Source organism: Salmo salar, chromosome 15 (assembly GCF_965601325.2).
Source record: "Salmo salar chromosome 15, fSalSal1, whole genome shotgun sequence".
Classification (NCBI taxonomy): domain Eukaryota; kingdom Metazoa; phylum Chordata; class Actinopteri; order Salmoniformes; family Salmonidae; genus Salmo; species Salmo salar.
The window spans coordinates 49,737,758-49,981,550 of NC_138305.1; the positions used below are offsets into that span (position 1 = coordinate 49,737,758).

Genomic DNA, 243,793 nt, shown 5'->3' on the forward strand with positions numbered 1-243,793 from the left:
GTGGTTAGTGTATTAGCATAGTGCTAAAAGGCCACATGGGTTAGCCGGGGTGTCAATCATGCTCAATACCACATGGCCCTTGTGGATGTGTATTGTCATAACCATTAAATCGATCGTGACAGAATTCTGATTGGGAAAAAATGTTTAACACAGTTGCACAGTACACACATGTCAATACTAAATAACTGTTAAATGTTTTTTCATTAACGGCAGCTAAATGTAATGTTAAAAAAATAACTCTGATCATTATCGAATTGATGAAGGACCAAAGGGAAGTAATTATAGCAACAATGATCAACTAATCGACATGAAATATGAGCATACGTGTAACTTGGCATTGCTCTTTTTATAGCTCATCCAATCTTTACTTGCTGACTGTGCTTAGAGAGGAGTTTGCAGGGGAGACAGATGGTAGTGGGAATATCGGGTTTGGCTCATGTCAACACTGGGGAATATCTTTCTTTTGGTTATGTTTTGAGATGTCTTTCCCTGTCAAAGCTGTCTGCCTCCTCCATTTTGTTTTTCTCTTACACCATATATTTTTCCTATGGAGATATGTTTTGTAGGCATGACCATGATTGTAAAATACAGCCAAAGCATTGCACGATTGAATAACTGGTAGAAATTACAGATAGTCACAAAAATGTGCTACATACATGTAACACAGCATCCCCTCCGATGTTTGCAGATCTGTAGGGATCAGAAAGTTAAAAGCAACATGTAAATGGTTACACCTAGTACTCAGGGTACTTTCCAATTATATCTCCTTCTTCCTGAAGTGTGCACTCGTTCACTACTCCCGACAAATTTAAATGCATACACCAGTCCATACCATTTCCTAGATGGAAACAAACTGCAGACTTCAAAATAACCTTGAAAAAATGATAATGGGTGGTTTATAACCCAGACAAAAGCACACACTGCTACGGCAAGAAAAAACCTGTCCATAGCCATATTTGCGAACATGAAGTCAACAGTGAAGAGGCAACTCCGGGATGCTGGCCTTCTAGGCAGAGTTCCTCTGTCCAGTGTCTGTGTTCTTTTGCTCATCTTAATCTTTTCTTTTTATTGGCCAGTCTGAGATATTGCTTTTTCTTTGTAATTCTGCCTAGAAGGCCAGCATCCCGAGTAATCTCTTCACTGTTGACGTTGAGACTGGTGTTTTGTGGGTACTATTTAATGAAGCTGCCAGTTGAGGACTTGTGGTGCGTCTGTTTCTCAAACTAGACACTCTAATGTACTTGTCCTCTTGCTCAGTTGTGCACCGGGGCCTCCCACTCCTCTTTCTATTCTGGTTCGAGACAGTTTGTGCTGTTCTGTGAAGGGAGTAGTACACAGCATTGTACGAGATCTTCAGTTTCTTGGCAATCTCTCGCATGGAATAGCCTTCATTTCTCAGAACAAGAATAGACTGACGAGTTTCAGAAGAAAGGTCTTTGTTTCTGGCCATTTTGAGCCTGTAATCGAACCCACAAATGCTGATGCTCAGATACTCAACTAGTCTAAAGAAGGTCAGTTTTATTGCTTCTTAACAGTTTTCAGCTGTGCTAACATAATTGCAAAAGGGTTTTCTAATGATCAATTAGCCTTTTAAAATGATATAATTACTTGTATTTTTTAAAATGACTTGTATTTGCTAACACAACGTGCCATTGGAACACAGGAGTGATGGTTGCTGATAATGGGCCTCGGTACGCCTACTGTATGCAGACATTCCATAAAAAAATCAGCTGTTTCCAGCTACAGTAGTCATTTACAACATTACCAATGTCTACACAGTATTTCTGATCATTTTGATGTTTTAATGGGCAAAAGAAAATGCTTTTCTTTCAAAAACAAGGACATTTCTAAGTGACCACAAACTTTTGAACGGTAGTGTATATAAACACATGAACACAGTGGCACATGTAACAGTGTAGGTTCCGTCCCTCTCTTCGCCCCAACCTGGGCTCGAACCAGGGACCCTTGCACACATCTCACACACGGACGCACACATGCACAATGAAAATGCAATGCACATTGATTGAACAAACCCACTGTGCACAGACTTCAGTTCAACATCTAGTTTTGATTTACATTTGGTTGAGTTGTCAACTAATGTGAATTCAATGTGAAATCAACAAAGAATGTGTTTGTTAAAAGTTGGGTGAAAAACAGACAAAACGACTTTTTTCAAATCCAATCAATGTTGATTCAATGTCATCACATAGATTTGGGGGTTAAAATGATGTGGAAACAACGTTGATTCAACCAGTTTGTGCCCAGTGGGAAAGCACTCACATAGCAGATTTACTAGGATATTCATATAAACAGGCATTTTTTCTGATTGGGTGTCAGATTTACTGTCTCTGTAGTCAAGCATTTGCATTCTATAACAGAGAAAGCTGTTTTTACAGCCGAGAGATTGAACAGGCTACCAGGGAATTGTGAAAGACCCATGGGAGTTCTGTAGATCCTGTATCCAATACCTTCTTTAGTCCGTCCTTTAAAGGGATGGTTAACTAAAATGTTATGTTATGATTAATAGTAAAATAGTATGGTTAATACATGATTATTTTCAGAACATTGAGACTGATGCAAGGGTGAGCAAATAGTTAACGAATTATGAAAGTATAGTGCGTTGCACCTTTAAAAGCCTTCATAACGTCTTTTACCGAATTGCTGTAAGAGAATATATGGCTATTTTATATGTATTTTTGACTCTTTAAATTCAACATGTGATGTATTTTTTATTTAGCTCATACACACCTGTTTCTTGAGCTCTTTTCACAGGAGCTAAAAAGGAATTTTACTCTGTTCTGAAAATATGATGTCTGTACATAATGTCTGTTACACACTGTCTGCACGACAAGCTCAAATTACAGCAAGGAAACTACCTACAATTTGGATATCTTAAACACTGGATTTCATATCACGTAATTATGCTCAGAATATAAATCTTTACTGACGTTTACTAATCCGACAGACAAAATGAAACGCCCACTTTGAAAGCAGTGAGAAAGTCTCGAGCTTTGGTTTCAAATCCCCCTCTGCAACAGAGGAGACAGACTTCGACAGTGTAAGCTGACATCAAGAGAGTGCACGTTATAGGACTCAGAGTAGATCATGTTCAGGCAAATAGGTGATTGCTAAGCTTGACTTTTTTTGTATTTTGCAAAGGCTTGAATTGCTTTTGAAGTACTGCAGACCAGCATTAGTATATTTATAGCAGGCAAAGTTACACAAGCAACATCCAATTTGCTCTCCTACACCCCTATACTTACCCACTGTATAAAGGGAATTTCCCTGTTGTGTGTGATGTGGCCCTGAAAATATTATCTTTATAAAACGATTGAATTACGCTGTGCATACAACCCACTGGGCACAGATCTTAGTTCAACGTTTAGTTTTGATTTACATTTGGTTGAGTTGTCAACTAACGTGAATTCAACGCTAACAACGCTACAAGTCTAATGAGGCGTACTTTGTGTATAAACAGCCTTAACATACATTTATGTTTCACTACATCCCTGTTTGGCCGCTTTTGGCAGGTTTTCTTCTTACCCCACCAGAACATGATGTGAAGACATGCTAAACCATGTGGAAGGAGTAATAGTGTGAGAGGTCAAGGGTCGCAACCTCTCAGTGCACTTCAATGTAAACATAGAGGCCAGCTGCAACAGAGACAATTGAGTTAATGTCAAAGACACGTGCTGGGTAGAGTGGCGAACAATCTGAGGCCTGAATGAACAAACAAGTGTTTTCTTCTCCCGCTGCTGGGGGGCTCTGGTACTCTTCCTCTCTCTCCTCTCACTTTCACAATCTCTCTGTCAATGCAAAGTTGTGTGCACCCAGCTAACAACAAAGTTCCCACAACTTTAGAGAACATTCCCTTAAGAATCTCATTATGTCATTAACTAATGTTTTCATAGGAATGTTCCCATGAGACCATTCACTTAATGTCAAATAGAACTTATCCAGAACGTGGTTACCATGTTCTCAAAACATAAGATAATAATGTTCTAGACTTGTTTCATGGGAACCTGCCAAAGATCTTGCAAGATCTTATCGAGTATGTCTACATCGCCATCAGACCATTTTATTGGTAAACTGAACAGTAATGTAAAAGTTTTTTTTTGTGAATCGATACGTAATATAGTACACATATCATAATTTGTCTGTAATCCAGAGAGGTTAGAAAAGTATGTGAACCCTTTGGAATTACCTGGATTTCTGCATAAATTGGTCGTAAAATTTGATCTGATCTTCATCTAAATCACAACAATAGACAAACACTATGTTTAAACTAATAACACAATTATACATTTTCATGTCTTTATTGAACACTGGGTAAACATTCACAGTGCAGGGTGGAAAAGGTATGTGAACCCTTGGATTTAATAACTGGTTGACCCTCCTTTGGCAACAATAACCTCAACCAAACACTTTCTGTAGTTGTGAATCAGACCTGCACAACGGTCAGGAAGAATTTTGGACCATTCCTCTTTACAAAACTGTTTAAATTCAGCAATATTCTTTGGATGTCTGGTGTGAACCGCTCTATTAAGGTCATGCCACAGCATCGCAATTGGGTTGAGGTCAGGACTCTGACTGGGCCACTCCAGAAGGCATATTTTCTTCTGTTGAGGCAATTCTGTTGTTGATTTACTTCTGTGTTTTGGGTCATTGTCCTGTTGCATCACCCAACTTCTGTTGAGCTTCAATTGGCAGACAGATAGCCTTACATTCTCCTGCAAAATGTTGTCTTGATAAACTTGGGAATTTGTTTTTCTGTCGATGATAGCAAGCTGTCCAGGTTCTGAGGCAGCCCCAAACCATGATGCTCCCTCCACCATACTTTACAGTTGGGATATGTTTTTGATGTTGGTGTGCTGTGCCTTTTTTCTCCACACATAGTGTTGTGTGTTCCTTGCAAACAACTCAACTGTAGTTTCATATGTCCACTGAATATTTTGCCAGTAGCACTGTGGAAAATCCAGGTGCAATTTTGCAAACTTCAGATGTGCAACAATGGGTTTTTTTGGACAGCAGTGGCTTCTTCCATGGTGTCCTCCCATGAACACCATTCTTGTTTAATGTTTTACATATTGTAGACTTGTCAGAGATGTTAACATGTTCCAGAGACTTCTGTAAGTCTTTAGCTGACACTCTAGGATTCTTCTTAACCTCTGAGCATTCTGCACTGTGCTCTTGCAGTCATCTTTCCCTTATGGCCACTCCTAGGGAGAGTAGCAACAGTGCTGAACTTTCTCCTTTATAGACAATTTGACTTACCATGGACTGATGAACATCAAGGCTTTTAGAGATACTTTTGTAACCCTTTCCACACCTGGATTGTGCAAAATTTGCCAATTATTCACTTCAAACTTCTTTAAGCTCTGTCAAATTGGTTGTTGATCATTGCTAGCGAACCATTTTCAGGTCTTGCCATAGATTGTCAAGTAGATTTAAGTCAAAACTGTAACTCGGCCACTCGGGAACATTCACTGTCTTCTTGGTAAACAACTCAAGTGTATATTTGGCCTTGTGTTTTAGGTTATTGTCCTGCTGAAATGTGAATTAATCTCCTTGTGTCTGGTGGAAAGCAGACTGAGCCAGGTTTTCCTTTAGGATTTTGCCTGTGCTTATCCATTCCATTGCTTTTTATCCTTAAAAAACAGTCCTTAATGATTACAAGCATACCCATAACATAATGCAGCAACAACTATGCTTGAAAATATGGAGAGTGGATTTGCCCCAAATATTTATTCAGGACAAAAAGTTCATTTCTTTGCCACATCTTCTGCAGTATTACTTTAGTGCCTTGTTGCAAACAAGATGCATGTTTTGGAATATTTCTGTATAGGCTTCCTTTTCACTCTGTCAATTAGGTTAGTATTGTTGAGTAAGTATAATGCTGTTGATTCATCCTCAGTTCTCTCTTATCACAGCCATTAAACTCTGTTTTAAAGTCACCATTGGCATCATGGTGAAATCCCTGAGCGGTTTCCTTCCTCTCCGACAACTGAGTTAGGAAGGACACCTGTATCTTTGTAGTGACTGGGTGTGTTGATACACCATCCCAAGTGTAATTAATAACTTGCTTAAACTTGCACCATGCTTAAAGGGATATTCAATGTCTGGTTTTAAATTTTTACCCATCTACCAATACTACCGATCTACCCTTCTTTGCAAGGCATTTGAAAACATCCCTAGTCTTCGTGGTTGAATCTGTGTTTGAAATTCACTGCTCGACTGAGGGACCTTACAATTACATATATGTGTGGGGTACAGAGATAAGCACATCTTTTACTCCTGAACTTTTTAAGGCTTGCCATAACAAAGGGGTTGAATACTTTTCATTTTAAATGTATTTGTAAAAACGTAGAATATTGTGTGTAGGCCAGTGTCAAAAACAATCTCTAAATTATCCTTTTTACATTCAAGCTGTAACACAACAAAATGTGGAAAAAGTCAAGGGGTGTCAATACTTTCTGAAGGCACTGTAGTCCGCTATCATCCTCAGTAATTTTCCATCCAAGTTGTCAGACCCAGGTGGCTTGTCATTGTTGATAGACAATCATTTTTTCCCCTGCCCAAAATGTAAGTTGCTCCAAAGCTTTTTACTATCATTCTTTATATCATTCATCTTTGTTTCATAGTATCGTTTCTTATTATTTTTGTTAAGTTTAGTGACATGATTTCTCAATTTACAGTACATTTGCCAATCGGCTGTGAAGTCAGACTTATTTGCTATTTATTTTGCCTCATTCTTCTCAACCATACAATTTTTCCATTCCTAATAAATCCACAGAGATTGAACAGTTTCAGTCATTTTCTTAGTGGGTGCATGCTTATTAGTAACTGGAATAAGCAATTTCATAAATGCATCAAGTGCAGCGTTCCTCATTACACACCACAGAGCAGCAAATATTCTTACATCTTCAACATAGGAATCACTGCAAAACCTCTTGGAAAACCTCATACACTATATTAGGCCCAGCTTTGGAACTTAGATTTTCCTAGAGATGGTTAGTATATGATCACTACATCCAATGGATGTGGATACTGCTTTAGAGCAGATTTCTGCAGTATTAGTAAAGATGTGATCAATACATGTGGATGATTTCATTCCTGTGCTGTTTATAAATACTCTTGTAGGTTGACTGATAACCTGAACCAGATTACATGCACTGGTTAGAGTTTGAAGCATTTCTGTCTTTTCTATAGATACCGTAACAAGGAATTTCTACCACTGTGTCATCAAAGGAATTCAGAGATAGTGCGTATATGAATGTTATCTGTTACTGGCAAGTTATCCATTTCATGAACCTTGTTTCTTAGGCTACATATGTTCATGTGTGTTATTTTTAGCACTTTTCTAGGATTATTGATTGTTTTTATTGCTTTAGGGATGGATCAAAAATTACAGAATGGTTACCTGGAGGAAAATATTTTTTTTTTCAATGATTTTTCAATTTCAATCAAGGGAAGGTTTGGAATTTTTTAAATATTGTCTAAGTGAGAGTCATGTAATTTGAAATTTATGAAATGTCAATATTTTTCAGTGTTTTAGAATTAGTTGCTTATTATGCCGCCCCTCATCTCTGATTCTCTGCTGGGAGCGCAATATGAAGTGCACCTATAGTCTATTCGGTGTGGTCTCAATCAAATGCTCCATAGCCTATAGGCTACGAAGTGCATGCTCCGAGAAACACATAGGAAAGTTATATTTCTAAGATAGCTGCTGGGATGGTGTAAATATAACTGGGCTGCACTACACGCTGCAATGGATATTCCAACCCTGAGCTCTGGCTTGCTCTGCACTTGCTGATCAAAAACGTTCTTGTGTGCTTGCTAACCAATGGCTGTGCTTCTGAAAATACATTTTCATTAGTCCTTGCGTGCGGACTAGCCTTTCTCGCTCCCGAGTGGCGCAGCGGTCTAAGGCATTGCATCTCAGTGCAAAAGAGGTGTCACTACAGTCCCTGATTCAAATCCAGGCTGTATCACATCCGGCTGTGATAGGGGGTCCCATAGGGCGGCGCACAATTGGCCTAGCGTTGGCTGGGGTAGGCCGTCATTGTAAATAAGAATTTGATTTTAACTGACTTGCCTAGTTCAATAAAGGTTCAATTAAAAGATATATATAGCCTCTGTTCAGTTTGAGAAGGAGAGTGTGAAAATGAGGACCAGAGGTCGACTTTGATTGCTTGCTACTATTATAATAGACTTTATAAAAATATATGTTTTTTGCTCATGATGTATTTATCAGTTATTGACCTCACAATAAATCAGATTAGAGTAATATACATTGTGGTGCTGAAACTTGAAGCAGCAGCTGCGGCACAATCAATTGGAAATGGACAGCTCATGGTGCTGAAAGTAAGCAAATTCGAGTATGCATAATTCATTTCAATGTCTTCATTTTAATTAGACTTTACTAACAACAAGAGGACTTTGTGTTGGAGCCTATTTAAGAGGTAGGCCTACCTGTTTGACAGATGAAATGAGGCTGTAGGCAGCTATATCCATAGATTTGTCGGTCAATTCCTCCACGCACTCAATAAATAACAGCCCTTCACTTACAAGGAGGTAGGCTAAGTTAAAACCAAAACTCGAATTTACGGGGCATGTGAGGGCAGGCTACGCCATCGGCCTACCTTTTACTAAAGACAAAGGCAAAAAGCACAGGCCTACGCCTTGTTAGCTTAAGATTTTGAAGAAAATTAAACGGATCTGATTATATATAACAGTAATCTATAGCAGCGCCTTGGGCCACGATGCTTTATGCTAGAAAAGCTGTAAAATAGCCTACCCGGGAAAGACGTGCCTCCGATGCATGTGGGGATGTCATTGTTTGATTGTTTGACATTCAGAGGCTGAGCTACCATTTTCGATAGCCTGCGGAAACCATTTTTCTTTGCTTGGGAAGCAATCTAAATTATGTTACTATCAATTGATTAAGCTATTCACTTTCTGTGCAATACAAGATGTTTAAACCCAGACAGCTTTTATAAAACACTTGTGACCTCTCGTTGGGTTAAAATAAAATACAATTTTATTGGTCACATACACATGGTTAGCAGACATTATTGCGAGTGTAGCGAAATGCTTGTAGCAAAGTTTCTTAAGGACTAGAAGCGAGGCGGCCCTCTGTCGGCGCCATCTTGCAGACGGGTTAAGCCACAGAAGAAGAGTAGCAATCAGTTAAAGCTTACCTTTTTCTACGTTGGTAGGAGGAAAGGTAGACCTAACTTTTGAAAGTACCATGCTCAAATTCCGAATGACGTCTCAGATTGTATTATTTGCATGTCCTACCTAGCAACAGAGATGTATTGGCTGTCTAGATTTGCAAGGATTTGACTCAGCCCAGTAGAGGGTATAAATATATGTACTTGTGTAAACATGTCTTTGTAGCTGTTTGACCCAGTGGGTGAACTTATTTTGAGCTTTTCCTAGTCATATGTCAGTTTTACTCTATTTAGAACCTAACAAGGGTAACTCCCCTAGCAGGTCTCAAACCCAGGCCACCAGCACCAATGACAAACACCCTAACCACTGTCCTAATAAGGGATATCTCTAGGGCATGTGCTTGTAGGCCCTGTCCAGAAGAAACGCTAATCCCTCCTCCCTAGGCACTTGTGTAGATCTGAAACAACATGATACAGTAGGTGTAAGCGATAGGGTGAATCCACTTTCTTGCAACATTCTCATGAAACGTGTCTAGAACGTTTTCTTCAATTGTGAGAGCAACCATGTCCTGTGTATATTTAGTGGGATGTTGATGGAATATTCTTCTAAACTGGACACAATGTTCTTGCAACGTCCCATAAAACACATCTAGAACATTGTTGTGCATTCTGAGAACATAGCAAAGTTCTATTTGACATTAAGGAATATTCTCTTAACTTTATCACCAGAACATGCTAAACATTTTCTCAGAAGGTTTTTCTAACATAGATAGGGGAATTTTCTAATGGCAAACTAGACACTCAAACATTAGGGGAACATTATGGGCAATATTCCAAAAACGTTCTCGCTCTCCCTATAATTGTTAGCTGGGTAGTTGAATATTGAGGTTTTGATTTTGTCATGTTGAACACACATAGCGTGGTTGTGTTGTCATTCAAATATCACTCCTTTATCAAACACAGCTGTTTATACAGTAGCTACCACAATACTCCAGTAACATCCAAACCTGTGTGTGTGTGAGAGATCTATAGAGAGAGGATTTGAATGGTGCTTTTTAAGAATCTGCATATAGAAAGTCAGACCCAGGACAACTAATAGGGTTCTGAGGGTTTTTATGAAGACATCATCTTTGTAACTTTTGACAATTATGTGAAAAAGCAGTGCTATAGTGTCAGTGCTATTATAAGGGCACAAGGCGAGACCCAGATGCAGACACGGGAGGAAGATGGTTTGAGTCTCTGATATTTATTATAATCCAAGGGGTAGGCAAGAGGTCAAAACCAGGTCAGAGTCCCGAAGGTACAGAGTGGCAGACAGGCTCGAGGTCAGGGCAGGCAGAATGGTCAGGCAGGCGGGTTCAGAGACCAGACAGGCAAGGGTCACAACCAAGAGAAGGCAAACGCAGGAGAACGGGGGGGAAATGCTAGTTGACTAGTCAAACAAGAGAAGCTGGCAACAGACAAGCAGGGAACACAGGAATAAGTACCCAGAGACTATGAGGAAAACAGGTGACACCTGGAGGTGGATGGAGACAATCACAAAGACAGGTGAAACAGATCAGGGCGTGACAGCTATAGTGTCAAAAGAGCATGAATTGACACACACACAAACATGTTGGGAGAGGTGTTGACTAATGGAATAGAATTGTTTTAAAATGTTGCTATTTGATTTTGAATATTAAGACCCCTTGAAGTATCCCAAAAAAATCCAAACATTATTTGATGAAAAAATTGTTTTGGCCTTAACGCTATTAGGCCATACAAACGCAGTGAACAACAGATTCACTACAGAACAGATAGTCCCCCCAAAAAATCAAAAGGAAGTTTGTTCTGAAGCGACGAAGCGTAGTGTGTTACCAATTGTTTTCTTGGTGACAATGGTCCCAGCTGCCTTGAGATCATTGACAAGATCCTCCTGTGCAGTTCTGGGCTGATTCCTCACCATTCTCATGATCATTGAAACCCCACAAGATGAGATCTTGCATGGAGCCCCAGACTGAGGGATATTGAAAGTTATTTTGTGTTTCTTTCATTTGCGAATAATCGCACCAAATGTTGTCACCTTCTCACCAAGCTGCTTGGCGATGGTCTTGTAGCCCATTCCAGCCTTGTGTAGGTCTACAATCTTGTCCCTAACATCCTTGGAGAGCTCTTTGGTCTTGGCCATGGTGGAGAGTTTGGAATCTGATTGATTGATTGCTTCTGTGGACATGTGTCTTTTATACAGGTAACAAGCTGCGGTTAGGAGCACTCCCTTTAAGAGTGTGCTCCTAATCTCAGCTCGTTACCTGTATAAAAGACACCTGGGAGCCAGAAATCTTTCTGATTGAGAGAGGATCAAATACTTATTTCCCTCATTAAAATGCAAATAATTTTATAACATTTTTGACATGCGTTTTTCTGGATATTTTTGTTATTCTGTCTCTCACTGTTCAAATAAACCTACCATTAAAATTATAGACTGATCCTTGCAGACATCGACCATAGGGGGTTTTAATGAGTAAACACCATATTATGTTTACCCATTAAATTACTGGGAGCATATTTAGAGTGTGCGACTATCTTTATATATTGGTATTTACTTTACAAAAGACAACATATTACAAAATGTGAGCTATAAGAATATTCTATAAAAACATTCAACCCAAAAGCATGATGGAGCCGATGATTTTAAGCGCCAAACTATGTCAGTCTGTCTTTTGACCCCAAAGGGTGCTCAAGTAAGCACCGGTGTGTGTTGCCATGGCGTCAGTGCCCAGGCAGACTAGAGAGGTAGAGTGTCTAGACTTGAGGGGTGAAGTGGGATAAGGGGAAGATGTAGAGGGGGAGAAGTTTGTTTGGTAAATGTGGGCCTGTTGGATCTGATTATTCATCTTTTAATAAAGATCTGTTGACGAAGGGAGCAGCGCACAGCTGAGCCTCAAGGGGTCTTGTGTTTGTGTGTGAACCTGCTTTCTTTCATGTGGGTGTGTGTAAATGTGCTTTCTTGCGTGTGTGTGATTTAGTATATAAACGTGCTTTCTTGCTTGTGTTTGTGTGTGTGCGTAGGGGGAGGGCGATTTCTAAGGACAGGGGTCCCTAATCCAATAATGAATGAAATAACATCAACACCAGAGTATGGTTTTGGGGCCAAGGGCCTAGGAAGAGATTTGAGTTACCAAAAGGAGCATCTGGGAAAACCAGGAACACAATCTGAGATAGCTAGAGATTTTCCTTAGTAAAAAAAAAATCTTTAAGAGTAAACAACAACCTTGTGGCATTTCTGTATCTTTTCACCCATTACATGGAAATTATTTCCTCAGTGGCTTCCTCAGGGTACTTTAGTGGGCTCGAGTGCATTATACATATGCAATCCCCACGAACTTTAGGGAAATTCGCTTTAAAATGCTTATCGTCGACAGTGCAATGCGCTTGTCATCAACTGTCACGCTTGTCGTCGGTTAAAGAGGACCAAAACGCAGCAGGTATGTGAATGCTCATCGTTTTAATAAGTACCAAATGAACACCAAAATAACAAACAGGAATACGATCGACAAAAACAGTCTGCCAAAGCATAAGGCTAAACGCAGAACAATCTCCCACAAATAACAAACAAACACACCCTAATATATGGGACTCTCAAAGGCAAATAGACAACACCTGCCTTCAACTGAGAGTCCCAACCCCAATTAACCAAACATAGAAACAGACACACTAGACTAAACATAGAATACATGAAAACCAAACAGTGCCCAAAAACCCCGGAATACTTAAATCAAATGCCCCTTCAACAAACACACTACCCCGAACCACATAAAACGAATACCCTCTGCCACGTCCTGACCAAACTACAATACCAATTAACCTTATACTGGCCAGGACGTGACAGTACCCCCCCCTTAAAGGTACTAACCCCGGAAGCACCTTAACAAAAATAACCCCAAGCAACACCAAAAAGAAAAATTCCCCCCTACTAAAGGGAGGGAAGGGAGGGTGGCTGCCGTCAACGACGGCACTGTGCTACACCCCCCCCTCCCCAACCCACCTATCTCTGGAGGTGGCTCCGGCTCTGGCCGTTCCAGGCTGTTGGGACGGTCTGGGCAGCTCGGGGCGGTCTGGCAGCTCGGGACAGTCCGGGCGGTCTGGCAGCTCGGGACAGTCCGGGCGGTCTGGCAGCTCGGGACAGTCCGGGCGGTCTGGCCGCTCGGGACAGTCCGGGCGGTCTGGCCGCTCGGGACAGTCCGGGCGGTCTGGCCGCTCGGGACAGTCCGGGCGGTCTGGCCGCTCGGGACAGTCCGGGCGGTCTGGCCGCTCGGGACAGTCCGGGCGGTCTGGCCGCTCCGGCAGTTCAGGGCGGTCTGGCCGCTCCGGCAGTTCAGGGCGGTCTGGCCGCTCCGGCAGTTCAGGGCGGTCGGGCCGCTCTGGCGACTGTTGACTGGCGGGCAGCTCTGACGACTGTTGACTGGCGGGCAGCTCTGACGACTGTTGACTGGCGGGCAGCTCTGACGACTGTTGACTGGCGGGCAGCTCTGACGACTGTTGACTGGCGAGGCTGGGTTTACGCACTTGAAGGCTAGTGCGGGGAGCGGGGAGCGGGAACAGGACGAGTCGGACTGGGTTGACGCACTTCCGGGTCCGCACGAGAGACAGGAGCTGGAAACCCAGGGCTATGGAGGCGCACAGTCGGTCTTGATCTTACCTCCTGCACAACCCGTCTTGGCTGGATGGAACTACTAGCCCTGTACGAGCGGGGTGCTTGTACAGGGCAGACTGGGCTGTGCAGGGGCCTGATGGTAGCCGTGCGTAGAGCGGGAGTTGGGTAGCCTGGTCCTCGGAGGCGTACCGGCGACCAGATGCGCTACGCAGGCATCCTCCTACCAGGCTGGATGCCCGCTCTAGTACGGCACCTGCGAGGGGCTGGAATAACGCGCACCGGACTGTGCGTGTGTATGGGTGAGATAGTGCGCTCCTCAGCGAAACATGGCGCTCTCCACCCCATACGCTCCTCCATATAACCACGGGTAGCTGGCTTCCAGCTCTTCCTATGCCTAGCCAAACTACCCGTGTGCCCCCCCAAAACAATTCTTGGGGGTGCCTCTCGTGCTTCTCCCTCAGCGCGTCCATGGCCTCGTACCTCCGCCTCTCTGCCTTGGCTGCCTCAATTTCCCACTGCGGGCGGCGATAATCCCCAGCCTGGTGCCAAGGTCCGGCCCCGTCCAGAACTTCCTCCCAGGTCCATTTCTCCCGCCAGTCCAACTCGAAGTCCCCTTTCCTCTGCTTCTTGGTCCTTAGTTGGTGGGAGATTCTGTCACGCTTGTCGTCGGTTAAAGAGGACCAAAACGCAGCAGGTATGTGAATGCTCATCTCAACGTTTTAATAAGTACCAAATGAACACCAAAATAACAAACAGGAATACGATCGACAAAAACAGTCTGGCAAAGCATAAGGCTAAACGCAGAACAATCTCCCACAAATAACAAACACAAACACACCCTAATATATGGGACTCTCAATCAAAGGCAAATAGACAACACCTGCCTTCAACTGAGAGTCCCAACCCCAATTAACCAAACATAGAAACAGACACACTAGACTAAACATAGAATACATGAAAACCAAACAGTGCCCAAAAACCCCGGAATACTTAAATCAAATGCCCCTTCAACAAACACACCACCCCGAACCACATAAAACGAATACCCTCTGCCACGTCCTGACCAAACTACAATACCAATTAACCTTATACTGGCCAGGACGTGACATCAACGCACCTTTGATTGAATCCCGTCCTAGGGTTTGAATCCCGTATTGGAATTAAGATCTGTGTCACGTCTGCTCCTGCTCCTCCCCCCGGCGTAAGACGTCGTCAGAGTACTAACCGCCGGTCCTGGGATTCATCATTACGCACACCTGTGCGTATGATTTACACCTGGACTCCATTACCTTAATCATTTCCTCCCCTTTATATGTCACTCTCCCATGTTCACTCACCAGTTGGTATTGTTCTTGTATCGTCTAGAGGTCGACCGATTAATCGGAATGGCCGATTAATTCGGGCCGATTTCAAGTTTTCATAACAATCGGTAATCAACTTTCCGGTTACTAGTCCAACGCTCTAACCACCTGCCTTACATTGCACTCTACGAGGAGGCTGCATGGCAGGCTGACTACCTGTTATGCGAGGGCAGCAAGAATCCAAGGTAAGTTTCTAGCTAGCAATAAACTTATCTTATAAAAAACAATCAATCTTAACATAATCACTAGTTAACTACACATGGTTGATGATATTACTAGTTTATCTAGCGTGTCCTGCGTTACATATAATCGATGCGGTGCCTGTTAATTTCTCATCGACTCACAGCCTACTTCGACAAACGGGTGATTTAACAAGCGCATTTGCGAAAAAAGCACTGTCGTTGCACCAATGTACCTAACCATAAACATCAATGCCTTTCTTTAAAATCAATACACCAGTATATATTTTTAAACCTGCATATTTAGTTAATATTGCCTGCTAACATGAATTTCTTAACTAGGGAAATTGTGTCACTTCTCTTGCGTTCCGTGCAAGCAGTCAGGGTATATGCAGCAGTTTGGGCCGCCTGGCTCATTGCGAACTGTGTGATGTCCATTTATTCCTAACAAAGGCCGTAATTAATTTGCCACAATTGTACATAATTATAACGTAACATTGAAGGTTGTACAATGTAACAGCAATATTTAGACTTAGGGATGTCATCCGTTAGATAAAATACGGAACGGTTCCATATTTCACTGAAAGAATAAACGTTTTGTTTTCGAAATGAGAGTTTCCGGATTCGACCATTTTAATGACCAAAGGCTCGTATTTCTATGTGTTATTATGTTATAATTAAGTCTATGATTTGATAGAGCAGTCTGACTGAGCGATGATAGGCACGAAGCAGGCTCGTAAGCATTCATTCAAACAGCACTTTCGTGCGTTTGCCAACAGCTCTTCGCAATGCTTCAAGCATTGTGCTGTTTATGACTTCAAGCCTATCAACTCCAGAGATTAGGCTGGTGTAACCAATGTGAAATAGCTAGCTAGTTAGCGGGGTGCGCGCTAATAGCGTTTCAAACGTCACTCGCTCTGAGACTTGGAGTAGTTGTTCCCCTTGCTCTGCATGGGTAACGCTGCTTCGAGGGTGGCTGTTGTCGATGTGTTCCTGGTTCGAGCCCAGGTAGGAGCGAGGAGAGGGACGGAAGCTATACTGATACACTGGCAATACTAAAGTGCCTATAAGAACATCCAATAGTCAAAGGTATATGAAATACAAATCGTATAGAGAGAAATAGTCCTATAATAACTACAACCTAAAACTTCTTACCTGGGAATATTGAAGACTCATGTTAAAAGGAACCACCAGCTTTCATATGTTCTCATGTTCTGAGTAAGGAACTTAAATGTTAGCTTTTTTACATGGCACATATTGCACTTTTACCTTCTTCTCCAACACTTTGTTTTTGCATTATTTAAACCAAATTGAACATGTTTCATTATTTGAGACTAAATTGATTTTATTGATGTATTATATTAAGTTAAAATAAGTGTTCATTCAGTATTGTTGTAATTGTCATTACTACAAATAAATAAAAAAATCAGCTGATTAATCGGTATCGGCTTTTTTTGGTCCTCCAATAATCGGTATCGGCAGTGAAAAATCATCATCGATCGACCTCTAGTATCGGCGTACTGCCGTATGTTAGTGGCGGTTTGTTGTGTCATTGAACCGTTGCAACTGCTTCAGTCTCACCGCCCCATTATTACAATCTGGTTTTGTGTTTCTATGTTATTATAGTTGAAATACTTCAAAGCAAATTGAGGACTCTCTCTAGCTGTTGCCCACACAATAATATAGACCCACTGCTGAGTGCGAGACCTGTGAACCGACGATGATGGTGCTGGGACCTGACGCTCCCCTCTGGACCCCAGTGAAGAGTTGATTTATGGCAGAGTCAATACTACAGGGAAGCCCTGGTGCTAACAATGGCGCTGTACTACTACCAAAACCATGGACATTTGACCCCATAATAAGCCCAGGGATTCCTCTTCCATCCCTGTATCTTTTAGGTGTAGGGTGAAGTTGCCCCTAGACACTGATCTGGGGTCATTTTAGCATTTATCCTTCTAATGATTAAGCTTCAATTTGGGGAACCTGATCCTAGATCTGATTCATTAACCTTTAGCCTTACAATGCGGTGAATTAATTGAAGTGAAACATTCAGATGGAATGTTCCTTTCAGTTGCAGATAGAAATGTATGGAATATAACTGGAACAATTGCCTATTTGTCTTGACAGATAACAATAGATCATCTGTTCTATATTTATACAACCCATTTCTGTCTGAACTTGCTGTAACGTTGCACCCTCTTGGTTTAACAAACGTATGGCTACATTCTGCCCTTAGCCTAGTGCTGGAAAATGTATTTTGTTGCACATTGTTGTGGTAAGGAGTCTATAAGGAGGCAGGAAGAGAGACAGTAGAAAGTAACCAAAAAAAATGAAATTACCTCTGTCCCTCCCACTCCAGAACCTTCCCTCACCCCCCTCTGCGAGGGGGCTGCTGACAGCAACCCGTTACAGCCGGGATACTGCACAAACAGTGTTTAACACCGCCCTGTTTGGTGATAGAGGAATGAGAGAGGAGTTTTTGCTCACTCCCACCTGGCTCTCCTCCTCCCACACAAGTGCTCCATCCATTTGCCAAGCGCTCCGCGGTCCAAAATAAAAAAAACTAACGCCCCAGCCCTGATCTGAGCAGGGTGATCGCCACTAGCTCGGCTCATCGAGAGAGCTCTTACGGGTTCCATTTGAAGCGCTAACCGGTGCGTTACTTTGACACCGTGTGGGATGGATGGTCTCCAAAAGTCATTCATTATGCTAATATGCTAATGGTTAACAGGTATTATCAATAGAGCTCTCTGTTCCTGGGAATGAGGAGGTGAGAGGCCACACTCTTCAATATGATAACATTTACCTGTGAAACGCTATAGTACAGGGAAGTTATATAAGTGGGCAGAGTTGGTAGGCACCCACAATGTGGTGTGCTCACAGTTTTCAGCCATTGTTTTGAGCACATTATGTAATATGCAACATTACTGATTTGTATTGTTTGTCTTTTTCTATCCACATTTAAAATACAACCCCAATCCCTCTTGCTTTTAAAGTTCAAATACAAACTGTATAAATGCTGATGCAATGCTTATGAAGATGCTATGTATTGGCTTATGAAAGGTGATATTTAGTTTGATGAATGACTTTCATACTGAAGTGACATCTGCCGTTGCATAGAAACCAAAGGCTAATGGGCAAGACTCAATCTATTTGTGGTGCACGTGTGTGTGTGTGTTGTCTGGGAGGTACGGTAGCAGAGCAAAAGACACATTTCAAAATGAGAACAGACAAGTGACCACCTGCTTCACTACAAGGTGATGAAGTTGCCCCCAGATGCTGATTTTGAGTCAGTTAAGCATTTTCCCCACTAATGGTTAAGATTAGCAGGATGCTGATCTGTACGTTGGAGAAATGTCATCCTGGAGCCCGCAAGGTTCCCTTTCCAGCTGCTCCTTTCATTGCCATGGGGACAGAGGGCTGGGAGAGGGATAGACGATTCCATCAATCTCATCTAATAGTAGTCTGTTAGTGGGGAAGGCAGTGCTCATATTAGGTAAAATACTATAAAGGAAACTGCTGCTACACACACACACTTGCAAACAGTGGGCCTAACATTGAGTCGGACGCTCAGTAAATTAATAAACAGAGCTTCAAACCATTTCTCAGATCTAGGTATAAAATTTACTCCTTGAAAATTAATGCATTGATATTATATCGTTCAATTTGGTAGGACGAGTCAGCGTGGTGCCCAGTCGTCAGAATGGCCGATGACCATGAGAAGTAAAGCATGTTGCTTGCTTCCCAGTCGCAACAGTTTACGCATGTTTTCCAGTCAAAACTATTTAGTGACGTTTTGGTTCTTGAGGCAAGTCGAAGTTCGGAAGCTGAAGTCTACTCCCCTTCGTCAGTGATTGGTCAACAATACTAGTCATAGTAGGAGGTGAAACTACCGGTGGGATTCTTGAATGAAGTGTTTGTTGTCATTTAACAAGAGGCGACTAGTTTTCATGCACATTTCTTCACTTGAGAAATACTCCAAACATCTTAGTTATATGTACAATTGCATGACTAAGATATCCTAGGCAAAACAAATGTAATATTGATTTATTTTAGATGAATTCAGACTATTTTTTTAGGAAGTATAAACTGGCTATGTTGCTACGGTGTCAAGAGGGACAACAGTAATATTGCTGCCTTTTTCTCTCTTCAAGTTTTTTTTAAGGAAATATGCGAGGCACAGACGTTCGCTTCGCCTAGCCGAGTTCTGCTGGGAGCAAACCAAACCTAGTATGCGGGCGCCTTTATTCACCCGCCAGTGTCTCATACCTCTTATTTTATTTTTCTAAAGAAGTAGGGTAGTCCCACTTCTCTTGTATTTTTGTTTATTGGATAGGATAGAGATGTCACACCCTGATCTGTTTCACCTGTCTTTGTGCTTGTCTCCACCCCCCACCAGGTGTCTCCCATCTCCTCTCATTATCCCCTGTGTATTTATACCTGTGTTCGTTTGTCTGTTGCAATTTAATTTTGTTCGTCAAGCTCACCAGCGGTTTTCTCCTTACATTTACATTTAAGTCATTTAGCAGACGCTCTTATCCAGAGCGACTTACAAATTGGTGCATTCACATTATGATATCCAGTGGAACAACCACTTTACAATAGTGCATCTAAATCTTTTAGGGGGGAGGGGGGGGGGGTTAGAAGGATTACTTTATCCTATCCTAGGTATTCCTTAAAGAGGTGGGGTTTCAGGTGTCTCCGGAAGGTGCTCCTGTCTGTTTCTAGTTTTCCCGGTTTTGACTATTCTGCCTGCCCTGAGTCTTCCTGCCCTGACCCTGAGACTGCCTGCCGTTTTGTACCTTTTGGACTCCATTTTACATTTTAGTCATTTAGCAGACACTCTTATCCAGAGCGACTTACAGTAGTGAATGCATACATTTCATACATTTTTTTTTTTCTCCGACTCCGATCTGGATTACTGACCTCTGCCTGCCCTTGACCTGTCGTTTTGCCTGCCCCCTGTTCTAGTAATAAACTTTGGTTACTTCAACACTGTCTGCACCTGGGTCTTCCCTAAAACGTGATGAGAGAGGAAAGATGGATAGAGTTGCTGAAATAGCAGGGGGCTAAATTTTAACCTATACTGCTGCAGCATATGCTGCAGCATATACAGTTGAAGTAGGAAGTTTACATGCACCTTAGCCAAATACATTTAAAAACGTAGCTTTTCACAATTCCTGACATTTAATCCTAGTAAAAATTCCCTGTCTTAGGTCAGTTAGGATCACCACTTTATTTTAAGAATGTGAAATGTCAGAATGATAGTAGAGTGAATTATTTATTTCAGCTTTTATTTCTTTCATCACATTCCCAGTGGGTTAGAAGTTTACATACACTCAATTAGTATTTGGTAGCATTGCCTTTAAATTGTTTACCTTCCACATGCTTCCCACAATAAGTTGGGTGAATTTTGGCCCATTCCTCCTGACAGAGCTGGTGTAACTGAGTCAGGTTTGAAGGCCTCCTTGCTCGCACATGCTTTTTCAGTTCTGCCCACAAATTTTCTATAGGATTGAGGTCAGGGCTTTGATGGCCACTCCAATATCTTGACTTTGTTATCCTTAAGCCATTTTGCCACAACTTTGGAAGTATGATTGGGGTCATTCTCCATTTGGAAGACCCATTTGTGACCAAGCTTTAACTTCCTGACTGATGTCTTGAGATGTTGCTTCAATATATCACGTAATTTTCCTCCCTCATGATGCCATCTATTTTGAAGTGCACCATCCCCTCCTGCAGCAAAGCACCCCCTTTTTCATTCAAACATAATGATGGTCATTATGGCCAAACAGTCCAATTTTTGTTTAATCAGAACAGAGGACATTTCTCCAAAAAGTACGATCTTTATCCCCATGTGCAGTTGCAAACCGTAGTATGGCGGTTTTGGAGCAGTGGCTTCTTCCTTGCTTCCTATGTCGATATAGGACTCATTTACTGTGGATATAGATACTTTTGTACCTGTTTCCTCCAGCATCTTCACAAGGTCCTTTGCTTTTCTGGGATTGATTTGCACTTTTCGCACCAAAGTAAGTTCATCTCTAGGAGACAGAACGCGTCTCCTTCCTGAGCGGTATGACGGCTGCGGGGTCCCATGGGGTTTATACTTGCATACTATTGTTTGTACAGATGAACGCGGCGCCTTCAGGCGTTAGGAAATTGCTCCCAAGGATGAACCAGACTTGTAGAGGTCTACACATTTTTTTCTGAGGTCTTGGCTGATTTCTTTTGATATTCCCATGATGTCACTAAAAGAGGCACTGAGTTGGAAGGTAGGCCTTGAAATGCATCCACAGGTACACCTCCAATTGACACAAATTATGTAAATTAGCCTATCAGAAGCTTCTAAAGCCATGACATAATTTTCTGGAATTTTCCAAGCTGTTTAAAGGAACAGTCAACTTAGTGTATGTTAACTTCTGACCCACTGGAATTATGATACAGTGAAATAATCTGTCTGTAAACAATTGTTGGAAAATGTACTTGTGTCATGCACAAAGTAGATGTCCTAACTGACTTGCCAAAAGTATAGTTAGTTAACAAGAAATTTGTGGAGTGGTTAGAAAAACAAGTTTTAATGATTGCAACCTACTCTCCCAAGCCTTCCCCATTTCTCCTTCTCCCAAATCCATTCAGCTGATGTTCTGAAAGAGCTGCAAAATCTGGACCCCTACAAACCAGCCGGGCTAGACAATCTGGACCCTTTCTTTCTAAAATTATCTGCCGAAATTATTGCAACCCCTATTACTACCCTGTTCAACCTCTCTTTCGTGTCGTCTGAGATTCCCATAGATTGGAAAGCAGCTGCTGTCATCCCCCTCTACATAGGAGGGGACACTCTTGACCCAAATTGCTATAGACCTATATCCATCCTACCCTGCCTTTCTAAGGTCTTCGAAAGCCAAGTCAACAAACAGATTACCGACCATTTCGAATCCCACCGCACCTTCTCCGCTATGCAATCTGGTTTCAGAGCTGGTCATGGGTGCACCTCAGCCACGCTCAAGGTCCTAAACGATATCGAACCGCCATCGATAAGAAACAATACTGTGCTGCCCTTTTCATTGACCTGGCCAAAGCTTTCGACTCTGTCAATCACCACATCCTCATCGGTTGACTCAATAGCCTTGGTTTCTCTAATGATTGCATTGCCTGGTTCACCAACTACTTCTCTGATAGAGTTCAGTGTGTCAAATCGGAGGGCCTGTTGTCCGGACCTCTGGCAGTCTCTATGGGGGTGCCACAGGGTTCAATTCTTGGGCCAACTCTTTTCTCTGTATACATCAAAGATGTCGCTCTTGCTGCTGGTGAGTCTCTGATCCACCTCTACGCAGACGACACCATTCTGTATACTTCTGGCCCTTCTTTGGACACTGTGTTAATAACCCTCCAGACGAGCTTCAATGCCATACAACTCTCCTTCCGTGGCCTCCAACTGCTCCTAAATACAAGTAAAACTAAATGCATGCTCTTCAACCGATCGCTGCCTGCACCTGCCCGCCTGTCCTGCATCACTACTCTGGACGGTTCTGACTTAGAATATGTGGACAACTACAAATACCTAGGTGTCTGGTTAGACTGTAAACTCTCCTTCCAGACTCACATCAAACATCTCCAATCCAAAGTTAAATCAAGAATTGGCTTCCTATTTCGCAACAAAGCATCCTTCACTCATGCTGCCAAACATACCCTCATAAAACTGACCATCCTACCGATCCTCGACTTTGGCGACGTCATTTACAAAATAGCCTCCAATACCCTACTCAACAAACTGGATGCAGTCTATCACAGTGCCATCCGTTTTGTCACCAAAGCCCCATATACTACCCACCACTGCGACCTGTACGCTCTCGTTGGCTGGCCTTCGCTTCATATTCGTCGCCAAACCCACTGGCTCCAGGTCATCTACAAGACCCTGCTAGGTAAAGTCCCCCCTTATCTCCGCTCACTGGTCACCATAGCAGCACCCACCTGTAGCACGCGCTCCAGCAGGTATATCTCTCTGGTCACCCCCAAAGCCAATTCCTCCTTTGGCCGTCTCTCTTTCCAGTTCTCTGCTGCCAATGATTGGAACGAACTACAAAAATCTCTGAAACTGGAAACACTTATCTCCCTCACTAGCTTTAAGCACCAGCTGTCAGAGCAGCTCACAGATCACTGCACCTGTACATAGCCCATCTATAATTTAGCCCAAACAACTACCTCTTCCCCTACTGTATTTATTTATTTATTTCATTTTGCTCCTTTGCACCCCATTATCTCTATTTCTACTTTGCACTTTCTTCTACTACAAATCTACCATTCCAGTGTTTTACTTGCTATATTGTATTTACTTTGCCACCATGGACTTTTTTTTGCCTATCTCCGTTATCTCACCTCATTTGCTCACATTGTACATAGACTTATTTTTCTACTGTATTATTGACTGTATATTTGTTTTACTCCATGTGTAACTCTGTGTTGTTGTATGTTGTCGAACTGCTTTGCTTTATCTTGGCCAGGTCGCAATTGTAAATGAGAACTTGTTCTCAACCTGCCTACCTGGTTAAATAAAGGTGAAATAAATAAAATAAAAAATGTAAGCTTTCGACTTCAACTGTATGTTCCAGAAGCAGCAGCTTAATATATTATTATTTTAACAGTACACTTTTATTGTAGCCCTGGACAAGCAAACCTGACTGAACTTGTCAACTAATCATCAAGCCCTCTAAGTTGAAGCAGGTATTGTCACGTCCTGGCTAGTATAAGGGTTAATTGTTATTGTAGTTTGGTCAGGACGTGGCAGAGGGTATTCGTTTTATGTGATTCGGGGTGGTGTGTTTGTTGTAGGGGATTTGATTTGTGTATTCCGGGGTTTTTGGGCACTGTTCCTTGTTATGTATGTCTATGATTGATCTAGCTGTTGTATGTCTATGTGTGGTCAATTGGGGTTGGGACTCTGATCTAGCTGTTGTATGTCTATGTGTGGTCAATTGGGGTTGGGACTCTCAATTGAAGGCAGGTGTTGTCCATTTGCCTTTGATTGAGAGTCCCATATATTAGGGTGTGTTTGTATGTGTCTTTTGTGGGAGATTGTTTGTGTGCACTGCGTTTGTTTGAGCCTGCCACACTGTTGCCGGTGTAAGTACTGTTTATTGTTTTTGTTTTGTTCAAGTGGATGCTTTACATGTTTTCTTTAATAAACATGAGTGTCCACAATCCCGCTGCATGTTGGTCTTTTCCGCAACACGATTTTAACCATGACCGGTATGTTTGTCCGGGGCTACAACAAACATGTGTACCTTTGAGGATACTTGAGGACCCGAATTGGGAAACACTACGCTAGGCCACTCAGAACGTTTTCTGACCCCAACAGATCCCGGGGAATCATCTGCTTCATCCACTGCCCTGTTGTCACTTCAAGTGCTGAAATTCAACATGACAACCTATTGTCACAGCCTTTCTATCATATCATTTCCCCAAACACAGCACTGACATACTGGGGGCGTAGAGATCGAGCTCTGTAGTTCGGCAGAAGTTATCCTCAATTTAGCCCTGTGGAAGACCATTTGTGCTCATCACGCCAATTTTAAACACAGGCTCATTTGAAAGGCACCACTATGTCACACACAACCATGTGGGGCAAGCATGTGGAGGCTATTCCTGATTGCATATGGAATCCGAACGGACTAAAGAAGCCCTGAGGGATTTTTCCCGGTGTGATGATGGGCCTCCGTTGGGGACAGAGTGGAGCGTAATGAATAACCACGGTTGGGACAGGTATTAATAAGGGGTAATCACGTTTGAGGGACTTGCGCTGACGAGGAAAAATATAACCCTTATGGCCTGTGGTTACAGCCATCCATCAGCTTTTCAAGCTATTTTCAGGTGGGGAGTGTGTATGTGTATCTACACGTGCGTCTTTCATTTTGAGCATGTTAACCTTCAAGTTAATGAATGTGTGAATGTAACTTGTGATGTTTTCACAAACACCACATTTTCATGTGTGAAGGGCGTCTGTTTTTGTGTTACGTATGTGTATGTGTTTTTGCCATGAATTTGCGTGTGTATTCTTGTGCATGCATATGGGTGTGTTTGTAAGCCTGTGCCTGCATATGCGTGTGTGTGTCTGAGTGCATGTCTGCCTATGGGGAAGCATGATGACCCCTTTAACATTTCCCCAAATCTCCCTAATCCTCATGATTACAACACACAAACTCCCCCGGCTGAGCTCCAATCATCCTCCCCTCTCCCTTATCTCCTTTAGTGGGGCACCAACCCCCCCCCCCAACTTCCCCCCACATTCCCCCTTCCATTAATTACATTGATGCATCCCCTCAAGGGGGGTTTCAGAGGGGGTAGGGGGATTGACATCTCTAATGGCGGCGTTTAGGCATCAGAGAAGTAACAAACGATCAGGACAACCATGCAGTCCCCAGAGACAGCACACTGACAAGGCATTACAGACTGCTCACGTCATGACAGTCATGGTGGCCGCACAGCAGCAATTGGTTTGTTGAGATTGTCCAATTCATCTATGACAATAAGAACACATGCTACCACAATGATTTTTCCCAGTCGGTGGAATAAGAGGTTGGATTTTCCAGTTGCTAGAACAGCCAGTCGGTAGATAATGAAAGTGAGTATTTTCTTGTCGCTTGGCATTTGTCTATAGCTCTGTTTTGACTCCAATTAAACTCTATTGAGAGGAGATTCAGCATTGACGTTTTTTCTCTTTTGCTCTTGTTTTGTTTTCACTTGTCGGCTGCGCCCGTTTTGCTCCATTACCCTTTTCGGAGCAGTCGATTAAAAAAACAACATGAAAATACAAAGTGAAAAAAGTCCGTCTGACAAGATAACAAATACACTGGTGTACAGAAACTGAATGCGATGCATGTCGGCTGACCACAAGCGGACAAAGTTATTTTAAACCAAACCGGAGACTGGCTTGTTGGCAGAGTGGATGCACACACACACACACACACACACACACACGTTAATTTTGTCAACAATAACTATAATGAAAATGTTTAATCACAAACTATTTTTCCTGATGAAAACTAATGACGATAACACAAGATGCCATGAAAAAAAATAACTATTTATTTTTCATTTTAGTTGGTGGAAATGTGACGAGATGAGAAGCTCCTTTAAATCTGTTTTGTCCAATCATTAGCATGCACGCCTTTGTGGCAAATTGAATGCAATTCTCTCATTGGCAGAATTAACGTCTTTCAGTTGCACGGTCTGATTGAGCTCATCTGCCCAGCTCTCCTACACAGCTCCCGGGAGGTCACTGACTCACTTCAGTCACTCATCAATTTTTTTAAACTGATGCACAGCCAGTAAGACATGAGAGATTGACATGCATGTCATTAATGTTAGCACTCCGTGTACTTTTAAGGGCCAGCCATGCTGCCCTGTTCTGAGCCAACTGTAATTTTCCCAAGTCCCTCTTTGTGGCACCTGACCACACTACTGAACAGTAGTCCAGGTGCGACAAAACCAGGGCCTGTAGGACCTGCCTTGTTGATAGTGCTGTTAAAAATGCAGAGCAGCACTTTATTATGGACAGACTTCTCCCCATCTTAGCTACTGTTGTATCAACATGTTTTGACCATGACCGTTTACAATCTAGGGTTACTCCAGGCAGTTTAGTCATCTCAACTTGCTCAATTTCCACATTATTCATGACGAGATGTAGTTGAGGTTTGGGGTTTAGTGAATGATTTGTCACAAATGTAATGCTTTTTAGTTTTGGAAATATTTAACAACAAACATAAACGTGCCAGCTACAGTATATAAGGGGATAGTAGACCTAGTTGGTCAAGGCTAACTGAATGTGCACATGATGGAAGTTGGAGGTAAATATTAATTATGTCATGAAAAAATGCACTGACTACAATGTGACTGAAATGACTGACTAAAACTACACAATTTTACAGAGTTGTAGTCGACTGATTATAACTAAAACTAACAAAGGATGAAATGACTAAAATGTGACTAAGACTTAAATATATTTTAAGCCTAAAACTACATCTAAAATAACTGCCAAAATTAACACTGACACACACACACAAACTGAACAGAGTGTCAGAACATGAGCATTTTCAGGAGTGAGTTTAGGAGCTATACAGAACACAGTACATTAATAGGTAAAAGGATCCAGGTAGAAATTGCTCCTAACCACAGATCTAGGATCAGATTCATCACTGCCTTCAAACCTAACCTTATGAAACATTATGAAACTATATAGTATCTGACCCTGCCAGGTGGTGAAGCGTGATTCATCACTTCAGAGAGTCTAATGGCGATTCCCAAACTCCAGAGTCTAATGGCGGTGAGCTTTACACCACTCCAGCCGATGCTTGGCATTGCACATGGTGATCTCAGGCTTGTGTGCGGCTGCTCGGCCATGGAAACCCATTTCATGAAGCTCCCAACTAACAGTTATTGTGCTGATGTTGCTTCCAGAGGCAGTTTGGAACAGTTTTTTAGTGAGTGTTGCAACCGATGACAGAACCTTTTTACGCGCTACGCACTTGGCGGTCCCGTTCTGTGAGCTTTTGTGGCCTAACCACTTCGCGTCTGAGCCGTTGTTGCTCCTAGACATTTCCAATTCACAATAACAGCACTTACAGTTGAACGGGGCAACTCTAGCAGGGCATACATTTGACGAACTGACTTGTTGGAAAGGTGGCATCCTATGACAGCGTCATGTTGAAAGTCACTGAGCTCTTCAGGAAGGCCATTCTACTGGAAATGTTTGTCTATGGAGATTGCATGTCTGTGTGCTCAATTTTACACCTGTCAGCAACGGATGTGGCTGAAATAGCCAAATCCACTCATTTGAAGGGGTGTCCACATACTTTTTCATTTTTAGGGTATTTGGAATATTTTGTAAAACATCTCTAAAAAAACAGTGTGTGTGAGGGAGTGTTTCTATCCAATAGACAACCTGTCATCCAATCAATGCACTTGTTACGGTATGCAGATGGACAAAAGCCAATCAGTATGCATGAACTTGCATAACGGGTATGTCTGAAGGGTTGTGAGGATCTGTCACAAACGTATGGTGATGTTTGTATTGTTCAGGACAATGGAAGGAATTCACTGGCTCTTGGGCTCACACTCTCCCTCTCTTTCTCTCTCGCACGCTCTTTCCATCGGTTTCGTTGTGGACGATGAGCCTGCGTGTGTGTGTGCGCTCGCGGAGGGCAGTCATACGAGAGAGACAGAATGAGAGAATGAAATAAAACATATCTCTATTATTGCCATCTCTATTATCACCACATCACCTCACGCAGAAAGTCAATGGACTATGAGGGCAGTATTCCTATGATCAGAGTGCAGTGACAAATTGCTTTTACCCAGGGGACAAAGGTCAAGGGTTAACCACTATCAGAGCATGAGCAGGGAGACCAGCCAGCCAACCACAATCTTCTAAGAAGTCATACATGCACGCACGCACGCATGTACGCCGCACACACACCAGGCATAAGCGACATAAGCAGTCACTTATGCCACTTATTTTTTGGGGGGGGAACTCAGTTGGGGTCTCAACTTACTGTTGAGAGTTGCAATAGTAGAATACACAAGGCAAAGTTTCAAAATTTGGTTGTGATTTTGTTCGCCACTTTCACTCAGATATCATTTTAACGGCATAAGTTATGGCAAAATGTGTAGAATTTCAGGAAATTAGAGTTAAAACTGCAAGAACTTCTCTCCACCCCTATGGCAAATGTGTAGAATTGCAGGATATTTGCTGTAAAACTGCAAATTGTCTCTCTGCCCCATTGCAAAATGAGTAGAATTGCATGAAATTAGTTGCTGTCAAGAGGACAATTTTGGAATTGACTCCCATACAACTCAAAATCCTAATTGAATTGGTCACACTCCACAGGATGTAGAGTTTGAGTGACAGGAAATAACAACATTTAATTCAGTGAAATTCAAAGAAATTCCACTCAGTTATAGAACATGAGCGTTTAATTGAATCTGACAGGTCACACTTTCAGATGCCAAAGAATATATCGCTTTTCTCTGGAAACAATGTTCATATACTCTTTTTAAGGTCCAATGCAGACATTTTTTATCTCTATTAAATCATTTCTGGGTAACAATTATGTACTTTACTGTGATTATTTTCAATTAAAATGGTCAACAAGAAACAAATAGATTCTTAGCAAACAGCAATTTCTCAAGCAATAATTTTGCTCGGACTGTTTGGGAGTGGTCTGAGTGGTAATGGAAAACAAGCTGTTATTGGCAGAGAGGTTTGGAACTCTCGTTCCTATTGGTCTATTAACTAATTTACCACGCGATAAATTCACCAGGCAGGGCAAAACTCCATTCCACCAAAATAGGCTAATGTGGCTATCATAAAGAACTACAAATGTCATGATGATCTGGACGAGAATGCCAAATTGAGCCAAAGGCAAGAATCTCTGGATTAACTATCTAATGTTAGCTAAATATAGTACTGAATACATTTCTTTAAATGGACAATTAAGTGAACAGTCTTGTGCAAGTTTTAAATTAACTCAATACCTGTTAGCAAAGGTGTCAGCTAGAGATGAAGTGCAGGAGCTTTCAGGGATTTGTAGTTTTGCATGATTTCTACGTTGATGCTAATTAGCATTTTCCAATCTGAGAGTAATAGAGCCGAATATATTGATAAATCACCTTGTCCAAGAGATTTGCATGGTTATCAAACATCACACCAGGGTAAGCCTACAGGAAACACAGCCCTTATTTTAAGTGTTTCTAAGATCCCATATGGGAAAAATGAATGGGTTTTATGGGTATGATGACACCTCCACTGTGGGGCTATATAGCCAATTATATTCCACCAACCATTTCATTAGTTTGGCTTCTTTTTGATGGCTTCAGGGTCAACTTGAGGGTTGAAATAGTGCATTCTGGGAAATGTTTTTTTTTCTTCCCCATATTGATTTTTTTTTTTGGTGATTAATGAAAAGTGATAATGCCCGAGAAGCTGGTCTTTGGAGGATATATTGGGACAGTGTTGTTAGGCCTGAAACAAAGTCGAGGGCAGGCAAATCGTGCCAATATACCCTCGAGGCCGGTGTTTTGAGGATATCACTTTTATGCAACAGGTTACCGACATATTTTCATTAAAAAATTTATTTTGATACATTTATTCATAATATTTCATCCTTCCACAAGATATAGTCCCGACACACATCTAGGGTTGCTACCCAAGCCGGCTGGTCGTTCTTTCAATCGGTTCCTAAAGATGCGACCCAGTCCTTCAGTCTTTTTGTTCTGTATCTATGGACGCGACCCAGTCGTTCGTTCTAAATGTTCCATTGCCATACTGGCTGCTTGTTAGCTAACCAACTACGACTATATTACAGTCACGTCAAAAAGTGCAGCCAGTATAACAGCAAAGCAGCTGCATTTGCATTTGTTTAAGCTGTTTTATAGTGACATTTATTTGGATGCATCCATAACAATGACCTAATGAGTCGCGATTTCGCCTGGCATAGAAAATGTGCTCATTATATAAATTATATGCATTCATATAACGACATGTTTTATGTACAAGATGTACAGTATATTTGTATAGACTGCACTTAACATAGAGTGGGGCCTCTTCTAATCTATGGGCCCTGGTCAAAAGTAGTGGGCTATAAGTAGAATAGGGTAAGATTTGGGACACATCCTGAGTCTGGCAAGCATATGAGGAAAGGAGAGCGGATTATTAGCAGATCATTATTCATTCAAGTCTGGCATGTAGGAAGTCTGGCACGTTAATGCTTGTCTTATTGCTCAATATTGGTTGTGCTTTACCAGGGTATATTATGCTCAATTAGGGCCGATTCCAACTTCGGGAATTACTCCTTTCTTAAGCACGCCTTTCCGACCCACTTCTCAGTATATGGTATTCAGATTACCTTGCGCTAGTACGTAACAGACTTTCCAGCCGTGGTTCCCTTGCGTGCGCTGAATAAATGTAATTCAACTGCTGAAAACCCTCCCACTTGCTGGCCAACAGATTTTCTTGGGGGGAGGAGGAAAGTGTACAATAGGGGTTGAAAAATAGTCCTATAAATCTACCCTAATTCTCACTAATCATGGAACTGTATGACAACAGTCCAGTTACATTTACATTTACATTTAAGTCATTTAGCAGACGCACTTATCCAGAGCGACTTACAAATTGGTGCATTCACCTTATGATATCCAGTGGAACAACCACTTTACAATAGTGCATCTAAATCTTTTAAGGGGGGGGGGGGGGGTTAGAAGGATTACTTTATCCTATCCTAGGTATTCCTTAAAGAGGTGGGGTTTCAGGTGTCTCCGGAAGGTGGTGATTGACTCCGCTGTCCTGGCGTCGTGAGGGAGCTTGTTCCACCATTGGGGTGCCAGAGCAGCGAACAGTTTTGACTGGGCTGAGCGGGAACTGTGCTTCCTCAGAGGTAGGGGGGCCAGCAGGCCAGAGGTGGATGAACGCAGTGCCCTTGTTTGGGTGTAGGGCCTGATCAGAGCCTGAAGGTATGGAGGTGCCGTTCCCTTCACAGCTCCGTAGGCAATCACCATGGTCTTGGAGCGGATGCGAGCATCAATCAGTTGTCGTGAACTGTGCTCCAGGCTCCAGGTTTAACCTGCTACATGTGGTCTAAGTTTCATAATGATTCAAATAGGCTACCTGTCCACAACGTTAGGCTAATGTGATCCACTAATGCTAGCGACCCTCAGGAACAACTTACACGGATGAGACAGCGAAAATAAAGGTAAACAGAATGGAATTGAATGATGCAAAATGTAAGCTACAAATTGAAGAAAACTAACACTAAACTAACTGACAGTTATACTGTAAATGTATTACTGATGGTGGTTCCCAATAGTGGCTAATATTTAACATGATACAAATTGTAAAATAAAATGGAAGCCCGGGCATAGGCTATAATTAAAATATTCTAAAGCGCATACATCAAATTAGGCACACAATTAAAATCCTGAATAACCAGCTATTTATAGCCTATTTCACTGTGGAAAAGGGGCTGCAATACAGGTCATGTTGATATGATTTTCAGTTTGCTTCCATATGGCTGGTTTCACATTCGTCACCATGGATCATTGGGAAAAATAATCTAAAACATTTGCTATGTGTATTTACAGTTTCCTTATCCAAATAGATGACTCATTTACCTAGCTCTTATCAATAGCTCTTATCCATTTATGAATTACAGAGCATGGATAATGCTGTTATTTCTATCGGGAAAAAGGAGGTAAAAAAAAACCTTTTTGCTCAAGGTTTGCTCAAACTTATTCATGGTTTCCTTGCACGTCGAGGTGGTGGAATTATGAGGGAATGAAGTCAAGGTCAGAATACGGCTTATCTGTAGACACACCTCCGCCACACCTTCATTTCTTAGATCTCCACCCTGAATGAATAGCGGGTGAATAGCATGCTATTCTCATGCTTAAATTCAAGGTCAGAATACGCATAGAGAAAAGTGTATAAAAAAGGGAATAACATTCCATTTATGCGCGTTGCGCTTAACTCGGGTCAGAATCGGGGCCTTAATGAATATAGACATTACACAAAAAATCTGCGTTGTAAATTAAGCTATAAAGTACAAAACTTTAGGTTTAAGCCAACTTTGAAGTTTGTATTATCCTGGTCTAAGGCCCAAACTTGCGTGATGTAAAATAGATTTTGCAAAGAGAAGATAGGACAGGATGAACTTGATTGTGCAAGGGGGAAATTGTCTTAAGCCGTGGTTACACCTTGCATTAACATGTGGTTGTCGTCATCTGATCAAGATGTTCCGATCACTATCTCATTGAGATTTGTTGCATCTACACATGGTAATAGAATGTCTCTTATCTGCCCACTTCGTCCGCATAGTGACCGGATTTCCTGGTCCCACCCTATATGCAAATGATTCCAACCTGCCTTGGATCTCCCCTCATGACACAAGCTGTATAAATCAACAGAAAAAAGCAAACACTGTTATAGTTAATAGTTGTATACTCATCATTACAGCCTCTTATTATCCAGTGATTTAAGATTGGGCGTAATACTGTCCCGATAGCCTCGACCTGTCCATAGCTGTACAAATAAATATTCAGAGAATCTCTCCCATCCCTAAAAAAAGTCACGACACAAACGAGCTGAGTATCTGGATGTGTGAACAAAATACAATTGATGCACAGTATAAAAAAATGACACTTGGGCCCTAATGCACAAAGTAGAAACAGGTTAAAGTTACATCCAAACAGGTCTTTATGCATGGATGTTTATATACGTTGTCTTTATATTATTGTAATCTTGTACTGAAAATAACCTTTGACATTGCTATCTTGTGATACCACGATAGCTTCCACCTCAACGCGTGCTTGAGCAAGACCTGTTTGCCTTCTCCACTGCCAGGCAATCGAGGCCTTCATATGTACTGAACATGTTGGGAATATGTCAGCTCATGCTCTTTGTTTTATTCCGAGTGATTTGTAGTTGTGGATGTGGCCTCGTTCATGCTTACAGAAAGCTATGCTCCTTTACTCATCAGTTTGGACATCTTCTGCACTTTATTCCTAGCGATTTGTTTGGAAAATGCAACAACAAAAAATATATATCATACAATAAAATCGCAAAGGACTGCATTTGGCGTCGGAGGGCTCTTAACCAACCGTGCTATTTTGATTTGTTTTGTCGCATTGTTTAACTTATTTTGTACGTAATGTTGCTGCTACCATCTCTTATGTCCGAAAAGAGCTTCTGGACATCAGAACAGCGAACAGGCCCTCATCCGAACAGGCCCTCATCCCCGTCATTTGCTGGAGATAGAAAATTTGATTTTGTGGAAAGACATCAGGGTGCCTTGTGAAGATCAGGTGATGAGTGGCTAATCTGCCTTTGCCATCTGTACTGTTAGCTAATGTTCAATCGCTGGAAAACAAATGGGATGAACTGAAAGCACGTATATCCTACAAACGGCACATTAAAAATGGTAATATCTTATGTTTCACCGAGTCGTGGCTGAACAACAACATTAATAACATGCAGCTGGCGGGTTATACACTATTGGCAGGACAGAACAGCAGCCTCTGGTAAGACACGGGGCGGGGGCTTATGCATATTTGTAAACAATAGATGGTGCACGATATCTAAGGAAGCCTGCCTGATCATTCTGCCTGCCCTGACCTTGAATCTGCCTGCCCTTCGGTACCTATTGAACTCTGAACTGGTTTTGATCTTTTGCCTGTACACGACCATTCTCTTGCCTACCCCTTTTTGGATTAATAAAGATCGTAAGACTCCAACCATGTGCCTCCTGTGTCTGCATCTGGGCCTTGTGCCTTGATAGTACAAACTGGCCATGACAGACCCAGCAGACTTGGACCAGCTCTGCCACGCTGTCTCCCTGCAAGGAGCCACCATTGGGAGACATGAGGAGTTGTTACCGAGCCTTTAGGAAGGGCTCAGTTCCTTGACGGAACGCCACGACCATGGGTTAAAGGCTATTATGGAGCAAATCAGGGAGTTAGCTCAGAGGCTGCCTGCCACCTCTGAAAAACCTCAATCACCCAGTTATTTTTTTCCCTATCTGTGGTGAGTTTGTACAGCCTATCCCGGCTCCCCGAGAACCCCGCTTACCACCTTCGGAGTGATATTCGGGGAATCCTGTTACCTTATTGCTTATTGTTGAGCTACTGCCATCTTCATTTCCATCAGACCAATCGAAGATAGCGTATATTATTATGCTAATGTTGGGAAGGGCGCTCTCCTGGGCTACGGCAGTTTGGGAATAACAATCTGCCATTTGCGGTCATTTGGAGGAATTCATGGCAGAGGTGAAGTTTTTGAGTCTCTGGTATTCGGGAGAAAGGCGGCCAGCAAACTGCTTGACTAACGTCAAAACTCCCATAGTGTGGCAAACTACGCGGTGAACTTTCGTACGTTGGCTGCTGAGAGTGCCTGGAATCCGGAGTCTCTTTTCAATACTTTTCTGCACGGATTATCTGAGGTAAAGGATGAGCTAGCTGCTCGGGAATTGCCGGTGGACCTCGACTCCCTTATTGCCCTAACCATTAAAATCGATGGGCGCCGAAGGGAATGCAGGAGTGAGAGGTCTGGTCTTGGGCACACTCGTGCACCCGCTATGGCTCGTTCACCTTCGAGGGAATCCGGAAGTTTCCAAAGGCAGCTTTTCCAAGAGGATTCGAAGCCACCCGAGCAGTCTCGTGAATCTACGACGGGTGAGTTGGATACTCCTGAGCCTATGCAGTTGGGAAGAGCTAGGTTATCAGTTGGGGAACCCTCACAGAGGATGAATAGTAACTGTTTGTATTGTGGAGGGGCAGGACATATAGCTACCTGCCCTATTAGGAAACCCTTGTCTCTAGTGGGTACCAGTACTATGGTGAGTCAGACTGGGAGTTCCCCAATTCCCATCACCCGCACACCCTTTTTTGTGCTTGTGCTGTTGGGAGACCAATCTAAGTCTCTCCGAGTGCTCATTGACTCTGGGGCTGATGAAAGTTTTATGGATGCCACTTGCTTCGGAGCTTGGTATTCCCACTCAGCCTCTCTCTGTTCACATAGATGCTAGGGCACTGGACGGCCGCTCTATAGGGGAAGTCACCCATAGTACTGTGCCCGTTCAATTACGGGTTTCTGGTAACCACAGTGAGATCATACAATTCCTCCTCATTGCATCTCCCCATGTTCCAATCCTGTGATTGACTGGACCACAAGCTCCATCCTGGGTTGGAGCCCATTTTGCCATTCCCACTGCCTTCAAGCAGCACAGCCTTCCCCAAGTTGTCCTCCTCAGCATGTTAGCAAGACTGTGGATGTCTCTGCTATTCCTACTGAATACCATGACCTCCTGGAAGTGTTCAGTAAGGCACGTGCTACTTCCCTTCCCCCACACCGTCCTTATGCTTGTGCCATTCATCTTCTCCCAGGCACTACACACCCTCGGTCGGTTATATTCTCTGTCTGGACCAGAGACCAAAGCTATGGAGTAGTACATAGAGGAGTCTCTGGGCACTGGGGCCGTCTGCATCTCCTGCCAGCGCAGGATTTTTCTTTGTGGAGAAGGACAAGACCCTGTGTCCGTGAATTGACTACCGGGGACTTAACGACATTACTGTTAAAAATCGTTAACCCCCTACCTCTCCTCGGCATTTGAATCTCTCCAGGGGGCCACCATGTTTTCCAAGTTGGACCTTCGGAATGCCTACCACCTGGTTCGGATACGCGAGGGGGAAGAGTGGAAGATAGCTTTCAACACAGCCAGTGGACATTATGAGTACCAGGTCATGCCATTTGGACTCACCAACGGCCCACTGTTTTCCAGGCTTTGGTCAACGATGTGCTCCGGGACATGCTAAAATGTTTTGTGTTCGTTTACCTTGACGACATCCTGTTTTTTTCCCCGATCTGCTAAAGAACATGTACTTCATGCCAGACAGGTCCTTCAGCGCCTCCTGGGGAACCAATTGTTTGTGAATGCTGAGAAGTGAGTTCCACCGCTCTACTATCACCTTTCTGGGATATGTCATTGCTAGGGCAATGTTCAGATGGATCCTGGAAAGGTGAAAGCAGTGGTCGATTGGCCTCAACCAATGTCCAGGTTGCAGTTGCAACAGTTTCTTGGTTTTGCTAACTTTTACCGCTGTTTCATTCGGGATTACAGCACCCTGGTGACCCCCCTCTCGGCACTCACCTCTCCCAAGGTATCATTCAAATGGTCTCCAGCTGTCGACAAAGCCTTTGTGGACCTGAAGCATCGGTTCAAAACAGCACCCATCCTCATCCATTCAGACCCCTCGCATCAATTTGTGGTGGAAGTTGATGCTTCGGATGTTGGAGTGGGGGCCATCCTGTCCCAGCGATCTGCCCAGGACCAAAAGCTTTATCCCTGTGCCTTCCTGTCCCATCGTTTCAATCCTGCAGAGGAACTACAACGTAGGCAACCGAGAACTCCTGGCGGTCAAGATGGCAATGGAAGAGTGGAGGTGGAGAAACTGGCTGGAAGGAGCAGAACAGCCATTCTTGGTCTGGACCGACCATAAAAACTTGGCATATCTCCATACTGCCAAGTGCCTCAACTCCAGGCAGGCCCGGTGGGCTCTCTTATTTACCAGATTCAACTTCACTATTTCCTACCGCCCAGGGTCCAAAAATGTGAAGCCTGATGCTCTCTCCTGCCTATACAGTTCCTCTGCCACACCCTCGACCTCCGAAACCATTCTCCCTACCTCATGCCTTGCTGCCACTGTGGATTGGGTTATTGAGAACCTGGTTCGCGAGGCGCAACGCTCCCAGCCTGGACCTGAAGGGGGCCTGGCTAGCCGGCTGTTTGTCCCTAACCCAGTCCGGTCCCGGAATGGGCTCATTCCTCCAGGCTGACCTGTCATCCAGGGTCCTGTCGTACACTAGCCTTCCTACGACAACGTTTCTGGTGGCCCACAATGCTTCCTGATGTCTCTGCCTTCGTCGCCGTACTGTTACGCCCTGATCTGTTTCACCTTTCCCTATGATTGTCTCCACCCCCTCCAGGTGTCGCTTATTTTCCCCAGTGTATTTATCCCTGTTTCTTTATCTCTCTGTGCCAGTTCGTCTTGTATGTTTAGTCAAGCCAACCAGCGTGTTTTTCCCCATACTCCTTTTCTATTCTCTTTTGCTAGTCTTTCCGGTTTTGACCACTCCCTGACTCTGGACTACTTTCCCGCCTGCCCTGACCTTGAATCTGCCTGCCCTTCGGTACCTATTGGACTCTGAACTGGTTTTGACCTTTTGCCTGTACACAACCATTTTCTTGCCTACCCCTTTTTGGATTAATAAACATTGTAAGACTCCAACCATGTGCCTCCTGTGTCTGCATCTGGGTCTCGCCTTGTACCTTGATACAATCGTGTGACTTATTTTTTGACGGCGGGACGACCATGACGTTGGCCAGGATTATATGCTGTCGTTGTCAGGATTCATTTACACTTGAAGGATATCGGTTCAACATGCATCTTTGACTACCTGCGGAAGTGGTCAGGAACATTAGTCAGTGTATCAGTGTTTTGTTACTTGTCTTGTTTTGTGTTTTTTGTAGACCCTGGGAAGAGTAGCTGCTGCTTCTGCTAAATCTAATGGGGATCCAAATAAATAAACAAACAAATGTTAGAACCAATTATATATATTAACTCTGGATTGCTGATGCTATATATTTGCCATTGAGAGGTTTTTACGCCACCGTTGGCCGTATTGGCACTACCCAGCAGGCCCAATCCTCCATAGGAATTAATGTAATTCTGCAGTATTTCAAATGTTTCAAGGGCAAAAGTATTATTATTATTTTGTTGTAGTGGGGACAGTAACATAAAAAAATATAAACTAATGTTGAACTTGCATAATATAATTTAAAAGTATGCATTAAGATGTCTGTAATAGAATCAATTTGGAAAATAAACAAATATAGATATTTTTTAGAATGGTGGGGTAGTGCCAAGATGGAGGCTAGGTAGCTTCAACAAAGCTCCCCTATCAGTCATCTAGTATATATATAAATAATTGGTTAGAACCAGGGCTTCTGAAACACAGTACTGATGTATACTAAATAGACACAGTACATTACACAGTCAACATAATATATAAATTGCACGTTAACTTTATCATACACATTTGTACAATTCTCATATAGCCACATACATTGTACATTCCCTCATTCTGCCAGTGGCATACTAACACAGCTCAGCTTTAGTTATTGCTGTTCAGGTATTTGATGGACATGGGAATGAAGGAGTGCTTATACCTGTTCAGCTTACATGTGGGGACCCTATAGCATCTGCCTGAGGGGAGGAGCTGATATTCAGAGAGAAGTACATGGGAGGAATCTGAAATAATTTCCTGTGCGTGTTTGATAATGGTCTGTTCAAAAATAGTCTGCAGGGAGGGATACTGCCACGCACCCATGACCTTCATGGCAGTTTGTATCAGGCGGGCAATTCGAGAGTGATAAATTGCCAAACCAAACTGTGATGCCATATCTCAGGGTACTGTCTATGACCGCATGGTAGAACAGGAGCAAAAGTTTCTGGTACAATTCCAAAAACCAGGAGTCTACATAGAGGCATTGTTAGACTCTGGAGCAGACATTCTCTACTTGGACTGTCCAGCTCAGCACATTGTCTATATGTACACCCAGATACTGGTATGAACTAACGTGCTAAATTGGCATTGTGGACAACCACAGGCACGTGGTCACCAACAGATTTGGGGTAAAAAACAACATTTATTTGCATTGAGGATGAGATGGTGCTCATCACAAAACTTGACAAACCTTTGAATCTCTGACCTGTACCAAGTTGTATCAGCATCTTTATACATCAGACCAATAATGGCAGAATCATCAGAGAACTTGACATTATAATTATCGTAATTACTGGTATTGCATTCATTTGTGTACAGTGTGATAAGATGGGAGAACTCACACAACCCTGCAGGGCCCCAGTGCTAATGTCTAGACTCAGAGTATACTGTTAACTCTAACCGGTTGAGTATGGCCAGTCAGGAATGAGTGGTACAACCAACATTTTATTTATTTAACTAAGCAAGTCAGTTAAGAACATTCTTATTTACAATGACCGTCTACCCCGGTCAAACCCTCCCCTAACCAGGACGGGCCAATTGTACGTCGCCCTTTAAGACTCCCGATCATGGCCGGTTGTGATACAGCCTGGGATCGAACCAGGGCCTGTAGTGACGCCTCTAGCACTGAGATGCAGTGCCTTAGACCGCTGCACCGCTCTGGAGCCCCAACCGCTAATGGTGTAGTTGTTAACACCCATCTGCTTTAACTGGCTGAGTAGGACATGTGGCTGTAGCATGATAAATGCTGAACTGAAATCAATAAACAGCAGTCTAGCATAGGCCTTGGGGTTTTCCAGATGCTTAACAATGAGATGTACTATGCTGTTGATTGCATCATCAGTCCCACGACTTTGCCTTTAGGCAAATTGATAAGGATCTAACAAAGAGTTCACATCTGAACGGAGCTCGCACACCCGGGTGCCAAAGATGTGTATGTCGATTAAGGCAGCGTGGATTTCGATCAAGGCAGCCCCCCGCACCTCTCTGATTCAGAGGGGTTGGGTTAAATGTGGAGGACACATTTCAGTTGTACAACTGACTAGGTATCCCCCTTTCCCTTTCCTTTCCCATTATGTTTTCAAAACACGTAATTACAGTGGGGGGGGTCACAGCAACAGGTCTGTAGTCATTTCCTACAGAGATGGGACAGTATGAAAGTATACAGACCTCTGAATGATAGAGCACTAAGTGGGGATAAGTTCCTCTTAAAGATTTCCAACCTAAGGACACTGTCAGCAATAACAATGGAGTCACATTATCACACTCAACAGATAAGTCATGTATGTCAAATGTTGCATACAAACATTTAATTCATTAGCTTTTGTCAGCTCAGCTGGTGTGTACAAGGATTTTTTTGGGGGGGGGTTCATGTTGGTTATTGTCTTCACCGACCCATCATTTTTTTTAGTTCATTATAAGGTACTCTGACAGGCAGACAGACATAGTTATCTTGTGGCTAAGAGCAACTCTAAACACAAATCATCAAACGGGAAGATATTAAATTGAATTTGAAAACCATATGAGCCTCTTAACGGTGGACTTATTCGTGTATCTCTTTCGCTGTTCTTTTAGGCCCTGTACACACTCGGGTTGTACAGGTCTACAACGTATTTGACACAATGGTTCTGATACAAGTGATATTTTTTGTGATACAATGGAAAGTTTGTCTGCACAGAAAAGTTCACACAGCCATTGTGCTTATTTTTGTGCCAAAAAACTAAATTGTATCACAACTGTTGTGCCAAATGGATAGTGCTGTACAACTTTAATGTTTATAGGGAGGAAGGAGGCATTTCTGGTAGCATGGGTGGTCACATATAGTCATACTATGTGTAGAGAATCACTATCTGTTGATAAGCAACTGCTTGCTAAGGTTAGGTTTAGAACAAGTGTTAGGGTAAGAGTTAAAGTTATGGTTAGTAGATAGTTAGTTGAAATGTTACTAATCTACAGTACAGATGTCAGAGCATCTACAGTACAGATGGACTATCAAAATAAATGTTACTGATCTACAGTACAGATGTCAGAGCATCTACAGTACAGATTAGAGGTCAACCAATTAATCGGAATGGACGATTTAATTAGGGCCGATTTCAATTTTTCCTAACAATCGGTATTTTTGGACACTGAGTTGCTGATTTAAATTTTGTATTTTTTTTTAATAATTTTTTTTACACCTTTATTTAACTAGGCAAGTCAGTTAAGAACACATTCTTATTTTCAATGACGGCCTAGGAACGGTGGGTTAACTGCCTTGTTCAGGGGCAGAACGCCAGATTTTTACCTTGTCAGCTCGGGGATTCGTTTTTGCAACCTTCCGGTTACTAGTCCAATGCTCTAACCACCTGCCTTACATTGCACTCCACGAGGAGCCTGCGTGGCAGGCTGACTACCTGTTACGCGAGGGCAGCAAGAATCCAAGGTAAGTTGCTAGCTAGCATTAAACTTATCTTATAAAAAACAATCAATCTTAACATAATCACTAGTAACTACACATGGTTGATGATATTACTAGTTTATCTAGTGTGTCCTGCCTTGCATATAATCGATGCGGTGCCTGTTAATTTCTCATTGAATCACAGCCTACTTCGACAAACGGGTGACGATTTAACAAGCGCATTTGCGAAAAAAGCACTGTCGTTGCACCAATGTACCTAACCATAAACATCAATGCCTTTTTTTTAAATCAATACACAAGTATATATTTTTAAACCTGCATATTTAGTTCATATTGCCTGCTAACATGAATTTCTTATAACTAGGGAAATTGTGTCACTTCTCCTGCGTTCCGTGCAAGCAGTCAGGGTATATGCAGCAATTTGGGCCGCCTGGCTCATTGTGAACTGTGTGAAGTCCATTTATTCCTAACAAAGGTCGTAATTAATTATTACATAACATAGAAGATTGTACACTGTAACAGCAATATTTAGACTTAGGGATGCCATCCGTTAGATAAAATACGGAACGGGTCCGTATTTCACTGAAAGAATGAACGTTTTGTTTTCGAAATGATAGTTTCCGGATTTGACCATTTTAATGACCAAAGCTCGTATTTCTATGTGTTATTATGTTATAATTAAGTCTATGATTTGATAGAGCAGTCTGACTGAGCGATGGTAGGCACCCTACAGGCTCGTAAGCATTCATTCAAACAGCACTTTCGTGCGTTTGCCAGCAGCTCTTCGCAATGCTTCAAGCATTGTGCTGTTTATGACTTCAAGCCTATCAACTCCCGAGATTAGGCTGGTGTAACCGATGTGAAATGGCTAGCTAGTTAGCGGGGTGCGCGCTAATAGCGTTTCAAACGTCACTCGTTCTGAGACTTGGAGTAGTTGTTCCCCTTGCTCTGCATGGGTAACGCTGCTTCGAGGGTGGCTGTTGTCGATGTGTTCCTGGTTCGAGCCCAGGTAGGAGCGAGGAGAGGGACGGAAGCTATACTGTTACACTGGCAATACTAAAGTGCCTATAAGAACATCCAATAGTCAAAGGTATATGAAATACAAATTGTATAGAGAGAAATAGTCCTATAATAACTACAACCTAAAACTTCTTACCTGGGAATATTGAAGACTCATGTTAAAAGGAACCACCAGCTTTCATATGTTCTCATGTTCTGAGCAAGGAACTTAAATGTTAGCTTTTTTACATAACACATATTGCACTTTTACTTTCTTCTCCAACACTTTGTTTTTGCATTATTTAAACCAAATTGAACATGTTTCATTATTTATTTGAGGCTAAATTGATTTTATTGATGTATTATATTAAGTTAAAATAAGTGTTCATTCAGTATTGTTGTAATTGTCATTATTACAAATAAATGTTTTTTTTTTTAATTTTTTTAAATCGACTGATTAATCGGTATCGGCTTTTTTTTGGTCCTCCAATAATCGGTATCGGCGTTGAAAAATCATAATCGCTCGTCCTCTAGTACAGATGGACTATCCATATAAAATGTTACTGATCTACAGTACAGATGTTAGAGCATCTACAGTACAGATGGACTATCCAAATAAAATGTTACTGATCTACAGTACAGATGTTAGAGCATCTACAGTACAGATGTTAGAGCATCTACAGTACAGATGCACTATCCAAATAAAATGTTACTGATCTACAGTACAGATGTTAGAGCATCTACAGTACAGATGTTAGAGCATCGACAGTACAGATGGACTATCCAAATAAAATGTTACTGCATGGGCAACACTTTTGACAACTCCACATGGACTACTCTGCTGACCACCCCGCCACTCTCCAGTGCCAAAATAGTTTTTTGACACGTTCACAAAGTTAATATGGTCAATGAAAGAATCCCGTTCCCTAAAGGTTGCTCTCCGACCTACGCAGTAACACGACACTGCAAATGTCTGCTTCTCTAACTGCATTACCGCCACCTGTCCTCCTCTTCCCCCTCAGATTTTATCTATTTTTCTCCCCTCTCCGTTTGATCATACTCGTAACTGATCCCTTTGTTTGAGGTGCCCCTTGTAGTGCTGTATCACATTAGACTCCTTCAAAGCGTGGGCCAACCTCTTTAGCTAAGGGTTTTTGTGTGGCGGTTGAAAGATTTGCAGTGTGTCTGCATTATTGACCAGACCACATGGTGGGTGTTGGGTGAAGTTGCCCCTAGATGCTGATCTTGGGTTAGTTTAGGATTTTCCTCCCTAAGGGTTCAGGTTAGGATTTGGGGAGGGGAAGCTGATCCTAGATTTGTACCAAGCGGAAACTTCACCCCCAAGTAACCTGGTGCTAGTGGTACGGTATCTCTTGAAAAAGATTGAGATAGTCACTTTCTAGACATACTGTGATTGGGGGTAGGGGATGAGTGTATTTATTTTTAGCTGGCCTTCCTCTACAAGGCTGTGACCCTTCTCCCAAGGCTTCCCCTGTTCTTTTCAATATTTTCCTGTTAAACTCTTACACTTCTGTAGACAAATGTGATTCCTATATGTTTTTTGTGTGTTTTTGTTGTGTCCACGTTCATAATTACTCATACATGTTCTCGTTGTAATTTGCAATCAGGAAATAGGTACAGTATACCTATAGCGTTTTTTTTAGTCAAGGCCTTAATTTTCTCAAATGTCCAACGATTCATTTGTTATCGTACAAAATTATGAAAGACTAATTAGCTAATTCACAGACGAATAAGAGTGGAAACCAGCGCACACACACACGGCAAAATACTTGTGGGAATCCTACTAAACAGACTCCTACCCCTTACAAAAAAACTCATCCCTGTATCCCAGAGTGGCTTTTGACTCGGAAAAGGAACTTTAACTCTAACAGTGAGGCACTGCAGAGAATCGTCATGAGATCTGGCTGCCTTTCAAGATGTGTTAACATCCTCTGTCTCCGGCATGGCAGTATGAAGGCTGTCATTCTCTCCGGTGGTTAAACCACAAAGCCAATCGAGGACCTAGATTAAATCAGTTCAGCGTTAACCCGCTATGTTTTTATTTAGCCGATATGTCGGAGGTGTAACTGTGTTGGAGGTGTCAAATTGGTGAGTGGCTGCTTGTGTGGTCATTGTTACGAAGCCACACATCCCACTCACTCTAAAAGTTCAGAACAAGAAAGTGTTCAAATTGAAAATCATGAAATTAAAAACGAGGTTTTCAATCAGCCTAATCGTGTAGATTACATCACGCATTCCAGCATGGGATTTATACTAATGCGACTGTGCAGCCAATAGCAATGTCCGTGATAGGTATAACGCCAGGAGCTGCTTGTGGATTTGACAGCTCTAACGCAGTTCCACCTCAGACACATCAAAACAGCTATATAGGAGTCAGCTAGCATGGATCTGACTGAATCTAACCTGAGGTAAGGACCGGAGTAAAGCAAAGCTGCATCATTGCACCAACCCTCTTCAAACCAACATCTGAGATCTGGAGTGAAGCAACTACTCCAGTACAGAAGTCACAATTATGAAACATCAACTCCGATGGGCAGGTCACCCTGTGAGTATGAACAACTCAAGGCTTCCTAAACAGGTCTTCTGCTCCCAGCTCAGAGATGGATCCAGCGCCCCTGGAGGTCAGAAAAAGCATTTCCATGACCTTAAAGCACACCTCAAGAAATAGGGAAGAGTGGGTTATGTTGAGCCATTTTTTACATTCAGCATCACTATGTCAAGGTGAATATATCTACATATATTTCAGGATATTGTCTCTTTGCACAACTTGGGTATGGGGTAAATTGAGCATAGGGACAGGGTAAGTTGAGTCGCCTTGGTAAGTGGGTGATGGTGTCCTGTGACAGTGGGTGATGATGCTGGTAGGTCAAAGTTTAATTCATGAAATGGGGGTGTGGTATATTGTATATCTTAAAATGTATGCCTACATTCAGATATATACAGTGCCTTCGGAAAGTATTCAGATTTGACTTTGACATTTTGTTACGTTACAGCCTTATTCTAAAATTGATAAGGGGAAACAATTGAATCAATCTACACACAATACCCCATAATGACAAAGCAAAAATTGGTTTTTAGAAATGTTTGCTCATTTATTAAAAATAAAAAACTGATATAAAATATACGTAAGTATTCAGACCCTTTACAAGTTTGGCACACCTGTATTTTGGGAGTTTCTCCCATTCTTCTCTGCAGATCCTCTCAAGCTCGGTTAGGTTGGACGGGGAGCGTTGCTGCACAGCTATTTTCAGGTCTCTTCAGAGAAGTTCGATTGGGTTCAAGTCCGTGCTCTGGCTGGGCCACTCAAGGACAGAGACCTGTCCCGAAGACACTCCTACGTTGTCTTGGCTGTGTGCTTAGGGTCGTTGTCCTGTTGAAAGGTGAACCTTTGCCCCAGTCTGAAGTCCTGAGCGCTCTGGAGCAGATTTTCATCCAGGATCTCTCTGTACTTTGCCCCGTTCATCTTTCCTACATTGCTGATTAGTCTCTCAGTACCTGCTACTAAAAAACATCCCCCCCAGCATGATGCTGCCACCACTATGCTTCACTGTAGGGATGGTGCCAGGTTTCCTCCAGATGTTACGCTTGGCATTCAGGCCAAAGAGTTCAATTTTGGTTTCATTAGACCAGAATATCTTGTTTCTCATGGTATGAGAGTCTTTAGGTGCCTTTTTGCAAACTCCAAGCGGGCTGTCGTGTGCCTTTTACTGAGGAGTGGCTTCCGTCTGGCCACTCTACCACAAAGGCCTAATTGGTGGAGTACTGCAGGGATGGTTGTCCTTGAACCTTCAATGCTGCAGACATGTGTTGGTACCCTTCCCCAGATGTGTGCCTTGACACAATCCTGTCCCGGAGCTCTACAGACAATTCCTTCGACCTCATGGCTTGATTCTTGCTCTGACATGCTCTGTCAACTGTGGGACCTTATATAGACAGGTGTGTGCTTTTCCAAATCATGTCCAATTAATTGAATTTACAACAGGTGGACTCCAATCAAGTTGTAGAAACATCTCAAGGATGATCAATGGAAACAGGATGCACCTGCGCTCAATTTCGAGTCGCATAGCAAAGGGTCTGAATACTTACGTAAATAAAGTATTTATGTTTTATGTTTTTAATATATTTGCTAACATTCTAAAAACATGTTTTTGCTTTGTCATTAAGGGGTATTTTGTGTAGATTGCTGCGGAAATTGTTTTATTTAATCAATTTTAGGATAAGGCTGTAATGTAACAAAATGTGGAAAACGTCAAGGGGTCTGTGTCAAGGCTCAGGAGAAGACCCAGATGCAGAATGTTTCGAAGTAACAGAAGTTTAATACAAAAACAGGGGGGCAGGCAAACAACAGGTCAAGGGCAGGCAGAGGTCAGTAGTCCAGAGCAGAGCCCGAAAGGTACAGAACAGCAGGCAGGCTCAGGGCAGGCAGAATGGTCAAAACCTGGGAATGCTAGACAACAGGAACTAGAGACAGACAGGAGCACTGGAAAAATACTGGTAGGCTTAACGAAACAAAACGAACTGGCAACATACAGAGAACACAGGTATAAATACACTGGGGATAATGAGGAAGATGGGTGACATCTGGAGGGGGGTGGAGACAAGCACAAATACAGGTGAAACAGATCAGGGTGTGACAGGTCTGAATACCTCCCGAAGGCACTGTAGATTGCTCTGTTCAATATCACTTACCCTTCCATTTCTTGATTAGTTGTCTGGGACAGACGTTGTTTTGATGTGCCAATTCGAAGGTGCTAAGCCCATGAAACTGGTCCAGGAGACTCTTGATATGTTTATCAAGCTCAGACTCCATGTCATCAGACAAGTCCTTGTGTGCCTCTGTTACTCTCTCATAGCCTTTCTTTCACACAGGTACATGTTCGTCATCCTTTGTGTACCTCTTCAGTGTCATTCAGTCATTTCTTTTTTTTATCTCTTGCTGCTGCTCAAATGGACTTCTTCCATTCTCTCACTTCCGAGGCTGCTCTCGTAAGAACCTCAATGGGGGCTAGACACTTACTTGTTTTACATTTGTATACACAGGGAATGATTGTCTTCTCTGTAACAATAAAAATTCACTATCTTGAGTTTATATGCATGACACATTGCAAAAATACTACTATATTAGCCCACATACATAGTGTCTTCACACCGTTTGAATACAGTATTCATACTCCTTGACCTTTTCCCCATTGTGTTGTGCCACAAAGTGGGATTAAAATTGATTAGATTGTCATTTTTTGTAAACTATCTACACAAAATATTCTGTAATGTCAAAGTGGAAGAAAAATGTGAAGATTTATTTTTAATTAATGGAAAATAAAACGCAATATATTTTGATTAGATAAGTATTCAACCCCCTGAGTCAATACATGTTTGAATCACCTTTTGGCAGCGATTACAGCTGTGAGTATCTGGATAAGTTTCTAAGAGCTTTGCAAACCTGGATTGTACAATATTTGCCCATTATTCTTTTTTAAATTATTCAAACTCACTCAAGTTGGTTGTTGATCATTGCTATACAGCCATTTTCAAGTCTTGCCATCGATTGTCAAGCCAATTTAATTCAAAACTGTAACTAGGCCACTCGGGAACATTCAATGTTGTCTTGGTAAATTAAAGAAATAATAATTCCAGTGTATATTTGGCCTTTTGTTTTCGATTGTTGTCCTGCTGAAAGGTGAATGTGTCTGTCTTGAAATTCACTGCTCAACTAAGGGACCTTACAGAAAATTGTGTGTGGGGTACAGAAATGGGATAGTCATTAAAAAATCATGTTAAACACTATTGCACACCGAGTTAGTCCATGCAACTTATCTGACTTGTTAAGCACATTTTTACTCTTGAACTCCTGAACATTTCAGCTTTTCATTTTTCTGAATTTGTAAAAAAATCTAAACATTATTATACTTTTGATATTATGGGGTATTGTGTGTACATCAGTGACACGACATCTAAATGTAACCCATTTTAAATTCAGGCTGTAAAACAACAAAACGTGGAAAAAGTCAAGGGATATGAAAGCTTTCTGAAGGCACTGTAGCTACAAGGATATACTTTCATGCTCGATTTAGGACCTCATATTGTAGCTTATAGAGACCCCAACTGACATATAAAACAATCTTAAAACCATCTAATGTGGTTTAGATACAAGCATTATGAAATACGAATTCATTTTACTTTTTGAAAATCTTTTTTTTGGACCTAACATGCTTACCACTTTTTCCATGTGGTTTCTTCCTTCACAGACTCTGTTAAATTATGGCTTCTTACAAAATATTTTGTGTATGGTTTCCTAGAAACAAGGGGTGGCTCAACTTTCCCTACTCCCTATGGATCCAAACAACTGGGTAATCCCTTCCCTTGACAGATCCTCATGGAAGACCAAAATCACTAATGGAACTGAATTCTTCAAGACCGAAATAAGATAACGCTAGCTGGGAAAAGAGCACGCCGCAAAGGACAGTCACCGGTGCCAACAACAAGCCCTGGCCACAAGATGAACCATCCCTGCCCCCACTGTGACGAAATGTGCAGGTCACGCACGGATTGGTCTATTCAGCCATCATTGGAACCGTGGCCAGCCACACCATAACCCGGACCTGTGATAGCTGGAGGGAAATCACACTCGACTACGAGGGATCCCAAAGGAAGGAAGGTTTGTGTAGCTGCAGGGGAATTGGTAGCCTCTTGATACTTGGCTCTATGGCCTACAGGGAATGTGAGAGAAAGAAAGATGGAGGGAGACAGAGGGAACGAGAAGGAAGGGAAAGACAGATACACACCGAGGAAAAGAGAGAAAAGGCAGTGACAGCCATAGAAAGAGAAGGGAGAAAGAGCAAGGTAGAGGTACAGTAGACACAGGAAAAGAGAGTGATCGTCTCCTCTGCCCTACGTATCAGTATGTGCAGTGGGGCTCGAGTTGTCCTCCCTCATCGATCACCCTCATTTCAGGGAGCTCAGGTGAAGATGAGGCACGGTCCAATTCAAGGTCAGGCCATGTGCATCTGCTCCACATGTGCGTGCATTGTGTGGGTGTATGTCTGCTTGCATGCGTTTAGTACGGCTTATTCTATGAAAGTGGGATTGTGTGCACATGGCAGTAGTCAGTGTAAACATCTATATTCTGTGGGTGCGTGATTACGAGTGTGCATGCATAAACACGTGTACAGCCAGCTCCTGCCTCCCCCGCCCCCCCACTCCACTCGGCATAAGTACAGTAGCTGAACTCCTGCTATCAGCTCATGCAGCCATCTCTTGCCATTATGTAATGACGTCAACAAGAAAATGTCTAACTAACCCAAGATAGACCAGAGCCTGTCGTTTTTTCAATGGGAACAAACGAATCACAGTGGGCAGAACAAGCAAGGAGGTGGGCAGAGCCAAGCTGGAGCTAGTGAGATCTTATTGGCGCGTTCTTGCGTTAGGAAATTCTGTGAAGTGCGCATGTGCAGTAACTGAATTCGCCCTTGCACCCCTTCTACATTTTTTGAAAACTTTGGCAAAGGGTAAAGTCTACAAAACGCAGTTCACTCTGTTACAGATTCTAGTTTTGGAAACAGAAAACTGTATAGAGATCAAATGTTTCATCAATGAGAAAATTTGCAGAACGATGGCCATCTCTCTCTAACTTCTCCCACGTCTGGCCACTGGGCTTCCTCTCATCACCATATTTGGTAGTGAGTGGAAACGCCAACCGGATGCTTTACATTTATACATCCGGTGAAATATCTGGCTCATTGTTCTATCTGTGACGTCAAGCTTGCATGGGGTCAGCGCCGATACACACATTGTGGGAGAAGTTAGCTGTCAAAGTAATTTCAGACCCATGCTCCGTGTTTATGAAAAACATCTTATTCATCTTAGCAATGCCGCTGCCCTGGGGAAGACTGTGCTCCAGATGGCACCCTAATCTCTAGTGCACTACTTTTGACCAGAGCCCTAGTGCACTAATAAGGAATAGAGTGCCAATTGGAACGCTGCCTTTGACTTACAGTTAACACCAACACTAAAATAAAGAAAACACCAACATAAAGAGTCTTAATAAGACATTGGGCCACCATGAGCCAGAACAGCTTCAATGCACCTTGGTATAGATTCTACACGTGTCTGGAACTCTATTGGAGGGATGTGACACCATTCTTCCACGAGAAATTCCATCATTAGGTGTTTTGTTGATTTTGGTGGAAAACGCTGTCTCAGGCACTGCTCCAGAATCTCCCATAAGTGTTCAATTGGGTTGAGATCTGGTGACTGACACACACACACACACACACACACACACACCTTTAAACCCCCTATACTCCTTTGTGACCCCTCTTTCAAAGTCACTGAGATCTTCTAGCCATGGTAGCCAAGATAATGTAATGTAACTCTGCTAGACAAATAAAAGTTTGGACACCTTGTAACAATTTCATTCTAATCCAAGTCAAGGTCATGCTTTTAAATATTCAGAGTATATGATACTGCTGCAAATTCACAAGAGTATGAGTTTTAACAAACACTTAATTTTAGCAACCCACCCTCATTAAAATGTCAGTGTCAATCTACTCTTTCTTAACACCTACTCCTATCTTTCTCTATTTCACCCTTTCGTCCCACCAATTCCACTCTTCCACTTTTTCTTTCCACCTGTCCTCGCTTTCTCTATTGATTCAAGCCCCTTCCCCACCCAGTGGAGTTCTACCCCCCGACAGTGAGACACACAGCTGATACGATCATATCATCCAATTAAAAAAATACACACTAACTGAAATGAGTTTATTCACTGATAAAAAGGGGAATGTGTGTGATTGTGTTGTTGTGAGGAACTATTGTTCCTTAACTAGGGCCGGGATTCAATGCAAGGCATGTTATTGTGTACCACAGTACACTATACCACAGTACACTATACCACAGTACACTATAATTGACTTTAAAAAGTCATTTATGATTGAGCTGCCATAAGCACTGTGAATGCCATCTCTGCGAACGTCAGGGAAAATGCCTTTAAAAGGCGCATTGACGGATGTATAGTGATGTGCACTATAACATACCTTGGATTGAATCCAGGCCTAGATTAACTTGGAATCCTGTTAGGAAATGTTCTGTTCAAAAGCTGGTGGAGTTGACGTGTAGAATATCAAAATACAGAACACCAGGATCTACAATCCTTTTCAGTTAACCAGTGAATTCATATAAAATGACAGAATTTTGTCATAAAACATACTGTAGGTAAATTTCCAAAAACAAAAAAGCAGGCTAATATTTCATCTGAAATGGCCATTTGAGGTGAAACAACATATATAAACATACAAACAGACTACCCAACAAGGATTGATATTTACATTCTTACATAGTTGTAGTTCAAATTTGCTTTTGAAAAGTATACACAAGATAAAATAGCTAAAATACAATGACATTTCTACAAACAAACAAAAGCATTTCAGTAAACTTTCTTTTTCTTTTTTCCTTCCTTTTTACAATGATATACAGAGCTCTACCAAGCGATAGCTGCCTTGTTGTGCTTGTACTATTCTAGGTTTCATGGATACATCGGGCCTCACTTTGTCAAAGCATAAAAGTGCCGCTAGTATCGAAAGTGACCGTATTACTCCTAATAATCGTAGCAGCATTTTATTTCTGAATCTTTCATTATCAAAACAACCAGAAAAAAAAACGGCAACCGTCAGCGCTTATACATGATGCACACAATTTATTTTAAGTGATACGGTTTGACAACAGCGGCACTTCTTTGCCTTTTCAAAATACCACCCACTGAGTTTTGCATTAGGTACATATTTTACAAAATGGATGCCAGTTCATTTCATTATTTAAAAAACTGCATTTGTGAATACCAGCATTTGATGACGATCATAAAGGGAGATTCTACTTAGATCAAAGGAGAGGACAGGAGTAAACAAGGATGGATGTAAGCACAGTATCAATTCCCTTTCAACCCCATGACAGTCGGTAATAAACAAGATAAATACGTCCAAATGTTAATTTCAATGACTGGAATTGAAAAGGGACTGACCAACTCTGGTGTTGATTGAGATAATGGTGAGGGGCATTTTGTGCCCATTGTGCTACTCAGTGCCCATAGATGCATTGAATAGCCCTGCCAGCTGAAGCCAACGTCCCGTTTTGACAATTATAGCACCGCAACGAAAGGCGAGCAAGGTTGAGTGGATACACTCCGGTATGCCCTTTCCCTGACTGTTTCCCAAATGGTATTCCCTATATAGTGCACTACTTTTGACCATAGTGCATTATGTAGGGAATAATAGGATTCCATTTGGGACGCAGGCCCTCTCTACAGAGCATAATGCAATGCGGCAATGACAAAAGGCCCATTGCAGTACCAGTGAACTGGCACGACCTAGCTGTTCTCGCCGACTGCTCATTGAGTGGACAGAGGGGTCAGTGTGAACTCTGTAACAGTAGAAAATTAGGTGACCGAGGATTGTGGATATTTGTGAAAAATATTTTTAAAAAGGAAAGAAAAAAAGCACAGGATCAGCGTCCCACCCCAAATTCTAACCTTCATTACTGGCAAAACTGATTCAAGATCAGCATCTAGGGGAAATTTCACCCTACACCTCAAGATGGCTAAAGGGGTGTAGCCACATTGTTGCCATTGAAGATAATGTGAAGCCATTCACTGAAGCCAGTCACTTGCAATCTGCATATACCCTGCACTGCTTTAACTTCACTGCTTCGCGTATATATGTATCTTTTGCTAATGCTCTCCAGAGTTTCCAACCCCAAAATGGTCCCCCTGTCTTTCTAGAAGACCGGGGATGGCCAACCCTCCTCATAGAGAGCGACTGGGTATGTAGGAACACACCTGATTCTACTAACCAACTCCTGATCAGGACATTGATTGGCTGAATCAGGTGTGTTAGAGCAAGGCTGGAATAAAAGCTTGCATACCCCGTAGCTCTCCCCACACCCAGCCACACTCCATGTTCACCTTAGCAGTGCATCTGAACAGTGGATGTCCTTTTCCTCTCCTCCCTCCTCTGGCAACTGTCCCCATTCAGAGGTCAATGGTGAGACCACTATTTTGGGGAAACCGCAGTATTTGATGAAAGAAGAGGAAAAATGGGAGCCTAGAAAACCTCTTCCTCTTCAGCCTCACAGCCGTACTCTGAGAGAAAAAGAGAAAGGGAGTGAAATGCTAGTGTGCAGGTCCATTGGGTTAGCATTTCAATCAGCAGCATCGCAAGCTCACAGCGCTAGGATTACGTTGCCTGGGGTATGCCTTCGGGGCTGATGCAATTGTTAACAACGTTGATGAAAATAAGCCATAACACCTACGATTCACACGCGTTGAAAAGAGCTTGCAATGAATTGTTACTTACCTATTGTGCCACGGATACGTTCTATAGTCAGGTCTGTATTGACATGCTATGACTCACTTCTGTGCTTGTGTGAGTCTTTGTGTTTGTGTGTGTTGGTGGTGTGTGGATGTTTTGGTACTGTAATGTGTGTGTGATCTGCATTGCATGTTCCCTCACCGTTTCCTCCCAGGAGCTGCAACGCACTGACACAGGGCTCCTCCACTTCTTCCTCCTCCTCATCCTCTGCCGCTTCGTCATAGGCCACCGGGCCACTCTCCACCATAGTGGGTCCTGAAGGGGCCGTGTTGGGGGTAGGCGGGCTGGACAAGTTGGGCAGAACAGGGGTTGCAGCCGGGGTGAGGTTAGGGGTCACCTGGAAAAGGAACGTGTTTACGTTAAGCAATACTGTCATCTGCTTATGGCCATTGGATACCACTTCTGCCACCGAAATGTCGCTAAATCATGTCTCTAGCAAAAATTGAAAATATTAATTAAATAGAAGGGAGTTAGAGAGAGCGAATGGAGACAAAGAGGGAAGAAAGGGGAAAAAAAGAGCAACAGAGTGAGGGATAAATCAGGGACCGCATATCCCAGCAGGCATTTTTGCAGGAGTGAAGGGAAGCAACGCCGGGAGGTGCGAGAGGCCTAATTAATCATCATGTACTGGAAAAGAGGAGGGTATTTGAACTAATTATAGCATGGCCCTCTCTCTCTTCTTTCTCTCTCTTTCAGTCGCTGCCTCTTTCCCTCTCTCTCTCATGCTAGGGCATAATGAGGACTATCTCCAGGCGGTGACGGTCAAGTCATGACCACCAGTAGGGGACCTGATGGCAGACGGTCAGGGAGGACAAGTTGACTAGCCTCAAGCCCCTACAAGGCTCTGACCAAGGGTCTTCAGCACTGTTCACAGGCAGGCTTGTTGAAGCCGGCCTGAGCCAGTGGGGGAGATTGACAGAGAGGGGAGACTGCGATAGTGTGAAGCCATGTTGGCCTTAACTAGTGGGTTCACCAACAAGATGAGAGAGAGCACTATGGCTGGGCCAGGGCAGGGAGGATCCCGATTTGAAACTGCAGCAGAGACATGTATACTGAACAAAAATATACAGTTGAAGTTGGAAGTTTAAATACACCTTAGCCAAATACATTTAAACTCAGTTTTTCATAATTCCTGACATTTAATCCTAGTAAAAATTCCGTGTTTTAGGTCAGTTAGGATCACCACTTTATTTTAAGAATGTGAAATGTCAGAATAATAGTAGAGGGAATGATTTATTTAAGCTTTTATTTCTTCCATCACATTCCCAGTGGGTCAGAAGTTTACATACACTCAATTAGTGTTTGGTAGCATTGCCTTTAAATTGTTTAACTTGGGTCAAACGTTTTGGGTAGCCTTCCACAAGCTTCCCACAATAAGTTGGGGGAATTTTGGCCCATTCCTCCTGACAGAGCTGGTGTAACTGAGTCCGGTTTGTAGGCCTCCTTGCTCGCACACGCTTTTTCAGTTCTGCCCAACAAATTTCTATAGGATTGAGGTCAGGACTTTGTGATGGCCACTCCAATACCTTGACTTTGTTGTCCTTAAGCCATTTTGCCACAATTTTGGAAGTATAATTGGGGTCATTCTCCATTTGGAAGACCCATTTGCGACCAAGCTTTAACTTCCTGACTGATGTCTTATGATGTTGCTTCAATATATCCACATAATTTTCCTCCCTCATGATGCCATCTATTTTGTGAAGTGCACCAGTCCCTCCTGCAGCAAAGCACCCCCACAACATGATGCTGCCACCCCCGTGCTTCACGGTTGGGATGGTGTTCTTCGGCTTGCAAGCGTCCCCCTTTTCCCTCCAAACATAACAATGGTCATTATGGCCAAACAGTTATATTTTTGTTTCATCAGAACAGAGGACATTTCTCCAAAAAGTACGATCTTTGTCCCGATGTGCAGTTGCAAACCATTGTCTGGCTTTTTTATGGCGGTTTTAGAGCAGTGGCTTCTTCCTTGCTGAGCGGCCTTTCAGGTTATGTCAATATAGGACTCATTTTACTGTGGATATAGATACTTTTGTACCTGTTTCCTCCAGCATCTTCACAAGGTCCTTTGCTGTTGTTCTGGGATTGATTTGCACTTTTTGCACCAAAGTACGTTCATCTCTAGGGGACAGAACGTGTCTCCTTCCTGAGCGGTATGGCGGCTGTGTGGTCCCATGGTGTTTATACTTGTGTACTGTTGTTTGTACAGATGAACGTGGTACCTTCAGGCATTTGGAAATTGCTCCCAAGGATGAACCAGACTTGTGGAGGTCTACAATTTATTTCTGAGGTCTTTTGATTTTCCCATGATGTCAAGCAAAGAGGCACTGAGTTTGAAGGTAGGCCTTGAAATACATCCACAGATACACCTCCAGTTGACTCAAATGATGTCAATTAGCCTAACAGAAGCTTCTAACGCCATGACATCATTTTCTGGAATTTTCCAAGCTGTTTAAAGGCACAGTGAACTTAGTGTATGTAAACTTCTGACCCACTGGAATTGTGATACAGTGAATTATAAATGAAATAATCTGTCTGTAAACAATTGTTGGAAAAACTACTTGTGTCATGCACAAAGTAGATGTCCTAACCGACTTGCCAAAACTATAGTTTGTTAACAAGGAATTTGTGGAGTGGTTGAATAACGAGTTTTAATGACTCCAACCTAAGTGTATGTAAACTTCCGACTTCAACTGTAAACTCAAAATGTAAAGTGTTGGTCACATGTTTCAGACGCACAAAAAGCTTATTTCTCTCAAATGTTATGCTCAAGTTTATTTACATCCCTGTTAGTGAGCATTTCTCCTTTGCCAAGAGAATCCATCCACTTGACAGGTGTAGCATATCAAGAAGCTGATTAAACAGCGTGATCATTACACAGGTGCCCCTTGTGCTGGGGACAGTTTTGTCACACAACACAACGCCACAGATGTCTCAAGTTGAGGGAGCGTGCAACTAGCATGCTGACTGCAGGAATATCCACCAGAGCTGTTGCCAGAGAATTGAATGTTAATTTCTCTACTATAAGACGTTTAAGAGAATTTGGCAGTACCTCCAACCGGCCTCACAACCGCAGACCATATGTAACCACGACAGCCTAGGACTTCCACATCCGGCTTCTTCACCTGCGGGATCGTCTGAGACCAGCCTTCTGGACAGCTGAAGAAACTGTGGGTTTGAACAACCAAAGAACTTCTGCACAAACTGTCAGAAACAGGGAAGCTCATCTGTGTGCTCGTCGTCCTCACCAGGGTCTTGACCTGACTGCAGTTCGGCATCATAACTGACTTTAGTGGGCAAATGCTCACTTTCGCTGGCCACTGGCAAGCTGGAGAAGTGTGCTCTTCAAATATGAATTCTGGTTTCAACTATCAGGCAGATGGCAGACAGCATGTATGGCATCTTGTGGGCAAGCAGTTTGCCCCATGGTGGCGGTGGGGTTATGGTATGGGCAGGCATAAGTTACAGACAACGAACACAATTGCATTTTATCGATGGCAATGCATGAGGCAAATGGTGGTCACACCAGATACTGATTGGTTTTCTGATCCATGCCCTGACCTTTTTTTAAAGGTATCTGTGACCAACAGATGCATATCTGTATTCCCAGTCATGTGAAATCCATTGATTAGGGCCTAATTGACTGATTTCCTTATATGAACTGTTACTGAGTGAAATTGCTGCATGTTGTGTAGAAGAGAGCTTCAAGACGCTCAAGTCATACACAAATGCAAACATAAGCACAGACGTCAATCTTCACCCAGTGCCGGGGTTTGGTCTAGTTGTAGCGCTACCGCATCTGAAGCACGTGCCCCTGGAGGCAGGTTAGTGCACCTGGACCACGTGCCCCTGGAGGCAGGTTAGTGCACCTGGACCACATGCCCCAGGAGGCAGGTTAGTGCACCTGGGCCACGTGCCCCTGGAGGCAGGTTAGTGCACCTGGGCCACGTGCCCCTGGAGGCAGGTTAGTGCACCTGGACCACGTGCCCCTGGAGGCAGGTTAGTGCACCTGGACCACATGCCCCTGGAGGCAGGTTCCGCCACTCACTTTCTGTACTGTATCCATCTCATCTATATCCCCATTTAAATTTCTCTCACTGTCAATAAAACGTGTACAAATTCCTAATAAATATATGTACAACAAAAAGACCCGTGGCTTCCAAAGTGAACCTTTATGGTTACTTTTTCGAAAGATGCCCCTTTGACGTGTCTGGTAAACGTCTCACTCCTCTCTCTCTCTGTTTCTCCTTTCCTGAATGCAGGCTTTACTTCCTTTCTGCACACTATGCTCCAGCCAATTAGGTGCATTGGGTTGCCTGGCAACGGGCAGATGACCCCCGCGAGGTTCTTGTGTGAGGTCCTTTCTACTGCTGATTGGTGAGCTGTGAAGTCTCATTCAGTTGTCAGAGCACTGAGGGAGCCCAGAGTAGACCACTAACATGCCAGCTCCTGTGATAATCAACATTTAGCCCCATGCTAATACCTTATTAACCAAATGCTTACCGAACTTCAGTTACGTGCTAATACAATGTCGACTGCTGACCCTAAGTTGAACAAGAGCTAACCTAATGAGTACAGTGGACTGTATCAAAACAAAACAATAGTAAGTAGTCACTTACAATACATGGTATGGAGCGATCTGATGAGTAAGATTGAAGGTGCTATTTGGTTTAGGGGTCAAGGGAACAATGAAGATCAAGGCCCTATTCAAATAAGTATTAAAAAATGCAGACCTGCCACCTTTAGACATTTTTATGAGTACCTCTTCAGCACGGTGGTGGTACTGCCGGCCCCGGACCCCATGACGCGCACATTTAGCTTAATAATGATGTTGGCAGAAAACTGCCTCAGTAGTGATGGGTTCTGACTTCTAAACTTGAAAATATGAAATATCCTTATTCAGGGAGAGAGGGGAATGCAGAACGTTTACATTCTGTCAGAACATGTTATTGTTAGACATCATGTATCTTACGGAAAGGAGAAGAGCCACAGTCTGGTACAAGTCAACAGGACAGCCGTGAGTTGGGGAGGAGTGAGGAATTTGGCTGAAGTCAGCTCAGATGAAGTGAGAAGGAATCACCAAAGTCCTGTCTAGCAACAGAGATCTATTGGATGTCCAGATGTGTAAGGAGGAGACTCAGCATAGGAGGAAGGTTTAAATACCAGTGCTTGTGTAAATATGTCTTTTGCAGCTGTGTGACCCAGTGGGTGAATAAACTTGGTTTGAGCTTTACTAGACGTCTGAGTTTTTACTCAGGTTCTAAATAAACAAACAGTTGGCGCCTCGAGCAGGGTTCACCACGGTTTACAGTTAAACTACAGAGTCAGAATCTGTGAAATAGGAGCTGCCACCAGAAACAAGGTAGGCACAGTTCCTACACCTGTTACCACTCATTTTAACATCTTGGGGAGTTGAGAATCGTAGGCTGAACAATTATAAGATACGGACCTAGAAAGCCTGAGTTTATTCAGTAGGCCCATTGTGTAACGACTGGTCGTAAATATATGGTGTAGGGTAGGTGTTACATCTGCTCCTGCCACGCCCTCTACTTCTCATCCTGTGTCTCCCTAACCTGCCGCCACTCCCCCAGTAATGTCTGTCTGTCTGTCTCTGTCTGTCTGTCTGTGGGTGTATGTGATTGTGTGAGTGGAGACAGGTGTGCTGGAGTCAGAGCGGATCCCCACGAGCTGCAACCTGTTCCATAATCAAGACCTCTACAAATATTCAGCCCTGCCACATCCACGCTGCCAGATCGTAGCCTCTGCTCAGTCAGTCTGTGTTTCAAGCCGTTTGTTCCTGCATAGATCTTATCCTGTTGTGCCTGACCCTGCTTTTCTCTCCGCTATTGTTTCTGTCCGCTCTGACTCTGGTCCCTGTCTCCAGTCCCCTTGTCTCGTTAGTCCTGCTTCCCTGCCCTGCACCCCCACTCTACTGCTTCCTTGGATTCCACTCCGGACCTGCTTACCCTGCCCCTACTCCCCTTGCCCCAGCCTAAGTTCCTGGTTCCCTACGACCCACCCGAGCTTTCCCTGGTCTGCACCCCCCCCCCCACTGCACTTTTCAATAAATACCTTAGTTACCTTAACCCTGTCTCCTCGTCCTCGTCTGCACTTGGGCTCACCTGCTCCGCAAGTGGATAGTGATAAAAGGTTGCCTATCAGTTCTGGAGGAGAGCCTCATCCATGGTTAGAAAAGGAAAAAGATATTCAAACGTTGTTTGAACATGATTTGAGTGTATTAGCAGTAGCGATAAGGAGAGAGGTTGGTTTATGCCCTATTGGGGCGGGGTACTGTGACAGATTATGTGGAAATAAGAAGACAACTGTGAATAACGTGTTACATGTGTTGTCAACAACAATGATATTTGAATAAGACATTAGGTCACCTGTATTCTCCAGTAGTACATTGTCAGAAGGTTCACTATCAGGTCCAGTAACCAAATTATTAGCTACCAATACCATAACTACTCTCCGGGATTGTATGCAAGGTCCATTCTGACCTTTTCCTGAATCCTGACCCTGGCCATAGAGGGGGCAAGAACCTGGAGGCTGTTGGACTTTACACCTCCAGCACATCACTGGACTTTTGTCTTGGATCTTGGGCACAAACAGCTGAGACGGTTTAGCCCCAGGGGAGTTATTGGGATACCGGGATGAAGGAACAAGGATTGGAGGTAGTGCTTCCAGTCCTTCTCAAACTGAGTTCCAAGACGCACCAGATCATCCACATTCTGCACACGTTCCCGAAGTTGACTGGCAAGGTGGGGAACTATGTTCTTAAGAATGAATTTGACCATCTCCTGCGCAGTAATATCAGCCTTCCATCTCCAACATAGAACTCGATGGGAGAAGGCAAAGTCCTGTATTGACTCTGCTTCACCCTGGACTCTGTTACAAACCCGTTCCGCCAGTTCATCCTCATAGTCCTCTGAGAGGAAGACTGAGAGGAATATTTTTTGAAACTCCTCCCAGCTTGACACATGTTCACGGGCTATCTCCTACCAGTCTCTTGCTGTCCCATGGAGAACACTGCGGAGGGTGGCAAGAACCTCTAAGTCAGTAAGGGGCCGGATAGAAAGGAAATCATTACACTTAGATAGGAGAAACAGTGGATCAACATCATCTTCTGAGCTGCCAAAAGTGGGGAAAAGTAGTTTGATAGGGAGGAAGCTCTCTAGAGAAGACATTACAGTGGCAAGGGGTCATGGGGAAACGGGAGTTCTGTTGTTTAACAGTATCTTCCGAGGGATTTTTGTAGTGCTACCTGTTCCTATTCCGTTAATGGCAGGGCCAGTGGCAGAGAAACCCTGAGGGAGGTGCAGAGGATTTGTCCAGAAGGGAATCGCACTACATTACCTCCTTGTGCAGCTCCTCTGGCAATCAAACATCACTGATTCCTTAAGATGAGAAATTGGCTAAATTTATGACAGGGAAAGTGTTACAGTTAGCAAGGTAAAAGGGGCAGAATCGAAAGCAATACGGCTACTACCTATGTCTCTGCCATTGGACCAATAACAATACTCGGATAATGTTACATGGCGACGGGTGTGGAACCAATTTTGGGGTTGGAAGAATCTATGCGAAATGCCAGGGGAATGGATTCTAAAAGGTAACAAATTCAAATTACCAGGCCAAACACTCCTTGCAAACTTAGAAAACCTTGGGGGGGGGGGGGGGGGTTTAATCACGTGAGACATTTTATTTCCTCTTATTCTGAAATAGATTTACATTTTGTCGTCTTATTCTGAAATAAATGTATAGAATTGACGAAAGGGAAGAGGGGTCACGAGAAATAAGATTGGAGTTAATATTGTGAGTAAGTGTTAGAGTTTTAAAGAAGAAATTCTGTCAAGCGACAGCATTGGGGTTGCCAAACCTAAAATTACTTTTTAAAATGGTTGTTCATGAACATGTAGGGCATTGTGGTGTGGTGGTTAAGGAAACTCATGGGGAAAAGAGAGACCAGTGAATCGTTGAACTTGGTGGAGAGATAAATGTCGCCGTGTCTAAGGGTAGTACATGCTAAATAAGAGTACATAAACATTGGGGTGGATTAAAATTGGAGGGAGGACAGTGGACTTATCATTAACATGTTTTGTTTGTAATTAAAACTTTTAGGTTGCTGATTAAGATGTACACTTTCTCTTCCAGAAGAGGAGGAGGTGTCATATCTCCCTTTGGAATGTTTCCTGAGACTGTTGTCTTGGGAGAGCAGTTGTAATGAACACAAGGGGAGACAGAGAGCTTGTTTCAAGCGCAGGGAGCAGCAGGTGTTTATTGCAAAGGACCACAGGAGGAGGCAGGTAGCTGTGTCCTGAGGCAGGCAGAAGGTCATACACAGGGAGTCCAAAAGGGCAACAGTACAGGCATGGAAAAGACTAGTAACGTTGTCCGGGAGATCAGGCAATAGGTAGATAACAGGAAATCCGATAGACTAAAGTACAGGCTGGGAATAGGCAAAAGGCGTTAGTGAGGCAGGCAAAAAATATCATACACGGGAGGGGTAAATCACAGGAAAAACAGAGCTCAGAAAGATGTGTCAAAAAACAAACAATACCTCACAGGGATGGGGTGCGAAGAACTGAACTAAATAGTGTGTGATGATGACATACAGGTGTGTGAACAGGTGATTAGAATTCAGGTGATTGGGATCTGGAGAGTGAGCTGCGTTCAGGGGATCTAGGTGTTTCAGGGTGTGAGTTGGAAGCAGCAGTTAGTGAAATTCTGCAGTTTTATTAAGTATAAAGGTATCCGGATTCGGCCATAAAGGGAGCTCCCAGATAAGTAAGACCTGGTCATGTGTTTGTTTTTTCTAGTTCTGAACATCACATGCTAATGTAAAAAGCTGGTTTTTGATATGAATATGAACTTGATTGAACAAAACATGCATGTATTGTATAACATAATGTCCTAGGAGTGTCATCTGATGAAGATCATCAAAGGTTAGTGCAGCGTTTAGCTGTGGTTTTGGTTTTTGTGACATATATGCTTGCTTTGAAAATGGCTGTGTGATTATTTTTGGCAGGGTACTCTCCTAATCTAATGTTTTGCTTTCGCTGTAAAGCCTTTTTGAAATCGGACAATGTGGTTAGATTAACGAGAGTCTTGTCTTTAAAATAGTGTAAAATAGTCATATGTTGCTGTTGCTAGGGACTCTTTTGGAAGAAGCTAGCTAGCTAACGAAGAACAACAAAGAATATCTAGTTAACAGAAGAAAAGAAAGAGAAAATCAGGACAGAAGAAAAAGGATATCAAAGTGAAACAGTTCTCTAAAGACACAGGAGACAATAATACAAGAAACAACACTTCTGTAGCTTGTCAACTATGTGTCTGTCTATCCCTGTTCTCTCCTCTCTGCACAGGCCATACAAACGCTTCACACCGCGTGGCCGCTGCCACTCCAACCTGGTGGTCCCAGCGCGCACGACCCACGTGGAGTTCCATGTCTCCGGCAGCCTCTGGAACTGCCGGTCTGCAGCCAACAAGGCTGAGTTCATCTCAGCCTATGCTACCCTCCAGTCCCTAGACTTCCTGGCGCTGAAGGAAACATGGATTACCACAGATAACACTGCTACTCCTACTGCTCTCTCTTCGTCTGCCCACGTGTTCTCGCATACCCCTAGAGCATCGAGCCAGCGGGGTGGTGGCACTGGAATCCTCATCTCTCCCAAGTGGACATTCTCTCTTTCTCCCCTGACCCATCTGTCTATCTCCTCATTTGAATTCCATGCTGTCACAGTTACCAGCCCTTTCAAGCTTAACATCCTTATCATTTATCGCCCTCCAGGTTCCCTTGGAGAGTTCATCAATGAGCTTGACGCCTTGATAAGTTCCTTTCCTGAGGATGGCTCACCTCTCACAGTTCTGGGTGACTTTAACCTCCCCACGTCTACCTTTGACTCATTCCTCTCTGCCTCCTAATTTCCACTCCTCTCCTCTTTTGACCTCACCCTCTCACCTTCCCCCCCTACTCACAAGGCAGGCAATACGCTTGACCTCATCTTTACTAGATGCTGTTCTTCCACTAATCTCATTGCAACTCCCCTCCAAATCTCCGACCACTACCTTGTATCCTTTTCCCTCTTGCGCTCATCCAACACTTCTCACTCTGCCCCTACTCGGATGGTATTGCGCCGTCCCAACCTTCGCTCTCTCTCTCCCGCTACTCTCTCCTCTTCCATCCTATCATCTCTTCCCTCTGCTCAAACCTTCTCCAACCTATCTCCTGATTCTGCCTCCTCAACCCTCCTCTCCTCCCTTTCTGCATCCTTTGATTTTCTATGTCCCCTATCCTGCAGGCCGGCTCGGTCCTCCCCTCCTGCTCCGTGGCTCGACGACTCACTACGAGCTCACAGAACAGGGCTCCGGGTAGCCGAGTGGAAATGGAGGAAAACTCACCTCCCTGCGGACCTGGCATCCTTTCACTCACTCCTCTCTACATTCTCCTCTTCTGTCTCTGCTGCTAAAGCCACTTTCTACCACTCTAAATTCCAAGCATCTGCCTCTAACCCTAGGAAGCTCTTTGCTACCTTCTCCTCTCTCCTGAATCCTCCTCCCCCCCCCCCCCCCCCCTCCTCCCTCTCTGCGGATGACTTCGTCAACCATTTTGAAAAGAAGGTTGACGATATCCGATCCTCGTTTGCTAAGTCAAACGACACCGCTGGTCCTGCTCACACTGCCCTACCCTGTGCTTTGACCTCTTTCTCCCCTCTCTCTCCAGATGAAATCTCGCGTCTTGTGACGGCCGGCCGCCCAACAACCTGCCCACTTGACCCTATCCCCTCCTCTCTTCTCCAGACCATTTCCGGAGACCTTCTCCCCTTCCTCACCTCGCTCATCAACTCATCCTTGATCGCTGGCTACGTCCCTTCCGTCTTCAAGAGAGCGAGAGTTGCACCCCTTCTGAAAAAACCTACACTCGATCCCTCCGATGTCAACAACTACAGACCAGTATCCCTTCTTTCTTTTCTCTCCAAAACTCTTGAACGTGCCGTCCTTGGCCAGCTCTCCTGCTATCTCTCTCAGAATGACCTTCTTGATCCTAATCAGTCAGGTTTCAAGACTGGGCATTCAACTGAGACTGCTCTTCTCTGTGTCACGGAGGCTCTCCGCACTGCTAAAGCTAACTCTCTCTCCTCTGCTCTCATACTTCTAGACCTATCTGCTGCCTTTGATACTGTGAACCATCAGATCCTCCTCTCCACCCTCTCCGAGTTGGGCATCTCCGGCGCGGCCCACGCTTGGATTGCGTCCTACCTGACAGGTCGCTCCTACCAGGTGGCGTGGCGAGAATCTGTCTCCGCACCATGCGCTCTCACCACTGGTGTCCCCCAGGGCTCTGTTCTAGGCCCTCTCCTATTCTCGCTATACACCAAGTCACTTGGCTCTGTCATATCCTCACATGGTCTCTCCTATCATTGCTATGCAGACGACACACAATTAATCTTCTCCTTTCCCCCTTCTGATAACCAGGCGGCGAATCGCATCTCTGCATGTCTGTCAGACATATCAGTGTGGATGACGGATCACCAGCTCAAGCTGAACCTCGGCAAGACGGAGCTGCTCTTCCTCCCGGGGAAGGACTGCCCGTTCCATGATCTCGCCATCACGGTTGACAACTCCCTTGTGTCCTCCTCCCAGAGTGCTAAGAACCTTGGCGTGATCCTGGACAACACCCTGTCGTTCTCCACTAACATCAAGGCGGTGACCCGATCCTGTAGGTTCATGCTCTACAACATTCGCAGAGTACGACCCTGCCTCACACAGGAAGCGGCGCAGGTCCTAATCCAGGCACTTGTCATCTCCCGTCTGGATTACTGCAACTCGCTGTTGGCTGGGCTCCCTGCCTGTGCCATTAAACCCCTACAACTCATCCAGAACGCCGCAGCCCGTCTGGTGTTCAACCTTCCCAAGTTCTCTCACGTCACCCCGCTCCTCCGCTCTCTCCACTGGCTTCCAGTTGAAGCTCGCATCCGCTACAAGACCATGGTGATTGCCTACGGAGCTGTGAAGGGAACGGCACCTCCATACCTTCAGGCTCTGATCAGGCCCTACACCCAAACAAGGGCACTGCGTTCATCCACCACTGGCCTGCTGGCCCCCCTACCTCTGAGGAAGCACAGTTCCCGCTCAGCCCAGTCAAAACTGTTCGCTGCTCTGGCACCCCAATGGTGGAACAAGCTCCCTCACGACGCCAGGACAGCGGAGTCAATCACCACCTTCCGGAGACACCTGAAACCCCACCTCTTTAAGGAATACCTAGGATAGGATAAAGTAATCCTTCTAACCCCCCACCCCCCCCCTTAAAATATTTAGATGCACTATTGTAAAGTGGTTGTTCCACTGGATATCATAAGGTGAATGCACCATTTTGTAAGTCGCTCTGGATAAGAGCGTCTGCTAAATGACTTAAATGTAAATGTAAATGTAAATATGTTTGAGAAATTGAAGTTATAGCATTTTTGAGGTATTTGTATTTCGCGCCACGCGATTCCACTGGCTGTTAACCTGTCTGGGCGAGGTTAACAGGCAGTGGTGTTTTTTTCCCAAGCATAAATCACGATGTGAGTCAAGTGCACAAAGGGGAAATTACCAGTTCCCTGGGGCTTTGGCCCTTTGGTAAATATGCAAATAGTTTTTGTTCAGTCTGCATATAAAAGGAAAAGATACGTTGATAATGATTGACTGTTACTCCAAATAGATTGAGGTTTTCCCCACCTTGAGTCATACGTGTATTGCTGTTGTTTTGGTTCTTGTTTTAAACTTTGTTTCAATAAAAATCTCACCAGATTGGGTCTACTGTATTGTCTGGATTTTTCCCTAAGGGTTAGCGCTCTAACTCCCTGACCCGGTAACTCTGCGGTGAAGTCGCCAGTATGATAAGGGAGTATAAGCCAATTTGGAAAATGGTTTCAACAGTGTGTTGTATTGCTCTTTGACATTTGTCTTAGAGATTTTGGTATTAAAAAAATTGGGAATGTAATAATTTGTCATACAGTGAATAGTTGGTCTGGATTTCCAGAATCAGAAATGTCTTAAACTGTTGTTTTGCCCTGCCCTCTTTCGAGTTATGGCGAAGGTGACCCCAGATGGTGTCTTGATGCATGGAAGGGATAAATTGACCAAGAACAGTGTGAACCTCAACCCCCCCATGCCAATAATTGTTTATTTGGGGTATCAGGTTGATTGTGGAGGTCTGCACACTGCAAAATGTATAGTAATTTAGACTAAGAGTGCATTGAGATACCGATCTGCCATTAACATGCCACTCGTAACAGTAAAACAGGGACAAATGGGGGCTGTAATGAGAAAAGTGAATATGGGTAATATATGGTCCGGTTTGTAAATGTACATTCTAACGTGACAATGTGTGCTAAGATGAGGGGCTTGAATTCAAGTGATGGACTCAACATAAAGCTCTAAGGACTGTAATTCTACATTTGGGTTGGATAATTTATCAAATGTTTTAATTATGATTAGAAGATAAAGAGAGAGAGAGCGCTGCTCCTCAGCTGTGAAGAGAGCACAAAGGGTGCACTGCTTAAATTTATTGAGGGTTTTAATTCCTTTAAACCTTATTTTTTAGTATCCTCCGAAAGGGAGGTTATTAGAGAACCCACTAGATGATAGGTTGGGCCAACCATGAGGGGGTACTGGATAGTAGGGGTTTTGTTTTACAATATCATCAGAATCCTAATGTTAAAGCGCATCAATACATATGGATTGCTGGATGATACAGTACAATTAATTACGCTCATAGTCTGTGTCTTGCTTTGACACCTGAGGATGAGGATGAAGGAGACTTGCATGGAGACTAGCATCCCATGTGCATAGAACAGAATGGATGGACGGCTCTTTCCCCAATCTCATTCGCATCAAGGGTGGTGTGAAATGATTAACATGTATTTTTGTCTCTTCCCTGTTCAAGTCAATATGTTTCTAGGTGTCGCGGAACATAAGAGTGATCATTGTTCCAGAGGAGGGATTGTTTGGAAATTGACTAATTGACTTGAGAATGTTTCAGTATGTTTAACTATAGAAATGGATTAGTAGTAGTGACTAATGTGTTATGGGTTAGATGGAATGATTTATGTGCAAATGTATTTGTAGCAGGAGGCAAGGTACATACAAATCAAATCTTATTTGCCACATGCGCTGAATACAACAAGTGTAGAATTTACCGTGAAATGCTTACTTACATGCCCTTAACCAACAGCGCAGTTAAAGAAGAAAATATTTACCAAGTAGGCTAAAATAAAAAGCAATAATAAAAAGTAACAGAATAACAATAACGAGGCTATATACAGGGGGCACCGGTACCGAGTCAGTTTGCAGGGGTACAGGCTAGTTGAGGTAATCTGTACATGTAGGTGGGGGCGAAGTGACTATGCATAGGTAACAAACAAACAGCGAGTAGCAGCATTGTACAAGGGGGGGGGGGGGTCAATGTAAATTGTCCTGTGGTGATTTTTATGAATTGTTCAGCAGTCTAATGGCTTGGGGGTAGAAGCTGTTGAGGAACCTTTTGGTCCTAGACTTGGTGCTCCGGAACCGCTTGATGTGCGGTGGCAGAGAAAACAGTCTATAACAGTCTGACAATTTTATGGGCTTTCCTCTGACACCGCATATTGTATAGGTCCTGGATGGCAGGAAGCTTGGCCCCAGTGATGTACTGGGCAGTTTGCACTACCCTCTGTAGCGCCTTACGGTCAGATGCCGAGCAGTTGCCATACCAGGCCTGTGTTGGACAGAACATTTGCATAAGGGGTGTTAATTACAGTCTGGCAGGACTGACATCAGTGTATTCTTTGGAGTCCCAAAAATCAAGGTATTAACGTTACAGGGAATGGGGAGAGCGGGATGGAATGTGTCTGGGGTGGAGATCTGTGTGGCTCATAAATTAAGGAAGGGGTTAGTAGAGTCTGGGGAACAATACCACTCCGCTGTGTAGAGTGATACCACGGAATAGCTCGTAGAACAGAAAGGACAGCTAACTGTACACAATATAGAGACTACTATGAAGTTAAATCGTTACATCACACATACCCAGATTATTGTGGGAGTAGCAGAGATACTGTTGTCATTTCAGACACTATTGTTAACTTTCAATGATGGGATTGTCAAAGAAGGTATCGACCGTAGCAGAACACAGGTCATTGAAGATGTTGGGTGCTAGGGAACCGGGTATGAGTTGGGAGAGAGGTAGGGAGTATCTGAAAGGGTTAGCCCTAGATCTATCAGTGAACCACAAAGACAATAGGAGAGCAGGAGACAGATTCCATGCAAAAGCTATACTCATGGCAGTCGCTGTAGATACAGTAACTGAATGAGCGACAGTATGGCGAAGGATGTTATAGTAACAGCATGGAATTGGACTACAGCTCAAATGAGGGATTTTGAAGTATGCGTCATGGGCAGTGTTAGTAGTAGCAGGGGTTACCTTCGTAGCATTGTTGGGATATCATCTTCTGAGGGAATTGTTGTGAAACGTATATACAGTGCTGAGTTACCTCAAGATGAGGTAAAGTTGATTAAGGCCACCACACGTGTATATCGGGTGGCCATGGAGGAGGAAGGAGATGGGGAGAGAAGTGAAATTGACATGGCTTGGGAACACCTCTTTGGAACCTGTGGCCGGACGGGGGAAGACTGGGTGAAAGCATGAGGAGGTTTTTTAGAATTTTCATTTTTGTGGAACCCAGCAGAAAAAGTATCCCAAAGGCATAGAGTCAGGTGAAAAGAGAGTGGGAATCGTTATGTTATCAAACTGTTTTTTTCTTTGCATTTACAGTTGAAGCCTATGCTACCCTCCAGTCCCTCGACTTCTTGGCGCTGATGGAAACATGGATTACCACAGAAAACACTGCTGCTCCTACTGCTCTCTCCTCGTCTGACCACGTGTTCTCGCATACCCCGAGAGCATCTGGTCAGCGGGGTGGTGGCACTGGAATCCTCATCTCTCCCAAGTGGACATTCTCTCTTTCTCCCCTGACCCATCTGTCTATCTCCTCATTTGAATTCCATGCTGTCACAGTCACTAGCCCATTCAAGCTTAACATCCTTATCATTTATCGCCCTCCAGGTTCCCTTGGAGAGTTCATCAATGAGCTTGACGCCTTGATAAGTTCCTTTCCTGAGGATGGCTCACCCCTCACAGTTCTGGGTGACTTTAACCTCCCTACGTCTACTTTTGACTCATTTCTCTCTGCCTCCTTCTTTCCACTCCTCTCCTCTTTTGACCTCACCCTCTCACCGTCCCCCCCTACTCACAAGGCAGGCAATACGCTTGACCTCATCTTTACTAGATGCTGTTCTTCTACTAATCTCACTGCAACCCCCCTCCAAGTCTCCGACCACTACCTTGCATCCTTTTCCCTCTCGCTCTCCTCCAACACTACTCACTCTGCCCCTACTCAGATGGTATTGCACCGTCGCAACCTTCGCTCTCTCTCTGCTGCTACTCTCTCCTCTTCCATCCTATCATCTCTTCCCTCTGCTCAATCCGTCTCCAACCAATCTCCCGATTCTGCTTTGACTCTCTATGTCCCCTATCCTCCCGGCCGGCTCGGTCCTCCCCTCCTGCTCCGTGGCTTGACGACTCATTGCGAGCTCACAGAACAGCGCTCCGGGCAGCCAAGCGGAAATGGAGGAAAACTAGCCTCCCTGCTCACCTGGCATCTTTTCACTCCCTCCTCTCTACATTTTCTTCCTCTGTTTCTGCTGCTAAAGCCACTTTCTACCACTCCAAATTCCAAGCATCTGCCTCTAACCCTAGGAAGCTCTTTGCCACCTTCTCCTCCCTCCTGAATCCTCCTCTGAACCCCCCCCCCCCCCCTCCTCAACTCATTGTTGACTGCTGGCTACATCCCTTCCGTCTTCAAGAGAGCGAGAGTTGCACCCCTTCTCAAAAAACCTACACTCGATCCCTCTGATGTCAACAACTACAGACCAGTATCCCTTCTTTCTTTTCTCTCAAACTCTTGAGCGTGCCGTCCTTGGCCAGCTCTCTTGCTATTTCTCTCAGAATGACCTTCTTGATCCAAATCAGTCAGGTTTCAAGACTGGTCATTCAATTGAGACTGCTCTTCTCTGTGTCACGCAGGCTCTCCGCACTGCTAAAGCTAACTCTCTCTCCTCTGCTCTCATACTTCTAGACCTATCTGCTGCCTTTGATACTGTGAACCATCAGATCCTCCTCTCCACCCTCTCCGAGTTGGGCATCTCCGGCGCGGCTCACTCTTGGATTGCGTCCTACCTGACAGGTCGCTCCTACCAGGTGGCGTGGCGAGAATCCGTCTCCGCACCACGTGCTCTCACCACTGGTGTCCCCCAGGGCTCAGTTCTAGGCCCTCTCCTATTCTCGCTATACACCAAGTCACTTGGCTCTGTCATATCCTCACATGGTCTCTCCTATCATTGCTACACAGACGACACGCAATTAATCTTCTCCTTTCCCCCTTCTGATAACCAGGTGGCGAATCGCATCTCTGCATGTCTGGCAGACATATCAGTGTGGATGACGGATCACCACCTCAAGCTGAACCTCGGCAAGACGGAGCTGCTCTTCCTCCCGGGGAAGGACTGCCCGTTCCATGATAAACTTCCGACTTACATTTTACATTTACGTCATTTAGCAGACGCTCTTATCCAGAGCGACTTACAAATTGGTGCATTCACCTTATGATATCCAGTGGAACAACCACTTTACAATAGTACATCTATATCTTTTTTTGGGGTGGGGGGGAGGGCGGGGGTTAGAAGGGTTACTTTATCCTATCCCAGGTATTCCTTAAAGAGGTGGGGTTTCAGGTGTCTCCGGAAGGTGGTGATTGACTCCGCTGTCCTGGCGTCGTGAGGGAGCTTGTTCCACCATTGGGGTGCCAGAGCAGCGAACAGTTTTGACTGGGCTGAGCGGGAACTGTGCTTCCGCAGAGGTGGGAAGGCGAGCAGGCCAGAGGTGGATGAACGCAGTGCCCTTCTTTGGGTGTAGGGACTGATCAGAGCCTGAAGGTACGGAGGTGCCGTTCCCCTCACAGCTCCGTAGGCAAGCACCATGGTCTTGTAGCAGATGCGAGCTTCAACTGGAAGCCAGTGGAGTGTGCGAAGGAGCGGGGTGGCGTGAGAGAACTTGGGAAGGTTGAACACCAGACGGGCTGCGGCGTTCTGGATGAGTTGTAGGGGTTTAATGGCACAGGCAGGGAGCCCAGCCAACAGCGAGTTGCAGTAATCCAGACGGGAGATGACAAGTGCCTGGATTAGGATCTGCGCCGCTTCCTGTGTGAGGCAGGGTCGTACTCTGCGAATGTTGTAGAGCATGAACCTACAGGATCGGGTCACCGCCTTGATGTTAGTGGAGAACGACAGGGTGTTGTCCAGGATCACGCCAAGGTTCTTAGCCAAGGTTCTTAGTTCAATGCGTTCGGGTAAACAATTTTTAAACTCTTCCAACAAAATTAACTCCCGGAGAGAGTTGAAATCAGTTACCTTACTAGCAGCATGCCATTTATCAAACAGATTTCCCTTGTCTCTAGCAAATTCCACAAGTCTTACTAGGAGACTTTCCATGAGACCTAAATCTCTGTCGGTATGGCTCAGGCACAAGCTCATAAGCGCGAAGAACAGTAGCTTTGACCACTTCATAGTTCAAACTGTCTTCCAAAGGTAGCGCTGATAAAACCTCTTGGGCTTTACCAATTAATTTACACTGAAGTAATAGGCACCATACCTCTTCAGGCCATTTCAATGCTACAATGCTATGATACGTTCAGACACACAAAAATATGAGTCAACCTCTGACTCTCTAAACAAAGGTACCAAGGCAATCTGCCTACTAACGTCAAAATTGTTGGAAGCTGGTGAGGACGCCTCACTAACAGGCACAGCAGGAACGAAGGCTAGCCTTGCTGTCTCTGCCTCCAGTTCCATCTGGCGCATTTTGAAATCCATCTGCCGCTGTTCTTTTTCTGCCTCTATTTTACAGATCTCCAACTGGAGTTTCTCTCGCCTAATTTGGGCTCTCTCTTCCGCCTCCAGTTGGAGTTGTATAGATCGGACATCCCTCCTGGCATCACCAGTTGACATTGGGGAGAGCGGATCAAAACGGGGCAATGTGGCTGGAGCTTTAGCCTCGCCCTCGGTCTCAGACACCGACGGGCTTACAGGAGCAGCAACATCCCCTACAGGGGTAGTAGGTTCAGGCAGCGGTAACACAAGCACCTGCTCTTCTAACAATACATTTAACACTAGTTTCTTAACCTCCGCCTTAACTAAATTGTGCAAAATAGACAATGAATAATGGTCAGCCAAGGTCATTAAATCAATTTTACGACACTTATTAAACACCTCCCACGACGGGTTATCCAAAAAGGATTGCACATCAAAAGTAGCCATTTTAAACTACTATACCAAACACAAACACTAATGCTTTGACGCTCAACACTGAACTAACCACTATCACAATCTGCATGAGCGGTATGGGCGTCAGTAATGACAGATCCCGGATGAGCCCCCACTTATGTTATGAATACTCTTTGGCCCAGCAGTCTAGGGGGGGATGGATACGAGACCCGTAACATAAATCATGCAAATTATAATCGTGACAAGTAACAGTGAGAACCAAAAACCACAGACAACTGAAATCTACCGTCAAACTCAAAAGGTTTATTTTAAACACATGGTAAAGGGGTGTGAGAAAAGGGGCTGAGCTGGACCCAAGCAAAGAAACAATAATCAAAAATACCCCTAAGCTAGACTAGCCTATTTCCACAACAGCTAGCTAACTAACCAAAAATACAGTGGGTGGTCCGCCCAGTTCTAACTAGGGTACTTAGACAAAGTATTCCTACGGGTAATGTATGCCCATGGGCGACTTGTCTTAGTACCCCCTTTTCCCACCAAACAAACAGTCAACACTTTAACAAAATAATACTCACAGGTGGGATGGACAAAGTGACATGTAGTTTCAAAACAAAAGATCAATTTCTCGCTAGCTCATTCTCACTCTGTGATCAAGCTTTGTGTTCATTCTCCCAATCTCTCTGTGTTCAATCTCTCTCTCTCTCTCTCTGTCCCTAGCTCTACATCTCTGTGTTGATCTATTTTGTTTTGAAACTACATGTCACTTTGTCCATCCCACCTGTGAGTATTATTTTGTATTATCAGTTGTCCGACGAGAGATGGAAATAAGTGTGCATAGTGTGATTACAGATCAGAGGCCAAAAGTCTCGGAGATGTAAACCTAATAATCAACTGTGAATGATAATCATGTTTTGTTTCTTGTACATGTTATATTTTTTTGGTTCATTTATAAGTAATTTCCAAGTTTATATAATGTTGAACAGTATGAAATTATTGTTCAAAAGGGGGGACTGATGTGTTCTGACTTCTAAACTTGAAAATATGAAATATCCTTATTCATGTCACTGAGGGAGAGAGGGGAATGCAGAAAGTTTACATTCTGTCAGAACATGTTATTGTTAGACATCAGGTATCCTATGGAAAGGAAAAGAGCCACAGTCTGGTACAAGTCAACAGGACAGCCGTGAGTTGGGGAGGAGTGAGGAATTTGGCTGAGGTCAGCTCAGATGAAGTGAGAAAGAACAAGAATCACTAAAGTCCTGTCTAGCAACAGAGATCTATTGGCTGTCCAGATGTGTAAGGAGGAGACTCAGCATAGGAGGAAGGTTTAAATACCAGTGCTTGTGTAAATATGTCTTTGTCTTATGAAGCTGTGTGACCCAGTTTAGTGAATAAACTTGGTTCAAGATTTACTAGTCGTCCGTGAGTTTTTTTCTGTTTATTTAGAACCTAACAGTAGGAATGGTAGGTTATAGACTGTTATGGATACTTGGTAATTGGCTGGTCTTTGAAAATGTATTTTTAGGTAGTTTCTAATCAGGGCTCTCCCTAGGATTTTCTGACAAGGTCGTGCTGATGTAGGCTTAAGGTCAGTGACCATCTCAGGAGGTTGGAGCATTTAGCATTTTTGAAAACCTGTAACTGCCATTTCCTGAAACCTAGTGTCTTAAATTAAACCAAACAATATAGCCAAAACTGTAGTCTAGTGTTTGATCCAGAATTAAATTGAGGTGGTCTCAATGACACCTTTACATGATTTTAGGAAAATGTTGGGGTAATGAGTATTCTAACGCAGGGGTGTCAAACAAATTTTGCCTTGGGGGCCACATTCGGTCATCAACGAGGTCCAGAGGGCCGCACTGAATTTTGAAAATATTTCCTAGCTGTCAAAATTTGTAATAAATACTCCTCTATCTTAAATTATTTTATTTTTTTTACTATTCCCCTGACTGTCTAGCTTTCATTTAGGTGATTATGAGCGAGCTGGACACAGTCAACAAACTGTTAGAATGTAGGTCCATCATAATTTCTACAGTTTCGATTTGGTTTTAGTTATTTTGAAGTACAGTATATATACAGTACCAGTCAAAAGTTTGGACACACCTACTCATTCAAGGGTTTTTCTTTATTTTTACTATTGTCTACATTGTAGAATAACAGTGAAGACATCAAAACTATGAAATAACACATGGAATCATGTAGTAACCAACAAAGTGTTAAACAAATCAAAATATATTTTAGATTCTTCAAAGTAGCCACCCTTTGCCTTGATGACAGCTTTGCACACTCTTGGCATTCTACCAGCTTCACCTGGAATGCTTTTCCAACAGTTTTGAAGGAGTTCCCACATACACTGAGCACTTGTTGGCTGCTTTTCCTTCACTCTCCTGTCTCATCCCAAACCATCTCAACTTGGTTGAGGTCGGGTGATTGTGGAGGCCAGGTTATCTGATGCAGCACTCTATCACTCTCCTTCTTGGTCAAATAGCCCTTACAGAGCCTGGAAGTGTGTTGGGTCATTGTCCTGTTGAAAAACAAATGATCGTCCCACTAAGCGCAACCACATGGGATGGCGTATCGCTGCAGAATGCTGTGGTAGCCATGCTGGTTAAGTGTGCCTTGAATTCTAAACAAATCACAGACAGTGTCACCAGCAAAGCACCCCCACACCATCACACCTCCTCCATGCTTCACGGTGGGAACTACACACGCAGAGATCATCCGTTAATCTACTCTCCGTCTCACAAAGACACGGCAGTTGTAACCAAAAATCTCAAATTTTGATTCATCAGACCAAAGGACCAATTTCCACCGGTCTAATGTTCATTGCTTGTGTTCCTTGGCCCAAGCAAGTCTCTTCTTATTATTTGTGTCCTTTAGTAGTTGTTTCCTTGAATACATTTGACCATGGAGGCCTGATTCACACAGTCTCCTCTGAACAGTTGATGTTGAGATGTGTCTGTTACTTGAACTACGTGAAGCATTTATTTGGGCTGCAATTTCTGAGGCTGGAAACTCTAATGAACTTATCCTCTGCAGCAGAGGTAACTCTGGGTCTTTCTTTCCTGTGGCGGTCCTCATCAGAGCCAGTTTCATCATAGCGCTTGATGGTTTTTGTGACTGCACTTGAAGAAACTTTGCACTTGAAGTCCTTGAAATGTTCCGGATTGACAGACCTTCATGTCTTAAAGTAATGATGGACTATCGTTTCTCTTTGCTTGTTTGAGCTGTTCTTGCCATAATATGGACTTGGTCTTTTACCAAATAGAGCTATCTTCTGTATACCACCCCTACCTCAAACGCATTAAGAAGGAAAGAAATTCCAATAAAATGCTGTTTTTATATATAAATATGAACTTTATCGAACAAAAGAATGCATGTATTGTGTAACATGATGTCCTAGGTGTGTCATCTGATGAAGATTGTCAAAGGTTAGTGCTGCATTTAGCTGTTTTTGGTTATTTGTGATGCATGTGGTTGGTCGGAAAATGGCTATGTGGCTACTTTTACGATATACTCCTCTAACATAATCTAATGTTTTGCTTTTGCTGTAAAGCCTTTTTGAAATCGGACAACGTGGTTTGATTCAGGAGAGGTGTATCTATAAAACGATATAATTTGAAAAAAATGTTTTTACTTTTTTTTTTAGATTTTGTTATGCTAATGGCGATATGATTTTTCGCTGGATGTCCGTCCCGAGGCCGCACAGGGGTTAAAGTGGCATTATTAAAGTGACTAGTGTTCCATTTATTAAAGTGGCCAATGATATCAAGTCTGTAGGTAGGCAGCCGCCTCTCTGTGCTAGTGGTGGCTGTTTAACAATCTGATGGCCTTGAGAGAGAACCTGTTTTTCAATCTCTCGGTCCCAGCTTTGATGCACCTGTACTGACCTCGCCTTCTGGATGGTAGCGGGGTGAACATGTAGTGGCTTGGTGGTTGTTGTCCTTGATGATCTTTTTGGCCTTCCTGTGACATCGGGTGTTGTAGGTGTCCTGGAGGGCAGGTAGTTTGCCCCCAGTGATGCGTTGTGCAGACTGCACCACCCTCTTGAGAGCCCTGCGGTTATGGCCGGTGCAGTTGCCGTACCAGGTGGTGATACAGCCTGACAGGAAGCTCTCAATTGTGCAACTGTAAAAGTTACTGAGGGTTTTCGGTGACAAGCCACATTTTTTCAGCCTCCTGAAGTTGAAGAGGCGCTGTTGTGCCTTCTTCATTACACCGTCTGTGTGCATGGACCATTTCAGTTTGTCGGTGATATGTACACCAAGGAACTTAAAACTTTCCACCTTCTCCACTGCTGTCCCGTCGAGGTGAATAGGGGGGTGCTCCCTTTGCTGTTTCCACGATCATCTCTTTAGTTTTGAAAATGGATGATTGGCTCAGCTCCAACTTCAAACGGGTTGAGTCTAAAACCACAATGTGCCAACTAGAAGCCTCTTTTTGTATATTTTAGAGTAGTTTTTTTTAACCAGAGTACTTTGACCTTAAATTGCGGGCATGGTATGCAAAATGCTTGCAGGTTGGCAGGTCTGAAAATGGTCATCCTAATTTTTCCTAGTCGCATTAAATTCAGCTTACTTTACAACTCAGTTTAAGGTGGTATTTACGTTCTATTTACTAGGAAACTACGTGGTAACAATGGATACTTTCTGGTACTTACCTCACATAATTTATAACTACCTGGTACCAAATGGTACAAACTACGCTTATGTAAATGAATGTCAAAGAAACTAAATTGTCATTTATATGCAATTATTATGTAACTGTAATTTCAAAGTAACTATCTGTTAAATACCGGGCTGTAAAATAAAGGGTTACGGAATTTAGATTTTGTTGTGTGTGGTGGGGCTCACCTGTGAAGCGGTTCTCTTCTTCTTGGTTGCAGAGGATATAAGTGGACGGAGTCTGAAAGAGAAGAATGTCTAAACCATCAGAATTGAAAAAGAGAGCACAAGCATGAGTAACCTTAGCTAACACTCGATGAAACAACAGAATGCTACACAAGAATTTACCAAACTAGCACACCTCCTACATTCTAGGACTCCTGAGTGGCGCAGAGGTCTACGGCACTGTATCTCAGTGTAAGAGGCGTCACTACAGTCCCTGGTTCAACTCCAGGCTGTATCACATCTGGCTGTGATTGGGAGTCCCATAGGGTGGCGCACAATTGGCCCAGCGTTGGCCGGGGTAGGCCGTCATTGTAAATAAGAATTTGTTCTTAACTGACTTGCCTAGTTAAATAAAGATACAAAAATTATAATAATTTTCTACATTATAATTGAACGCAAAAGACTCACCAACCTCTCCTCCAATAAAAAAAAAGAGTTTTCTGGAAATAAACTATTTATTACAGCAAATTAACAACCCCGCCCACCCTTCAACCTACTTGCCATTTTGACTTTCAAACATGCGCATTTGAAACATTTCAGTCCAAGACCTTCCCCGCTGGGGTTCAAGAAACCCTCTGGCATTGATGAAACGCTGGGGCTAAATTGGCTAGAAATCAGCTTTTAACATCAAACGCTACTATTTAAAGCTAATGCTATTTAAGGCTTATATCAAAAAGCGCTCTCTTACAAAGTTAATTAGTCTTAAGGGGGAAGTGGGGGAAATGAGGGATTCTGGAAGGTTGGATGGAAAGTGACCTTGACGTGTTTCGGTGTGGAGAATGCAGTGGTACTGTACTTCTCTAAGGTAGGCTACGTCTGTAAGGCTGTTTATGGCACCTAGTTGGGGAGTTTCCTCTAACTCAGGCAGCGGCCACATTGGGATGCATGAACATGGATGAAATCATATATGCATTCATCAATTGTCTGCTTTTGTCCGTCAAATGACAGCCCAAGTCAACTATTTTCATATGAGTTGCATAAATAAAAGACGGACCAATTTGTGCATTTTTTATCTGACAATCATCTCTGCTGTCCATCTTACATCAACAGATGACTCCGATTGAAAAAGGATTAGCTCAATACGGATTGTTCAGACACAAAATGTAAATGTGGCCACAGCCTAAATAAGACACCACTGACTACTCTATCCATCAGTGCCATTGTAATATTGCCTTTATAGAAGGCAGGTGTAGCATGTTAAAAAAGGAAAAGCAGCCAGATTTTTTTTAAACAAAACACACAAGTGCCCTAGCCACACCAAACCCAGACATATACACAACTAAGTCGCTCAAACATAACTCATATACCCTGACAAATTAATTCATTAAATATAGTTTACACACAAACAAATGCAAATACAAACAAACTCCCTCTCTCCCTACCCCCCTCCCTCCAGCGCGACACACATACACAACACACACTCACACACACACACACACCCTCCCTACCTCTCTGCATGGAAGAGAGAATTTCCCCCATCTCCTCTTCCACCCCCCTTGTAGAGGAATAGGGGGTCTCCCTGAGGACTCAGTGGGAGTGCTTTCCTCTTCGATAAGGGAAAGTGCCACTAATTAATCTGATTAGGGAAAGGGAGGAGGGAAAAAAAGGGGCGTGGGAGGGATAGCGTTTCTCGTTTGCCAAGCAGGGCTCTCTCTCGCTCTCCCTTTGTCGAGCCTCATTAAGAGAGGCTGTAAGCATTAGCCAACTGCGTAGTTCGACGGCACATGCTTCTAGAAATACAGTGGGTTGAACCTCCGTCTTCCATTGAAAGCAGTGGCTAGCGGTGCGCTAGCAGTTTGATTCTAGGCTAGCAGACGTTGAATCAAACTGCTGCTTTAGCCACAACAGTTTTCAGTATTCAGTGTGTTTGTTAGTGTTTTATAACTCAAATGTCCCAAATTCAATCTCACTGCCACATAGAAAGACCTATTAAAAATGGGTGGAATATAAAGAAGAAGCATGTCATTTCTAGCCATCCCATGTCTACGTCCTCCCCACAACGCTCACAATAACCTTCCTCGGCGTGCCAGCGAGTTCACCAGTGCCACACTATCATTAGGACCGCTGTGCGCCCTTACTGGAGAAACACAACCACCTCTGGGGTGGGATGGCGAGCGCAGTAAACCGTAACACAACCGAGTAGAGTGAGTCAATAGCCTTGGACAGAGAGCTCTCCTTCGCCCAGCTGTGACTAATACACTTACAGCATGGGCCAGATAATAGCCATGTAGCCCCCGGGGCCTGAGTTTCGCGCTTGCACGCTTCCTAAAGTTAAATACAGTCGATGCATATATAGCTATATAATCCTGTCATAGGCGGATCATGGTGTGCTGTGTAGCCAGCTAACCATCAGACATACAGAAATATTCTGGATGCAAGCCTGAAACGGAATTGAGGTGTGAGGACTCTTAGTCATATGCACACAGTGTGAATACAGTCACACAGCTGATAGGCGGATCAAAGTGCGTAAGGTTGATTGAACTTAAGGTCAAAAGGTCAGGTCAGGTTTGTTTTTTTGTTGTCATATACCACAGCATTGTTGAATACTCTATTCTGATGTGCTTGTAAGGCATTCTAGAGTGTGCATTATTTTCAGATAAATGGACAGATGGAAAAGTTATTGTACACCAATTGTTTTTGTTCCAGCAATAGGTGCCTTACTAACGTTTTAAATCAATGCACCAAGTGGACCTTACTTGCTACAAAGTGACAAAAAACGAAATCAACAACCACACATACAGAAATGTCTGGATGCGAAGGTGAAGTTGAATTGAGGTTTGAAGAATCTTAGTCACACACAGTGCATATACAGTAAAACAGCTATTCGGTTGGGTTGATTGAACACAAAGGTCAAAAGGTCAGCTTGTTGTGTGTAGAAGCGCTTTTGTTTTTTGTTATCATGCCAGTTAGTATTCTGACCTTCCATTTTGGTCCAAAAGTAATGGAAGGGAATCAATAGCAATTCTACAGAGCACACTGCACACTGGGCCTTAATGCTGTCTGTGAGGGCAACTATGCAACCGCAGACAGACCCGAGCGAAAGCATCTGCCAATTCAATCAGGTATTTATATGGTTTTCAAATTCAATTCTCAAAATGCATCAGGGTATTTTCCTAGAACGAGTTGCCGCTTGCCGATGTAATAACGAGCATCCATTTGAAGGAAACGCATGTGCGTATTACACACACACACTAGCACACGACACAGAGTGGTAGGTAGCCAAGTTACGGCGGCAGGTAGCCTAGCGGTAGGAGCGTTGGGCCATTAACCGGAAGATGGCTAGAATCCTCAAGCTGATGTGTCCTTGAGCAAGACACTTAACCCAAATTGCTCCAGGGTCACTGTTGATAATAGCAGACCCTGGCTGTGACCCCACTCTCTGAGGGTGTTCCAGGGGGAGTTGGGATATGCAAAAAACACATTTCCAATTCAAACATGCGTATTAATACACACTTGTACATGAGTTAAATATGTTTCCATCGCATTTTCAACTCTACCGATGATTTTGTCACAAAAAAAAACGGTTGCGATAAACAGCAAACTTGCCCAATCTGGTTTTGGGGCTTGCTTTCTAGACAACAGTGGACAGGGTAGGTGGACAGGGTAGGTCATATGATGATATATGGATAAGGTCAATATCATTTCTATTTCACAATTGGCAGCCAAGCATTGATCATCATGTCACCAGCATTCAAATAATAACCTATCATCAATACTTATAGGAAATGTGCATGAAGCTCATCCCCGTCCATCACTTAACCACCATAAAGTTTATCATAACTTATACTGAGTGTACAAAACATTAAGGATACCTGCTCTTTCCATGACATAGACTGACCAGGTGAATCCAGGTGAAAGCTATGATCCCTTATTGATGTCACTTGTAAATTCACTTGAATCAGTGTAGATGAAGGGGAGGAGACAGGTTAAAGAAGGATTTCTAAGCCTTAAGACAATTGAGACATGGATTGTGTATATGTGCCATTCAGAGGGTGAATATCATGACAAAATAGTTAAGTGCCTTTGAATGGGGTATGGTTGTAAGTGCCAGGCGCACCGGTTTGTATCAAGAACTGTAACGCTGCTGGGCTTTTCATGCTCAACAGTTTCCCATGTGTGGGAATGGACCAAGAATGGTCCACCACCCAAAGGACATCCATTCCCTGTGGAATGCTGTCGACACGAAATGAGGCTGTTCTGAGGGCAAAGGGGGTACAAAAAGATCCCACCATGTCGAACTAACAAATTGTCGGTCGACATTTATGAAATTAAACCGACACTTCATGTTTCCATCACACCTGTCATGATTTTTATTTTTTACATTGCATGACTTGCATAAAAACTGTGGATGGAAAAGTGGTTAATGCTAGTGTGGCATCCTAAAATCAGGACCATTTCCACCCTAGAGTCTTCACCAATATGGTAGTTAATTACATGGATGGGGCTCCGATTAAAAAAGACTGACTGCGCTGTTGGACACCACAGACGTTCTCTGCCGAGCAGTTATACTGTTCAGTACTGTAACAGTTATATAAAAATCCACGGGGGACCAGTACGGAGAAAAAAAATAAAAAAATAATGAAATGTATGCATTCACTACTGTAAGTAGCTCTGGATAAGAGCATCTGCTAAATGACTAAAATGTAAATGTAAAACGGTTTCTGCGGGCAACTATAAGCACATTTGTAGAACTTTTGCTACTCGTCTCCCTTTAAAAAAATGTTTTTACTTAACTGGCCTTTTCTCACTAGCCTGGGAGGGGATGGCTTGGGGACGGATACATGTCCTCGTATGGTATGAGCTCCCAGAAGGCCCTTGGGCACTGATTTGACACTGTGTGAGGCTAATGCAGAGTGACACCCATTCTGTCGGGGGTGGTGAAATGTGACCGGGGGCCACACGCTGAGGTGCTACGGCTGCTCTGACGGCCTTGCAGTCTGGGGGCCCTCTGGTTTGGGCTGGTGTGTGTGCGTGTATGTCTTGGATCTGCCTGCCTGCCTGCCTGCCTGTCTGTCTGTCTGTCTGTCTGTCTGTCTGTCTGTCTGTCTGTCTGTCTGTCTGTCTGTCTGTCTGTCTGTCTGTCTGTCTGTCTGTCTGTCTGTCTGTCTGTATTTTTGTGTGCCTTTCCCATTTCATGTGCATGCTTTCATGTCTGTGTGTGTGCGCAAGAATGTGTGTGTGTGTGGAGGGTGTGTGGGAGCAAGGTGGATGTGACTATTGCGTATGTGAGGGGGTAAATTGTGTGTGAGCAAGTGTGTGATTGGGGGGAGGGTCTGTGAGCACTTGTATGATGGAGGGTGAGTGTGCAAGGCGGCTGTCGAGGGTTTTAGAATGTGTGTGAATGTCTTAGCATTGTATATGTGATCAAGTTGTGGCCGTGAGGAGTGTAAGTGTGTGAGCGTGTGTGAGTGATCAGAAGGTGTGGTCGCGAGACAGTTAAGATACGTGCGTGTGGGTTTAAGTGTGTGTGAATGACATTCTGAGCCTATGGGTAGATTTTGGACCTGGGTGTGGATTTTGACGATGAGGTAGACTATGTGGCATTAGTTGACAGTGTCGGAACCGCTCACTGAAGCCCCCACAGGGGATGAAACTTCACAGTTTGGCACGAGACACACAGCTGTCAGACACACCCCTCCCACCCTCCCTCCCCAAGCACAAGTCTAAGAGTCTGGGGGGCAGGGGTCAAAACTCTCACTTTAGTGTTGGGGTCAATTCCAATCTACGTACATTCCAGTCCTTTCAGGAATAGCCCCATTCCACTGTGACAGCATAAACAACATGCTGTCTGAGAGAGGTGAATGGTTGCTAGCCTGAAAAGCAACGACTGTCGGAAAATGCCAAAAGTGAGCTATTGCATCCCATATTTGTTGCTCTGAATGTATAGGAAAATGTATAATATACACTACCGTTCAAACGTTTGGGGTCACTTAGAAATGTCCTTGTTTTTTAAAGAAATTTTTTTTTTTTGTCCATTAAAATAACATCAAATTGATCAGAAATACAGTGCAGACATTGTTAATGTTGTAAATTACTATTGTAGCTGGAAACGGGCAATTTCTTTAATGGAATATCTACATAGGCATACAGAGGCCCATTATCAGCAACCATCACTCCTGTGATCCAATGGCACGTTGTGTTAGCTAATCTAAGTTTATCATTTTAAAAGGCTAATTAAATCATTAGAAAACCCTTTTGCAATTATGTTAGCACAGCTGAAAACTGTTGTTCTGATTAAAGAAGAAATAAAACTGGCCTTCTTTAGACTAGTTGAGTATCTGGAGCATCAGAATTTGTGGGTTCGAGTATGGTTTCCAATCAGAGGCAGGTGTTTTTTGTTGTCTCTGATTGGAGGCCATACTTAGGCAGCCTGTTTTTTCCTTTGGGTTTGTGGGTGGTTGTTTTCCGTTATAGTCTTGTACCTTACGGAACTGTCGTTTTGTCGTTTGTTAGTATTTTTGTTTAAGTGTTCACTTTAATCAAAATAAAGTAAGAAGATGAGCACTATACCCGCTGCGCCTTGGTCTGTCCCTTTCAATGCCTATGACAGATATATATTTTGCTTTCATCCGAGTTTAGTTTATAGCAGAAGCTTGCAAGTCATTTGTTCTTAAATTACTTGCCTAGTTAAATAAAAAATATTAATAACATTTGCGATGACACAAACATTATGTTAAGCAGGACATTCATAGGCTAATGTAACAAAAATATGAATTTATTTCATTTGACCATGGGGAAAAAGATACTACATAAAGACTGTACTGCAGGTTAAATTGAATTGAGCCTCGACTTTCATTTCATCATATTTGAAACCAGGATGGAGGAACATCTTTTGAGTTAAAAGGGGGAGATGGGACCACTCGTGTGAAACGGGAGTCACCCAAAAGGGGAAAGGAATCTTCCAGTGGAATCGGCTGGCATAGGAACCACACCCAAATGTGCCCGCCCTGTGCACCGCAGGTGCCCTCTCAGCCTTTAGTCAGATGGTCAATACAAGCTCTAATGGAGCGAGTACACCAAAGACAGATCTGCCAGTTAATTATATCATTAATTCCTAGGCTTCTCCAAACTCCCCCTTGTACCCCCCTCTGAGATAGGGGGCTAGGCAGGGTTGGATGGGTGTTCCCATCTGCTTAAAATGTGTATTTTATTTGTACTGATATTTTGTTAGAGTTATGTCTGTCTGAGATGTGGGTCGGTTAGGGTATTACCAAGATTCAGGCCTTAGACTGAAGGCTTTGTAAGTCAAAGTAACATAAGTAACACAAGTAATGTCTTTTTTTAAAGCAAATCTGAGCTCAGATCAATAATGGCAACATGGAAACTTCGTCAAAGTTATCAACTGGGGGCAGCAGGTAGCCTAGTGGTTAGAGCGTTGGGCCAGTAACCAAAAGGTTGCTAGATTGAATCCCCGAGCTGACAACATAAAAATCTGTTGTTCTGTCCCTGAACAAGTCAGTTAACCCACTGTTCCCCGGTAGGCTGTCATTGTAAATAAGAACTTGTTCTTAACTGACTTGCCTAGTTAAATAAAAAAAATATCAGTGAGAGAAATGTAACGCTTCTACAGTTAAGAGATACATATTAGAGGGCTTTGCAGCAAGCATTTAAATGACAGCCATTGGACTTTTGTGGTGGTGCTATTAGAACATCCCTCCCCTCCATTGGTTCAGAGCGAGAGCTTTTTCCAGGCAGGCCCATATGTCACCACGTCAATAATGCTTGTCAATTCAATCTGACAGCGGGGGAAGGGAAGTCATATTTCACTGGAGCCAATATCGCACAGCAGATGTGTGGATATAAATATATTTGAAGGGAGTGTGCACTCGACCATACCACAGTGGGTGGTGGTAGTAGCAGTGATCACCCACAATGTGACTAGCTTAGGACTGGTCCTTGCTGTCCAGCTGGTGTGGGTACCAGTATGAAGGGGCCACACCCTGATTATTTCCCCCCATTGCCTTCCTGCAGAGGGGGGAGCACAGATGGAACACGAGTATTGCCAGGTCCCTCACTATCTGGTGGATGGAGGCGGACGACCTGTGGGGCGTGGGCCCAACGGGCTAGCAGGAGCCTCGGAGCTCCACCACTGTGTCCGAGCGTCTGGAAAAACGCTCCTGCGGCACGGCCAGTCAGAGCCAATATGTAGAGCGCTGGCTAAAGCCACCTAGTGCGAGGCAGAAGGGAGGCAGACGGCCAGGGACAGCCTGGAGGATAGTGCTATCGGCTGGAACATGCCAGAAGTGAGGCCTTCTGGCATGTTCCAGAGCACTGCCGCTTTCACACTCCACTATCAGCACTGAAGAGCGAGGTTACGGATTCTAACCTTTTTCGGGGGGTGGGAACATGCAGCCATCCCTTTCCCCAAGGATAAAGCCATTAACGATGTAGTACAACGTCTCCAATCCAAGAGCCGATACGGGCTACCCCGGAAGAATACAGATGCAATCCGACCAGGGGCCGCGAGTTTGCATCAGCAGTTTTTCCCCCGCACACGTGACTTCACCTTCTCTGGCTGACCAGCGGGCCTTATCACGTTTCCTGCAGACACACTCTGGAGGGCACGGAGGGTCTCGGGGATAGGAATGAGATGGGGAATCTTTGGAATGGAGGAAGAAACAAGTGATGATTATCTGATGCTCCCATTGAGCAGGTCAGCAGCGGGGAGAGATTTAGTTACACCCCCCACTCCACCCCCCACTGTATCTCACTGTTGTGACGACACTCTCCCCCATCTCTGCACACCCAATTTCACAGTTGGTATTCTCCAGCTGTAAATGGGACTGCCTGTGGGGGGCTTTCTTCCAACCCCCCCCCCCCCCCCCCCCCTCCCAATACACAGACACGCTTCCCCTCTACATTTCTCTAACTCTCAATAACATTCACAAATAGTATTGCGAACTAGGGAACTGTTCACCATGCCCTTCCCTGCAAAACATTTGTCACATAAACCAGATAAGTGCAGTGAAATGTGTTGTTTTACAGGGTCATGATCATGGGAGATTTTATGGCCACTGCGACTACACTGCCAGTCAGTAATATCAAATGGCTGTTCTTGAATTGCATTTAGTCTCATGTTCTCATTCTATACATGAATCTCCACCCCTAACAAAACAATAGGGTAAGAGGTGGAGTTTCTTTATTATTATCCTGCACTGAATATTTACTCTAACTGTGGTCAGAATGCCTGTTCAGCCCAGGCCTATCTAGTAGGACTACAGCTGAGAGCTGTGCCCATGGCAACCCGGTGAGTGGGAGGGAGTTCCCACGGAGACAGCTTGAGACACAAGAAATGTCTGCATCACCTTCCCTTGACGCAGAGAAGCAGATGGAGAAAGAGGGCCGGCACAGAAATGTGTGTGGCTCACCACATAGATAGATTTGCAGCACCAAGGCTCCGTGATTTATCTTCGCCAGTTGCCCTGAGCAGTTCAACCTCTGAGTCTATGAGGATTCATGACTTCCCTCAAATGGTTAACAACCTGCTTGTTGTTGTGAATGATTGTTTTTGTGAAAGGGAATTAATGTAATTTACCATTGGTAAATAAGAGCAAACGTACCAAATGTAATAATGATTATATTGCCTATCACATTAACAAATGTAGCCAATTGAATGGCTGATTGTCTATGATATAAAGAGTACACACTAATAAATGAATTAAAACATAATAAACATGAATGAATCAATAAACATGAACTAATGCACACCATACATATGGTGAAAAAGCGATTTCCTTCATACGTCCTAAATAAGTGTTAACGTTTAGCATGGAAGGCAAAATTGACAAAATTACATCCACTGAAGTAGCATCCCCTCAAAGAGCTCCTAGCCAATGAGATTGTATGGTCCAAGCCACCTTTGCCACATTCTACCCCCAAGAAATAAGACTCTTGAACAGCTAAACAATGGCTGCCCACCCTCACCCACGGACTATCTGCACTGACTCTATGCACACCAACAGGCCTCTACCCATACATTCACATACACCGACACTGACACGCTTGCACACAAACTTTGCTGCTATAATTGTTATTCATTTATTTGTATTGTCTATCCTGCTACCAGTCATGTTTTTACCCCTGGTTACATGTACCTCTACTCCAGTATCCCTGCATATTGAAATTATGGTGGTGGCACTGACCCTGTATATAGCTTACATTCTCATATTTGTATTATTCTATTTTTTTTTAACTTTATATTATTTAATCTTACCTTGATATTGAATAATGCATTTTTGGGAAAGAGCTTGCAAGTAAGTGTCTCACTGTTCTGTTTTACAGTGTCTCACTGTTCTGTATCCTGTGCACTTTGATTTGAGTTGGGACACAGCCATTGTTCCTAAGAGCAGGAAGTGGTTTTCGAGCTCAAACATCAAGGTGCCCTCCAGACTGCCTGACCACAAGCTACAGATAAATCACTGCCCTCAACAACGTGGAACAATAGTGGGTGTGCCATCTATGACCTCCGTTACCATTCACTTTACAGAGAGGTCAGATGCCAGTGCAGCTGAGGGAAGTTCCTTTGAAGAAGGACTTCCACCCGACCATCGGTCTCCACTGCTAATCTTTAAGAGAAGACTCTGACTAGCTGCTGTTTCGCACAATGGCACAGACGGATAAAGGGTGCCAGTGGGGGAGACTGTGACTGTCTGGCTAAGAAGAGGCTGGGATTCTTCCACACACAAATAAGTGGCTGCCCCTGACAGGAGAGGCACTGCGAGAGTGGTGCGTGGGCAGGGATTTACTGACATAAGAAATGCATCTGCGAGCTTGAGCCATCCCTCAGACTGTTTGACAACAGAAAGAATGCCAGGCGTTCCGGAAAATACATCTCAGGAAAAGAGCTCTCTGGTGCATTATGCAGACTAAACATTACAGAGTCTGCTATGTGATCTGTATAGTCCATAGGAAAGAAAAGCCCACACAGCCAGACATCCAGGTCCTGTTCTGCACACATGTCACTCTGCAAGTCCTTTCCTGCCTACGGGTGGAGACAGGGTCTGCTCGCGTGCCTTCCCTCCACAGGCATGGCTCAGGGAGACACTGATAGGCCAGATCCTGCCCTCTGGGGAAATCATCTGTCAACAACTCCAGTGTTTACCAATGCAGGGATACTGGGGATGTGGCACGACATGACAGTGATGCTGTGGAGAGTTGACGAATCAATCTGTCAGTTGGGGGCTGTGCTAGAGGGCATGGAAGGGGGTGGTGGTCTAGGGGAGCCTACCAGGGGGTCTGGCTGTATGGTGCATCATTCACACACAGCCACAGCACATTCCACACCCGGGTGCCTCCATAACAGGTCCCCTCAACAGCAACCGGATGAGCATCCCAGAGCATCTGTGTCATCTGTTGGTTTGCAGAGGTAGCATTTCGCACGGGTGCTGGGAGTGGGTTAGCAGGCAAAGGGGGAGGGAGAGTCACAGCAGAGGGAAAAGTAGCAGCCGGATGGAAATGATGACATTTCAAGAGGAAATTGGAGATAGTATGAGGGGGAGAAGGCGAGAGGCAATCTCTCAGAGACGAACCCTGCAAAACACATCAGGGTGCCCCAGATCCTGGGCTGCTATTTCTGGCCAGCGTGAGACGAGACAGCCTGTGCTTCTTGCTCCAAACTTTGACCTTTGCGAGGTTGATAAAGACACAAACAAACACACCTGACCCCAGGTTGACATTATTGTATTGTATTGTATCGAAAGCTAGTCAGGAGCAAAAAGGTAATCGGGAGGCTGGAATTACGAGCCCTTTCAAATGCAGAACAGCTCTGTGTGTCTGCTGAAGTTTCCTGCTGTGTCACTGGTCCCGAATGCTACCAGTAAAACGAAAATCATATCAAGGTCAAATAAAGGGTACAGTTGAGAGGATCCTGTGGGACTCCCTGAAAAGAGATCAGCACACAGACTTTTCTGCCACCGTTCGTTACAATTTACACTTAAAACAACCAACCTTGACTTGTCAGGGATTGCAGCTTTCATAAATAGCAAGGGATGGAGTGGGAGGGAGGAGTTGATGAGGGACAAAGAACTACAGGGTAATTAGTTTTGCCCTCTCAGGAAGAGCGCTTTTCCATCTTTGTTAGTTTGGTGGGTGCGGAGGGGGCTTCGTCTGGCAGCTGGTGGAGGACTTGTAGTGAAAGGGAGGGGTGAGACTTCTCGTGATCTGTGGCTGTGGGAAAGTTTCAGTGTTCAGAGTGTGTCTGAATTCGAGACAGAAAATGAATTCTAAGAGTCTCTGCTCTGCGAGTGAGAGAGCACCATGGATAGCTGAGAACGTTCAGACTCGGACGGTTAGCTCCAGTTCTGTCAGTGAGAAAAGAGTTTCATCTTGCCGGGCCATTAATGCAGATGACAACTACTTCTCAATGAATTTACCTGGTTCAATACAAATGAGATGGGGAAAAAACATGCATCAGAGACTGTTCCAACTTTGTGTCTAAGAAAGTATTTCAATTCAGTGACAAAGTTTTCAGCTCTGAGCGGGGGGGATGGGGGAGGCTAGGATGATATGATCAACAACACTAGCTGTGCGTCATCCGAGGAGAAGGAGTCTGGGGGGGGGGGTTGTGTAAGCGCGGTGGTGCACTAACCAACAGGATCACAGCCGACAATGGATTTACTGTCAGGCTCCCCTCTCCATTTCTACTCCTTTCCTCTAAGGGCTTTTAAAACACAACGCACGCTCTGAGGTACCAGGTATAACAGCTGGATCCAAGAGCAGGCTAAGCCACCTGAATCCCACAAGCTCGACTTGCACCGCGGTTCCTCATACAAATGGGAGGCAGCAACAACTTTAAAAAGAGCAATCTTGCCTCCGACTAATGTAAGATGCATCACAATGACAAGCACTGAGCATTTTATGTGACAACAAACTGAAATGTGTTGTGCGGGGATACCAAGTCGCATACCAAGTGCTAGCTTTCAAACATTCAAGAGAAACACTTAGAAAGTCACTCTGTTCCCCCAGTCTCAGATATCTGGCTGTGATTCAATACTAGATGCTGATATAAAGTTGAGGGAGCATTAAAAATGCACACATTCTTGTTTTAATCCAATGAGGAAACACGTACGAAACAGAAACAAAACGTAGCCGTTTCTCACTGACGGGAATAGAAGGTGCTTTATGCACAGAAGTGAGGCAGGCATACCTTATAGTTCAGGGTGCTGGCCCAAGCTAGACAAACCCTGGCCAGCTAAAGTGCACACAGGGAAACTAATCCTACCCCCCTCTCATCATCCCAATAGACAGAGTTCCGGATGCTTTCCCATACTCTAGCAGGAGGCTCAGATCCGCTGCTGTAGCACTGGAACTAAAACTCGAGTTCATTGTCAGATTTTTGGCCTTTCTAGGGAGTTTTTTCTTTGAGATATCAGCTGATGTAAGGGCTATATAGGGCTATATAAAGGGCTATATAAATACATTTGATTTGTTCCGCGTCGTCTACTCCCCACCTCCCCCCACGTAAGCTGACCACATTCTGAGAACCGGGGGTCTGTTTGGTTGAAGCCCAGAGCCTCAGCAACTTCAAGGTTGCAGTGATGGGACACAAGTGCACCAATGAGTCAATGAGACTGTAAGGCTTTGTGCTCAAACAATAGAAGATGTGCAACCTTAAATATGACGAATAAAAGGCTGGACCCTACTTAGTTGAAACATGATGTCTAGGTCTTCAACGTTCATAAAAATCCTACCCTAACGCTTGTATCTAATTCATTAGCCAGAAGTGACACGATTCCATCAAATGAGCTCTACTTCCATGGACACATAATATTCATAACTGATGGCAGTCAATCCATTGTTAGTGGGAGAAAATTGAATATAAACCCAGCATCTGCCTTTTGATGAAGAAATGTGGCCTGAAGGGATAGCTCCAATCTGTTGGAGTTGACCAGAGACTAGATAGTACCGACCCCGGCACCTGAGCCTGCTGAAGGGGGGGTAGGGTAGGTGATGGGGGCTTTGTAATTCTACCGGCAGTCTACTCATCAGCTCTCCAACAGTGCCTCACATCTCATTTTCATTACCAATTCAGAATTCATTACCAAAATGTTAATTATCATTAATGTGGCCGTGGCATGATCTAGAAATTATTGGCAAAATGAGAAATGGTCTGCCGCGGCGTGTCAGTAACAGAAGTCGTGATCTCATGCTCCGTCTGCTCCGCATTCATTACATCTCTCACAAGGACATTTGGAGTCCAACTGGAGGATTAATTGGAGAGAGGGGGGAAGACGGACAGCTCAGATATGACGTCCAGAGGGCAAGATTGGCTTGTCTTCGGCAAACCAGCCTAGGGATCAGAAAGGGGGTGAGTGGTAGTGGGGGACTGAGGAGGGTGTACAATTTAAACACCTCCAGAGGCAATAGGGGACCTTTACGCCACAAATGGTGCCTATTATTGGTGGTAAAAAGGGCCAGGTTCCTGTGGTTATGTGAAAGTGTTTCCATGTTGTCAGGAAATTATAAAAATGGCTTGTTGAATAGCCTGTCTGTTTAATGCCTCGATAAGATAGAGGCATCATAAGCAGCATTAGCCTTGTATCATTTTGTATCCCAGAAGTGCTTCTCAGAGCCCAGCTATTGGGATATTTTCCAACCATAAGGACTTTTCGCAATCTAAACATTTCTATGTCACACCAATTCCTTCTCTGTCGAAGCCTAGTCCTGACCTTAGCATTTCACTACTGTACCTTCTCCTATATTCACACATGAATAGCATTCAAATCAAACTCCAATCAAATTTTTGCCACATGCAACGAATACAACCTTACCTTCAAATGCTTACTTACAAGCCCTTAACCAACAATGCAGTTTTAAGAAAATAGAGTTAAGAAAATATTTAATAAATAAACGAAAACGTTTTTTAAAAATCTATAAATAAAAAAGTAACACAATAAAATAACAATAACGAGGCTATATACAGGGGGTACCGGTACCGAGTCAATGTGCGGGGGTACAGGTTAATCGAGGTAATTTGAACATGTAGGTAGGGGTAAAGTGACTATGCATAGATAATAAACAACGAGTAGCAGCAGTGTAAAAACGTTAGCGCAATGACTGGAAGTCTATGGTAACAGCTTGTTAGCAATTGCTTTAACACTAGTAAGCCACTTCCTTAAACTGCACGTAGACATAAAAATGGTATCCACAAGTTCATCTGACTCTGGGAAAGTAGATACAGGGCTTTCATTGCCAAAATCCAAAAGTATCCCTTTAAGAAATAAAACCTGCAGACCTACTAATGAGAACAGAATTAGCTCAACCCAAGCTAATTCTCCCATGTGGATCAGTTGGTAGAGCATGCTGCTTACAATGCCAGGTTTATGGGTTTGATTCCCACGGGTGACCAGTAGGTAAATGTATGCACTCACTACTGTAAGTTGCTCTGGATAAGAGCGTCTGCTAAAATGTAAACGTTAGTGACAGTCATCCATATGTGAAGGCTAGGTTACTTCTAACAATTCTAGTTGAAATCCCCTTACCTCTTGCCCATGATGCTGGCGGTGGTGGCCAGGCCCATATTGGTCTTGTTGGGCTGCTTCTTGCGGCGGGTCAGCCTCTTCCGCCCAGGGGTGCCACTGGGTGGCTCTTCCGTGGAGGTTGGCCGGGCGGGGCTGCTGTTGCCGCTGCCACCCTTGCTGTTAAGGTCACGCAGCACGTCGTAGTTGATCTTGCTGGAGATCTTCTTCTGCTCCAGCATCTTCTCGATGGCCTCGCCCGCCGTACTGGCACGGATGGGCTCCCGCTTCTTGGACGTTTTCTTGGGCTGCAAGGGGAAGAGAGACGGGGGAGAGTTGAGAAGATCTGGGGTGTGTTCAATAGTGCACACCATAGTAAACCGGAGCAAAATGTTTTGCAACGGAAACAACCGTTTGTTATTGGACAAGTTCAGGTTAGTCCCTCACCATTTCAGCCATTTGCTTACGTTTGGTTCCTTGTGAATACCCCCCTGATATGTCGGGAGGAATTTAACATCGGTTGAATGAGATCCATTAGATTGCTGGAAGCATTAAGATGACCTTTATTATTATTGTATTTAAGGAGGAATTTGGGGGACATAATAATGCGATGCAGATATACTGTACATAGTACTATATCAGATATGATAGATGTATAGATTGGCATTCTCTAATCTGGTCCTGTAGACTTTTTTGTTCCAGCCCAGCAGCTCTCCAAAACCAGAGATGGAGAACTCAGCTGTAGGACATTGCAAGCCGTGGGACACCAAGTTGAGAGTTACATGCACAGATTGATATATTGATATTAGTGATAATGTATCAAATGGTAAACTTATTAACTAGAATTGCTGTTGATAGTAATAACAACAGTAGCTACCGTAAATTCCGGACTATAAGCCGCAACTTTTTTCCCACGCTTTGAACCCCGCGGCTTAAACAATGGATTTTTCCCGCTTTCAATTTTTTTTTATCCAAAAAAACACATTCTGTGACGTGCTCAGTTTTTTGGCGGCATGAAGCTTTCATTAGACCAATGAAATTGCCGAACGGGTTAAGGTCAAACAACTTTTTTGCTTACTGTTTAGATTAAATCGAGCGCACTCAAACTTCCCATCATTCTGATTACGGTAGTCATTTTGTCACCATCATCATGGCAAAGACACGGAGAAATGCATATGATGCAGCTTTCAAGTTGAAGGCGATTGATCTGGCTGTTGGAAAAGGAAATAGAGCTGCTGCACGGGAGCTTGGTCTTAATGAGTCGATAAGACGTTGGAAACAGCAGCGTGAGGAATTGACTCAGTGCAAAAAGACAACTAAAGCTTACTGCTAATTTTTTATTTTTGTTACAAGCCGTGTTTCGTTAAAGTCTATTTATTTTTGTTACAAGCCGTGTTTCGTTATAGCCTATTTATTTTTGTTACAAGTCGTGTTTCATTAAAGCCTGTGTAAAGTTCATTTGTTTCAATGTACCGGTAGGCACCTGCGGCTTATAGACATGTGCAGCTTATTTATGTTCAAAATATTATATATTTTTTTAATTCAGTGGGTGCGGCTTATATTCAGGTGCGCTTAATAGTCCGGAAATTACGGCAGTTAAGTATTGTATTAAGTCATGGACGATACGCCTTTTTTATTTGGGGTCAGGAAGCATGATGTCACCCTAAAAAAAGTCTGTGATTAGCGAGATGACAGAAGCTCAGTAGGCCCTGAAACCTTTCCATGCCTCTCGGTCGGCCGTGACTTTCAAGTGATCTTCCGAAAGACCTTGGTTATGTCCCAAATGGCACCCTAATGTAGTGCACTACTAATTTTGACAGGGCCTATAGGGCTCCGGTCAAAATGTGTGCACTATATAGGAAATAGTGCACCATCCGTTCTGTCATACTGAACGCTGTATCAGCACAAGGAAAACACCCATTGCCTTGACCACAATGAGACCCCAACTACTGTGGACTTTGAGCCCCTCCTCCGTAGTTGTGCCGCTAGACGCTGATCTTGGGCCAGTTTTACATCTTCTCTAGTAATGGTTAAGGTTAATATTGGGGGAGAGGAAGCTGATCCTATATCTGTACCTAAGGTTAACTTCACCCCTGAGCATCTGGAATAGGTATCATGTCCTCTCTGCACCTCATTAGGCGGTCTGCTACTCTGCTAGAGTACGGCTAATCCGACCGGGTTGAAAGCGGGCAGATGTGGAGATGGCGTGACAGGTTAGTGCAGGGTTAGCGCACCCCTGCCATAGTAGTCATATTCATATAGTCTCTGGAGCCTCTGCATTGAAACTGAAGACCAGAGCAGAGCACAGGCTGATTTGGCTCAAACTGAAAATATGCGCCAGCTCTAGACAAACAGCTGTTCTGTGTCTGTAGCCAGCCGCGGGACCGAGGAAGGGCCACCTCTACACACACACGTGCACACACACACCAATTCTTGAGCACACAGCTGCAAAAGCATGCACATGAAACGAATGCATATAAAACCCAGACAGACCGAGACACACACACCATATCCACCCTTCGATTCCTTACCTTTTCCTTGTAGGTCCCTTGCTCTTTCTCTTTAGTTATCCTCTCCTCCTTTTCTAAAAAAACAAGATCAAAACAACTGGATATATCCCCTGTACAATAGACAGTAAGGACTGAATAGGTCATTATGTATAGACAATAGTATAGTATAAGTAATTACTGTATTCTGGTACTGATAGAATAGAAGACTTAGCCACAGCTGTATTTCAGAGGGAATAGAAGATGTGTCCCAAAATGGCACCCTATTCCCTATATAGTGCACTACTTTTGACAAGTGCCTTATAGGAGGTAGTACACAATAAAGGGAATAGGGTGTCATTTAGGACACATACTTTTTTTGTGGCCCTAGCTATTAAGCCACTTACAACAAGATAACAGCCTAAGAAATTCCATTGGTTCAACTGGGCGAGGGTGAATTAATATAAATTAACATAAATAAATATATTGAAGGGACGTACAAGTACTTAAATGCTCAACAAAGAGGTTTATGACCATGATGACAGCAGAAAATCTTAAACAAACATTTTTGACCATTGAGGATTGGGAACAATTGGTTCGTTACAGAGCTGGCTAATATGAAAACCTGTTCGGGAACTGTGGATCAATATGAATATGTGAATTTTGAATAGGGCATGAGAGGTTTTGCCTTTGTCTGTTCGCTCACCTTTCTGCTCCCTCAGATATTCCTCATTCTGCTTCATCCACAGATCCGTCTTAACTCTCACTTCTTTGTCGTTGAGGATATACTGCAAGAAGGAAGCGGGAAGTAAGGGTTTTAGTAAGGTGCTACAAGGGTAAAGTGCTAGGGTAGGTAGCACATAGACTAGCAGTTAGAGCGTAGGGCCAGCAATTAAAATGTTGCTAGTTCGAATCCCTGGGGCCAGTTGTACTGTTAGAGGGGCCAGTTACATTAGACGTTATTGTTGTCATATCGTTTTCTTCACTGCATTGCAGGCATTAGCAGGCAAAAGACCATGTTCATAATCATCATCGTTGCCACTTTCTAATAACGGATGTAAAAAAAGAACGATAGCAAAAATTTGTTCCGTTAAAATTATTTCATACTCCACATTTTGGGGGGCCACAAGGGGGTCCAAAATTGTTGTCACAGGAGCCCCCCCCCCCAGGACCGCTAGTGAGTGGGTTAACTGCCTTGTTCAGGGGCAGAACGCCAGATTTTGACCTTGTCAGCTAGGGGATTCGATCTATCAACCTTACGGTTACTAGTCTAACGCTCTAGCCACTAGGTTACCTGCCGCCCCATAACGGCTGGCACTCGGGGGGAATTGGGATATTGAACAACAAAAAAGCTCTCATGTAAGGGACATAAGTAGAGGAAGCTTGTGTTTAAAGCAAAATCATTATGATTTGTGTTAAAAGTATTCTTATCTCAAAAGCACTTAAGAGGAAGAGCATACCCTCTCAATTTCATTATCGTCGATGCCGTCGAGGTCCAATTCCCCGCTCTCCGACTTGCCATCTGAGAAGAGAGACAGAGAACAACACATTTACCAGTCTAATAACAACACTTGTCTTCACATTTTCTGGAAGACAGGGCTCCGTTTAATGTCGTATCAATGGTAGCATTCCAAATGACACCCTATCCCCAATATAGTGCACTAGTTTTGACCATAAGGCTCAGGTCAAAAGTAATGGACTATATAGGGAATAGGGTGGTACTTGGAATGCAGCCAAAGCCTCCTGTTTTCCTGTTTTTAATAAAGAGGGCACAGTTTTTTTTATTTTATTTGACAGGGACTTGATTTCAATGTATCCAGGGGGACGGGGGGAAGGGGCAAAAGGCTTGATTATCTGATAATGATTTCCCCATTTTCTTTTGGTGCCCTCGGAACCTTGCATGCCTTCAGGCGTGACTCTGTGATTACTGCGCAGTCAGGTAATTCATTGGAGAGGGAGGCCATTTTGAAACAGAGAGATAATCTTCTCCGCCTCGCTGGAGTCTGGAGTGTTCAGAGTCTCTGAGACAATGCGATGCTACGCTGTTTAGTATTTACCCATGTTGCATCAATAATGTAGGCGGACCCCGGGCCGCCTTTGTGGTATACTGTAATTGTCGTAACAGGCTTAGCGGTGAGAGCTGAGAGGATTTTGTTTTATTTGGAGAGATTTTGGAATTGTCTTCCACTGCAATGTGTGTTTTGTATTAATCTGCAGCACCCATTATAATGTTGCATATTCAGGCAGATACAAGGGAAATACACAGAGAGCCTGGTATAATGACTGACACCATTACATATTCATATTGTGTGATGCAGTTCATCAATATGCTCACGTTTATCAGTAGCTTAACATGGGTTAAATATGGATATCTGAGTCTGAAATGATTTGGGCAAATTGGGGATATTGATTTACATGGGGTTTTGGTTAGGAAATGCTAATATAAAAAAAAAAAAAGTGTGGATTGCAGACATTCCTTATCCAAAGACTTATTTTAAGGTAAGGAAACAAATATCCCCCTTGTTCAAATGAGAAATTGCATTTGGAGCAGATTAAAATGGCAAATTCTTATTTCAACAAGCTAAGAAATATTGAATTCCAAAGTGCCTATATCCCTCTATGAATAGTTAAAGTCCAAAGGTAGAACTGAGGAAAAAAACTATAGAAAGTTGACTTGTGGCATAAGAGATCTGACCTCTACTTAGCGAAAAAGGATAACAATCTCAAAAGTGATACAGTACAAATACTCTCCATACAGTCCACATACTCTTTACATTGAAGGACTGTATGTGTGACCAGGACACCACTATAACCAAACAACACAAATAGGCCTACCTAAATAAGAATCTAAATAAGAATCTCCTGTCCCCATAGTTCATTTCAGCTCAATAAACTGTCACTAAGCAACGGTTTGTGACAACAGAGCACCTTTCAAAACCAGCAGCGCACAATCTCATTTGACCCATCTTTCTTTTTCAAACTCTTGCAACGGCTTCCATTTCTAAAAGAGGCATCATCCCTGACATTCTTATGCCAGGATCGCTTTCCTCCGTTTCTGAGACTCTCCTGACTTCAAAGACTTATTTTGTGTGATAAAGACAAGGTTTGCTGGATCATTAAGAGCTATGAAAATAACGAGACTGGGATAGTTTAACAGCTTAGCGCAATATCTACTAATAGGGACCTATGCCGTTGTTCTTAAGCAGGTTCGGTAAATGTTGAATGTCGTAATGGTAGACTTAGGGAGATGACATCATCATAAACACTGGGGAAACTTCCTGGTTTAGAAGCTCTTTTTGGGAAGAGCCATATGTTATTTAGATGTGGGCCTATAAGGTATAAGACACCTTCTTCGCTACATAAGTAGCCACGTAGCATAGATCTCAATTGATAGCTTTGCAACAGAAACAGGCAACCAGAAACGAGCATTCAAAAGAATAAGCCGTGTGTGCCAAGCTGCCAAGAAGATCAAGGGAAAGCCTGAGAACGGGGTTGGTGGAAACCCATCATGAGAAATAGCAGCCTAGATATGGGTCACAATCTGTCAGCCATCTTAGTGCCTTCATTATGCTGTCATTTGGGGGGTTTGGATGGGACACTGCAACGACTGATACAGGACGTCGTACTGTGATGAAAATAGCAGTTGTGGGGGACAGAGAAAGAGAGAAACAAAGAGAGAGAGACTGTGTGTGAGAGTGTGAGAGAGAGAGAGAGAGAGAGAGAGAGAGAGAGAGAGAGAGAGAGAGAGAGAGAGAGAGAACGAGAGAGAGAGATTAATTTACAGATCTGGGGATTATCTATCCATGTGTCACTGTGAATTTCAATCCAAATGACACAGCAATATAGAGTCTCCTTGGTGACAGATCTAGTCACAGGCAGCTACCATCTTTGGACTGTGCTTCCATGTATAACGGCAACAAAGCTGCCATACCTCAGACTCTCTAACGTTCTGTATGTTCAATCAATTCCATTGTGTATTCCATTCAATTACATTATTTTCAATTAACTTCCAATTCAATGGAGGGCGAGAGAGAGAGAGAGAGAGAGAGAGAGAGAGAGCGAGCGACAGAGAGAGAGACAGAGAGAGAGACAGAGACAGAGAGACAGAGACAGAGAGAGAGAAACCCAAAGACAGACATGAAAAGAGAAGTGCAAGGGGTCAATAAAAAGCAGAGCAGAGCAAGATTGTTTCCAGCATATATTTCCAGCATATTGGCAGGGGGGCCCCAGTGGCCAGATTGTCTGTTGGGTAAGATTGGAGTTGGGGCTGCCAGTAAGCGTTAGCCACAAATGCACACAGGCACAGAAATGACTCCCTGCACGTTCAGGGGCCGTCTTGGGGTCAACAACAAGGCAGTACAGAGCTGCACAGACACAGGGCTATGTAGCGTGCAGATAGGAATACAGTGTGTGTGTGTGTGTGTGTGTGTGTGACTGTGTGTGGACTGCTTGCTCGGAGTGAGGAGTGGAACTGATATTTCCAATATTCGAACATTGATGGTGAGAAAGTTCCAAAGGGTAAAGACTTTAATAGCGAGAACCTGGTTACCGAGATTTACCGCCCAAACCCACTCCTGTTTCCTGGGATTAATAAATGTTCATTTTTATGACCTTTTATTTATTCCGGGTAGCCCAATTGAGACCAGTGTCTCTTTCCCAATGGTGACCTAAGTACAAACATTTTCTCACAAACAGGAAGATGATAAATGTACATTACAAATAAAACAAGAAGAATAAAAATAACAACAAGGCACAACCTCAACACCACAATTTCTACAAATAAACCACTACAATCAATCGAAACAACTGCAATTAATTCATTCAACACCAGAGTCCTAAACTGCACCAGGGAATTAAGATGCAAGGATTTTTTGAGGTTATTTCAACATTGGGGGGAACTAAAACTAAAGGAGGATTTAGCTAAATGGTTGAGACCAGAGGGACCTAAATAGTTAACCAATCCTTCAAGCAGGTTTGGTAGCTCATTCTTTTATACGTTAGAAACAAAGTTAAGTAAACTGGAATCTTGAGTAGAAGTGATCTACGGGACTTTAAAGAGGACCAGCCAACCTTTTGATACAGGATGCAGTGGTGAGTATTAAAACGGTCACCTGTGATAAAGCGAAGGGCGCTATGGTAGACGGCATCCAAAGGTTTAAGAGTAGTGGCTGCTGCAAACTGGTAAATGGTGTCACCATAGTCAAGAACTAGCAGGAAAGTTGACTGTACAATCTGCTTCCTGCTATTTACGGAGAGGCAAGATCTACTTCTAGCTCATCCATATATATTTTTTAAACATTAATTCTTTGTCAATCCAAATGCTCAGATATTTATAGGAGGGAACCAGATCGATGGGAGAACCATCCAATGAATAAATATGTAGTCCATCTGAAACTTTTTTGTAAGAATTGGAGAACAACATATATTTAGTCTTACCTGCATTAAGTACAAGTTCTAAACAAACCAGGGCTTTCTGTAAGGCAACAAAGTCACATTGCAGCACTAACATAGCCTGGTCAACAGTTGGGGTAATGGCATACATATCAGTGTCGTCTGCATAACAGATAGACCAATATTATTTATTAAATTGTAAAGAGAACAGGCCTCAGTCCCGACCCCTGCGGTAAAAAATGTCGTAATATCCAGGAAACTAGACTTGACACCATCAGAAATCACGTATTGAGTCCTATCTGACAGACGATTCTCAAACCACATGCAAGAAGCCTGATCCAGGCTATTTCACTCAACCTTTGAATGAGAGTGTTTTGGTCAACAGTGTCAAAGGCCTCGGAAAGGTCTATAAATAAGGCAGCACAATGATTTTTATGATCTAAACAATTCAAAACATCATGTAAAACAAGCGTAGCAGCTGAAATGGTGTCCAGGTCTAAAACTGAATTGGTGCACATTAAGAATAGAGTGAGAAGTTAAAAAAATTCTTAGCTGACAGTTGGCCAGGGATTCTAAAACTTTGGAAAGACAAGATAATTTGGAGATTGGACAGTAGTTATCTAAGTCAGAAGGATCTCCTCCTTTATGTAGGGGGAGGACATGTGCTGCTTTCCAGATTTTAGGGATAACACTAGCCTTCCCTGTAGCTCAGTTGGTAGAGCATGGTGTTTGCAACGCCAGGGTTGTGGGTTTGATTCCCACGGGGGGCCAGTACGGGGAAAACAAAACAAAAAAACAATGTATGCATTCACTACTGTAAGTTGCTCTGGATAAGAGCGTCTGCTAAATGACTAAAATGTAAATGTAGAAACAATAGTCAAGTAAAAAATATGGGTCAATGGTTCTACAATGAGTGCTGCAGTAAAAAGGGATTAAGTGAGTCAGCGCATATGGATTTTTTAAAAACATCAATCTTTAGCAAAGCACTTACTACACATCATAGATATCAAGTAGATGAAATGAAAATAAAGTATGTGAGTCTGTTAGTGCATCATTCTCTACAATCTGTTCTGAGGTGACTAGAGGACTCTCTAGTAGAATGATATGAATTTTTAGAGATTATCCTTTCAAATACGTTGCCAGCTGAAGCAAAATGCACTACAAATGTACATTTTGTTTAGTATGGGACCAGAGGCTGTCAAAATCTGCTGGGGCAAGAAGGGGGTGTAGTTTTGTTTGAAAGATTTGACCACTTTCCTGAAGTTAGCTGGATTACCACCACTCTCCGATACACAATTAAATAAATATGTTGATTTTGCTTTTCTAACCAGATATAGAGATTTATTTTTCAATTGTCTGAAGGACTGCCAATCTGATGTAGAATCAGTCAGTCTAGCGTTAGCCCAAACTAAATGTTTTTCCTGTAATTTCAGACAATTTATGCGTGAACCAAGGATTAGAACTGTTTTCACCCTTAGCATTTTGTGCGGTGCATGTTCATCTGCAACATCTCTTATGCAGGCAATGGGACAATGGTAACTGAACTGATATATCCCATTGGCTGTAAACTCATGAGGGGTAGTTCTAAGAATAATATCGAAGAGAGAAGATTTTTCAGGGTGTTTAAAGTTGGGGAGAGTTGGTTTAGTTATCAGCCGAGTTAGATTTAGATCAGTACAAATATCTTTAAACCCATCAGATACTGGAATCAACCAATCCAGATTAACATTTAACATTAACATTTAACAGATTAAGATCGACCATTATTAATAATTTGGATTTAGCATAGTTAGACAGCATGTCACACAATTTGATCAGAGCATAAATTATAATACATTATTTCTATGAACAGCATGATGTGAAATGGAACTGTTCAATGATATGCGATGTCTAAATCTGGCTTCTCTACAACCTCTGCTCTACTATCTGCATGATCAGTCATCAACGCTCTGCGTGGGGACAGACAGCTCATCTCAGTATAGAATGCAGTTCACAATGCATGTATCATCTCATCAGCTGGAAGCTTTTCTTCTTGTGACAGGTACATTTGCTGCAGAATAGCCTATGCTACAGTAAAATTAGGACTAATACAGTGCATTCGGAAAGTATTCACACCCCTTGACTTTTCCCACATTTTGTTACATTACAGCCTTATTCTAAAATGCATTACAGTGATTTTCCCTTAGCAATCTACACGCAATACCCCATAATGACAAAGCAAAAACCAGGTTTTTAGAAATGTTTGCACATTTTTTTTAAGAAATCTGTTGAAATATCACATTTACATAAGTATTCAGACCCTTTACTCAGTACTTTGTTGAAGCACCTTTAGCAGCGATTACAGCCTCCAGTCTTCTTGGGTATGACGCTACAAGCTTGGCACACCTGTATTTGTGGAGTTTCTCCCATTCTTCTCTGCAGATCCTCTCAAGTTCTGCCAGGTTGGATGGAGAGCGTCGCTGCACAGCTATTTTCAGGTCTCTCAAGAGATGTTAGATCGGGTTCAAGTCCAGGCTCTGGCTGGGCCACCCAAAGACATTCAGAGACTTGTCCCAAAGCCACTCTTGTGTTGTCTTGGCTGTGTGCTTAGGGTCATTGTCCTGTTGGAAAGTGAACCTTCGCTCCAGTCTGAGGTCCTGAGCGCTCTGGAGCAGGTTTTCACCAAGGATCTCTCTGTACTTTGCTCCATTCATCTTTCCCACGATCCTGACTAGTCTCCCAGTCCCTGCCACTGAAAAACATCTCCACAGCATGAAGCTGCCACCACTACCTCAGCATATGTGGGAGCTCCTTCAAGACCGTTGGAAAAGCATTCCTCATGAAGCTGGTTGAGAGAATGCCAAGTGTGTGCAAAGCTGTCATCAAGGCAAAGGGTGGCTACTTATATTATGATTTGTTTAACACTTTTTTGGTTACTACATGATTCCATATGTGTTATTTCATAGTTTTGATGTCTTCACTATTATTCTACAATGTATAAAATAGTGAAAATAAAGAAAAACCCTTGAATGAGTAGGTGTTGTAGGCGCTGCGCCCCCCCGCCAACCCCTTCGTGCCCCCTACGACAGTTTGGGAATCACTGAGCTAGGTACTACCACTAACCAAGACAAGGGAACAGCCTAGCCTGATCCCAGAACTGTTTATGTTCATGCCTTATCCATGCTGCCATTCAAGCCAAAGAAGGAGTGGCAAGGAGTGGCATGATAGCACCCAGGCTAGGAACAGGCCGCATTAGAACAGGCCTACAGTAAGGCTACCTATTCGACAGTCAGCATATTTCAAGGAAGAGTGTGCTCCAGCTACAGCTGTACACTTGACTGAGCATTGTCCCAAATTACATAACAAATTATGTAAATAATTATGAATTATACATGAATCAGCCTTGGCACTCCTGTCGTAACTAACAAACGCACACACACAGACAAACAAACACACAGACACACACGTGAATATAATTAGCCTAAATATGATTAAAATAATACAAATATCCCCCAAATTTACCAAAACGTGTTATGATATTACGTTTGCAGCAAATTGCCTAGTAATGGTTATAAGAGCTATAAGAGCTCGTTTCACCTCAAAGAACACAGAGTGAAATATTAGCGGAGAGCGGATCATGGTGTATTTTTTATTTTTACCTTTGTTTAACCAGGTAAGCAAGTTGAGAACAAGTTCTCATTTACAACTGTGACCTGGCCAAGATAAAGAAAAGCAGTTTGACACATACAACAACACAGAGTTACACATGGAGTAAAACAAACATAAAGTCAATAATACAGTACAAAAACAAGTCTATATACAATGTGAGCAAATGAGGTGAGATAAGGGAGGTAAAGGCAATAAAAAGGCTGCGGTGGCGAAGTAAATACAATATAGCAATTAAAAACACTGGAATTGTAGATTTGCAGTAGGTGAATGTGCAAAGTAGAAAGTAGAAATACTGGGGTGCAAGGGAGCAAAATAAATAAATAAATACAGTAGGGGATGAGGTAATTGTTTGGGCTATTTATAGATGGGCAATGTACAGCTGCAGTGATCTGTGAGCTGCTCTGACAGCTGGTGCTTAAAGCTGGTGAGGGAGATAAGTGTTTCCAGTTTCAGAGTTTTTTGTAGTTCGTTCCAGTCATTGGCAGCAGAGAACTGGAAGGAGAGGCGGCCAAAGGAGGAATTGGCCCTGGGGGTGACCAGTGAAATACACCTGCTGGAGCGCGTGCTACGGGTGGGTGCTGCTATGGTGAAGAGCGAGCTGAGATAAGGCGGGACTTTACCTAGCAGGGTCTTGTAGATGACCTGGAACCAGTGGAATTGGCGACGAGTATGAAGCGAGGGCCAGCCAACGAGAGCATACAGGTCGCAGTGGTGGGTAGTATATGGGGCTTTGGTGACAAAACGGATGGATCGGTAGGATGGTCAGTTTTATGAAGGTATGATTGGCAGCATGAGTGAAGGATGCTTTGTTGCGAAATAGGAAGCCAATTCTAGATTTAACTTTGGATTGGAGATGTTTGATGTGAGTGATGCTGGGCGGGCGGGCAGGTGTAGGCAGCAATCGGTTGAAGAGCATGCATTTAGTTTTACTTGTATTTAAGAGCAGTTGGAGGCCACGGAAGGAGAGCTGTATGGCATTGAAGCTCGTCTGGAGGGTAGTTAACACAGTGTCCAAAGAAGGGCCAGTAGTATACAGAATGGTGTCGTCTGCGTAGAGGTGGATCAGAGACTCACCAGCAGCAAGAGCGACATCATTGATGTATACAGAGAAAAGAGTTGGCCCACGATTTGAACCCTGTGGCACCCCCATAGAGACTGCAAGAGGCCCAGACAACAGGCCCTCCGATTTGACACACTGAACTCTATCGGAAAAGTAGTTGGTGAACCAGGCGAGGCAATCATTTGAGAAACCGAGGCTGTTGAGTCTGCTGATGAGGATGTGGTGATTGACAGAGTCGAAAGCCTTGGCCAGGTTAATGAATACGGCTGCACAGTAATGTTTCTTATCGATGGCGGTTAAGATATCGTTTAGGACCTTGAGCGTGGCTGAGGTGCACCCATGACCAGCTCTGAAACCAGATTGCATAGTGGAGAAGGTACGGTGGGATTCGAAATGGTCGGTAATCTGTTTGTTAACTTGGCTTTCGAAGACCTTAGAAAGGCAGGGAAGGATAGATATAGGTCTGTAGCAGTTTGGGTCTGGAGTGTCCCCCCCTTTGAAGAGGGGGATGACCGCAGCTGCTTTCCAATCTTTGGGAATCTCAGACGACACGAAAGAGAGGTTGAACAGGCTAGTAATAGGGGTTGCAACAATTTCGGCAGATAATTTTAGAAAGAAAGGGTCCAGATTATCTAGCCCGGCTGATTTGTAGGGGTCCAGATTTTGCAGCTCTTTCAGAACATCAGCTGACTGGATTTGGGAGAAGGAGAAATGGGGAAGGCTTGGGCGAGTTGCTGTGGGGGGTGCAGTGCTGTTGACCAGGGTAGGGGTAGCCAGGTGGAAAGCATGGCCAGCCATAGAAAAATGCTTATTGAAATTCTCAATTATAGTGGATTTATCGGTGGTGACAGGTTCCTATCCTCAGTGCAGTGGGCAGCTGGGAGGAGGTGCTCTTATTCTCCATGGACTTTACAGTGTCCCAGAACTTTTTGGAGTTTGTGTTGCAGGAATAGGGCATCAAGGGATAAGGTATATGAGTGCAAGTTTATGTGTGTGGGAGAATGTGTGTGTGTGTGTGTGTGTGTGTGTGTGTGTGTGTGTGTGTGTGTGTGTGTGTGTGTGTGTGTGTGTGTGTGTGTGTGTGTGTGTGTGTGTGTGTGTGTGGTAGTCTGTAGGCCATAAGATCATTTCAGGCTACAAGCTGTTTAAAACGTGTGTTGGGAACAGAGCGTAAGATATGTGTGTATCTACCATATGTGTGTGTATGGGAAGGGATGTTAGTGAGTGCATACGCATGCACGAACGCATACACAGTGTAAGATAACAGTACACTCCTGCTCTACACAAAGGTAAAATTAAGCCATTCTCAATCTCATTTAGCAACGTAAAACATTGAGTGCAATCCTACATAATAGCATTGGAATATAAGAGGAACACTGCTTTTGGGCTATACAAGGATAGATCTGCCGAACAGAAATGTGTAGAAACATTTTAGTCATTTAGCAGACACTTTTATCCAGGGTGATTTACAGTTAGTGTATTCATCTTAAAACAGCTAGGTGGGACAACCACATCTCACAGTCATAGTAAGTACATTTTTCCTCAACAAAGTAGCTATCAGCAAAATAAGAGCTAGTAAGAGGGAAAAGACTCAAGCGCAAGTGTTAGTTCACGAAAGGCTTTATTACATTTTTTTGGGGAGGGTTGAGGAGGGAGTGCGAGGGTGGGTGCTGTTGGATTATTTAAGATACTCGTTCTGATGTTTTCGGAAGATGGGCAGGGACTCTGCTGTCCTAGCTGGTTCCACAATTGGGGTGCCAGGACAGAGCTTGGACTGGGCTGAGCGGGAGCTGCCCTGCTGTAGGGTTGGGAAGGTCAAGAGACCAGAGGTGGCAGAATGGAGTACTCGCGTTGGGTGTAGGGTTTGAGTAGAGCCTGAAGGTATAGGGAGGGGAAGTTCCTTTTGCTGCTCTGTAGGCAAGTACCATGGTCTTGTTGTGGATGTAATCTTCGACTGGAAGCCAGTGGAGTGCGCGGAGGAGTGGGGTGACATGGGAACACACAAACATTATAGAAACATTGGACTAATGACTTCCAGAGGAATCCTATTCTATTCACATTGGGCAAATATTATGATATCATATCGCATTGCATTATACAACTACATAAAAATAAGTGTTGCATCAGATCGGCAGATGGCTATTGTCACGCCCTGACCCGAGAGAGCCGTTTTATGTCTCTATTTAGGTTTGGTCAGGGTGTGATTTGGGTGGGCATTCTATGTCTGTGGTTCTATGTTTGGGATTGCTTTGTTTCGGCCGGGTATGGCTCCCAATCAGGAACAGCTGTACATCGTTGTTGCTGATTGGGAGTCATACTTAGGCAGCCTGTTTTTCCTTTGGGTTTTGTGGGTAGCTATTTTCCTGTTTAGTTTTGTTAACCTGACAGAACTGTTGCTGGTCGTTTTTTGGTTTATTTTTGTATAGTGTTCATTCGGTCTATTAAAATCATTCACGATGAACACATCCTCCGCTGCACCTTGGTCTCATTTTGACGTCGGCCGTTACAGATTCACCCACCATAAACGGACCAAGCAGCGTGAGAGGAAGGAACAGAGGGTTCAGGATTCCTGGACGTGGGAGGAATTACTGGACGGAAAGGGACCATGGAGTCAAGCTGGGGAATATCGCCGCCCGAAAGAGGAGCTGGAGGCAGCGAAAGCTGAGAGTTGGTGGTATGAGGAAAGGGACCGCAACAGGCACGAGAGGCAGCCGGGGGGGGGGGGGGGGGCACACGGGAAATGTGGCAGAGCCAGGATGGAATTCTGGGCCAACTTCCCGTGCTTACAGGAGGCAGCGTAGTACTGGTTAGGCACCGTGTTATGCGGTAAAGCGCACGGTGTCCCCAGTACGCGTTGATAGCCCGGAGCGCTACATGCCAGCCCCCCGCAAGTGCCATGCAAGAGTGGGCATCGAGCCAGGACGGATTGTGCCAGCTCAGCGCATCTGGTCTCCAGTGCGCCGTTTCGGTCCAGGCTATCCTGCGCCGGCTCTGCGCACTGTGTCTCCAGGGCGCTGGGGGGGCTCAGTTCGTCCTATGCCTGCGCTCCGCCCGTGCCGGGCTAGAGTGGCCATTCAGCCTGGAGTAGGGGTGTCAAGCCTACGCACCAGAACTCGAGTGCTCCCCCACAGCCCGGTCTATCCTGTGCCTCCTCCTCGGACCAGGCCTCCAGTGGGTCTCCCCATCCTGGTCTATCCTGTGCCTCCTCCTCGGACCAGGTCTCCAGTGGGTCTCCCCATCCTGGTCTATCCTGTGCCTCCTCCTCGGACCAGGCCTCCAGTGGGTCTCCCGATCCTGGTCTATCCTGTGCCTCCTCCTCGGACCAGGCCTCCAGTGGGTCTCCCCAGTCCGGAGCAGCCAGAGCCGCCCGCCAGCCCGGAACCGCCAGAGCCGCCCGCCAGTCCGGAGCCGCCAGAGCCGCCCGCCAGTCCGGAGCCGCCAGAGTCGCCCGCCAGCCGGGCGCAGCCAGAGTCGCCCGCCAGCCGGGCGCAGCCAGAGTCGCCCTCCAGTCCGGGGCCCGCTGCGAGGGTCCCCAGTCCGTGGTCGGCGGCAGGAGATCACGGTCTAGGGGAGCCAGTGAAGTGGGGTGAGCCAGTGGTGTCTGCGTCCCGCTCCAGAGCCTCCACCGCGGAGAAATGCCCACCCAGAGCCTCCCCTATAGGTTCAGGTTTTGCGGCCGGAGTCCGCACCTTTGGGGGGGGGGGGGGGGTACTGTCACGCCCTGACCCGAGAGAACCGTTTTATGTCTCTATTTAGGTTTGGTCAGGGTGTGATTTGGGTGGGCATTCTATGTCTGTGGTTCTATGTTTGGGATTGCTTTGTTTCGGCCGGGTATGGCTCCCAATCAGGAACAGCTGTACATCATTGTTGCTGATTGGGAGTCATACTTAGGCAGCCTGTTTTTCCTTTGGGTTTTGTGGGTAGCTATTTTCCTGTTTAGTTTTGTTAACCTGACAGAACTGTTGCTGGTCGTTTTTTGGTTTATTTTTGTATAGTGTTCATTCGGTCTATTAAAATCATTCACGATGAACACATCCTCCGCTGCACCTTGGTCTCATTTTGACGACGGCCGTTACAGCTATATATGACGCATTTCAGGAAGCTAGGCGTATGTCGCACGTCACTACTTCACAAGAGAGACATTTCAACGTATTTTTTTAAATTAATCAATTTCTCTTTTGTGATGAAATGCCTTCGTGAACATGTGAACTTTCATGTGCCTTTTTTTAGCAACGGTCAGTGTGAACCGGAGTGACTTGACACAATGCTGGCCAAACAAGATGTATACTGAACAAAAATATAAACGCAACTTTCAAAAATTCCAACGATTCTCCTGAGTTACAGTTCATATAAGGAAATCTGCAGATTGAAAACAATTAATTTCGTCCTAATCTATAGATTTCACATGACTATGCAGTGGCACAGCCATGGGTGGGCCTGGGAGGGCATAGGCCCACCCACTGGAGGGGCCCAGCCATTCAGAATTAGTTTTTCCCAACAAAAGGGCTTTATTACAGACAGAAATACTCCTCAGTTTCATCAGCTATCCGGGTGGTCTCAGACGATCCCGCAGGTGAAGAAGTCAGATGTGGAGGTCCTGGGCTGGCATGGTTACACGTGGTCTACAGGTGTGAGGCCGGTTGGACCTACTGCCAAATTCTCTAAAATGATGTTGGAGGCAGATGGTAGAGAAATTAACATTAGATTCTCTGGCAAAAGCTCTGGTGGATATTGCTGCAGTCAGTATGCCAATTGCACGCTCTCTCAAAACTTGAGACATCTGTGGCATTGTGTTGTGTGACAAAACTGCACAGTTTAGAGTGGCCTTTTATTGTCCCCAGCCCAAGGTACACCTGTGTAATGATCATGATGTTTGATCAGCTTCTTGATAGGCCACACCTGTCAGGTGGATGGATTATCTTGTCAAAAGTTCTGGGATCTTTTATTTCAGCTCATGAAACATGAGACCAACACTTTACATGTTGCGTTTATATTTTTGTTCAGTATAGCTATAAACAAAACTTAAATGGTTAAAAAGTTAAATGGTTCCTGTCTGCCGTGAAGTGTTCATCCATGTATACTGGGAAGAGTCTAGCTACATTTTCAGATATTATACGTTTCTAATTTTGTCAGAAAGTCGTTTTCATTGCAAGTTAAAGCCTACTGTGAGCAAGCTAGCGAACGTTAGCTTGCTTGCTGGCTCACTAGCTAACGTTACGTGTATGATCTGTGTAGTAATATTATTTGAATCAGAAATCCAATTGTATTTCTAGTTATAGCCTAATGTTAGCTAGCTAACATTGAACCTAGTTGGTTAGCTGTAGCTACATGCAGATTCATACTACAGCTATGACAATGTTTGTTTTTTAGTAGTATGATTTGGGATTATGCCGGTTCATTGTTTAGCTAGCTAGCTAGCTACATGTCTAAACAAAAGACTGCACTTCGCCAGATGATTACATGACTATCAAGTTAACCAGGTGTGTCTGGGGGTGATTACGGCCATCTATTGCATTTCATGAAAATGTGTACATGTCTATAGACAATAGTGACCCATCCACTTCGATGAGGGGTGGTTATAGCATTTATTTCGCATGACCCATCAATTTAGATAAGTGTGTCAGGTAAACATCATCTAATAATTATAAAATATTTATAAAATATTTTTATCTGGACACTTTCTGTTTTTGATATTCCTACCATGCAAGTAACCATTTCACTGTACCGTTTACAACCTCTGTATCCTGTTCATGTGACAAATAAACATAGATTTTATTATATATAGTGTGTGTTTAGCAGAGACAGTAATGTGAAGAACAACATGACCTGCACCAAAGTCAGATTATGATATACAGTGCCTTCGGAAAGTATTCAGACCTATTTACTATTTCCACATTTTATTACGTTACAGCCTTATTCTAAAATTTATAAAATAAATACAAATCCTCAGCAATCTAACCCATAATGACAAAGCTGAAACATGTTTTTAGAAATTTTTGTAAATGTATTAAAAATATAAAAATAGAAATACCTTATTTACATAAGTATTCAGACCCTTTGCTATGAGACTCGAAATTGAGCTCAGGTGCATCCTGTTTCCATTGAACATCCTTCAGATGTTTCTACAATTTGATTGGAGCCCACCTGTGTAAATTCAATTGATTGGACATGATTTGGAAAGTCCAACACCTGTCTATATAAGGTCCCACAGTTGACAGTGCATGTCAGAAAAAAACCAAGCCATGAGGTCGAAGGATTTGTCCATAGAGCTCCAGGACAGGATTGTGTAGAGGCACAGATCTAGGGAAGGGTACCAAAACATTTCTGCAGCTTTGAAGGTCCCCAAGAACACAGTGGACTAAATAATGTTTTAAATGGAAGAAGTTTGGAACCACCAAGACTCTTCCTAGAGCTGGCCGCCCAGCCAAACTGAGCAATCGGGGGAGAAGGGCCTTGGTCAGGGAGGTGACCAAGAACCCAATGGTCACTCTGACAGCGCTCTAGTTCCTCTGTGGTGATGAGAGAACCTTACAGAAGGAAAACCATTTCTGCAACACTCTACCAATCAGGCCTTTATAGTACGTGGCCAGAAGGAAGCCACTCCTCTGTAAAAGGCACATGACAGCCCACTTGGAGTTTGCCAAAGGGCACCTAAAGACTCTCAGACCATGAGAAAATCTCAGACTATGAGATTCTCTGGTCTGATGAAACCAATATTGAAGTCTTTGGCCTGAATGCCAAGCGTCATGTCTGGAGGAAACCTGGCACCATCCCTACGGTGAAGCATAGTGGTGGCAGCATCAGGGACTGGGAGGCTAGTCAGGATCGAGGGAAAGATGAAAGGAGCAAAGTACAGAGAGATCCTTGATAAGAACCTGCTTCAGAGCCCTCAGGACCTCAGACTGGGGCGATGGTTCACTTTCCAACGACCCTAAGCACACAGCCAAGCAACGCAGGAGTAGCTTCGGAACAAGTCTCTGAATGTCTTTGAGTGGCCCATCCAGAGCCCGGACTTGAACCCGATCAAACATCTCTGGAGAGACCTGAAAATAGATGATCAGCAACACTCCCCATCCAACCTGACAGAGCTTGAGAGGATCTGCAGAGAAGAATGGGAGAAACTCCCCGAATACAGGTGTGCCAAGCATGTAGCATCATACCCAAGAAGACTTGAGAAGTAATCGCTGCCAAAGGTGCTTCAACAAAGTACTGAGTAAAGGGTCTGAATACTTAAGTAAATGTGATATTTCTGTTTATTTTTTATAAATTAGCAAAAAATTCTAAAAACTCTTTTGGCTTTGTCATTATGGGGTATTGAGTGTAGATTGATGAGGGGAAAAAACAATTTAATACATTTTACAATAAGGTTGTAACCTAACAAAATTTGGAAAAAGTCAAGGGGTCTGAATACTCTCCAAAGGCACTGTAGACTAAGGACTAGATAAAGTGTATTTTTATCTGGAGTTTTTCCTTATTGTAGGTTACTACTTTTGCCACTTTTAGTCTTAAAATCTTTGGTTGTTTACTACACTACTCACTCTGTTTATCACATGGCCTCATGTGAATCCTTAAAGAGATGGGTGATAAGGCTTAAGAGAGTGTGAACAATGCTTAATGGGTGTAGAAAATGAAAATGAGAACTCTCCAGTAGGTTTACCAAAACATTCCAGGGCCATTTTCTCAAAAGTGGGGTTACAAGTTCATCAACTTTCAAAGCAGAATTACTGTACCATTATTCCTCAACTGCAGTGTATGATATACAATTTTCTAGCTCTGAGTCTCTACTTTTATGCAATTTAAAAAACAAAATTTAAAATGTTGCTACATCGGACCGAATCCAGGTGGTGGGTCACATTTTTGTAACATGACACATTACATTATATTACTTGGGCATGTAAAGCTCACCACACACCTTTCCCCCCTTTCCCCTTGCTCCCTCCCCTCCCCTTCAACATTCTCTCACTTACAAGCATAAAATGTTTCTCAGGACAATATCCAGGCTTCTCTGCTTCGTAGCCCTAGTATGTTTTCTGCGTGACAGGCCCTGAGTGTAGCTGATGTGTGTGACTGTGTACACCAGGAGGGGTGAAAGAGAGGAGGGTGCCGATTGCTTGTCTCCCTTCCTGTCAGTTGTCACCCGTTCAAGGCGAACTCCTCTGTGGTAAGCTGTCAGTTCCACACACATACAGTGTGTACACACACAAACACTGCATACTCTGTCTCAGGAACCACATTAATAAGATATAAGAAATAACAAATCTCCTGAGATAACACTGCAAAAAAGACAAACCGGAACAGTGTTTACTGTCCCTTTAAGATGGAGGCCAGGTGGTACGGCAGAGAGGAGCTGCAGCTGTACTGTCACTGGCAGGGGGGTAGGCAGGTTGGCCGGAGCAGCTGTCTAATTACATCACGGCAGGAGGTCAGCACACGGCCAATCACCCTCCTTCGCTGACACCTTGCAGCTCCAATAGAGGACAGAGGGAGAGAGGAAGGGACCGTCTGCATGGACAGCATAATAGAGACCTAGAAAGTCACTCAATGACGTTGACCATAGTACTGCTTTCTGCATTGAAAAGGAACATGAGGAAGGTCTGCACCCAATATTTACAGTGAAAGAAAGCAAAGTCTTTAGTGAGAGCTTTTGACAACACATGGCTAGAAGCCAGGCCTGGCTAAACATGCATTTGAAGTACCAAATACATATTTGTGAAAATCTTATAGTAAATCATTTTGTGTTTCTTCAAAAACACATTTAAGAGGTACCAGTTCCAGAGTTCATGTAAGTCTAGTCTATATTCAGAAATAATGCAACTAGCTGAGCATATACTACGAGCTGAGCATATTGGCTCAAAAGGCAGAAAACCTGATTCAACAAGCAGCCGGTATAGCCACTAGTAGGAATACCATCAAGTGAACCACTGTCCATGCTTTCCCTTCAGACTACAAGCCACACCATTTGCATGTTACACCCTGATGTCAACGTAAAATGCTCAACGTAAAATGTCACTCAGGGAGATGTACTCGAGCCAAACTCATTTTGAGAGATTATAAAAATCCAGAAACATTGTTGGTATTGCATTTGTTGGATTGTAAAAGTAATTCACATTATATATATATTTTTATCATAAAGTCAGCCAACACTGTTTACATTTAATTTGTTAATTTCATTGAGGTAATGGAAAAAACGCTCAGAGGTGGGGTGTGGGAGGGGTTGGGCAATTGTACCGTTATTTTGATTGATTGTGTTGTTTATGTGATTCCAATAAAAATGAATTGTTTGCAAGAAAGAAAGAAAGAAAGAAAGAAAGAAAGAAAGAAAGAAAGAAGAAAGAAAGAAAGAAAGAAAGAAAGAAGAAAGAAAGAAAGAAAGAAAGAAAGAAAGAAAGAAAGAAAGAAAGAAAGAAAGAAAGAAAGAAAGAAAGAAAGAAAGAAAGAAAGAAAGAAAGAAAAACAATTCAGGCCGAATCGGGAGGATTGGCAACCGTAGCCTCAAACCCACGTTGCAGTACACCACCAAGCGAGGTTTGTAATTCACAGAGACGGTTTCTGCTAAACTCAGCCCTGTAGTCTAAGAGTCTGCCACAGTTTTATTCAAAAAACATAAAGTTAATGCCAAACCTCGTTTTTAAAAAACAGTCTACAACAAGAGACAAGTTTGCTCAAACCCTGCAGAATATAACCATGTTTCACTGGTCTTGGATTGGATTTACTGGATAATTCTATATCTGGCGAACAGCCGCTGCTCTACTTCGGGGAATAGGTCTCTCCTTATCTTGTATTTAGGCTAGTTACTTCTGTTTAGATCTAGTGTGAAGAGACATTTTGATGACATCAGCATGAACTAGTTACAACTTTATTCAGAGGGAGATGCCTCTGGGGAGTTAAAAGTGTCGTCCTCTCCTTGGGAAAGTGGGACTGCTTTAAATAGGCACTGGGTTCGAAGGAGGTCGTCACATCATCGGTCATTTTGGCTCATCATGGAGCGTCTATTGAGGGCAGATGCACTTAGTGGTGCCAGAATGCTGGGGTGACTGGAAATAAAATGGAGTCCACAGGAGCTACTGTACAGACAGCCTGCAGAGAGATGGGCCCGGACTGTCAGCTTTAAAGAGTGAGGGGGGTGGGGGTGCCCAGTAGACCTCACACACACACACACACACACACACACACACACACACACACACACACACACACACACACACACACACACACACACACACACACACACACACAGATAATGCAGAGACAGACAGGCAGGGAGGCACAGATTTATATACCGCCACACAAACAACACACACACATACTTTTAGGCAAATACCTGCGCAGACACACTCTCACTTTTGGACTTTATGAGAATGCTATGAAGTCCAAAAGTTATGGCCAGAGTTAGAAAGTTGGCTGTCAGAAATATTACAATGTAAATTTACTTTAATCCATCTGTCTGCATATTTCAAGACATGCAGTGAGATATGCAATGGGTTGGACAATACTCTTCTCATCAATTATCTTGAAAAAACATACACTTAAAAACTGGGAATCAACCAATCCTCCATCGTTAAGTCAATGGAAAAATCATATGCTTCATTATGTAAATATTGAAAGAGCGTGGGGGTTGGAGAGGAACAAAATGGTGCAATTTGAGGATGTGGCGGAGAGTAGTGCAGACAGTGGAGATAGAGGTGGGAACAGGTGTGTCTGGGCAGCTGTGATGTCGTCGATGTTTGTGTGCATCTGTATGTTGTCTTTTGTATGTGTATGTTCTGTATTGTTTGAAATAAATAATTAAATAAATAACACCAACACATTATCACCCACTCATAAAAACACACCGACACCTACACGGCAGGGTTTTAAGTGAGCAGGACGCTGAGCCAGTGAGCCCACGCCTATATTTCTGCATGTGTGTGGGATTGGGGAGATTTATCTCTGCTAAAGCCACTAAAGCCCAATGTTTACGAGTCCTGGGGCCTGAGCCTCTCCCAAAGAAGCTTTCCCTCCAGCCGCTCTGTTCTGTCCAAAATTATTCCCTATATAGTGCACTAATTCTGACCAGAGCATTATGGGTCCTGGTCAAAAGTAGTGCACGATATAGGGAATAGGGTGCCATTCGGGACACACCCCTCAGCTTCCCAGGCACAAGGACAATGATGAATAATATCCATCCACTCCACATAGCTCCCGTTACCAGCTAGCTAGCGACCTATAAAGAATGCTAGCCCAACTACATTTCACATCACAGACTTTTATTAGGGTTCTTGTATTCAGGGAGCATGTTAGCTAGTAGTGCTAGTGCGCAAAATATTTTATTAGGGTTCCTGTATTCAGGAAGCGTGATAGTAATGCTAGCGCTATCTTTTTACTCGGCTTACTATAATTCAGAAGTGTGTTGGGGTGCCTCAAGGAAATATGAGCCAGTTTGCTTGGACAGGCGACTCCGGTTATAGCCGGAGCCCAACGGCCAAGTTGAGAAGGAAATGGGAGGTCAAATAGGGGTAAAGAGGGTCGGGTCAAGAGGCGAGCAGCTGTGAGGATCTGCAAGGCCTGACCAATGATCTACTAATATAACATTCTATTTCACTTCTCATGCACATAACCATTTCAATGAATGTGGAATTTCTACAAATCAATAACATCATACTATCACAAAGAAAAAAAACTTGGAAGTGTTTTTTCTCTTGTCCCTGATAATGATGCTCTTAGCCTGAATACTGTTTTCATTCACATTAAATACAATTTAAATATAGGACAAACTACTACAATGTAGTCAAAAGGAAGCAGCAGAACTGTAGGAAAATGATTAGGTAGTTTATATGGACTAGTAGAGTGTAAAGAAGGTCAACATCAGTCCCCAATAAATCTGAAGGAATTGATTAGACTAAAGGATTCGCACACAACCCTTCAAACGCCAATCAATGTTCTACAATACCATCCAAGGGTCCCTCACAGAACTAGGCATGCGTCTCAAATTGCACCCTATGACCTATTAGTCAAAGCTCTGGTCAAAAGTTGTTGCACAATAGTCGTGGCCAAAAGTTTTGAGAATGACACAAATATTAATTTCCACAAAGTTTGCTGTTTCAGTGTCTTTAGATATTTTCATCAGATGTTACTATGGAATACTGAAGTATAATTACAAGCATTTCATAAGTGTCAAAGGCTTTTATTGACAATTACATGAAGTTGATGCAAAGAGTCAATATTTGCAGTGTTGACCCTTCTTTTTCAAGACCTCTGCAATCCGCCCTGGCATGCTGTCAATTAACTTCGTGGCCACATCCTGACTGATGGCAGCCCATTCTTGCATAATCAATGCTTGGAGTTTGTCAGAATCTGTGGGTTTTTGTTTGTCCACCCGCCTCAAGTTCTCAATGGGATTAAGGTCTGGGCCAAGGTCTGGTCTGGGCCATTTCCTGGCCATGGACCCAAAATATCGATGTTTTGTTCCCAGAGGCACTTAGTTATCACTTTTGCCTTATGGCAAGGTGCTCCATCATGCTGGAAAAGGCATTGTTCGTCACCAAACTGTTCCTGGATGGTTGGGAGAAGTTGCTCTCGGAGGATGTGTTGGTACCATTCTTTATTCATGGCTGTGTTCTTAGGCAAAATTGTGAGTGAGCCCACTCCCTTGGCTGAGAAGCAACCCCACACATGAATGGTCTCAGGATGCTTTACTGTTGGCATGACACAGGACTGATGGTAGCGCTCACCTTGTCTTCACCGGACAAGCTTTTTTCCGGATGCCCCAAACAATCGGAAAGGGGATTCATCAGAGAAAATGACTTTACCCCAGTCCTCAGCAGTCCAATCCCTGTACCTTTTGCAGAATATCAGTCTGACCCTGATGTTTTTCCTGGAGAGAAGTGGCTTCTTTGCTGCCCTTCTTGACACCAGGCCATCCTCCAAAAGTCTTCACCTCACTGTGCGTGCAGATGCACTCACACCTTCCTGCTGCCATTCCTGAGCAAGCTCTGTACTGGTGGTGCCCCGATCCCGCAGCTGAATCAACTTCAGGAAGCGGTCCTGGCGATTGCTGGACTTTCTTGGGCACCCTGAAGCCTTCTTCACAACAATTGAACCGCTCTCCTTGAAGTTCTTGATGATCCAATAAATGGTTGATTTAGGTACAATCTTACTGGCAGCAATATCCTTGCCTGTGAAGCCCTTTTTGTGCAAAGCAATGATGACGGCACATGTTTCCTTGCAGGTAACCATGGCTGACAGAGGAAGAACAATGATTCCAAGCACCACCCTCCTTTTGAAGCTTCCAGTCTGTTATTCGAACTCAATCAGCATGACAGATTGATCTCCAGCCTTGTAGTCGTCAACACTCACACCTGTGTTAACAAGAGAATCACTGACATGATGTCAGCAGGTCCTTTTGTGGCAGGGCTGAAATGCAGTGGAAATGTTTTTGGGGGATTCAGTTCATTTGCATGGCAATGAGGGACTTTGCAATTAATTGCAATTCATCTGATCACTCTTCATAACATTCTGGAGTATATGCAAATTGCCATCATACAAACTGAGGCAGCAGACTTTGTGAAAATTAATATTTGTGTCATTCTCAAAACTTTTGGCCGCAACTGTATATAGGGAATCGGGTGCCATTTGGAATGCAACCTATGACATGACAATGCAACCTATGATTAATGCGGTCCATTTATGTGGTCAACATTGGCCAATGGGTGAGGCAGCGTCACATTTGGAATTCGGCCCATATGCCTTAAATATCTAAGGTGTCTGTGTATTTCATTATTTATAGTCTACTATGAATCATCCTCACTAATAACCAATGGAATTTTCTCCTATGAAGTGTCAAAACGCTGGCTCTCAGTATCCAACATATTTTGGGAATGAATGCTAGTGTTTCTGGTAGACTTCCAGTCATTGCGCTAACACTAGTTAGGATTGGCTCGCTGAACTCCTAAATATAAATATCTGTGGCACTTCATTCCCCTCTTCAAGGGATTAAGGCAAGGGCACCGATTAAACGTTCTGTCAATGTTTCCCAACATAATCCCCCTACCAAATCTCAAAGAACACTGACTATAAGGCTCCAATAAAAGCATTTTATGGAGCACAGATCAGGGAGAAATACTAGGGCTTCAAAATAAGGTTGTCAGAACAAGGGTTGGCAAACAACCATCCATGAATCAAATCAAATGTTATTAGTCACATTGTGCCTTACACTGAAATGCTTACTTGTAATATTTGTCGAACTTGGATATTGTACACGATCAATGCTTTGGTATCTAAATAATTTTGTATAATGGGAATCCTTCATATCATTTCGAAATGTTTAAATAATACTCTACACTTGATTTTGTTCCATAATAGAAACATAGGGTAAACTCTACTGTTATTTAAACCCTATGAGACAGGCCTTTTAAATTCAACCTGAACTTCCAGTGACTCTGTTTGGGATAGTTCCCTGCAGATTAATGAAGACTTATGACAACAGTGTGACCACTGGTCAGGATAATATCAGCCCAGCCTCACTGAGCTGCTGAAACTGAGGCAGAGAGTGGCTTTGTACCAAATGGCACTCTATTTCCTATGTACTGCACTTGTAGTGCAACACTTTTGACAAGGGAGTAATAGGAGCCATAGGGCTCTTGTTAAAAGTAGTTCACTTTTAAATGTTTTATTTATTTTAATTTTAACAGGGAAGACATTGAAACCTTTTCCAAATTCGCCCTGAATAAAACAATATACAGTTGAAGTCGGAAGTTAACATACACTTACGTTGGAGTAATTAAAACTCGTTTTTCAACCACACATTTCTTGTTAACAAACTATAGTTTTGGTAAGTCGGTTAGGACATCTACTTTGTGCATGACACAAGTCATTTTTCCAACAATTGTTTACATACAGATTATTTCACTTATAATTCACTGTATAACAATTCCAGGGAATCAGAAGTTTACAAACACTAAGTTGACTCTGCCTTTAAACAGCTTGGAAAATTCCAGAAAATGATGTCATGGCTTTAGAAGTTTCTGATAGGCTAATTGACATCATTTGAGTCAATTGGAGGTGTACCTGTGGATGTATTTCAAGGCCTACCTTCAAACTCAGTGCCTCTTTGCTTGACATCATGGGAAAATCAAAAGAAATCAGCCAAGACCTCAGAAAAAATGTGTAGACCACCACAAGCCTGGTTCATCCTTGGGCGCACGATCATCTGTACAAACAATAGTATGCAAGTATAAACACCATGGGACCACGCAGCCGTCATACCGCTCAGGAAGGAGACGCGTTCTGTCTCCTAGAGATGAACGTACTTTGGTGCGAAAAGTGCAAATCAATCCCAGAACAACAGTAAAGGACCTTGTGAAGATGCTGGAGGAAACAGGTACAAAAGTATCTATATCCACAGTAAAACAAGTCCTATATCCACAGTAAAATGAGTCCTATATCGACATAACTTGAAAGGCTGCTCAGCAAGGTAGAAGCCACTGCTCCAAAACCACCATAAAAAAGCCAGACTACGGTTTGCAACTGCACATGATGACAAAGATAGTACTTTTTGGAGAAATGTCCTCTGGTCTGATGAAACAAAAATAGAACTGTTTGGCCATAATGACCATCGTTATGTTTGGAGGAAAAAGGGGGCGGCATGCAAGCCGAAGAACACCATCCCAACTGTGAAGCACGGGGGTGGCAGCATCATGTTGTGGGGGTGCTTTGCTGCAGGAGGGACTGGTGCACTTCACAAAATAGATGGCATCATGAGGATGGAAAATTATGTGTGAAGACAGTGAAGAGGTGACTCTGGGATGCTGGCTAAGGGATGCAAAGAAAAAGCCATATCTCAGACTGGCCAATAAAAGATTGGCAAAAGAACACAGACACTGGACAGAGGACCTCTGCCTAAAAGACCAGCATCCCGGAGTTGCCTCTTCACTGTTGACGTTGAGACTGGTGTTTTGTGTGTACTATTTAATGAAGCTGCCAGTTGAGGACTTGTGAGGCGTCTGTTTCTCAAACAAGACACTAATGTACTTGTCCTCTTGCTCAAGTGTGCACCAGGGCCTCCCACTCCTCTTTCTATTCTGGTTAGAGACAGGTTGCGCTGTTCTGTGAAGGGAGTAGTACACAGCATTGTACGAGATCTTCAATTTCTTGGCAATTTCTCACATGGAATAGCCTTAATTTCTGAGAACAAGAATAGACTGATGAGGTTCAGAAGAAAGTTCTTTGTTTCTGGCCATTTTGAGCCTGTAATCGAACCCAGAAATACTGATGCTCCAGATACTCAACTAGTCTAAAGAAGGCCAGTTTTATTGCTTCTTTAATCAGCGAAACAGTTTTCAGCTATGCTAACATAATTGCAAAACGCTTTTCTAATGATCAACTAGCCTTTCAAAATGACAAACTTGGATTAGCTAACACAATGTGCCATTGTAACACAGGAGTGATGGTTTCTGATAATGGGCCTCTGTACGCCTATGTAGATATTCCATAAAAAATTCTGACGTTTCCAGCTGCAATAGTCATTTACAACATTAACAATGTCTACACTGCATTTCTGATAAATTTGATGTTATTTTAATGGACAAAAAAAATTGCTTTTCTTTCAAAAACATGGACATTTCTAAGTGACCCCAAACTTTTGAACAGTAGTGTATATATAATATAAAATAACACATATGGAATAATGTAGTAACCAAAAAAAGTGTTAAACAAATCTAAAAATATTTATATTTTAGATTCCTCAAAGTAACCACCCTTTGCCTTAATGACAGCTTTGCACACTCTTGGCATTCTCTCAATGAGCTTCACGTGGAATGCTTTTCCAAAAGTCTTCCCACATATGCTGAGCAGTTGTTGGCTGTTTTTCCATGACTCTGTGGTCCAACTCATCCCAAACCATCTCAATTGGGTTGAGGTCGGGTGATTGTGGAGGCCAGATCATCTGATGCAGCACTCCTTCACTTTCATACTTGGTCTAATAGCCCTTACACAGCCTGGAGGTGTGTTGGGTCATTGTCCTGTTAAAAAACAAATGATAGTCCCACTAAGGGCAAACCACATGGGATGGCGTATCGCTGTAGAATGCTGTCGTAGCCATGCTGGTTAAGTGTGTCTTGAATTCTAAATAAATCACTGACAGTGTCACCAGCAAAGCACCCCCACACCATCACACCTCCTCCTCCATGCTTCACGGTGGGAGCCATACATGCAGAGATCATTCGTTCACCTTCTCTGCGTCTCACAAAGACACGGCGGTTGGAACTGAAAATCTCAAATTTGGGTTCATCAGACCAAAGGACAGATTTACACCGGTCTAATGTCCATTGCTTGTGTTTCTTGGCCCAAGCAAAGTCTCTTCTTATTATTGGTGTCCTTTAGTAGTGGTTTCTTTGCAGCAATTCGACCATGAAGCCCTGATTCACACAGTCTCCTCTGAACAGTTGATGTTGAGATGTGTCTGTTACTTGAACTCTGTGAAGCATTTATTTGGGCTGCAATTTCTCAGGCTGGTAACTCTAATGAACTTATCCTCTGCAGCAGAGGTAACTCTGGGTCTTCCATTCCATTCATGAGAGCCAGTTTCATCATATCGCTTGATGGTTTTTGCGACTGCACTTGAAGAAACTTTCAAAGTTCTTGAACTGTTCCGGATTGACTGACCTTCATGTCTTAAATTAATGATGGACTGTCGTTTCTCTTTGCTTATTTGAGCTGTTCTTGCCATAATATGGACTTGGTCTTTTACCAAATAGGGCTATCTTCTGTATACCACCCCTACCTCAAAACACAACTAATTTGCTCAAACACAAGAAGAAATAAATTCCACAAATTAACTTTTAACAAGGCACACCTGCAAATTAGAATGCAATCGAGATGACTACCTCATGAAGCTGGTTGAGAGAATGTCAAGAGTATGCAAAGCTGTCATTAAGGCAAAGGGTGGCTACTTGAAGAATCTTAAATATAAAATAGATTTTGATTTGTTTAACACTTTTTTGGTTACAACATGATTCCACTTGTGTTATTTCATAGTGTTGATGTCTTCACTATTATTATACAATGTAGAAAATAGTAAAAATAAAGATAAACCCTGGAATGAGTGGGTGTATCCAAACTTTTGACTGGTACTGTATGTACACACACACAATAAAGTACATTTTAACAGATTGACCAATGTTATTTATATAAATATACTGAATAAAAATATAAACGCAACATACAACAATTTCAACGATTTTACTGAGTTACAGTTCATATAAGGAAATCAGTCAATTTAAATAAATGTATTAGGTCTTAATCTATGGATTTCATATGACTGGGCAGGAGAGCAGCCATGGGTGGGCCTGTGAGGGTATAGGCCCACCCACTGGGGAGCCAGGCCCAGCCAATCGGAATGAGTTTTTCCCCACAAAAGGGCTTTATTAGGGACAGAAATACTCCTCAGTTTCATCAGCTGTCCGGTTGGCTGGTCTCAGATGATGCCGCAGGTGAAGAAGCCAGATATGGAGAACATTGGCTGGCATGGCTACAAGTGGTCTGTAGTTGTGAGGCCGGTTGGACATACTGCCAAATTCTCTAAAACGACGTTGAAGGCGGCTTATGGTAGAGAAATTAAAATTCAATTATCTGGCAACAGATAATGTCTAGTGGACATTACTTGCATTCAGCATGCCAATTGCATGCTCCCTCAAAACTAGAGACATCTGTGGCATTGTGTTGTGTGAAAAAACTGCACATTTTAGAGTGGCCTTTTATTGTCCCCCAGCACAAGGTGAACCTGTGTAATGATCATGATGTTAATCAGCTGCTTGATATGCCACACCTGTCTGGTGGATGGGTTATCTTAGCAAAGGAGAAATGGGCACTAACAGGGATGTAAACAAATTTGTGCACATTTTGAGAAATAAGCTTTTAGTGTGTATGGAACATTTCTGGGATCTTTCATTTCAGCTCATGAAACATGGGACCAACACTTTACATGTTACATTTATATTTTTGTTCAGTATATATAAATTGTGAAGTATACATAGTGAAGAGAAGAGGTCCCAAAATCGACCCCTGTGGTACACCTTTTTGTACCTCAAGAAATCCACACTTAACCCCATCAATTCTCTTCATAGGGTATAGGGTGCCATTTCGGAAGCAGCTATAGAGAGAGGTGGTGGGCGTATTGATTGGTTAAGTGAGGCTAGGGCATGCGCTGGAGTTAATACTTTTATCCATCCAGCCGGGAGCAGAGAGCCAGAGAGCCTTTCGCTCGGCACACACTTGCTCACATCATTGATCCGGTATGTTAAATAAAATATAGAATCCACTTAAGCCAAATTAAGGCATGTGGTCAAATGCGGTCAGGGCTATAGGGGAGTCAGTGGGTATGGTGGGTAGAGAGTGTTTTAAGTTGTGTTTGAATGACCCCTCAACCCGCGACTGATGTGAGTGGGGTGTGGGGAGAACTCTCAGGCCAAAATGGCAGTTATTAAAAGGGGTGAGAGACCTCTTCAAAGAGGAGTGAGAGAGAGGGAGAGAGAAAAAGAGAGAGATTTGGGGATTGCTTGACTGACAAGAGCTCAATAGGAGATTCTGACCAAAACGTCATGCTGATAGACACACAAAAAATACATCTAAATTAAGTCCTTTCACAACCAGTATACAACCTGACTGTGACAACACAAAAGACGTCACCCTGGCGTTATTGCGACCAGTTTTGCCCACTGGCATTACTAGCTTACGTACCAGTTTGGGGGTGGACTCACAATATCACTCAAGCACAGCTCAAGGTTTTTCCCGGACGATTATGGTTAGGGGTAACGACACGCACTGTAATCTTGGGTTATTACACGGTTAAAAGGGAAGTTTAGGAATTCAATTTGATGTTAGATGGTTCCTTACCCTGAAAGTAGTCTACGGGCCTGGAGAAACTAAAATCCATGGTTCAGTTTTCGTAAAGGGATACTTTGGGATTTTGGCAATGAGGTCCTTTATCTACTTCCCCAGAGTCAGATGAACTCGTGGATACCATTTTTATGTCTCTTCGTGCAATTTGAAGGAAGTTGCTAACTAGCGCTAGCGCACTAGGTAAGTAGCATTAAAGTAATGACTGGAAGTCTATGGGTATCTCCTATGGGTAAAACTACCTCTAACTTCCTTCATACTGCACATAGATATAAAAATGGTATCCACTAGTTCATCCGACTCTGGTGAAGTAGATAAAGAAAATTGCCAAATCCTGAAGTATCTCTTTAAACAGCCACCACAAACTCCAGCTAACATAAGCCACTTCTAGCAAACAATCAATGGAAGTGATTGTGCATTTACCAAAACACTATGAAGTTGATTTGACAATGTAATCTGGACTCACCACTGTCCTTGTCCTCTGCGATGCACTCATGGATGGACTCACTGAGCCCCAGGCTAGCCGCGCTAGGCAAGGGACCCAGGATGGAAGCCAGGGAGGGGCCTCCTCTGGGTGGTGGATGTGGAGGGGGTGCCTCTGTCACTCCTTCTCCCCCTCTTTCGTCCCCTTGCTGCTCCCCCTGAATGACCTGGCAGAGGAAGTCCTGGTTCAGGTGTTGGGCGACTGCCTCCAGCTCCTCGTCTTCCTCGGGGTCCACCTCCCTGGGGCTGGAGCACGAGGCCTGAGAAAGCACCTCGTCCAGCGGGTCTGAGGGTCAGAGAGCAGAGGATGGGTCTTGGGGATATATACAGTACATACACATATTCAGGGATTGAGTCACATAGGTGTTATGTGCGTAGCTGTACTTTAGACACACACACACACACACACACACACACACACACACACACACACACACACACACACACACACACACACACACACACACACACACACACACACACACACACACACACGCTGCTCTTTTCAGAGAACTAAAAATGACAATCATCCGCAGTTCTCCGCCTGTCATTTTCAAAGGGCAAAAGTGTGACCTCATGACACTGATGAAGCACCTTGTCAGAACTGACCTACAGCGTCGCCTTGATTAAAAAAACGACAGAAACCACAGAGACGTGCTTCTTGTTGAGTTAGTAAAAAAAACACACTAAAGGCAGTGGGCACACACACACGTACGCACGCAAACACACATTCACACACACACACCTATTTCTTTGGCATAGGCAGCGTAGATCCCTCTGAGCTTTGGCCTGCTGTTTTCCAGCTCCGTCTCGATCTCGTCTCGATACAAACTGATTTCACCTGCAGGGGTAGAGAGACGGTGAAACTGAGATGACCCTTCACATTACATTGTTTTCACATTTACAATTCTCTCAATCCTACAGTGACCTAGTTGATCACATGCATTTTATGACATTTTACATTACATTTTATATCACAATTATTTTGATGAGATGTTTGAGTTTTATTTACTTACAAGATGCTCAAAGATCTAATCAAAAACACTCACAGACAAAGTTCCAAAACTTTGTGGTTGTAGAACGCCTGCGCTGAGGCTACCTATTACCACAATATAAACCAAACATACCTTGAACTTCATCCAGCTTTTTGGCTAACTCCTGTTCAAGCTAAAATGGGGCAAGGGAGAGTCAAAGTGAAAAAAACTATTGACGGGATTCTGTCAATTGCAGATTTACAGATAGGGCTTTCAGAAGTGTATTGGAATTGCACAGTAGCATGTTCTGGATGGATGAGTTGACACTTGATATGGAAACTGGCAGTCTGGTCACACATACCAGATTACTTCTCATCCACGTTTGTGGTAAGAACTGAACCAGTCACGCCATGCAACTAAAAGTTTCTAAATCAAGTGTCAACTCCTTCCATCCGGGCCACGCTTCTGTGCAAATCAAATGCACTGAGATATGATTGACAGGGCAAGCCAGCCAATGCCTGGCCATCAATTCCATCTGAGACATGCTGATGTGCCAATCAAACACACTGACAGGTGATTGATAGGGCAAGCAAGCCAATGCCTGGAAAGAGTCAGATAACGTACCGCCTGCATCTTGACCTTCCTCTGTCCAGCAGTGAAAGAGGGTGGGTCACACTCCTGCTCCAGGTCCACCCGCATGAACTCATCGATGGTCAGCTGACTGGTGGGAGTGTCCTCGAACTCTGTCAATCTTGACAACAGAAGGAGAGGCGTCACTATCTGGTCAAGTTACAAAGGACGGATGTAGACATTTTCTCTATAAACACTGATGATGGCCTAACAGCTGAAATATTTGTATTTTGCTCTTGTCGCATTCAAATAACCTTACCACCAACTTACCACCAACCTTACCAACCTTACCACCAACTTCAAATCCTTAATTTAACCATAACCCCAGAGCTTGCGTGGTCATCTAGCAGTGTATGTGTTAGGGTGTGGGGTTAGGGAAACCATAGGCCTTTACCAACAGTGTATACCAACAGTCTTCAATGGACCAAACTGCATTTGCCAACATGATGGGATCTACTAAGCAGTGAAGGTTTGGTGGATAGCGAGAGGATATGAGCCCTGTCCAGAATAGGGTTCCAGCCATGACAGAGACATGCCCTCATCTGCTCCCCTCCTTAGCTCATACCTTTTCCTCAGTGTGGCCTCGCACACTTTCACCACTCCGATCACATCCTTGACGGTGCGGCGGAACTCGTGCATCCGGGCAGCCACCAGCAGGGCTGGGGAAGAAGAGGGGATTACACGGTGATCAACCAACACACACACACCTCTTCTTCACCCACAGAAGGACACACACACACACACACACACACACACACACACACACACACACACACACACACACACACACACACACACACACACACACACACACACACACACACACACACACACACACACCTCTTTTTTTCACCCACAGAAGGACACACGTGCATACGTCCACACACACGCACACACACTTTTATTAGCTATTTAGAAAACAGTGTATACTACCTAAAACACAATCAAATAAACACACACACTGTATAAACCATATTTCTGAGTTGTGTAACTTCCAAAGGTACTATTGGTATTGGAAATGGGTCTCAACATGACTCAATAGTTTCTGCACCAGTGAAGTTCTACACTGGCATACCCCTCATCGCTTTTACCTGTTCTTCAAGTACATGTTTTGTCTTCCCTGTCCGCCGCCTGCGCTATGTTTAGCCAGCATTAATAAAATGAATGCTTGTCTTGATCAATATGCTCCTTTGAGAGGTGTAGGAGTTACACAACGGCCCAGTCTTTAGCGTGTCGCAGCAGAGGTTGTCCATAACACATGACAAAATCTTTATGTACTGCTTATAAATGCTGTATGCATGGGTTATGAATGTGTTATGAAGTCCTTGTGTAGGCACAGTACTCTTCACATGAAGTGTGACCCTCCTTTTTCTGCTGTGCGCTAGACTCACTTCGTTAGATTGATTTAGGACTTTAAGTGTAAACTTTGACTAAGTGAAATGTTTGCTCCCAACAAAAAAAAATCCTGAGGGAATACAATTGAAAGCTAAAAAGGGCAAAGGAAGGCTTGAGGGATGAGTATTAACATAATTGTCAATAGGGACAGTGTCATGTTTTAGCTTTTGTTTTTCATGCAGAGTGTTTTCACTTGGTATACAGTTGAAGTTGGAAGTTTACATACACTTAGGTTGGAGTCATTAAAACTCGTTTTTCAACCTCCAATTGACATCATTTGAGTCAATTGGAGGTGCACCTGTGGATGCATTTCATGGCCTACCTTCAAACTCAGTGCCTCTTTGCTTGACATCATGGGAAAATCAAAAGTCAGCCAAGACCTCCATAAGTCTGGTTCATCCTTGGGAGAAATTTCCAAATGCCTGAAGGTACCACATTCATCTGTATAAACAATAGTACGCAAGTACAAACACCATGGGACCAGGTAGCCGTCATACCGCTCAGGAAGGAGACGCGTTCTGTCTCCTAGAGATGAACGTACTTTGGTGCAAAAAGTGCAAATCAATCCCAGAACAACAGCAAAGGACCTTGTAAAGATGCTAGAGGAAACAGGTACAAAAGTATCTATATCCACAGTAAAATGAGTCCTAAATCGACATAACCTGAAAGGCCGCTCAGCAAGGAAGAAGCCACTGCTCCAAAACCGACATAAAAAAAACAGACTACGGTTTGCAACTGCACATGGGGACAAAGATCGTACTTTTTGGAGAAATGTCCTCTGGTCTGATTATACAAAAATATAACTGTTTGGCCATAATGACCATCGTTATGTTTGGAGGAAAAAGGGGGAGACTTGCAAGCCGAAGAACACCATTCCAACCGTGAAGCACGGGGGTGGCAGCATCATGTTGTGGGGGTGCTTTGCTGCAGGAGGGACTGGTGCACTTTACAAAATAGATGGCATCATGAGGCAGGAAAATTATGTGGATATATTGAAGCAACATCTCAAGACATCAGTCAGGAAGTTAAAGCTTGGTCACAAATGGGTATTCCAAATGGACAATGACCACAAGCATACTTCCAAAGTTGTGGCAAAATGGCTTAAGGATAACAAAGTCAAGGTATTGGAGTGGCCATCACAAAGCCCTGACCTCAATCCAATAGAACATTTGTGGGCAGAACTGAAACAAGTGTGTGCGAGCCAGGAGGCCTACAAACCTGACTCAGTTACACCAGCTTTGTCAGGAGGAATGGGTCAAAATTCACCCAACTTATTGTGGGAAGCTCGTGGAAGGCTACCCAAAACATTTGACCCAAGTTAAACAATTTAAAGGCAATGCTACCCACTGGGAATGTGATGAAAGAAATAAAAGCTGACATAAATCATTCTCTCTGCTATTATTCTGACATTTCACATTCTTAAAATAAAGTGGTGATCCTGACTGACCTAAGACAGAACATTTTTACTAGGATTAAATGTCAGGAATTGTGAAAACATGACTTTAAATGTATTCGGCTAAGGTGTATGTAAACTTCCGACTTCAACTGTACATGCTTAGTACTTTTGACCAGTGAATCGGTATCTATATCCTAATGCTCTGTGCACACTGGTTGGGACTGCAATAAGTAGGCTAGACCCAAACACTTGCGTGAAGAGCATTAGGATATGAAGAGAAAAAAGAGGCTGTTGTGCCATCACCACGTTGTACTTGCGCGCACTTGTGTCGTTCTATATCTGAACAGACCTCACGGATAGAGAAGGCTTTTTTGTTTACACCTCATCTTCCACCGACATAGGACAGAAGCCATTTAAAGCCACGTGTTCTAGTCTAAACTTCCCCTCCTTTGCTCCAAATACTTTGAATGATTAATGAATCAATTATGAATTATTTAGATATCGCAGCAGGTAGCAAATATTTGGGAGGGAAGGCGGGTGGCAGTAGCGGTTGGGGGGTTTGAAGAGCTGAACCTTACAGTTGAGGAGGAAGCTTGTTGTGCTATTTATTCCTAAACCATGGGATCTTGCTGACTCCACAGCGCAGAATAGAATAGAAGCTTAAATGCACTGCTTTAGGGGTTTGAGGGCAGAAGGGTCTCAAGCTGTTAAGTTTTGAACACTGTGTTCTTAGACTCCAGGCTAGGTACTGAGTAGGCTTTACAGCTTTTCATGACTGTTGCTTCTCTGCAACCCACAGCACATTCATAACCCACAGCACATTATTTTTTAAATACATTTTTTTACCTTTATTTAACTAGGCAAGTCAGTTAAGAACAAATTCTTATTTACAATGACGGCCTACCCCAGCCAAACCCGGACGACACTAGGCCAATTGTGCACCGCCCTATGGGACGGCCGGATGTGATACAGCCTGGATTCGAACCAGGGACTCTAGTGACACCTCTTGCACAGAGATGCAGTGCCTTAGACCGCTGCGCCAATTGGGAGCCCAAAGTTAAGACCAATGTTTCAGTCACAAAGACAGTTGAATCTATGGTTCTAGCATCCTGTCTTTTTTTAAAAGTGTTATGGTGGAACTTTTGGACAGGAAGTCTTGCATAAGGACAATTGCGCCAATCAAGACCTTCAGCTGGAGAGACTGGTCACTCCAAAGGTCAGGCCGCGTCCTAAAGTTCATCCCCGTGGCAACCAACGTACCTGCCCCACATAGCCCAGAGGGCCTGCGTCCCGTGTGCATCCAGTCCCTCTTCATCCTCTGTAGTAGGCGCAGTGCCGTCATGGACACCTCATGGGTCTTCTCCCCAAATTCCAGCATGTGGGCGAAACGAGGGATGTACAGGCAAGGGTCTTGGGGAAGGAAGAGAGGAAGTTAACAATACAAATATGTAACGTCATAAAAATACAAGGAGGACGAATGCACTCTTCATTAGGGGTGTGCCGACCTGGCCATACTCATATCTGTAAATTGACAGTTGATCGGATGATACTCGTGATTGTAAATATAATAATACCTAAGTACAGTGCCTTCAGCAAGTATTCACACCCCTTGACTAAAAAGATTTAATAGAGTACCACAGTATGAGTCATAATACCCATAAAACCTAGCAGTCAAACAAGGAAATGGTTCCAGTAGTTTTTCAAATGAATAGTGGAAAAAACTATTGGAACCATCTCCCTGTTTGATCGCTAGGTTTTATGTGTATTATGACACCTCCACTGTGGGGCTCTATTGTCATTTTTTGTCAACGATCTACACAAAATACTCTGTAATGTCAAAGTGGAAGAAAAATTCTAACATTGGACAATAAAACACTAATATACAGTATCTCTATTAAATAAGTATTCAACCCCCCGTCTTTGTATTTCTGAGTAAGTCTTTAAAAGCTTTGCACACCTGGATTGTACAATATTTGCACATTATTATTTTCAAAATTCTTGAAGCTCTGTCAAGTTGGTTGTTGATTATTGCTAGACAGCAATTTTCAAATCGTGCCATAGATTTTCAAGCCAATTTAAGTACAAACTGTAACTCGACCACTCAGGAACATTCAATGTCATCTTGGTAAGCAACTCAGTGTATATTTGGCCTCGTGTGTTAGGTAATTGTCCTGCTGAAAGTTGAATTTGTCTCCCAGTGCCTTTTTGAAAGCAGACTGAACCAAGTTTTCCTCTAGGATTTTGCTTGTGCTTAGCTCTATTCTGTTTCTTTTAATTCAAAAAAACTCCCTAGTTCTTGCCGATGACAAGCATACCCATAACATGATGCAGCCAGCACCATGCTTGAAAATATGAAGAGCGGTCCTCAGTGATGTGTTATCTTGGATTTTCCCCAAACATAACGCTTTGTATTCAGGACAAAAGTACATTTTTTGCAGTATTACTTTAGTGCCTTATTGCAAGGATGCATGCTTTTCCTTCTTTTTACTCTGTCATTTAGGTTAGTATTGTGGAGTAACTACAATGTTGTTGATCCATTGTCAGTTATATCCTATCACTTCCATTAAACTGTAACTGTTTTAAAATCACCATTACTCTCATGGTGAAATCCCTGAGCGTTTTCCTTCTTCTCCGGCAACTGGGTGAGGAAGGGCGCCTGTATCTTTGTAGTGACTTGGTGTATTGATACACCATACAAAGTGTAATTACTAACTTCACAATGCTCGAAGGGACATTCAATGTCTGGACACTGGTCTTACACATAATGAACATTTTATTCTACTTCCCACGTAGGCAGGAAATTAGAGTAAATACATTTTACCTCAACTATGGCGTGGGGTTGGAGTCAATTCCATTTGAATTCAGTTAATTCAAGAGATGAATCAGAAAGTGACATTTTAAATTCTTAAATCAACATTTCAATTAACTTTCAGAATTTATATGAAATGAACCTCAACTCTCATTTACATACAATTCCATTTGCAACATAACAAATGCTTGGCAGCTTACTCTAAACTCGCCACTGAAGCCAAGGTTACTGAAGGGGTGAGTGACGGTTATAAAGCAATAAGGTGAGACAGGATTTTGCTTAAGGGCTTGAGGTAGTGTTATGTCAAGAAATATGATTCCATAAGGGCCTTTTTTTAAAGTACAGTGTGGCTAAAGAAGCCGAGTTTAAATAGGAAACTGGATCTGGTGGTGAACTCCTACCCCCTATATACCATAAAAGAACAGACTTCAATTTGAATTTTCATCAGTACCTTTCACTGATGTCCTTTCTACTGTATAAAAGGAGCTTGAAGAAGATGAAAAGACATTCAGCAATTCTTGGTAGTACAATGGCAGATTGGCTGAAAAATATGTATTTTTTTGTTAAAACCAATGCGTTTCGACAAATGTCAGGGAATTAATAAAAGGTGTTGAAAAGCACAGTTTTGAGTCCTCATCATCGGCTTCAGGGCAAATCTGGGTCTGTTTTGTAGAGCAGTGCTGCTCTGTGGGGACTGTTGTTCTCTGTGGGTGTGGTGTCACACCAAGGATATATGCCCAGTATCTTATATAAAGTGAGTGAGAGATAGTGTCACCTAGATCTAGCTAAGTCCTTGGCAAACTGTGTAGCTGTCCCACCAAGGCTTAATATTTCCCTGCAGTCCCTATTCCAGTGCCTATTCCAAGCTATGGCCCACTTTATACAGAGCAACTGGCATACTAGGCAATATAACCAATCAGAGACCTCCTTTTATTTGAATCGTTGCACATCCTGAGGGCGACCATTTTGAATCTATTTTCATGTTCACTCTGTTGGTAATGTTTAGAAATTGGATCATAATTATAAAAGTGGCTACTCTGGAACTTTGATAAGCCTATAGAGTTTATGTTCAACAATATATAGATAAAAAATTGCAAGATAAAAAATATCAATATAATATAATTCAATATCATGTTTACATTTTTCAATAATCATAGATTTATGATCTTCTCAGGAACTTTTATATATGTTTTTTTGCCTGTAGTTCTGAAAGTAGCACCCACGAGCCATAAGTGGCCCCCGAAAATTGCGTACTACGTCACAAATGTGCATATATGTGCACCACATCAGTGCTCTATCTGTCCTCGCTCCAATGTGTGTGCGTCTTGCGAGCTGCCACTAAAATCAAATCAAATCAAATTGTATTGGTCACATACACATGGTTAGCAGATGTTAATGCGGATGCAGCGAAATGCTTGTGCTTCTAGTTCCAACAGTGCAGTAATATCTAACAAGTAATCTAACAATTCCCCAACAACTACCTAATACACACAAATCTAAAGGGGTGAATGAGAATATGTACATATAAGTATATGGACGAGCGATAGCCGAGCGGTATAGGCAAAGTGCAGTAGATGGTATAAAATACAGTATATACATCTGATATGAGTAATGTAAGGTATGTAAACATTATTAAAGTGGAATTATTTAAAAAGTGGCATTGTTTAAAGTGACTAGTGATCCATTTGTTAAAGTGTCCAGTGATTGGGTCTCAATGTAGGCAGCAGCCTCTCTGAGTTAGTGATTGCTGTTTAGCAGTCTGATGGCCTTGAGATAGAAGCTGTTTTTCAATCTCTCGGTCCCAGCTTTGATGTACCTGTACTGACCTCGCCTTCTGGATGATAGCGGTGTGAACAAGCAGTGGCTCGGGTGGTTGTTGTCCTTGATGATCTTTTTGGCCTTCCTGTGACATCGGGTGCTGTAGATATCATGGAGGGCAGGTAGTTTGCCCCCGGTGATGCATTGTGCAGACCGCACCACCCTCTAGAGAGCCTTGCGGTTGTGGGCGGTGCAGTTGCCGTACCAAGCTGTGATACAGCCCGACAATATGCTCTTGATTGTGCATCTGTAAAAGTTTGTCAGTGTTTTGGGTGACAAGCCAAATTTCTTCTGCCTCCTCAGGTTGAAGAGGTGCTGTTGCGCCTTCTCACCACACTGTCTGTGTGGGTGGACCATTTCAGTTTGCCTGTGATGTGTACACCCAGGAACTTAACTTTCCACCTTCTCCACTGCTGTCCCTTCGATGTGGATAGGAGGGTGCTCCCTCTGCTGTTTCCTGAAGTCCACTATCATCTCCTTTGTTTTGTTGACGTTGAGTGAGATGTTGTTTTCCTGACACCAGACTCCGAGTGCCCTCACCTCCTCCTTGTAGGCTGTCTCGTTGTTGTTGGTGATCAAGCCTACTACTGTTGTGTCCTCTGCAAACTTGATGATTGAGTTGGAGGCGTGCATGCCCAAGCAGTCGTTGGTGATCAGGGAGTACAGGAGAGGGCTGAGCAACCCCCCCCCCCCCAGTGTTCAGGGTCAGCGAAGTGGAGATGTTGTTTCCTACCTTCACCACCTGGGGGCGGACCGTCAGAAAGTCCAGGACCCAGTTGCACAGGGTGGGGTTGAGACCCAGGGCCTCCAGCTTGATGATGAGCTTGGAGGGCACTATGGTGTTGAATGCTGAGCTGTAGTCAATGAACAGATTTCTTACATAGGTATTATTTTTGTCCAGATGGGATAAGGCAGTGTGCAGTGTGATGGTGATTGCGTCATCTGTGGACCTGTTGGGGCGGTATGCAAACTGAAGTGGGTCTAGGGTGGCCGATAAGTTGGCGGTGATATGATCCTTGACTAGCCTCTCAAAGCACTTCATGATGACAGAAGTGAGTGCTACGGGGCGGTAGTCATTTATTTCAGTTATCTTTGCCTTCTTGGGCACATGAACAATGGTAGCCATCTTGAAGCATGTGGGGAGACAACAGACTGGGATAGAGAGCGATTAAATATGTCCGTAAACACACCAGCCAGCTGGTCTGCGCATGCTCTGAAGACGCGGCTAGGGATGCCATATGGGCCAGCAGCCTTACGAGGGTTAACAAGTTTAAATGTTTTACGCAGTCAGCCACGGATAAGGGGGGGGGGGGGTGCAGTCTTTGTTAGCGAGCCGCAACGGTGGCACTGTATTATCCTCAAAGCGGGCAAAGATGGTGTTTAGTTTGTCTAGAAGCGTGACGTTGTGTCCGTGACGTTGCCATTTTTGTAGTCCATACGTCTCATGTCTGAGCCGTTGAATTGCGACTCCACCTTGTTCCTGTACCGGCATTTCGCTTGTTCGATTGCCCTTGCGGGGGGAATAACTACACTGTTTATATTGAGCCATATTTCCAGACCTCTTTCCATGGTTAAATGCGGTGGATGGCGCTTTCAGTTTTGCGCGAATACCGCCATCCATCCACAGTTTCCATCCATCCATGGCGAGGGGCTGAAGCTCATTGGCTAAAACTCGAATTGCTAAAGGACTGGCCCACATGGGGGTAAATGTAGGGATTTTGTGGCTAATTGAGGTAATATAGTAATTCTGCTGATGAATTATGCATGTATGAACTACATATTGACACATCCAGCCTAAAGTGGGAGGTTTACAAAATACTTACTAGTCGCCAAAGTACCGGAGCATGTCTTTAATGTTAGAAAATTGTTATTGAGATCAAAATACTACTTATATTACAAAGCAAGTGGTAAAGCTTTATATAACAACAATTTTCACTTTGTAGTACATACAGATAAAACATTATGGCATTTTAAAGGAGGCCTGGGTAAGGGCAAATTGTCACAAATAACTCAAATTAGCCAAATTATTTTGAAATAAGATACAATGTCAAATACTGTATATCTCAACAATCCTTCCTCCAAAGAACAGTTCTATGGATTAAACAAATTATGGTATTTTTTATCTAGTTTCCAGGGGATAGTTTGAGGTTTTGGCAATCAAGCCCTTTGTCTACTTCCCCAGAGTCAGATGAACTTGCGGATACATTTTTATGTCTCTGCATCCAGTAGGAAGGAAGTTAGAGGTAGTTTTGCGATGCTAACTAGCGTTAGCACAATGACTGGAAGTCTAAATCGCTGGCTAGTGGTTCCTGTAGACTTCCAGTCATTGCGGTAACGCTAGTTAGCAATTGCACTAATGATAGATAGCAACTTCCTTCAAACTACATACAGAGACAAAAAACATCTGACTCTGGGGAAGTCGATAAAGGGCTTTATTACTAAAATCTTAAACTATAGCTTTAAATACTATGTAAAAACATGTTATACAATGTTGTTACTAATGTAATTACAGTGTTGCTACACAGGTTTAAGAGCAACTTAATGTAAAGTGTTACCACTTGATGATACAGAAATAAGAACAGTAGCTCAATTTGAAAGCTTCTCTAATAACAGCCCAACAGAGATAAATACTAGCCTGGTCCCTAATCTGTCATTGTCAAGCCAAACGTGAGTAACAAGGACTTGGCATGATAGCACAAACAGACAGCACTCAGGCTAGATAAATACTAGCCTATGATAACAATTTCCACAGTGGTTTATTGATATCATCGGATTAACCTACTGCGGTTTTCTACTGTGCTATGTTTTATCACAATAGACATGATTGTAATTATTGATGTGATATACACTAAGTATACAAAACATTAAGAGCACCTGCTCTTTCCATGACATAGACTGACCAGGTGAATCCAGGTGAAAGCTATGATCCCTTATTGATTCCACTTTTTAAATCCACTTCAAATCAGTGTAGATGAAGGGGAGGAAACAGGCTAAAAAAATGATTTTTAAGCCTTGAGACATGGATTGTGTATGTGTGCCATTCAGAGGGTGAATGGGCAAGAAAATATTTAAGTGCATTTGAACGGGGTATGGTAGTACAATAGGTGCCAGGTGCACCGGTTTGTGTCAAGAACTGCAACACTGCTGGGTTTTTCAGGCTCAACAGTTTCTCATATGCATCAAGAATGGTCCACCACCCAAAGGACATCCAACCAACTTGACACAACTGTGGAAAGCATTCAAGTCAACATGGGCCAGCGTCCCAGTGGAACGCTTTCGACACCTTGTAGATTTCATACCCCAATGAATTGAGGCTGTTCTGAGGGCAAAAGGTTGGGGGGGTGGGGGGGTGCAACTCAATATTATGAAGGTGTTCCTAATGTTTGGTACACCCAGTGTACATATCATATCATACATATCATATACATTTTGCTCCAAGCAACATTAGCACCAAAGCAGACATTTCAAGGAAGCCATTCACAACAAAGAATAATGCAGTTTCAATGAAGAATGAACCCCAGGATATGCTCCATATTACACTGGAATTGAAATTGATCTGGAAGTCACTATTTCATTGTAACTGCATGGATAATATAATGTGTGTGTGTGTCAAACTTTGATTAGAGAGTGTGATGAATGGTAATGGGTTGAGAAGGATCTTCAAACAATAGCAGAGTAGTGTAAGTCTACTGGGCGGCTGAGTGCCAACTCTGGACTGGATGGCCTGAGTTGTCTCCCAAATGACATCCTATTTCCGATATAGTGCACTGATTTTGACCCCTATGGATTGACAACTCAAATCGCTCAAAAAATAAAAAAGGCCTTTCTAATTAGCCTTCTTACCTATTGACAGCTAAACGCCGACATAACAAAACAAGACCTTTACATTCAAAATTGTTTAGATAATCAAATAGTTTAATTGAAACTTAAATAAACAATTTCCAGAATCGAATATAGGCTACAAAAATACATTTATTTAGTAGGCTTTTAAAAGCTGCACCGGTTTAAACATGATACGGCCTGCATAGCCTATTGTCTAATTAATGGTTTGAGTAAAAACATCTTTTAAAAAAAAAAATCTTTTTTAAATGTTTTCTTTTGTAATGTTTTTTTTGGGGGGGGGGACAAACTCAATATATACTGCTCAAAAAAATAAAGGGAACACTTAAACAACACATCCTCGATCTGAATGAAATAAATAATCTTATTAAATACTTTTTTCTTTACATAGTTGAATGTGCTGACAACAAAATCACACAAAAATAATCAATGGAAATCCAATTTATCAACCCATGGAGGTCTGGATTTGGAGTCACACTCAAAATTAAAGTGGAAAACCACACTACAGGCTGGTCCAACTTTGATGTAATGTCCTTAAAACAAGTCAAAATGAGGCTCAGTAGTGTGTGTGGCCTCCACGTGCCTGTATGACCTCCCTACAACGCCTGGGCATGCTCCTGATGAGGTGGCGGATGGTCTCCTGAGGGATCTCCTCCCAGACCTGGACTAAAGCATCCGCCAACTCCTGGACAGTCTGTGGTGCAACATGGCGTTGGTGGATGGAGCGAGACATGATGTGCCAGATGTGCTCAATTGGATTCAGGTCTGGGGAACGGGCGGGCCAGTCCATAGCATCAATGCCTTCCTCTTGCAGGAACTGCTGAATCACTCCAGCCACATGAGGTCTAGCATTGTCTTGCATTAGGAGGAACCCAGGGCCAACCGCACCAGCATATGGTCTCACAAGGGGTCTGATGATCTCATCTCGGTACCTAATGGCAGTCAGGCTACCTCTGGCGAGCACACGGAGGGCTGTGCGGCCCCCCAAAGAAATGCCACCCCACACCATGACTGACCCACCGCCAAACCGGTCATGCTGGAGGATGTTGCAGGCAGCAGAACGTTCTCCACGGCGTCTCCAGACTCTGTCACGTCTGTCACGTGCTCAGTGTGAACCTGCTTTCATCTGTGAAGAGCACAGGGCGCCAGTGGCGAATTTGCCAATCTTGGTGTTCTCTGGCAAATGCCAAACGTCCTGCACGGTGTTGGGCTGTAAGCACAACCCCCACCTGTGGACGTCGGGCCCTCATACCACCCTCATGGAGTCTGTTTCTGACCGTTTAAGCAGACACATGCACATTTGTGGCCTGCTGGAGGTCATTTTGCAGGGCTCTGGCAGTGCTTCTCCTGCTCCTCCTTGCACAAAGGCGGAGGTAGCGGTCCTGCTGCTGGGTTGTTGCCCTCCTACGGCCTCCTCCACGTCTCCTGATGTACTGGCCTGTCTCCTGGTAGCGCCTCCATGCTCTGGACACTACGTTGACAGACACAGCAAACCTTCTTGCCACAGCTCGCATTGATGTGCCATCCTGGATGAGCTGCACTACCTGAGCCACTTGTGTGGGTTGTAGACTCCGTCTCATGCTACCACTAGAGTGAAAGCACCGCCAGCATTCAAAAGTGACCAAAACATCAGCCAGGAAGCATAGGAACTGAGAAGTGGTCTGTGGTCCCCACCTGCAAAACCACTCCTTTATTGGGGGTGTCTTGCTAATTGCCTATAATTTCCACCTGTTGTCTATTCCATTTGCACAACAGCATGTGAAATTTATTGTCAATCAGTGTTGCTTCCTAAGTGGACAGTTTGATTTCAAGAAGTGTGATTGACTTGGAGTTACATTGTGTTGTTTAAGTGTTCCCTTTATTTTTTTGAGCAGTGTACTTTAAAATCACTAAAACCAAATCGAAACTGTATAGAAATGATAATGGACCTTCATTCATACAGTTTCTTGACTGTGTCCAGATCGCTAATAATCACTGAAATTAAAGCTAGATAGACAGTAAAGGAGCATCGAAAATAAAAATGTAACTGACACCCCTCGTGTTAACTTCTCTAGGGTAGGGGGCAGTATTTTGACGTCCGGATGAAAGGCGGCCCGTAGTAAACTGCCTGCTACTCAGGCTCAGAAGGTAGGATATGCATATTATTAGTAGATTTGGATAGAAAACACTCTGAAGTTTCTAAAACAGTTTGAATGATGTCTGAGAGTATAAGAACTCATATGGCAGACAAAAACCTGAGAAAAATACAACCAGGATGTGTGGAAATCTGAAGTTTGTAGTTTTTCAAGTTATTGCCTATACAGTATACAGTGAGTTAGGGTTCATTTTGCACTTCCTAAGGCTTCCAGTAGTTGTCAACAGTCTTTAGAACATTGTTTCATGCTTCTACTGTGAATAGGGAGAGAATAAGAGCTCCTGGAAGTAGATGAGTGAGAAAATGACATGAGCTCAGTGGCGCGCTCTCCCGTGAGAGTTAGCTGTGTTCCTTTTCTTTTTTGAAGACAAAGGAATCGTCCGGTTGGAATATTATGGAAGATTTATAATAAAAACATCCTAAAGATTGATTCTATACATCATTTGACATGTTTCTACCAACGTAAATAGAACTTTTTATGACTTTTCGTCGTGACATTTTGTGCACGCTTCCTGCATTTGGAGTAGTGGACTAAACGCACGAACAAAAAGGAGGTATTTGGACATAAATGATGGACTTTATCGAACAAAACAAACATTTATTGTGGAACTGGGATTCTTTGGAGTGCATTCTGATGAAGATCATCAAAGGTAAGTGAATATTTATAATCGAATTTTTGTCATTTCTGTTGACTCCAAAATGGCGGGTATCTGTATGGCTTGTTTTGATATCTGAGCGCTGTACTCAGATTATTGCAAAATTTGCTTTCGCCGTAAAGCTTTTTTGAAATCTGACACAGCGGTTGCATTATGGAGAAGTGGATCTATAATTCTTTGAATAACTGTTGAATATTTTATCAACGTTTATGATGAGTATTTCTGTAAATTGATGTGCTCATTCCCCCGGAAGTTTTGGGAGGCAAAACATTTCTGAACATTACACGCCAATGTAAAATAGGGTTTTTGGATATAAATATGAACTTTATCGAGCAAAACATACATGTATTGTGTAACATGAAGTCCTATGAGTGCCATCTGATGAAGATCATCAAAGGTTTGTGATTCATTTTAGCTGTGTTTCTGGTTTTTGTGATGCCTCTCCTTGCTTGGAAAATGGCTGTGTGGTTTTTCTTGTCTCGGCGCTGTCCTAACATAATCTAATGTTATGCTTTTGCCGTAAAGCCTTTTCGAAATCGGACAATGTGGTTGGATTAACGAGAAGTGTATCTTTAAAATTATTATTATAAAAAAATATTTTTCTGTAGGTCAATCGGGAGGAAACGCAGATATCTAACCAGATACAGGACTCTACTGTACTGAACTATACTCTACTTTACTCTACTATGCTGTGCTCTACTGTATTGTACTGTCCAATCATGGACTTGTCGTATATGTTTTGACCATATCAAGTCCGGACCAAAAAACAAAGTCTGTAGAAGTTGAAATCAAGGCCAGGGCAGACGGACCAAATGTTAATGTACACTGCTCAAAAAAATAAAGGGAACACTTAAACAACACAATGTAACTCCAAGTCAATCACACTTCTGTGAAATCAAACTGTCCACTTAGGAAGCAACACTGATTGACAATAAATTTCACATGCTGTTGTGCAAATGGAATAGACAACAGGTGGAAATTATAGGCAATTAGCAAGACACCCCCAATAAAGGAGTGGTTCGGCAGGTGGTGCCCACAGACCACTTCTCAGTTAATATGCTTCCTGGCTGATGTTTTGGTCACTTTTGAATGCTGGCGGTGCTTTCACTCTAGTGGTAGCATGAGACGGAGTCTACAACCCACACACGCGGCTCAGGTAGTGCAGCTCATCCAGGATGGCACATCAATGCGAGCTGTGGCAAGGTTTGCTGTGTCTGTCAGCGTAGTGTCCAGAGCGTGGAGGTGCTACCAGGAGACAGGCCAGTACATCAGGAGACGTGGAGGAGGCCGTAGGAGGGCAACAACCCAGCAGCAGGACCGCTACCTCCGCCTTTGTGCAAGGAGGAGCAGGAGGAGCACTGCCAGAGCTATGCAAAATGACCTCCAGCAGGCCACAAATGTGCATGTGTCTGCTCAAACGGTCAGAAACAGACTCCATGAGGGTGGTATGAGGGCCCGACGTCCACAGGTGGGGGTTGTGCTTACAGCCCAACACCGTGCAGGACGTTTGGCATTTGCCAGAGAACACCAAGATTGGCAAATTCGCCACTGGCGCCCTGTGCTCTTCACAGATGAAGCAGGTTCACACTGAGCACATGTGACAGACGTGACAGAGTCTGGAGACGCCGTGGAAAACGTTCTGCTGCCTGCAACATCCTCCAGCATGACCGGTTTGGCGGTGGGTCAGTCATGGTGTGGGGTGGCATTTCTTTGGGGGGCCGCACAGCCCTCCATGTGCTAGCCAGAGGTAGCCTGACTGCCATTAGGTATCGAGATGAGATCCTCAGACCCCTTGTGAGACCATATGCTGGTGCGGTTAGCCCTGGGTTCCTCCTAATGCAAGACAATGCTAGACCTCATGTGGCTGGAGTGATTCAGCAGTTCCTGCAAGAGGAAGGCATTGATGCTATGGACTGGCCCGCCCGTTCCCCAGACCTGAATCCAATTGAGCACATCTGGCACATCATGTCTCGCTCCATCCACCAACGCCATGTTGCACCACAGACTGTCCAGGAGTTGGCGGATGCTTTAGTCCAGGTCTGGGAGGAGATCCCTCAGGAGACCATCCGCCACCTCATCAGGAGCATGCCCAGGCGTTGTAGGGAGGTCATACAGGCACGTGGAGGCCACACACACTACTGAGCCTCATTTTGACTTGTTTTAAGGACATTACATCAAAGTTGGACCAGCCTGTAGTGTGGTTTTCCACTTTAATTTTGAGTGTGACTCCAAATCCAGACCTCCATGGGTTGATAAATTGGATTTCCATTGATTATTTTTGTGTGATTTTGTTGTCAGCACATTCAACTATGTAAAGAAAAAGGTATTTAATAAGATTATTTCATTCATTCAGATCTAGGATGTGTTATTTTAGTGTTCCCTTTATTTTTTTGAGCAGTATATTTTCCAACGTCCATGGACGTCGGCGTCGAACTGTGCTCACTGGGTATCAATTGCCAACCATTAAACGATTATGGATAGCCTACTATCAGTGGCATTGATGTAGCCTATTCTTGATTTAGCTTCCACTGCATGCCACTGTTTAGAATTTAGAATAGACAATAACAAGACCACTAGATCTGCCAGGCAAAATACCATTGTCTGAAATTGTATTAAGTATAAGCCGCTTACTTCTGGCCTTGTCCGTTTTTAAACCCCTTCCAAACGATTCCATTTTGTAGCTCCGTGGCCCTCTGTTGGAAAACCGGGGAAACTGGCCTGGGAACAGGACAAACAGTTGAAGCCCAACCCCCCTCTCTCCCTACCGTTTACCAGTCCTCCGGATTTTAACATGGCTCCTGGCTGCGAACAAGCGTCCAGTAACCGAACCTGAACGTTTTTCTCTGTCAATCGACCGTCCCGCATTTAAATCAGGTAAAGATTTATTAACTGTTCGGTCGTGGGGTTTCCCACGAATGGAAATGTTGCTGAATCGAACGCTATGGTTGGCATCACTTCGACTGTACAGCCTGCGCGATTAGGGGAAGACATTTCAGCAGATATTTTCTGGGTAGCCTACTTCGTCTTAAAAATGCACCGATTCGAGAGCAACATTTTGGGCTCATATAACTTGAAATTGTGTACATTGTGTCTAACTGAAAGACTGGCGATTGCATCTCACAATTGTATCCAAATATTTCAATATAATTTACATAATTGTGCAAGCACTTCGCTTCATTTGTTACATGGAACGCAATTAAAAACGGCGTCCGTTTGGCGAGCGATGTCCCGCACTGTCAGCAAATTAATTGTTTCTCAAGTAGGCTTTTGCATCTTGAATATGCTATATCTCGATATGCTCAGCAATGTGCTCTATAAAAGACACAGGATATATATGGCTGTTCAATCCAGCTTTCGTGGAGCGTGTTTTGGTTCATAATTCGTAGTTTTGAAGTAACTTTGTGCAGTAAACTATTCCTGTGGCGTACAAACCAGATGGATTTCATAGATAGGATACAATGTAGAATATATCATACGTTATCTATAAACCAAAATCACAACTGGGGCCTCTTCTGATATAAATATGCCTGAAATGAACCATATTGCTCCCATTTATGGGGGCAATTTAAGTAGTGACGTGAACGTTACGGTAAGGGTTAACTCTCTTGCTCGGATCTTCGCCATGTAATATTGTACAGATCAGCTGTGGGAGGCGCCTACAGGAATACTGACATGGAAAGGCATCAGTGAATCTGATTTGTCAAACTCGAACTGCGCGCCCGCCCTCGATACACAAAACTACAGTACCTACAGTCATAAGAGTAGAATGATTGTTGGCACAGGGATGGATCACGTACCATTTGGATAATGATATGAACTCGCGTCCGCCTGGATATCTAATAATTGTGACAACTCGTCGCCGCAGTGGAGTTATGCAACATTGTAACACTTTGTAACAGTTCGCCCTGGGTGCAACGTGGATGTGATTATTTTAGAGGGGATACATTGTCGCTTAAAAGGAGGACGCTATGAGATAGATGAAATTGTAACCGCTTCGGATGTAATTCCGCTGGACGGACACCTTGATGTTGCTGTGCAAATATTTTCAGGGTGCGTAGGGGTTTTGTTTGATTGTACATAGACCTACGCCCGATGACAGAGGGTATCGGTTTATAAACGTGTTACATTATGTGGAATTAATTTTTTGTTAAATTCTGAACTGTTATACATACTTATTTGCACTTTAAATGCACGTCGCCTTTTCCAAAGGTTGATAGGTGGATTTGTTTTCTGATGCCAGAACCCCCAGATTGCCTGTATGGCCGAATCATGAAGTTTTTTACATTTTTGCTTTTGCTTCCAGAAACCTTAAAAAGGACTAAAAAGAGTGGGAAGCAGTCCGGCAAGCTGCCAGTATGCTATGAAATTGTGACTTTGTCCGTGAAGAAGAAGATGGCTGCAGAACTGTACCCTGCCAGCTTAAACACCAACCTCCCTAACAGCAACGGCGCGGTAGTGACTGCAGCCAGCAAGAAAAACATCGTTCAGGTCACCCAAGCTGTGACCGTGCCGACTACGACTGCCACTCAGCAAAATATCAACAACAACAACGTCGAGACTACCAGTTGGCAGTCCACTCACCCGACATTGCGAGAAAGGTATGTCAAGCTTCAGTTCTCGTTCTATTGTATAATGCAAATATTATATTATGCAAAAACGTGCGTAGTGATTGCCCCTCGGTGATTAAAAATGCCATCGATTTAACGTGGCGTGTACGACGCCGAATGATATAATTTATCTTATTTCGCATCTTTCAGGAATGCCTTGATGTTCAATAAAGAACATATGGCCGATGTTCATTTCATTGTGGGTCCCCCTGGTGAATCACAGAAAGTTCCAGCGCATAAAGTAAGTGCGCTTTTCTTCTGTGCCAAAGTCTCAGCGTGTTGGCTCTGTGTAGATTAGAAGTCTGAAGCAGTCATGCAGGCATATGTATAGTATTAGCCTACCATGCTTTTCCTGCCATTGTGGCCCATTGGACACTGGATTTTCTATTTGTTTTATGAATTACATTACACTGTCATATAATTTACATTTAAGTAAATATAAGCACAACAACTGTGTAATATGCACATGCTTTATTAAGAATGTATCCCATTTTGACAAACAATATGCATAGCCATATTGAAATAACCCACTTTCCCTCTTGTGTTTACAGTATGTATTGGCGGTGGGCAGCTCCGTTTTTGGTGCCATGTTTTATGGAGACCTGGCAGAAGGGGAGTCTGAGATTCACATCCCAGACGTGGAGCCTGCTGCTTTTTTAATTCTGTTAAAGTGAGTAACACATTACATCATCTCTGTGTAAGGCTTGCTTATGCATTTCAGTCCTTTTTGTCAGCAATGTTGCCATGCTTTTGTCATATAGCCAATATATAGGGTTGGCGAGTAGCCTAGAGGTTTGAGAGGCAGGCCTGCAATCTGAGGGTCGCTGGTTTGAATCCAAAGTTTCCTATTTAGTGCCCATCAGCAAGGAACGTAACCCTTTAATTTCCTTTAAACCCCTTGGTGTGATTGTTTGTTTTTCAGGGGGTTGGGTTGGACAATAAAGTATTTTTTCATGTATTGCTGTGGTTGGGGTCAATGTAATTTAAATTCAGGATATTAATTGAATTGGCTCGTTAAAATGGATTTGGTCCCCAACCCTGATCGATTGGATGATCAGCAATTGTTCTATCATACATTGTGATGGTGGATGTGGTTATAATGGCTAAAATCCTCACTCCCCCCTTCCAGGTATATGTACAGCGACGAGATTGAACTGGAGGCGGACACGGTGCTGGCCACTCTGTACGCCGCCAAGAAGTACATTGTGCCTGCCTTGGCCAAGGCCTGCGTCACTTTCCTGGAGACCAGCCTGGAGGCCAAGAACGCCTGTGTGCTGCTCTCTCAGAGCCGCCTCTTCGAGGAGCCAGAGCTGACACAGCGCTGCTGGGAGGTGATCGACGCCCAGGCTGAGCTAGCCCTCCGCTCCGAGGGCTTCTGTGAGATCGACCTGCAGACCCTGGAGATCATCCTGCGCCGTGAGACGCTGAACACGCGCGAGGCAGTGGTCTTCGAGGCAGTGCTGGAGTGGGCGGTGGCTGAGTGCCGGCGCCAGGGCCTGGGCGCCACGGCACGGAACAAGCGGGCGGTGCTGGGCAAGGTACTGTACCTGGTGCGCCTCCCCACCATGACTCTGGAGGAGTTTGCTGACGGCGCGGCACAGTCGGACGTGCTCACCCTGGAGGAGACGCACGACATCTTCCTGTGGTACACGGCGGCCAACAAGCCCAAGCTGGAGTTCCCGCTGGCTCAGCGGACGGGCCTGACACCGCAGCGGTGCCATCGCTTCCAGTCATCGGCCTACCGGAGCAACCAGTGGCGATACCGGGGCCGCTGCGACAGCATCCAGTTTGCCGTAGACAAGCGCATCTTCATTGCCGGCCTGGGCCTGTATGGCTCAAGCGGCGGCAAGGCTGAGTACAGTGTCAAGATTGAACTGAAGCGGCAGGGTGCCACGCTGGCGCAGAACCTCACCATGTTCGTGTCGGACGGCTCCAGCAGCACATTCTCAGTGTGGTTCGAGCACCCGGTCCAAGTGGAACAGGATACCTTCTACACGGTCAGCGTCGTGCTGGACGGCAACGAGCTGAGCTACTTTGGGCAGGAGGGCATGACTGAGGTGCAGTGTGGAAAAGTGACATTCCAGTACCAGTGCTCCTCAGACAGTACCAATGGGACGGGTGTGCAGGGGGGGCAGATCCCCGAACTGGTCTTCTATGCATGAACCCTGGGGTTTGTTTGTAACACATCCCCTCCCCCTGCGTGGAAGTGCATTCTACCACTGGATTCGTTGAACATGCTGGGAGAGGGTCCAAAAGCAAAATAGTTTCTTTGCCTTCTTCAACAATGTAGCAGCAGTGAGAAATGATGTAAATGCAAACATGCCTGTTAGTCCTTTGACAAAATGTTTGAGTGATGGAATGCTCTTTCCATTTTTATTTATTGAGATAAAGATACAACCTATGATTTTAACTATTGAGCGCTGTGGCATGCAGCCTGGTGTAAATATGACAGAAGTTGTATTCTTGCACTCCTATTGGGCTACTCCCTGTTAGCGTGTTGTTTTTTGTAAATAACTTGAGGCTAATTTGTTTACAGCTTGAGGTTGGCTGACAAATGACATGTCTTGTATTTAGTGCGCAGCTTAATGGAACTGCAGAACATAAAGAAAACGTTTTTGTGACTCAAACTCAAAGGTGTTGATACTTGTTCTTTGGTAACACGCCCTGAGATTACATGACAGAGTATGCTGTTCCCTGGTCACCAGGGAACCATTTTCTGACATAACATCATCTCCACCTCTTCCAGTAGCAAAATGACGCATACCATGTAGTGTGGAGTTTGAAATACTCAGTCATGTATTTTTTGACACAAAATGAGGCGTAATGGAATTGACTCTTTATTATGCGGCAGCATACTCAATTTCAAATAGGCCGACAACCTCCTATAGTGACATGTTATTGCTTTAACAGTAAAATCATGTTTCGGCTTGCCACTTGTGCCTTTTTAGGAGGGTTTGATCACCAATTTAAACTTGAAAGGCAAACGACCTTCACACAACCCTGACAAATCGCAACGGATTCATACGTTTCTCTCACGCTGTGATTTCAAGTGTTCCACAGGACAACATAATCGCTCTGTAATCAAAACAGAATAATTTGCATAAATTGCGGAGGCGACGAAGCGACTCGCAGTGCCCTTTTTTCCTGTTTCAACCAACGCTTTTTACTCACATCTCCAACATATTCAGGGTACTGTCTGGCTCATCTTTCTGGTTGGGTGCCACCTCTCAAAGTTGTTAAGTGAAATTAGGAGATGGATTTGAATTCAACCCATTGAAATGTGCTTGCATCATTCTAATGAGGGGTAAACACTAGAGCAAGTTGGAGATGGTAGAATGGCAGACTTTCTTCTGACAGGCAGCTGGATAGGAATTACCTAGCAGGGAAGAAAGGTGGCCTGCTCATCATGGCCCATATTCACAGTCTCAGAGTGCTGCTGACCTAGGATCAGTTTTTCATTTTCGCCAACATGAATTTATGGACAGGGGGAACATATTAGGGTAGCCTAGCGGTTAGAGCGTTGGGCCAGTAACCGAAAGGCCGTTTATTCGAATCTCCGAGCCGACACGGTGAAAAGTCTTTAGGTGTGCCCTTGAGCAAGGTACACATTTTTCCAGGTTCGCCATTGATAATGGCTGACCCTGGCCGTGAACCCTCTCTCCGAGGTTGTCTCAGGAGTTGGGATATGCAAAAAACACATTTCCAATTCATGCATATAATACATGTGTGAAATAGGACAAATATAAGCATCCACCAAATGTATTATTATTATTATAGATCAGCACTCCTCTGGGTCTGATTTCAAAGAGCATATCAGAGTCGGAGTTCTGCTGATATAGGATCCGTTTTTCCTTTTAGACCATAATGAATAAGATTATATGGGGGGGGTTATAATTCTTGGAGGGATTTATTTTAGTTTTTTGTTCCTTTTTTAAACCCTTTTTTCTAACCAATTTCGTGATATCCAATTTGTAGTTACAGACTTGTCCCATCGCTGCAACCGCCATACGGACTCGGAAGAGGCGAAGGTCGAGAGCCAAACACGACCCTGCCAAGCCGCAGTGCTTCTTGACACACTGCTCGCTTAACCCGGCCACACCAATGTGTCGGAGGAAACACCGTACCACTAGCGACCATGTCAGCTTTCATGCGCCCGGCCTTCTACAGGAGTCACTAAAGAGCGATGGGACAAGGACATCCCGGCCAGCCAAACCCTCGCCTAACCTGGACGACACTGGGCCATTTATGCGCCGCCTCATGGGTCTCCCGGTCGCGGCCGGCTGCGACACAGCTCGGTATCGAACCCGGATCTGTAGTGACACCGCTAGCACTGCGATGCAGCGCTTTAGACTGCTGCGCCACTCGGGGGGCCCTTCTTGGAGGGATTTTAAGTCTATTAACCCCAGGTTGTGTACTTGGATGATTACCTTGTTTACTCTCTGTACCCCTCTCATTACATTAGTCAGATGAGAACGAAGCAGAGATGTTGATCTTTTACGGGAGGGGATGGGAGGCAGGCATAAAATGACTGCATAGCAAGTTGTCCACTTGAAAGGCATAGGGACACAGTGCCCCCACTGGTAAAATTGTAAAATGAGGTATTGCACTTGTCTTCACAATGTGTATGCTATTCAAATAGAAAAGTCTTAAGGGAGATCCTTGGGACGTCCAACTCTTGACTTCACCCCATTGAAGTTGACATTTAAAATGGTTAGGGTTCAGAGTAGGGACGTCCCAAGGGTCCAACGGCTGCTGGCATATGTAAAAGTGCAAACACTCATGGTCTGCATATTTCTTGGCAGGGTGATTCCAAAGACGGTACAGTATGAAGATAGGCAGAAACTGCTTCTCCAATAGAAATCCCCGATCACACTTGACATTGGCGAGCTAAGCTCATGCGCAGAAACACTTCATCAGGTAAAACGGTCGTCTCACGCCGAACTGCGCATGTGCAGACCGGCAAATCGAACACACTCATTCTATATAAAGTTGTTTTTGAATAAAAAGTTTGTCACAATGAGGTTAGAGTACCGTAAATTCCGGACTATAAGCCACAACTTTTTTCCCAGCTTTGAACCTCGCGGCATAAACAATGACGCAGCTAATATATGGATTTTTCCCGCTTTCAATTTTTTTTATTTAAAAAAAAAAACATTCTGTGACGTGCTCAGTTTTTTTGGTGGCATGAAGCTTTCATTAGACCAATGAAATTGCCGAACGGGTTAAGGTCAAACAACTTTTTTGTTTACTGTTTAGATTAAATCGAGCGCTCTCAAACTTCCCATTATTCTGATTACGGTAGTCATTTTGTCACCCTCATCATGGCGAAGACACGGAAAAATGCATATGATGCAGCTTTCAAGTTGAAGGCGATTGATCTGGCTGTTGGAAAAGGAAATAGAGCTGCTGCACGGGAGCTTGGTCTTAATGAGTCGATGATAAGACGTTGGAAACAGCAGGGTGAGGAATTGACTCAGTGCAAAAAGACAACTAAAGCTTACTGCTAATTTTTATTTTTTGTTACAAGCCGTGTTTCGTTAAAGCCTATTTATTTTTGTTACAAGCCGTGTTTCGTTAAAGCCTGTGTAAAGTTCATTTGTTTCAACGTACCGGTAGGCACCTGCGGCTTAAAGACATGTGCAGCTTATTTATGTTCAAAATAAAAAAAAAATTTAATTCAGTGGGTGCGGCTTATATTCAGCTGCGCTTAATAGTCCGGAAATTACGGTAATAACATGTTCAACCTACTTGAATCTAGGTTGTGCCTTTAGATTTTGAGAAACAGCTATGGAAGAATTTTTCACTTCTCTCCTTGACTTCTCATACCACAAACCCCAGCCTGGTCTTCTTGGTTCCCGGAAGTCTCTTGATGTTGGGCCTCGGGGTTTAGAAACTCTGTGGTGATTCACTGTGATGTGTCCCATCCTTCAATAGTTTCTTTCCCTTTCTAGAAGATGACTCATCTATCCAGAATATCTATCGGTTATCCAGTCTTCCTTCAGTGGCCATAATTGAAATGAACTAGATATGGAAGGTATTTTTGGTCATTTAAAGTGTAGGGACATAAAATAGCCTTTTAGCTTTCAGTTGGTTTGTTAAAGAAAGAAAACAATGAGTGAGATACGTTTACAATCGGAAAGGATTGAATAGCTGTAACAAACAAGGCAAAGTTCCACCCAGCCTATCAGCAGTGAAGCAAGTACCATATTGCTTATACCTATCCAATCCCTTTCAGATCTGACCAAGTACTCACTGGCCAGGTTGGAGGGCTATGGATCGATTTTGGAATTCAGCCCTTGAGCTAAAATAAGGAGTAAGGTGACGTTGCCCCTAGACAATGATCTTGGGTCAGTTTTACATTTTCCCCACTAATGGTTAAGGCTAGGATAGTGGAAGTGGAAGCTGATCCTAGATCTTACCTATTGCTGGGGAGTTGATGCAGAGCTCTCGAGCCAGCAGGAGGAAGGTCTTCCCTAGGATGTACACGTTCACCTGTAAAGTGGAGGAGAGTTGGGCTCTGTTCCAAAACTTTAAGAACACATCCTTCCTGCCTGCCTACCTTGAAGAAATTCCTGATCAGATTGGTGAAAGCCATGTTATTTAACTGTTGCCCACACATATCAATTTGTGTTAGATCTGTGATTACATCAATGAAAGAATGCACATCCTTCCCGCCTCCCTCCCTTCCCGCCTCCCTCCCTTCCCTGATTTGACGTGGCTGGATTGGTGAAAGTTATGTGTTAGAACCGTTGCTTAGACCTATTGATTTGTGTTAGATCAGTGATTATGTCAAGAAACGGAGGAAGGAAGGTTGTTTTTAAAGTATTCAAACGGGGCCTTGGCCCCTGTTCCAATAATTTTGAAACACATCCTTCCTTCCTTGAGGTAATAAATTATCTCTACCTACGTGAAGGTAATTTTTCCAATTACTTTGTCCAATCAACCCTTGGCAGATCAGTGATTTCTACAAGGAAGGAAGATTGCTTTGCTGTCGGCTAATTATCATTTAAAGCTTAATAGTTGTAGTCATATGAAAGTTAATTCAATTTCAAAGCAGCACAATTGAGGAATTGTATATGGAACTGGAGTAGGTAGAGAAAGTATGTTTATATTATGTTCATAGACGTAAAGTGTGTAGGGGGGTGAAGAGCACATTACTCAAAACCCTTCCACCCTGTGTCATGAGAAGTTGCCCCCACTCTGAACACACTGATCTAAGGTCAATTTTGTATTCCCCGGCTAATGGTTAAGGTTAGGCTATGGGGTGTATCAGCTGTTCCCAGATCAGTGTCTATGGGCGACTTAGGACCCACTCGGTGGACCAGGGCCACATAGCACTGAGGATTCCGTAGCCTGGTCTTAAATCTGTTTGTGCTTTCTTGTAAAGTCATATGGTCGTTGTTTGGCATCAATGGCATGACAGCCACTATGGGAGTGGGCTATAAAGCACAAACAGATAAGGGACCAGGCTAAGGAGTCAGTGCATTGGTGGCATATTTCTGGAGAGGCTCAACCCTTGCCTGAACACGGCCTTCCAATACCAGACAGGGGTGAGTCTAGGGTGGGGGCCGTGCTCCCAGGACAGCTGGCCTGGACTGGGGGTAAAAATATTGCACTGCGCCAGCTGTGTCGGACAGAAACGCTTCCCCCAGGGACCCAACAACTGAACATTAAATTCTCTGCATTGAATTGACATACTCCTTCTGTCCTCTAGTCGCTGGATACCCCAAGGGAGATTAGGACTTTGTTCTTCATACATTTAATGATGTTTTGGGAGGTTTTATTATATGTGCAAATGAAAATGGTTTGGTTATGACGGATCTGAGATTTAAAATGTCCTTAATCTGCCTATCATTTGGTTTTTCATTTTTGGTAGGCAGTTCAGTTGTTTAATTTGGTGGTCAGCTGACTTGCTTGTGTCACACTCCTTGCAGACCACATCATTCATTGTGATGAGGCTATACCCAATGGCATTAGTATGTGGATATCACATATCACCTGGAGCCGTATGTTTTAAGCATCTCAGGCTAGGAGTGCTGATCTAGGACCAGCCATGCTTTCACCAATCCGATGCTTTTAAATGAATGAGGAGTGAAGTGCACACATCTGGAAAAGGGTAGAGAATCGTAATGGACGAAGACAGAGACTAAACGTACCTGTAGGAGATCACTCAGGTCCAGAAGCATGTCTGAAGAGGGAAGGAGCGTTAAGGAAGGAAAGGTGACAGCAACAAGGGCTTTACCGCAAAGAACAGAGATACACCATGGTTGTGTACAGTAGGCACTAAAAAGAAAATAAATGGTCTGAAACTGCGGGGTACTATATGAACTAAGTAGCATGACCCATTTCTCAATGGGTTCAGCACTTACAAATACTGTTCAGAGCAAAGTATACAACATTATTACAAGCCAAAGGCTATTTTAATTATTTATGTTTTTTGCCGAAATGGCCCAAATCGACCTGTCAATAACATTCTAAGAATGACCTAAAAAATGTATGCTTAATAATGCTAATAAGTAAGAGGTGCAATGTAATTTTCCATCAACAAAACTGAGAAAACAAATTCTAAAAAGGGAACGCCATCCTTTCAAACTGAAAATAATAATAATAAATGTGAAATCTGGTGTTCAAGACAAGTAAGTAAGTCTAGGGCCTTAGAATTGTGCACTAGGTTTGTTTTTTGCCAATTACTACGGTGAGTGAGACGGTGCATACGTTGATGCCGGGGTCTTTCTGCAGTCAAGCATCAGGTGACTCAAACTCCCCTGATGCTTGGCCCCTTCAGCTGCCGATGCGCGGCTAAATATAGAACTGGTCCCGCAGTGCCTCAGCTCCGCCCTAGCAACCTGCAGACGAGTTCACCTAGAGACGGGACAGAGGGAGCGAAGTGGATTGACTCGGGAAGACTGTCGGCTGACGCTCACCTCACAACGTCGTGAATGGACGGAAGTGTGCAAGCACACACAGACACACACACAGACTGGAACATACATTCCTAATTGGAACACAAACACACACCTGGAACACAAACACATATTATAAATTACTACATACCTAGTGTACACGACTACTATACACATTGCAAACTTCACAGCCATACACACACCTGACCAACCTCTTATTTACCATTACAAACAGCCGAAAAACGTGCGCACACACACACTAACCAACACACACTGGATAGGCTACATGAAAACAATCAACTGCCAGTTGAAAATACACACTTCCCTTCCACCCTCTGACCTACACACACGCTCGTACCTGAGCAACACACACACGTAGCACGGGTGGCCGGCGGAGAGATTACAGGGTCCATTAATCTCAGCGGGGTGAGATTAGATTAGCGCCACAGAAAGGGAAAGGATAATCTGATAGTTCCGCTGCCATCCGACAGATAATGCAGGACCGTCGCTAAACCTCACACACTAGGGATGTGTTCCAAATGGCACCCTATCCCTACATAGTGCACTACTTCTGACCAGGGCACCCTATTCCCTAGATAGCCCTATGGGCCTTGGTCAAAAGTAGTGCAGGCACTAGTAGCACTGATAACTACTTTGTTGACGGAAAATGTACTTGCTACGATTGTGATATTTTGTCACACCTAGCTATCTTAAAATGAATGCACTAATGTAGGGGTGTTTAACTAATTTAACTAAATTCGGTCTTCAATGAGTTCCAGAGGGTTGCACTGAAAATGTGCTATATTTCTTTGCTGTCAAAATTTGCAGAAATCTTTTCCTCTTTCCGTCATTTATGGTATTTTTTTATGCTCCCTGACTGTCGAGTGATTTCAATAAACTTTATGAATGTAGGTCCATTGACTGTGCATAGTGATTCTTAGCGAGCTGGACAGAAGAAACTGTTTGACACACCTGCACTAATGTAAGTTACGATGGATAATAGTGTCTGCTAAATTACCAACATGTATATAGGGAATAGGGTGCCATTTGAGATGCAGTCAATCACTCACAAGTAGGGGGTTGCCCTGCCGGTATCATAGTACTGTCAGTTGCCCATAGCTCGCTTTCAAAGAGGGTCGGACAGGCATGGGGCAATATTTTTACACTTTGGGTTAGTGATAAAATAGTTTTGGCGTTACAAATAATAGGACAGCGACGAGATGTGTATTTGTTCCCAGAAAGCACTAACGAAAATGCTTATTTCCGAAGTGGTCCACGAGAAAAACACCTAGGAATTGTACCTTGTATTGTTGTATTGATAGTTCTTCTCCAATGGACTCTTTGGGTAGTTCGAATCCACTGAGGATTTGAATAACAATATCAAGGAGAGTGATAGGTTAGACAATCCTGTATAACGCATTCGCCTTTGGGCGAGTGGTGTCAATGTTACTGGATGAATCCATGTAGATAAGGCTAGACAGTTCCCTTCAACGGTTGCCTGTGTGTACTGCAGTCTAGTAAAAGGGTGTGGTTGTGTGCAAATTAATAGGATTGAATGAAGCCCCTGAGGACCTGTATCTTTCTATCTGAGTCCCCTGTGACTAACCGGAGGAGCCCAACCCAAACCCGGCCTAACCCCCAAGGAAAGAGAGGTGCAACCTTCACCCAGCAACACCACAATACACAGACAACTAATGAGATTCTCTGGTGTTACACAAACACGTTGCTCTTTAGTACAGGCCTTGAACGTTACAGTGGTACAGAACCCGGGTTGGACTGCTGAAGTGACAAATGAAGACTTAGTATCACTACACTGTGAACCTAACACCAATAGTGACGTGGTGGTGGTCCCGTGTGGCTCAGTTGGTAGAGCATGGTGTTTGCAACGCCAAGGTTGTGGGTTCGATTCCCACGGGGGACCAGTACGGAGAAAAAAAATGTATGAAATGTATGCATTTACTACTGTAAGTCGCTCTGGATAAGAGCGTCTGCTAAATGACTAAAATGTAAATGGTGGTGCTATACCCTGAAGCAGGACACAGCGACCTGAGAGGGATGGCTAGAGGTAGGCCAGATACAGGCATCATCAAGTCACTGTAAGGTACAGTAATTCCTTTCTCCCCATCATTTAACCATATGTGGTTACCTTGACTGTAAATAGAATAGAATCTACAACGTATATCATTATTGTTATTCTAAAAGAGTCAATGCAAACAGGGTAGCCTAGTGGTTAGAGTGTTGGACTAGTAACCAAAAGGTTGCAAGTTCAAATCCCTGAGCTGACAAGGTACAAATCTGTCGTTTTGCCCCTGAACAGGCAGTTAACCCACTGTTCCTAGGCTGTCATTGAAAATAAGAATTTGTTCTTAACTGACTTGCCTAGTTAAATAAAAACACATATGAAGAAAATGCTGGTCAATAAGAAGACTTTCATGTTACTTTGCAAAAGGTACTACTGAGCACGACCAGGGTGAGTAGAATCTCTGCCCAATCAGTGTGACCTTAATCAATTCACTTCCACGGGAGGAAGACAAACAGCGGTACTCCAGACCTTCAGGCTTATATTTGAATATCCTTGATGTAGATCAGTCGAGGCTGGTGACACTTTAAATGGGAAGGACAGGCTCATAGTAATGGCTGGAACGGAGTTAATGGAATGGTCTCAAACACATCAAACACCTGGTTGCCATGTGTTTGATTCCATTCCATTCACTCCATTCATTAATATGAGCCGTCCTCCCCTCACCAGCCTCCTCTGATGTAGAATTACTTATGGTGGTCGTGTGGCGCTTGCATCGCCAAGGATAATGGGTCCAATTCCGCTGGGGCCACAACTCAAAATGCATCCACACATGACTAAGTCGCTTTGGATAAAAATGTCTGCCAAATGGCATATATTATTCCTCACACAGACAAGATGGCCTCCCTCTACGACAACCGTTTCACCAAACTTACACCTTTGTTTGCTTTACACTCGCCCACACTGTCGCACCTGAGAAAAACATTTGTTGTTCCACTCTCCACCGTTTAACAGCAATAACTAAAACGCTGATGACATCCTCAAGGTTGTGGAACTATACCTGAAATGGCTCTTACGGGATGAGATGGGAGGGCAGGAGTGACGCTTCCTCAACGCGACACCAACAGAAAGCAGATGAGCTTCCTCAAAAGACCAATTAGTGAAAAAATATCTGAATGGGGGCTGCCTGTGTAAACGCAGCCTATGTGATTTCTAATCTGGATTAGGGTGATGTTGCCCCTAGTAGACACTGATCTTGGGTCAGTTTAGCATTTCCTCCACTAATGGTTAAGGTTATAATTGGGAGAGGGGAAGCTTATAATGCATTCTGATCACTGAGCGGTTCGATCAGGACGCTGCGGTAAACAATCCAGGTCTTCTGCGGCCTTGGAATTGGGAGGTGTGTCGTTGGACCTGATCAGAAAATAATGGGTCTCTGAGAGATGGTTGTGTAGAAGCACGTGCTGAGCATCCATCCACAATAACTCACAAACACAACCTCTCTATTACACACATGCATGTACAAACACATTCACAAATACACACATCCACAATAACACACACAGACAATACGTCACAAATACAATCATTCTCTCTTTCTCTAATCTCCCGTGGGCAGATTCTGCGTGTAGACCGAAGAATCTGCCGGGACTGAATGAGATGCGAGAGATAATGAACAGCCTTAGTTCTGTTTTTTGTCACTGGTTATTCTGATGTATCTGGATTGGGGCGAAGGCGGTGCTTCACCTTGAGTGCTTCGCGCATGTACCCACACAGATTTCTTTAGCGAGGGTGGAAACTTTGTTTTTGTCAGAATTTCTAACACATATGAACACATTTCTGGGTTAACAGAGATTACCCTTTCTTTCACACATACAGTGCTCAAAAACACACACACACACGTTAATCTGTAACCATTGATATGCCTTGGAAACACCGTCACCCCAACCCCCTATGGTAAAAGACAATCTCCCCCCTTTGGCCCCTTTTAGGGCAGCAGGGGGTGTGGTCCCAGTCCAAAGGATACGGGGCGTGCCCTCAGTCCGGCAGACCAAGTAGAGGCAGGCGGCGATGACGTGCGCCATCTTGCGTCCGCGCGTCAGGTGCTTGCTCACCACCATCTTAAAGAAGTTGAAGGCCGTGTCCAGGCAGTGCTGGTTGAGCTGCAGCTGGCTGCCCAGGTTGTGGATCTGCCGCTTGCCTGTGGACCGAAACGCACGCACGCACGCACGCACACACACACGTTAGGGTAAATATTTACACACACATGGGTAGGTGTAACTTACACACACACACAAACACAGACACGGATAAATAGTACACCCACACACACTAGACTACTAGTGTTTTGGGTTGCCAGCAGCGGTGATGTCATGAGCGTGAGAGCGGGGCAGACAGGCCCTGTTAATAGGGCCTGACAAACCACCCCTGTGCTTCTCCCAGGCAGAGAGAGAGACAGCTGTGTACTTACCAGAGAGAAGCCATCTGCAGCACAGCCTCACACACACACACACACACACACACACACACACACACACACACACACACACACACACACACACACACACACACACACACATATGCTTGCAAACACATACACACTCACAGACACACACAGACACACACACACACACGCGCGCGCAAATAAGCAAAATCCATGAACACACAGATGGTAATACAGAACACACATACTGTATACAGCAACTCTAGTCCAAACACAAACATAGGCCTTTACTATAAAACATATGCATGTTCAGTTCCATTCCCTGTAGTAGGATATATTTGTGTTAGGCTGTCAATAAACCCGTCTCAATTGACATTAACATCTCCCTCGACGTCAGCAAGACCAAGGTGCTGATTGTGGACTACAGGAAACAGGGACGGGTGAACACCCCCAACATTCACAAGGCCGCAGGGCCAGACAGATTACCTGGACGTGTACTCTGAGCATGCGCTGACCAACTAGCATGTGTCTTCACAGACATTTAGAACCTCTCCCTGTTCAAGTCTGTAATACCAATATGTTTTAAGCAGACCACCATAGTGCCCAAGAACACGAAGGTAACCTGCCTAAATGACTACCGGCCCATAGCACTCACGTCTGTAGCCATGAAGTGGTTTGAAAGGCTGGTCATGGCTCACATCAACACCATCATCCTAGACCCCTCCAATTTGCATACCGACCCAACAGATCCACAGATGATGAGGTCTCTACTGCACTCCACACTACCCTTTCCCACCTAGACAAAAGGAACAACTATGTGAGAATGCTTTTCATTGACTACATCTCAGCATTCAACACCATAGTGCCCTCAAAGCTCATCAATAAGCTAAGGACCCTGGAACTAAACACCTCCCTCTGCAACTGGATCCTGGACTTCCTGACAGGCCGCCCCCAGGTGGTAACGGTAGGTAACAACACATCCGCCACACTGACCCTCAACACAGGGGCCCCTCAGGGGTGCGTGCTCAGCCCCCTCCTGTACTCCCTGTTCACTCATGACTGCATGCCAGGCATCACTCCAACACCATTATTAAGTTTGCAGATGGCACAACAGTGGTAGGCCTGATCACCGACAACAACGAGACAGCCTATAGAGAGGAGGTCAGAGACCTGGCCATGTGGTTCCAGGACAACAACCTCTCCCTCAACGTGATCAAGACAAAGGAGCTGATTGTGGAATACAGGAAAAAGAGGACCGAGCACGCCCACATTCTCATCGACAGCGCTGCAGTGGAGCAGGTTGAGAGCTTCAAGTTCCTTGGTGTCCACATCACCAACAAACTAACATGATCCAAGCACACAATGACAGTTGTGAAGCGGGCACAACAAAACCTATTCCCCCTCAGGAGACAGAAAAGATTTGGCATGGGTCCTCAGATCCTCAAAAGGTTGTACAGCTGCACCATCGAGAGCATCCTGACTGGTGGCATCACTGCCTGGTATGGCAACTGCTCGGCCTCCGACCGCAAGGCACTACAGAGGGTAGTGCGAATGGCCCAGTACATCACTGGGGCCAAGCTTCCTGCCATCCAGGACCTCTATACCAGGCGGTGTCAGAGGAAGGCCCTAAAAATTGTCAAAGACTCCAGCCACCCTAGTCATAGACTGCTCTCTCTGCTACCACACGGCAAGCGGTACCGGAGTGCCAAGTCTAGGTCCAAGAGGCTTCTAAACAGCTTCTACCCCCAATCCATTAGACTCCTGAACATCTAGTCAAATGGCTACCCAGACTATTCACATTGCCCTGCCCCCCCCCACACACACAACTGCCACTCTCTGTTGTCATCTATGCATAGTCACTTTAAGACCATGGTGATTGCCTACGGAGCTGTGAAGGGAACGGCACCTCCATACCTTCAGGCTCTGATCAGGCCCTACACCCAAACAAGGGCACTGCGTTCATCCACCTCTGGCCTGCTGGCCCCCCTACCTCTGAGGAAGCACAGTTCCCGCTCAGCCCAGTCAAAACTGTTCGCTGCTCTGCCACACCTCTGGCACCCCCCCCCCCCCTTAAAATATTTAGATGCACTATTGTAAAGTGGTTGTTCCACTGGATATCATAAGGTGAATGCACCAATTTGTAAGTCGCTCTGGATAAGAGCGTCTGCTAAATGACTTAAATGTAAATGTAAATGTATCTATGCATAGTCACTTTAATTAACTCTACCTATATGTACATACTACCTCAACTAACCGGTGCCCCCGCACATTGACTCTGTACTGGCACCCCCCTGTATATATTGTTATTTTTTACTGCTGCTCTTTAATTACTTGTTACTTTTATCTCTTATTCTTATCTGTATTTTTTTTAACTGCACTGTCGGTTATAAGGGCTTGTAAGTAAGCATTTCACTGTAAGGTCTACACCTGTTGTATTCAGCGCATGTGACTAATAACATTTGATTTGATTTGATCCACATTGACGGGGCAGAGCGGGGAGGATCAAGTGCTTCAAATTCCTCTGTGTCCATATCCCTGTGGACTTAACATGGTCTTCTCACCCCTCAGATCCTTAACAACTTTTACAGCTGCACCATCGAGAGCATCCTGACTGGTTGTATCACCATTTGGTATGGCAACTGCTCCACCCTCGACCGGAAGGCCCTACAGAAGGTGGTGCGGACGGCCCATCTAGGACATACATGCCAGGCAGTGTCTGAGAAAGGCCTGAAAAATTGCCAAAGACTCCAGCCACCAGAGACATGGACTGTTCTTAATCTCCATGCTTCTATCTGGCAGGCGGTACCGGTGCATCAAGGATCAGAACAACAGACTCCTAAACAGCTTCTATCCTTTGGCCATAAGACTGCTAAATGGATAACAACTACTGCTCTCCTTCACACCAACGCTGCTGCTAAAATTATTATTGATTAGATTCATTATTACCGCTTCACTGCTGTTCATTGATTATTGACTGCCATTACCATTTATCTATCTATATATCCTGCTACTGGTCACTATTACTCCTGTTTACATGTATTACCATTATTATATTACCATAAGTATTTATATATTCCTGCTACCAGTCACTTCTCAGCCGTGTTTACATGTATATCCGCCTTTCATGCCTACACTGACACTCTGACACTCACACTAACACTTGCATACACACACACACACACACACACACACACACACACCCACCCACCCACCCACCCACCCACCCACCCACCCACCCACCCACCCACCCACCTCTTATGCTGCTGCCATACTGTTTACTAGTGTTATTATTATTTATCCTGCTACCAGTAACTTTCTCGTAATCTCTGCCTACATGTAAATATTTACCTCAAATACTCCAGTATCCCTGCACATTATACAATTGGTACAATCATGGACCCTATACCTTCCATTCTTATTTCTTGTGGGTTTTTTTTATTACTTATTCTATTTGATATTGAAAACTGCACTGTTGGGTAGGGCTTGCAAGTTCAGCATTTCCCTGTATTTTTGAATGTGACAAATACAACTTAAAACAAATTGGAGCGACAAGACAAAAAAAAAAGTATGAGAGCTGTATAAGTAATGTTTAGTGTGGCAATCAAAGATACACTCAACTATTGACGGTAACAAACTCAGTTATGGTTACTAATGACTGTTTATGAGCAAGTGTGTGAGTATGACTGTACACAAACATACACACACACAAACACACACACTCAACCTCAGACTGTAGAAATTTGGCTTGGCCCCTAAGACCCTCGCAAACTTTTATAGATACACCATTGTGAGCATCCTGTCGGGCTGTATCAACGCCTGGTAAGGCAACTACAGGGCTCTCCAGAGGGTGGTGCAGTCAGCCCAACGCATCACCGGGAGCACACTGTCTGCCCTTCAGGACACCCGGTGTTACAGGAAGGCCAAGAAGATCATCAAGGACCTCAGCCACCCGAGCCACGGTCTGTTCACCCCACTATCATCCAGAAGGCAAGGTCAGTACAGGTGCATCAAAGCTGTGACCGAAAGACTGAAAAACAGCTTTTATCTCAAGGCCATCAGACTGTTAAATAGACATCACTAGCTGGCCTCCACCCAGTACCCTGCCCTGCACTTAGTCACTGTCACTAGCTGGCAAACACCCGGTTACTCAAACCTGCACCTTAGAGGCTGCTGCCCTATGTACGTAGACATGGAACACTGGTCACGTTAATAATGGAATACTGGTCACTTTAATAATGTTTACATACTATTTGACCCACTTCATATGTATATACTGTACATTTTAGTCATGGCCATCCTATTCAACTATTGCTGTACATACAGTGCCTTCAGAAAGTATTCAGACCCCTTTCCACATTTTGTTACGTTACAGCCTTATTCTAAAATTGATTAAATAAAAATGTTTCCTCATCAATCTACACACAATACCCCATGATGACAATGCGAAAACAGGTTTTTAGAAATTTTTGCAAATGTATTAAAAATAAAAACAGAAATACCTTACAGTAAGTATTCAGACCTTTTGCTATGAGACTCGAAATTGAGCTCAGGTGCATCCTGTTTCCATTGATCATCCTTGAGATGTTTTTACAACTTGACTGTAGTCCACCTGTGGTAAATTCAATTGATTGGATATGATTTGAAAAGGCACACACCTGTCTATATAAGGTCCCACAGTTGACAGTGAACGTCAGAGCAAAAACCAAGCCATGTGGTTGAAGGAATTGTCCGTAGAGCGCCGAGACAGGATTGTGTCGAGGCACAGATCTGGGGAAGGGTGCCAAAACATTCTGCAGCATTGAACACAGTGGCCTCCATCATTCTTAAATGGAAGAAGTTTGGAACCACCAAGACCCTTCCGAGAGCTGGCTGCCAGGCCAAACTGAGCAATTGGGGGAGAAGGGTCTTGGTCAGGAAGGTGACCAAGAACCCAATGGTCACTCTGACGGAGTTCCTCTGTGGAGATGGGAGAACCTTCCAGAAGGACAACCATCTCTGCAGCACTCCACCAATCAGACCTTTATGGTAAAGTGACCAGACGGAAGCCACTCCTCAGTAAAAGGCACATGACAGCCCGCTTGGAGTTTGCCAAAAGGCACCTAAAGACTCTCAGACCATGAGAAACAATATTCTCTGGTCTGATGAAACCAAGATTGAACTCTTTGGACTGAATACCAAGTGTCACGTCTGGAGGAAACCTGGCACCATCCCTACGGTGAAGCATGGTGGTGGCAGCATGCTGTGGGGATGTTTCTCAGCGGCAGGGACTGGGAGACTAGTCTGGAGTGAGGCAAAGATGAACGGAGCAAAGTACAGAGAGAGATCCTTGATGAAAACCTGCTCTAGAACGCTTAGAACGTCAGACTGGGACGAAGGTTCACCTTCCAACAAGACAGCAATCCTAAGCACACAGCCAAGACAACGCAGGAGTGGCTTCGGGAGAAGTCTCTGAATGTCCCAGCCAGAGTCTGGACTTGAACATCTCTGGAGAGACATGAAAATAGCTGTGCAGCAACACTCACAATCCAACCTGACAGAGCTTGAGAGGACCTGCAGAGAAGAATGGGAAAAACTCCCCAAATACAGATGTGCCAAGCTTGTAGCGTCATACCCAAGAAGACTCGAGGCTGTAATCGCTGCCAAATGTGCTTCAACTGAGTAAAGGGTCTGAATACTTATGTAAATGTGATAAAGCTGCTTTTGCTCTGATAACCTCTCTAGGGTAGGGGGCAGTATTTGCACGGCCGGATAAAAAACGTACCCGATTTAATCTGGTTATTACTACTGCCCAGAAACTAGAATATGCATATAATTGTTTGATTTGGATAGAAAACACCCTAACGTTTCTAAAACTGTTTGAATGGTGTCTGTGAGTATAACAGAACTCATATGGCAGGCAAAACCTGAGAAGATTCCTTACAGGAAGTGGCCTCTCTGACCATTTCTTGGCCTTCTACACTCTCTTTATTGAAAACTGAGGATCTCTGCTGTAACGTGACACTTCCTACGGCTCCCATAGGCTCTCAGAAGGCGGCAAAACGTTGAATGATGACTTTGCAGGCCATGGCTGAAAAACAGTAGCGCATTTGGATAGTGGTCGATCAGAGAACAATGAGACTGGGGGCGCCTGCACGAGCCGACACCATGTTTTTATTTTTTGTCTTTGAACGAAAACAGGGTTTCCCGGTCGGAATATTATCGCTTTTTTACGAGAAAAATCGCATAAAAATTGATTTTAAACAGCGGTTGACATGCTTCGAAGTACGGTAATGGAATATTTAGAATTTATTTTGTCACGAAACGCGTCGGGCGCGTCACCCTTCGGATAGTGTCTTGAACGCACGAACAAAACAGAGGATATTTGAACATAACTATGGATTATTTTGAACCAAACCAACATTTGTTATTGAAGTAGAAGTCCTGGGAGTGCATTCTGACGAAGAACAGCAAAGGTAATCCAATTTTTCTTATAGTAAATATGAGTTTGGTGAGGGCCAAACTTGGTGGGTGTCAAAATAGCTAGCCTGTGATGGCGAGCTATCTACTCAGAATATTGCAAAATGTGCTTTTGCCGAAAAGCTATTTTAAAATCGGACACAGCGATTTCATAAAGGAGTTCTGTATCTATAATTCTTAAAATAATTGTTATGTTTTTTGTGAACGTTTATCGTGAGTAATTTAGTAAATTCACCGGAAATTTGCGGTGGGTATGCTAGTTCTGAACGTCACAAGCTAATGTAAAAAGCTGGTTTTTGATATAAATATGAACTTGATTGAACAAAACATGCATGTATTGTATAACATAATGTCCTAGGAGTGTCATCTGATGAAGATCAAAGGTTAGTGCTGCATTTAGCTGTGGTTTGGGTTTATGTGACATTATATGCTAGCTTGAAAAATGGGTGTCTGATTATTTCTGGCTGGGTACTCTGCTGACATAATCTAATGTTTTGCTTTCGTTGGAAAGCCTTTTTGAAATCGGACAGTGTGGTTAGATTAACGAGAGTCTTGTCTTTAAAATGGTGTAAAATAGTCATATGTTTGAGAAATTGAAGTAATAGCATTTCTAAGGTATTTGAATATCGCGCCACGGGATTCCACTGGCTGTTGAGTAGGTGGGACGATTTCGTCCCACATACCCTAGAGAGGTTAATTGAAATGCATTCCAGGTGACTACCTCATGAAGCTGGTTGAGAGAATGCCAAGAGTGTACAAAGCTGTCATCAAGGCAAAGAGTGGCTACTTTGAAGAATCTAAAATCTAAAATATATTTTGATTTGTTAAACACTTTTTTTGGTTACTACATGATTCCATATGTGTTATTTCATAGTTTTGATGTCTTCACTAGTATTCTACAATGTAGAAAATAATAAAAATAAAGAAAAACCCTTGAATGAGTAGGTGTGTCCAAACTTTTGACTGGTACTGTACATATACACATATATATATACTCCGGATTCCAACATTGCTTGTCCTACTATTTCTTAATTCCATTCTTTTACTTTTAGATTTGTGTGAATTGTTAGATACTACTGCACTGTTGGAGCTAGGAACACAAGAATTTAGCTGCACCCGCAATAACATCTGCTAAATATGTGTATGCGACAAATAAAATGTGATTTAAATGTGTTCACGCATACTGGTATGTGAGTTGGATGTGCATGCGCACAGGATGTGTGTATTTGTGTGTCAGGCAGGTTAGTCTGGAATGCAGAGTGGAGTGAAGGCCGGTCACCAGTGTCAGCGAACCATTCAACCCATCACCAGAAATAACCCCAAAAGCTTTTAAGAGCATTAATCGTTCTATTCTGGAACCTCTATGTGTGTATGTGTATATGCGTACATATGCGTATGCAACTACCCATGCGTGTTTACGCAACTACTCGTGCATGTGTATGTGTTTCTGTGTGTGTAACCCCTCCTCCCCCGCCCCACTAGCTCCCCTCAGTCTCAGGAGAGTTTCATCCTGTGTGTTTGGATGGCAGAGAGTGTCGGATTAGATGTGGATCGTGTGTGCGTGTGTGTGGTGCGTGCATGTGAATAAGTGAATGTGAGGTTTGTGTGTGTGCATGTGAGAGAGAGAGAGAGAGAGAGAGGGACAGGTGTGTGTGTGTGTGTGTGTGTGTGTGTGTGTGTGTGTGTGTGTGTGTGTGTGTGTGTGTGTGTGTGTGTGTGTGTGTGTGTGTGTTCTCTCACAGGTATGTACTTGTTCACAGTGATCGCCACAAACTATAAATCCTCAAGGCCGGGAAAATTTCTCATCAAACCTCTCTCTCAAGGGCTTTATTGGCTACTCTCTCTCTCTCTCTCTCTCTCTCTCTCACACACACACCAATTTGAAACATGCACCAAACTAGCCTCTCCATAAAACTGTCTTCTATACAATGATTGGATATGAAACTGTCAAGTAAACCAACTTCCCCAAAATGTAATCTCAGATTTTATATGATAACAGACCAAATGAGACCAAAAACATCCTGGTTAATTTCACTCACTATCTCACAACCAATCATTCAGTTTCCTGCTTGAACAGGTTTTGTTTGGTCCCCAGATAAAGAGTTATGCATACAGGGGTGAATCCCAAATTCCATTTAAGTCACATTTTCACTTAAATCTCCCATTGACATCAATGCATTAAGTGAAAATAGGTCTTAATTGGCAGGATTCGCCCAAGAATGTATATTAGTTGGAATAGTGAATCATGTCCACTCTATGTGTTGCACTTCTATCTCCAATATGCTGAACAAGCCTTAGCTGTTTTGAGAAGGAGAGAGGGCATGGTGGGTTTAGTTCAGGACTCACCGTTCTGCAGTGTCTGAGCACGGGACTCTTTTCCAAGGCTGGTGTGGAACCCAGTACCCAGGACTGGGGCTTTCACTGGACCTGGAAGGAGATCAATATATTAATAATGGATAATAATATTAATATTAGAAAATAAAATAATAATAACAATCACAACAATAGATTTTTTTCAGGTACTCAAAGCACTTTTCATTGTCTTGGGGAGAATATAATCATCCACTACCAATGTGTAGAAGCACCTACCTGGCTAATGCCACTGAAGCCATTCGCCTTTCTGATGTCAAACACAAAAGAGCTGACAAAAATGTTCTGTCAAATTAAAAAGTCATTATTGCAAATTATAACTACATAATTGCTAACCACTCAGCATATTTGAAGAGAGACCATATATTTTACCAAACATTTAGTCTATTTTGAATTAGTTTATTTTTAATCAGCATATGCAAAACAATGTTAATTTACAGAAGAAGTTTGTTTGCGTTCTAAATCTCAGAGTATAAAACCAATGAATATTGCCATCTGGTGGTTTGTGATAGCTAGACAGCACAGCTCAGCAAGAGACTAGATAAAACGCAGGCTTAAGACAATTTACCTCCCTCTGCTGGCTTTTTACTGTGATAAATATAAGATTTTGCTTCTACAAGACCAACGTTTCCCAAACTCGGTCCTGGGACCCAAAGGGGTGCACGTTTTGATTGTTGCCCTAGCACTACACAGCTGATTCAAATAATGAACTCATCATCAAACTTTAATTATTTTAATCAGCAGTGTAGTGCTAGGCTAAATCAATTTCATATTCAACCACCAAATATATCATTTTGTGCAGTTGGCTATGTATACCCAAATAAGCTTCACTCCTTTCGTAAGAAACAGTGCCAATGGAAGTCATCAAAATTTTAACAAAGCAATCAAGTTCAATCAGTTGCACCTGGTTTCCATTCGGCCTCCTTCTTCTGGTGGTGATTGGTCTACCTGTGACTGAATTATTTTTTTGTCCCTTTGGTTCGTAGCAAGGGAGTTTCAAAGCAACTAGTTTTGATTTTCTTGCTGTCTTTATTTTCTGCTACTATCTGACCAGTACTAGTATTGTTTGCTGGGTATTTGTATAGCGAAATGATGGCTGCAAGCCTTGGCATAAGTATTGGGTAAGTTTGATTTTTCTTAAATTCTGAGTTTGAAGTCACTTGGAAAAATGCTAAAGAATTTTGATGTGTTGTAGTTCTCCATGATTTTACCTGTGAGAAATGGCAGATACTAATTTAACTTTCTCCCAGACTATCATTGCTTTATTTGGGGTTTCTTGGAAGTCCCAAAGGTTACAGTATTCCAGAAGGTATGCAGAGTTCTTTTCATTGATCAAGGTCTGCATGAGTCTTCTAATGTACCCTAACCTGTATTCTCTCGTAGGAGTGGCTATACAGTCAGCATGTCGGGATCGATACCTGTGGGTGCATGTTGGTTCGTCTGGCAACGCCCCTCAGTTTGAGGCTGTAGGTGGGTGATGACAAGGTTTTAGTATTTAGTTGTATTACTTTAGACCTTGCTTAAAGTATGGCTCAATTTCATTTAAACGGTTGAGTGAAAGATTTGGTGCCCTCAGTCTTAGATAGTGGGTCCTCCAATATTGGCATTAATGAACATAGTAGGCAATAAGTATCCTATAGTAGGGTGGAGTATATTTGTTTAATGTAATTGATGCGCAGAGTGAAATGTAGCGTCCTATTTGCAGATGCGGCTGGTGTGCATCCCATAGATGAAAAGAATGCATCCCGGTGTGGTTACACCATCAGCACCTTCAAGATGGATGGCTACACCACTCTCAGGGCTTCCTACTTCTCCTGTCACACTGACAACCAGGTAGCCTATTGGTGCATCCCAATATCCCATTCCTCCTGAAGTGTTCACTACTTCCCGCAATGTAAAAGCATTGGATTGGTGGAGGCATGGGCTAGTGGGAGTTTTCATGATAACAAGTGAACACTTTAGGGGGGGGGGGGATAATTGGGATATACCCTATGTCTCACTCTAGGACAGTAGAGTTCTAAAGTCTTAGCCCAACCTGACTCAATGAATCAAGGGTGGTTTGATGATTTGAATGAGGTGGTAAATAGGGTGTGTTGGTATAAGGGATGGAACAAAAAGGTGCAGGCTGAGGACCCGGACTCAGAACTCCTGTCTTCCCATACTGAACTGTCATCTTGCTGAGCTGATCAAACCTGATGACTAACAAATATTTGCTGTTTCAGAACGATGAGATATTCACCTTCCAGCTCAATATCATTGTCATGGATGCCAAAGACCGACAGTCGCGCTACCCTTTGTCTCAGACCTGCTCCCTGCTACTGCCCTGGTCCCAACGGGAGGTTATATGTGAAGAGGACTACATGGAGGTACAGTAAGGCTGCCTATTCCGGTCCTGGGGGCCTAGCCCAGTGGCATACTGGGTTTCACACTGAGTAGAAACAATTTGCTTTGTCAAATGAACTCTGATAAATACCCACTCAAATTAGTATGTTTTTGACCATTATTTAAGATTCAAACTAATTGCTTGATTAGAACTTCTGCTGGCATATAGTGGGCCTCCAGAACCAGAATTGGAAAATCCATCAAATTGTTTTTCTTCGACACAAAGTTAGATGACCCCTCTTAAATATGTCCCTTAGGTAACTGTGGGGAGAGATGTGCCTTGTACTACATCTGAAGGAACCTCAAAGGAAGCATGGAGGGCTGCCCATTCTGTTGTGAGCCACATCCTTTAGAAGCATTCAACATTTCTTAAGTATAATCTTTGCATTGAAATATGTTTGATGTTGACTCAGTACTGAATCCTCTCTTAGGCCCAAAATATAGCCAATTCTGCATGGCAGGTAATTTTCCTAAAGAATGAGGATGAAATGGCCACCATGCCCATCACCGAAGCCCATCGACTGGGTTACGAACTGAGTGCCACTCCGAAAAGGGTTGTCTTCCGCTCTCCCTACAGACAAAATCACTCGGAAATCGTAATGGTGAGTATTTCAAGAAATGCTATGCGTTTCAGTACTCTGTGTTGATCTGAAACATGGTGGGAGCCCTCAAGACGCTTGCTCTTATAGCGGTGTATTCCCAATCAGTGCAGATGAGGAAAGGCAAGAAACGTTGAACTTCTAAAATATAATAAATTATAAGGCCTAAAACTGGCAGAACCTTTTCCCAACCACATTCTTTCTACTCTCAGGTTGACGGTGTTGCGGTGGAGGTCATTCACGGGACAGTGTTCTTCAGTCAGAAAATGATGGTGGTCATGATTGACATATCTGTGGCCTGCACCATAAGTATATTTATTTGTATTCCCCTATATCGCTAAAGAATGATCTTTAACAATGCCACTACCATTAGCTGCAGCAGATTTTTTTGATAACTCCATGCAAATGAGTTATTTTATATTCAAATATAATGCACATAATAATCCAGGACAACTGTGGATTAATAGTTCTTCAGATAAACCATGAAATTGTGCTTCTATGACCAGGTTTCCAGTGAAGTACATGTAGGATAAATGACAGGCCTGATGAAAACTGAACATTCTGTTAAACTTTCCAAATGTTGACAAAACAAAATGCATAAGATGGGATCATTTTGTCAGTAAATTATGAGAAATGTCGGAAACTCTATCGCGCAAATATTGATATAATAACCATATCGAGAACTTGTGACGCGATGGCATGTGTGGTTCTCCCACTACGACTGGTCCGGCAAGCATGCAGTTTACTAGGCTACTGATGAAATGAATGAACTTCACTGGGTGGTGAAAGTACAAGGCGGTGCGCTTGATGCTACTTTCCAATAAATATCGGTCTTATTCTGGTGACATGATGATCGGTGCTTGGCTTCTGTTTGACAAATAAATACTCGCTCTTTTGATACATTTTCTCATGTAGGCTATAAGTGTGCTCTAGGCAGCAGCGCCATCTGCGTGTTTTTGGCTAGCGCGAACATGCCACTAACAGTGGGTACGCTCTTAACATTTTTGAACTATTAGTTGAAAATGCAATTGAAACCCATTTAATTCGTTTTTTTTTATTCAGAACATGGGAATTTTAAGTCCACTGTCATCTGTAACAATTTGATGGAAACATCTCTGAAATGCCGGTTTTATCCAGACTAAAGAATATTCGCATGAAAATATGTCGCCAATTTGATGGAAATGTAAATACAATCACTCATCCACCTCTTGAAAGGTATTGGCATTTGAAATAGTTCAGCGATTACAACAGAATTTATTTCAAATTGAGTACTTGTTTAAGATGTACATACTGTGTGCACATAGTGGAATTTGAAAATGGAGTACTCATTTAGTGATCATGTACAATCCTTCAATCGAGTACTTGTGCTCATCCCTACACTGTTAACCAGAGTTATTCAAATCTGAGCCTGGATGTTCGGAGTAGCCCTACTGATGGTTTAATGTTCTACCTGATAATGACGGTCTAAATATGTCGCTGACTGGCGACGTGTCTACCATTCTAAAGACTTGCATTGCTTTCTCGATCTCAGACCCAGGATACTTTGACGGGGTCAGGCTACTCTGGGAGACCCCCAGGATCATGACACCGTTGGTTCACAGCGGCTTTGGCTTTGAGAGCAAGCAGATCAACGTGGGCGTGGAGAGCCAACTGCTAGATGAGGGCACGGCGAGGGCCAGGGGCTACACTCTAGAAGTCAAAGGGCTCATGGTACAGATGGGTGTCCCCTTTGGTGCCGAAGGAGGATATAGGAAGGTAAAGGCCACTGAACTTTAGCTACAATCTGGGTTCAGACAGCCTGGGTGGCAGTCTGTTTCTGCTCAACTACAAATTCCTTATGGAATTGTCATGCCAAACATAGTTTGACAATGGAGTAGGCAAAAGCGAATACCGATCTAGCCTAGGTTCAACTGGTGCCAGGTTTTCAAACTGCGGCCCAGGAGAGCTGCTGGGTGTAAAGGCTATTTTTTTTCCCCCCAGCCCAGCACTAAGATGATGCTTGTTTAAAGGTCCAATACAGCTGTTTTATATCACAATGTCAAATCATTTCTGGGTAACAATTAAGTAAATTTTTGTGATTAAAGAAACAAATGACTTCTTAACCAAGGGCAATTTTTCAAGAAAATATCTTGCTAGGACTGTGGGAGTGGTCTGAGTGGGGAGGGGAAAATCAGAAAATTAGCTGTCATTTGCAGTTTGAAACTTTTTTTTAATTGGTTTATTAAGTCATTTACCACATAGTGACTTCAGGCCTAATCTTTCATCTGGACCACAATTGAGCAAGTATTTTTGTGCTAGGCTGAAACAAAAGCCTGCACCAAGTAGCTCTCTGGGACTGGAGTTGGAAGACCTGATCTATAGTGAACAAAAATAAACGCAACAATTTCAATGATTTTTTTTTTTTTAACCAAATTACAGTTCAATTGACTGATTTCGTTATATGAAATGCATTCATTAGGCCCTAATTTATGGATTTCACATGACTGGACTGGGGTGCTGCCATGGGTGGGCCTGGGAGGGCATAGGCCCCCCACTGGGGAGCCAGGCCCAGCCAATAAGATTATTTTTTTTTCTTTCCACAAGGGCTTTATTAGACACTCCTCAGTTTCATCAGCTTACAAGGTGTCTGGTCTCAGCTAATCCTGTATGTTAAAGTCCTAGACTGTGGTTACATGTGGTCTGCGGTTGAGGGTGGTTCTAAGTACTGCTAAATTCTCTAAAATGACTTTGGCAGCAGCTTATGGTAGAGAAAAATAAGAAACTAGTAGAGAAACTCTCTGGCAACAGCTCTGGTGGACGTTCCTGCAGTCAGCATGACAATTGCAAGCTCCCTCAAAATGTAGACATCTGGCATTTTATTGTGCCCAGCACAAGGTGCACCTGTGTAATTATCATAACGTTTAATCAGCTTCTTGATATGCCACACCTGTCAGGTGGATGGATTATGTTGGCAGAAGAGAAATGCTCATTAACAGGGATGTAATCAAATTTGTGTACACAATGAGAAATATGCTTTGTGCATATGGACAATATCGGGATCTTTTTATTTTTGGTATATTTTTGTTCAGTATAATATATTCATAGATGTTTACCTAGTGTGCTTTTAAACTTAAATTCATTCTAAAACTAGTGTTGCTTATTCTCGACAGCTTGAAGTGCAAATTAACACAGTAAACTGTATTTTTAGAGTTTGGTGACAAACAATATCTACCGAGAGATGTACGTGGCTTTCCTGTTCTATGAGCATGTGTTCTCTCATGTCTACACTGATGGTAGCACTGTTGAAACGAGACACCGGCTGCTCAGGGTAGTGGACACTCCATTGCTGTGCCGGCACCCCTTCACTGTTGACGTCGACGCCCTTCCTCCATACCACAGTATGTTCATCCTTTTTGCACATAACGAACATGTGGTTACAATAACCAAGGTGTTATTTCCAATGTGCTTTGTGGCATTGCTGATTTCTTGTTAATCCTGGTTATTTGGCTACTTAACTATTTCCTCCATTACTCCTCCAGAGACCAGCTTTGAAGAGCATACATTCAACGTGTACTTGGGGAACATTCCTCACGATGTGGCTCTGATGGGAGTGAAGTTGAATGAAAAGCAGTTCTCTGTGTCAGACGCTGCAGAACATGGCTACGCCATCAGTAAGATCATCCATGCCAATGGCACCCATGCCTATACTATCAGGGTTCCTTTTGACGACAAGGCTGTGCATAGGATGGTGAGTACATTTTGGATCAAACACATTTCCATAAATGGAGCTTATAGTCATGAATTGCAACTTTTGAAATAATACTAGATTTTTTATTTTATTATTTTTTTTTTTTCTTAATAGTACTTAGGTGAGGGGCTCTTCCAGTACTCGATGGACATGAACTACACGTTAAGCATCATGCCCCAGGAAGAGGCTTACTACCATCTAGCCTCTGTTATGGAACAGCTCAGCAATGCATGTAAATACTTGATTTGAAGACCTCTTTATATTTTACTTTGAAGACCTTGCTAAAGTAACTTGCTTACAAAAATCTGCATTCTCACCCCCAGTCCCTCCTGAGCTCAAAGGGGTTTGCACAAGAGGGGGCATTGTCTTTGACATGACCCAGCCAAGACTGGGATACCTGTGGGAGATCGGGGTCGGTCATGACCCGCTAACACCTGAGCTGGTGGCTGAAAGAGGGTACAACCTGCGAAACGAAAGTCATATTTTGACCTTGGAGGTGCCACTGTTCACTGTTGGCTACACTTATGAGGTACAGTATGTTGTCAATTCTAAAGCAGTGTTTCTCAATCCATTCCTAGGGGAAACCCAAAGGGTGCACATTTTTGGTCTAGCCCAGCACTAAAACACAACTGATACAGCTAATCACAGGCTTGGAAAATAGCTGAATCAGTTGTGTTGATGCTGGTCTAGAACAAAAAAACATCAGTGTCTCAATCTATTCTTAGGCAGTGGTTCCCAAACTTTTTGGCTCACCCCCCTTATACATTTGGGTCACAGCTTGTGTTCCCCATACCCAACACTCATGCATTTATATTTTTGAAAGCCCTATTGCTGTACAATGATGTACACACATATACATTTGTTTGCATTTCACTTCATACTTTTATTTGGTCATTTACATGGGTAATTACCATAAACCTATTTTTAATCTATACTCTAATGAGATGGATGAGCCTGATGCTGGGAACACAGCATTTGTATTCAGAGCTTTATGCTTGACACAGATAAAAGTAGTTAATGTTCCACTCTCGTGAGTCGTAACCATTTAATGTATTTAAGTGCGGGAAAAGTAGTTTCACAGATGAAAAAGCAATCAGTTTATCAATGCGATTTCAGATAATCCCGGTTATTCTGCGATTGACAGAATTCAACCAGCGGGGTTGTGGCAAAGGCTGCACTCAAAGTCCTGTCACTGGACAGTTCCAGGAATACTGTAGCTCCGATGACAGCGGTGGTGGCAATGAACGGTTGCTGGCTCCAGTCGTGGTTTTCGTGGCCTCTTGAAAGTACCTCCTGAAATGTCCATTAAGTTTTGGAGGTGATGAGTGATTGTTGCTTTTTGTAACATCCAGGTGCAGTTCATTCTCCTCAACTGAATCAGACCCTTGTTTACCCATCTGTACACATGCCCATACAGTTCTCCCAACACAGCCCCTCATCCCTCATCTTCATCAAATTTGTTGAATGTCCCCTCAAGCACACTGCAAAATAACACCTCTTCATGTAGTTTCCCCTGATAGCAGTATTTGACGAATACGAGAAGGTGAGCTGCATGTGACATCAGTTGACTCATCTAGTTGTAGAGCAAATTTACCACTTCTTTTGTTCGCTCAATTGCTGACGCTTTCTTTTGCCACTTCATATATTTGCTGGGCAACAGTGTTATCTGCTTGAGCTGATTCGCTATTTTCTCACATGCCTATTGCTGAAAGGAGATTGAGTCTCACCAATAGTATGTGGCTTTTTAGATTTCTCGTATTTGAGATATGACACTTAATAAAAGCTTGGGCAGTGGTTGTAGTCTGTGGTCAATGCATGCTTTTGGCCACGCAAATCTTGCTCTTAGCCACGGCCAAAATCCACCGGTTTATCAGCGTTGCGTGTTTGTGTAAATGTCTCTTCAGTTTCACTGGCTTCAAACTTCTTTTTTTTTAGCACATGCAACACATTGGATGTGGATCCCCAATCAACCATGAGACATGTGAAACCATACTGAATGTAATCGCCTTTCTCTTTGCTGATTGAATGCCAGCTCACCCTTGCACTCCTTTCCCACTGGTACTAGGGTCTCACCCGCCGGGCGCCTCGTTCGGCCTATCAGATGGCGGTTCATCTGTTGTAGATTCACCCTCACTAATGGTTGCATTGTCTTTATTTATGTAAATCAGCCACTGGTTCATATGAGGAAATCAGTCAATTGAAATAAATTAATTAGGCACTATTCTATGGAGTTCACATGACTGGGTATACAGATATGAATCGGGTCAGATGCCTTAAAAAAAAAAAGAAAAAAGGATTGCATCACAGTACTTCTGTGCATTCAAATTGCCACCAATAAAATGCAATTGTTTGTGAGTGGCTTATGCCTGCCCATACCATAACCCCACCGCCACCGTGGGACACTCTCTTGACATCAGCAAACTGCTTGCCAACATGAGACCATACATGTGGTCTACGGTTGTGAGGCTGGTTGGACGTACTGCCAAATCCTCTAAAATGACGTGGGTGGCTTATGGTAGCAAAATGACTAAATTCTCTGGCAACAGCTCTGGCATACAATCCTGCAGTCGCCATGCCAATTGCACGCCCTCAACTTGAGACATGTGGCATTGTTGTGACACAACTGCACATTTTAGTGGCCTTATCATCCCCAGCTCAAGGGGCACTTGTGTCATGATCATGCTGTTTAATCAGCTTCTTTATATGCCACACCCGTCAGGTGGATGGATTATTTTTAGCAAAGGAGAAACGCTCACTAACAGGAAAGTAAATTCATTTGTGCACAGTTTGAGAAGTTTTGTCTGTATGGAACATTTCTGGGATTGTTTATTTTAGCTCAGCAAACATGGGACCAACACTTTAAATGTTGCGTTTATATTTTTGTTCAGTGTAGTTAGAATATTTGGGGAGGTGGTCGACCAGTTAAAAAATATTGATTACGCCCACTACTACATTGGCGTTGAAACTATGCCACCCCCTAGAGGCTCAAGGTAAAATGACTAGCTAAAAGAAAATTATGCCACTTGTTAATCTCCCCCTACCTGTCTGTGCTGATACCGCAGTTTGGGAACCACTGATCTAAGGCATGACTATCAACCAAATTTGGCAGGACATTGCCCTCACTTTAATAGTTGCTTATAGGCCTACTTCACTGCTATGGGCCAAACACTTTTTTCGTTTTCAGGATATCAACTTGAGGCATTTTTATGGCATATTTGAAATACACTCAAGAGATTCAAGGACTTTGGAGATCCAGACAGCAACAGCAACGCGCTGTCTTTTCAGACGTGATCAGCTTATAAGTGAGTATCCATCCATAACACGCATGCTTTGTTTTTGTATTGGGCTGTCATCTGCAGCTTTGACCTTTTGTCTTTCCAGTCTGTTCACCTGATGGGATCATGACTGTGGTGACCAGTACAAAAATGACCTGGCCTCCAGTGAATCCACGCAGTACTACCCTCTTGGACAGAACCTGTAAACCAAAATTAACTGACGACTCAAGAGTTCTATTTGAGTTTGGCTTGAACACGTGCAATACCACGGTTATGGTATGATCTCATTTAAAATATAAGCTTGGAGCCTGTGGAGTTTAGTTTTTGCAGAATTTGAAAGGTCAGCCTAATTGATTTACATTTATTAGGAGGGGGAAGTTTTGATTTTAACATTATCTAGGTCTAAATATGACAATCCCACAGAAGAAACGTATACAATAATGCTATAGGCTAGATGGTGGGAAAATTGTCATGAGCTTTTGACTGACTTGAGCTACACATTACAAAGTAACAAGTTTCCACTTGTCTTATAGGTTGAAGACTCTTCTGTAGTGTATGAAAACGAGATCCTGTCTTATAGGGAGCTCATACTTGACAGCGCTTCTCTCATCTCCAGGGATTCTAAATTCAGGTAAAGATCAGTCATGGTTATTTGGGAACACGATCGATCTTAGCATTTCAATGCTGTCATTTTCATTATACAATGCCCTGGTCTGAACATGATAACTTATTTGTGCAATAAGCTACTTAAGAATACAGTTGGTGACCTTGGTGTGAATAATCATAATCCACATTTTTTAAATCAGATTTGGGACTAACTGTGGCTGCATATGGCACATCTCTAATGACCTTTCTTTTTTAGACTCACAGTGCGATGCATCTACCCACTTAGCTCAGTCAGTAGGCTGTTTGTGGACAGAACTTTTAGATCTGAAATGCCTGGAGTTGGCTCAATCAAATTGACAGGGAGCACCAAAGGTAAGATTCTTTTACATAACTACATGTAGTCTACTTTGAGCACAGTTGTTTTGAGGAACGTATAACAAAAAAAAAAAATGTTTTAGATGGCGCAGCAAATAAACCAGTGCCTGACTGTCTACAGCAAGTTCCCACCAACACTGAAAGTGTCCAGGTTATGGGCACACAACCTTGTCCAAGCAATCATGAGGTGTCACAGACAGGGGGGCATTATAGTACCAACTATGGATCTTTAACAGCTGACAACACCCTGGATCCTTCTCTCAGCCAATACAGCGGTCTCCAAAGAAGTGGTGCCCCACAATCATCAGGCAATGTACAAAGTGTTCTGAATCACTATGGACTTGTACAAGGTGGAGGTGCTTATGGTACTGGCCAACACAAATTAAGTGATAATGACACCCCAGCCATAAACGTCTATGAATCCACCCAGAATGTTAATACTCCACATCGAAAGGGTATGGGAATCAGGCCTGAAACTGATAGAGGCAGCAGGCTCGGTGGATATGGGCAATTTCCCATCCACAGCCCTGTCCAGGGTGACGGGATCAAAGATATCCCAGGCCACTATAAGCCTACATCTGCAAAGACGATCAAGGTCCAATCTAGTGTTCTCAATCCTGTTCCCAGCCACTTAAACAGTACTCCTGGTGGCAGCACTCAAAATGCACAGCAACATTTGAGACCTCAACCTAACTATGAGAGTAAGAGACCAAGCAACTCTGCCCAACATGAGACGTACAATGCTGTACAATCAGCAAAGTTGCGCAAACCAGCCACAAGCCATCATGCAACTGTCCAAACGGTGAATAATAAGCCCACTTTAAGTGACCCCACTGCACAAAGTGGCAGCACACCGCAGCATTCTGGAGGTAATGTCCTCTCTGGCTTAAGACGCTATAGCCAATATGGTGTTTTGCAAAGTTCTGATGGCATATCTATCCCCCAGCAATATGTCAAGCCAGCCAGTGAACAATATACTCCTGACACTGTTAAGACCCCAAGACACTATGACACTCCAAGCAAGGTAAACCCTTTCCTTGATTCCTATATTTACCAGAATACTAAAGTACAACCTGGTTCCAACTACAACACAGATGCCCAGCGTTTTGGTGTGAAACAAGTCCTTCCTGCTAATGTGTATGGTTCTTCTCTAAGTAACAGCTTCCAGCAAGTCCTCAGTCACAAGGTCCCACTAGGTGACCGTGCCCAAGGTACCTCAAGTTATGTGAAACCTGCTTCCGGAGACAACTTTGTTGTCCAATGTGTAGATCGTCAACCTACCACCAGCAAAGTCCCTGAATACAGCACGTATGGGGATAGCCAAAGTGGTTTATCTCAAGTTCCTGGTCATGATGGTCTCGGCCATGATGAAACCTCCTTTGGAGAAGTGAAGCCCACCAAAGCTCAATTGGCACCAATTAAGATGCTTGTACCTAGGCAACTTTCTGTAAACAACTATGGACCTAGCAAGGGACAATACACCAAGCCAGCTTCTGGCCATTATGGATCCTCAGTTGGCAGGACTGAAATTGTCTACAGTGGTGCAAAACCTAACACGGACTATTACAACACAGCACAGGGCACAGTCTACCAAGCTTCAGACAATGTCCAGTCTACCCCTCATTGCTATCAGTTCCCATTTGTGAAGGCTATCACTCAACCTAACCCCAGCAATACAAAACCTGTTCACTCTGGTATATGCCAAAGCCACAAACTTCATAATAGTGCAGCCTCTAGCTTCTATGGAACCAGCCAGGACAAAAATGATGTCCCTGTGGCTAGCAAGTATGACGCTTCCAAAAGCAATCATGTCCAACCAGCTTCTAACCAGTATGTGGGAACGCAAACCAGCATTGTTACACCTGGTCCGTACAGTGGAACTCTGCAGAAACTAGCTACTAGCCTGCATGGTGCCTCTCAACCACATAATGTCCAACCCACTACTAGCCGGTATGGTGCTACTCAACACATTGCAATCAAACCTGCCCTTAGCCAACATCAAGTTTCACAAAGTGATAGAGTTAAACATGCTACTAGCAAGTATGTAACCCTTCAACACCACAGCATCCAAGTTCCTGGCCAGGATGTTTCTCAAAGCAGTAGTGCTAAACCTGCCACAAGCACATCTCATTCGGTGCCTAGCCAGTATGATGGTTCTCAAAGCAGCAGAGTTGCCCAAGCCCCTATTGGGACTATTCTTTTTCACCAGAACATCATACATCATACTTCTAACCAGGACAGGGGTCCACAAAGTGTCAGAGTTAAACCTGCTCCTACTCAAAGTAATGTCAACCAACAAGCTACTAGCCAGTATGGAGGTTCACAAAGCTACAGAGTTGAGCCAGCACCACCACAACAGATCAGGATCCAACCTGCCACCAGTGGCATAAGGGAAACCTCTCCCGGTCAGTCTGCTTCTCGTCTAAACATTGACCAACAAGCTCCAAGCGTGTATGGAGGTTCACAAAGCCACAGAAGAACTCCAGCTCCTAGCAAGTATGGTGCTTCTACTGTTCAGTATGCAGCAAAAGGACAAGAGCGAAATCCGTTTGCAGTCATAAGTGGTAGCAATGTTGATACTGACGGATCGGATCCTTGTGAGGAATGTTCCCTGGGCAACTCGGGAAGAAATTCAAACTTCATAAAAGTTAGCAGTGGAGGCCAGCCTATGGTTTCTCAAGACACTGGTGCCCAAGACAATCCCAGCTGTGTCAGTCCTATTTATTGTTTGTTCAACCAAGGGTCAGCCCAAAATGGTATTGCCCAATCAGTGGAAAAGCAACAGAACTTTGCCCAGAGCCACATTGTCCAGGATCCACCCAGCCATTTCCAACCAACATCTCAGGGTGGGAAAATAAATGGCCAACCTGACCCCATTCATGGTACCACTTCTAAATTCCATCAGCCTGTGCAGCATGGTGGTCATCTTCAAGCATTAAACAGAGGTGAAACTACACTAGGCCACCATGGCTCTGCACAGCTTACCAGTGCCCAGCTGTCACCCAGCCAAGTAAAACCAGCTTCCAGCCATTATCGTAAATACCAAGATGGTTTCAGCAAGAATGCTTATGGAGCTGTCCAACCAGCCAATGGTGCCTATGAGATCACCCAGGGCAGCAATGGCCAACCTAATCGTAGACAACATGGGTCACCTTTAAGCTTCTATAGAGCTGTTCAAGTTAGTGCTAAGAAACCTTTATCAATGACCAGTGTTCAATCCCCAACATACGGGGTTGTACAAACAGGCAATATCCAACGAGACAGAAACCCCAACGCTCCTAGTCAGTATGGAGCAAACTGTCTTGGTTGTGGACAAACTCTTTCAGATCACCATGGGTACTTATCTAGCCTCAAAGGCACCCAAGGTGGAGCTGAGAATAATCCCAACAACTTGAACTACATCTCTGCAGAAAAAGGAAAAGCTACATACCTGCTCAAAGTCATCAGTGGTAACTATATTGATGCTGAAGGATCACATGAAAACAGTCCTGACAACTCTGGGCCAAGTTCAAATAACCCTCTAAACCCCAGGAGCAGTGACCCAGGCCGCTATGGTGGTAGTGTGCATGAAGGCATCTTGAGAGGTAGGCAATCCTGTCCTATAATTATCATAATGAAACCCTAGACTAGAGCGGTGATTGCTTATCTTATTTTCTCAAGTAGTTTGCTTTGACAATGTGCCTGTGTAGCCATAATTTCTGGATAATAGAAAATGTAGATGCTTTAACATGTAATTTTTATTTCCTCAGGTAAGCGTGGCCAAAGAAATTGGCTTTTTAATGTGAGCTGAGCACCTTGGAACATCACTCATGTAACTTGTCAATTGTTCCTCTAGGATAATGTTGCTAACTGGGGAATCTTCCATGCCTATCAAGACCTATTGCAATATATTTCTATTTCAGATATTACGGTGTTGGAGTGATTTTAGTCTAACCTTTAAATTTAACCTTGTCTATTCAAGTGCTGTTTTCGATTGGAACGTTAACTGTAGCCCACTGACTGGGTTCATAAGCTGCATGGTTCTAGGACAAATTTTTACTATATTATCGGTAAAGTAATGAGCTAATTCTTACTATTCAGTCAAAAATAAGCATCATACAAAGAATATAAATAAGTTGGTAATTTAAGATGAAAAAACAACATTTTAATGAACTTCTGGATCAGACTTGTTTAAAGGCTCACTCTGTGAATGTACGTGTGTGTAACATTACAGCCATCTCAAATAAAAATGTATGCCCGTTGATTCAATGTCACATTTTTAAATGCCTCATGCACTTAAATTAAAATGGTTTATAACCCAAAATAAGGTTTTACACCATTTGTAAATGATCTTTAACCATATTTTGAAGCTATACATTGTTTAACAATCATGTTGACTTCATGGACTGTTAGTCCTTGCAGCTATAGCGTCATCTCTGCATTTGAGTAGTTACATTTTTCCAGCCCTAGCCATCTGTATAGCAAACGAAGTGGCAGGGTAGCCCAATATTAGATCTGATTAATTAGACAAGTTCTAAAGGCATTCCATAGCGACTGTGGTATGACTACCTACTAGCAGCATGTGTTCTGAATCCGAAGTGACATCCATAAGAGGTAGATGGTTCTGATTGGAGAATCACCATTTGCATCACTGCGCAGTGAACATAACTATAAAACCATTTTTTTTTTTTTGCTGACCCAAAACAACTGCATTTATTGTAGCTGGGATTTTAACAAGGCAAATTAGAGCCACAAAGACTGGATCACTGCTACTCTAACTTCTGCGATGCATACAAGGCCCTCCTTTCGGAAAATCTGACCACTACTCCATTTTGTTCCTCCCTTCCTATAGGCAGAAACTCTAAGGAAGTACCTGTGCTACGCTGGTCTGACCAATCGGAATCCACGCTTCAAGATTGTTTTGATCACGCGGACTGGTATATGTTCCGGGTAGCCTCAATATCGACGTATACGCTGACTCAGTGAGTTTATAAGAAAGTGTATAGGCGATGTTGTACCCACTGTGACTATTAACCTACACTAACCAGAATCCGTGGATAGATTGTGGAATTCACGCAAAACAAAGTGAGAACCTCTGCATTTAACCATGGAAAGGTGACTGGGAATATGGCCAAATACAAAGTTATTCCCTCCAAGGCAATCAAACAAGATAAATGTCAGTATAGAGTAAGTGGAGTTGCAATTCAACGGCTCACATGAAACGTATGTGGTAGGGTCTACAGACAATCACTGACTACAAAAGGAAAACCAGCCACGTCAGACACCGTCTTGCTTCCAGACAAACACATTTTTTTGCTCGCTTTGAGGATAATACAGTGCCACCGACGCGGCCCTCTACCAAGGACTGTGGGCTCTCCTGTCCCCACATGCTTCAAGAGGGCCACCATTGTTCCTGTACCCAAGAATGCAAAGGTAAATTAACTAAGACTATCGCCCGTAGCACTCACTTCTGTCATCATGAAGTGCTTTGAGAGACTAGTCAAGGATCAACCTTACCTGTCACCCTAGACCTACTTCAATATGCTTACCGCCCCATTAGGTCCACAGACAATGCAATCACCATCACACTGCCCTATCCCATCTGGACAAGAGGAATACCTATGTGAGAATGCTGTTCATTGACTATAGCTCCGCAATCAACACCATAGTACCCTCCAAGCTCATCATTAAGCTTGAGGCCCTCCGTCTCAACCCCTCCCTGTGCAATTGACTTCCTGATGGGCTGCCCCCCCAGGTGGTGAAGGTAGGAAAAAAAACATCTTCGCTGAGCCTCAACACTGGGGCCCCACAAGGGTGTGTTCAGCCCCCTCCTGTACTCCCTGTTCACCCATGACTGCATGTCCATGCATGCCTCCAACTCAATCGTCAAGTTTGCAGACGACACAACAGTAGTAGGCTTGAGCACATCACAGACAAAGTGAAATGGTCCACCCACACAGACAGTATGGTAAGGTGCAACAGCGCCTCTTCATCCTCAGGAGGCTTAAGAAATTTGGCTTGTCACCTAAAATCCTCACAAACTTTTAGATGCACAATTGAGAGCATCCTGTCAGGCTGTATCACGGCCTGGTACAGTAACTGCACCGCCCACAATCGCAGGGTTCTCTAGAGGGTGGTGCGGTCTGCACAACGCATCACCGGGGGCAAACTACCTTCCCTCCAGGACACATAGAGCACCCAATGTCACAGGAAGGCCAAAATGATCAAGGACAACAACCACCCGAGCCACTGCCTGTTCACCCCAATACCATCCAGAAGGCAAGGTCAGTACAGGTCCATCAAAGCTGGGACCAAGAGACAGAATCTGTTTTTCAATCTTAAGGCCATCAGATTGTTAAACAGCCATCACTAACACAGAGAGGCTGCTGCCTACATACAAATGTGAAATCTTTGGCCACTTTGATACCCTGATGAAGACAGCTTTGCTGTCGAAACGTTGGTTATTAGGTTATTACATTTTTGCATCTGAGCTCTTAGAGTGTGCGGCTTTCCCTTATTTTCCACTTTAAAAAATGGATCACTAGTCACTTTAATGCCACCTCAATAATGTTTACATATCTTGCGTTACTCATCTAATGTGCATATACTGTATTTTATACCATCTATTGCATCTTTCCTCTGTCATTGCTCATCCATCTATTTATATTCTTATTCCATTCCTTAGATTTGTGTGTAGTTGTTGTGGAATTGTTAGATTTTGCTGCACTGTCAGAACTAGAAGCACAAGCATTTCACTACACTTGCAATAACATCTGCTAACATTTGACATTTTAGTCATTTAGATCTCTCTTTTTTTGTGATGCTGAAGTCTTATGCAATGTGCAGGTCTCACCATCTGCTGAGACGAATTGCCCCACAGCTGACGAAATCCCACCACTGCCCTCCACGAATTGCACCTCGGACACGATGATGTTGTCCTCCAGCACAGACCCACAGCTCGTGCATACTGCATTGCCCCGAGCCTGATCGAGGTCGATCTCGGAACAACCACAGTTCTTGCATATGCGGGAAGTCATGTCTGTGGTGTCTGCCCAAATAAACCTGTATCAAAAGAGGATAATTTGTCACTTCTGTGTAACGTTGGCTACATAATCGTATTTACACATTCCCCATACAATGTGTTGATTACACCAGTAGGCCACCATTGACAAGCCATCAATACATTTGTGCATTGCTAAACTTTGCTTTAGAGAAGATTTTGCAAGCAATTACTGAAATAGTTCGGACAACACATGAAAGACATGAGATCACAGTAACGTGGGACATGGTTTGCGCTCATTGTCACAACAGTACCAAAGTCAAGATAACCAGCTAGCTAACCCATTTAATGTGTAGCTAGCTACATTAGCAACTAGATATCACACACCCACTACTGTAATGTTAGTGCAGAAGGGGAGACATGCATGGCAAAATATGTTTTCATTTAAGTTTCAAAGTACTTACTATCTTTATATTTAGCTAGCTACCTGACGTTATTCAAAGTTTAATACCAGCGCGGTGTTAGCTAGTTCTTGTAATGGCGACAAAGAAATCCAGTACAGGAGGAAACACTTCAGACGCTATGGATACTTGGTTAACTCTTTTCTCATAGTAAAAAGACTGTGCGTATGCTTAAAGCTTGTTCTCAAAACATGTTCACGTGATACAACGATATGCCATTTAAAAAGGTAATTGTTAGCAAATGTCATATCCCATTCGACGAGGTAGCTTATGTTTTGGTGTTTTGACTTTCGCAAAATCTAAGCTAGACCAAATATTTTATTTTCAGGGTAAGGATGACAACTTCAGGATGAGTATTTCATTGCATTTATTGAAACTATGTACACAGTATTGTTATTTATGTATCCCAATTACTATGTACACCGAAATAGAATGAAATAACTTTACAGTTAGTAGCTATTGCTTTCAAAAACAGTTTTTAAATGTACACCCCTAAATTTGTATTTAGTTCCTTCCATCACGAATCCGGGTGCGACGCGCTCTGTGATGACGATTTGTCGGCGGATATTTCGCGCGCCAGTCCTCCAGTCTTTCTGTTACCACAATAGTTAGCCAGTAAGCTGTTCACATTTGCCTGCTGATGCCTCACAGAATGGCGAAATGTATCCCAGACTAAATTATATGTATGGGAAATATGGATTGGGAACAATTGGAGCTCAACCCAAGGATTATAGCAGCCGTAAAGAAAGGTAAAAAATAAACGGACGTTCGCTAGCTAGCCATAGTTCGACTAGACGTTCATTAGCTAACTTTATATAACAGGTGGGACTAATCTTGGATGCTGATTGGTTAAAACCGCATTCCTGCCCGTGTCTAATTAAGCAGTAAGGCCCGAGCGGTGTGTTATATTGCTAATATACCACGGCTAAGGGCTGTTTGTAATTGCGACGCTATGCGCGGAGTGCCTGGATACAGCCCTTAGCTGTGGTATATTGGCCATATACCACAAACTCCAGAGGGGCCTTATTGCTATTATAAACTGGTTATCAACGTAATTAGAGCTGTAAAATGAAATGTTTTTTCATACCCGTGGTATACAGTCTGATATACCACAGCTATCAGCCTTCAGGGCTCGAACCACCCAGTTGTATATTCCACAAGTTACCACGGGCTAAAGCTATGATGTTGAAATGCCTATTTACTCTGTTCCATCTCACTGTGCAATCCACTGTAATCAGGCCAGCCAGCCAATTTATACATTTTATTTCCACTATAAAAAGCATCTAGATGTTATCTCCCGTTTAGTTTAGGCTAACATTTGATTTTCAGAGATTTGCAGAGATTTGTATAAACCTTGCTGTCTGTCTCTGATATTTGCAACATTGTTTCAATATTGAAATTTGATATCCAGCTGTCCCATAGTAATGAACATGACTAGACGGTCAGGCATCTAGTCAGCCAGTCGAAGTCATGAATCAGCTGGCAGCATTTTTATGGATGTATACATAGAAATGTTAATAGAAAACAGGTGAAATGAAATGCAGCCTAGTTTGTCTTTCCAGCTTCAGTTTGAAGTGATTGCGTTAGCTGTGTTGTTGGCTAGCTCCTCTGAACAAGGGTCCTGAAGAGAAAGCACATTTTCTATGCCAGACAAAATCGTGCATCATTAGCTCATTGTTGTGCGTGTATCCAAATTAATGTCACTAGAAAACAGCTTAAACAAACGCAAATGCAGCTACTTTGCTGTTATTCTGGCGGCACTGTTTGACATGACTGTCAAATAATGATTGACATATTTTCATTGTGTTGGTAACCCATTGTATGAAAGGAATAATGCCCTTGAAGCTGGTGTTTGAAGGATATATTGGCACGGTTTGCTGATTAAACAGCATGATCATTACACAGGTGCACCTTGTGATTGGGACAATAAAAGGCCACTCTAAAATGTTTTGTCACAACATAATGCCACAGATGTCTCAAGTTTTGAGGGAGTGTGCAATTGGCATGCTGACTGCAGGAATGTCCACCAGAGCTGTTGCCAGATAACTAAATGCTAATTTCTCAATCATAAGCTGCCTCCAACGTCGTTTCAGAGAATTTGTCGGTACGTCCAACCGGCCTCACAACCGCAGACACGTGTATCCACGCCAGCCCAGGACCTCCACATTAGAGGTTGACCGATTAATCGGAATGGCCGATTAATTAGGGCCGATTTCAAGTTTTCATAACAATCGGTAATCAGTATTTTTGGTCACCAATTTTTATTTATATATATATATATATATTTTAACTAGGTAAGTCAGTTAAGAACACATTCTTATTTTCAATGACGGCCTAGGAACGGTGGGTTAACTGCCTTGTTCAGGGGCAGAACGACAGATTTTTACCTTGTCAGCTTGGGGATTCAATCTTGCAACCTTACGGTTAACTAGTCCAACGCTCTAACCACCTGCTTTACATTGCACTCCACGAGGAGCCTGCCTGTTACGCGAATGCGGTAAGAAGCCAATGTAAATTGCTAGCTAGCATTAAACTTGTCTTATAAAAAAACAATCAATCAATCATAATCACTAGTTAACTACACATGGTTGATGATATTACTAGTTTATCTAGCCTGTCCTGCGTTGCATATAATCGATGCGGTGCGCATTCGCGAAAAAGGACGGTCGTTGCTCCAACTTGTACCTAACCATAAACATCAATGTCTTTCTTAAAATCAATACACAAGTATATATTTTTAAACCTGCATATTTAGTTAATATTGCCTGCTAACATGATTTTCTTTTAACTAGGGAAAATGTGTCACCTCTGCAACAGAGTCAGGGTATATGCAGCAGTTTGGGCCGCCTGGCTCGTTGCGAACTGTGAAGACTATTTCTTCCTAACAAAGACAGCCAACTTCGCCAAACGGGGGATGATTTAACAAAAGCGCATTTGCGAAAAAAGCACAATCGTTGCACGACTACCAAACCATAAACATCAATGCCTTTCTTAAAATCAGTACACAGAACTATATATTTTTAAACCTGCATATTTAGCTAAAAGAAATCCAGGTTAGCAGGCAATATTAACCATTGAGCATATTTGGGATGCTCTGGATGGGACGTGTACGACAGCATGTTCCAGTTCCCACCAATATCCAGCCATTGAAGAGTTGGACAACATTCCACAGACAACAATCGACAGCCTGATCAACTCTATGCGAAGGCGATATGTTGTGCTGCATGAGGCAAATTGTGGTCACATCAGATACTGACTGGTTTTCTGATCCACGCCCTTACTTAACCTCTCTGGGCTAGGTGGGACGCTTGCGTCCCACCTACTCAACAGCCAGTTGAATCCTGTGGCGCATTATTCAAATCCTTAGGTATGCTATTACTTCAATTTTTAAAAAATATGACTATTTTACACCATTTTGAAGATAAGACTCTCGTTAATCTAACCACACTGTCCGATTTCAAAAAGGCTTTACAACGAAAGCAAAACATTCGATTATGTCAGCAGAGTACCCGAGCCAGAAATAATCAGACACCCATTTTTCAAGCTAGCATATAATGTCACATAAACCCAAACCACAGCTAAATGTAGGTTAACCTGTTGGGGATAGGGGGCAGTATTTGCACGGCCGGATAAAAAACGTACCCGATTTAATCTGGTTACTACTCCTGCCCAGTAACTAGAATATGCATATAATTGTTTGATTTGGATAGAAAACATCCTAAAGTTTCTAAAACTGTTTGATTGGTGTCTGTGAGTATAACAGAACTCATTTGGCAGGCCAAAACCTGAGAAGATTCCAAACAGGAAGCGCTCTCTCTGACCATTTCATGGCCTTCTTGATCATCTCTAACCAAAACAGGGGATCTCTGGCATAATGTGACATTTTCTAACGCTCCCATAGGCTCTCAGAAGGCGCCAGAACGCACATAGAACAGCTCTACAGCTTCTTAAACTTGCTTTCAATGATAATGACAAATTTATAAAACTCACATTTCACTGTGAATTGTTCAGGTCGCCCAAAGGGTTACATATTGCAGCTTTAATACAGCAGTGCATTCTGACACCATGAATTGAAATAGATCACCTTGTTCATATAGTTGGCAGAAATGATAAGCGATTAAATAAAGACCTGCACCGGGTGAAGGAGAAGAGGATCTGGTAAAATAACGGTATGTTGCTAGCTATATAGCTTCTTTGCTAAATCTGGCCTCGTATTCATTGAATATTATACACTACATGACCAAAGGTATATGGACACCTGCTCGTAGAACATCTCATTCCAAAATCATGGGTATTAACATGGAGTTTGTCCCTCCTTTGCCGCTATAAAAGCCTCCACTCTTCTGGGAAGGCTTTCCACTAGATGTTGGAACATTGCTGTGAGGACTTGCTTCCATTCAGTCACAAGAGTTGCTTCCATTCAGTCACGAGCATTAGTGAGGTCGAGCACTGATGTTGAGCGATTAGGCCTGGCTCACAGTTGGCGTTCCAATTCATCCCAAAGGTGTTTAATGGGGTTGAGGTCAGGGCTCTGTGCAGGCCAGTCAAGTTCCTCCACACAGATCTCGACAAACCATTTCTGTATGGGCCGCGCTTTGTGCACGGGGCATTGTCATGCTGAAATAGGAAAGGGCTTTCCCCAAACTGTTGCCAAAGTTGGAAGCACAGAATCTATAATGTCACTATTCTGTAGCGTTAAGATTCCCCTTCACTGGAAGTAAGGGGCCTAGCCCGAACCAGACCATTATTCCTCCTCCAACAAACTTTAGTTGAACTATGCATTCAGGAAGGTAGCGTTCGCCTTGCATCTGCCAAACTCAGATTTGTCCATTGGACTGCCAGATGGTGAAGCGTGATTCATCACTCCAGAGAACACATTTCCACTGCTCCAGAGTCCAATGACAGGGAGCTTTACACCACTCCAGCCGACACATGGCATTGCACATTCTGATCTTAGGCTTGTGTGCGGGTGCTTGAGCATGGAAACCCATTTCACTAAGCTCCCGACGAACAGTTATTGTGCTGACGTTGCTTCCAGAGGCAGTTTGGAACTCGGTAGTGAGTGTTGCAACTGAGGAGAGATGATTTTTACGTGCTTCAGCACACAGCAGTCCCGTTCTGTAAGCTCGTGTGGCCTACCACTTCGCAGCTGAGACGTTGTTGCTCCTAGACGTTTCCACTTCACAATAACCGCACTTACAGTTGACCGGGGAAGCACTAAAGAGGGCAGAAATTTGCCCAACTGACTTGTTGGAAAGTCATTGGATGCCACGTTGAAAGTCATTGAGCTCTTATGTAAGGCCATTCTACTGCCAATGTTTGACTATGAAGATTGCATGGCTGCGTGCTCGATTGTATATACCTGTCAGCAACGGGTGTGGCTGAAATAGCTGAATCCACAAATTTGAAGGGGGGTCCACATACATGATATAAAGAAATGTATCTGACCTACTGGCATAGTATGCTGTACAAGACCAAATGCATAAGACAAATAACACAATTTATAATGCAACATGGAACAATTTCAAAGATTTTACTGAGTTACAGTTATATAAAGGAAATCAGTCAATTGAAATAAATTCATTAGGCCCTAATCTATGGATTTTACATCACTGGCATATCTGTATTCCATCTGTCGGTCACAGATATCTCTTTTTTTTTTAACCTCTATGGGCTAGGTGGGACTACTCAACAGCCAGTGGAATCCCGTGGCGCAATTTTCAAATACCTTAGAAATGCTATTACTTCAATTTCTCAAACATATGACTATTTTACACCATTTTAAAGACAAGACTCTTGTTAATCTAACCACACTGTCCAATTTCAAAAAGGCTTTACAACGAAAGCAAAACAGATTATGTCAGCAGAGTACCCAGCCAGAAATAATCAGACACCCATTTTTCAAGCTAGCATATAATGTCACAAAAACCAAAACCACAGCTAAATGCAGCACTAACCTTTGATGATCTTCATCAGATGACACACCTAGGACATTATGTTACACAATACATGCATGTTTTGTTCAATCAAGTTCATATTTATATCAAAAAACAGCTTTTTACATTAGCATGTGACGTTCAGAACTAGCATACCCCCCGCAAACCTCCGGTGAATTTACAAAATTACTCACAATAAACGTTCACAAAAAACATAATTATTTTAAGAATTATAGATACAGAACTCCTTTGTGCAATCGAGGTGTCAGCTTTTCGGTGAAAGCACATTTTGCAATATTCTGAGTACATAGCCCAGCCATCACGGCTAGCTATTTAGACACCCACCAAGTTTAGCCCTGACCAAACTCCGATTTACTATTACAAAAGTTTGATTACCTTTGATGTTCTTCGTCAGAATGCACTCCCAGGACTGCTACTTCAATAACAAATGTTGGTTTGGTCCAAAATAATCCATCGTTGTATCCAAATAGCGGCGTTTTGTTCGTGCGTTCAAGACACTATCCGAAGTGTAAATAAGGGTCACGAGCATGGCGCAATTCGTGACAAAAAATTCTAAATATTCCATTACCGTACTTCGAAGCATGTCAACCGCTGTTTAAAGGCCATTTTTCACGTTAAAAAGCGATAATATTCCGACCGGGAATCTGCGTTTAGGTAAACAGACAAAAGAAAACAAAGCATTCGGTCGACGCGGGCACGCGCCTGAGTCTCACAGTACTGTAACCAGCCACTACCCAAACGCGCTACTTTTTTTCAGCCAGAGCCTGCAAAGCCACGATTCAGCTTTTTGCCGCCTTCTGAGAGCCCATGGGAGCCGTAGGAAGTGTCACGTAACAGCAGAGATCCTCTGTAATGGATAGAGATAATCAAGAAGGGCAAGAAATTGTCAGACAGGCCACTTCCTGCATGGAATCTTCTCAGGTTTTGGCCAGCCATATGAGTTCTGTTATACTCACAGACACCATTCAAACAGTTTTAGAAACTTTAGGGTGTTTTCTATCCAAAGCCAATAATTATATGAATATTCTAGTTACTGGGCAGGAGTAGTAACCAGATTAAATCGGGTACGTTTTTTATCCAGCCGTGTCAATACTGCCCCCTAGCCCTAACAGGTTAACAAGTTAGAAATAATTTAAACACACTTTACTGTAGGCTACTATTTACTAGTAACAAAAAATAATGTATGTCATGTAAAATATATATTCACCCCACCCAGTATTGTAATGAAAACTTACCAGAAAGCATGTAGTCCTTTGCTCAGACAGTGTAGTAGTGTGGGCTCAATAGCATCTCATTAGTGTGCAAGATCTTGAGGATCAGCTGTACATGCTATGGAAGAATGCAATGTGCATGCAGAGGGTTGCAATTCCATTGAATTGGGGATAGTTTAACCAAAATATGCCACAAGACCTAGAATTGCCTTGTGTATCCCACAAAAGAAGTTAACTGTTACAAGCACATTTTTTTTGAAGAATTTAAGAAGGATTCCCATGGAAAAATTCAGGAAGTTTCCTGGAAGGTTTCCCACCCTTTGCAACCCTAGTCTGAACCCCAGAATTAGCAGGACAGCATTACACAGGTGGGAAAAAAAAGTACACCACAACACTTTTTAAACATGTTACTGAGTCTAGAGGTTATCAAATCAGGAGAAGAACAAGTGAAGGAAGCAGCATAGGGAAAATGGGTGAAGGTAGGGTGGGTTTATAGAGATAAGATTGAGAGTTCTAAAATGTCCGAAGTTGAGGAGGGCATAAAAGGCATGGTGTGTAATATGGGGTAGCTGGAGAGATGTTTGGCCATGGAATAAACATAAATTAGGGTGCTGCTGTGCTCCTGCACCTCTTAGGTCGTTGTCACAAATATCTGGTCCATGTCCAGTCATATTCGGGCTCTCAGCGTGTGTCCCTCAACGGCATTGTTTCAGTTGCAGCATTCAAATTGTGGTCATCGTGTGTCTGTGAATCGCAACATTAAATACGATGAGTGATCGCAGCATTTCCACAAATTGAGCCTTAACCTCTATGGGCTAGGTGGGACGCTAGCGTGCCACCCGTGGTGCACTCCATCAACAGCAGGTGCATTTCAAGAGCGGCAAATTTGAATCCAAATAAATGTCAAAATTCAAATTTTTCAAACGTACAACTATTTTACACCCTTTGAAAGATAAACATCTCCTTAATCTAACCACGTTTTACGATTTCAAAAAGGTTTTACGGCGAAAGCATAAATTTAGAGTATGTTAGGACAGTACATTTACAAGAGTTGTGTGTAATGTTTTGTCAATTCAAAGACAGGGTCACCAAAACCATAAAACCAGCTAAAATGATGCACTAACCTTTTACAATCTCCATCAGATGACACTCCTAGGACATTATGTTAGACAATGCATGCATTTTTAGTTCTATCAAGTTCATATTTATATCCAAAAACAGCGTTTTACTATGGCATTGATGTTGAGGAAATCGTTTCCCTCCAATAACCGGCAGTCAAGTCAGCGTCACAAATTAAATAATTAAAATTAGAAAACATTGGTAAAATATTATATTGTCATTTAAAGAATTATAGATTTACATCTCTTGAACGCAATCAACTTGCCAGATTTAAAAATAACCTTACTGGGAAATCACACTTTGCAATAATCTGAGCACTGCGCCCAGAAAAATACGCGTTGCGATACAGACTAGACGTCATGTTGGGGAGATCTAAAATCGAAAATACTATGTAAATAATCCATTACCTTTGATTCTCTTCATCAGATGTCACTTCCAGGTATCACAGGTCCATAACGAATGTAGTTTTGTTCAAAAAAGCTCATCATTTATGTCCAAAAATCTCCGTCTTGTTAGCACATGATCTAAGCCAGCCGGACTTCTCGTCATGAACGAGGGGAAAAAATATATTTACGTTCGTTCAAACATGTCAAACGTTGTATAGCATAAATCATTAGGGCCTTTTTTAACCAGAACATGAATAATATTCAAGGTGGACGAATGCATACTCTTTTATAACGTATTGGAACGAGGGTACCCAACATGAACTCGCGCGCCAGGTGTCTAATGGGACATCATCGTTCCATGGCTCTTGTTCGGTCAGATCTCCCTCCAGAAGACTCAAAACACTTTGTAAAGGCTGGTGACATCTAGTGGAAGCAATAGGAAGTGCCAAAATATTCCTCAGCCCCTGTGTTTTTCAATGGGATAGGTTTAAAGGTAATACAACACATCAGGTATCCACTTCCTGTCAGAAAATGTCTCAGGGTTTTGCCTGCCAAATGAGTTCTGTTATACTCACAGACACCATTCAAACAGTTTTAGAAACTTTAGAGTGTTTTCTATCCATATATAATAAGTATATGCATATTCTAGTTACTGGGTAGGATTAGTAACCAGATTAAATCGGGTACATTTTTTTTATCCAGACGTGCAAATGCTGCCCCCTAGCCCTAACAGGTTAAGACAATACAACTTAATTATTGATGACAGCATTTTGTAGACATGGTGGTTTACATTTATGTCTACTGTGTGTGAATGATGGAAGAATCTTACCCCAGCTGTAGGTCAATTGTTTGTGGTCATTTAGGCCTGCACATCAACCAGTATTGGGACCATTGGCGACTTGGAACGCTTGCTCTCAAAATGCTGTTTGAATGTCTTTGGGTCTGCATCTATAAAGAGATCAGATGGAGTACTCCAAAGTGCCCAAAGTTGAGGGACCATGGGGCATAAAAGGCACAGTGTGGAATAAGAGGTAGCTTGAGGGGTGGTTGGCTTTCATGGCATCAGTCAACAAGTTCAACTTGAGAGTGGAGCATGCATTATATATCAATACCCCCCTTCCCCAATCCAGATCTGAAAGGCAGGAGTGTGTATAAGCTTTTGTTCCAGCCCAGCCCATACCTGATTACAAATAGCCTATTGCCATGATTCAGTATGTTGATTATTTAAGTCCGGTGTTCGAGCTGGGACAAAATTCCTCACACACATCTGGTCTTCAGGACTTCCTGCAATGACTGAAACAGACTAGAGCAGGAGAATAGTGTTCCAGGTTGAAACCGCTTACCTAGTTGAGAGGTGGCAAGACTCAGGCACACCCACTGGTTCTGGAATAGAGAAGGTGCAAATAAGGTTTCCAATTTGGCATCAATAACATGACAGTAATTCTACCTAAAAAGCAAACGTTTTGTGTACCAATTAATTAAAAACCCACTATAGCAGGTAGGACTAAACAAGGTTGCATAACTTTGCCTACTAGCTATAGTAATGATCTGCTGACCAGAGCGTTACAGCAAACATATCAATGTTTTCCTGCAGGAAAGTAAGCACACTGTTGACTTGTGAGGATGCTGAAACCTATCAAAGCCAGACTAAAATAATATAGCTAGCTAGGGTAGTTACAAGTCAAGTAGTACGTCCCAGACACAAACCAACATTATCAAGAACGCCTAGCCCTAGCTTCACCATTTAAGTTAACTAGCAAGCTAGATTGTTGGTTTATAAAAGCCAAAGAAGGTTCTCATGCATTTAAATGACTAGACAAGTAGATGGCTAATGTACCCTAGTGCTAATTATCTGACCGTGAGCTAGCTAGCTAGATTACAGGCATATTTAATTGAATTGTCCATTTTAAAAAACTTTAGCTAATTTATTAATACATTTAGTTAACATTTAGATAGTTAATCCAGAGATTCTTACCTTTGCGACGATTCGACTGTCTTGTCCAGGTCATCATGACCCTGGTGAGGTGACGTGAAGCTTGAGACAGGCATTTGTAGTGCTGTATGATAGCAGCAAATTAGTATTTCATTTCAGGGGGGTAAATACAGGCGAATATATTGATAAGTCACCTTGTCTGAGAGAGATGTACACGGTTATGAAAACATCACGCCAGGGTAAGCCTACACGATACACAGCCATTATTTGAAGTGTTTCTAAAATTCACAATGGATAAAACGAGTGGTGGGAAAACGATTGGAACCATTTCCGTGTTTGACCGTTAAGTCTTATGGGTGTTATGACTCATACTGTGATAGGCTATTACCATGAGCCCATCCTCTCCAATTAAGGTCCCACCAACCTCCTGTGTTGTATTGCCATATGACATGGAAACTTAGCTAATGTTATACCCCTTGACTTATTCCACATTTTGTTTTATTAGACTGAATTCAAAATGTATGAAATAGTTTTTATATCTATCTATCTATCACGCATCTACAAACAATACCCCATAATGACAAAGTGAAAACCATGTTTTTGGATTTTTTTTCTCAAATTTATTGAAAATTAAATGTAGAAATAGCTTATTTACATAAGTATTCACAACTCTGAGTCAATATTTTGTAGAGGCACCTTTGGCAGAAATTATAGCTGTGAGTATTTCTGGATAGGTCTCAAAGAGCTTTCCACTCCTGGATTGTGCAACATTTGCGATTTTATTCTTTTCAAAATTCACATTGGTTGTTGATCATTGCTAGACAACCATTTTCAGGTCTTGACAGATTTTCAAATAGATTTAAGTCACAACTGTAACTCGGCCACTCAGGAACATTCACTGTCTTCTTGGTAAGCAACTGTAGTGTAGATTTGTCCTTGTGTTTTAGGTTATTGTCCTGCTTAAAGGTGAATTAATCTCCCAGTGTCTGGTGGCAATCAGACTGAACCAGGTTTTCTTCTAGGATTTTGCCTGTGCTTAGCTCCATTCTGTTTGTTTTTTTAAATCTCAAACTCACCAGTTCTTAATGATTACAAGCATACCCATAACATAATGCAGCCATCACTATGCTTGAAAATATGGAGAGTGGTACTCAGTAATATGTTTGGAGCATATCCAGTAAAACACTTTGTATTCAGGCCAAAAAGTGAATTGCTTTGCCACATTTTTGGCAGTATTACTTTAGTGCCTTGTTACAAACAGAATGTAGGTTTAGGAATATTTTTGTTCTGTACAGGCTTCCTTTTCACTCTCAATTAGGTTAGGAGAAAACTGTAGTTACAATACTATCACATTCAACTCACTGTTTTAAAGTCACAATTGGCCTCATTGTGAAATCCCTGAGCTGTTTCCTTCTGCAGCAACTGAGTTAGGAAGGACACCTGTATCTTTGTAGTGAGTGGGTATATTGATACACCATCCAAAGTGTAATTAATAACTTCACCGTGCTCAAATGGATATTCAATGTTCATTCAATGTCATTCAATGTCTCCCATTTACCAATAGGTGTCCTTCTTTGCGAGGCAATGGAAAACCTCCCTTGTCTTGTGTGTTGAAATTGTGTGTTGAAATTCACTGCTCCACTGAGGGACCTTACAGATAATTGTATGTGTGGGGTACAGAGATGAGCTAGTCATTAAAAAAGAATGTTAAACACTGTTAAACACTATTATTGCAAACAGTGAGTCCATGCAACTTATTATGTGACTTGTTAAGCACATGTTTACTCCTGAACTTATTTAGGCTTGCCAGAACAAAGGGGTTGAATACTGGACTCAAAACATTTTAGCTTTTCATTTTTTATTAATATACGGGTTATAGTGTGTAGGCCAATGACAAAAAAAATCTAAATGTAATCCATTTTAAATTCAGGCTGTAATACAAAACATCTGGAAAAAGTCAATAGGTGTGTATACCATCTGAAGGCACTGTATCTACAACATTTTGCTTTGCTAGTCAATGTTGTGGTGTTAAAATGTATGCTGTAGGTGCATCTGCTCATTATTCATTTATGTTGATCTTAGCTAATGTGAAATCAGCGAGGGAGATTCTCAGTCTCTCGGGTCCGGATCTACAACGACTCACCCACCTGTCAAAGTCAGACGTGCAACACCTGCACGCAGCTGTTGCTGTCTCTTACCGCAGACATTCACCTGTAACAGGTAGGCGTGCTCTATTCTATTGCAGGGTTCTCCAACTCCAAACATGGAGAACTACTGGGTGTGCAGATTTTGATTCCAGCACTAACACACCAACTAGCTAGCTACGTTTAGACGGGTGTTTTAGTGCTGGCTAGACTAACCCTTTAAAGCCCGATGTCTCATATACACAGACTCCCGTGTGGCTCAGTTGGTGGAGCATGGCACTTGCAATGCCAGGGTTGTGGGTTCGATCCCCATGGGGGACCAGTACAAACAAAATATGGGAAGGTATGCACTCTACTGTATGTCGCTCTGGATAAGAGCGTCTGCTAAATAACTCAAATGTAAGGTATGTCACGACACCTGAGGGGTATCCTACAAAGCAAGCTAGATCTACTCTGGGTTTTCTAAAGCTAACCAGGTTCAGCTTCACATTCCATCTCAGGCTTAATCTGTACTACAACGGTGGATATTGCTCGCCCGCTAAAGCCTCATTCACATTACACATAAGCACTCAGTTACGTTGCGCCGGATGTCATGCATTTCAATGGGGACGTTCACAACGGAATGGAATCGCAACACTAACTTGCTGTTGAAGACTTCATTGTGAGATAGACACTGCATTCTTTCAAACTCGAAGAACAGGAAGTTACCAAACCACAGTGATGGCTTTATAGGATAGCTAGCAACTTGTGAACAATTACCCATTCCTATAAGTGAGTACTATTTTTAATGGTAATGTTAAATAATACACATTGGCTGTTAAGCCAGTTATATTATGACTGTTGCCTCCCGTTTTAAATAAACTCAGCAAAAAAAGAAACATCTCACTGTCAACTGCGTTTATTTTCAGCAAACTTAGCATGTGTAAATATTTGTATGAACATAAGATTCAACAACTGAGACATACACTGAACAATTTCCACAGACATGTGACTAACATAAATGGATGAATGTGTCCCTGAACAAAGTGGGGGTCAAAAGTAACAGTCAGTATCTGGTGTGGCCACCAGCTGCATTAAGTACTGCAGTGCATCTCCTCCTCATGGACTGCACCAGATTTGCCAATTCTTGCTGTGAGATATTAGCCCACTCTTCCACCAAGGCACATGCAAGTTCCCGGACATTTATAGGGGGAATGGCCCTAGCTCTCGCCCTCCGATCCAACAGGTCCCAGACGTATTCAATGGGATTTAGATCCGGGCTCTTCGCTGGTCATGGCAGAACACTGACATTCCTGTCGTGTAGGAAATCACGCACAGGACGAGCAGTATGGCTGGTGGCATTGTCATGCTGGAGGGTCATGTCAGGATGAGCATGCAGGAAGGGTACCACATGAGGGAAGAGGATGTCTTCCCTGTAACGCACAGCATTAAGATTGCCTGCAATGACAACAGGCTCAGTCCGATGATGCTGTGTCACACCGCCCCAGACCATGACGGACCCTCCACCTCCAAATCGATCCCACTCCAGAGTACAAGCCTCGGTGTAACGCTCATTCCTTCGACGATAAACGCGAATCCGACCATCACCTCTGGTGAGACAAAACCACGACTCATCAGCGACGAGCACTTTTTGCCAGTCCTGTCTGGTCCAGCGACGGTGGGCTTGTGCCCATAGGCGACATTGTTGCCGGTGATGTCTGGTGAGGACCTGCCTTACAACATGCCTATAAGCCCTCACTCCAGCCTCTCTCAGCATATTGAGGACAGTCTGGGCACTGATGGAGGGATAGTGCATTCCTGGTGTAACTCGGGCAGTTGTTGTTGCCATCCTGTACCTGTCCCTCAGTTGTGATGTTCGGATGTACCGATCCTGTGCAGGTGTTGTTACACGTGGTCTGCCACTGCGAGGATGATCAGCTGTCCGTCCTGTCTCCCTGTAGCGCTGTGTTAGGCGTCTCACGGTATGGACATTGCAATTTATTGCCCTGGCCACATCTGCAGTCCTCATGCCTCCTTGCAGCATGCCTAAGGTACGTTCACGCAGATGAGCAGGGACCCTGGGCATCTTTCTTTTGGTGTTTTTCAGAGTCAGTAGAAATGCCTCTTTAGTGTCCTACGTTTTCATAACTGTGACCTTAATTGCCTACGGTCTGTAAGCTGTTAGGGTCTTAACGACCGTTCCACAGGTGCATGTTCGTTAATTGTTTATGGTTCATTGAACAAGCATGGGAAACAGTGTTTAAACCCTTTACAATGAAGATCTGTGAAGTTCTTTGGATTTTTACAAATTCTCTTTGAAAGACAGGGTCCTGAAAAAGGGACGTTTCTTTTTTTGCTGAGTTTATGTAATGGTAATGACGTTTGTTTTTAATGATAATTATTAGGTCGCGGTCTCTAGCTACAGTGATCGTCAACCTAGCTTTTAGCTAGCTAGATATCTGCTCTGCAGTGCAAGCTAAAGTTAGAGAAACAAGTTGAGGAAAAAGTAACTAAACAAAACATGTTTTATCACCTGTAACGAAATATTTGTCTTGAATGAAAAGGTCATTTTTGCAATCTCCCAAAATAAATGCGATCTCTGAGAGACAGGCTCTCTTCCATTTTGCGTTACAAACACTACACTTGTCTTATTCAGTAGCGGAGCAAGTGTAATGAAATGCATCACAATATAAATGGGGCATAACTATCAGGCTTGTAACTGCGCGTACGTGTCTCACATGGCTAGTCGAACGCCAAACTCTTCATTGAGACAAAGGTGGAACATCAATCCATGGGCGAGTCAGTGCCACATTTTAAGTTGTGCGGAAATAAAATATAAAGATACCTTGCAAATTCAGAACTATGGTGTGAGATTTTTTCGAAGTACTGTCTTTATTTTATTACGCAGGCCTATTGTTAATGCTGACTTTGTGCTTAAAACTCTGCTCGTCTGAATGGTCTCGTATGACGTCAAAAAGCTAGGTTTTGAAATTCCTATGCATAGTCACTTGAAAGGTGACCGGCATTAAGTGATGCAAACCATACATTTGCATAGATTTTTTTTTTGTACAGCAAAATTATGTCAACATGCATTCGGAAAGTATTCAGACCCCTTTACTTTTTCAACATTTTCTTACGTTACAGCCTTATTCTATAATTGACAATAAAAAAAATTTACTCATCAATCTATACACAATACCCCATAATAACAATGCGAAAACAGGTTTTTAGAAATACAAAACAACAACCTTATTTGCATATGTATTCATACCCTTTTTGTTATGAGATTCAAAATTGAGCTCAGGTGCGTCCTGTTTCCATTGATCATCCTTGAGCTGTTTCTACAACTTGATTGGAGTCCACCTGTGGTAATTTCAATTGATTGGACATGATTTGGAAAGGCGCACACCTGTCTAATATAAGGTCCCACAATTAACAGTGCATGTCGGAGCAAAAACCAAGCCATGAGGTCGACGGAATTGTCCGTAGAACTCCGAGACAGGATTGTGTTGGCACAGACCTGTGGAAGGGTACCAAAACATTTCTTCAGCATGGAAGGTCCCCATGAACACAGGGGCCTCCATCGTTCTTAAATGGAAGAAGTTTAGAACCACCAACACTCTTCCTAGAGCTGGCCGCCGGCCAAACGGAGCAATCGGGGCAGAAGGGCCTTGGTCAGGGAGGTGACCAAGAACCAGATGGTAACTCTGGCAGAGTTCATATGTGGAGACTGGAGAACCTTCCAGAAGGACAACCATCTTTGCAGCACTCCACCAATCAGGCCTTTATTGTAGAGTGGCCAGATGGAAGCCACTCCTAAGTAAAAGGCACATGACAGCCCACTTGGAGTGTGCCAAAAGGCACTTTTAAAGGACTCTCAGACCATGAGAAACAAGATTCTCTGGTCTGATGAAACCAAGATTGAACTCTTTGGCCTGAATGCCAAGCGTCACGTCTGGAGGAAACTTGTCACCATCCCTACGGTGAAGCAATGGTGGTGGCAACATAATGTATTGGGGATGTTTTTCAGCAGCAGGGACTGGGAGACTAGTCGGGATCGAGGGAAAGATGAGGAAAGTACTGAGATCCTTGATGAGAACCTGCTCCAGAGCATACAGGACCTCCGACTGGAGTGAAGGTTCATCTTCCAACGGGACAACGACCCAAGCACACAGCCAAGACAAAACAGGTGTGGCTTAAGGACAAGTCTCAATGTCCTTGAGTGGCCTAGCCAGAGCCCAGACTTGAACCTGATCAAACATCTCTGGAGAGACCTGAAAATAGCTGTGCAGCGACGCTCCCCATCCAACCTGACAGAGCTTGAGAGGATCTTTGGAGAAGAATGGGAGAAACTCCCCAAATACAGGTGTGCCAAGCTTGTAGCGTCATACCCAAGAAGACTCAAGGCTGTAATCGCTGCCAAAGATACTTCAACAAAGTACTGAGTAAAAGGTCTGAATACTTATGCCAATGTGATATTTCAGGTTGTTTTTTAAAATAAATTCGCAAACATTTCTAAACCTGTTTTTGCTTTGTCTTTATGGGGGGTATTGTGTGTAGATTGAGGATCTTTTTTTAAGATGAATGGTTGTTTGACATAGTTTGACAATGTAAGCTTTTAAATTATTTGTCAACTATTTTATTTGTTGTACCTTTTTATTGTCAATTATCTAAACTTGTAAATTGCATTTTTTTTAAATATATTTCAATTTCAATGATGTACCAGCCAAATTGCAGTGGTCTGAAAGGATCCTTCAATGAGTCTTCGGCACAGGACATATTGCTAATTCCGGACCAGGCCCTAATCCCCGTCACTCGGAAGCTAAAAAGATGGCGCTATGGGGGCCGACGTGCCCTGGTGAAACTACGGCGGCGAGTGAATAAACCGCCTCTACCCTTTGTTCTATCGACAAATGTGGAATCCCTGGAGAATAAACTGGACGAAGTAGGTTCGAGACTATCCTATCAATTGGACATTAAGAACTGTACTATGCTTCTTGGAGTCATGGGTGAAAATGTAGGCCTAATTAAAGTGTCGCATTTGGCAATTTTCAGCTTCAATTCACTGGCATTATGTCAAATATATTAGCCCATACTCAGTAATAGTCTAATCTGTACTTTAATATATTTTGGTGAATTTACTTGTCATTTACAAGACATTGCGATAAAGATTACGAAGATATAGCCTATGCGCACGGTTCTGGCTGTCTGCCTGCCCCTCCCTCCCAAGCTGTCTCGCCTGCTCTTTCTCTTCTCTAAGTAAAATGGTGCGCACAAGGTAGGATATATGGGACTACGTAGTTCTTTGCAAATAAATGATTCTTATTTCTATGGTTCTTTTGTGTGATTGGCTACCAGTTATGAAATAAAACGGCAGAAATACTTTGAGAATGGCTACGGCAGGATTTTTGTTTGCTATAAATCACAACTCGCACGTGGTCATACTTTTTCAGTTCACACACACATCTATTTTTAGGTTTAGGCGAGTTAAATGGTCGCACTGTGTAGCCCTGAAATTCACACAAAGAGACGATGAAGGAGCATCATGCTCTCCTCCATGTAAAGAGATTTGACTGCAGCCAACCACTGCGCACAAATCACACTGCCCACAGGTACCGAGAGGTGGGACAAATAGCAGACTGTCAAACCAGCAGTGTTTCTCTGTCATCGCTCACCTTGCGACTGACAGGTGCCTGTTCAATCAATAGATTGCTAGAAGATGCATATCGTTCATTCTAGTGAGAGACGGCAGGGCAGACTTTTTTTTTTTTTCTGACTAGCGAATGGAAAAGTAGCCTAGTTTAATTTAAATGGAAAAAGTTACACTGGAGGTTTAAAAAGTAACCGAGCTGTTTTCAGTCCTTTGCAGCATTGCATTAATTAACAAAAGTCTGCACACCCAGTAACTCACCAGAACCAGAGTTGGAGATGCACTCTACCACTGTATCCAGTCACCCAGAAGTGATTGTAGCCTAAGCTTTACAATCCTAGGCTCAAACGTGTTATAGTCTATTATTCAACTAACGGATTGTTTGTTTTCACACAGCCTTACAAGTGCACCGTGGAGAGTGTCCCTCTTTGGAACCTGGACACAAGCTAAGTTTGGCTTGCCCCGTTCTGGATGCTCTACTGCGAGGTGGTGTACCGTTGAGCGGCATCACAGAACTGGCAGGGGAGAGCAGTGCAGGAAAGACACAGTTTGGCTTGCAGCTGTGTCTTTCTGTGCAGTACCCACTGGCGTATGGAGGGCTCAATTCAGGTGATCTAATGGATAAAATGGACTGAATCGGGGAGGGACGAACTGGATTAGCCTGTCCAATAAGGAACACTAATTTTAATTTGTTGCAAACATTTTAAAGCGTTTTCCATTGCATGCCTTAAGAAATGCGCCCCAGCTCTTTGTTGCCAGTGTTTTGTCCTGATGTTCTGCCTGTAAACCGTATTTTCTAAATATTGTAACTTTTTAATTATTGGCAGACAGTGAGGCTTACGACATGATATTTTGTATGTGCATGTGTCTTTACACCTGCAGGAGCTGTGTATATTTGCACAGAAGACTCATTTCCCATCAAGCGTCTGCGGCAGCTCATTACCCAGCAGGCTCGGCTGCGGCCAGAGCTTCCCCAGGCCCTGATACGGAGCATCCGTTTCAGCGACAACATCTATATAGAGCATGCTGCCGATCTGGTAAGACAGCGGTGCAATAGACACCCACTTTAGTGGAGAATTCCTATAAAACGCCACTGGCACAGGTTGAGAGCAGTTCATGACGTGTCCACATGGAATTGGCTTTCCAGCCGTAGATATGTAGTTGGGTTATGTTCCCATTTATTGCAGAAATAAAAGATATACAAAATATTTTGGTTCAAACATGATGAGGAGCATTCCATAAGCTGTTCTAGTGAGACTGTAAGAACCATATGCTCTCTCCTCTCGCCTGTGCTAATACTTTCTGGTCACCTGTGCTAATACTTTCTGGTCACCTGTGCTTCCTAATATACATGTGACCAGTGTTTCTGTGCTGTCCCAACAGGGTGCGCTGCAGGCCTGCGTGTCCCAGCGGGTGCCCATTCTGCTCTCCCGGGGCCTTGTTCGGCTGGTGGTGGTGGACTCAGTGGCGGCCCTGTTCCGCAGCGAGTTCCAGGCGGACGAGGGCATCGAGAGAGCCCGCCACATGCTGGCCTTTGCTGCCACTCTCCACCACCTGAGTCACAACTACAGTACCCCGGTGCTGTGCATCAACCAGGTAGGGAAGAGCCTTAACTGCTCAGCAGACCTGGGTCAAATGCACTATATCAGACTATTTACGATTTCCTGGTACTAGTAGGGAAACACTGGAATAGTTCCAAAAGTGCAAACTCGAGTATATACGTAAACTTATGAGTATTTCACCCAGGTCTGCTGCTACACATGCATGTCAGATGATGTATTATTATTCTTGGCTCACTTGAAAAGGACGTGCTAATCTCAATGTGACTTTGCTGTTTAAATAAAGGATCAATAAAATGAATAATGTTGGATGTGTTCTATTGATATTGTATAATGTAATTATGTTATAGTAGCCTGACCCTATAGATAAACAAAAGCTAGCGGTATGTTCAGAATAATGTAATGAGTTATTGCACCGTACCTCTTCAGGTGACAGATGTAATGGATGGGCCTGATCCAGCACACTGTAACTTTGGGTAAGTTGTTTGAGTCTCCTGATATATTTACTAGCATAGAGCGATACGAGTATAGGTGTGTGTATGGCTTTGTGTCTTCGTGTAGTAGTAGTAGTAGTAGTAGTAGTAATAATTAGGTGGGTGCTTACATTTGTCCTATTTCACACATGTAGAGTGTGAATTGGAAAAAGTGGTGTTTGCATACCCCACTCCCCCTGAGACACCCTCGGAGAGTGGGGTCACGGCCAGGGATCAGACGTGTGTGTGTGTGTGTGTGTGTGTGTGTGTGTGTGTGTCCGTCCTCACGCACGCTTCTTTCCCAGGTTGGTGGACAATAAGGTGCTGCCCGCCCTGGGCATGGCCTGGGCCAACCAGGTGATGGTGAGGCTGATGCTGCGCCGCCTCCCGGGCTGTGTGGGCACCGGGGAGCAGGGAGGTACCAGCGCCCCTCGCAGGCTGGAGGTGGTGTTCGCCCCCCACCTCCCCAGAGCCAGCTGCCTGTGTGGGGTGTGGGAGGAAGGAGTGAGAGGGCTGCCAAACAGACCCCGGTCCGTCACCAACAGCGTTACCAAGAGACTTGAAACCACAGGCGAATTGGGCCTGAACGATGGTACCTAAATCCGACAAACATTTACAGGATACAGAAAAGTGCCAAATGGGAAAATGATAGGGACCCGCACACTTTAGATGCTCTAGTTTTCCTGGCAATATTGTAACCACAAAGGGATTTTGTATCAGGTGATTCAAGGGTGATTCCAGCAAGGAATGCACACGAGTGTGGACACTGCAGGATGGCAGGACTGTTGCCTTACTTTGTGCTTCGACATTCCATAGTGAAGCCTATATGCATTTAAAAGGAGAGGGATGGTAGAAAAAGTATGGAAGTATTATGAGCCAAATGATAAGAAAATCCTGACAAACCATGTCTATACCTTTAAAAATAAATCTAAATACATTTTTAGCAGCAGACATTTTCTGATTTTCTTTTCACAACCGAATGTAATATAGGCTATTGCATATATATATATATCTATATCTTTATTTCTTTAAAAAAAAAAATCTTTCAATTTTATTATTATTTTTTTTTTTCTTTTTATATTTTTATTTTTTTTTGTATTTTTTATATTCATTTTTCAATTTATTGTTTTTTATTTAATTTTTTTCCTATTTGTTTTTTATATTTTATTTTGTTTTTAAAAAAAAAAAAAAATTCACTACACTTCTGAAGTTTCATTTGCACAGCAGTGTGTGCCTGTTGGAGGGAGCCGACACTTGATTTAGAAATCGGCAGTCCTGTGGTTTATCCCAATCAGTACAGACAGCAGCACATCCTAGCAACAGCACTGACGGTTTCTAAATAGTGTAATTTCACTCCAACCAGGACATGCTGCTCTGCAAGTCAAATGCACTTCTGAAAACAGTGCAGAAAACTATCTGCAAATATTGAATTCTGGCCAAAGAGTTTCAGTTGTTTCACGTTACAGGACGTTCTATCCAGTGATGTAGTGGTAAATAAAATTGGTGGGTAAAAGCTAATTGCCATTGGTGGTGAATGAAGTAACACTTTTTATACTTTCAGTGCATTTTTCCCTGATAGCTGGGTAAACACTCGCACAAAAAGAGTAACGTGCATTTACTTTACAGACAGCTCGGGGCGTTCAACATGTCAATACATCTCTTAAATACAAGCAGTGATGAAGTCAATCTCTCCTCCACTTTGAGACAGGAGAGATTGACACGCATATTCGTAATATCAGCTCTGTGTACATCCAAGGGCCAGCCCTGCTGCCCTGTTCTGAACCAATTGCAATTTTCCTAAGTACTTTTTTGTGGCACCTGACCACACTACTGAACAGTAGTCCAGGTGCGACAAAACCAGGGCCTGTAGGACCTGCCCTACTGACAGTGCTGTCAAGAAGGTAGAGCAGCGCCTTATCATGGACATGCTTCTCCCCATCTTAGCTACTGTTGTATCAAATATGTTTGACCATGACAGTTTTTACAATCCAGGGTAACTCCAAGTAGTTAAGTCACCTCAACTTGCTCAATTTCCATATTATTTATTACAAGATTTAGTTGAGGTTTTAGGGTTTGGTGAATGATTTGTCCCAAATACAATGCTTTTAGTTTTAGAAATATTTAGGACTAGCATAGTCCTTGCCACCCACTCTGAAACTAACTGCAACTCTTCAGGTGTTGCAGTCATTTCAGTCGCTGTAGTAGATGACATGTATAGTGTTGAGTCCTCCGCATACATAAACACTCTGGCTTTCCTCAAAGCCAGTGGCAATTCATTAGTAAAGATTGAAAAAAGTAATGGGCCTAGACAGCTGCCCTGGGGAAATCCTGATTCTACCTGGATTATGTTGGAGAGGCTTCCATTAAAGAACACCGTCTGTGTTCGGTTAGTCAGGTAACTCTTTATCCACAATGTGTGTGTGTACGGCTGTGTGCCTTTGTATGTCACTGTGTGTGTCCTGCAAAAAAAAAATCATTTTTATTTATTTCTGCAGACGCACTTTTAAATGGATAGTCATTGGCTCAATAACTGGAAGTCTATGGGAACAGCTAGCATATCATTGTGCGAGCACTAGCAGCAATAGAGCCGCCGCCCCCCCCCCCCCCCCCCCCCCTTACCCTTACCACCACTGGGGGGAAAAATCCTAGGGGATCTCTCCTGTGATCTCTCTACTTTGACAAATAAATCATATTTTATTCAGTACTTCCTTGCCTGGGTAATTCATTTTTAAGCTTAATACAGATTTAAGACTATCAATCTAGTATATAGATATGTACATTTTGGGTCTGATTCTCTGATAAATTAGGCTTAACTGTACTGTTCCACTTACACATACAGGTAACTGCCAAAATAAAGGAAACGCAAACATAATGCATCTTTAATAGGGCAATGGGCCACCACGGGCCAGAACTGCTTCAATGCACCTTGGCATAGATTCTACAATCTGTCCGGAACTCTATTGGAGGGATACCCTTCTTCAACAAGAAATTCCATCATTTGGTGTTTTGTTGATGGTGGTGAAAAACGCTGGCCGTGTCCGAATACCCATACTAGCGTACAATGTACTTAAACTGCATAGTATGTACTCATCTTCGCATACTATTTGTGATGTATAATGTTTAGTAAAAAGTATACAGTATGCCACGGGGGTAGTGTTACTACTTTGCTACAGCTTCGCATATATAACTGGCTAGCTAGGTTAAATATGAAGTTGTTGCTCAATAACAGCAAGCTTATCGGGTATTCATTCAACTTCAAGTCCTACTAAAGCACATAGTTAACGTATTTAGCTAAAGTAAAAGGCACGGCATGCTGCAAATAACAATCTGTTTTCAAAGATACGATTAAATGGTCATGATCCTTTTAAGGACAAAAAAAATTACTTGCATCTGAACAGGAGACTCTTTGCTCGTTTTCTTAGCTATCTTCAATTTCTTTTTTTGTTTACCTTCAGAGAACTATCACATTTTGAAGCCCTCCTATCTGGTTTGTGTGTGTGTGTGTGTGTGTGTGTGTGTGAGACACTCCCGAAAAGTTTACAATTCATTCATACTACATGAGAAGCCGAAATGAGTATGACATCCTGGCTTTTAAAGCATACTACATTTTCGAAATGTCACATGCTATTGTTTGCATACTCAAAAGGCCTACTATTTAGGACGCTAGTGTGGTTATTCGCCGGTCTCAGGCGCCGCTCCAGAATCTCCCTTAAGTGTTCAATTGGGTTGAGATCTGGTGACGGAGATGGCCATGGCATATGGTTTACATTAGTTTTCATGCTCATCAAACCATTCAGTGACCACTCGTGTGCCCTGTGGATGGAGGCACTGTCATCCTATGGGGGCATAACCATGGTAGCCAAAATAATGGCCTGCCCAGCATTTTTATACATGACCCAAAGCATGATGCGATGTTAATTGCTTAATTAACTGAGGAACCACACCTGTGTGGAAGCACCTACTTTAAATATACTTTGTATCCCTCATTTATTCAAGTGTTTCCATTATTTTGGCAGTTGCTATCAGCTCTAGCTGCTGTTCTGTTCTTATACATACCTTGAGTGGACAAAACATTATGAACATGCTCCTAATATTGATTTTATGATTTTCTTTAACCTTCATTTGATTAGGCAAGTCAGTTAAGAACAAATTCTTATTTACAATGACGGCCTCCCGGGGAACAGTGGGTTAACTGCCTTGTTCAGGGGCAGAATTACATTTTTACCTTGTCAGCTCAGGGATTTGATCCAGCTACCTTTCAGTTACTGGCCCAATGCTCTAACCACTAGGCTACCTGCCACCCCGAGTTGCACCCCCTTTTGTCCTCAGTATTGTCAGGATCAGAGAATAACAGCTTACCTCTGTCCCAATCCAACAGCACTCTGATCTTCTGGGGTTTCTGTCTCACTGTGAGGAGTCTGTCCCTTAGGGTTGTGTATGCATCATACCAGCGCTTTATTCCCAAGATTTCATCCCAGGGCTGATTCCCTTCCTGAGGACAGACTCTGGCATCACACTGACAATCAAGTCTGTACTGTCTCCAACCGCAATGTCACAACTGTGTGTCTCTGAGTCACAGCCCTCTGAGCTCAGGATAATTTAATCAAATCTCTCTCGGATTGCTCTAACCGTTTCTCTACTGGATCTCACAGTGGTGAGATCTTTAGAGAGGATGAGATGTGGGTGAGCAGTGTTGGGACCCAAATTCACGGGAGCTAAACAGAGCACTGTAGTTTGTCTTGTTTTACAAGGTCATACATGTTTTTTTTAAATATATATATGGTGTCCCAATTTGTACGAAATGGTATACTGTAATTTCCAGCAGAGGTGTGTGTGTGTGTGTGTGCTCGCGAGTGCATCTCCTTTTTATTTCAAAATGTAATTTCCATTATGTAATCACAAAACAACACTTACTGTACTGAACTATCGCCTGTATCTTCTCTGAACTTCAGCCTCTAGGTGTTTGATCATGTCTGTCAGTGTTCCTGAAACCCTCTGGATCTGGCAGTGTGCTCTGGAAAAACATTCAGGAGTCAGTGTTCCTGTGGGGTTGGGTTCAGAACTGCAGAAAGCAGAGAGACACGGGGCAGCTTACCTTTCCAAGGTGGCCTTTGTAGTTCTGTAGAGGAACAACATAGCAGTTAATCAATATTATCAACATAGTTATCAAACAAATCTAAAGAATGTCTACTAAGGACAAAGATGTTGGTTCTTACCTCAGGAATGAAATGTCTTCAGCTCTCATCTCCCCATCTATGGTTCTGATTGATTGTGTCAAAGTCATACCTCTCCCATCTCCGTCATCTGACTCTTCTGTTCCTCTTCCTCCCTCAGAGCAGCTATCCTGCTTGCTTTTTTCATCTTGTAGAAACTGGTGGCGTTTTCTAAAACTCGTCCTTCATCAGCTTCTCAGTGTGCTGGACCTGTCAAAAGGTGGAAAATGTAACAGGTTGTTTGGATCTCGGTTGAGCAAAGTAGAGGCAAACAGTTTAACTATGTAATATATTAAAGGGTAAATTCAGCTGTTTTCTCTATCAAATAATTTCTGTGTAACAATGAAATACCTTACTGTGATTGTTTTTCAAGTAGCCTGTCCTTCAGTTAAATTACCTACTGGCCTCATGGGTGTAATGTTAATATTTTTCTGAATTTAATAATTGTTTATTTTTTTAAATCTGCAGAAAATCTGGTGTTTGTATGTCAATGGTTTTGCTATATTTCAGTTTTCTGTGATGTATATAAAGTGTAATACTGGGATATAACCTCAAAATGTAGTACATTTCAACTATATCTGACATGGTACACGTGTCTTCCTTTTTTTTTAAGCCCATAACCATGTGTGTGAGGTGTATGCTTTTTGTTTCAAAGTAGATTTGTTTAAGACTACCAAGAAACACTGTGTGACCCTGATTTAGCTGCTCTGCAGTGAAATTATATTATAATGGCCTAAAAGAAACAAATAGCTTCTTAGCAAAGGGCAATTTTTCAAGCAAGACTTTTGCTACGACTCTCAGGGAGTGGTCTGAGTGGGGAGGGGAACACAATGTGCTATTATTGGCAGAGTTTTGGAGCTCTTTATTTTTATTCGTCTATTTATTCTATTAACTAATTTACTGCATGGTGAGGTCACCATGAAAGCCGAAACTCCATCCCACCGAAACAGGCTGAAATTTCAGGTGTTCTTTTCAAACAGCTCTTACACTAAAAGGGCATTATAGCTCGGCTCAGCTGTAGCTCGGCCACCTTCCACCGCAGATGCGGAAGGATAGGCAGATGCATGGTCTGCATCTGTCTACTGCAAAATAGCTCTAGCTTAAACTGACAGATTTTGATGGGGATTTTTTTTTATTATGTTACTTATATTGACGCACCCGTCCGTCAGACTCTTAAGGATTCTAATTTCTGATTTCTCCAATTGATTTATTAACGTTGTTAAAAGGCTATAGAGAACAAGTCCACAAACATGATTAACCTGCGCTGATAAAAAGGCAAAGGCCAGAATACATAACCCTTGAGGACCCGAGTCCCATATTTATAGTTTGCTTATTACCTTCTTATCCTGTGCAGCTTCGTCTATGGAACAGAACTTGTGGTTTGTGTGTTTTCTGGAAGTCTGACACAAAACAGACAGGCTGTTTATCCTCCAGACAGAAGATCTTCCCACTGGGCACAGATGTCTTTTATGAGTGAGATCTGGCCAAGAGGGCAATGTCTATTCCATGTTGGTTCTATGTAATTTCATTGAAATTATGTGTAAACAATGTTGATTCAACCATTGTGTGACCAGTGTGTTGAGTTTCTTACTGTGCAGAATGTCGAGCAACTCTTCTGAAGCTCTCTGACTTCCCTCCTGTAAGCAGGCCTCACACAGGTTTTTTAAAACCAGGTTACATGGATGTTCGTGTCTTGACGATCCACTCCTGCAAACTGGACACTCTTTACACTCATTCCCTTTCCAGTATTCCTGCAGACAGATTTTACAGAAGCTGTGGCTACACGACAGGACAGGATCCTTGAAGATGTCACAGCACACAGGACAGGAGAGATCCTCTGGGAGAAACCGTCTGGAAGCCATTTTATCACTGTCACACTTGCCTCTTGCGTCAGTAATGCCCTAAGAAAAGAGGTTACTTTCACTTTTAAAGCACTAGCGGTTCTGGGGGGGTGGGGGGGCAGTGCCCCTGTGACAACAATTTTGGACCCCCTAAATGTGGAGTATGAAATCATTTTTACATAACTGATAGCAAAAATTATTCTTTTTTTACATCCGTTATTAGACAGTGACAACGATGATGATTATGAACATGGTCTTTTGCCTGCTAATGCCTGCAATGCAGTGAAGAAAACGATATGACAACAATAATGTCTAATGTAACTGGCCCCTCTAACAGTACAATTGGCCCCATCTTGGCCCCCCCCCCAGTTAAAATGGTCTAGAACCGCCACTGTTTTAAAGACTCACCTTTGTTTAGTAGCAGAGCTATATTGACAGTTTGTGATTTCTCCTCCTGTAACTACTCTGAAAGGTTGACATTAATGAGTCATAGATCTGGTGTCAGGTAGCCTAGCGGTTAGTGCGCTGGGCCAATAACCGAAAGGTTGCTGGTTTGAATACCCGAGCTGACAAGGTGAGGAAAATGTCGATGTGCCCTTGATCAAGGCACTTAACCCTAATTTGCACCAGGGTGCCGTACTACTATGGCTGACCCTGTAAAACAACACATTTCACTGCACCTATCATATATACAGTGAGTGTATAAAACATTAGGAACACCTGCTCTATCCATGACATAGCTTTCACCTGGTCAGTCTATGATCCCTTATTGATGTCACCTGTTAAATCCAGTTTAATCAGTGTAGATGAAGGGCAGGAGACAGGTTAAATAAGGATTTTTAAGCCTTGATATAATTGAGACGGATTGTGTATGTGCCATTCAGAGGGTGAATGGGCAAGACAAAATATTTAAGTGCCTTTGAACGGGGTATCAAATACCTAGGTGTCTGGTTAGACTGTAAACTCTCCAGACTCCCATTAAACATCTCCAATCCAAAATTAAATCTAGAATTGGCTTCCTATTTCGCAACAAAGCATCCTTCACTCATGCTGCCAAACATACCCTCGTAAAACTGAACATTCTACCGATCCTCGACTTCGGCGATGTCATTTACAAAATAGCCTCCAACACTCTACTCAACAAATTGGATGCAGTCTATCACAGTGCCATCCGTTTTGTCACCAAAGCCCCATATACTACCCACCACTCCGACCTGTATGATCTCGTTGGCTGGCCCTCGCTTCATACTCGTCGCCAAACCCACTGGCTCCAGGTCATCTACAAGTCTCTGCTAGGTAAAGCCCCGCCTTATGTCAGCTCGCTGGTCACCATAGCAACACCCACCCGTAGCACGTGTTCCAGCAGGTATATCTCACTGGTCACCCCCAAAACCAATTCTTAATTTGGCCGCCTCTCCTTCCAGTTCTCTGCTGCCAATGACTGGAACGAACAGATCACTGCACCTGTACATAGCTCATCTGTAAATAGCCCATCCAAGCTACCTCATCCCCATACTGTATTTATTTATTTATCTTGCTCCTTTGCACCCCAGTATCTCAACTTGCACATTCATCTTCTTCACATCCTACCATTCCAGTGTTTAATTGCTATATTGTAATTACTTTGCCAACATGGTCTATTCATTGCCTTACATCTCTTATCCTACCTCATTTGCACATGCTGTATATAGATTTTTCTACTGTATTATTGATTGTATGTTTGTTTATTCCATGTGTAACTTTGTGTTGTTGTATGTGTCGAACTGCTTTGCTTTATCTTGGCCAGGTCGCAGTTGCAAATGAGAACTTGTTCTCAACTAGCCTACCTGGTTAAATAAAGGTGAAATAAAAACAATTAAAAGTATGGTATTAGGTGCCAGGTGCAGAGGTTTGAGTGTGTCAAAAATTGCAACACTGCTGGGTTTTTCACTCTCAATGTGTGTATCAAGAATGGCCAACCTGACACAACTGTGGGAAGCATTGGAGTCAACATGGGCCAGCATCCTTGTGGAACCCTTTCGACACCTTGTAGAGTCCATGTCCTGACGAATTGAAGCTGTTCTGAGGGCAAAAGGGGGGCAACTCAATTAGGAAGGTGTTCCTAATGTTTTTTTAAACTCAGTGTATATACAGTACATAAGTCCTTTGTTGAACACATCGGGCAAATAGACACCGGTAGCACAGAGCTAAATGAGTTTTACTTCCTGTAATAGGACTATCTGACTCTGTATTACCTGTGTATGATTGGAGGATCTTAGCAGTGTTAGACATACAATAGCAATGGAGTTCTGAGAGAACCGAGTAAATGAACCAGTATGTGAGTCAGCTGTGTTTTCCTGTGCTGTGATGTACTTTACCCTGTACAGATCAGGTGAGTGCTGTATTTCCTGAGTTTTTTTTAATATAGGTGTTTGAGGAGTGGAGCTTTGAGTGAAGAAGGAATCTCCATAAGGAACACAGATACTTCTATCACCCACAAGATTATGCCACAGGGACAATTCATGTTTAATGCAACAATGAACAGCAAATAGGCAGATGGAACATTGCTCTTTTTTAACCTACTTGAATGTGGTATGGAATAACAAGGAGTGCGTTTAAAAAATATCTATTTTGTTTTTACCCCTATTTATCCAGGAAGTCCCATCATAAAAGAGAATACCTCTTTTATGAGTGAGATCTGGCCAAGAGGGCAGAGGGGGGGGGGAAAATACAGGGCTGAGTTTGTGTGCACTTTGAATCCAGGGCAAATTTGAGCACGTAGCCGGAGTTTGCCGGGCGATATACGCTATCGATTGGATGTTTTCCACAGAACTAAATCGATGTCAAAGAGACAAAACCGACGATACTCCGTGTCTTCAGTCGAAAGGAAGCCACTCCACATTTAGAAGTAAGTGAATGTAGGCTACTTTGGCGTACCGGTAACTCACGTCGTTATGTGAATGTGTTTGCGCCTATACAGTTTGTAGTGGTCTCGATGAAGCTAGACGTTCGTCCGCTCATTATTTTATGATGTGCATGAAATTCCCTAGAAATAAAATGACACAAATATTTTCAGTAAGCATTCAGGTATAATGCATAATAATGCATTATAATGCCTACTTCTCAGGAGCAACATATTATGACCACTTTATAATGACTTATAATCAATCTCATAATGATCTGCTAAGTAACAGCCAGTTTGGATGAGAAATGTATTCATCGAGAGACACAACGCAAGCCTTGTTATAAGACATTACATTTGAAGTCGGACGTTTACATACACTTAGGTTGGAGTCATAAAACTCAATATTTTTCAACCACCACAAATTTCTTGTTAACAAACTATAGTTTTGGCAAGTTGGTTAGGACATCTACTTTGTGCATGACAAGTCATTTTTCCAACAATTGTTTACAGACAGATTATTTCACTTATAATTCACTGAATCACAATTCCAGTGGGTAAGAAGTTTACATACACTAAGTTGACTGTGCCTTTAAACAGCTTGGAAAATTCCAGAAAATTATGTAATGTCTTTAGAAGCTTCTGATAGGCGAATTGACATCATTTGAGTCAATTGGAGGTGTACCAGTGCATGTATTTCAAGGCCTACCTTCAAACTCAGTGCCTCTTTGCTTGACATCATGGGAAAATAAAAAGAAATCAGCCAAGACCTCAGAAAAAAATTGTAGACCTCCACAAGTCTGGTTCATCTTTGGGAGCAATTTTCAAACGCCTGAAGGCACCATGTTCATCTGTACAAACAATAGTACGCAAGTATAAACACCATGGGAGCACGCAGCCGTCATACCTGTCACTACTTCCGCCGAAGTCGGGTCCTCTCCTTGTTTGGGTGGCGCTCGGCGTCGCCGGTATTCTAGCCATCGTCGATCCACTTTTCATTTGTTTTGTCTTGTGTTTCCACACCTGGTTTCAATTCCCTCATTTACTTGTTGTGTATTTAACCCTCTGTTCCCCCCCATGTCTTTGTGTGGGATTGTTTATTGTAGTGCTTGTGCACGTTCCTCGTTAGAGCACAACGGGTTATTTTGTGCCCATTTATCTTGTTGTTCTGGATGCCGTTGGTTTTGCTTAATAAATCTCCGGTTATTACCCAGTTCTGCTCTCTTGCGCCTGACTTCTCTGCCGCCAATTACGCACCCCGCTACAATACCGCTCAGGAAGGAGATGCGTTCTGTCTCCTAGAGATGAATTTGGTGCGAAAAGTGCAAATCAATCCCAGAACAACAGCAAAGGACCTTGTGAAGATGCTGGAGGAAACAGGTACAAAAGTATCCATATCCACAGTAAAACGAGTTCTATATCGACATAACCTGAAAGGCCGCTCAGCAAGGAAGAAGCCACTGCTCCAAAACTGCCTTAAAAAAGCCAGACAACAGTTTGCAACTGCACATGGGGACAAAGATCATACTTTTTGGAGAAATGTCCTCTGTTCTGATGAAACAAAAATAGAACCTTTTGGCCATAATGACCATCGTTATGTTTGGAGGAAACAGGGGGAGGCTTGCAAGCCGAAAAACACCATCCCAACCGTGAAGGATGGGGGTGGCATCATCATGTTGTGGGGGTGCTTTGCTGCAGGTGTCACGGCTGTCGAAAGGAGCAGACCAAAGTGCAGCGTGGTTGTAGTTCCACATTTTTATTTAATCCGTGAAACTTTGCAATACATAAATATAACTGAATTGACAAAACAACAAACCGTGACGCAGAGAGAAACAAACACTAATCAAAATATAATAACGCACAAAACCCAGGAAGAAAAACCCCTACTTAAATATGATCTCCAATTAGAGACAACGAGGACCAGCTGCCTCCAATTGGAGATCAACCCAAAAAACAACAACATAGAAATAGAAAAACTAGAACTTAGAAATACAAAACATAGAAATACACAAAACACCCCCTGTCACGCCCTGACCTACTCTACCATAGAAAATAACCTCTTACTATGGTCAGGACGTGACAGCAGGAGGGACTGGTGCACTTCACAAAATAGATGGCATCATGAGGATGAAAAATGATGTGGATATACTGAAGAAACATCTCAAGACATCAGTCAGGAAGTTAAAGCTTGGTTGCAAATGGGTCTTCCACATGGACAGTGAACCCCAAGCATACTTCCGAAGTTGTGACAAAATGGTTTAAGGACAACAAAGTCAAGGTATTGGAGTGGCCATCACAATGCCCTGACCTCAATCCTATAGAAAATATGTGGGCAGAACTGAAAAAGTGTGTGCAAGCAAGGAGGCCTACAAACCTGACCCAGTTACACCAGCTCTGTCAGGAGGAATGGGCCAAAATTGACCCAACTAATTGTGGGAAGCTTGTGGAAGGCTACCTGAAAAGTTTGACCCAAGTTAAACAATTTTAAGGCAATGCTACCAAATACTAATTGAGTGTATGTAAACTTCTGACCCACTGGGAATGTGATGAAAGACATTAAAGCTTAAATAAATCATTCTCTACTATTATTCTGACATTTCACATTCTTAAAATAAAGTAGTGATCCTAACTGACCTAAGACAGGGAATTCTTACTCGGATTAAATGTCAGGAATTATGAAAAACTGAGTTTAAATGTATTTGGCTAAGGTGTATGTAAACCTCCGACTTCAACTGTGTAACAAGTTATAAACCATTATACCTGGATAAAGTATTACCATATTTTAAAAGTATCAATATCTGATACAGGAAATATTATTCTGACAATAATATACAAATAGAAAGATACATATAGATCTATTCATGTCACGACTTCCGCCGAAGTCGGTCCCTCTCCTTGTTCGGGCAGCGTTCGGCGGTCAACGTCACCGGCCTTCTAGCCATCGCCGATCCACTTTTCATTTTCCATTTGTTTTGTCTTTGTCTTACACACCTGGTTTCAATCCCCCAATTACTTGTTCATTATTTACCCTCTGTTCCCCCATGTTTGTTTGTGAGTAATTGTATGTAAGATGGTCCGTTATGTGGGCTCGCTTTATTGTATTATATTTGTCTATTTTTGAGTAAATTACGTTTATTTACTCATATCTGCTGTCCTGCACCTGACTCCTACACAAACTACACACAGACCACATTACAATTCAAATAACCAAGTATTTTTCAATTCAGTTAAAAAAGTCTTCATCCCTGTTTTATATGCAGAGATGAAGGCCAAAATGTGCCTTTCTATTTGCCACCATTATATTACAAGTATTTCATTGACATTGCAAATAGACTATATAGTATACAGCACATAGCCTACATCAGGGGTTTCCAACCCTGTTCCTGAGAGCTACCCTCCTGTATGTTTTCACTCCGACCCCAGTTGTAACAAACCTGGTTCAGCTTATCAACTAGCTAATTATTAGAATCAGGTGAGCTAGATTGGGGTTGGAGTGAAAACCTACTGGATGGTATCTCTGCAGGAACAGGATTGGAGAGCTCTTCTCTACATTCTAGTAGCTTCCTGGCAGAAGTACCTTTTTAGGAGATGCTTACAGTGAACAACAGTGGTAAAGATCTCTTTCACCACTGTTTTCTTTGCATGTTCATTGAGTTAGGAACATTATTGGTTAGGTAAGGTGTCAAGGCACCTGTGTACAGTTTATATTATTCACATTGGAACCTGGACATATAATATATATAATATAATTTGTTTGACAGTAGTAAAGACTTGAAGTGTCATAAAAAAATGAACCCCCTCCCCAACATAAAAAAATATATTCACATGACTTTTCATAATAACTTGCTGTGACTTCCTGTGTAATGCATGCATCTACTTGTGAGTTCCATTTATTCTGTACCATTGGGGAGAAAGAGTGGGTTGAGAACCAGAAATCAGAATCTTTGTTCAATATTGAACAAGGTTACTAAAAAGTGCACAGTGAATAAGGAATGATTTGTGGGAAAGCTATCTCCTCGAAACGAGGTTGGTGAATATTTGTGTGTTTAGTAATGTAGCAGGTCTGATTCAATCCCTGTCACTCCATTCATTCAACCACCTCAAATACAATTGGTGTACCCTTTTGTATGAGTCGAATAACTGTCTTTAGGCCAACACATAGTAGTGATCTAAGTGCCACACTATGATTGTACTAACCTAAATTATATTTGTGCTGTTTCACCAAATGAGCGAATTAATATAAACAATTGACCTTCATTGTTCATTCGAGGCGTACAGAATGAAACCAGTACAAAGATGTGAGACAAGACACTAAGTGTGCCCCTGATGGGCATATGTATATTTTCTTATTTTATTTAATCTTTATTTAACCAGGAAAATACCCTTGAGGTTTTGTGAGGATCACCTGGCGAGATGTCAGCAGCAAGTAGTAAGCGTGTACACATAACACAAGAGCACAATACAATACATTAAAAACAATTACAATGGTCAATGACATGTTCTTCTATCAGAGCTTTAGACTCAGGCAGCGACAATCTCTCCTCCAGTTTAAAGTATTTTGTAGCTCGTATGAAATGTATAAGGGCCCAATCCCGATTTAAGAATGTATGCCTTTCCTACGCACTTCTCAGTATTTGGTATTCAGACTTACCTTATTTGGCTCTGCAGGTGTTTCTGCAGAGCGTTCTGAATACATTTCATTCAACCTCTGAAAACCCTCCCACTTCCTGGCCAACAGATGATTAATTCAATGGGGTTTTCAGTATATTTAGCTTAAACCATCCCTTTTAATGCGGTGCACCTTTTAGTTTGAATTTTGTCGACACACTAGAATATATTGAGAGTACAGGTTCAGAATATTAGGGATCAATTAAAGAAAACCGTCTAAATATATGCATGTTCGTCTCTGTTATAGCACCAATTGGTAGAGAAGAAATGATGTAGATTATTTAGGTTTAGGAAGGTATTTATGAATCATAAAAACCTGTTTGGAGAGCTTTTACTCATGAAAGAAATTGACACATTCAGTTCTTCAACCTATGTTAAGGTTGGAAGATTATTGTACACATAATTATAATAGGGGGAATAGTGTACAATAGTAGCCTATTCCCTGGTCTATTGCCTGCACTATCTATGAAACTGTCTGATGACTCGGCCTAGTATTGCGCCATGGGTCGGTTTCAAACTGTTACGGCTTGGTCTGCGCTCCACTCCATTACGATTTAATTAGCCTACATTTATTTTTTATATATTATCAACTGTTACTAATGATCCTCAGCAACAAGCACATGGCCATGACGGCGTTTACAGAGGAAGCAAATGAAGGTAAATGAAACAATATGGAATAATGATGTAGGCTATACCAACTGAAGTGAACTAACAGTAAATTGGCAGTTTAATGTGTTTGGTTATTAGCCTACTGATTGTCAATACTGACATTTAACATGATATAAATAGGAGAGAGAGAAAGTCAGGGTAGCCTATAATAAAGACATTCGAGAATGCCCATCCCTGCAAGTTAAAAGGCCATACAATTTAAATTCTGCATAATGGCACAGGATTTCATAAACTTTACTGCTTCAGTTTGCTGCCATATGACTGGTTTCACATTCCCTTATCCAAACGGATTACTCATTTATTACCTAGCTCGTATCAACTTGTAAATGACAGTGCATGGAGAATGGTGTAATTTCTATCGGAAGTAGATTATTTTTTCACTTTGAACCGGTATGTTCGCTAGACCTTATTCTGTAGACACAGCTCCGCATTGATTCCATCCCCACCCAAAACGAATAGCGGGTGAATAGCATGCTATTCTCATGCCTTAGTTCAAGACTGACAAACGTTATGTTGTGTAACTAACATACTGTATCCGTTATATCGCAACCATTGTGTCAAATGCGTTGTACATCAGCTGTATAGTCTGAGTATGCACAGAGCTTTTCTCTCGAAGGCAGTTGCCTTGAACGTCACACGGTAGGTAGCTCGGGCCCTCCACTGTGCCTCAAGCCCAGGAGCACTCCCACTCATTCAAAAGGCGGTGTCCAGCTGTCCTAGTAACAGTTGGCATGGCACTCTTTGTTTTGGTGACTAATAGGCTATAGCCTAGAAACAGAGAAGACAATGTTATCTATTAGCCACCATGACTCTTACAATGGACTTCCGCTAACATTCTGGCACAGAGCAGCACCAGGATACTGTGGCTGTGGGATGTCACAACATCTATAAATTATGATAGCTCTATGTGTATTTATATCACAGATATCCACATTAGGATATTCACATGCATAATTTTTTTTAATGATGTGTATGGATTGGCTTCAATATGTGTTATCTCATATTTACTTCCATTGGTCCCATAAGTCATACAGGGTGTATATTAATCAATAATGTCTCAGGTATGTCTTTCACTATATTCCACTGATCTTATAGGACAATGAATAACAATATATTCCATCCACGGTAATCAAATAGGACAACATTTCATTTGCAGACTGCACATCCCTCCTCTTATGAAAGGTCTGTAGCAGCACCCCCCTATTATGATGGACTCAAACCTCTGCCCCTAAATCATACTGGGAGGGGTTGTATAATGGCTGGGTCAGGCCATTGTTGTGGCCCGTCCACGGTGCCCATTCACAAAAGCATTCCTTGGGTTTAGCCAGCGACCCCTCTGCAGGGGGTCAGGGTACTATGGGAATATCTAATTTTAGCTGAGAACGAGACCGGGGTGAGCTTGAGATGACGAGTTTGGGACTCTGTGGGAGTTTGTGAGTGAGAGTCCATGGCTCTAAGATTGAGAGAGAGACAGAGAGAGAGAGAGAGAGAGAGAGAGAGTGTGTGTGTGTGTTTGTCTGCTTGTGCCTGAATGTGTGTGTCTGTGTGTTGTATTAGTATATGCACAATGTTTCATTGCCGATCCAAATACTGTATTTAATTGGGTGTGTGTTAGTGCCATTTTAGTTTGCTGTCTTACTCATAGGGTGTGGCTAAGCTGTGGACAAATCTTTCATCACACTACTTCATTGTGCTTACAGTGCCTCACATCAACACAGGATTAGGATCAGCGTCTCTCTGTCTCCCAATTCTCAGCTTAAGGTAGGTTTAACAAAATATTGCTGTTTTCAAGTTCAACTAAATACCCTGCTCTTGTTAACACGTTTAGGATTAATTTGTGTGTTCTCGCAGCCAAGAGAATATAATTTTATTGATTGACAACGCAAGGGGAACATAAAGAAGACAGTAGAATAACCACTGCACATTACACTTGGTGTGTGATAACGTTGCTTCCTGGATTGATCATGTACAGCACTAACAGCCAACTGTTTTACATCAGGGGTATTCAAATCCAAACCTCAAGGTCCAGAGCACTACTACTTTCTTTTCTCTCAGCGATGCGGTCTTTTTGGGGGGGCGCGTCACAGTATAGCATGCTGCACTCTCCTGGGTCCAAATCACATTGGGAAAAATATTTGACTGCATTACATTGAAATAACAAATGCCACACATCCTCCTCATCACCAGGAAATGAAATGATTTTGTGTCTGCCTTTCTCTCACAGATTTTTACCCAGGTGAGTGCAACATGCTGTGCAGTGTGCATAAAATACTGCATCTGTAGGTAATTAATTGATAAATGACATGGATTTCCCACAGATTCCACTTACCTGGTGTCCCAGGTCAGGATTAGTCCCAGATAAGAGGGGAAGGATGAAAACCAGCAGTGCTGCAGCCCTCGAAGCCCAGAGAAAATGGGGTTCTTCTACTACACAATCTATTTCTAATTTAATTGAATTAGGACCTAATCCCTCTTTTTTTCTCCATGTCCTCTCTTCCCCACCCTCCATCCCTCCCCAGGATGTATGAAAACGCACCCGCCTTGGTGGCACCGCAGAGGGTCTTGGGCGATCGTAAGACAACCCAGGAGGAGATGCTGGGCCAGACCAGGCAGGTGATCCAGGGGATGGAGGCCCTGAGACTAGAGCACCACTCTCTCCTGGAGGGCCTACTGGGGAGCCTGCACTGCCTGGAGGTGGAGGGGAGCCAGAACCACGAGGAGCCCAGTCCTGCCCAGGAGAAGGCCAGGGCCATCCGCCACTCGCTGGACACCCTAGAGCTTGGGCTGGGCGAAGCGCAGGTCAGATACATTGAATTGTAATCATTGCAATTTGCAGATGAAGAACAGATGCTGCTGATGTAATAAATATCTGCAGGACAGAAACTTTCTTGACATTTGAAGGCAATCTCTTGTGTAGAAAAGTAAAACTCTTTATTCGATTGTTATGGTTATACATGTGGCAGGAATAAAAAATGCACAAACACATTGTGGCTGTAGCAGCCTATGTGGGTGATGTGCAGGTCAGATGTCTATGGTACATTATATGCCAAAACTCTTAAGTTCATGTTTCAGTCTCTTAGTCAAAATCACGTGTGAGACTGCGCTCAGATTTTGGATCAAGAATATCTGTTTCTCATTCTTTGTCTAGCTTAACATTTGTGAGGAGGAGAAAGAGTTTTTCAATTTGTAGCTAGCCACTATGTTTCCTGTTTCACTTCTGTTTTGCCTGATGGACCTGACCAAGGTCAGAGGTTAAGGGTACTGCTTGTGGCAGCTGGAGTAAGCTTTCTTTAGCTTAGAGCAATTAGCATAGTCTTGTCAGTATGTATCAAGTTGGGGTTGAGGTCATGTCATGGGAGGTCAAATGACACTTGCTTGCTATCAGCCACAGTAATGCAGCATTCACAACTACTGGGAACTCGGAACTCAAAAATCTCTGACTTCCGACTTCAGTGCGTTCAAGACAACTAGGAACTCTAAAAAAACTAGCTCCAAGTGGGAAAAATAGTTTTGAACGGTCTTCCAACTCTGAATTTCAACTCAGGAACTCGGGGCTCTTTCTAGAGCACCGACTTTCCGACCTAAAGATCCCCGATGTCATGATTTGACCTCTTTTTTTCTGAGTTCCCAGTTGTCTTGAATAAACCATAAGGCAAGACATGGCACCCTAAGAAAAACCTATGCAGTTTCAGGTTAAAGGCCTATCTGAGTTTTCCCCCATAGAAATAGAATTACGAGAACGGACATTCCCATGCAAGTGTGATGGGTGGACTGGCGGCCATATTGTCTTTTCCAATAATTATTTTCCTACCTCCCCTTCCCCAGGTCTTGCTGGCCCTGTCGGCCCACCTTAGCATGGTGGAGGCGGAGAAGCAGAAGCTGCGTGCTCAGGTGAGGCAGCTGTGCCAGGAGAACCAGTGGCTGCGGGACGAGCTGGCAGGGGCACAGTGGAGGCTGCAGGAGAGCGAGCAGAGTGTGGCGCAGCTGGAGGAGGAGAGGAAGCACCTGGAGTTCATGAGCTGCCTCCGGCGATATGACGACGACGGCGATGACCTTTCATCCCCCGTGAGTCAATAGTCACCGCCACAGCACCACATTAGGATTCTCTTTTTTTTCATCATAGTTTATTTAGAGATTTTCAAGTGGTTTCAAGTAAAACATAAATACATTTTATCAGATCAAAAACAAACTTACAGGCATTAATACACCCCATTTAGCCATCAGGAATTGTAAAAAAGAAATACGTATATATTGCTAGACTAGTATAAACTTGCTCTCTCAGCATTAATTTAAAAAAATACAAAAAAACTTTATTTAACTTGGCAAGTCAGTTAAGAACAAATTCTTATTTACAATGACAGCCTACCCAGGCCAAACCCACCCAGGCCAAACCCAGATAACACACCTCTGGGACTCCCAATCACAGCCAGATGTGATACAGCCTGGATTTGAACCAGGGATTGCACTGACACCTCTTGCACTGAGATGCTGTGCCTTAGACCGCTGCACCACTCGGGAGCCATTGGGATTTAAGTCCCTGCAAGCAGGGCAACATTTCCTAGATCATGTTTGAGAACTTTATACTCAAATGTAGGTCAGACAATATGATTAATGGTTTTTGGTGGCAGCAATGGGATCCACGCTATAACAGAAGGTACAGAAGAAGCCAGAGTTTCTGTCAAGGTACTAAAGAGGAGACTTTTGGAGACAAGCATGGGTTCAACAGTGCCACAGAATGTGTGAATGCCTGCCAAGCCAACAACTTTTGGTTCCCAGAACAATTAATCAATGTTACAGATAGCATTTTAGCATCTCTAACAATTTATTTTCTCCCAAAACCATTCCAGGACAGTCCAAAAATTGCAGGGTGATGACATGAATAGGGACGTTTTTCTTCCACATTGTCAATGTATCCAGAACATGAATCACCTGATATGTTCTCATAAAGTTTTGTTGGGCTTTCTTCTCAAGTCAGACAGGAGTGGGAACTTTACCTCATGTTCTAGGAACAATTATTGTTAGCTGTGTGTGTGCTAATGATAGGGATAATACAACCCTAGCTTTACTCACCAGGAAGAGATGGATTCCAGCAAGGAGACACTGGATGACCTCTTCCACAATGACGAAGAGGAGAACCAGGGCCATGGCAGTAAGCACTGGGTGGGCAGGGGATTAGAGACCGGGATTATTACCGTAATCTAATCTAGAATCATCTGCAGTATCAGAATGGCCTACTATGTAGCTTTCAAACATTCTCTGGCACAGTGAAACACTAACAGTAACGGCAATGATAGTCACAAAATAAAAACAAAATAAACTTTTATTCCCCTAACGACAACAGTACAATTACTAATTGTTGTAATGGTGTTGGTGGTATTATTTTGTCAGTGGCGCAAATTATTTGTTGCATGTATTAGAAGCTAGCAGCTAGCAAGCTAGTATTACTAGCTAGTAAACTAGCCGTGGCGATAATGGTTACAGTTTCTATGTCATTAAATAAGGTAGACTCCATATTCCCTTCAGTTCAGCAGCACAGTAGCAATGTGGCGATGGCTGCCGCCAACCAGGGTGGCTACGAGATTCCAGACCGTCTGCGTACGCTCCACAACCTGGTGATCCAGTACGCCTCGCAGGGCCGCTACGAGGTGGCCGTGCCTCTCTGCAAACAGGCCCTGGAGGACCTGGAGAAGACCTCCGGACACGAGCACCCAGACGTGGCCACCATGCTTAACATTCTGGCCCTGGTCTACAGGTGAGCCCCGCGGGATGTCGGAGAAGATGATGACGGACCACAGGAACGATCCTGCGTTATATTCAGTTATGTTCTCCGATCAGATATTGTTCCACCAGTTTGATAAGAGTAAGACGGGATAGTGTTTGTAATGAAAATAATCTGATCAGAGAACATAAAACATATCATAGTGATGACAGCATAGGCCTATTGTCTTTACTACATTGAAGTTATGTATCCTTTCAATGAGTGCTCTTATGGTCTTCCAATCATATATGACTAAATATAAATATGAATATTTTCTTATTTTTTCCAAAACCAATTGGTCAACGTTATGGTACCATCAATTTAGGATTATGTTACTTTAGAATAGACAACAGTTGACATGAGCTAAGTAATTGATCCAGTTTTATGCATTCCTCATGTAGGGGGCACCTGGCTTTCCCACAGTTGGCAATGGGCTAGCAGGTTCTAAACTTCAAAGAAGCAGTGGCTGCCAATAGAGTAAAAAGATCAGGTGTCAAATGTCAGTGTTGAAGCACATTATGATGCAGGAAGTTTATAAGGACATGGGCTCCGCCTTTTTGGAATAGCTGCCAGGCCCAAATGTTAGTTTTTTTCTTCTGTCTGTATGATTTAGTGTGGAAATCCTACCTGCCAGCCACACCATTTAATTCAAAGCACGATCCACCAACTCTGCAGCCCAATCCCAGCCTAATGTTTGACAGTGAAAGCATTCGGGTTTAACATGATAAATAGTCAGTTACTCTTCTCACATGATGGGGACCATTGTTGTTGTTGAAAACAGCCAAGCTCTGGCAACCCTAACCCTGGTTTTACCCTGAGGTTGCCGTGGCGATACCCTAGTAACCAGGCCCTCCACCCCTCTCCTTCCAGGGACCAGAATAAGTGCAAAGAGGCAGCAAACCTTCTCAACGACTCGCTGGCGGTACGGGAGAGGACCCTTGGCAGGGACCACCCGGCGGTGAGTGTATGACCATCACTTTGTGTCTATGTGAGTGTACGACCATCACTTTGTGTCTATGTGAGTGTACGACCATCACTTTGTGTCTATGTGAGTGTACGACCATCACTTTGTGTCTATATGTGTGTATGACCATCATTTTGTGTCTATGTGAGTGTATGACCATCACTTTGTGTTTGTGCTTGTTTGTCCCTGACCCCACTGTTGTGTTGCTTCCATACCTGCTTCCCCTTCCAATCCTAAGGCTGACAGCTACTAGTCAGTGTAGCTGTCATTGACCTAGCGGCTGTGTGAGTGTCACTGACCCTGTGGCTAATGTCCCCTACCCTCCTCTCAGGTGGCCGCTACACTCAACAACCTGGCTGTGCTTTATGGGAAGAGTGGGAGGTACAAAGACGCCGAGCAACTGTGTAAACGAGCGCTGGAGATTAGGGAGAAGGTGGGTCACTGTGTGTGTGTGTGTGTTTGTGTGTGTGTGTGCGTGCGTGCGTGCGTGCGTGCGTGCATGCATAAAATTATAATAAAACATGGATTTAACAGGTGACATCAATAAGGGATCATAGCGTTCACCTGGATTCACCTGGTCAGTCTATGTCATGAAAAGAGCAGTTCCTAATGTTTTGTACACTCAATGTATAATTTTTTCTGCTAGCACTGACCTGCTCTCAAATTTATTGAGGAAATGTAATGTACTTTATGTACTTACTATGACTTAAATATTTGGTTTTACCACCTAGCAATCTTAAGATGAATGCAGTAACTGTAAGTCGCTCTGGATAAGAGTGTCTCCTAAATGACAAAAATTTCTATGTAAACGGTGTGTGTGCCTGTGTGTCTGCGTTTATCTAAATAGCTCATCCTACCCTAAACTAAACTCCTAACCCCTGTTGATTTAGATACTGGGTAAGGAGCATCCTGACGTGGCCAAGCAGCTGAACAACCTGGCCTTGCTGTGCCAGAACCAGGGGAAGTATGGAGAGGTGGAGCAGCACTACCAACGGGCCCTGGACATCTACCAGACCAGGCTTAGCCCCGATGACCCCAACATGGCTAAAACCAAGAACAAGCTGGTGAGAGACTGGTATCCTTTTCAGACTATTGAGCTGAGTTTTAATGGTCTGGCTTGGTTAAGCATCCGCCACAGTTGATAGAAGTGTGCTGGAATGATGAAAGGAAAATACCGGGACACTAGCATCTAGTCCCAAACAGAGCAGCTCACTGAATCTGCCTGGTGCCTGGGCTAGTACTCCATTTTGAAAGACCATGGCCGTTTCCAAACAACCCCTAGCCTCTACCCTCTTGGACATTGTACAGATGTGAAAAGATTGGATTAGTATAATAAGCCATATGGTGGATGTCCACGTAGCCAATCAGAGATCAGCCGTATTGCTTACATCTACAGTATCCATCCCTTTCAGATCTATAGATGTGCCTAGAGGGTAGGGGCTAATGGGTGTTTATGGATTGTGCCTAAATGAAGGTTCTAGTAATTCAACTGACCTGTATTTCATAGAGCCTCTCATTGACTGGTACATCACTGTCAAGTCAATAGTCTGTTGATAAATGCACAGGAACATAACAATTGGGTATCTGTAAAGCACTTTGTGACAATTGCCGATGTAAAAAGGGCCGTATAAAATACATTTGATTGATTGATTGGATTGACATAAAAAATGAAGTATTTGTATAGAATTGGTTTCCTTGTCATATGTTTGGAATGTCGTTATTTCCACTCATGATGTCTTAATGATACACTACATGACCAAAAGTATGTGGACACCTGCTCATCGAACATCTCATTCCAAAATCATGGGCATTTAGATGGAGTTGGTCCTTTTGCTGCTATAACAGCCTCCACTCTTCTGGGAAGGTTTTCCACTAGATGTTGGAACATTACTACGGGGACTTGCTTCCATTTAGCCACAATACCATTAGTGAGGTCGGGCACTGATGTTGGGCGATTAGGCCTGGCTCGCAGTCGGCATTCCAATTCATCCCAAAGGTATTCGATGGGGTTAAGGTCAGGGCTCTGTGCAGGACAGTGAAGTTCTTCCTCACTGATCTTGACAAACCATTTCTGCATGGACCTCAATTTGTGCATGGGGGCATTGTCATGCTGAAACAGAAAAGGGCCTTCCCCAAACTGTTGCCACAAAGTTGGAAGCACAGAATCATCTAGAATGTCATTGTATGCTGTAGCGTTAAGATTTCCCTTCACTGGAACTAAGGGGCCTAGCCCAAACCAGAAAACGCTTTTCCACTGCTCCAGAGTCCAATGGCGACGAGCTCTACACCACTCCAGCTGACGCTTGGCATTGCGCATGGTGATCTTAAGCTTCTATGCAGCTGCCCGGCCATGGAAACCCACTTCATGAAGCTCCTGAAGAAACAGTTATTGTGGTGACATTGCTTCCAGAAGCAAATTTGGAACTCAGTAATGAGTGTTGCAACTGAGGACAGACGATTTCTATGCGCTGCGCTCTTCAGAACTTGGCGGTCCCATTCTGTGAGTTTGTGTGGCCTACCACTTCAAGGCTGAGCCGTTGTTGCTCCTCACATTTCCAATTCACAATAACAGCACTTACAGTTGACCAGGGCAGCTCTAGCAGAGAAGAAATTTGACGAACTGACTTGTTGGAAAGGTGGCATCCTATGACGATGCCACGTTGAAAGTCACTGAGCTCGTCAGTGGGGCCATTCTACTGCCAATGTTTGTCTATGGAGATTTCATGGCTGTGTGCTCGATTTTATACACCTGTCAGCAACAGGTGTGGCTGAAATAGCCGAATCCACTAATTTAAAGGGATGTCCACATACACTATATATACAAAAGTATCTCCCTTCCTCTCTTAGGCCTCCTGTTACCTAAAGCAGGGGAAGTTTAAACAAGCAGAGGTGCTGTACAAAGAGATCCTAACCCATGCCCACAAGAAGGCAAGTGGCTATACAAATGGTAAGGACCCATCATTTACATCTTCCGTTCAAGTTTTTATTGTGAAAACAGTCTGGAAATTTCCTCTAGTTCCCAGCCATACCTGGGTTGAAATAGTACTTTAACTCTTTCAAATCCTTGAGGTGTGCTGTGTTTCGCTTAACCTGCATGCTGGATGGGTGGGTTTGCACTTTTGGGGCTATTCTATTGGTTCCATTACACCAGTTAACTTGTCTGTCTGTCTGTGTATTTATCTGTCGATACAGGGGAGGTCAAGTCCATCTGGATGCAGGCAGAGGAGAGGGAGGAACAGGTGAGCAACCTCAGCCCCACAAATTTGATCAAATCTCATTTCACCTACTACAACCATAGTAAAAAATCTGCCCATACTGAACTATAACCTGCACAGCAACCAATGCTCCAACCAACTGAGCCATTGTTCACCATTCTCCTGTTGACAATCTTTAAATGTGTGCTCTTCAGGGCAGACAGAGAGAAGGCCTGTCTATAGGAGATCAAGGCAGCTGGGACAGAACTCGCAAAGTGGACAGGTCAGTCATCTCCATGCTCCGGGTTACGTTTCCACTAGGTACAGCTCTAGGATCAGCTTCCCCTCCCCTAATATCAACCTTAACCATTAGTGGGGAAAATACTAAACTGACTCAAGGTCAGCATCTAGAGGCAACTTTACCAAGAACGCCGATCCTAGATCGTATTTTTGTCTTTGTGTTGTTGTCTGTGCCCAAGAATGTTTGTACCTTGTTTTGTGCTGCTACCATGTTGTGCTTTTGCCATGTTGTGTTGGTACCATGTTGTTGTCATGTGTTGCTGCCATGCTATGTTGTTGTCTTAGGTCTCTCTTTATGTAGTGTTGTGTTGTCTCTCTTGTCGTGATGTGTGTTTTGTCCTATATTTTTATTTTATTTATTTTTATTTTTAATCCCAGCCCCCGTCCCCGCAGGAGGCCTTTTGCCTTTTGGTAGGTCGTCATTGTAAATAAGAATTTGTTCTTAACTGACTTGCCTAGTAAAAAAAAGAAGAAAAAAAAGATCCAGTAGATTTCTGACTGAGTATGCTGAATTTGCCCCTTGAGTCACTGATGTAAGGTCAGTTTCTCATTCTCCCTCCTTATGGTTAAGGTAAGGATTTGGGGCGGAAATGCTGATCCTAGATCTGTGCCTAAATCCGGGCAAATTCGTCCTACTCCATTAGGGTCATATTAGGCATGAAATGAAAGAAAACAGGCTGAAACGGGGAAGGAATACCTGAAATTGTCCAACAAGAAGGACTTGTTTTAGTTTTCTGTTGCAAAAAGTTTTGCTACGGTGTACACTAATGAATATTACCTGGCTTACACAACCCCTGACCTTTGACCCTGTGCAGTGCCACCATTACCAGCACCCTGAGGAACTTGGGAGCCCTCTACAGGCGGCAGGGCAAACTGAAGGCAGCAGAGACAGTGGAGGCGGCGGCCATTCACACCCCTAACCAAGTGGGTCCAGTCTGCATTTTAAAATATATATATTTTATTAACTTAATATAATTGTTTTATTTAACTTGTATTATTAATTTTTACAGTTTTGATTTAAAAAAGGCAAGTGTTCAGTACAGTATGTATTGTATAAAATTCCTATATAGATCAAATCAAATTTTATTGGTCACATACATATGGTTAGCAGATGTTATTGCGAGTGTAGCAAAATGCTTATGCGTCTAGATCCAACAGTGCAGCAGTATCTAACAGGTAATATCTAACAATTCCACAACAAAACCTAATATCTAACAAATTCCACAACAAAACCTAATACACACAATCTAGTAAAGGAATGGGATAAGAATATATAAGTATAAAATACATGAATGAGCAGTGACAGAGCGGCTAAGATGCAATAGATAGTATAGAAAGATATGTATATACTGTATACTGTATACTACACTATGAGATAAGTAATGCGAGATATGTAAACATTCTTAAAGTGGCATTATTAAAGTGACTAGTGTTCCATTTATTAAAGTGGCCAATGATATCAAGTCTGTAGGTAGGCAGCCGCCTCTCTGTGTTAGTGATGGCTGTTTAACAATCTGATGGCCTTGAGATAGGAGCTGTTTTTAAATCTCTCTGTCCCAGCTTTGATGCACCTGTACTGACCTCGCCTTTTGGATGGAAGTGGGATGAACAGGCAGTGGCTCGCTTGGTTATTGTCCTTGAGGATCTTTTTGCCTTCCTGTCTCATCGTTGTTGGTAATCATGCCTACCACTGTTGTGTTGTCTGCAAACTTTATGATTGAGTTGGAGGCGTGCATGGCCATGCAGTCATGGGTGAACATGGAGTACAGGAGGGGGCTGAGAACGCACCCTTGTGGGGCCCCAGTGTTGAGGATCAGCGGAGTGGAGATGTTGTTTTCCTACCTTCACCACCTGGGGGCGGCCCGTCAGGAAGTCCAGGATCCAGTTGCACAGGCAGGGGTCAAGACCCAGGGACTCAAGCTTGATGATGAGTTTGGAGGGTTTGTTGAATGCTGAGCTGTAGTCAATGGACAGCAATCTTACATAGGTATTCCTCTTGTCCAGATGGGTTATGGCAGTGTGTAGTGTGATGGTGATTGCATCGTCTGTGTACCTATTGGGGTGGTGAGCAAATTTAAGTGCGTCTAGGGTGACAGATGAGGTGATATGATCCTTGACTAGTCTTTCAAAGCACTTCATGATGACAGAAGTGAGTGCGACGGGGCGATGGTCATTTAGTTCAGTTACCTTGGCCTCCATTGTTCCTGTTCCCAAGAAAGCCATCTTGAAGCATGTGGGGACAGCAGACTGGGATAGGGAATGATTGAATATGTCCGTAAACACACCAGCCAGCTGGTCTGCGCATGCTCTGAGGACGCGGCAAGTAATGCCGTCTGGGCCGGCAGCCTTGCGAGGGTTAACACGTTTAAATGTTTTAATCACGTCGGCCACGAAGAAGGAGAGCCCACAGTCTTTGGTAGCGGTTCGCGTCGGTGGCACTGTATTGTCCTCAAAGCACGCAAAGAAGTTGTTTAATTTGTCTGGAAGCAAGACATCGATGTCCGCGACGGGGCTGGTTTTCTTTTTGTAATCCGGAGGGAATAACTACACTGTTTGTATTCGGCCATATTCTGTGTTGCCTTGCCATGGTTAAATGCGGTGGTACGTGCTTTCAGTTTTGCGCGAATGCTGCCATCAATCCACGGTTTCTGGTTACGGAAGGTTTTAATAGTCACAGTGGGTACAACATCTCCTATACCCTTCCTTATAAACTCGCTCACGAGTTAGCGTATACGTCAGTGTTGTTTTCTGAGGCTACCCGGAACATATCCCAGTCCACGTGACCAAAGCAATCTTGAAGCATGGAATCCGATTGGTCAGACCAGCATTGGATTGACCTAAGCACGGGCGCTTCCTGTTTTAGTTTCTGCCTATAGGAGGGGAGAAACAAGATGGAATCATGGTTAGATTTGCCAAAAGAGGGTGGGGCAGGGTCTTGTATGCATCACGGAAGTTAGAGTAGCAAGGGTCGAGCGTTACTCGCTCATGGACTGCAATAGATATGCTGATCGAATTTAGGTAGCCTTGTTCTCAAATAACCTTTGTTAAAATCCCCAGCTACAATAAATGCTGCCTCAGGATATATGGTTTCCAGTTTGCTTAAAGTCCAGTGAAGTTCCTTGATGGCCATCTTGGTATCCGCTTACGAGGCGATATACACGGCTGTGACAATAACGGAGGAGAGTTCTTTTGGGAGATAATGCGGTCGGCATTTGATTGTGAGGAATGATCATATACATACAACCGTAACCACTTACAAGTAGGAAACGAGTTCACCCACAAGTGACTTATTAATACCAATGAAATGTGAAGGTTTAGCAAATACCTGGCCAGAGAATGGCCAGGATGTGTTTATCCTCCCACACTTAGTAGTATTGCTGTGTGTTTCCATGTTGTATGTGTTCATGTGATGTGTGTGTGTTTGTGCATTCGTGTGTATGCATGCTTTTGCGTTTAGGCCTGCTCATGCAATCATGGGTTCATCTGTGTGTGTGTGTGTGTATAGGGCCAGAAGTGGAGTGTTCTAGCTGCCGAGGCTTCCAGCAACAGTACGGCCATGGAGATCCAATGCAGCAGTAGTGAGAGCCTGACCTCTGAGGTGATCACAGTGAAGTACGACAGTGGCCTACACGGGGGAGAGGAGGTCCGCCTCAGTCTGGAATGGAATGGGGTGAGGAAGAGCACAGCTCTCTTCCGCTCAGGCTACGGCTACAGAGACTCATGAGCAAGGATGGAATCGGATATATGCATTCATCATCAATTGTCCGTTTTTGTCCGTCAAAAGTTCAACTTCGTGGTGAGGAAAGGCAGCTTATAGTAATGGCTGGAATGGAATAAATGGATTGGTGTCAAACACATCAAACACATGTTTGATACCATTCCATTCAATCTATTCCAGCCATTTATTACTATGAGCTGTGCTGGCCTTCTAGGCAGAGTTCCTCTGTCCAGTGTCTGTGTGCTTTTGCCCATCTTAATCTTTTATTTTTATATGCCAGTCTGAGATATGGCTTTTTTATGCAACTCTGCCTAGAAGTCCAGCATCCCGGAGTCACCTCTTCACTGTTGACGTTGAGACTGGTGTTTTGCGGGTACTATTTAATGAAGCTGCCAGTTGAGGACTTGTGAAGCATCTGTTTCTCAAACTAGACACTCTAATGTACTTGTCCTCTTGCTCAGTTGTACACCGGGGCCTCCCACTCCTCTTTCTATTCTGGTTAGAGCCAGTTTGCGCTGTTCTGTGAAGGGAGTAGTACACAGTGTTGTACGAGATCTTCAGTTTCTTGGCAATTTCTTGCATGGAATAGCCTTCATTTCTCAGAACAAGAATTGACTGACTAGTTTCAGAATAAAGTTCTTTGTTTCTGGCCATTTTGAACCTGTAATCGAACCCATAAATGCTGATGCGCCAGATACTCAACTAGTTTAAAGAAGGCCAGTTTTATTGCTTCTTTAATCAGCACAACAGTTTTCAGCTGTGCTAACATAATTGCAAAGGCCTTTCTAATGCTCAATTAGCCTTTTAAATTAATAAACTTGGATTAGCTAACACAACGTGCCATTGAAACACAGGAGTGATGGTTGCTGATAATGGGCCTCTGTACGCCTATGTAGATATTTCATTGAAAATCAGCCGTTTCCAGCTACAATACTCATTTACAACATTAACAATGTCTACACTGTATTTCTGATCAATTTGATGTTATTTTAATGGACAAAAAATGTGCTTTTCTTTCAAAAACAAGGACATTTCTAAGTGACCCCAAACTTTTGAACGGTAGTGTAGGTATTACAGACTCAGTCAGGGAGAAGTCGAAAATGTCAGTGAAGACAGCGGTGGCTTGTTGGGCTCATTGTAATGGCTGGAACAGAATTAATAACGGTATCAAAGACATTCATTTCGTTCATTCCATTCCAGCTCTACTATGAGCTGCTCTCCCTTCAACTGCTCTAATTTTGCTATTTGGTTTAAATCCAGATCGTCCTGCTTAAGCTGTGTTTACAAAGGCAGGGAAATTCTGATCTGTTTTTCACTAATTGGTCTTTTGATCAGCTGTGAAAAAGATCTGATGTGATTGGTCAAAAGACCAATTATTGGAAAAAATATCAGAATTGGGCAGCCTGTGTAAACACTTAGTCTATAAAAGTATGTGCTGCAGTTGATTGCCTACAGTGTGACTGTATAGCCCTACCCAGAGTATGCATGAGTGTATATGTACATGTATACAGACAATTGGGCCTGTGTGTGTGTATATGTGTGTTTGTGTGTGTAAGTATGTGCCACAGGAGGTTGGTGGCACCTTAATTGGGGAGGACGGGCTCGTGGTTTGATGCCATTCCATTCACTCCGTTTCAGCCATTACTATGAGCCGTCCTCCCCTCAGCAGCCCCCACTGGTGTGTGTGTGTGTTTGTGTCTGTACGAGCATGTGCGTGTGTTGTGTGTGAGCATGTGCATACATACATGTGTATGAGCAGTTGCATGCGTACATGTGGGTGAGGATGTGTGTGTAACCCTCCCTTGCTCTCTCTCCCCGTAGGATGACCGTGGCTCCCTGAAGAGAAGCAGCTCCTTCAGTAAGCTGCGCGCCTCCATCCGACGGAGCAGCGAGAAGCTCGTCCGCCGACTGAAGGGGGACAAAAACCCTGGCTAACCAGTCGCAAGTCTGACTAGGCTTCATAGTTCACACCCTTGCCACAACAGAGGGCGGGGCAGTGGGCATGTATGGTGCACCAAGGCCCAGGCTTCAATTTAACAATGCCTAACCCCTAACCCCCAGGCACTTGTAGATCTGAAACCATTGGATAGGTATAAACAATATACAACCTAGTGGTGGAAAAAGCAGGGACATATTGCTAAATTCAATACTTTCTGAAATACAGTGATTATGCGCCTAGGCTGTGGTTGTTTCAAACGGAACCCCATTGTCTTACATCAGATAGCGTAACTTTTGTTTGCACTGATCGGTAGAGGGACTAACAGTCGAAGAAGTAGGAGTGGCGCCACCTGTTGAAAGACAATGACTGAATCCTAGCCCTTAGCTACCATTTGTTGGTACTCTTTTGATTCCCTTTCAACATGACTGGACTGAACAAAGCTGTAGATGGAACGCTTGGCCAGTACCGTCCCAACCCTCAAGCATTGTGAGACTCTGATACAGTACCATCGCCTTATTCTATGCCAGCCATATTTGCACCACCTGTGTATTGGTAATGTAATGGTAGCTCAAGCTTGTTTGCTTTTCTAGTCCTTCCCTATCATAAAGTACCCAAGCTATAGTAGGGATGGCTTCAAACTATTGAGATGCACCCTTTGATTATCTGTCTATGTGTAGCAAATGGGAGAACTGTAAAACTCACTGCTTAACCTGAAGTGTCACTCCTTGCGCCATTGGAAAAGACCTTTTCAATAGTGCGACGGGTTAGAACACTTCAGGAGGGAGGTCACGTGTGTTTGCGGGTCAGAGGTCCTGAGTTGGAAGTCTCGATATGAGTCGATCAAGGGCAAGCGGTACTCGCTAAGCAAGCAGCGTGACATCCTTTATATATGTAGTAGACATGACTTGGCTCAAGCTATTGACATTCTCAACCCCTTCATTTACATTTCATTTAATGTCTTGTTTATATGTGAACATTTCTCTGTAAAAACTGTTGAAATGATAGAAATGTTTAAGAGCCAGTTTGTGCACATTTTCATGTGTGATTTTTAAACACCTGCTGGATGAAAAAAGTGGAGAATTTCACACGTAGTTGCATTTAAATATACACAGAGTATACCAAACATTAGGAACACCTTCCTAATATTGAGTTGCGCCCCCCCCTTTTGCCCTCAGAACAGACTCAGTTTGTCTGGGCATGGACTCTATAAGATGTCGAAAGCGTTCCACAGGGATGCTAGCCAATGTTGACTCCAATGCTTCACACAGTTGTGTCAAGTTGGCTGGATGTCCTTTGGGTGATGGACCATTCTTGATACATACGGGAAACTGTTGAGCATGAAAAACCCAGCAGCGTTGCAGTTCTTGACACAAACCGGTACACCTGGCACCTACTACCATACCCTGTTCAAATACATTTAAATCTTTTGTCTTGCCCATTCACCCTCTGAATGGCACACATACACAATCCATGTCTCTATTGTCTCAAGGCTTAAAATCCTTCTTTAACTGGTCTCCTCCCCTTCGTCTACACTGATTGAAGTGGATTTAACAAGTGACATCAATAAGGGATCATAGCTTTCACCTGGATTTACCTGGTCAGTCTGTCATGGAAAGATCAAATTAATCACATTCACAGATATCTCATTCAAGGTAAACGCTGCAGATGTGAGCTCAATTGGAATAGTCATTTAAACGTCAAGCAGGCTGTAATGCTTAAGATTGAAACCTGGCCTTAAAGGAAAAATCCACTGAAAAAAATCCACAATCCAGTCCCAAAATGTTTTGCATGTCAGCAGTCAAGTTTTTTGGACTAACTCAGGGCACACAGGTCAAAGAGGTGTGCCCAATCACAAGACTAGTTCATGTTTGAGACAACACTAAGGGTTTTATGTTAACAAACCTAATGCAAATGGTAAATCTAAGTGCTGGCATAGTTCTATAGGTCCAGGGCTGTGTCAGAAATATTTTTGCTATTTTCACAGCAGTTATTATGAACACAATAGTTGGCAGAAGTGCGAAAAGGCTGGGTTTTGATGAATAAACAAGTTTTAGGTGTGATGAGGGCTTGGCCGCTCACTGGCCAATCAAGGCCTTCCATGGCTTAATACCTCATGCATTTTTCTCAAATTCTGTATATTATTGCGTTGTCATCAACTCCAATTCGGCTAGGAGCACAGAATATTCTCTCCTATTCCATTGTGGATTGATACTACAGTTTATTAAATAGAATAGGCAACAGTAACTAGTGATAGCAACAGTACAAAAAAATCCACTGTTTGCTCAATATCTTTGGAGTGTTGACAGTCAACATTGTTGTAATTTGCTTCAATGAGTATAGGCCTTTATGCATCGCACTTATCCTCAAATAAAAAATACTAGGCTAAATTGTATTGTATGTGTGAGGCATGTTCTCAATAAACAAGATATAGCCTTGGCCTACTGTTGATACAGTGTTATAGTACTGAAAATGTTGAATAGCCTGTGTTTGGAGGAGCGCGTCTTTGGTAACTGGACAAGAGCTGGTCTTTGGAAATGGGAATGGATACAAGCCGTATGGAGTATGCTATGCACTGCAGGTAGGCCTATGTGAATTGTGAATATTGACAAAAGTCACAAGTAGACATTTTAGATTTTTTTTATGGATAGGCTCTTTGGCTAATACATGGCCGGGATAAGAAAAATTCAGTCGACACATTGCTGTTGAAACAGCTTTCGTTATAGTAGGGTAAGGGTAGCCTAATATAAGGCCTTGTTTTTTATTAAATGAAACGGAAACGAAGCCATTGTTACAGGAAAATAACTTCAATGTTTCTAAATATGAGTTTCACCGGATTATCTCAGCTCTCGTTCCATGATGGGTAGTCCTATATAGCCTACATGTATGGAGTTTTAACGCACATCCAAAATAATAAAAGGCGCTGTAATACCCTACATACTGTAGGTGTGACGTTGCACAGGATGTATTCACTGTTTTGCTGCTGACAAATGTGATATTTTAACAAAGTTCTGGTGATTAAGATTTATTTGAAAGCGGTCACACAAGCCAAACCCTTCATCGATAGTCTTGACTACTTGGCGAATGCATTGGGTATGACAAAACAAAACAGCCTTCATTGAGAGGGGAGGCTACGCTTGGTTTTTAATCAAATGAAACAAAATTGGGGGAAAAAAACACTTGTTTTGTATGATTCAAAATTCGAGGTTTAAGGCACAAAAAGCACATACTGGAGCTCTTGTTCCATGTGCATATGGGTTAACGTGCGTCACGGCTGGCTGCGCGTCCGCTGTCAAAATCCATCCCATAACCAAGCGTGTTACCACTAGGACCAGCTTTCAGTTGCTCTTAAATATCCCCACCAGGCGCATACTGGAAATTGGCACTTTGGCGCACTTTTAAGGACACACTTCAGATATTACCACCTCTCCCACCTCAGCGCAAACGAGCTCATATAATACAGTCAAATTACCAATCTTGGCTCTAGGGTTTGAAAATACTAAACAAAAATATAAACGCAACATGTAAAGTGTTGGTCCCATGTTTCACGAGCTGAAATAAATGATCACAGAAATGTTCCATATGCACAAAAATCGTATATCTCTCAAATTTTGTGCACACATTTGTTTACATCCATGTTAGTGAGCATTTCTCCTTTCTCCCATTAAGAAGCAGATTAAACAGCATGATCATTGCACAGGTGCACCATGTGCTGGGGACAATAAAAGGCCACTAAAATGTGCCGTTTTGTCACACAACACAATGCCACATATTTCTCAAGTTTTGAGAGAGCGTGTAATTGGCATGCTGACTGCTGAAATGTCCACCAGAAGTGTTGCGAGAATTGAATGTTAATTTCTCTACCATCATGCCGCATCAACGTAGTTTTAGAACATTTGGCAGTACGTCCAACTGGCCTCACAACTGCAGACACTTCACGGATTGATCCCGGTTTAAACTTTACCAGGCAGATAACAGACAGCATGCACAGTTGAAGTCAGAAGTTTACATACACCTTAGCCAAATACATTTAAACTCAGTTTTTCACAATTCCTGACATTTAATTCTAGTAAAAAATCCCTGTCTTCGGTCAATTAGGATCATCACTTTATTATAAGAATGTGAAACGTCATAGTTGAGATAATATTTTTTCAGCTTTTATTTATTTCATCACATTCCCAGTGGGTCAGAAGTTTACATACACTCAATTAGTATTTGGTAGCATTGTCTTTAAATTGTTTAACTTGGTCAAACGTTTCGGGTAGCCTTCCACAAGCTTCCCACAATAAGTTGGGTGAATTTTGGCCCATTCCTCCTGACAGAGTTGGTGTAACTTAGTCAAGGTTGTAGGCCTCCTTGATCGCACATGCATTTTCAGTTCTGCCCACACATTTTCTATAGGATTGAGGTCAGGGATTTGTGATGGCCACTAATACCTTGACTTTGTTGTCCTTAAGCCATTTTGCTACAACTTTGGAAGTGTGCTTGGGGTCCTTGTCCATTTGGAAGACCCATTTACGA

General features: G+C 43.2%; 6 protein-coding genes, 1 long non-coding RNA gene and 1 other non-coding gene across 11 annotated transcripts; 6 read left to right on the forward strand and 2 right to left on the reverse strand.

Moving 5' to 3' along the window:
• Positions 1–51,613: 51,613 nt before the first annotated feature.
• Positions 51,614–188,039, reverse strand: brf1b (BRF1 general transcription factor IIIB subunit b). Its single transcript, XM_014145094.3, has 19 exons — positions 187,723–188,039; positions 187,112–187,320; positions 169,292–169,372; positions 160,073–160,246; positions 155,280–155,311; positions 153,543–153,615; positions 132,520–132,669; positions 129,034–129,127; positions 128,463–128,589; positions 127,992–128,031; positions 127,610–127,705; positions 126,848–127,150; positions 97,871–97,932; positions 97,117–97,198; positions 96,456–96,508; positions 93,949–94,232; positions 78,434–78,485; positions 54,369–54,564; positions 51,614–53,998 (listed from the first exon to the last, which is right to left on the reverse strand). Exons 2-19 carry the CDS (start codon positions 187,293–187,295, stop codon positions 53,961–53,963), a joined length of 2,121 nt encoding a protein of 706 aa, XP_014000569.1. The 5' UTR covers positions 187,296–187,320; positions 187,723–188,039; the 3' UTR covers positions 51,614–53,960.
• On the forward strand, positions 145,217–149,750 carry btbd6b (BTB domain containing 6b). 3 transcript variants are annotated; one of them, XM_014145098.3, is made up of 5 exons: positions 145,217–145,390; positions 146,820–147,114; positions 147,274–147,364; positions 147,675–147,793; positions 148,253–149,750. In XM_014145098.3, the coding sequence occupies exons 2-5, from the start codon at positions 146,909–146,911 to the stop codon at positions 149,283–149,285; spliced, it is 1,449 nt and encodes a 482-aa protein (XP_014000573.3). In that variant the 5' UTR covers positions 145,217–145,390; positions 146,820–146,908; the 3' UTR covers positions 149,286–149,750. The 3 variants fall into 3 exon arrangements, with proteins under 3 accessions (XP_014000573.3, XP_014000572.3, XP_014000571.3); XM_014145097.3 differs by lacking the exon at positions 145,217–145,390 and adding an exon at positions 145,435–146,566; XM_014145096.3 differs by lacking the exon at positions 145,217–145,390 and having other exon boundaries at positions 146,573–147,114.
• On the forward strand, positions 157,873–157,948 carry trnaa-ugc (transfer RNA alanine (anticodon UGC)). Its single transcript has one exon. It is a non-coding gene; the product is annotated as a tRNA-Ala (tRNA).
• LOC145860851 (uncharacterized) lies at positions 170,571–172,813 on the forward strand. Its single transcript, XM_082961531.1, has 8 exons — positions 170,571–170,624; positions 170,699–170,785; positions 171,021–171,148; positions 171,538–171,681; positions 171,955–172,032; positions 172,129–172,299; positions 172,509–172,605; positions 172,803–172,813. The coding sequence occupies exons 3-8, from the start codon at positions 171,092–171,094 to the stop codon at positions 172,811–172,813; spliced, it is 558 nt and encodes a 185-aa protein (XP_082817657.1). The 5' UTR covers positions 170,571–170,624; positions 170,699–170,785; positions 171,021–171,091.
• On the forward strand, positions 176,473–184,708 carry LOC106571709 (uncharacterized). Its single transcript, XM_045695784.2, has 6 exons — positions 176,473–176,552; positions 179,208–179,325; positions 179,405–179,574; positions 179,832–179,929; positions 180,161–180,276; positions 180,363–184,708. The coding sequence occupies exons 3-6, from the start codon at positions 179,425–179,427 to the stop codon at positions 183,902–183,904; spliced, it is 3,906 nt and encodes a 1,301-aa protein (XP_045551740.2). The 5' UTR covers positions 176,473–176,552; positions 179,208–179,325; positions 179,405–179,424; the 3' UTR covers positions 183,905–184,708.
• A 247-nt stretch (positions 188,040–188,286) lies between the features above and the next one.
• Positions 188,287–209,079, forward strand: xrcc3 (X-ray repair complementing 3). The gene is made up of 7 exons (XM_014145088.3): positions 188,287–188,468; positions 200,408–200,545; positions 206,495–206,707; positions 206,981–207,135; positions 207,482–207,694; positions 208,087–208,133; positions 208,436–209,079. The coding sequence occupies exons 1-7, from the start codon at positions 188,405–188,407 to the stop codon at positions 208,728–208,730; spliced, it is 1,125 nt and encodes a 374-aa protein (XP_014000563.3). The 5' UTR covers positions 188,287–188,404; the 3' UTR covers positions 208,731–209,079.
• A 2,553-nt stretch (positions 209,080–211,632) lies between these two features.
• LOC106571707 (uncharacterized) lies at positions 211,633–216,993 on the reverse strand. Its single transcript, XR_014380630.1, has 2 exons — positions 214,681–216,993; positions 211,633–213,553 (listed from the first exon to the last, which is right to left on the reverse strand). It is a non-coding gene; the product is annotated as an uncharacterized LOC106571707 (long non-coding RNA).
• Positions 216,994–217,675: 682 nt separating this feature from the next.
• On the forward strand, positions 217,676–241,711 carry LOC106571706 (kinesin light chain 1). Of its 2 annotated transcripts, none has more exons than XM_014145083.3 (15): positions 217,676–218,071; positions 225,103–225,163; positions 225,922–226,201; positions 227,228–227,467; positions 228,476–228,551; positions 228,926–229,154; positions 230,031–230,118; positions 230,456–230,557; positions 231,015–231,188; positions 232,972–233,071; positions 233,317–233,363; positions 233,534–233,601; positions 234,434–234,542; positions 237,124–237,288; positions 239,158–241,711. In XM_014145083.3, the coding sequence occupies exons 1-15, from the start codon at positions 217,981–217,983 to the stop codon at positions 239,269–239,271; spliced, it is 1,944 nt and encodes a 647-aa protein (XP_014000558.3). In that variant the 5' UTR covers positions 217,676–217,980; the 3' UTR covers positions 239,272–241,711. The 2 variants fall into 2 exon arrangements, with proteins under 2 accessions (XP_014000558.3, XP_014000559.1); XM_014145084.3 differs by lacking the exon at positions 217,676–218,071 and adding an exon at positions 223,236–223,390.
• Positions 241,712–243,793: the final 2,082 nt, after the last annotated feature.

What these genes read in the sequence shown, in the direction of transcription:
- btbd6b (XM_014145096.3), top strand. Translation starts at nt 146,750, where the DNA reads ATGCCAGAACCCCCAGATTGCCTGTATGGCCGAATCATGAAGTTTTTT. An exon ending in CACCCGACATTGCGAGAAAG is followed by an intron (nt 147,115 to 147,273) that starts GTATGTCAAGCT and finishes CGCATCTTTCAG; the next exon opens with GAATGCCTTGATGTTCAATA. An exon ending in GCTTTTTTAATTCTGTTAAA is followed by an intron (nt 147,794 to 148,252) that starts GTGAGTAACACA and finishes CCCCCCTTCCAG; the next exon opens with GTATATGTACAGCGACGAGA.
- LOC145860851 (XM_082961531.1), top strand. Translation starts at nt 171,092, where the DNA reads ATGGATGGCTACACCACTCTCAGGGCTTCCTACTTCTCCTGTCACACT. An exon ending in CCTGTCACACTGACAACCAG is followed by an intron (nt 171,149 to 171,537) that starts GTAGCCTATTGG and finishes TTGCTGTTTCAG; the next exon opens with AACGATGAGATATTCACCTT. An exon ending in GGAGGGCTGCCCATTCTGTT is followed by an intron (nt 172,033 to 172,128) that starts GTGAGCCACATC and finishes ATCCTCTCTTAG; the next exon opens with GCCCAAAATATAGCCAATTC.
- LOC106571709 (XM_045695784.2), top strand. Translation starts at nt 179,425, where the DNA reads ATGACTGTGGTGACCAGTACAAAAATGACCTGGCCTCCAGTGAATCCA. An exon ending in CGTGCAATACCACGGTTATG is followed by an intron (nt 179,575 to 179,831) that starts GTATGATCTCAT and finishes CTTGTCTTATAG; the next exon opens with GTTGAAGACTCTTCTGTAGT. An exon ending in TCCAGGGATTCTAAATTCAG is followed by an intron (nt 179,930 to 180,160) that starts GTAAAGATCAGT and finishes TTTCTTTTTTAG; the next exon opens with ACTCACAGTGCGATGCATCT.
- brf1b (XM_014145094.3), bottom strand. Translation starts at nt 187,295, where the DNA reads ATGACTTCCCGCATATGCAAGAACTGTGGTTGTTCCGAGATCGACCTC. An exon ending in TGCTCAGACACTGCAGAACG is followed by an intron (nt 160,247 to 169,291) that starts GTGAGTCCTGAA and finishes TTCGGTCCACAG; the next exon opens with GCAAGCGGCAGATCCACAAC. An exon ending in GCCAGCATCATGGGCAAGAG is followed by an intron (nt 78,486 to 93,948) that starts GTAAGGGGATTT and finishes CTTCTCTTTCAG; the next exon opens with ACTCCGTCCACTTATATCCT.
- xrcc3 (XM_014145088.3), top strand. Translation starts at nt 188,405, where the DNA reads ATGGGAAATATGGATTGGGAACAATTGGAGCTCAACCCAAGGATTATA. An exon ending in GTATGGAGGGCTCAATTCAG is followed by an intron (nt 206,708 to 206,980) that starts GTGATCTAATGG and finishes TTACACCTGCAG; the next exon opens with GAGCTGTGTATATTTGCACA. An exon ending in TAGAGCATGCTGCCGATCTG is followed by an intron (nt 207,136 to 207,481) that starts GTAAGACAGCGG and finishes CTGTCCCAACAG; the next exon opens with GGTGCGCTGCAGGCCTGCGT.
- LOC106571706 (XM_014145083.3), top strand. Translation starts at nt 217,981, where the DNA reads ATGTTTTCCACAGAACTAAATCGATGTCAAAGAGACAAAACCGACGAT. An exon ending in AAGCCACTCCACATTTAGAA is followed by an intron (nt 218,072 to 225,102) that starts GTAAGTGAATGT and finishes TTGTGCTTACAG; the next exon opens with TGCCTCACATCAACACAGGA. An exon ending in AGAACTCGCAAAGTGGACAG is followed by an intron (nt 233,602 to 234,433) that starts GTCAGTCATCTC and finishes GACCCTGTGCAG; the next exon opens with TGCCACCATTACCAGCACCC.